We start from the raw sequence: 202,183 nt of genomic DNA, 5'->3' as shown, positions 1-202,183 counted from the left end.
AGTTATGAATTTGTTACTGAAATGACTTCAGGAATGTTATTCAAAGAAATTTTAAACAACATAAGAAGATTTTTAGATTTTAAGCAGAGCCTTCTATTACTTGAAAATGTTGCTTATGTAGGCTTCTACTACAGTTGTTGTCTGAAGCTTTCATCCTGAATATCATATTTGTCCAATTACATTTGGGGTTTAAACTAACGTAACATTTCAGAAGAAGAAGATCTTACCAGTCAAACATGGTAGTTGGTGGTAGTTTGGTTTTCTGCTTTGCTGTTTTAGAGCCTGGACAAATTACGGTAAATTATGGTTCCTTATCTCTAAAAGAAAATCCTGAAGAAAAATCTCCAGCCAGTATCTTAAATTGAAGTGCACTTAATAATGCAACAGAAAAATAATTAAATGAATGGCCTAGTCAAAGGTTTGATTTAGAAACTGTTGCATGACCATAAATATTTTGTTGATGGTAGAAAACTCTCCAGTGAATGAAAATGCTTCAGCAAAAAATAGCAAACTGTAATTAATCTGCAGTGATGCAAAAATGTATTGTCAGTTATTACAAATATGCGATAAAATCAGCAATAAAATTCTTATATACATAGTTAAAATACAGAACCAGTTTTTTTTAGTTACCATTTCTGTCATTGTTTATAAAAAGAACAAAATATATTTAGTCTTTGCCTGATATTACAATATTATTTGATGGTCTGAAATATTTAAGTGTAATAAAAAAGCTAAGGTCTTTTGTCACACTTGGAGGTGAATACTTTTTAGTGACACTCTAGATTAATTTAGATGGATCAGGGTGAAGGGACAAGGTTAAAATGAAACATTCAGGCTCAAGTATGTTCACACAGCCCCACAAATGTTTGGCTAAATGTCCCTAAACAAGTTCAAATTCTCTCAGATGAACTTTGTAAATCCACTATTGAGCTTCTGGCATAATTGTGACTGGATGTTTGACCACAGTTGTTAGCAGAGACAGCAGAACCCATTTAATTTGGTTGGTGTCCCGGCGCAGACCTGAAATCTGAGCATAGTTCACAAATTTTCAGCTTAGTTGAGCTTGTCGTTCAGAAATTGTGTTGTCACATTGCTTAATCCATTCTGGATTGTTTAGGCCACAAGGATTTTGAGGTTGCTATAATTTTTCTCTATTATTCCACCCAATTTGTGCAACAAATCAGTAAAACTAGGATCAAAACAACGCTGCAGTATAAGTGCCAAATACTGATATTTGAATTGAAAAATACAATTCAAGCTCATACTTTTTCTAATTGATAAACTTTTCTTTAAAAGAGATTTGGCTGATCTGTGCAGGCAGCTGCAAATGTTGGCCAAATCTAAAAGAGTAAATTATAAAGCAGAATTTCACACTTTCTCAGTTCAAACTTACTGAATCAGCTGATTTGAACTGAGTGAAAATCAACAGTTCAAATCAGTTGATTTTCACCTGGATGGTGAAACTGATTTTCCAGCTGCTATCAGTTCACGTTGCTCTTAAAACCTCAGAGGTTCCCAGGTTTTTCCAGCTTCCTTTCATCTAACAGAAACAGTTCAGGACTTCTTTGAGGCAAAGTGGTGACTCATCCAAATAACTTGTATTTATTTAAAGTGATGATCTTGGAATCTGTATTTGTTTATAAATGACTCCAAGAGACTTTTCCTGCTTGTGTAAATCTGAAGTTCTCTCTCCTGAATCCTTCTTGGCATTTGAGTTGGACTGTTCTGAATTTTGAAAATGTGTCAATCCGATAAATGTTGTCCAACAAATCTGTTTTTTAAATGCTAACATAGAAAAATTTAAAAGTAGAATCACATACGATCACTTAGGAGAACAGAGCAAAAACCTTTAGCAACACTGAATGTGGAATGTGTGTATAGAATAGAATATCTATAATCCCAAAGTGTGAAAATTCAAGTGTACCAGCAAAGTGATTTGCGCAAATGTAAAAATAGAAAATAAAAATAAGAGACTGCATGTTAGGGGCAAATTTAAAGCATAAAATACTGTGCAGATGTAAAAAATGACATACTAAGATTCAAAGAAATGTGCAACTAAGTAGGACAATTAAAAAGAATCAATCAAAAAGGACGTTGGTTCCTATATAATTTTGACTGTTGTGAATCTACAACACATTCAAAAATATGAATTCAAATTATGGTTTAAATAATGTACATTGTGATAATCATATGTAAACTTCTGAAAACAAATGTGATTCTGATTATATTTATAGCTCGGACTTATCCCCCGTTTGGACGACAAACTTTGCTCTTTGCAGAAGCCAAAAGGTCTTTAATACACATTGTGTGTTTGAATGTTTGTCAGTCAGGAAATTGGACAGGTTGAAGGTGAGGTCAGAGCCATTGTGTACGCATGTGTGTGTGCGCACATGTGTGTGTGTAAGTGTATAACCTGATCTGCCTCCACTTCCTATGATTAAAGGGTCGAACTTCTGATCTTAGTGTCAAGGCTTTGTTGCTTTACAGACAGATTTATTGTTGATTAAAAACAAATCCAGAGGTCAGAGGTGGAGGTGTACACCCAAAATTTTTCAGATTTATAGATGTAAAAGATTGAAGTAGGCTGATAAATGAAAACATAATCATCTTCTTTTTAAATAGAAGACAAACCACACCTTGTGTACAGTACATCCACAAAAAGAGAAAATCAATTTACCCCACATTTGAACCTCACTATGTTACAGAATATTACATGTTTCATCTCAGATATTTCTAGTTGTTTGTTGATCACCAAATCACAGATAGATTTCTTTTCGGGGCAAAACTTTTAAACTGCTCAAGTTTTTGAGTAAGTTAATCTTTCACACAAGACACCCAGTATGTCTTTTTTTATTGGAGCAGCAATGTGAAGATTACAAAGGAACAACGGTCTACAAAGTCACAGGATACGAGTAATGCACCCCAGAGTTGCTGTAAGCTGTAGCTCTTGCCTCCCATCGTGATCTCTTAAGTTTGCACAGACTTGCAGGCTTAAGCATCTCCCCTGGCAAACCAAATCCTCCCTCACATTGTTTGAACATTAGCATGGAGTCAGCCTTCCTCAGCTTTGGTTTTTATCCAAAGTAGCTGGAGCAGATGTGTTTGGACAGTCAGGAATTCTCTGAGGTCTTTGGTGAGCAGAGAACTTGCAGAAAGGAATCGCAAATGACGTCTTTGCGTCTGTGTGGATCACAGAGAAAGATACAAACTCGATAAGAGAAACGTCTCAAAGCTGTTGAGAGTACGGCGATGTACTCCCAACAGCGTCATAACTTTGTGATCTGAGAGCTGCATCAAAGAGTATGGGAGAAATGTGATTAATTTTAATATAAACAGAGAACAAAAAGCTACAGTAAGGTATAAAGAGAACAGGAGAAGGAGCAGGCAGGATCCAAGCAGAAGAAACACCAGTAATCTAAAAAAATAAAATAAAATTCAATGACATGGTGATCAGGGGACTCTATTCAGAGGAATACCGAATATTGTGAGAAAGGCTGGAGATCAGAAACTGAGGGAAAGAGACTAATAGACAGAATTGGAGAAGAAGGAAAATAAGGGCACAGACTGACCACCGATTTTCTGTCTTGGATTACCTCACCATAAACACAAAGCATAGAAATGAAAGCACCTTTTAATATCTACTCCAAAAATCTCAAAATTCATAAATACATACAGTGAACTACAAGTAAAACAAGCTGTCAATAAGTATTTAATATACCCAGAAATAATATTTAATATCAAAATGATGGACATTTCAATTCAGCAACACACGTGCTTTGTTTCATGTCTTGTCACATATAGACTGTTAATTCAGACTTGGACTCACTAACTCCAAAACCTTCCTCATGATTTTTGTCAGTAAGAGGAGGACTTGCTTGCTTTGAATAACTGCCTTCCTGTAAAATCCAAATATGCTTGATCTCAGCTGATGGCTGGCTATTCTCCTTCCGGTTGTTCTGGTAGACAGCAGAATTTATGGCCCCATTATTATGTCCTAAAGCAGCCAAGCAGCACTCTACTGCTTCCAGGTTTTTTTGTTGATATGATACAGCTTTTTAAAAACGCATTGTTAATGAAAGACATGATGATCTGCCTGTAAAAGTAAATCTGCTGGACTTCTCATTAGAACGCAGGCAACAATTCTGATTGCTTCACCAGATAGGACATGTTAAAGAAGTAAAAAACAAAACAAAAACAGAAAACTTAAGTGATGCAGCTTTAATGATTTAATTGAAATCCATTGTACAGATTCTAACTGCTTGAAGCTCTTTGAAAAAATAATAATTATAACATCACCGGTCGCAATAAACATTCCAACAAAAACGAATCTACTGTCTTTTAGAACAATTTCTATAACAGTCAGTGTTGTAGTTGCAGCAGCTGCTGCTGCTGCTACAACTAAATACAGCTATGCCTATTTATGCAGCCTGTAGAGGAGAACCACCTTCTGTGACTACAGGACTGAGAAGTGAAACTAAGCCAACATGCAACCACAGTAACAAGCGTCCATGGCAGCTACTTCAGCTGCACCTGCAAATATAAGTATCTTTCAAATCACTGCAGTGACTCAAAATGTCAAAAGTCTCCGGAAAAGCAATGCAGCCACTGTCAGCTCTTGACATGGGAAAAAAAGACGATGCACACACAGACTTGCTGCTGCATGGGATGTAGCAGCAGGAAACAGTTTAGCGCGGTCTCAGCGGCCCCAGTGTACGCCGTATGTACAGGATGTATCTCACAGAGAAAAGAACAAACAAACTGCACTAATACAACACTGCACCTTTTTTTTCAGCTGAACATGAATCTCTGGAGTAAACTTAATGCCTTTGGTGAAGACCTCAACTGTTCTGCTGTGTGTTGTGAAGACAGAGATTGCTTTTCTTTTTTATTCCAAATTAACAATCTGATTGCTACTAATAAAAGCAGGTTAAGCCACAACTGGAACAACGTCTTTATGACCAGGCATCACACATCTGCTTACATCTACCACTAAACATGGATTATCACAAGTGACAATGTAGTTTATTAAGGCTTTTGGTGATATGCTAGCACAAACAGGAACAGGAAATGAAATCATTCAAACTGTCACTCCCCAAAAAGTGTGCAAGGCACAGTTGTAACCCTATAAATACATGCACATGTACCGACACTGACGGGCCAGAAAAAGAAAGAATTAATCAAAGAAGCTCCTACGAAACTCATTGTAATTTTTATGAGCTTTTGGAGAGTTTCACAACTCAATGTGGGAGAATCTGTTGAAAGGACAATTAATCATGCACTTAAAACTGTCCTTTGAGGAAGAGTGGCTGAAAGAAAGCCATAAAAGCCCTTTTCAGTTTGTCACAACCCATATAGGCGACTTTAAAGTCAAGGTGATCTGACTGGAAGAGACCAAAATATTACTTTTAGAAAAAATAAGATAGACGTGAACCTTTTTTCAGTAGTTGCTTGTTTATTGAGTTATGTTTTTACTATGTAAAGCACTTTGATCTGCCTCGTTACTGAAATGTGATATACAGATAAAGTTGACTTGATTTAATAAATTCAGGGAATTTTTGGCAAAAATATAGAGGCTGCTAAAGACACGACACTAGAAAACAACCCTAAACATACAGGCAGAACAATAATGGAAAGGTTTTAGTTGTGTTTTACAATGGCTTAGTCAAAGTCCAGAAATAAAGGCAGTTGAAAATCTGCAGCAGGACTTGTATACCACACTTTTCAGATAATTATTCATATCATCTTATTAAGCACTAGCTTGAGTTGATAGCCTAAAATCCAAAAAAATCTTGTTTTTTGTGATAGAATAAAACATTGTTTTGCTAAGTTTAAGTGCATCGCGATCATTCAGTGGAGAGTTATGGGGTTAATTCAGCGGAACTTTATTGGCACAGGATACTTCCAGATTAGGTGTAGGTGCAGAGGGTGGAGTGAAGCATAAGGAGGGATAGAGGAAGGGAAAAGTCACAGACAGGAAGAGGCACTGAGAGGAATGTGTTGGTCAAGAGGATATAACTATACGTAATGACCCATTTATTTATTTATTTGTTCTCTTTTAAGAACATACTGTTGTGTGAACAAGACAAACACAACAATAGACACATAGCTTACTTGTGGTGGTACTAAATTCTTTGTGATACCATATGTGGTTTCCTCCAGAGGTGAGAAAAGGGGGAAGAAACCCTGCAGATAAAGTTTCTGAGGGCTTCTTAAGTGGTTGGCCGCAGCTTTGGTTTGCACCAACAGAGTGTTCACTGCCTCGCCCAGACAATGCAAAGTGCAGATCAGCTGGCAGAAAAAAAGATAACTGACCAAGACTCTAACAATGAACCTTTGACTTCAAATGGCCAAACATGTCACTGATTAGGTATTTTTGCTGCTTGGCAAATATGGCCAAAAAGACGTCATCAGGAGGAAAGAGCTGATTAAAGGACGGCGAAAGATAGAAAAATAAAAGGAGTCTGTGTGGAGCGCTTTCTGCAAAGCTTGAGTGCTTCCTGTCTCCCTTAAGCAGCTCAAAGCACAAAGCATGACTGCACTGTCAATACACAAATCATCTGACAGAAGCCTGGCCTTATCTAGACAACATGCGGCTTCTTTCCACCAACAAGCATCACTCCGTGCTTGTAAAATAAAACATATTTCAGTAAAAGCCACAAAACAGGGATTGGGTGTGTTAATGAGTGTGTGGATTGTGTTGGGTTGCTTCTTTGCAGCTCTACTGCTGGCATCCTGCTCTTATTTCACATCAATATCTCCACCCATGTGGTCTGTGTGGGTGGTTATTATTGAGGTTATGCTCATGATCAGACTGCCAGAACGCAATGTTCACAGAAGAGACAGTCAGATGGCTCAACCTGGTGATTTTGGCTAGTTTGTGTTTTGGCTTGTGGGTCGTGCTTCTGCTGAAGGTTCTCAGACTCTGTGTTTCACAACACTATAGAGCAATTATATTAGGGGATTTATCCAAAAAGATTATTAACTTTAGTGTCCAGCAAAATCAATTATACAACTAGAAGTTTTTCATATTTTGTGAAGATTTTAAGCATAAACGTCAATGTATTTTATTGCAGTGGATCAAAACAAAGTTCAGATGTGGGAGGAAAATATTTGTGGTTTCAAATGGAAGATCTTCCATATGTGGCAGACATATGTCCTTTAACCTGCAATAACAAATAAAATGTGGTGCAGCAAGTTACATTCAGAACAAATAAAATCCTCTGGTGATTAATTTGACCTCCAAATAAATACAAATGTCCAGAAAAGCTCTCATGGGTTTATTAAAACATATTAGAGAGAACAATATCCAGGCCATGATGCACACAAGACATTTCTAGAATAATTCTGTGCGAACCTCCAGGCAGAGTTAGAAAGGTTAGAAAGGTCAATTCATCATCCACAGATGAAAAGAGAACAGTACCAGTATCAATTGGACTGTTCACTTAATAATACTCTTAAAAAAGAGTATTATTCAGTGAGGAAACCAATGCTTACATTATTATTTTTTCATAATAAATGAAAAACAAATTGTGATATAATAAAAGTATAATATTACATAAAATAAATATTCATTGTTTTTGGGACATATTTTTTACTAGAAATTCCCTTTTTAAAGCCATTTACATTTTTTCTCCATAATCAGAAGTCTGTATCAACAAACTTCCTTGCTTCCTCTGGGATTTTGACAGAATCATCTTTTAACACTGTGTTTATGTTTCTGTCTTGTCTCCGTTCCTTCCAAACATTTCAGATGTGATTATGTTTTGCGCTCATTGTAGCCCACTTCAGGAAACAAATGTGTTCTTCTCTTACCATTTCTGAAAATCATTTTAGCAGTGGCTTTTTCATCATTGCCCTGTTGGAAGCATCAGTGGTGCCAAGGATTTAGTTTTTCTTAAGACTGCTTGATGTTTTTCCCATGGTTTCATTGTAACATTTGACCCAGGGATATGTGATGATACCTTAGGGAAGGCAATGCATGCAACCACCACTGTCATGCAATGAATGTGAGTATTCATGCCACTCAAGGCAGAAACTAAGACATTGCACAGTGCTGAAGTGATGGCTACCAATAAACAATCCCACAGCTCCATGACAGTCCATCCGCTCCTCGGTCAGAAGCGGAGCCAACCAAACAGTAGACAAGAACTTGGAGTACATATTCACAACAACTCATCAAATGGCTCATTTTAGGTGCAATTAAATAATGAAAGTACTTAGGCCTCTAATAAGCTGAGTTAGAAATTATACCTTGAGGTGTTTTGTACCATTAGGAAAACAAAGCACAAACAGCACTATGAGATCTACCTCCCAGTTAGCTGGAAGCACGCGAGTACATTGAAGGAGGTGGAATATTATGCTGGGAAGAAACAAGGCTAGGAATCATTTAAAGAGAAAGCTACCATGATCTAGTCCTGGATGGACTCATGGATGTGGCAACTATCCAAACAATCAAAGGTGTCTTGATTTAAGTGTCTGCAATGTATAATTTGCCCTTAAACTGACCGTCATGGATTCAAGGCAAGGTACACTTTCGGGATTTTCCCAGTACTTTTCATAGACAAATACTTGAGGCTAATTCAGAGTAACCAATCAACCCAATAGTCATGTTTTTGATAGGTGGGACTGTGGTTGCAGTTTGATGGTCAACTTATTTAAAAAAATAATGACATAAAGTAGGTGGAGGTGAAATTTTGACATTTCACTGCCTGTTTATGCCATGACTAAACTAACATGTTTGACAAGAAAAACAGCCTATCACATTCAAGCAACCTGTTTTTACTCAAGCTTGGAGCCAAATATCAGACTACAAAGCAATGTGAGTGAGCATGTTTTACTGAATGTTTAAAATCGCACAACATTCCAGCAGCCAAAGGCGGAGGTTTGTGGTTTTGCTTCACAGCTTCTACATGTGATCCAAAGATCTGGATCTGAAAAAAAGAAGTCGTCCTACATAATGAAAATTAAAGTATAGACTCCTAAAACCTTAAATGTACTGTCTGCAGCTGAGTTGTCAAGAGTACACCTCAGGCATGCCTTATACACTAAAAGCTGTTCCTTGTTGTCTGATAGGCTACTGTCCTGCTGTGATGTCATGAGTGCTTGCTTTAAATAAGGGCAACAGGCTCAGCTGCTTCAAAGTGTGGTTGAGGGCTGAAAAGACTGAGTACACCCATGAGTGAGAACAAAGAGGAAGGAGCAAGACAAAGTGCTTGTGTAACAGTTTCAATACCTTATCAAAAGGTGGAGCCTGACCTTCTGAGAAGCACGGTTCGAATATGTTGTGGATTTAAAAGAACTGCAAGAATGAAATTGTTGGACTGAAGAGAGCAAAGCCTGGAGGTAAGAAAACAGCACTGCAAGTCTGCTTTACATACATGAGCTCCATTCACTCTGTGTTCCCATGGGTGCATTTACATATAAATTAAAAAAACTGACATCTACTCTTATTGCTAATTAAATGTTTTAGAAAAATATTATTAAAACAGTTAATGCCATCTTGTTTGTCTTAAAGATTTGGCTTCAAATTAGAAATCAGAAATAAGATAATCCACTTTTTTCTGAAGGATTTTATCTTACATTAAGTAAACCATTCAGATTCTGTTTCTTATATTCTCAGTTGCCAGATGGAATAAAATAGTATAGCAGAACATAATTTTTTGAACCAGTCAAAATGATCAAACATGGTTTGTGTTATTTGGACAGTAAAATGTTTTCAGTCTTGTACTTAACAGTTTGTTCTGGTGACATGTTTATTCTACTGAGTACAGAAAAAGCTGGGGGTTTAGGCACTTATTAATGTTGTTTAAATGTGTGACTGAGTCTGTTTTTTGTATTTAGGGTTGTGGGTAATTCATCTGAGCTTTTGCTGAAATATTTTGATATTTACACATCAGACAATCATTTAGGGTTGATCAGGGGTGTCTTTTTAGTGATCTCTAGCATGGAGATGGTCAGAGTCTGTGTTGCAAGCTGTGCTTTTGCAGGTAATTGTCAAGAAAGTTATTGATCAGCTGCACAGGACAGCAAACAGTTCAAGAGTCATTAGTTTAAAGGGTAAAAGGGGGATCTGATAAACTATGGGCATAGCAGAAATTTATAAATCATCATAAAATGCTTGTAATATAATATATAAAATAATACCTGAAATAGTGAGCACCACATCATCATCTCTCATGGCCAGCCTCTCCTCTACCCATTCATTATGTCTGAATGAAGGTGAGCACAGGTAATGAAAGATTGATTTTTAAAATGAGTTTCCTGATGATCCATCATATTTCTGACATGTAATATGCACAAGGATGTGGACTTTTTCTTTCTAATGACAAATCTAAAAATCCAAAAGAAAGACTTACAATTCAGACTCAACAAAAAATCCTTTTGAGTCATGCTGACAGCATTGCTTACATAGGAGAGCAACTTCTCCGATTTTCATAAAACAACAAACCTGTCATGGTCTGCCTCGGCACTTTCAATGTGTCCTAAATATTCAGCGCCTTTTCTCGCTGGCATGCTGTGGAGCTGAGTAAACATATGCGAATCAATGCCGCTCCTTACAAATGCCATCAAATTGCTCTCCAAGTGTTTAGATTATGCTGGAATTAAGCCAGTTAACATTTTAAGCGGAAAATCCCATTAACCTAACAGCATTTACAGACATCCTATACATGTGAATATTAAATAAGCGATGCCACTCTAAAGGAATGCTTTTGATTATTTTAAACTGAGGATTTGTGAAGTTTTTATTTGTAAAATGTCCCTTACCTGCAGTAAAAAAAATTAAAAAAAATCACAGCTGTAGAGACCTAAGAGCCAGATGGCCACTTCATTTTAGTTGATTTGATTTAATTCATTAGTGTCTAAAGTCAGTCCTCAAGGGTTGGCATTCTGGATCCTTTAGTTCTCTCTGGATCAACACACCTGAATCAAATGATGGTTCATTAGCAGCCCTCTGCAGAAGTTTGACATACCAGGTAGTTGGACCATTTGAATCAGCTGTGTTGGAGCAGACACACATCTAAAAACAGCAAGACGCCTGACCTCGAGGAGCAGAGCTGGACACCCATGATCTATTTAAAACAACTAAAACTAAAAAAAACTAAACTCCATAGGATGCAGTTCTATGTTAATGTCTTTGGTCAGTTAACCCAAGTCAAGAACTGACAGTATTATATAATTTCACAGTCACAGTGTAATTCTGTAAAAATAAAAGTCTTTAATAATATTTAGATCGTGACATCAATTAGTTTACAGGATATGCGACTTATTCTGCTCTAATTCATAATCTTCCATACCTTAGTTGACAAAAAATTTAACCATTAAGGGCATGTTTTTTACTAAAAGTACTACAAGGTGTATTTCATATTGATCCTACGCGTACTGAGAGGCTGGTATTTCTTCTTGATAAAATCCAGATTCTATTTCAGCATGTCAGCTGACAAAATCTTCATTCACTTAATTTAAATACAGAATCTGTGCTGTTATTTCTGCTTTATATAACTCAATAGTGTTCAGTGAACAAAGCTTGAAGTCATTAAATTCATTAAGCCACAACTTCATTCCTCTGATTTTTTTTCTTTTGCTGCAAACTCTCACTCTGCCTGTTTTTGCTCATGTGCTGTAAATTGAGACATTAAGACCAGTTTAGATATCTATATTATAGCTTTAGGTCTAAAGAGAAAATGAGGGCACAGGCATAGATTTTCAGCAGCAGCTCAGCTCAAAGACAAACATAACACAAAGTCTCTAAGCAGGTAAGTTTAGTTTCACAAAATTAAGCTTGAGGATAAAAAAAATCTGCATAAAGAAGCTAGATGTTGTCCTAAGTTAACCAATTTATGCCTTTTGTTTACTTCCAGTTAGATCAGGGTGGAAAGAGCTACACTCATCATGTAATAAACAATATTGTTATGTTCAAAGTTCATTTTTGGAAGACATCACTGATACATGTGTTGTTTTCTCACAAGTAATGTTACTTGCATTACTGCCAAGTAATGTTGGCAGATCCTTAAGATCTTAATTTACTTGATCAACTGATTGTCTATTACCTCATTTCCAGACAACTGTTAACCTTTCACAGGGACACAGGGCAGTTCTTCCTCCAGGGCCGAAGTGAAGTCTACTTCGGGGTTAACTCCTTCATACGCCTTGAACATGAACCACACGGAAGTTAACTTTTAATAGCGCCAACTTACAGTTGAAAGTTTCACAGACATTTTTCCCTTAGCCACTGCTCCGGTCGTCGGCTACGCTCACCCCTCACACGTACCGTCTCTTCTTCGCTTCCCCAGCCTCCCGGTTCTTCTTGTTTTTAGCACGCAGCGCCCCCCTTCTGACCGGAGGACGGTTGCCACACATCTCGCTCACCTACACTCAACATACACACCACTTACTGAGCTATCATCACATACAGTGGAGGCACTTTCCGCAACACAACCATAAAATGCACAAAATTTTTTTAACAAAATCCAAAGGTTTAACATACTATTGTTTGAAACAATGCAGTACAAAACAGTAACTTTTAAGGTTCAACAGTGTCTTGAGAAAATTTAGCCCTTTAATTTCTGGTAATATAAATATCATGTGGATTTGAATGTTTTCCATTTGAGTAGTTTTAATTAGTTGGTTTGACTATTTGTTAGGTTTACTTTCCACAAAATCACGGTGATATGACATCTGTCTACTACAGTTTTGAAACAACCACTGAAAATAACTTTACAGAATTTTACTTGAAGCATTCAAACTCTCCTCATTAAGTTTACAGTTAGTATCATCTGAGAAGATAGATGTCTTTCCTATGAAGACCTCCATATCCTGAACCCGTGCTGACCTAACAGTGCTAACCATCCCCCTATGTTTGACATGGACGGTCAGAATAGCAAACAAGGAACAGCATGCATCTGCTGTCAATTAGGCCACCTCAGTAAAAGAGCTGTTCTGGCCAGCCAGTCAGCCCTGTGTAAATAAAAGTGCTTTGTTCATGCATTACATGTAATAAATAAATGCTTATGAAGTCAAAAGTTTATAGTCATGGCCTGATGCGATCACCTTGTTTTAATTCTCTTACATGTCTGCGTGCAGCAATAAGGGTTTTGTTTTATTACCATTTCTTTCAGCTCCTTGGTGTTGGTCGGTCTGTACCTTTGTTACATAATACGCATTTTACTTTAGCTGCAGGCTGTTGCAAGCCCAGCTTGTTCCCAGCTTCAATCCGTTTGCTTGTTGTATACGTAAGTGGACTGATTAGCACAGAGTGCAAAAGCAAAGTGTACAAAGTGTACACTCTGATCCTTGGAACATGTTCGGAAAAATGTTCTAGACTTCTGATGACATGATGGTTTGAACAGAGACATTTGTGTCTTCAATATCCTTTTCTGCATTTTGCACAGCTCTTTTTGACTTAACTTCAATATAGGCTGAGACAAAGTGAAGAACTGACAAGACATTATAGCAGTAACACATGCTGCCAGTGAATTAATATTATCTGACTGAGATAAAATGCAAAGAGATGCAAAAAGCTGAACTCATAATAACACCAAGGAACATTTGGCTTCCACTGTGAATGACCACATGAGAAGTTCATGAGACAGAGACAGGATCCAGAACATCAGTGAAAGGTTTGGTAAAAGCATTTACATTAAACACTATTTTAAATGTCACTGACCTTTTGCAAAGAAATAATTATCTTTATATAAGCAGATGGTGTAATTGTGCAAAAGTATGACACATTCATTTAAAGAGAGAGGTGAGCAGCAGTCTGATGGGGAGTTTTGCATTCAGACCAATCGTTAAAGGATGGCGCAGGGGGTTAGCACGCCCCACGTTTGGAGGCCTTAGTCCTCGACGCGGACGTCGCGGGTTCGACTCCCGGTCCCGACGACCTTTACCGCATGTCTTCCCCCCTCTCCTCACCCTCCTTCCTGTCTGCCTACTGTACAAAAAAATACGAGCCACTAGCGCCGCAAAAAGCTCTTCGGAGGAAAAAAAAAAAGAAAAAAGAAGACTCACTTCCTCATTTAACGCTGCATATCATTTCCTATATACTGACATTACTTCTGTAAATATGTCACTCCACTGCAAAGTGAAAACATTAGCAGGTTGATCCATCTTAAGAATTTGAGTCGTAAACTAGTATTGAAAAACATTTATTTGTCTGTCCCACATAGTGACAGAAATTCTTCTTTTAATCGAAAATTCAGAATTTATACAGATTAAAGTGATATATATTACCAATTTAGGAGCAACAATATGTTCAAAGTATAAATAATTACACAATAAATACAAAGACAAAAACAAATTGTTAGAGAAAATGAATCGTAAAGAAAACAACAATCCTTTAATGCATCTTAAAAAACCAAATCATTCTAATAGAGTATCCATTTTAGGTATAATTCAACTTCTAGTGCTTTATTTTTTAAAAGCACTATAAGGTTTTAAAAAAAAACCGTATTGTTTTTTAACCAATGAGTAGCGTAACCCAGAGAATGGTCCTGTTGGAACTCAGTACTTTCTAGACTTGATTCAAGGTTAGAGTTTATTATGGGAAGGTGCTAAAAATATTTTACTGGTTCCTATTTTAGCCACCTCCCAGTTTAAACTCTACTCCAGTTAGGCCTTTCCTTTTAAATTTTAGCACATACAACACATGTGAGTGGCATATCACCCATCTCGATCATCAGTGTTTACATTTAAATATATGAGTAAAATAACATAACCTCAGTGGTAATATTAATTTAACAAAATTAGAAGTTCAGCTGTTTATTTATTTTATTATTCCTTTATTTAATCAGGTAAACCCCGTTGAGATCTAGATCTCATTTTCAAGAGGGACCTGAAACAAACTTCACTCCCCGTCAGGGAATCGAACCCCGGTCTCCCGCGTGACAGACGGGGATACTCACCACTATACTAACGAGGAGAAAAGCATTTCTTGAGCAATTATGTCTCAAGATACAATGAAAAACATCTCTGCAAAAACAAAAAAGATGTATAATTAATCAATTGCGAGTTTAAAAGCAGACATATCAGCTGTTCCTCTGTGTGGGTGACACTCCTTCAGGGACATGTTACACAGGCTTTATGCATTAAAAATATATGGAATATTGCAAACTTCGTCTAACTCATAAGTAGTTTTTAGTCCAATTTAAGGTGCAGCTGTAGTGAAATAATCACAAATTATGTCTATAGAACTTCAGTCCTCAACTGAGATTACTTTCCTCTCCTTTGCTTTACAAGTTAGAGACATGGAAGTCTGGAAAATCATGTAAAGTTAATAACAGTCACACTTTTTCTCCAGGTTTATGAGGGATTTTAAAGGTTATTTTAAGTTCAAAAGTATCATCGCTTGGACAAAATCATTGATTATGGTTTTAAAATAATAAAAAACGTCATTGCAAAGGATCGTCTCACAATTAGTTCCTCTATAATCCGTTTCCGCTGCACATTTGCAAAAGGTTTGTAATGAATATAGTTTTAATCACATTCTGAAGTCTTCGTTGCTGTAAGTGGAGATGTGTGTCACTACATTACTGATGCTGAACCAGCAACACTGCTGTAACAGGAAGAAGCTGAGTTTGGAGACAATTGAATTTTGTTCTGGAGTTTAACCAGACCGAATAAAAAATGACATTTTAGCAATGAGACAGGAAGCTGAAATCCTGGTCTTAGCTCTTCTTCACTTGGATCTGCATCTGTTAAATAAAAGACTCTTTACAAATTCATCTTTTCACAAAGTTTGCAGAGAATTTAAATCAGTTATAGAGTGCAGCTGTTGTGAATGAATCAATGGTGAAAGTTTTTATTTAAAATTCACATGGAGACATTTTTCTTGTCTGCTACAGACTACATATTTGGCAACACAGATGAGAGGGAGTAAAGGTTCAGAGACAGTCAGATCAATAAGCTGCATTTTTACTTGTTTCATGTTTATCCTCACTTAACTTGAGCCTGTAAAAAACTGTATATGTTACATGTATGTTATTGAACCTTATCACATGCATCGTAAAAGATTTAACTTCCTCTTATGTTCTTGTTGCTTCTCAGATTGCTTAACCATTATCACCAACTATTTTTTATTGTTTGTCTTGACAGTAGATCATGGGAGGTGTGACTTTTGTGCCACCATCCACGAACCAGACACAACTCAGCAATATCACCAATTCACCACCAGAATATAATGATGTGGAACTTGTGCTGCTTGGTGTTGCCATGGCTATTCTTGTCCTAGCAATAGTTTTTGGTGAGTATAAAAAATGCCAGTCACAGTGTCTTGCAAACATTTTGTCTGTTACATTTTGCTTTACAAACACAAATCTCCTTGCGTTCCTTTGGATTTTATGTGATAAACCAACAGCAAAGAATTGGAAGCAGAGGAAAATAGAAGCAAATCTTGAGCAACTTTAAGTATAAATATTGTGGTGTGTATTTGTTTTCACTTACGCTGAGAGGTTAAACCACCAGTTGCTGCCAGTTTTGGGGATTATGTCTCCATTATCAAAAAATATCCTGACACTGGCATTTTTAATATTTGTCTTTGCTTAACCTCAGTCAGTGTGGATAGAGAGCATATGTGAACAAAAGATTTTCCAGTCTTGTCAAAGATTTTTGAATGGGTTTAGATTTGGGCTTTGACTAGGCCATTCTAACACTTCAGGAGACGTACATCTAAACCATTCTTTTACATCTCCAGCTGTCTGTTTAGGATAACTGTCCAGCTGTAAATTGAAAATCTGATTCCTAAAACATTTTTTTCTGTTTTATCCAGTGAACAGCATCATTCTTCATGATGCTGTTCACTGGTGTTTACAGTACAGATTACATTACACGCAGGTGGACTCTTTTTAATAATTAAATAACCTCAGAAAGTGACTGACTGCAGTTGATTTTATTTATGGGGCTGAAAATAAAGGCATGGTACACCATTCGGCGTTTTAGTTTTGAGAAAAGTTAAGAATCTTTGTCAATTTTCTTTCACTTTATACTCATGTACCAAGTCGTACTGTGTTCACATCCCAGTAAAATTAATTGTGGTTGCAGAGTGACAACATTTTTAAAAAATTCCAGTAGTGTGAATACTTTTGTAAGGAGCTGCACTTTCATTGGCTGGATTATTGGAGAATCAAACCTGATTGATTTTATGCTTTTAGTTCAATAGTCATTGTTTTCTGTGCAGGTAATGTGTTGGTGATTACAGCCATCCTGCGCTTCCAGAGGCTCCAAACTATCACCAACCTCTTCATTGCCTCACTGGCGGTTGCTGACCTCATCATGGGTGTGATTGTGGTCCCTTTTAGCTCCAGTAACATCCTGCTGAAAAGCTGGGTGTTCGGAAACTTCATGTGTGACTTCTGGACGGCAACTGATGTGTTGTGTGTGACAGCCAGCATAGAAACACTGTGTGTGATTTCTCTGGACCGCTACCTTGCTATTACAAGGCCTCTCCGCTATCCGACACTGCTCACTAGGTAAGACAGCTTTTAAACGATAAATATATGAATCATTTCAATTTTAAGAAGAAAACCGTGTTTAAAATTCCAGTCAGATAAATACTGCAAGTTGTTTTCAATCTATTGACAAAGTTTCTTGGGTGTGGCCAGAAGAGCAGGTTGGTGGAAAATGTTAACCTACAAACCCCTTAAGACCTGAAGCACATTTTGCAAATGTATGCAGTTGGCCTTAGCTAGCCATTCTCTAGCTAATAGGTTAAGCTCTGCCAAGGTAATTATTAACCCTTTTAACTCTGCGTCATTATGTACTTCCGCCAAAACGTGCAGTTCTTTAATGCTTCTGAAAGAACATGGGTTTGTTTTTCTTTCTTAATGTTAAGACATGTAAAAATCAACTAGTTGGTGTGTTGTTTAAAGTAAAACGGGAAACTGAACAGCTGGTTTACAATACCACCTGTTTACAAATGAATGCCATGTTTTACCAAGCATGCAAAAGCTATGAGCAAACTTGAGTTTTTGCTGTTTTGTAGATCACTTTAGTCGTTTAGAGGTCGATACTGGTTTAAAAATGAAAAGAATCTGGATTTGCAAAGTTCCAAAGGATTGAGATCACTGGACCTTTTCAGTTCTTGCTTTGGCAAAAGGCTTGTAGTATCTATTGCAAGCCAACTCTTTAGCTCAGACAGACTGAATGAGTTGAGCTTTGACTAAAAGTCAGGTTGAGTCAAGCCACTTTGAGTATGTACTTGTGGAAAATAGTTATTTATGCACCAGACAACACAGAGAAAATGCTAATCACTGCACTTCGTCTGGCAACGCAATTAAATAATTCAAACAATGAAAACTTTATGATGGAAAATTTCAGAGCTTTTGAAACAGTAATGTTTTATAACCTTGTTTTACATTGGTACCATCAACAGACCAATGCCCCCAACTTTACCCTATTTTGACATTTCAAACTGCAGATGCATATCTGAGAAACCCTAACACAAACTAATCTGGTTAGTCTCCAAGCAACTCGGGCTTCAAAGTGTTTTCATTCCAAGTCTCATAAAATGGCCTCTTTCAGAAAGGCCATTTAGGAAACCACTTGACAAAGTGGTTTCCTAAAAGGCAACATTTACAGGTAGATGTTTTGTTTCCTGATTTATAACAACAGTTACTGATCTGCGTGCTTTTATCATCTTTCCCATGTTTAAACTTTCTTGTCTGTTGATGCTTTCCAGGGCTCGGGCTTTCACTGTGGTGTTTGTGGTTTGGGCAGTGGCCTCGCTCATCTCCTTTCTGCCCATCTATCTCAAAGTCTGGGTGTCAGACAAAAAATCAGCTGTTGAATGCTTATACAGTGAGACCTGCTGTGAATTCAACACCAGCGCAACGTATGCAGTCTGTTCCTCAATTGTGTCTTTCTATCTGCCGCTGGTGGTGATGATTTTCCTTTACACCCGTGTATTCCAAGAGGCTCAGAAGCAGCTGGAAAAGATCCGAGGAAGGCAACGGCACTTCTACCACCTACATAAGTCTGCACTGTTGACTTATCCAGAAGACAGCCCTGCAATGAATAAACTCAGGACAGGAGCGGATGGAGAGGACAGACTGAACATGCAGCAAACTGAGGATACGGACAACAGGCAAGAGGAGAAGAGAGAAGAAAATGGAGTGAGGATAGAAAAAGAAGGCAGGCAATCTGCTGCAAAGCGTCTCAAGTTCTGTCTTAAAGAGCACAAGGCTGTGAAAACTCTGGGAATCATCATGGGAACTTTCACATTGTGTTGGCTACCATTTTTCATTGTCAATATCGTCGTAGCGTTTGTAGATCTCGATGACTATAAGGAACTATTTCGATTCCTTAACTGGCTAGGTTATTCCAACTCTGCCTTCAACCCCCTCATCTACTGCCGCAGTCCTGATTTCTGGCACGCCTTCCAGGAGATCCTTCATTTGAGGGGCAGAATCTTTGGATGGAAGGGGGCATGTGGATGGTGTAGTGAGAGACACAACTACCCCAATACTCCACAGAGGCAGAATGGGAACTCAGACTTGAGTCGTGTCAGGGGGCTGGACACTCAGGAAACATCAGTGTGGAAAGGAAGTGTGGAGAGCTCAATTCAAGACAGCTCTCTGACCCTGGCTCTACCAGCGTCATGCTCAGAGCAGGTTCTAGATGTAGCTCCCGGTTCCTCGACCAGTTGGGAGGAAAACAGCTCCCGCAGTAGGACTTGTAAGGAAAATGTTGCTTCTATTGCTTGACCAAAAACAATGACATTAGACCTTAAATTAAAGGGGTGGTATCATGTAAAATTAACGTTTTTGAGCTTTGCATAATATATTAACTTTATTCCCTTATCAAAAACATACATGTAGTGTTGCCTCAATTCTTTAAAGCATGTTTGAGAAATCTTTTAATCTCAAATGGCAACTGTTCAACTGTCCAAAACGCCTGGCTCCACCTTCGAGGACGCAGCTCCTTACAGTTTCCAAGCTTCTGCCTCACAGAGCATCCCTCTCATTAGGGTCTTCCCCCCTATTCAGCTCCTTCAGACTAGCCAGCACCAATTAGCAAACACCTGGTGGCCCTGTGCATCTGCTGAGCTTATTATACAAGCTACTTCTCAGTGCAATGCTGGTAGAAATGTTGCTAAAAGGCTAATGGAGGAGTACTGTTGTGATGACTTCCTGAAGGCAAAGTTTCAGAAAGAGGAGGAGTTTTTAAAGAGACAGAGACCCAATTACAAGGAGTTAAATCGGGAAATAAAATTTTCTCTAAATCCTATTTGATATGTAACAACTGAAGGTAACATAGTTGGTTGATTATAATATAAAATGGCACTATATGCCTGGAAAACACATAATACTGCCCCTTTAAAAATACATTTCTACATAGCATTATCTAATTTGTTTATCTTTGATGGACTGATTGAACTTTCTGGTGTATAACATGGCTGGATGAGATTATATTGTCTCAGTGTTCCTGTGGTTTTACTTGATATCCATGTTCTTCATCTCTATTGCAGTTTTTTTTATTGCATTCAATAGACTGAAATACAAAGATCAGTGATCTAAGATTAATTTAGCATTCATACATTCACCCAAACAAAAAATATGGAATATTTTCACAGATAAGATACAAAATTGTGGCATGCCATCAGTATCTCTGGATTCTTTTAAGGAGGTGACTGTGGGAACTAATTACCTATAACAAGGGAAAATATTAACATTGGAACATTTGATTCATATGAAACAGTCCATTTGATCCTAAGCCAATCTGAATGATGTCTTAAAGAAATCAATCTGTAAAGAAAAGCTAAAATAAATTAAGACTTAAAAACAAGGCTTGAGTTTACAAGATAATTTACATATAATAAACTAACATATAATATTATTAGAACTTCTATCATCCTTTGATGTAATGAATGGTACTCAGCTGGGTTTGCATCCAACTCTTTGGAGTACTTTGTGGGATATTAAAGATTTTATTCACAAGTGGAGTTAGTGGTTTATTCTATAATGTCTTACTGAAATCTTTACACCACTTGAAGATTTTCATAAATTGATCACTAAACAACACAACTTATTGTATAGATCAATACAAAGTAGGAAAAAAATACAGATTTTCTTTTTACAAATTTAAAAATGTGAAGTGTGGCATTGATCTGTTGTTGCCCAACCTTTATTCTGATACCCCTAAATAAAACGTATGTGTGGAGATAGGACACATCTAAAAGTTGCAGAAGGTCTTCAGGACTGGAGTTGAACTCCCTTGATCTAGAAGGTTTTTATGCAAATTTTATTTTTCAAAAATTTTGCATGCCTTTTGTTTCACCTTCATTTGTAGACAATGCATTTTATATATTGCTTTGTGTGGGTCTATTACATATAATTGCAGAAAAATGGTTGTAACGTGATCAAATATGAGAAACTTAAAGGGGTATTTGATAATTTTCCAAGGCACCTGGTGCACAAAGTAAAATATTTTACTAAGCAAGTTTTAAAAAAAGTATTGGAAGGTATTGGAAGTGGTACAGTTTTGAATCATTTATTTAGAAAATAGTAGATTGTATGTTGGAAAAATGGATCATTTGGTCAGTGAGATGAAAGACTGGTTTTCACCGGCAGCTACAAAGGTGTCTGTATTCCACAATAGCCTCTTCATATTTCTTCTATCTTAAAGCTTTACATGAATGTTGAAGGTACTGATATGTGCATATTGTTCAGTTGCAAAAAACAACAGATGATTTTATCACTGTTAACAATTGTAGGACAACATTAAAAAATGGCACATTTGGGTGATGTTGGACTTTATTTAGCTTAGCAATGTTATTGACTATGTACAGTTTTAAGAGCTATAGAGAAAGTACCTCATTACTTTAACAAGTGATTTCAGGTTACTTCATTCCAAGCTGTTTATTAAAAACTGTTAAAAACGTTCACTTTTTGAATGTTTTAAATGTGGCACTTGTTGCCAGTTCTTGCAGATTAAATTACACATATACAGTATATGGTAGTCTAAGAATGTGTTGAGCTATATATTATCTGTATATTCCATAGCAGACGTGAATGTTTAGATAGGTCAAGCAGCTTTTATTATTGGGACAGTAAAGATTCAAACTGTTAACCACCATGTTAACCACAATGTGTTAAGCTTACTGTGGTTGATTATAATCTCATTTATCATAATGATGCATCAGCAAATGTTTTGTTAAATGTCTGTATCTGCCTAAGACCTGGTTGCCCTGATCATACATTAAGAAAAGTTTACTTGTCTAGTGGAGTTGTTGCATCTTTGGGTAAAAGGCTGAAATGTTATCAGATTTGTTTTAACAGTTCTGAGTCATCGAAATATAATTTGCTGGTTGATTATAAAGGCATAAAAATAAACGTGGAAAACAAACTTGTTTAGGGTTTTAGCCTTTCCAGGTTAAGCAGCACAACTTAAAAATATACTGGAGTCAGATAATTTTTCTTAAATCTTTTTTACAAAAATAAACCTTCATCCATTTTAAGTTAGACTACGTGTCAAAGCTATGAATGTAAAAAATGAGTCTTATCTGTTACAGCTTTAATTCTTTTAAACTGCTCTGACTGCAGATATGGGCCAGCTGTTTTTTGAAGAGTGATTTATGAAGGCCAATAAAATTCTGCTTAACTTCAGTGGTAATGAACGGTGGCTAAAATAAATGGGCTTCTGCGTCTTATCATATAATTAAAAACTTTCAGAGTAAGAATTTGCTACTGCAACAACAGATGAATTAATTATAAAGCTTCTCACATGTCTTAACCTGTAGAGTCCCTTGTTTTCTATCTTTAAAAGTGACAAAGAGAAAGAGGTCTCAATGCTCCATCAGAGGAACAGGACTAATAGACAAAAATAACAGTTTATAGATTAATTATAAATACATATGTTTTTTAAAATAGCTTCTTTTACCCTGACTTCATAGCATTTGTTGTAGGTATCAATTAAGGATGTTCAGCTCCTTTATAAAAATTTAAAAGAACAAAGCAAAACTGTTGTTCCTTAATATAATTTTTTTTTGTCATTGAAAGAATGAGGCAAGATCATGCAACTGTTTCTCACTACTATTATATATAAATATATTCTTTAATATTTCACATCTATACAGTTATGACTATTAATGTGGAGGATGGAATATGGTTAGTGATTAACCTTCATCTCATAACATACTAGTTGTAGACCACAAAGAAGAAAAAAAAACAGATTTGCATTGCTACTAAGGTTTTTCCACATCCAGACAAAACGTCCAATAAGCAGAAAAACCCCTCAACTTTGGTCACTCTGAGGCAGAACGTCTTACTCGATGTAGGGGTGGATAAGATGAGGGGTTGTGGGAGCTCCACTTATAGCAAGATTATGAAGAACAGCTCCATTATTCTGAGTTCCTTCCTGATAAACCTCAGAAGCATTTACGGTGGGATAATAATTGTGTATGAGATAAACACCTGAGGCCCTTAACTTGTGACTATCAGATGGTTTCTTTTGCTTCCCTGAAATCATTTTCTACCATCAATATTCACTGGATCTATTTCTTTTCCTCTCAGAACAACACTGTGAAGCCATGCTTTCATTTTGATTTACCATCTTTAGCTCTTCGAACAATGCAACGTTTCAGACAGTGCAGAGATGATTATCGTTCTGTTGGGCCCACAGTTTAGATAAGGTTGTCTGTAACGCTCACTTTACAAACACAGTGCTTTGTTTACGCATTTTTAAATGGTTATTCAGAATAAAATGATCTGAGATGCTCAGTTGATGTGGAATGTAAAAACCTTGTTTTGTTGTACTTTTTGTATTGTGTAAGTATAAACATGTTGAGTGTTCTACATTTGAAAGACTTCCTGGTGTAAGGTAAATAGTTTTCATATTTAAACCAACTTGCAAATTATGTTGTCCAATGATTAAAAAAAGAAATTACAGCCAAAACATCCCTTTGCCTGTAAATATTAAGCACAAATGTTTGGACATCTGTGTTAAAGAGACTTTTCCTATGGTTGTTTATCTCTAGTCCTCATCTTACTAATTTATTCCTGGTATTCTTCAAAGACAAAAAAGAAACACTTTACAGATTTACTTTCTGAAAATGTCTAATCCTAGAGCGATTCATTTTTAATGTTGGATGCAAGGCCAAAAACTCAAAACATCAAAACAACTTTCAATTATGCTTGTGCTCTCAGTTTCAGAAGCTTTTTAGAGAAAAGCATTTTTGTTTTCTACCTCCTTAAGATCTAAATGAATGTCATCTCACTGCTGTAAATATTTATTCATAAGCTGTTGTATATGTTTGTAAGTAAAAGAACAAAGTTTGAAACTGTGTCATTTAAATATGTTCCTTTGCTTGTCCTCAGTTGGTGAGTGTGTGTTTATTTCTGCGAGTCAGTTTTGTGGTGCTGTGGGAGAAGGAGGGGAAGCAGAGCCAGTCAGATCCAGTTTTTTTCTTTTCTATTTTTTATCTCAGATACCCACTGCTTGATTTGTAAAATCAGAAAAGCAAAAGATTTGGGGAGTTTTTGTAAAGCACCTTACAGTTACAGCTGCTGCTGTTGTGTACAAGAGTCTCTAAGAGTCAGTTGGAGCTTTTATGTAGTAGGGTTGTATTAAAAAAGTTGTAGGAAGTTCAATATGTTCAATACATATGTGCTTGAAAGTTGTTTACTAGTCCAAGAATTCAACTATACTTCAAGAAACTCATAGCATGTACAAGAAAATAATTGTCATTTCGAGATTCTAACAACTATCACAAAAAACTACAACTAACAAGTAACAGCTAGTCAGAGAAGCTAACAGTCTTGGCTTTTCCAAGAGGGTTTCTGTAAGTGTCAGTAGGGCAAACTGAATATTTTTAAATGATCCTTTTTTCTTTTAAAGAAAACCTTTCCTGTGTCTGATTTCTATCTTGCAGTGCGTACTACTACAGTGCATTTTTTATATCTCAGAACTGGCACACAACAGCATAGTAAAAAAGATTTTAAAAGAACTTGGCAAACAGTCTAATACATTGTTGACCAAGAAGAGCAACAAAGATTTCACTGGTTCACCATTAAGGTATTCTAGAAATGTCCATAAAATGTCCTGAAATTAGGAAATGCGGGTCGTGTTTCAATGCCCCTTTAACCTTTTTAGCTAAGCTCCTGAGACAGAGCCTCTCTGTGCTCAGCGAGTGGCCACCGTTATTCAATAGGACTCGGCTTGCACGTTTTTCTCAGAGGATTCGTCATGCGTGTGTGTGAGTGTTTTGTGAGCCATGAGGAGGGTCAACAGGTGCAGGCACTCACAGCAGCTACAGTATCAGCTGCTTCAGAGGAAATACTATCAGATGTACTGCTGCAGTACACACAGAGGGAGTACACTTCAGCTGTAAGATGGACTTTGTTTGCTCGTTTTTTTCATACCAATACAGGTGCATTTTGTAGTTAACCTGCACCTTTTCATTGTGTGAACTGTATGCAAGGTTTACCTAAATGTACCTCTTAGGAAGTGATTATTTTTAAAGGAAAACATTGAAGATTATTAAAATGTCATGAGTCAACATAAAGATAAAACAGGATGTGTAATTCCTTTTCACTTAATAGGCAATCAAGTCAGTTTACTATTAGTAAAACATACTTTGATGCAGCATAAAAAATCCTTGATATCAAAATGCTATTGGAAATTTAGCAAGAAAAAAATAAGATCGACCACTGTAGCCACTCTGACCTCACTTGACTTCAGAATGGAACATGTGGGAAAATGATTTGTTTACTGTCAACTGCAAAGTCTTTCGGTTTCACACACTAAAAAATGTGTATTTGAAAGTAGTGTTTTATATAATACTGCAAGACTTGGGGTCATGTGACGTCCAGCTTTGCATATCTAGAGACTGAGGAGATAATCTCAACAGAGTATCTCAAATTTAAATTAAAATGTAAAGGAAACTGACAATGACCATCAATTTTAAAAATATGCTTTAATGTAAGTATTGCATTGTAGCCCCAACCCTATTTTTGTCTCTCTAAAGTCTTTTGCAGCCCTTTAATGTTTTTTTCTCCAGGATTAGCTTGTATTTATCTCTAGCTCCTGCAGACCTCCTATCATCTGGTTATTGTCCCTTTTCTTGATGAATAAGGACACTGCCACAATGTAAGGGTACTCAAAAGGGATTGAGTAAAAATGTATAACATGCTTTTCAAACTTTCAGTTTTGAAAATAATTGAAAAATATGTTTCATTTTCCTTGCACATTGCAGTAATACACTACTTTGTGTTTTTTTTTAAATCACATACAATCCCAACAACATACCTAAGTGTTTGTGGTTGTAGCTGTACACAATGTGAAAAAGGTCAAGCGTGGCTTCTTCTCGAGATAATTTTGTTTTATAAATCTGTTCAAAACCATTTCTCTGAACGTCTGATCTCGTGTGCATTGCTGCAAGTTATTGTGAGTGATGATTACAACAACTGAAGACAATTTGAAGTGAGCATGACTTGCATAACTTCCTTTTTTGACATGAGTTTATTTTCTTAGATCAACTTAGTTTGAAGCTTTAGATTGCAGCACACAACCTGAGCTTTTCCCTTCAGATAAACACTTACATTTACATTCTGTTTTTTTTTTATAACTGTTAAGGTCAACCTTGATATGTGTATTTGACTTATGCACCATTAAGTGCTGACAAATATGCACATTCAACCATGCATGCATGCTGTGTCATGTAGTACGTAGTGAACATACTTGCAACACATCAGCACAGGCCAGACATTCAGGATATGCAGATCATACGTTTCACAGATACACAATGTCCTGAGGGAGTGTGTGTTACAGAGAAAGACGGTTGTGCCAAGAGTATCTTATGATCGGACAGTTTATAGTTAGTGAGCCTGTGCTGCTGCCTGAGCTGTTGCCGTCCCAACATCACTTGCCAAAAAGGAAGAAACACTACAAGAGGTTTCAAATAGGCTGTGTGTGTACCAGTGTGCTCGTATCACAGATCTAAATACTTTGTGTTACCTTTTTCTTTTTTTAAAAAACAAAAAAGGCGTAAAGTTTTGCTTTGCTGCACATCCAATGGTGCAGCATAGCTTTGCAGCTGCGAAACCCTGCATGCTCTGTGTATCATTCTCCTCAAACGTCAACAGCCAGAACAGTATCTGCAGTTACAACATACATGTTGATTATTTTCAGTGGGTAGGTTTGCTTTGCACGTCGTAGTCACAACGTGCAGACAGAGACGTGCACTTAAGGCATTTAAAGATGGTGTTTCCAAAGTATTTCTCTACTCTTTAGAGACGTGCGGACCAGCTCACAGCCGTTTGTACAGATATAAGATTTGAAGCGATATGAGGGTCATTATAGACAAATATCTTCCCTAAGCAGTTAGAGGTGTTTGTGAACCACATGGACATGATAAAAAAAATCACTTTAGTTTAATTGCTTATGATAATAAACTAAACAGTGTTCCTAAATGTGGAATTTACCAGTCAAACAAGCAAAATTTGCTTTTCCATCAAATTACATGATAATAGGAAACTTTGTGACTTTTTTTCTATAATAATTCTGGAGCCTGCCATAAACTGTGTGGCATAAAACGTAGAAAATCTAATTCTAAAAAAAACATTGCTCTAATCTTTACACTGTAGTACCATGAGTGGATTTTCAGTATTGGAGATGGGCTTACGATGATGATATCAGAATTACACTATGATTACCAATTTGGGCCTTGATTGCAAAACATCTGAATCACTTTTCTGAAGTTGCTATTCAGGATTCTGGTACTTGTAAAAAAACAGATGCAGCTGATACAGAATCTGAATAATGTAGCAATAAAATTGTAAAAATCGCATTCAAAAAACAGACTACAGCATATGACTTTTGTTATTCAGAAATTAAGACTTTTTCTGTAAATATAATGTTCTATAATAAACAGTTCCAGGCAGAGGTTAACATCACTTTGTCATCAGCATAATTTTGGTCTTTTAATGATGCATTTGAATAGTTTTTTTCTTTTTACACAGTGTTATAAAACAAAAAAACAGATTTTTGAAAAATATAATTGGTTGGATGTGTTTGGATTCTTTGTGGATTTTCTCTAAGCACACAACTTCTAAATTATACACACAGGCTGATATTTGGCTCAATGTGTTGCAAAGAAATAAAATGCTTTTAGTTGTCAAGAGGTTTCTGCAATTCTGACTGAATGCTCTTCTTATCAGAAATTGTAGAGCTCATTTATTTTCCATTCCTTATCCAAAATGTGTAACTTATACTATCAAGTGTGGGGTTGGGGCATTTTTTCATTCCTTTACAATAAGTGAATGTTTTGTTTGGTTTCCTTCCTATTTTAGTTTGTCTAAATCTAAAACAATCTCCCCTGGGTCAAAATAGCCCAATCCTCGCCTTTTATGGATCACTGCCGTTGCAGGAAACACTTGAAAGGATGTTCTGAAATCACAACATCCCTAAAAATACCTATTAAAAAATTATTCATGCGAGAAAATATTAGATAATTCATAGAATAAATGTTTTTCTTTAATTTAAGAGCTGATTGTGGCAACACTGGGCACCCAATCCCACAACAAAATCCAAAAGTGTTTCTTGCACTTAAAATCTCAGTTCACAGCTAACTGATCTATTGCTTTTCCAGAGGGGATGATCACTGGGTGATCAAGACGGTAAGTTAGGAAACAGCCAAACAACAACAATATTGAATGTAACTTGAGAGGCACCTGCACTCTGCAGCTCCACGTCTCACACAAGCCAAGCTCGCATCAGCAGATAGCTTCAGACGAGGCTGTGAAGCATTACAGATGTCATATTCTGCAAAGTAAACAGCACACACAGCTCTTCAGGTCCCTAAAGCAGCTGCTTGGATCACAGCAAAACCCTAACCTCAAGCAATAAGCTAAGAGGAGCTGTTTAACTTGTGGATGACATCTGGGACCCTGATGGTATTCTTGGAGTTATGAGTCACGCAGCTGTCTGCCAAGGGTGTTCCTATATCATCTGTATAGATTTACATGCAAACTGAGGCTGGCAGGTGACTCGATATAACTCAGTGAGAAACATTTCAAGCAAGGTATTGAGAAATGTTTACGATAATACTGCCATGATGTGGTTTAATATACTTTTTATTTTTCCATTTTAGTATTATAAGAGACACAGTCTGAATGCATATGATCAGTTCATGTGAAAAAAGGATGATCTCCCCCTTCACCAGTCATGTGGCTGATGGCACCTTTTAAATTTCGTTGTTCTTGTGACAATGACAATAAAGATTTATCTATCTATCTATCTATCTATGTGGCACTCTGTTACCACCTGCAAAGTTTATGATGAAGGGACAATTGTCTCTTTGAAATTAAAGAGGTTCCAAATGAGGCTCCGACACAAGATGAGAAACGGCTGGTCCACCAGAAAGACAATATTTTCACAGTAGAAACAAAGATGAGAAAGAACTACACAGAGACTGATGTCAAATAGATCAATGAGCAATCAATTGGATGGCCTCCTCAGTATACAGTCCAGTTCTCCAGAGTCCTGCTAATCACCTGATTCATGTGTATTGAAGCAGAGACGGATGGAAAAGATGCCTGACACCGGCCCTCACTCCCTGGAGTTGAAGACCCCTGGACTAAGTTTATTACTGTATGACAGTATGTTACGCCCCCATGGTCTAGGGATTCAGGGGCGGTAACATAAAAACGTGTCCAGAGAAAAAGTGGAATGAAAAAATGATTTATTAGAAAAAGATGGTTTTCACAGAACCGAAACACAATACAACTTAACCCAATTAAACAAAAGTAAAGGACCAACAAATTCAGAAATCATTGAGTGCAAATTAAATAACAAGATGTTCAAACACATCTTGAACATTTTGTTCAAGATGTGTTTGAACATCTGATGTGTTTAGACATCAGTCTAAAGTAACTTAAAACAACCCAAAAGAAAGGACAAAAGGGAGCACCAAAACCTCCCAAACACAAGCCTCTTGCTTGTTTGAGATTTATCTAAAGCAGATTCAAATCAATTAGCAAAATAAGCAAGAACAAAATTGTTCAACCTGTCCAAAAACAGTTACCAAACACAGAAGGTGGGGGTCAGCGTTACACAACCTCTTCCTGCTAGCTGCCCCACTGGAGGAATGAATTCAGACATCTTTTATATGGTGTAGGTGGGTCTCATCAACGTCTGATTGGCCTTGCTGATCCAATGGGATAGCTGCTCTCCTGCAGCCTCTAGGCAGCCAATCAGAAAGGTGTACCCACACAGCTGATCCTGCATAACAGAAAAAAAACCAGGAGCCTGCACAGCCTCAAGGGGCCAGGGGCCTTAACACAGTATGACTGACAAATGTTCGTGATTTTCAACAATATAAATGAAGGCCTCTACTATAGATGTTATCTTTATGATCTATGTTAATGTAATAACAACAGACTGAAGTTCAATATAATTATGCATAAACACTCAAGCACTCAAATTTACCTGGGTTTAGAATATACAGGTAGTCAAATTTGTACTTTACAGAGCAAATGTTGCACTAAAGTAATGCTGTGACAAGATATATTCAAATAAAGAAGCAATGTTCACCATTTATGATCTTTTCTATTTCTAAAAAGCACTTTTAGCTCATCTTAGTAAGAACATCATATTATCCCACCGGTCACAATTGTGACCGATCATAAAACACTTTTTCATATATTTTTCCACAATTTTTACAATGATTTCACCTCTTTTAGTTCAAAGGGCTATCAATGACATCTGATTTTAATAATTTCATGACTGGGAAAAAATTGGGTTTAAATGGGTTAAGAATTGAAAAAAGCCAAACACATCATACTGGAACATTGGGGGCTGCCAACACTGCAGCATATGGTGTCACACCATCTGAAAGGCCTCCCTTGGCAACAGCCTTTATTTGTGCGTGTGTCTGCGCATGGATTTCCATATTCATCAGCCACTCTTTCCATGTGCGTATTGGTACCTGTTGACCAAAATTGCAGGTTTGTGTGTTTGCATGTCTGTGGTACAGTTCCAACAAAACGAAGGAGGCTAATTACTCCTGTTTGCATTGCTGATGGTCAGCATGACATTTGGCAAGCACTGATACACAATGTGTCATCCAGCTATTTCAAATGCAATGTTTATATTGCAAAAGCAAGCTAAAAGCTCCTCTAGACTCAAAAATAAGAGCAACTACATCATAAACAAAATCTATAACGCTTTGGCAATGAGGTGTGTCACTCAGAAATCACTTGACAAATCCAATCAGTGTGAAAATGGATCACTTTACATCAGGCCTGATTAGATCTAATCAGATTAGGATCAGATTATCACTCAGACACCTTCTTAGCCACACACACAGAGCAGCATGCTGACAAATAGAGAGAAAGATGGACATCTTCCCTAATTCATGCTGACTTTCTGAAGCTGCCTTTGCTCCTCTTGCTTCATTGTAAATGTCATTATCCAGTCTTGCCAGGATGCATTAAAGGACACCTCAATGGCAAAAACCTAATTTGACTCACTGCAAAGGGATAATCCAAACGGGACGTTAACTTTATGGTCACATTTCTCTGTTGCCTGGAGGCGGTCCAAAAGCAGCACACAGTGGTAAAACACATGAAGAGAACGCACATTATACAGAGGGTTGTGGCTTCAATGTGTTAAATCTATTGCTGACATTTCCGTGAAAGGATATTTTCAAACATTTTGCATAGAACCCATTTCATTGGTCTCCTGTCAAACAGGACATTGCTGGTTTATTTCATGATGTTGCTAAATGCCCTTTAAGCTCTGCCAAAGTCTTCTGGATTTTTCCACAGCCGAGCTGCATAACAGAGGAAAATAGAGCGCAATTTAGGAGGAACATTGTATGTACCTGGGGGGAAAACAGGGACACATATTAATGACATTTTATTCAAAAACACCATAATGTTTAACTGCTTTCTCGTGTTTCTTTAAATTTGTTATACTTTACTATTTAATTTCACTTAGAATAGGTGAGTAAAATCTTTAAAAGTCCACCACATATTACTAAAAATACAGTGGTATTTATTCAATTCTTTACAAAAATGTAAGTATTGCAAACGGTGTTTATTTAAATGGTTTGGGTAAATGAAGGTTTTGTTTTTTAAAACTATTCAGATATAAAGATTTTTACATCAACTCATTTGCAATAATGCCTTATAGATTTAGGCTTTTGTTGGTGCTTTTATTGACCATGTGCTGTATTTTTTTCAAAGAGGACAGATTAGAAACATACAACTATACATATAGACTCAAACATGTGCATACACCCAACTTATGTTCAGTCAAGTGTTCCTTATCATTCTCATAATGAATGGATGAATACCTCTCAGAATTAAATGAACGACACCGTTTCTTTCTATCTTTTTATAAGCTATATTTCAGTAAGATTGGTTTAAAACATTCTTTTTATATTTGAAAATATGCGTTGGGTTGCTTTATTCACTGGTATCTTATGAATCACCACAGATCACTGCAGAGAAAGTGACTGTGTGATTTATAAATATTTCATCCTGGAATAACTGAACACTACCAGACACAGGATAATCATACTGTTACAAGATTACATAAGTAGAGACGGATGCCTCCAGACGTGCGGTGCAAGTTTGATTGCTAGGATGCACAAGAGCAGGCAAGGCTAAAAGCTAAGGGTAAGAAGAAGAACTGCAATAGGTGAAAGAGAAAAAAACAGAAGAGTATCATGCTGACCTTGCTTTGTAATTAGAAAATATCCTGCAGCACTCACACCTCAGAACTCAAGCCAGAAACCAGTGGTGTCCTAGAAAATGTACAGTTCCCAATATGAAAGCACTGATTTTTGGTTAAAATTCTGTGCCAAAAAGCCCATGGTGTGACATTACAGCCAATAATAGGCTTAGGAATCAGAAAAGCAGATGCTATGAAATAAACAGTATAGTTATTTGCAATCACAAACAGAATAGTTTGAAGTATGCAAAAGGTGAGATGCAAAAATCTACAAATGAACTGTGACAAGAATAAAACAATTGTCCAGCAGTATTGCAAACTTAGTCCTGTTTTAAAGAAGTGGTTGAATAAATGTAGAATGATATTTCTAACTTAATATTAATCAAACACCAAAAATATATTTTTTGATATGGATATTTCTTAGACTTCAACCTGTTTAACAAAATTGGCACTACTGTATGAAATCATATTTTTGTCTCAAGCCCTCTGGTGGAGGACAAAAGTACTACATGTTTCATTAAAGTGGAAGATGTCTTCACCCACCCCGTCAGAAGCAGTTCTCATGTGCTTTTCTAACATGTTGAGAAGAAATAAAATTAAAAACAAATATATTCCTTACAATTTTTAATAATTTCATGAAGAAAATAACTTACATTTTAAATACTTTATATAAAACTTTGATGAAGGTGTCTCATTTGGTATATTTTATTTATATTTAATGGGGCAATCCCTTAGCTGTTTTTAGTGTTTTTTTGCAGACCCTGACAACATCCCAGGTCGGGTACTGATGACCTGTGCACATCAGCTCTCTGAGGCGGACATCTTCCAACACCTCAGTGCCACTGGCATCTGTCCCCACATGCTTAAAGATCACCACTATTGTCCCAGCCCACAAGCTCTCCACAATGACAGACAGGCATGACTACCAACCTATAGCTTTAACATCAGTAGGCAGGAAGTGCTTGAGAGCCTAATCAATGCCCACATCAAGGACTCCATCGATGTCACTGCGGATCCACATCAGTTCGCCTACAGGAAGAACTGTTCCATTGTTGATGCCATCTCATCGGTGTACCTGTAACTGGTGGTACTCCATGTGAGGCTGGAGTCCCAATACCTTCCGTCTGGTCAGGAAGGCCCACCAGCATCTCTACTTCCTCGGGAAGCTGCGGTGAGCTGGATTTGGGAGCTCAGTCCTAAGGAGCTTCTATCGCTGTGTGGTGGAGAGCATTCTCTAAACCTGCATCGCCATATGGCATACAGCTGCACTGCTACTGAATTGTAACAATTACAGAGCGTAGCCTGCAGAGAGTGGCCCTACAGTTCTCTGTGACTTCTCTCCACCATGGACATCACAATGCTCCACATCATAAAGGACAGCACCCATATTCCACACAATCTGTTCCAGCTCCTTCTCGAGAATCCAGAGCAAGACCACAGGGCTGAGAAACTCTTATTTGGAATAAGTTGGAATTTGATTTTAAATAACTTGTATGACTTCCATAACTCTTTGAGTTTCCATAGCAACAATAAAAACAGAGCTTACTTGTGACATCATCTTCCGGTGTTCTCATTGATAATAGTTCAAAGGGACTGTTTACGCAAGACAGAATTTTTTCTTAGTTTACTTCTCAACTTTGTTGAAGGTAGATTGCTTTCAGAGAGAGACGACTTGTCACAGTTTATATTTTCCAAATAATTGAAATTGAACATCCTGTCAACAAGGTTTGTGCCGATTGTTGTGCTGTTGGAACCCTACTTAGTAAGGCATTGTGAAAGTTATTTCACAGAAGGATTGGTGTCAAACCACTACTAGAAATTTCATAATGAAGACATCAGAAAATTGTGTTTTTGCCAGTGAAAACCTGGAAATGGAAACAAGATCTGAAGACAAGAAAATTACTTTTGAAACCACAAATACAGAAAATATGAGGACAGGTTTTGAAGAAATATTAGATGATTTGACTACCTCTTTTGCTGAAGTGGATTCAGTACAGGCAGAAATTTTTACTGGGAATGAAAATGACACTAAGGAAGAACAAATCAATCATGAAACCTATCAAGACTTTCTTCAAAATGTAATAATCCCAGAGGATGAGCTTAGTGCCTGTTTTGAAGATGAAATAGAAAATGGAACAGATTATTTCTACAGAGCAGAAGACAACACAAGCCAACCAAATCTTGATCCAACAATGTACTTTTGCAGGTTTTCAAACTCCTTCAATAACTGTTGGATGAATGCCACAATGCAGAGTATTCTTAACCTGAATATTTTCAGAAGGTTTGTGGCTCACTATCCTGAAGCAGTTTTTGGAGCTTTGTCAGGAACTCCGTTGTTTGCCAGCCTTTTCTGTACAGCTATGCAACATCCAGGAAAATATTTTTCTCCAGGAGAAATCTACAAAGTTCAGATGGAAATAAGTAAAAGCATAGAGTCAGTAGGTTTGGCACAAGAGGACGACCTAACAAACTTTTTGTCAGCTCTTTTAGACTGGTTTAACCCATTTGGAATGAACACAAGTTGCATGCTGTATACAGCTATCGCTTGTGAAAGATGTCAAGAGGCTTTACTTGACATCAGAGAACTTGGTCCCATCCTTTACCTCCCACCTCCACTACCTTACGACAGCATCACATCTCTCCTTAACCGCTGGGTTTCTGAGACCTATGCAGAATGTTGTGATGTCTGCTTCTCCAACTTAAAGAGAAAAGATATCCTCAATCACACTGATGTGATAGCCCTGCATCTGCCACGGTCATACAACCAGGTTGATTTGAAATATCCTGTGACTCCTAGTCTAACTATTGACATTCCTGTTAAAACTGGAACCCAGTTGTACCGTCTATCCTCGGTCATTTGCCGCCAAACCCTGAGTCCTCAGATGGACCACTTTTACACATATCTGATGTGTGGACAGCTGGTTTTTAAGGCTGAGGACGATCAGGTAACAATTTCAAATACAACCTCTGCAGCCGACATTTGCTATAACGGATTTATCTATGTCTATGAAAAGTACACAGAAGGACAGGACAATTTTAGTGTTGGGTTCAAAGTGACCATGGACCAGGGAATTTGCAACCCTGAAAGGCCAGTGACTACACCAATAATGGCAAAATCTAGGGCGAACTTAAAAGCTTCAAACAATTACAACTCTCAAATAGATGAAACTATGACAAAGAATGATATAAACACCTGTTTTGAAGTGGAAGAAACAAACATGGAAAGCACAGCAAATATGGGAAATGAGACATATTGCTGCACCCATGATGTTAGTGCTAAGGACAGAAGTACAATAGAGGATAAAACTGGCACTAGAGGCAACAAAAGCAATGTTGAGAAGACGGAGAAAGCGATGGAATTGATCCATTCTGAAGATACAACTCTGTTGGCCCACCCAGATCTTGTTCAGGAAGAAATGATCACAAATGACAAAACTAACACTCACGATGAAGAAATCAGTTGTGAAACTCATCTAGATTTTTCGCAAAATGTAATAATCACAGAGGATGAGCTTAGTGCCTGTTTTGAAGATGAAATAGAAAATGGAACAGATTATTTCTACAGAGCAGAAGACAACACAAGTCAACCAAATCTTGATCCAACAATGTACTTTTGCAGGTTTTCAAATTCCTTCAATAACTGTTGGATGAATGCCACAATGCAGAGCATTCTCAACCTAAGTATTGCCAGAAGGTTTGTGGCTCACTATCCTGAAGCAGTTTTTGGAGCTTTGTCAGGAACTCCATTGTTTGCCAGCCTTTTCTGTACAGCTATGTACCATCCAGGAAAATATTTTTCTCCAGGAGAAATCTACAAAGTTCAGATGGAAATAAGTAAAAGCATAGAGTCAGTAGGTTTGGCACAAGAGGACGACCTAACAAACTTTTTGTCAGCTCTTTTAGTCTGGCTTAATCCATGTGGCATGAACACAAGTTGCATGCTGTATACAGCTATCACTTGTGAAAGATGTCAAGAGGCTTTACTTGACATCAGAGAACTTGGTCCCATCCTTTACCTCCCACCTCCACTACCTTACGACAGCATCACATCTCTCCTTAACCGCTGGGTTTCTGAGACCTATGCAGAATGTTGTGATGTCTGCTTCTCCAACTTAAAGAGAAAAGATATCCTCAATCACACTGATGTGATAGCCCTGCATCTGCCACGGTCATACAACCAGGTTGATTTGAAATATCCTGTGACTCCTAGTCTAACTATTGACATTCCTGTTAAAACTGGAACCCAGTTGTACCGTCTATCCTCGGTCATTTGCCGCCAAACCCTGAGTCCTCAGATGGACCACTTTTACACATATCTGATGTGTGGACAGCTGATTTTTAAGGCTGAGGACGATCAGGTAACAATTTCAAATACAACCTCTGCAGCCGACATTTGCTATAACGGGTTTATCTACGTCTATGAGAAGTACACAGAAGGACAGGACAATTTTAGTGTTGGGTTCAAAGTGACCACTGACAATCATGAAGTATATCAAGACCCTCTTCAATATGTTATGATCACAGAGGATGAACTCAGCATCACATTTGAAAATGAAATACAAAATGGCTCTTATTATTTTCTCATAGCAGAAGACAACACAAGTCAAAGAAATTCTAATATTGATCCAACCATGTACATTTGCAAGTTTTCCAACTCCTTCAATAACAGTTGGATGAATGCCACGATGCAGAGTATTTTGAACCTTAGTGTTGCCAGACAGTCTGTGGCTAAGTGTCCCTCAAAGGTCTTTGGAGCTTTATCAGCAACCCCTATCTGTGCTAGCCTTCTCCTCACCGCCATGCACCATCCAGGAAAATATTTCCCCCCGGAAGAAATCTACCAAGTTCTGATGGAAATCAGTGAAAGCATGCCATTACTAGGCCTGACACAGCAAAACTATATAGCAACATTTTTGGGGGCTATTTTGCGCTGGTTAAACCCATGTGGCATTAATTCAGCTTGCATACTAAACACCATGATCACTTGTGAACGATGTAAGTTGGCTACACCGGTCTTGTCAGAGGTAGGTCCCATAGTTTACCTGTCAGATGCAAAACCAAATGAAACAACAGCTTCTCTTCTTCACCGTTTTGTTCTTAAAAACTGCTATGAGCACCAATGTAATATCTGCCTGTCCAACACTAAAAGAAACATCTTCCTTAGCGATACTGATGTGATAACTCTGCATCTGCAACGGCCCACCAATCAGGGAGGTTTCAGAATACCTGTGATTCCTAGTGCATGCATTGACATTTCATTACAAAATGGAGCTCAGTTGTTCAGTTTGTCCTCTGTCATTTGTCGTCAAACCCTGAACTCACAGACTGACCACTTTTACACATATCTGAAGTACAAACAACTGATCTTTAAGGCTGAAGATGACCAAGTAACAATCGCACACAAGGACAGTGCAGAAGACCTTTACCAAAATGGATTTATGTACATTTATGAGATAGTAAAATGAAACTGAGAAAAGACTTAGGAACCACGTCAAGTTAGGAAAAAATAAAAAATAAAAAAAACATAAGAAACTCACAAACAAGATAAAAAAACGATCCACCTACACCCAAAGAACAATGAATAAAAACATGTTTACAAAATTAATAGAAGTTTTATATAAAATAACAAAAACACCCAAAAAATAATAAGAAACTGATTTTCATAGTATAAAAGAAAATCTAGCAAAAAATGACATGAATGAACCAATTAATTAAGAATGACAATTTTTAATTGTCATTCTAATTAAAAAAATTTAAAAAATTAAAAAAATTAATCAATCTAATTAAAAAAATATTTACAGAAAATTATGTTGTTTTAATTTCAAAATTACTTTTTATTCTGAAATAATAATAATAATAATAAGCACTGCTCCTAAAAGACAAAAAAGAAAGAAAAAAAACAGAATACCAAAACTCCATTCCCCTTGCAAAGCGACACAGCTGCATCCTGTCTCCTGTCTGCATACGTGGGTTTTCTCCGGGTGCTCCGGCTTCCTCCCACAGTATGAAAACAAACTCTGTTAGATTAGTCAGGCACTTTAAATTACCCCTAAGAGTGAGTATGTGTAAGCTTTACTTTGTTTGAAGAATCTCTTAAAATAATGTAATTCTCAATAAAAAAAACATCTACAATGTATGCTGTGTCTTTACTTGAAACAAACTATGCTAAAAAAAACAAGAAAAAACAGAAAGTTGAAAAATGAGGACTAAATACTTTTACCACAAAATAGAACTTTATATGTTCTCTCCATCTATGCATGGATCCAAAAACATGACTGGCCGACTTATCTGTTCATGCTGTCACAAAGGCATGCATGCAGAGATGATGGTTGTGTCAGCACATATTGTTCAGAATATTATTCAAAAACTTAAATTGACAATGATATGCAAAAATATTATATTTATTTAGAACATGTGACCAGTTATGTCACATTATGAATTATATGCAATGCATCAGTTATGTATCTATTTAGGACAGGAAATAACCATGAAACTAACAAACAATTTTAATCTTGTTTGATATTATCAACATGTTTTTGTCCATATACTGAATATATATATATATATATATATATATATATATATATATATATATATATATACATATATATATGATTTATTATTAGATGCATTAACACGAACCAGTTGCATTAACAGTCAGATTTATGTTTTACGTTTAACATATGTTTTATATATATATATATATATATATATATATATATATATATATATATATATATACAGTACAGACCAAAAGTTTGGACACACTTTCTCATTGAATTCAATGAGAAGGTGTGTCCAAACGTTTGGTCTGAACTGAGTACAGACCAAATGTTTGGGCACACAGTTGTCAAACTTTTGGTCTGTACTGTATATAAATGAAGATAAAATAGATTTTCTCAGAGGATGAAGATGAAGCATGTTATCCATTTATCCAGAAGAAGATGCATTTTGTAAAGCTTCAGACTCATTGTTACTTTTGTTTTAAGCTTTGGATTTGCTTTTTTTCCCCCAAGTATATAAGTTAGAACAAAAATAACAAAAGTGAAAAATCTAATAATACAAAGTCAAATTATTCGATTTTTTCTGAACATTGCCACAAAAGGCAAAAAAGTATGAGGAACAATATCCATCCATCCATCCATCTTCTCCTGCTTATCCGGGGTCGGGTCACGGGGGTAGCATCTTCAGAAGTGAGGCCCAGACTTCCCTCTCCCCAGCCACTTCTTCTAGCTCCTCCGGGGGAATCCCGAGGCGTTCCCAGGCCAGCCGAGAGACATAGTCCCTCCAGCGTGCCCTGGGTCTTCCCCTGGGCCTCCTCCCGGTGGGACGTGCCCGGAACACCTCACCAGGGAGGCGTCCAGGAGGCATCCTGACCAGATGCCCGAGCCACCTCAACTGGCTCCTCTCGATGTGAAGGAGCAGCGGCTCTACTCTGAGTCCCTCCCGAATGACTGAGATTCTCACCCTATCTCTAAGGGAGAGCCCAGCCACCCTACGGAGAAAATCCATTTCGGCCGCTTGTATCTGCGATCTCGTTCTTTCGGTCATGACCCAAAGCTCATGACCATAGATGAGGGTGGGAACGTAGATCGACCGGTAAATTGAGAGCTTCGCTTTTTGGCTCAGCTCTCTCTTCACTACGACGGACCGATACAACGCCCGCTTGATGGCAGACGCTGTGCCAATCCGCCTGTCGATCTCCCGCTCCCTTCTTCCCCCATTCGTGAACAAGATCCCGAGATACTTGAACTCCTCCACTTGGGGCAGGACACCCCCCTGACCTGGAGAAGGCACTCTGCCCTTTTCCGGCTCAAGACCATGGCCTCGGATTTGGAGGCACTGATCCCCATCCCGGCCGCTTCACACTCGGCTGCGAACCGCTCCAGCGAGAGCTGCAGATCACGACCCGATGAAGCCAGAAGGACCACATCGTCTGCAAAAAGCAGAGATGAGATCCTAAGGCCACCAAATTGGATCCCCTCAACACCTTGGCTGCGCCTAGAAATTCTGTCCATGAAAGTGATGAACAGAATCTGTGACAAAGGGCAGCCCTGGCGGAGTCCAACTCTCACCGGAAACGAGCCTGACTTACTGCCGGCAATGCGGACCAGACTCTGACACCGGTCATACAGGGACTTGATATTGAGGAACAATATGCGAAAGTGAAATAACAAAAACACTCATATGGAAGCAGATGGGGCCTCCATGTGGATAGCAGCTGTGCTCAGCTTGAAAAAACATGAAAAGAATGTTTTTGTCTGATATATGTTTGACATGCCACTACTGTTTATTCTAATGTATTTTAATAATTGGTCATTTCTTCCTTTGATGTGTTTTAAAATCAATAACTAATTGGTTTTGTTTGTTCAATTTTATTTCCTGTCTATATTTCATCATTGTTTTAAACTTTGTCATTTCTCCTAACCACTGCACAAAATCCTTTTATGAAACCTGTAAAAATGGCAGAAGTAGGACCTTAAATCTAAGATCAAAGCTTAAATGTCACCTGGCTGTTGTGCTTGCATTGCTCCTCCACTCCCTCTGGGGAGTTGACCTTTGACACAGCTGTTCTTTCAACTAAATGACAACATATTCATGGTGACACTGCCTAATATACCAGTGTTTTGTCTTCACTGTGTGTGTCTCAGTTCAGGGTGGTACTGTGCCTCCACGAGATTTTATTAATGCTGAAAACAAAGTGCAGCTGATGGTGACATTTGTGTTTGTGTAGCGGAAGAATCATTTCACTAAATCAGTCCTTGTGATTTTCACTGCAAGTTGCAGAGAAATATAACACCTTTCCCAACATTATTTTGTCATAATGTCTTACTATTCTTTTTTATCAGAAATAATAGTTTATACAAATGCAGGATTTGTATTATTCAAGTTGGTAGCTGCACATTTTTGTTGGGTTTGAAAGCAATTTGATTTCTGTACAGGGGATTATTTTTTGGTCAGACCATGTTGATGTTAAACTTGCTTCACTGTGAACAATGAGGATGCTGCTTCAGTGGTTTAGTAAGTTTGTGCCATTTGAAACTTTTATTTATTGTATTCCAAGTTAGCAGTTCTATCAAGCGGTTAACCTCCTAAAATATGACACTGGCCTAAATGACTCACCAGATAAAGATGTTATGCAAAAATGTTTGTCCTGAAAACTGGTGATGAATAACTGTGAGGTTACACGTGCAGCTATGTAATGCAATGAATGCCATAGTTTATACAAAAAGGGATTCCACCTGTGTTTACAGAGCAAAGTGGGGCATGTGCAGTCTGGGATTGGATGAAGGAGCTGAGAACACAACCAACTAACAGACGCGTCTCTGTATAACTGAGCTCTAATATAACAAATCAAGTCCATGTTTGGGCTTTGACATGCAGAGACGACAAAAGAGAGAAAGGCAGGGTCTGGAACCATAAGATATATGAAGCCACCAGTACCGCAACAGTCAATGCCCAAAATTAGTAAGACGAGGTAAACTCATTCCTTTCGCAGCCTCCCTCCCTCCACAGTCCCCTGAGCCATAACCTTGGTACTTTAAGGTTTAATGGAGGCTGAGCAGAGAAATTAACACAACACCTCTTCAAATTGGATGCATGTTATCATTCCAGGAATGATAAACAGCATATGAAACTAACAAAACATATTTTATATTCCTACACATGCAAAAAGATCTGAGTTGCATCACCTGGTAACTTCCTGACTGTCTGGTTTAAGTGCTCATTAAATTTCCTGCATCTCTGCAACTGTTTTTCAGATGGACCAGAGTCAAGTGGTAAATTCAGTCAGGTAGGTTGATTTATAATACTTTGACAAGTATTCATAGTGTTTGGGATTTACACATTTTATGATACAGCCAAGCACATCTATATATTTTATTTGAATAATGTATATAATGAAATCATAGCTGTGCATTGTTATAAAAGAAAAAAAATACATAAACAGTACCAAAAGTTTGGACACACTTTCTCATTGAATCAATGAGAAAGTGTGTCCAAACTTTTGGTCTGTACTGTATATTTTTCTAAAATTTTGTGTGGCGTGCATTTGTATTCAGCTCTCTTTATCCCTTAATCTTCAGTATAAATGCAGGTGTTTCCTGAAAGCCTTTCAGGTTTATTAGTGAACATTGTTGTACAAATAAATGTACAAACTTAAGAAGACTAAGAAACACAGCAGTCAGGTCAAGGATACATTTGTGGAAACATTTAGAGAAAGGTCAGGTTTTCAAACAACAACCGAAGCTTAAACATTTTAAAGAGAACTGTTTGACCCGTTATCCAGGAACAGAAATAGTATTACACAACTGAAAATCTCCCAAAAATACAGTTGTTTATATCAACTAACAGACCAGACAAGGAAAGCATTTATTAGACAAGTAGCCAAGAGATCTATTGCTGCTTTCGAGGAGCTGCAGGAAAGAGAATCTGTTGACATAACAACCATTTATCAAACACTTCAGAAGTTAGCTCTTCATAGAGGTGACAAAAAGAAGCACATTCTTATAAGAAAGCCACAAGAAATCATGTTTGCAATTTGCCACAAGCCAAACATGGGACATCACTATGAATGCACCATCTGTAACACTGAGTTCCTTTAAATCTAGACCAGTTAAAGTTGCTTTTGAACCATAATAAGTGAAACATTGCACTCATCAAAATGTAATTTTTGTTTCTTTTTTTCAAAATTGTTGTCTGTATGGTGTATTTTAGGACTTTGTACTTTTGTGTTTTTTATAATGTGAAGCACTTTGAATTGCCTTGTTGCTGAAATGTGCTATACAAATAAACTTGATTAATTGAAAGGTACATTTAGCGCTGCAAAGGAATGATTTAGGTCAAAGCTGTGTGTTAGAAAGTTCAGGTCAGTCAAAGTTCAAACCTAAATACAATTGAGTGTTTGCGAAAATACTTTTCTTCCTTTTCAAATGTTATTTGTAAAAAATAATTAAATCTAAAATAAATAAATTAAAATAAATTAAATATACTTTCAATTCCCAACTATTCTCTATGTTGTGTTGGTGTATCACATTTAATTCCAGATAAGTAGAAAAAAATTAAGGAGCATGAAAACTTCAGTAAGAAAGTATACAAGGAAAATTTTAAAAAATCTTCTAGAAAAGGTTAAATGGTTCTGATACTGTAAATTGTTGCAGCACATTTAGTCACCTCCTGTCATCCATTGACTTTCGGCCAAAAATTGGTCCAGTCCTTTTATTCTCAGCACTATCTCGAGCATCTTCAACCACATGCCACTTTTATCCCAAGGGGCCAGATTGACCTGAATCTCGTCGTGGCTGGGCTGTTTATCATCTCCCCTCTCCCACTTTCCATTTAGATTTCAAATCCTCATCCTTTTCATCTCAGTCTCCTTTCTGTGCATTGCTCTATTTGAAATGTGTGGCGCTGGTGAAATGGTTGAGGACTGCAGCTGGTTAAGACTAGGTGTGAAATTGTAAATCAATGAAAGTACAATCAACTGTGTGGCCGTGTGTTGATTTAAAAAGTTCAAACGAACCCCGTTTCTATGCAGCCCTTCTGAGGCTGGGGAGTAAAAGCTGGGAACACTCGGAAGATAACAATAAATCAATGGGGCCACAGACAGGCCCGTCTTCAGCACAGATGGGGCAGTGAACATCATTAAACGCTTTGACAATTGGAACCTCAGAGACAGATAATAGAGCAGATGCAAGTCTGCAGACTTCAGACCGCTGCATGGCAGTTGAGAATCAATCAATCAGTCAGGGGCAATCCTATTAACCTCAATATCTGCTGCTCTACAAGAGACAGGCAGAAAGAGGAAGAAAGAGAATGTAAAAAGTTATTAACAAGAAAAGGTTGAAAGAGCATTTCACAATTTTGCTCAATAATGCAAAAAACAACTTTAGCTCTTTTATGAAGAAAGAGGAACTCAAAAAATGTACAAGTGGCAGCAGACTAGTCTGCTTGCATAAAATTACAGTTTCTGCAGTTGGAACAGCCATTGTGGTTATTTGCAATGTTCTGCTTTTAACCAGTATGCTTCACGTGATAAAAGTCCCATCCATTACACAACAGTGCTACATGCACTGTTAGGAAATGGACAGGAATGGATGTTTCCTGTCAATGGAAAATATCAGTCAGATTAACTATGTTTCATGTGTTATACATTACTCCAATTTAAGAAGATTTAGGGATTCTGATGGATTTAATAAAGCTTAAAAACATGAGTTTTCTAAGCTGTTTCATACATAAACACACATGTAAATACAATATCATGGAAAGAGGGCTCAGGTGTCTTTTTCAATCTCGCCAGCACCATCTACTGACTGAGCAATGAACAAGCAGGGAAAGAGCAAACAAGAAAACAAGAACAGGCAGACTAGACTCTAATGAATCACACTGTCTGAAGCTTGAACTCAATAATAATAAAAGTTTGTTTGATTTAAACACCACAATACCTGCTATTTATCTAAAATCACTGTGGAGCTTGAGTGTTATCTGTGTAGCTGTTGGCATTTGACATCAGAATATGTCATTGGCATTTGACATATTCTGATGTCATGATATCTACAATACCAATCCATGCATGATCCAAATTATATACACACCCTCTAATGTATACCTACATTCCTACAAAGATGCTGTTGAATGTCCTTCGGAAAGCTGCAAGAGAAGCAGCAAGCTTTTTGCATAATCCTAACTATAATGTTGACCATTCCAGTATCCAGTCATGTAGTTTATTGCAATTGCTGATTTTCTACCACAGTTTGTTAAGCCAAGTTCACAAATGTTTAAAATGGTTGGGGTTCAGGGTCATTTCAAAAAGCTTAATGCTAGCCGACTTTATTGGTTCCAAAGCAGGCTTTATTTCAGACCATTGACTTGTTAGAACACCAAGACGTAACCACATTTTAACTGTCTGACCCAAGTGTCTTCTCAAATGAATATAAACTGGTTAGGGACAACCAAGGAACCACCAAGACATCAAAATGAACTAACAGGGTACAAATGAAGCCTCGATCATATTCCAAAATTGAAACCTTCGAGCTTGACTAAAATTTGCAGCCACTTCATATCAATAATCCATAATGTCCTACGCAGAAACAATTTGTAGTGACAAAAATATATTTGGAGTCAAGGAGAGGCTGTGCCAACTGTCAATCAATATACTGTATGTCTGTCTATTAGATAAAGTCACAAGAGGTCAATGTGGTTCTCACTCATCACATTTTCCATGCTTTTGATGTAAACACTAATAACATAATAGTAATATTTCACCTACATTATCAGGGTCTTAAATCTTTTAAGATTTAAGACAATTTAAGACAAACCGCTCATAGTTTAATATCTAAACAGTGACACAACTACTCATTTGAAACTTTCAGCTGATTCTTCAGGATTTGTTTTAAAAGGAAGTGGACGCTGAACCACTCAGTTTCTGACAAGCTACACTTCTTCTCAAAAAATAACATTGTAAAATTATTCTGTACAGGAGAGAATCAGTCTGTGCAAAAAAACAGGAATCTTTTATGCTAAAAGCAGTACAAAAGATCCAGTTAAATCTGCTGCTCTGACCTTGATAAAAGACTAAGGCATGAGCTCACATGGCGTCACTGACAACATGCAATTCTCTTTTGGGGGTTCTAAGAAAGCTCTGGCCTGCACAAACATCTTTCTTCAGTTCCCAGTAATGGGAAATAATTGTAATTCCAGACAGCATTGTTGTAAAATTACCCTTCCTATCCTGTTGCTATTCTGTGTGTGTGTGTGGGGTGGGGGTTAGTGTGTAGCTTAACAACTGTGTGCCTCCTAGTATATGTGTGTGTCTGTCCTGGCGTGTCAAATTACTTCCAAGTCACTTTAAGACTGTCCTAAAGATAGTCCCCAGAGAGGAGTTTGTTCATCTGGTGTGAAGAGAAGAGAGTTGTTTAACTACGAGGACTGAATTAATTTTTGAAATATACGCAACAAAAAAGAAGTAAAGATTTTTAATGCTGCAGCATAAGATGCTCACAACATGACAAACAAAATAAAATGTAAAGGTGAATGAATATAAGGAGAGGAGCCTTCAATAAATTTCAAAATTAAGCATTTTGGCTGGCATACAAAACATGGGGGAACATGATGGTTAGGGCTACACAACATATTACATATTTATTGTCATCGCAAAATCATTATGTATAAAATTAATTTTGCAAAGAACTGTCTAGAGTGCAGGAGTTGCTTGTGTTGATCTGTAAATTTAAACTTTTGCCTTCTGGGAGACAATTTGCAGTTTTTTGTTGTAGAATGAGCAGGTACAAGAACTCCTTTGTGCCATACTCCATCAAATTGAACACATTATTGCAAATCACAAACTAGTTTTCTTTTTAAATTATTGTATTGACTGTTTATGATGTTGTTTGATATGTGAAGTTATCATGAGATGCTTATTGTAAACCAAATTTCCATTTTTATGGACGATGAAGTTTTTACCATATATTATCTTGCCACCATATTTGAAGGACAATAAACTTGCATTTTACATGCTAATGTAATGTTTTGCCAGCAACAGATGCTGACACCAGGCACAAATGACATTGTTTAAAATGCTAACGGTCACAAAGTGTGTGAAACACAGACGATAAAAAGGATAAAGAAGAAAATTTCGGACATATCGTACCAGATATTGTTTCTATATTAACCAATATTCTAATCATTACAACATTTTCTAATATTTTGCAGCCCTAATAATGATTACAGTGTAACCCAAAACATACAGCACAAACTTCAATAAAATCTTTTTGATCAAAGCAAATTTAAGTTAGGATGGCTCAAAGTCCAGAAATAAATCCAAATGAGAAACTATGGCAGACTGGAAACTGGAGTTTACAGGCACAGTGCATCAAGTCTGACTGAACTTAAGCTATTTCCCAAAGAAAACGGGCAGAAAATTATCTAGAAGTGCAAACTGGTCAGGACAAATACTAAGACCTAGCCAGTGTTTATATGTTGGACCCATATGAGTAGGAAATGGGCTGCATGTTACATGGTGGTGCTGTATTAATTGCATTGAACAATAATGTCTTCCTAAACCAAAATAAAACCAAATTTATTTGAGACACAATAATATACATATTTTTATAGACCAAAAAAAGGTCCAATCAAGGACCAGGTTTGCAAATTAGCATGTGGCCATAACACATACATACAAACAACAATTATTTTGTTGTTTACTGTGCTATCCTTCATAAAGTAAACTTGAATTGAATTTAATCAGATTGATGCAGAAAAACTTTGGGTAAAAAAGAGGGACCTAAATGAGGCCTACATGTGTTGTGCAATTTTAAAAGATTTTCTCCATGTCTTGTTTTACTTCCACTTAACAAATATGCGCAAATTTGTGTTAAGCACATGAAATCCCGTTAAAATGCATTGAAGTGGAGCCAAAGCAGTGTAAAAAACAAAACCCACAGCAATTCTTTCACATTTAATTAGAGTAAACACATATGAATGGTGGAAACTCAACTAATATCTTCCTATCCCAAATTTAACCAAATTTATTTGAGATGCAAAACCAGAATTAACTTTACCGACCAAAATAGTGTTTGATCTTTGCGAAGTAAAATCCAACAATCACCACAGAGACCCAGAAAGAAGCAGAGCCAGTCCCATTTGTTAATGTGAAACTGAGCCACTGCAGTATAACAGCAGGAGGGCTCCCTTGACATTCAAAAACACAAGGTTAAGTATTTTGGCATGCCCTCATCAGGACAGCAAACAGCTTCTCACAAAACATGACAGCAGATGTGTCAAAATGGATTATCTTCACCATCACCAGAGCAAACACTTGGTGCCCTAAAGAAGACCGCATATATTTTTTCTCTTATAGTGCACTTCTCCTTTGTTGAGTCTCCTCCTGCTTCTCTTTATTTTTTCCTCCTTCATTCCTCTCTCAGTCACCTTGTAACCATGTGAACCCTCTTTTCTTTACTTCTGGGATGAAGCACAAGAGGAGGACTGCGCAGTTGCTGAGAAATAGAAAGAGGGAAGAAGGGAAGGGAGGACAGAATAGGAGACAGTGAAGGAAGAGAAGACAGGAAGGGGGGAAGCTTAGAAAACAGCAAAGAGAGAGAGACTGAGAGGAGGGGGGTTGGTGGATGTAGCTCTAGCTGTGGGCCGGGGGGTGAGCTACCTAACCCGGGCTGCTCCGCCGAAACATCCATGGGTGGCTGTGTCGGGAGCCACCACGACTCTTCGGGCAGCTTAAACGAGAACTCGGACGGCACTGGAGGTAACTTAGCGGGCTCTTACAGTTTAGTAAGCGGAAGGTTTGGCTGTTTGATGGGCTTCCCCCTGCAGGCTTTCTGCATGCTGTCCTGGCTGGAGGTCTCCTTTCCTGCCATTATAATATCCGGAGCCAGACCGGAGCCTCAGACGGGCTCGGTGTCTCCGTCCACGCAGCGGGATAGAAACCGAGGAGCAGGCGCTGTGCCAGCTTCGTTACTCTGCAAACTAAACCCTGTTCAGTATCCTGCGATGTCTCCCTTTGTTCTTTGCTGTTGACTGAGCTAGCCGGCTAAAACGGAGCTAGTTAGCTTGCTAGCTGCTGTATGTACAACAAATATGGGTCACAGTCATCGGGGGCATGCAGAGAAGCTCTGAAGTGATTCAGAGTGATTTAAATTGGGCACCAACTCAAGCTCCCATTAGCTACATTTAGGGCTTTTTTTTAAAGTGGAAATGAATAATGATTTGAACTTTAAAGTAAAGAGAATGAAGGAGGTGTCCACAACGTATTGCAACAGTTTACTAGTAAAGAGAGGGTTTTTTTTAGCACCATACACATCTGTTGTAGTGGTGCAATAAACAGTTTTCCTTACACAGTGATGAATAAGTAGTCACTAAAGCATGACTGAAACTGACTTCAGGTTGTAGGTTCATGTAATAAAGAGTTCAGTGAAGCTGTGGGAAGTTTGTGGGATAGTTTCCTGGTTTGCTCTATCAGAGGAGGGGATCCACAGCCAGCCTTTGAGTTATTTTAATTACAGACTGGGACACCGATCTGGGAAAAGAGGGGGAGGAGGCTGAGCACGTAGAGATGCAAAGATAAAGCTTGATTTCCTGTATGTCTTCCTCTTTGCTTCTGCATCTCTATTAACAGCTGAATGCGACACGTTCAACTTCTGCTTTGTCAGTACTTGACACCTTCAGAACTGGTGGCATATAGCATGTATGTCATGAGCTGTGAAAGCTTATTCACACCCTTCCACTGCTTATTTTGTGAAGTTACAAAGATAAACTTCATTGCATTTTGAGAGTATATGTGACAGACGAACACAAAGTTTTTTTGCAACCTCCAGCTCCATCCATCTTCCCATTTTCCTCTCCTGCAGAGAAGCATCTTCACAGCATAATGCAGCCAACACCATGTTTCATAGTGAGGACAGTGGGTTGTGTTAAAGTTGTGTTTCTTTGGTATTTATGAGACTGTTTCTATTATTTTCCATTCACTCCACTAATTTGTTTTGGTCTGTCACATAAAACTCCAATAAAATACATCCAGGTTTTTGGTTGTGTGACAAAAGGTGTACAAATGCCATTGCAGGACTGAACAATTTTGTTCTAAGCAAATCAGACATCTTTGTCGTTTTTTTTTACAAAGCTAGTGAAATCTAAATTTTACAAATACTGACTCTAAATGATTTACAGTCAGTTACTGAAAAACAACCAAGTCAAATAGGATTTGAAGATACATTTCTGAGATACAGTCAGAAAATTGAACTAGAAAGTGGGCTAATACTAAAGCTCTGATTGTGTTTTGCTTCAAATCCAAAAATGCCTTCCCAAAACTCTATGAAGCTCCCTTGTTTAATTATAGTTGATAGCTAATTGTGCCGTTCCTGATGCTGTGTTACTCTAAAAATAAAACCATGGTGCATATTTGAGGACGTTGTCTAATGGTTTTTCCCATTAGAGCTACTCTAAACCATTTTAAAAAGTGGTGTATGACATTAGAACAACAAAAAGTTAAATAATGTAAACTATTGCAGTTGTGTTCTTGTTTGTGATTAAGAGTGAATAGTTGTATTCACTCTTAATATTAATATTTCCATCACCCTGATGACATTACAAGCCTCATTGAAAACACTGGAGGTCCAATTGACCAAATATATTATTATTTCCTATCGAAGCTTGAAATGCATGGAAAACAAAATATTTTACTTTGCTGAATATTGTAGCAAAGCAGTGCGACTCTCATATTGCAGAAACTGATACAGCACTGATGAATGGTATTCTATATATTGTGCAGCTCTGTGCTGAACTAAATTAAATCTTGACATGATCTATCATATCAGTTTTGGTGTATAGCAAAAAAAAAAACATTTGAAATTATAGAATGCAGTTCACTCAATATTCATATGTAAGTCCCCTTTGGTAGCTCGTACTGCCATTTCATACATAGACGTTTCCATTTTGTAAAATAAACCAGAAGACTCAAACTCCACTCCTTTATTTTCAGTGTCCTGCAACTTTTAGATGTGTCTCTGTTTCAACTCAACTGGATCAAATAATGAGGCCATTAGCAGGACACTGTGTAGCATGACTGCATGCTGAGGAAGTAATTGAGACATTTGATTCAGGTGTGTTGGACCAGAACACACTAGGATGTTGCAAGAAACCAACCTTTAAGGACTGGAGATTGAGCCAGTAGTCAATTCCATATCCATGTACTTAAAACAGGGTTTGTACATTTATTGTCTTTGTAAGTATGATATGATTAGTGCAAATTGTCCAAACAGTTAGGCACGGTTGATTGCTGGTCATTTTACTGTTTAATATTTTTGCAGTTTTGGACGTTTCATACCAACAGATTTGTTTCAGACCAAATCTGATGGTATCAGATTTAGTCTGATGGTTTTTGTTTGATTAGGTCATATTTCATAATCGTTAACATCCCCAGTTGGTATCAGAACCAAATTGAATGGATATAGAGTGTAATATCAACATTTCACATAAGAATATACTATTAAATTAAAGTATACACGACTGTTGATTATTTTATGTCAGTTTATCTCCGAAATATATTCAAAAATATACAATATATTCTGAAAATACTTACCTGAAATAAAAGAAAAAAACTTACAACGCCAGGGTTTCAGTGGGCACAAAGTGATAATGTGTAGAACTGAACTGGTTACACACATCTGATAAAGGTGTCAATTGACTCAAAGGCAACATGTTGTTCTGTTTTGGTTCATGAACTGAAAGTGAGCCACCAAATGAAATTCTTCTTTGGGCTCTGTCGGGTAGAAGTAAGTCCTAGAATTATTTAACTTCATCAAAGTAACTCAAACATCTGCATAAAGAATATTTTGTAATTATCCATCTGCTTTCCTTTCTAAAAACATATTAACAGTTCTACTGAGAAACTAATTTATGCTTTTCTGATTGTGGATCATAATGAAGTAGTTTTGTGGATGATATATGTAAGTAAAATTTTTAATTCTGCATAACCTTTAGTAGCTGAACTTAAAGGGTCAGGCAGTTTGAGGCCTTGTTTACTATAAGCAGTCTGAAGTTGAACGTGTTATTTGATCAGAGTACATGTGTACCAGCAGTGGGTGGAACTCTACACCTTGATCCTCTTCTCTTTTCTGTTGTGTACTTGGATACACACACACACAAACACTGTCCTGTACCTGTGTCGTGTTTGGTGGTGATCCAGATGGTGTTATTCATCAGCCATTCTGCTGCAGATGGACCTCTGTTTGCTGCAATTATCCTAACATTTTAACTGGGTTTGGAACGTATCGTTCTTAGCTTTAGCTCAGTTTATTCTGGCTGCATGCTCCACATCACTAATGGTGTATAACTTGTTAATTCAGTCTGCAACGCTCAGCTGAGTACCAGAGCAAAAGAGAAAAGTGATTCGTTATTTTCTAGTGCCGTAATAAAAATATATCCGTTTTTTTTCTCTCTTTTAAATGTTTCAACTCATCAAACCATTTTTAATATCAGACAAGAGAACCTGAGTAAATGCAAAATTAAGTTTTAAAATGAATATTATAATTATTACAATGACGGGTGAAACTTGTACAGACCAATTTATGAAAAGATAATTACTTTCTTTTCGAATCACTTGAAAAGAACTTGACAAAAAAAAAAAAAGCAGAGCAGATTGGAGACAAAGTCATTGATTTCCGGAAAAGATGACAAAACCATTTCTAAGGCTTAACGACAGACCCATTACAGACAATTAGTGAGACCTTCCCAGAAACAACTATCCCACAAAAAATACTTTTATCAGTTTCCAAACGCATCTGCAGCAGTGCAGCACTAATGGCCTTCCGTTTGGTCTGTCTTGCTGCAAAAAAATGGATCTGTTAGGGTGTTGCAAAGCTAAAACTACCAAGAAAAGAAAAAGCAGTCAAGGTCCGTCTCACATTTGCCAAAAAAATCTTTATGATTCCTAAGCCTTTAGAGTGATGAGACACAAGGTGAATTTTGTGAAAATGCATCTTGTTCTGGCATAAAACTATCAAAGCTTTTCAGAAAAAAGAATGCTACTCTGTATGGAAGGAATATAACCTCAGGAAGACAAATCCACCTCTGAAAGGCTCAAAATAATTAAACAAGGGTTTTATAGAAGGGTTGGGCATTTATTGTATTATCATTTATTGTGATCAACGTTTTGTCAAAATTTAGATTTATTGTTGTCACAATAAATTTCAATTAATGATGTTTAAAATCCCCCAAGATCCATTTGTATAATTGCGATTGATAATTTTACAAATGTCTCCACTTTCTTTTTCATTGAGAGCATCAATAAATATAAATAAATTTGAAAAAATGATTAAATGCAGTTACTGTGATATAAAATACTACTGTATGTGACTGGAAGCTTATTACACACTTTTTTAAGAGCAGTATTTGTGACCATTCAGTCACCTAAAGTTACCTAAAAGAAGTAATAAATAGTTATTGTCACTTTTATTGTTATCACTACAGTACTGTAAAATGATGTTACAAAACTTTAAGTCCATATCACCCACCCCTATTTTAGAGTGGCCTGTGACAATATCTTAAACAGGCAATTCATGCTTGAAATCCATCCATTATGACTGAATTATAATAATTCTGCAAATAAGAGAGGACCATGTTCCTCCATAGAGACACGAACGACTCATTGACTGTTATTTTGAACAATTGATGGCAGTTGTTGCCCCAAAAAGTGGCACAACTAGTTAACGGTTGTAGGGGTCAGTTACTCATTCACTTCAGGCCAGGCTGGTGAGGATTGAATCTTTATTTCCAAAACTAAAAACTGCCGTTTTTATTTACTCAGGTTATTTTTGTTTGATATTAAAATTTGTTTCATGCAAATGTCTGACAAAGAAAAGAAAAACAGAAGAAATCTGTAAGAAACAAATAGCTTTTCCCAGCATTGTATGTGCAACCCCCTTTTTATTGATTTTTAAGATCTTTGCATTCCATTTGTTCTCATTTTTGCTTTTAGTTATTTCTCTTTTCTTGATAATTTCCTTAAACATCTTTTTCTTATATCGCTTGCTTTCCATCAGTCCCATGTTACTCTGTCTCTTAGTCATATCTGTCTTTTCCTTTTGGTTCCTCTCCTTCTCCTACCTTCTGTCCGTCTGGTTTTCTGATCTCGCTTCCTGTCTAATCCCTCTCTCGTTTCCTTGCCTTCAGTGGCTCTAGGCCGTAACCAGCCCCTGAAGAGAGAGCGACCTAAATGGAAAAGTGACTACCCGATGACAGAGGGCCAGCTGCGGAGCAAAAGAGATGAGTTCTGGGATACGGCGCCAGCATTCGAGGGCCGGAAGGAGATCTGGGATGCGCTGCGAGCTGCGGCCAGTGCCTTTGAGAGTAATGACCACCTACTGGCTCAGGCCATCCTTGACGGGGCCAGCATCACACTGCCACACGGTAAAACACTTTCTGCATGCTAAAATATCATGACCACACAGTTTTTAGGAAAGATAATTGACATCCTAAAAAAGGATAACTTTAACTAGGAGGCTGTATGCAAACATGGACATCTGTTATTGCTGGAAAGTTGAGTGAAAGGAAAAAGTGGTAGAAAAAGCAGTAGGAATAACTACAACCTTAAAGGGAAGGTTGTAGCTGCTGTCATGGCAGCATTAGTTAGGCCTCCTTTAGCAATAATTACTACTTTAATTATTGTCACATGCTGTACAAAGCATGAAAATATGTTACAGTAGGCTAACATTTCTGCATTGAAAATCATTTTTTTAGTCTTATGTACCGTAATACCCTAACTTTCTGTGCAGCAGAATTTTGGGTTTTTATCACCTGTGAGCAATAAAATTCAAAATTAAATGAATTAAACGCTTATAAATATTTAATCTGTTAACATGAATTTCTCATTTTCAATTTATTTACTGTTATAACTTTTCAGTGATATTCTATCGATCAAATCTTAGTCTGACATAGTAACTACATTTCAACATTAAGGTGGTTTTGTAAACTTTGACAGGAATTTCTTCAACCAGACAACAGCAGTCACCCCTGGGTTATGCTGCAACCATAAATAGGTTGTGTGTCAAAACAGAGAACCTACGTAAGCAGTACAGCTTCCAAAGGAAGTGTGTTTTAGTTTCAGGTTTCATCTGATGAAGTACAACAAACAGGAAGTCGCCATGTATTGTTGGTTAATTTCTGCTTTGGTGAGCTGCTTTTGCACAGCTCTTTTTGCATCATTATGACTTATTGTTTTTTTGTTTGTTCGTTTTTTAACAGGGTAGTTATAGACATGTAAATTATTCAGTACTTTAAATGAGTTTAAATCTTCCAAATGAACCTTAGGGAACACATTTTCAGAGCTGTTTGGAGAGAGTGTGTGCAACAGAGTGAATCAATAAATAAGAAATGAAAATAGTTGTTTTTAGCCTCATCTAAATGGAACTAAATTTAGGAAAATGGGTTTATATTAAAAAGGCCATAATCGTCAGCTGCTATAGGATAGAATAGAAGTAGTTTATTCATCCCAGCAGGGAAATTACTTCGCAGTTACAGCATAGAGACAAGACACAATAACAACTACCACTGAGTAGTAGTTGTAGATAAAATAAAAAATAAAATATAAAATGCTATAAATTGTAAAAATATACAATGCTGTTAATATAAAAAGCAACTTAAGAGCAGTCCTTGCAAAGATTTAAAAAAAATGCAGATATGTATATGTAAATATATGTACAGCAAGTGTGCCACAGTGCAGTTGTGCAAAATTGGACTGATTAGTGCAGAACAGTGATTTAGCTTTTATTGTACAGTGAGATGGCATGTGGCAGGAAGGATTTCCTGTATCTGTCCCTACGACAGCGGACCTGGAGCAGTCTATGTGAGAAGGTGCTCCGCTGTCTGTCCACTATGTGGTGGAGAGGGTGCTGTTTATTGTCCATAATAGACAGAACCTTCTTCAGTGTCCTCCTCTCCACCACTGTCAATATACATTCTTATTTGACATGAAAACTGTGACAAAACATTTTTTTGTTGTTGTTAAAGCATATTAACATCCTGTTATTTTCTGTGTAGAGCCCGCAATGGGGCTCTTTTCTTGTTAGATTTATAACTGTCATATACTTTAATGTTTGCACTGTAAAATCCTGTGTTAATTTTAGTACAGGAACTTGTAGTTCTTTTCCCCACAGATGGTAATTATACCATCTGTTTCTGGAAGATTTGTATAGGAACCCAGGAAAACCTTAGCAAATACATAATGCAGGTCTCCATAAACTGAAAAAAATTTGTTTGATATATTCAATTGGAATGAGACGCACTAAATAGAGTGGGAAATTCCACATAGCGGAGTGGAATTCAGTTTAATTACTAACCAATTCCCAACTAAGGGCTATATGACAAAGTGGGGGTAATATATTAACTTTGCTTCTGGTAACAAGGTGCAATTCAGTTTAGTTTATTGCAGTTTAATTAAATTTTATTCTAATTCAATTCTAAAGCTCAGTGTTGACTCTATATTACAAAAAAAATCTTGAATTAGTTTCAAGTTCTATTCTTCCTTTAGATTGGTGAAAATAGCTCATCATATACAAGATGAGCTGGCTAGGAATCTCTGCTGTGTGGAAGAAAACCTAGTTAATGGCATCAACATTTAGGTATACATATATAGAGAGTGAGGGGATTAAAGGCAGCAGAGTGGAAAGGTGCCGCGTTCATATTGAACATCCTTAAGCAGTCTAATATTATCGCAGCAGAGCTACAATAATTGCTAAAGGTCACCTTAGGCAGTCATAACCATAAGCTTTTTAACCATTTCTACTCTAAATTAGACGGTTTTGCTAAAGGCAATGAAGTTATTAAACGTGCATGCTCAATTTCATTCATTATATGCAATAATAATAATTTAGACAGTTTGGCCCGTTCTTCTTTGCAGTTCTTCTCCAGCTTCATCTGGTTGGATGGGATTCGTTTGTGCAGATATTTTGAGATCTCTACAGACGTTTCCAATCTGATTCAAGTCTGGATTCTAGCTAGGCCACTCCAGAACCTTCACAGAGTGGTTCTGAAGCCACTCCTTTCAGATCTTGGCCATGTGCTTTTTGGGTCATGGTCCTGCTGAAAAATTCAGCAAAGAATCACCATAGTATTACCCTGCCACCAATATGCTTCATGGATAGCATTGGCCTGATGATGTTTTCTCCAAACATGACGCCTGGAATCTTTTTTCTCATCATTTCTACCTGCTGTACTTGGGGGGACAAGCTAACTGCTATACAACAGCGCTAGCCAGGAAGTGCAATCTCAAAAGATAAAAGCATAAAACTCAAAACATATTCATATTTGCTCTAATAAAAACACTTATATAGCCCTTTTGGTCCAAGGTGCCGTTCAGTTTGTGTAAGTCACCGATCTTGGATCCAGCAGACCATCACGCTTCCGCCGTTATGTTTGATACACTGAAGAAGGCCAGGTAGAAGTTTCACTTCAATTTTCAGTTTTTATACCTAAGTATTTCAACTTCCGCCTGGAAATTTATCAAATCCCTAACAATGAATTTGGCTCTGGTTTAACTCTTTGTGTGTGCGTCACTCCCCATTAATCCTTATGCATATCATCTAATGAGTCATGTTTCCTCAGCTGAGGATAGAAATGTTTTTTTTCTTTCCTTGGTAAGATCCTGTTTCTATTGTGGGCATCGAAAGTTGTAATGTTTTCCATGGTATCCTGTACTGGGTTTCACACATCTTATTTCATTGTAACTAACTGTGAAGGTGTCTGACTGAGAGAGAGAGATAAACTTTGTGCCAGAAACCAAACAAATTCTTATATTCATACATCAGTACTTCTGTCATAACATTATTGGTTTGGTTGAAGTTTGGGTAACTAAATGAGTGGAGTTGCTTTTTTACATTTTGTCCTCATTAGCTTCCCAGAAAGCAATACACTGCCTGACATATGAAACGCCTTCGCCTGAATGGAATAAGACTTTATATTAGATAGGTGTAATGTTTTTTTGTTGTTTGTTTTTTTGTAAATGCAGTGCTTTCTTACTCTGTTCCTCTTGGTAGTTTGGGAGGCCAGATCAGATCCTGCTGGGCTGCAGCTGTGAATTCCCCACAGTTGACATCACTGTTTCACTCAATCCAAGTACCACGCAAATCAGGAAACACTTCTGTCTTTACAAGCTCTTCACCCTTTTTGTTGTTGCATTTAACTAGAAGTCATAGGAGATGACTGAAAACAGAACTGTGTAATTTCTTTTTCAATGCTATTTTTAGCCTTTTTTCGCACCAAATAAATCAGGATTTGGTTCTGACCTTGCTTAACTAGATATTTTCAGTCTTTTTTTTAAATGTGCTCCTCTGCAAGAAGGAAAAGAGATATTGATCTGAAACCACTTTTCTTTAATTGCAATAACAAAATAATTAAAAAGAAATGTAAAACATTTACACAACAGCATAGCTTTTTATTTCAGTGCTAATGAAATAAAAATTATAGGCGCTTGAGTATCCGCCTATAATACTCAACCATTAAATGTGTGAAATGAATAGGAGCTGTTATAAAAACATTCTCAAATGCATTCTCTTTTCTATAATTACAGTTCCTTCTTTTGCCTAAACTTGTTACTGCCTACAGTACAATGATGTGGGATGGCATAAATATGACTTTTTCAAAAATAAGGACGGTGTGAAGCTTTTATTTTAAGCAATCTACTTGTGCAGTACAATTGCATGTAAAGGTATTCCTGTTTTTTTATTTGTGTATTTAGATTTTACATGACAGGCCAACACGGGTAAATGATGTGACTTTTTAAAGTTCTTATTCAGCTCATTGAGATTGGATGAATAGCTCAAACAAATATCAATATGATATACTCTGTATTGGATCCACCACGTGTCTGCTGGCAAACTGGATGTTTTTGCAACTTCTTTTCAACATTTGCTTCCTTTTGGCCACATTTCCCTAGAGGCAGTGTATGGAGTGTAGGCTGCACTTTCCCACCTGATCTTTGAGCCTTTGTAGCTCCCCCAGAGTTTCCAACCATTAACGCTATCAATATAATGCTTCACTTTTTAATTCCTTGTTGGAGCAAGTATGCAGTGAGTAATGGTTACCAGTTTTCGGACGTTCCTCTAACATGCCCACTACATTTTATGTTGTGCAAGCTAAACAATCCTCTTTCATGTTTAGCACGCATTACTGTTGGTTCCTTTACTGCTTCTCTGATTCATTCTCAACTTGCCCAGTCTGCCGTTTTGTTTGGTCCAGATTTTTTTCTCAGGGCACAAGTGGATTCCAAATAGATTCCATACCATCTACATCCATCCATCCATCCATTCATCCATCCATCCATCCATCCATCCATTTTCAAACACCTTTATCCCTGGTGGGGCCGGGAGGGGTGCTGGTGCCTATCTCCAGGGAACGTTTCGGGGGAGAGGCGGGGTTACCATCTACATTATTTTGTTCAAAAATAAAAAAATATTTGTTAGTTTTTTTCCCCTTATACTTTCCAATTATTTCCTACTTTGTTTTGGTCTAGCACAAAAAAATTCCAATAAAGTACATCAAAACATAGACGTTTGTGGTCTCCACAAAATGTAGAAAAGTTAAACTGGTGTGAATCCTTTTGCAAGATGCCCAGGGTTGTTGCAAACAGTTATTTTATTAATCAAGTAATCTATTGATTATTCTGATGATTAATTGAGTAATTGAATAAAAAATATGACTAAATAAAATTTTCTTAAATACTGCCATAACAGCAGTATTAGTATCGGATGTCAACTTAGACCCAAGTGTTCATATTTGTGCATCCCTACAATTACTTTTCTGTAGTTTAGAAAATGTACCTGTAGCTCACTCTTCAAGTTAACCAGGCCAAAAGTCATACAAAGACCTCAATTTATATTCAGTTTAATAATAAAGCAGCAGGCTCACAAAGACACTTCTAAGAAAATGTCTATATTCCAATTTTAGTGTATGTAGCCATCTTAATAATAATAATAATACATTTTATTTGAAAGGCGCCTTTCTGGCACTCAAGGACACCGTACAGAGAACGAAAAATAGCAAAAAACAATAAAATATAGCAATTAAAAATAGGTAGAATAAATACACAATACAATACACAATCTTCAGTAAATTTAATAGATAAACTCTAACTTTGCACATCCACTCATAGTTTTTGTGTCCATGTTAACGACAGAATTTGACTCCTTCGTCACACACGGAAACATATCTGCCAGGTATATACACACGGGGTGCTCTGCCACCCATTTTTTGTTACCTGGATGGTGGTAAATGTATTTTCTGTTTCGTCTGTAAAGCTACGCTAAGCATCAGCTAAAGCAGCCTCGTGTGTTTTATCTATATGTGCATGAGTCTCCGCTCCACCTGTATGCATACACCTTCGGCGCACTTCGCCGCCATTCTCTCTGAACCAGCCACGACGCAGCATCTCCGGGTGGAGAAAGACTGTCCTATTCCAGGCATCGCGCCAGTTATTTCAAGAATGTTTATTGGTCCCCTGAAGAACGATAAAAAGCCGGACATTTTCATCTGTCAATGAAATCCCCCCGGATTCCCTTACTGAACTTGAACATTATGCTGTTAACCTTCAACATTTGTCAACAACTTGTAGGCGGAAGTGAAAGTGTTGCGCAACACAAATAATCACCCGGCAGAAACATGGTGTGCTTGATAGTAAAAGATAATTTAACAAAGCTTCAAGGCAGATAATTTGCCTCTAGGAATTTTGGTTATCGAGGTACTCAAATCATTCGAGGAATTGTTACAACCCTGAAGATGCCGTAAGAAAGTCCAAGTTTTTATATCAAATATCACTCGTGCTGAAAAATAATCCACAGAATACCTTCTTTTGATGCTGACTGAGTGGTATCCGGGGTTCACTCAAGTTTATTTTTCTTTTCTTACATCTTAATCTGCTTTTGATTTGTAGTCCAACTTACTTCCCCAGCCACTGGATGCGTTTCCAGTCTTTTCACAAAAAATGATGTTGGTAAAAAGTAGCAGATGTTGCACTGAGCAACACAGACAGCAGGCTGTATGCTTTCACAAATGATGCACAGTTTCTGTCTGTTAGGTGTTTGTCATCCAGTTTCTACCAAAAACTGGATGACAGAAGTCTTCAGTCTGGCACACTGGTTTCAACCAGCCCTTATTAGGACAATTTTGCATACAAAGACTTCATAATTCATTTTATTTGTTGTTGGATATTTAAAATGTCTTCCAAATTAAATATTTTTTAAAATTTAAAGTGTATTGTTAGTTGAGAATGTGTTCTTGCATTATTATGCCATTCCCATTATATTAATTGAAAATGGTCTCAAAACAGCATTATGGCTTACCACAATAATTTCTGGGACAATTGTTTGTCCAAAAAATGTGCTTCTGTGACAAACCTAGCTATGTGTACTTACTTGGATAACTAAGTGCACATGACTTTCAGAATGCCATGTTAAGTGCAGTTGGGAATTGTAAGGAATTTCTTAGAAATTATTCATAAATGTCACTTTTGTTCTTAACAGAGGAAGTAATATTTATCTAGTCAAGCAAAGTGACTCATCATATATTGAAACAGTTTTAGTACAAATCTGTGTGTGATACAGCCTGGCATTTATTCCCATTGTGGTTAGTACCACATGAAATTTCTGCTTTTTTTGTTGACACCGCAGTCACAGTACCAAATGAGTCGATCTGGGTCAACACGATGACATCAATACGCTGCTAAACACTTAGTGGTGAGAGAGAACCATCACCTGTGGGCATGACCAGAGAACCGGAGCATTTCCATGTTTTATCAACTCTCCAAATGGTTACTTCTTTATTTTTTGTTTATTTTGGCAAGTCACTTTGAGTGAACATGTCTTCTTGAACAATGTAATCAAATAAACAAACACTGATTGAGGGAAGTTATGCTTCTGTGTCACTGCACCTTCATGCACGCCACAATGGTAAACATCTGATGCTGCGCAGGTTGAAAGGGTTCTGTCTGCAGTGGAAAATAACACAGTGTAGCGCCGTGCCAAGTAAAACCTTACTATGCAATGGAAACATGTTGTGTGCCTGAGGATTATTTAGCTTTATGAGCTAAAAAGATTTCAACTGCTTCTGTGCAGAAAGAATAGAGTGACATTTGCCTACAGTGTTTTCCAGGTCTGGTTAGTATGGAGAAAATGAATTATGGAGAGCATGTGTTTCCAAAATGTTTTCTATGTAACATTTCCAGAAGGATAAAACTCTGATTACGGGTGGAGACAGTGTTTTCAACTAAACCGTCTCCAGCTCTATTTTGATGCTATTGCTGTCTCACCACCAATTTACTGCTGGGGAAAAAAATGCTTTTATCAGGGTCTGATGGCGGGTTTATAATGAGTGCAATGCTTAAAGCTGTTGTGGATCTCCGGAGGACTGGAGGAGGTTCCTGCGGCCTTCTCCACCAGGGGGCGTTCAGGAACTTCATGGTGGGCGTGGTCGGCGGATCCTGCCGGCACACCTGCTGCCACTTACCTTGTTGGGAGGAGTATTTCAGGAGGACATCGTCAACACTCTTGTGCCAGAGTGTTAGCTCGTAAATGGTTTTCGTTGCCGCGGAGCTGCCGGCATCCTGTCCGTCTGGATTCCCTGTGGCCGGAGGAATCATCGAGACCACACAACCTGATCCTCCTTGTTTCCCGAAGAGCCTGTCTCACCTGTCCGCCCTCCAACGCCGCCGTCGCCCGTCCTCTCTGCTCCAACCCCTGATCCACCGTGCTGCCTATCCCTCTCAGCTCCGCTTTATCCACCAGCAAGTAAGGCCTCGAACCGCTGAACTTCCGTTTCCCTCCCGGCATTCTGTTCTCACTTCTGTGCTCCTCTTCAGGAAGACCATTGGTCCGGTTCCGCCCTCCCGAGTGTCCCATCCTGGATGTCTTTCACATTTTACACCGTGTTTATAATAAACCACTGATCTTACCTTGGTCTCTCTAGTGTGTTCTGCGCATGTGGGTTAATCAAGTAAACCAAAACATGACAAAAGCTCCAGAGTTGCCCCAATAAAAGGTCAAATAAAAGCACCTTCAACCTTTAGTAAAATGTTGAAGCTCTATGTTTAGGTGACCCTGCAATCTTTTAGCTTTTAGTGTTTTGCAGGTTCCTTGTCCATCTTTCCATCTACTCCAATTAGGTTCACTATTCCCACTGAAGAACACCATCCCCACAGAATGATGCTACCTCTACCATTCGGTGCATTGGGGTTGGTGTGTTCACGGCGTTGTTTTTTTTATGTCACACATATTGTTGCATTTTTGCCAAATGTTTTCATTTTTTATTCTCATTTAACCAGAAAACCTTCTGTCACATGTTTACTGTGTCTGCTACATGGTTTGTGACAAACTACAAGCAGGACTTCTTCCATAAAGACCAGACGTGGGGAAAGTCTCAGCTTCTTCTCCTCTTTGTTCTTTCTCAATTTCAACTTTTTGATGGTTTGTTTTAATTCTGTTTATGAAAAATAAAATACCTGAAAAAAAATATTGTTACCAAGGCATGAATGTAACTTCAGTAATTTGTTAGAATATTTTAGCAGCAGCAGGAAGGATCAAATTAAATAGGTTATCTTTCTTGTTTTAAGTGTTTGTGTAAATTCATAGTTTCAATGTCTAAACTTTTAGTGGATGATAAAATCATTAGCAAAATCGATGTTGCCATTGGATACTTGAATGAAGCTTAATCTCTGTCAGAATATCTGCTGGAAATCTTTTCATAAACTGTTGTGCAAAAGATGGGTGCAGATTTTGTGTCGCAGTTTGGAAATTTTGAATCCAGAAACGTCCTCAAATAATCCAAGTGTGTTAACGGTGCTGAATTACAGCGCTGATGTTAATAGCAGTCAGTTTCCCGGTGCGTTCTGGTTACAGATGAGCTCCGGTTGTTGGCCACATCACCACTCAGTCAAACACTTTTTCTGCCCCTCACTCCTACGCTGAGCTGGTCAAACATTTCCCTGGTCCTGGTCTTACTCTGCGCCTCCTCTCTGACTGCATCTGCACAACCGAGAGCAGAGTCCTGTGGTCTTCCCTGCTCGGTTTCAGTTACCACAGAACTCACCTTCTTTCTCGTTGAACTTTCTAAGTCATAAAACATGAGTTGTGGAGTGACCTTTTCGAAACGTAGTTCATGAAAGGTGGGCTTCTTGCAATTCAGGGGATTTTTTTTATTTCACAAATTAATATCTAATATAAGAAAGTCATTCTAATCTTTTCAAATCTTCTTGGAAAATTAGACAAGAAGGATGTGATTGTTTGGAAGTGATATTTCACTCTATTAACTTGAAATGTGAAACGGAAGAAAAAGACTGTGGTCAGTACCAAAATACAATGAATGTGTTACGTCAGTGTATTGTGTAGTTGAACCCAACTGCCTGAAATCCCCCGGAGGATCGCTGGGGGTCTCCCATTTGAATAATGGGGCCTCCACACTTTTATATCTTATTTTCCCTGGTGACTTAATACTTGACACACAGCACATCCAACACATGACCATTTCCTGCTCTCACTTTCTGCTCTTTCCTTTCAGTCTTGGTTTTCTATTGAGCTTGACTTTCATTTCCCCATTTTATTGTACAACAATGGGAATTGTGCATTTTGTTAAATAGAAAAGTTATTGAAATATGTTACTTTTTGTTTTTGCCATAATGAAAGTATTTGAAAGTATACCAACAAAATAAATGTGGCAAAATGTAGTTAATTACAATATTATTATTCCATCAAAACAACCACACCTGTTATTTCAAAAATCAAATAATCGTAAAACTTAAGAGGCCAACCCATTCAGTTTAACAGCTTCGGACTGGAAGCTCCCCATTTATATTTACCCATGGATGATAAAAAATTTCGTCATACAGTTAATGTTTGTATTGTTGTTGTGATGCGAGTTACTGTAAGTTGTGATGAGGACTTATCACTTTCAGGACACATAACACTTGGATGTGGTTATAAAAATGGTAAATTATTACCTCAGAAGGTATTAATATCCTGTAAACTATTTATTGTTGAAAGTGTATAAATAGTTGGGAAAGGTGCGATAGAAGTAGCACTGCAGAAACACATAAGTTTTCCAAGTAATTTTGGTTTAGTTTCTAAAGCAAATATCTTGGCACACTTTAAATATGACAAAAGTAAGTTTTCAGCAGGATATAGATGCTTATTTTATGTAAATAATTCCTTAATATTAATGAAAAAGTACTTATTCCATTGGCAGTTTATTTCACTTTTAGCATTTCCCATGTTATGAGTTAATTTATCTGCCAGTGAAATAAGTACTTTTTCATAAATATTAAGGAATCATTTACATAAAACAAGCCTCTATTAACATAAAAGTTACTTTTATGTTAGTTTTATCTTATTTCAAGTGTGCTAAGAAACTAGACCAAAATTACAGGTAGGTTTTTGTGTTTTTGCAGTATGATGTTTGTGCAAAGATGGCAAATTGGGGGAAAAAAACCCAAACCTGGATATAAAGTTTTGCTTTTCTTGTTTTTGCTCCAGGCGCTCTGACCGAATGTTACGATGAGCTGGGAAATCGTTACCAGCTGCCGGTGTACTGCCTCTCTCCTCCTATCAACATGATCGAAGAGCGCTCCGACGAGCCTGACGGGTCGGATCCGGACTCCCTGACGGCAGACCCGTCCACGGGCAGCGCCAGCGACCCCATCCCGGGGGGCGAGTGCCAGCTCCGGCTGCGGCTCTCCACGGGCCACGATCTGCGGCTGGCGGTCCGCTCCACAGACACTGTGGGCATGATGAAGCGGCGCTTGCAGAATCAGGAGGGCGTGCCTGCCGCCACGCAGCGCTGGTTTTTCTCAGGGCGGCCGCTGACAGACAGGCTGCGCTTGGACCAACTCAACATTTCCAGGGACTACGTAGTTCAGGTGATCCTAAGCCAGCGGCCTCCACCGGAGCCTGTAACACCACCCGGACACACAGCAGAGGCCTCTGGACCCGTAGCAGTGGAAGGTGTGTCTGCTCTGCCTCAAGAGCCAACGCCGGTGGAGAACTAATTGAAGCCAGGCCCTGCTAGTATAAACCAATGAGGACGACAACAGACACAGCCGATTTAAAGGCGATTCTTCTCGTCTTCTGTGCTCTTCGGCTGTTTTCGCTGAGAAGGGCTACGTTAAGGCGGACGAGCATAAAGACATTGGAGGAGAAAAAACTCCTTATTTTGGTTTTACATGTTGAAATTTTGACCTTTTTTGAAGTCTTTTTAACTGTTCCTATGGAAACCAAACTATGAAAAGAGATGGTTAAAGGGTTTGCTTAGCAGCTGAGAGGTCTGAAGGTCTATGTCCAAGTTCTGCTCAAGGGTCGTCAAAATAAACTCCTGTTTTTCAGGCTACAGTATTAAAACCTTTTTCCAAACTTATCTCCAGTTCAGATAGCTAAGATAAAACGAGACAATTCAACAATCAAAAGTTTTTAAAGCATTTTAGCAAATAATGGGGATTACATCAAATGTCAGTCAGGGTAAATGAGACGACTAACAACTGTGGCAAAAGTTTAGAATTGTACGTTTGCTCAGAGATTTCGTCTTTTTATATTGTGAAGAGCTAGCAGTCCGAATTTATGGCTGCGGCTGCTGCTGGACTCCATACTTCATTCATTCACTGAACAATCAAATAAATCATTTAGGAAACCGTAAGTTGTTTCAGCTTTGGCTGTATGTGTGTATGTACTGTATGTGTGTGTAAGATGGCTTACACGTCCAGGCCCCAAACCATACTCATTATTAGGGAAAAGATGGATTTCAGAAACACAGTTGCATATTTTGAATAAAAATAGAATCTTTTTAATAAATTTTTGTCCAGTGTTTATATTTTTTTGTTTTTCACTAACTTCTTATGTTTTATGCAAGTTGTGATGCTGTAAATCTAAATTAGACAGTTTGGATTAGGGAGAAATGATCTACATAGCACATAAATTAGAATATAAAGAACAGACCTGATGTAATGCCAGATTGGTGTGATGCCAAACTATGAGGCTTTATTTATTTCAGCTTATTTTCTAAATGTAATGTAGAAAATAAATTACATTCATTTTACTTTCCTTGCAAAGGGAGGTTTTTGTCAAGTTGGGTGAAGTTACAATAAGTGACAAATACTAGTCAACACTGGCCCAAAATCTTTAGGTATCTCCTTGAAAGCTGAATTATAATACGTGTAAAATTTGTCAGAAATTCAAGGATGAATCTAAATCAACAAAAAATGACTTCATGAGCAAAAAAATAAACCCGTTTTAGCCCAGATAGTAGTATCTGGGCTAAAGCAGGTAGTAAATGTATTGTACCTCATACAAGTTTCTTCCAAGAGTTGTTCCATATGGTAATAATTGTGGGCAGGAGATATTTGCTGCAGTGGTCAGTATTACAGCGGTTCTGAAGAAACCTCTGACTGACTCTGCTGTTGTCTAACAGTTTAATGAAGAGGAAGCTCAGGCTTGTCTGTAATGTTCCAAAGAAGAACTATCCTTTATCATTTTGTTCATCTTTTTAAAGTCACTGGTTATGATTCTGCCACCATAATAAATAATTAAATTTTATTTCAGGGGATTTCCTCAGTCTGACCTACAGAGAACTTCTGACCTCCAATTTGGTATCTACTGTATTAAGCAATAGTAAATAAAATGTTATTTTCTCCTTATTTTCCCAATTTTTTAAATTTTAGTTTCAATATTTTACATTTACTTACTTTTTCCAGTGAGAACATAAATATATTCATTCTAAAAACTCATTGGTCCAGAGATGTTATAGAGGAAGATATGTACAGTTCTACTTACACATAAACATCCACTTATTGTTGACATTATCAAAATAGATTTGGACTTTTGATAAATTGTTTGAGCTCATCATGATACCACCAACAACATGCTTGACAGTTGTTAAAATATTTGACTTGAAAGCCTCATAACACCTTGTATAAACACACTTCTTGCAGATTTTCGCCAAAGAGCTCAATTTTGGCTTTGTCTTGAGATTTTCTTTGTTCATTTGGAGCAGACCGATGTTGAGCTTGAAGGCGTCGATGTAGCTGGGGTTATTTTTAGTCATCAACCTCTCAGCTCATGTTGAGAGTGAACTTGCTTTGCTGTGGACAATAACTGGTGTTATTGAGGTGACAGGTTGGGTCAGATGTTTACAATTTGGGCAAATTTTGGTGTTCCAACAGAACTGACTTCCCCAACAAATATCAATAGTGTTTGGATAGATAAAGCTGGTCAACATTAAGCTGCTGCCATTACTCTAACCTTTTGCATATTTGTAGACTCCATCAATTTTGACATACATAGAGGTCAAATATTCATCCAGATTTCACAAAAAGCATTTGGCAGATATTAAAACAATAAAGTTAATATTATTGAGATAGTATGTTATGGCTGCATACTAAGGATTACACTCTGTCTGGGTTAGAGGCAGATGATGGCAGAAAATAATGAATGCAGCGTTCAAACTCGTTCAGCTAAAAATTGGAAGCAGAATTGAGACCTATTCTGGAGGGAGTACGAAACAAAAGGCACAAGTTTGCTTTGGGGACAGATTTGCTTTTATCCACAAAGAGAAAGGATATCTCTTCCTTCAGCAGAGGGAATATTTCAAAGTTGCTCTTATATTTGAAACTGCACTAATGAGTCAAAGGGGAAAGGTTTTGGCAATTCTTTTCAGAAGGATAAATTAAGAGAAAGTGAGAGTTAGAAATGATATAGTTAGAAACCACTTTCCTACTACTACAGTCATCTGTCACCTTTTTGTTCAGAGGCTGATGAGATTTAAAAGAAACTTCTGCAGCTAAGTCAAAGGTTTATTTATAAGAAGTGGTCTCATTACAGAAACTCACTAAATGTTAGGGGTCATATTGCAGGATGAACAGCGATGAAGAAACGGCCCTTTTCATGCATTATTATAAACTTGTTCTTTACATTCATCAATTCTTCTTTCCAAATCAAATCCACGGGTTTCTTCTTGTGATTTTTCCAGCTAAAATGAAATTTTGGAGCATTGTTTTCTTCCAAAGAAGTGTTAGTTGTGTTTCAGTGTTATCAATTAAACAGTTGCATGTCTCCAGTTCCCTTTCCACATGGTTTGTCATTTGGCGCACTCACTTCCCCTTGATGTGGTCAGTGTGGCTGCTCAATAATCAGACATGCAGTTTTTATGTGGAACATGAACAGGTCTTTTGTTGTAAAAGATGTGACGTCTTCCGCATCACGGTGACTTAACTGAGCTCTCAACTGACACCAATCACATGTCAAATGTCAAAAGTGAAACATTTGCTACTGATTAACAAAACACAAACAAACAAACATTTGGATTTGCTTTGTGATCCGACTGAGTGAAGGACCCATAATCTGCAAACAAACACACGCACACACCCCTGCACGCACGCTGAGGGGGGGGGTTTTAGCCTGCTGCATAAATACTCCGGGACTCCTGAGTCTGTTTAGACAGACAAGACAGCCTTTCTCTGATCTGCTTTCAAGTTCAGCATTTTTGGATCGAGCAACAGAATCAAGGTAAACTATATTCATTATATATTTATTTTAATTTTCTCTGTTATTTGAATGTATAGCAAAATGTTGAATTTATTCAAAAATCAGTTGAAGGAACAAAGGCTTGCTTAAATTTTAGCCTAAATTATTCTTCACATAAAAAGTACTTAATATGTATTGGTTATTCAATATTTTCCTCAATATTCTCATTTTCAATATTTGTAAATACTCTAATGCTGGGATATTTAAACCCACTGCTCCTCAGTCTGAAATCATTTGTAAATACATTCTATTTGTAGCTCCTAAACTATAAAATATTGCTGACCTGGTTTAATAACCTCACATACCTCAAAACAGCTATTCATGTTTTTAATGTTTTCTCATCTCTTACAGATGCAGTTGTTGCTCCTGTTGGTTCTAAGTGCCAGCCTTTGCTTTGCCAACTCCAATATCCACCAGCCTATCATCCAGACTCTAATGGACAATGGTTTTTATCTCTTTTCTTTTTTGCTTTTCTCTTTTTAGCCACCCTCATGTTAAATATTAACTAATCTCTTATTTCTTTTTATGATTTCCCCAGCTGTGGTGGTAAAAGTGCCACATGCTCATGGCAGCATAGTGGAAGTTCCCCTGACCTGCGGAGACTCTTATCAGGACAATGAAGTGTTTTGGAAGAAAAATGGTAAAAATAAAATTTGTTTGATATTCGTTGCAGCTCATATCATATTTGTAGAACACCTTCACTGAGGGCTGATTCAGAGCGTAATCTTATAAAAGACATCTGACATCTTGCTATTGTAGCAAAAGCTAAAGACATGGGAACTTTACAAGCCTGAGAGGAACATAACTGATACTATAACGTCTGGATTTCTCAGGGGAGGAAATGACACCAGCTCTGCAGGGAAACCAGATCACCGTTTTGGTGAAAGAGATGAAAGCAGGAAACTACTCCTGTCACCTCAGCTCTAGTGGAGAATACCTGAACCACACGCTGATCCTGGTCCAGCTGGATCCAGACAACCGGACTGTCATCCTGGAGGAGAAATCCCCCGGACAAGGTGAGAGGAGAAAGGTGAAGGGATGACTGAGAGGGAATCACAGGTTATGGGATCCAAGAAAGATGAAAAAAATAGAATAGATGTTGCTGTTCTGTTAAAATGGAGAGAAAGGGGTCACTCGACAGGAAGAACTGAAATAACATTATTTGATAAAGTATTAGCTAATTTAGAGATTCGCTTAAAACGGCTTAGTTCATCACAGGGTTTTATTATTGGACTATAACTTCATTAAAAAAAATCAGTTTTCAAATAATGATTTCATATACTACTAAGAAAAAAAGCCATCCAGACCAATCTCATCCTAAATAAAAAATCTCCTAACATAGAAACTTGGTGTGCCACCTTTAGCAGAAACAACAGATAATCTGTGATGAGATCAATCTCCACCTCCTTCATGAGAAAAGGGAAAGAAGGAAAGAAAAGGGAGAAAAAATAATGTTTAATTTTGGTGCTGATGTTAGGTAGCAATGATCAATTAAAGAATACACATTTATTTTAAATATAGCATATAGGAACACTTAAAGCTAAACATTAGACTGGTTAAGCTGTTATGCATGATGTTGTTCTTAACACTGTTGCAAAAAGAGAGTCTTGAGTTTAAACCTGGGCCTTTTCTGTGTTGTTCTCATCCATTTGTGGCTTCTTGCTTAGAAAAGCAGTAGTTAAGTCCATTATTTTTTTATTCTTATTTCCTGCAGGTCACATCCATTGCTCAGCACAGAATTACAAAGGCTCTTTCCACTGCACCTGGAAGAAAACGCATCACAGATCCCACGCTGCTGTGCTCCTGGTTAAGGCACACCGGTAAGGACAGAAGTCTCTCTTCATTAGTCTCCCACTAATTTAAATAAAAAGCCGGAGTATCACTTTAAATAAACTTGTTGCAATACTTTCATAAAGGGGTTATTACCTATTACCTGTTTTAGATCATAATTTATCTATTTGTCTTGAATCCAGTAACACGGATGAGATTTCCTGTGTGCTGGATGCTGATGGATCAGGGGTTCAGTGCCAGGATGTCGACTGCCCTTACAAAGAGGAAACACACCCCATCCAGTTCACCATTTACATGCACAGCTACTCTCGTCTGGAGGCCTACACAATGTCATTCTACCTGAGAGAGATTGGTAGGTCCTTTTACAGAAATATCAGGGTTTGATGTTATGTTTTTTGGATTTAATGATTACATTTGTGATCATGTTTTTCTGACTTTTCATTCTGAGATTTACTTACTTTTCTTGACTTCATCTCTTCATATTGTATCCAGTAAGGCCAGAAAACCTCCCCAACCTGCACATAAGTTGTGGTCAGGTGTTCAGCTGGGACTACCCGGACACCTGGGAAAAGCCCCGCACCTACTTCAGCCTCCACTTCCAGGTCAAGGTCGTCCAGAACGGACAATCCTGCCACACTGAAAAGATCCTACTGGTAAGTGAAATTCAAATGCCAATTTAAGATTCTAGTTTGGCCAAATCACTTTATGTTTAAAATTTTGTGTCAATTATTTAAGGAGCCTAAAATCACTGAAGAAACCAAGTTTGAAGTCAATATCAAATCCAAGAAGTATGTTTTCTGTGTGAGAGCTCAGGACAAATTTACCCAGGGACAATGGAGCCGCTGGACTGAGTACCCGTGAGTGCTTCAGTCTACCTTCTTAAAATATAAAAAAAAAATTATTTAAACTATTTTTAGTCCTAAAATAAATGTTCTTTTCTCCCACTTGTTTTAATCATAATTATTATTTCTTTTTCTCCAGAGTGAACAAAAACATCATGAACTGCCAATCCTAAAATGAAGCAAGTTGGGCAAATGTGACAACTACTTTAAAACCAGATTTTCAGTTTTTTAAGCCTTGCTAAAAGTGAATGTATACATGTACAGTATTTATTCCTTTTTATTTAAGTTAGTTTTATAAGTTTACAGTGGATGAAAACCTTTGTGAATTACTAAATTGAACATTGTTTCTTTTTTTAAACCAATTTTCCAAAAATGTCTTTCTTTTATATTTCATAATAAAATCCAGCATCTCTATTTCTTGTGTGTATCTTAAAAATACTTCCTTCACTGCACAGAAAATAATCTACAAATGGAAAACATTCAAAGCAACAACAGCCAACATGTGCATAGCTGTCAGAGCAAGTTCACTCAAACTTGTACAGATAATATGTAAGTCCAACCAGAAAGGCACTGCACAAATTTAACTTAAATGGGAGGTGTGCAAGAAATTAACTCTTTAATGAAAACATGAAGACCAGATTAATATTTGCAAAGTGAACAAAGTCAAAGACCAGAACTTCTTTAAAAACGTTCATTAAACAAATAAGACCAAGGCTGAATTATTTGGACACCAGAACAGGTTTGCAAATGCAAACGTTGCAGCATAAAAAAAAAACCAACTCATTTTAAAGAGTTAGAGGAGCAATAAACAGCAGAGACAATTTTGGTACAAAAAGATTTTATGGTTAAATTTACAGGAAGTTCATAAGAAAACAAAAAGTCAGACAATGACATCATCTCATTAAATAATAAACTACACCTTTGTCTATAACTTAAAAGGACTTTTGGTAACAACTGAAATAGTCTAAATTAGACTTACACTGTTTGGTAAAAACTTTCGATACCAGAAAAAAACTCAAGCAACTGATCCTTTCTTGAACTAGTGTTTTAAAGTGTGCACGTACAAATTACACACAAAAAAAAAGACACCCAAAACAAAAACAGAACAAACACATTTTTGGGCAAATCCACGTCCGCACCCATCCAGCCTTGACCAGCGCTGCACACTTAACTCATGAATATATTATAGCAAAACATGCATTGAAGTCCATTGTAATAGTCAGTGATGTAACCAGTGTCAAAATTTTATGAATATTATTTTTTATCTCACAGTAGTTTTAATGGTTATTGCATATTGTTGTATAGCAGTGATCAAATCTGCTTTTGGTTTGGACCACTGCTCTAAAAAAAAAAAAAAAAAGAAACAGGTACAAATCAAGGTTTTTCATTACAACCAAGAGATTTTCTAGATATGCAATGTACACTGATAGCCGCTAAACCAAATGACTCCCTGCACGCTGAAAACACTTTAATACCTGTTATGAAATGTGATATTTGAGCTTTCTGGACCAGAATGCGTTCAGAGGTGGGATGGACACACAGGAACATGACCCTTATTTTCCTCCAACATTGATGTGACAAAACAGATGTAAACAATTGTAGAAATCTGTAGGCCACTGTGGACTTGACTGAGTGTTATAGCCGTCCATCATTAGCTGGTAGTCACTCTGGAGTTTGTCATGGCAATGAATGTAAAAAAAATATTCAGACCAAGAAGACCATGCAAATATATAAAGGAGGAAGGAAGCTACTTCTGGGAGTGACAGTGTTGGCGTCTGCAACATTACGGGTTAATTGGTGGTCTAAGTCCAACAAGGTTGTTTGGAGAGACGGTGTTGGGTAGAACTAAAGGATGGAGATGTTGTGTCTAGCCCAATTGTTTGCAGATAGTTGACTCTTTCCTCAGTGCTGCTGCCTCTTGGATAAGTACCTACAAAAACACACAAATAAGATTACTTTCACTTCACAACCAATAAGTGTGAGGAATATACAGTATCTTAAAAAAAATATCCAGGCTATAAACCTTCAAATTTTGTCACAGTACAGCTATACATCTTAATTTGCTGGAAATTAATGTAATAGAGATGCACAACATATTGGCACTAACATTGGTATCAGTCGATCGTTTAAACAATCGATATTAATGTTCATATTCTTGCTATTTTTTATAGGAGGGGAGGTTGGTCATGTGGTATTTGTTTGGTCACATGACATTAACTGCAATTTCAGTGCAAACAGAATCATGAAGACCAAGGAACACATAATCTGTGGACATCTGTTCAAAGCAGAGCAGATGTCCGGTTTATAAACTCCTTAGACTTGACCTCTATGGAAGAGCTGATAGAAAAAAGTAGGTTTTGAAAGAAAGCTGAAATACGCACAGTTTCACCAAATATGCAGAAGATGCTGCTTTCGTTATTATCATCAAAGTTCAATATCTACTTATTCTTTTGCAAGATACCATACTGTTCATGGCTTACAGATGTTGTGTTTGTGATTAAAAGAATAATGTTCATTGCCTTGTCAACACATTTTATGCTCCGTCAGCCTACCTTTCCCAATGTTTATGATTAAGTCCACTGAAGTCTTCAAGCTTGGCGATTTCTTTCAGGTACTGAGCCAGTTTAGAGAGCTCTCTGTCCTTCTCCCTGTTGAGATGGGCCTTCATGAAGGGTCGGATCTAACAAACAGCAGCACAAAGTAAGGTGCAAGTCATGACAGCTTATGTGGATCACAGTGTCTATGCAGAAGAGTAAAAAGCACAGCCGACCTTTAGTCCATTCTGTGGATTCATGAGGAAATTCCGTCCGATGTCATCAAACATGATGGTGTTCTTTCTGTTGTAAAACTCTCCATACTTTCCCCAGATCACACCTAAAGGCTTCACCTGGAGATGCACATGTCATGGAAAACAGAAAGTCAGAGCAGTTATTATGGCAATCACCCTAAACACTGTTTTTTTGTTTGTTTGTCTTTTACAGTGCATCTAAATTAAATGAACTAACCCGAGTGAAGATAGGAATGAAACAAGAAACGTTTCAGGTGTACGAACCTCCACCACCCCTCTCTTCGGGGTGTGTACTGTGATCATGGCTCCGCTGTCCAACATGAATGTGATCTTGTAACTTGGGTTATCCGTCACTCCCAACTCCTGCACGTATGGAGACACACAGCTACAGTATGTACAGCCTAAACTCACTGTGTAAGATTATTCAACACCGCCACCTTCTGGCAAGATTATGGTACTGCGAAATTAGAAAATTTTGGGTTGCATTAGATCTACTCAATGTGATGAGAAGGGGGAGTACATTGGATTCGTTTTGATGAGACAATGTTTATGTATGTAAAACAATTATTTTGTAATGTCTTTACTAATTATTTTGTACAATTTATTGGTTGGAGTAAAATCCCAACCAATAAACAAATCCCTTTTATCCAGGCATAGCAGAATGTTTAGGAAAAACTGGCTTAGGCAAAATTACACACTTTGAAAAAGAAACAAGGGGAATACTTGCTTTCATCTTGGCCTCTATCCACTTCATACTTGTAGCAGCTAAAGAGAGAAAGCACGAGTATACATCGTTAAACCCAGGAATCTTGAAAGATGGAGATAAACACACAGATTTTTCTACATTTGAGAAATATTCCCCAACTTTTCAATTCATTAGAATGCTACACAAAAACAAATTCAAATAAAAATTTAAAAGATAATTTTTTTTATCAAATCAATTTCTAAATTTCAAACCAAACAGATGCAGAACAGATTTATGTTAATTATAATAATCACAGCTTAATACTAATGAAAACTATATTTATGTTTTCAGCAGAGCCCAAGGCTGATAACCTTCATGTCACGCAGCATGGATGCAAAATTTATGCAAAAGTAGCCTTGATCAAGTATCGAGTATACTGTACAGCATATGGAGATACTGCTTAGTAGGACAGGATATATTTAAAGACTATTTTTCTTGATCAGGTGTAAAGTTCAAGTTTTCAAATAAACTGTATTTGTGCTTGTGGGTTTTATTAGCTGTGAGACATATGCCTCAATTTACTCAAAATAAACCCTAACTATATCACTCTGTGTACAATGATGCACCAGAAGTGGCTAAATTAGGAAGATTTGCCAAACAAAACTTTGACTTTTATGTTCTCACATACTTTTCAGTTCATCAGGTACACAAAAACAACTAATATTTGGCCTACTTTCTAGAGCAGTTGATCACTGTATTAACACAAGTAGCTATACTACATCATTATACAGTCATATTAGGGTTACCTTTTGACATTTAAATAAGTATTGAAAAAAAGGTTTTATTAAGCCCATATTTATACAGCAATTCTTTACTGGTCTGATGTAATGTTCTAATTTTATCTACCATATTTTCATTAGATGTCAGTTTTTGTAAGCTACCGGAAGTGTTTCATGAAATTAATTTTTCAGTAATATTCTAATTCATAAAATAGGCCTGTAGCTGATGAAAACCTATTTTATTTTGGTTCATTTTCAAAGTTAGCCAAGAAGGAAGTTTTCCTTAGTCATATTTATCAAAAAACTGTTCACGGGCATCTAAGGAATGCTAAAACCATTGCTCCAATCAATATAACTAAACCATAGAGATGGTACTTACACCAGATGACAATGTCGTAGTTCTCATAGGCAGATGTGAGAAACTCATGAAGGAATGGTCTCATCAGCTCCTGACCCGTTTCGGCACAAGACTTGTGATCTAAACACACATAACAACAATTCCCAGGTTCAAATGATGAGGTGATGTGTTGCCAAGGATTTCTGTTTTGCGATGAAACCAAAACTTTGAGGAAAATTGGATTATATATTAGTCAGGTTCTGATATCTTGTCTTTAACTCACCAAACAGAGTGTAGTCCACATCCAACACCAGGAGCCTCTTGCCTTCTCTGGGAGGATTCAGTTCCTCGACTTTATAGTCTTTGACTCTGCGAGCTATTTTAGCAAGATTCTCCTCTCTGAAGATCCGAGAAATAAAAAGTGATAAATAAATATCTTCTTTCAACATGTTCTCTTATTTTATTAACCATCTGCACTCAGGCTGTTAAGTTTCTTACCTGTTCTCTACCTCTATGACTTCCTCCTCAATGTCAAAATCATTTACAACATCGTCATTGTCTGGGGGAGGAGCTAAAACATCTTCCTTTAAAATTAACAAATATACATGTGCAACATTCACCATTCAGGTATATAAACAGAAAAATCTTAAATATATCCAGTCATAAATTTACATACACTCATCATGGTAAAAAGCTGTCAACAATTTTGCACATTTAATCATCTATTAAAATAAATAAATTCATTCTTACAGCTAAAAAATTTCATTTTCTCAGTGGTATGATTATACAACAAATAACTTCTAAGAAACTTTAGCTATTTTTAAAAAAGAAAAATTGAGTTGAGAGTAGATTTCCTCTACTCTAAACATACATATACTATATCTAAAATATAAACATACACATGTAATATTATCTAGATAAATGTCCACACACATTTTGTAACATTCGCAATATGGCTGAAGTGGAGGTAGTTAAAGAAAGGTTTTTACAATCAGTTTTATCCAGAATTTGTGTGTGCTTGGGATTATTGTCCTCTCAGGGTATCAACTGTCTAGCTGTTGATTTAAGGTAAAGTTGAGGAAATTAAAGATTTTCTTCCTTCTTCATTATTCAAACAGGTTGTGCAAACCACCAGATTAATTGGCAGCAACACCATTAGGTTCCGATCATGCTTCACAGTTGATACAGAATTCATTGGCATAAAAGTCTTTCCCTGAAAACCCTTAAACTATTCCAAATAAATGAAGCTATAGGTAAATTAATACATGTAAATATCCATCCATCCATCCATCCATTTTCTGTACACCATCCATCCATCCATTTTCTGTACACCCTTGTCCCTTAAAGGGGTCAGGAGGGGTGCTGGTGCTTATCTCCATCTAATGTTCTGGGTGAAAGGCGGTGTACACCCTGGACAGGTCGCCAGTCTGTCGCAGGGCAACACAGAGGCAGACAGGATACACAACCATGCACACACACACTCACACCTAGGGAGAATTTAGAGGGACCAATTGACCTAACTGTCATGTTTTTGAACTGTGGGAGGAAGCCAGAGTACCCAGAAAGAACCCATGCATGCACAGGGAGAACATTCAAACTCCATGCAGAAAGACCCCGGGCGCCGGGAGTCAAACCCAGGACCTTCTTGCTGCACTTAAGGGCTGCACAGTGGCGCAGTTGGTAGACTGCGCCACTGTGCAGCCCTTAAGTGTAAATATTGCCCTCTCAATTTGATTTTATTAAACAAGTGGCATATGACTGCTGTTTTATCCATAAAAAAATTACAATCTTGTTTGTAGTTTCTGAAAAGCTTTACCAGTACATCAAATGCCCTCCTAAAACATTCTTCTCCCGAATTAGCAAATGTCATTGAATATGTTACTAGAATGGAAATCTCGTAGCAGTAATTGTGCATACAATAATATTGTAATATTAAAATTTGTGTTATGTTGTGCATTATCATTCCACTCTGAAAAAAAAATGCTTCAAATGAATCCATAAGGGCCAAAAACGAATGACATTTCTGTCCATGATGAGTGCAATCTGTATATCATAGTAAATTTCATAAAACATCTTATGAAGCTGTTGTAGTTCGACAGAGTCGTTACTATGAACTGCCATTGTAGCACCTTTGCTCTCACCCTTCCACTTACCAGGCTTTCTTCTCGGGTACCCATCATCATAATTTTGGTATTAGGCTTTAGTTTCAAGGAGCCCAGCTTAACCTCATCCTCTGCAGGTTTACCTGGAAACAGGAATAAAAAGAAACAGAGTAAGAACTAGAAGTCATATTATTAATGGCTCTAAGGGATTTATCTGTGCCCTCTCACCTTTAATCTTTAGTCCCAGTAGTTTCTGTCTCTCTGGTAACACCCCAGTCAGACTCTTGATAGACTGTTTCAGGTCCATCACAGTGTCCTCCTCAGAAAGAGAACTGATGGAGTACTCCTGTCCTCCCCACTTTATGATCACTGACACAGACATGGCTTACACGGGCTCTTCACGAACATGCACGACGCTGGAGCACACGCACAGACCTTTGTGCACACACCTGCTGCTGTTTCTACCAGGACTAACAAACATCCACACCTTGAAAACAGAGAGGCAAAGGCAAAGTAACAGGAGAGGTGTTCAGTGACCAGCAACAGCTCGAAACAAAACACGCAAATCAGCGAAACAGCAAGAGAAACACAGAGTAACTCTTTAATTTATTTGGGTATTTAAGACAAACAGCCGAATTCCTTCCGATGAGAGAGGACACTTTGATTATTTTTAGCATGCGGTGGCTAATAGTGACTAGCAGCAATGTAAACACGCAGGGCATTAGAACATGTTAGCATTAAATAATAAAAAGAGCCTGGTAGCTCTTACAGTTCAGAGCAAGCTAACCTGGAATACTTGACTGTGACTCCAGGGATTTGACAGAAACGTAAATGAATGATGTTCTTGGTTCCGCTTCATTCATCGATAGATAAATACCGTGCTCTTCCTGGCGTCCCCCTGCCTTTCCGGTAGTGACGTAGGAAAAAGACTGTTCCCATAGTGACCCCTTGTCAACAGATTAACACCGATTTGAAACAGGTTTTAAACAAATAATATCCTTTTAACACTATGTTTCTGTTTCTGTCTCTGTTCCTTCCAAACCTTTCAGATGTGATTACGATTTGAACTCATTGTAGCCCACATTGTCATTGTCTTTTCTCACAATTTCTGTGAAAATTATTTTAGCAATATCTTTTTTTTTTTTGGAGCAATGCCTTTTTTTAACCATTTAAGTCTGGTGTATAGTTATCACAGAATTACTGAAGGAATAGGTTCATTACACCAGCAGTCAAAAATGTGGTAATTTGATGGCTTACTGGTGGAGCCAAGGATTCTACTTTCTAGCTCAAAATCATGAACAAGAATGTTCATCAGTCAGTTAATTAAAACCAAGCACACATGAGTTATGCAGTGGGACAAGCAAGTCCACCTACGATAAAGACACAAAACAAAAAATCTGAAAAGTTTGTATAGATAGTATTTTCCTTTATAGTATTTTTCCTCATGTTATCTTTGATTGTCAGAAACATTTAAGTGTGACAAACAACTGAGTGGAAGCAATTAAATAAGATCATCAAAGGTCCTGGGCTTATCCATCGACTAAGGTAGAGTGGGAGACTGAAGAGCTTTAGCTATATCACTGTTGGACATTGTTTCCCACCCCATCCATTACAGAACTGGAGAGCCATTTCAGTGACAGACTGCTGCATCTTATGTGCACAAAGGAGCTTTAGTGTTGGTCCTTCCTCACTGCACCTATTGAACTTTAGAAACATAAAACTGCTCCCAATAAACTTAAACTAAGTATTGTGCAGTTTTTCACATTTCAGATAACATTCCTGTTGTTGGTTGCATAGTTTTCTTTCACTTGTAAATAATCTGTTGTTGTTTATGCACAAAAAACACATCTCAGTTGCGTATTTCTGTCAGTGAGTGTCTTATTTTTAATAACTGAACATTTTCTTTTGCTGTAAATTTGTCCTTACTACACAGCATGTTATTCTTACTTCTGTTAATATTTTTTGTGTGTAAATTGGTGCTTTAACTTGTTTGTCACTTTGCTGCTGGTACACTTGAATGTCCCCATTGAGGGACAATATGTTATTTCTATTCCATTCCATCCTGAAAAAGCAAACCGGAATAAATCTGAAAAAAAGCTGATATAGCATCCTGAAAATAAATATGTATAAATAAATAACATTTCTAACTTTTTTTTGGATGAAATTAACCAACAAAAAAAACAACTAAAATATTAATTTTAATTCACATTGCACGTTTAAAACGGTTCAGTTAATCCCATTTTTATTTTAATCACAGAATCAATAGCTTTGTTGAGAGAAATGAAGTGCAAAAAACATCTTCTTGTAAGTAAACTAATTCAACTTTTTGTAATACAAATATGATACTAAGAGATTTAATGGGACAGGCTATGCTGCGCATGCTCAGTGCATCCCCCCGTACTGTGGTAAATGGCTGCCAGGAAAGATGAACGGATGGGCCGCGTCTTCTCGCTGTGAAGCACACCCATCTGGAGGACCGTTATCTCGGGTGGTGCCGAGTTAAAATGGTCGATACACGACCAACCAGCCACCCAGAATCAGTTTTTCATACTTGTGAACATCGACCTTGAAGCGTAAGTTGTATTTTTCCCCCCTGTTAAATGTTGGCTTAACGCTGTAGCTACGCGCACAGTGTTTCTGCCATTCTGCTGCTTGTTAACTGCGCTTCAGTTGGACTATCTGACGAGCACTTCCGCTATTTACCAAACGCTTCATTGTGTGGGCTTTCACTGGTGTATTTTGTGAAAAATAATGGCGTGTGGGGCGTCATTAGCTGCGGCTTTGTGGACGAATTGGTTGTTGGTCCGGCTAGCTACAGCAACACTAGCTGACAACGTCGGCTTTAATTGTTGGCACTGCGCCGCTTTCTGTTCGGTGCTGCTCATCACCTCCACAACGCATGTATACTGTCAGTGCTTGTTGATTTCCCGTTTATACTGTAAATCTGTGGTTTCTTGGTCTACCAAATAGCTTATATTTGCTTTGTATTTTCCATGTAGCAATGCCCCGTAAGGACTGATCTAGTAGCAAAGTGTTGCATTCTTTCTTTTGCAGCTTAAGGGGGTTTGTTTCCGTCGAGACGGAGGGGTTACTAGAGTTCATGGCACGTACAGCAGTCAATGCAGCACTCAGTCATCCATAAGATTTTAACTTAAGATAGAAAATCATCTCTGAACTCGTCAATGTTTTTTCTTTAGCATAGTAGGATTGGATTTTGCTGCTTTTTGCATCTTATATTTCTTTATTTTCATATGTGTTACTAAACACTGTGATTCCTGGATGACAATATGTCAACGTTGGGTCATAAAAAAGAGGAACATTACATGTTGGAGATGTGTTTAGATTTCTGGTTTAAAGGGTTTGTTCTTTTTTGTATAAAAAACAGTGACTTGGTGTGTAGTAACTAGGGCCTGCAATAAGCAATAGATCAATTAATTGCATGATTAAAGTAAAACAAGCTCAATAATTTCCATTTGCATAATTTATTGTTTTTATTTTACGTTCTCCCTCTTTTTACCAAAAACTGGAGGACAAAAAACTTCATTCTGGTGCTTTGGCCTCTACTTGCCCCTTTTTTTTAAAAAAAAAAAGAACTTTTTTTGTTCTTTTTGTTTTTTTTACAGAGACTTCATATTTTGTTGTATTTGTTGTTTTGTTTATTTCTTTTGGAAACATTTAATTGTCTTCTACTTCCAGTGTTAAATGTTCATTAGAACTTAAACTTTATTGATATTTGAGAATGTTTTGTAGCATTAATAAGCCATCATCAGTATAATACCTGAAAATGGTCTCAAAGCAAAAATATTATTGTTTATCGCAGTAACTTCTGGGACAATTTATTTGCAAAATTTGTCATTGTGACAGGCCTAGTTGTAACTTTTTTTTTTCTTCAAAGGTCTTTGGCAAGTTGCTTAAACATATTATCTTACACTCAATGTTCAACTAAAAAGTATTTATGCATCCATATGTTTATTTATTTTGAACATTTTAAAATGACGTAAAAAAAATGGTCACTACTTCTTATTGAGAGTCACAGTTATAGTTATTCTTTATTTCCTATTCCAAAAACCAAAAGTGTATCTAATATGCCACATATACAGGTTTCATCTAAAGGTGTAAAAATTATATTTATACAATCAGAAAACATGCAGCTGGTGTGGGCATACATGTTATTGGCATGCATAATCTGAATCGATATTGCAAGCATTGATATTGTAATGATGATTGCAGAACAATATATTGTGCAGCTCTAATTTTACTATTAAAATAGTTTTTAATTTTAGTCTGAGTAAAAACATACCCAAAGTATGTAATATTTAGCTACATTTAATTACACATTTAGTTATTTTAACTTGCAAACAAATACATTGGGTAATTATGTTTTTAATGTCATTAAAATGTTTAAATAGTTGAAACTGGGTTTAATATTTTTCAGGCGTGAATGTATTGGGGCAGATAAATTGTTACAGTCACTGTGGTGTTGTTATGTAAGGTAGGATTCTGAAAAACAGTCTCTGTCCAGTGAATTCAGTTACATAAGTTCTTAGCATCCTGTCCCAGTGCTGCAGGGGTATTAACCAATGGAGACTCTCACAAATGTGAACAACACCAGAAAAGTCTTGCAGCTTTGCATCAATAATTGAGAACACAAGTATATTTAGGTGTCGCATTATGTTTTGCTAAATGCATAAATCTGATGCATATGATTTCTACTGAGCATTAATTGATATAAATGTAGATGTAGAAAATGGCATCTTAAATGAAATGTTTTTACGAGTAGGGTTCAAACAGAAGTCATATGATGTTGCAGTCAGCAGGTTTGAGGAACTGTCTGTTTGCTTTTAGCATGGGAACATGTTCCACATTAACTTTGCTGCTCTGTATAGAAATACAGCAAAAAAAAGTAAACTGTAAACATGCATGAAAAATATTGTGGAAAAATTTCAATATTTTTTGTCGATTGTGTCAAAAACACTCAATTCATTTTACATAGACATATTTTGAAGATTAAGGTAATAAAAACCCAAAATTCAGTATCCCAAAACATTAAAATATTGTGAAAATGTTATGGCATATTTATAGAAAGTTGAGTGGAAGGAAGAAGTGCAGTATGTAAACTTGCAGCATGAATGCCTGCAGTCTTGAGATGATTTTATAGCTAAATCTATTCAAGAATTTAAGGGAAATTCAGAAGGAGTAAACTGAGCCTGATCGCATCAAGAACCACTTCACACAGATGAACCCAACACCAGAGGTTACAAACGCTGTATTTCTTGCGTCATTTCTAAATCAGAGACTACGTCAGAAGCGTTTTACCTGGGCTAAGGAGAAAAGGGACTGAAGTGTCACTCAGTGGTCCAAAATCCTCATTAAGTCTTCATTTGATTTGGAAGTCGATTTTCCAGAGTGTGGAAGAAGAATGAAGATGCACAAAATCTGTGTCAGTTTCTGCAGTTAGTGATAATTTTGAATGCTATGTGATCTGTTGATTCTAGTCCACTGAGTTTTCTAGAGTCCAGAGGCAACGCAGCCGTCTACCAGGAAATTCTAGAGCACTTCATGCTTCATTCTGCTGACATGCCGTGTGGAGATGCTGATTTAATTTTCCAGCAGGACTTGGCACCTGTCCACACTGCCAAAGGTACCAAAAGCTTGTTCAGTAACCATGGTGCTACTGTTCTTGATGGACAAGCAACTGGGCTTGACCTGAACCCCATAGAAAATCTATGTAGTATTGTCCAGAGGATGAGGAGAGACTCCAGAAGGTCGTTCTCCTCAATGCCACGCTGCAGTGATGTAATAATTTATGCAAAAGGAGTTCTAACCATTTATTGAGTTCATATTAATGAACATAATTTTCGGAGGCATAAAATTTCTGGTTAAAATATCCTTTCTTTTTGTTTATTTATCTTAACTAGGTTTCTAAGACATCAAATTTTGGGTTTTTTATCATTGGTGTTCAAAAAAGTACTAGAAAAAAAGGCTTGAAATAGTTTTGTAATGAATCTTCATAATAATAAGTTACACTTTCTGAAATGAGTGACAAAAAAGCAGAACTTTTTACTGAATTTCTCATACAGTGTATATTTAATGGACAACTGTGACATGAAAGCAGACATAGTCAAATTGCTTAATCAACCAAATTCATTCTAATCACACATTGAGCAACACACATGGAAAAGCTTTTAATCAATTCTGAGCAGATTAAACAGATTATCGGTGATTGCATCACATGTTGATAAGATAAAAAAATGGAAGGGAAAACTAATTTTTCACTCATTCAATTGAATATACCCTGCAATATATATTTGTGCAAATAGTCTGGATACATCTGAAATGTGGATGTTCTTACTGAATGAAAAACAGCCACAGGAAGCTGGTTTTATATTTGGAACATGTTTTAAAATAAATCCAGATCAGCCTCAAAAGATGGAAGGCATTAAGGAAAATGAAACAATTTTCTCCTAAGGTGTGTCTTCTCCATGTGTGGACTGCCACGTTTACCGGTAACATGAGTCCGACTTGCTCAGACAGAGAGCAAATGGCAAACAAAAGCCTAAATGCACAGCAGAAATATTGTTCCATTATTTGTTTTGGAATTTCAATCTTTGTTATAAAATGTCCCAGATTTGAAAATGTTAGCTTTATGTTGGAAACCTTCCATGCTATATATTTACAATCCAAAAACAACAACACTGACTATCTCTATTTTTTTTAAATCAAAAGACTGAACAAAAGTGTTTCATTGTCATTTCAGTTAATTTTTTTTCTGAGAACTGATCAGTTGCCTTTAAAATTCTGGCAGCAGCCTCCACTCGTCTGTGCTTGTTTTATTTAGCTGTCTGTTTGTGATGTGCTTTTAAATTGCTGTTATGATTTAACACTGCAAACTAACTCTTGTTCTGTTGCAGGGAGTCCAATCGTGAACAGAATTTTAAGATTGTTTTATGATGAGGAAAAGTTCAAAAGTAGAGATAAGTTCAGGTTAAGGCTGACACAGAAAACAGAGGGTTACGGCTCTATGGTAAAATGAAAGTAGTATTGATGCATAAGAAGAGGCCTCCCACACACCTGAGTACCCTATAAAATGAGTGAGCAAGCTGTTAAAACCTAAAGAAGGAACAAAACAAACTTATCTTCTGTTGACATCAACCAGGCATAGCGGAGGAGACGGAAACAGTCTACAGTAAATTTGAATTATGGAAAGCCAGAGTGGTTTATGGAAATTACAAATCTTTTGCATACTGTTTACAAACTGTTTTGATGTCTACTCATGCTTTGTTTATATTGTATTGTTTGCTCCGTATTTTTCATTTGCCAGTTTATTGCAGTCCTTTCTGAAATTGATTGTTTAGGTCTGCAAAGTCCCACAAGCAAATGCTGCCCTAATAAAATCAACCAAAAGCAACACACCTGTTATTATATAGGCTATTTCGGACTCTGCTAATATTATGTTTTTTAAAATAATTAAGTAGTCTTGTAATGAATCCATTTAATTAATATTGATATTTTTTTAGAAAACAAATGATTACATGTTAAAAATATTCCTCTGTCATTTTTATTGTGGCAGGCATAGTTCTTCATAAAGCAGGGCTTTTTTTCCAGCCTCTTTGCAGCAGAGTCGAGTGTCTTTTATTTCTTTCTCCTCATTCATTCTGCACTTCCCCCATGGCTCTCCGGATCCCTGTGACCTTGATTAATCCTGCTCTTTTGTTGCTCTGTGCCTTTCATCTTTCTTTTTTTTTTTGCCATTTCTTCTTGTCTAACTGCACCATATTGAATTTCTATTCTCCTCTTGCATTATTTCTTTTTCGTTGCAGAGCACCCACTATCAACTTCTCACCTTAGAGGTCAGTTCTGCCTGCCGATCAGCATTTCACCTGAGGCCATGGCAGTGAAGGACCGAGTAGAAGCAGTTCTCAACGTGGGTCTGCGTGTCCCTAGCATCATGCTGCTTGACGTCCTGTACCGCTGGGACGTCAGCTCCTTCTTCCAGAAGATCCAGCGCTCCAGCCTTTCCAACAACCCTCTGTTTCAGTACAAATATCTGGCACTCTACCTGCACTACGTAGGTTAGTATTGCAGCACACACATGTGCACATAAAATGTAAATGTATACAGATATTTTTTTCACATAATGGCCACATAAACATAAAATAGTTTATTTGGAATTTTTTTGTGATTGGCAACTCGAAAGGTCTCACAAATTTTAACCTTCTACTGTTCCTGACTGATCTCTGATGTTCTCTAACAAACCTCTGAAGCCTTCACCAAACATCTCTATTTACGCTGAGATTAATTTAAGCACAGATGGACTATATTGGTTGGACTGGGTTTTATTTAAGGGTAAAACAATAAAAGGGTGACTCCCTATGCATGCATCCCTTTTAAACTTTTTTTTCTTTTAAACTATTCTTCCTTCTACTTAAAATACCACCAAAATACATTATAGCAATTACTAAAGCTCCAATCGTTTAGGGCTGGAGAGAGGGGTTTTTAACAGTCCAAACGGGTGTGATTCTCTCTGTTCTGGCTTTAAACCAACAGTAAATGGAAAGTCTTATTCTCAGTTGGTGTCACTGGTAAAGCCTTTTCTCAGTTCTACTTGTGGTTCCACCTCTGAGTTAGACAAAGGTACTTGAATCCCAAATTTCTAAATTGCTGGAGTTGCAGTGCTGGTATTGGATCTCTGCTATTTTCCATTTTCATTTCCTTCTGTAAATATTTATAAAGGACAAACAGAAATTCAAACTGCCAGTAAAACACTTTGAGCAGCAAAGGGTGGGACAATTTCTCTTCCTTTTTAATGAGATTAAATGTTGCTGAGTAGAAGTCAGTTTTAGGTTTAAAAGTGAACTCAAAAGAGTATTTTGAAGACAAAAAAATAATCAGAGCAGACCAAGCTTTGTGTTACAGTAAAGAGCTGTTTGCACGGCTAAGAGGGAACCAATAGGCAAAGTATAAACTTTTCTTTCCTTGTTTCTTTTCATGGCTGCATTTTTTTCTCAAGCTTGGCTGCAGTTTATTGATGAGCCAATAGGCTGGGTATGTGCTGATGACCACTATGGCTGGACCGGCCGAATACAGAGGGAGCAAGGCAGTGAAAGCAAATGATCTGCATGGAAGAGCTTCTGGACATGTTTTAGGTTGTAGACTGGAGTATAATAAAGTTGTTTATTGCAGAGATGCTCAAAGTTTCCATGCAGTTACATAAAATGTCACAAGCGTAATTTGTTGATTTCTATGACTCAAAACAAGGCTATTATTACGAAATGCTGGAAGTGCTTTAAAATGTGTTTTCCGTGATGCTTTTGTTGCAGGTTACATCCTGAGCCTGGTGCTTCTGACTCTGCCTCGCCAGCATCTGGTTAAGCTCTACTTGTATGTTCTGACGGCCCTGCTGCTTTTTGCTGGTCACCAAGTTTCCAGGTATAAACGCTCACAAACCATTGTGTTCTCTCAACATGATGAGAGAACATCAAATTAGTAGTGATGTATTTCTCTTTAAGAATCACTTATATACCCAAGTCAAACATCATTCTTGACAGAAAGAGGTTTAAAGCCTAAAATAACAAAAGGAGAAACTTTGTTGTCCTCCATTAAGCCTTCCTGTGATCTGTTGAAAGTCTTGCTTTCTCACTCTCTTGTAGCATAAATTAACTACTAATATGTTTCCAATTAGACACCTAATACGGAAAGTACATACCTTTGAGTTTTTCTCTTTTTTGATCCAGCACCAGTATCAGTCTAAGGAGATTCTATGTTTTCTGTACTGGTTGTCCCAAACGTTGAGGCCAGGAACCCACTTTAATTTTATACAATCACTTATAGTTTTGTATACTCAACTGATAGTTGGGTCCAAAAATGGTTGCAGTGTTAATTTAATCTTGACATGAAAAGTGTGGGAACCATTGATCTGTACAGTGAGGTGCAGAAAGCAAAGCAGACCTGCAACCCACTCTGCACATAAGAGCTGCTGCTTCTTCCACAACACTTCTAGGAGAGAGATTCTATGCTCTACCTTTTTGTTTTTCCATCCATCTATCCATTTTCTGTACACCCTTGTCCCTTAGAGGGGTCGGGAGGGGTGCTGGTGCCTATCTCCAGCTAACGTTCCGGGCGAGAGGCGGGGTACACCCTGGACAGGTCCCTTTTTGTTTATTGCAGCAGGAAAAGGTTTGTCAAGAAGTTTTTTGCATCTTGCTGCTGTTTTGCACTCACTTATGCTTCAGCAAGCAGCTCAATCGCAGACACTGAGGAACTAGTATGAAATTCAGCGCTTTAAGAAAACAAACTTGACTGGAACTGATTAATGTTTTTGTGATTGAAGCAAGACATTTCAAAGAGGCTTTAAATTTGTAAGAAGATGAAGATGTTTAACAAAAGTCGTTGTTTTAATTGTTGAAGTCTGTGACATCAGCTTTATGTTGCCATTGCAGATATGAACAACACAGTTTCTTCTGGGTGTGTCGCTTCTGGGTCAAATGCAACAAGTTTATAATGATGGGAGTTGAAATAAAAACATAAAAAACCAATGTCTTAACTTGGACTGAAGCTACTGCTGTTGCCAGTGCTCATCCGTTTAATATAAAAAGAGAAAAATTGATCTCGGGTATAAAAAAAACACAGAGCCCAAAGACACTTACCAAATTACAGTATCTACCTTATGTATGTTAAATATATGCACTTGACATAAAAAAGTCCATCTCAGTCAATCTCAAAACATATTGATGACAAATGTTGGTTTCCTGTTCTTGTTTGTGAAAAGATTATTTGAGGTGGTACTACACTGTAAATTGGTGTTACATAACAGCTCTGTGCTCATCTTTTGCCCTCTTTTGTCAGAGATTATGTTCGCAGTGAACTGGATTCAGGCTATGAAGGACCCGTCTACCTGGAACCGCTTTCTATGAATAGATTCACCACTGCACTCATAGGTATAATATAACACACACTCGGTATATGTCAAGTGCGCACACCCCTGTGCAAATACCAGTTTGTTGGTTTGTCAGAATTAAGACTGAAAAATTATTTCAAACCTTTTTTTTTGCATCTCTTAATATTTTCCTGCAAAAATCATATTGTCCATAAGACACAATATCTACTCTACAATGTCATTACTGTCTTTAACTTGTTTTTGTCATGTAAATAAAATAAAATGCCATTCCAATTTGACTAAAAGCCTTCAGGCTTCTGCTGAAAGCAGAAGCGAAAGAGGGATTAAATTCTTCCATATCACATTGAGTCGACACATGCACCCAAATGAACTAAAAAATGAGACATTTGAGGTTTTTGAGCTACTTAGTCTCAGTCCTGAAAGACAGACAGATCAGACAGAAAACAGGAGTCACCGGATGATGATGGTGGAAAACAGATGTACTCAAATAGCTTATGTGGAAAACCTTTGGCAAGCAGAGTGGGAGAACATTTCAGTTTCAAGATGTTGGATGCTCCTGGTCTGTTACCACAGGAGACTAAATGCTAAAATTCAGCAAAAAGCTACTTCAGCATATTCATTAAGGGTTGTATATTCTTTATGCAACTACAGTATTGCAGTTTTATAATAACATTTTTGAACCTAACCAATTTGTTGTTTTTGATTGGAATTTGTAGGATATATGTCACAATAAAGAGAAAAGTTTTCAAATAATCTATTACGATTTTTTTCCTTTCTTTTTATTTTTGCATAACAGAAATCTGGCATTTTTACAAGGGTGTGTATTCTTGTTTTAGATCCATTGTAGACAGAAAAGCTGTAGTAAGAGTAGTTATACTGTTAATTTAATTTCATCTCTGTGAATTAATTATTTACTCCTACAAAATATTGATATGTACAGTTTGGTGTTTAATTTGCTATTTTATAACTCTTCTTTTGAAATGTAATGCTGTGTTAAAAACATCTATCTTTACTGAATTGTTGTTAAAGCTCTGTACTGTAAACTATACATTTAATCTGGTCTCTGGAAAAATTATGCTAGCTACCACATCTAACATGTTTCATGTAAATTTGTTAAAGTGCAAAATGTTGCAGTATTTCTGCCTTGTAATTTCTTGGTTCATCTTGCAAGTGAAAAGAAATGGGGTCTCCTTGGTTATAAATAGACCTCATGAAGTGCTGTTCTCACAGAAAATGCCTGAGAAGGCAAAAATAACTGCTATAAAAGACAAAATGTCCGAGAGGGGAAATAAATGTATTTTTCTCTACTTACAACTTTTGTTTTATTAATGACTTATTCTTACTGATCTGGGACTGATAAATGTTCTAAAGAATAACTGGTTAATTCTCAAAAACACAAAATGTTTTGTGTTTTTTTGTATAGTTATGTCCATGTTTTACATTTCAGTCCATTTGTCTTTCAGGTCAGCTTGTGGTGTGCACTCTGTGTTCCTGTGTGATGCAGACCAAGAGGATCTGGCTTTTCTCTGCACACCTCCTCCCACTGGTGGCAAGACTTTGTCTGGTTCCTCTGGAGACCATCGTCTTCATCAATAGATTTTCAATGATCTTCACAGGCCTGGAGGTCATTTACTTCCTAGCTTCTAATTTACTGGTACCATATAACTTGGCCAAGACTGCCTACAGGGAACTCGCTCAGGTAATAAATTACTAATGTGGCCTTATGTTGGAAGATTCCCATGTTTTCCCCATGAAGCTTTAGTTCTGGATTGTGTCTTCTTTCCCAAGATGAATAATACTCCTAATTACCGTCTTCTCTCCTCCTGGTTTTCTGTTCTTGTGTCCCAGGTGGTGGAGGTGTACGGGTTGCTAGCTTTAGGGATGTCCCTGTGGAACCAGCTGGTTCTTCCAGTTCTCTTTATGTGTTTCTGGCTCGTGCTGTTCGCTCTTCAGATCTACACCTACTTCAGCACCAGAGACCAGCCTACCTCGAGGGAGAGGCTTCTCTTTCTCTTTCTTACAAGGTAAGAACACAGTACCTTTAGTCAAAATTTGAAGGCCTTCTGGGCTTGTGTGTAACTCATTTAAACTCTGTTTGCTCCTTTGTATAAGGAATGATCAAATTGTAATTTGGTACCTATGAGGTGTTGGATCAGTAATATTCGTGTGGGTTCGTCCGAAGCTTGTTGGTCATAGAAGTGAGTGATATGGACTTAAAGTTTTGTCATGATATTTTGTGGTCAATCAATCAAGTTTTTTTGTGTAGCACATTTCAGCAGCAAGTCAGTTCAAAGTGCTTTACATCATAAAAACATAAAAATGCTACTATTGTGATAACTATTAGGGACAATAAAAACTATTTATTACTTTTTTTTTAGATACGGTAATTACATGGCTGTGACTGCATAGCACAGCAATTACAAACCCCACAAGCACAATTGCAGCTCTTGATATATATACCTTTTTGTGATGAATTTATATGATTAAAGCATGCATAGTAACTGCATTTAATCATATTTCAAATTTATTGATATTCATTGTTGCTCTCATAGAGCAAACAGTGGAGAAAATACTAAAATACAAATTCCAACATTATGGACAATAATGTTAATGTTTTATAAACATTATTAATTGGGATTTATTGTGAAAAGAATAAATCAAAATTCTTAAGAAATTTATCATGATATATGATAAAAATTGGGTAAATGCCTACTCTTAGTTGGTCATACTTCTTTTATATGGCTGTATATCTTTGCCTCATCTAGTCACTTGAACTGAAAATGGATAACTTCAGTCAGTTACTATTTCCACACTAAAAGGTGTTGTCAGAGTGACCTGGCTGTGCCCAGTATGGTACATTTGCTGCTTTTAAACAATATATTTAATTTTTTATTCATTCAAATTTACTTAGTCATTCGCAGCATTGTCTTTATTGCAAAATAACTGTTCTAGCACAGGAAAATGATAGAAAAAAGTATACAACGCAAACATTAATGCTCAAGCTGAAAATGATCCAAATCCAGTTATCAGCCATTTTCCTGTTGCATCTCTATTTCCTAAACATTATGTAACATAAATATTGTTTATAGACACCATGTGATTTACTGCTACATCATTTACAGTTTCTCTAAACTCTCCCCTTTTGTCCTTTCCTCTTCTCCATCCACGTGTTTGCAGTATTGCAGAATGTTGTAGTACGCCATACTCTCTGCTGGGTCTGGTTTTCACCGTCTCATTCATCGCGCTGGGAGTTCTCACGCTCTGCAAGTTCTACTTACAGGGCTACAGAGCCTTCGTCAATGACAATGCCATGCACAGGTGAGTGTGTTTGCTTGTTTATTTGAGGCTGTATATCGAAATAGTTCTCAAATTTCAATTTTATCTGTCTCCCACATGTGCAGAGGAATGACTGAAGGCATAACGCTGCTTATCCTGGCTGTGCAAACCGGCTTGATAGAGCTGCAGGTCATCCACCGAGCCTTCCTCCTCTCCATCATCCTCTTCATTGTTGTTGCTTCCATTCTGCAGTCCATGCTGGAGATCGCTGACCCCATCGTTTTGGCTCTGGGAGCCTCCAGAGACAAGTAGGTCAAACTCCTAATGCACTTTTTTATTTATTTATTTTTTTTAGAAATTTAGAAGCCATTCAGTTGTATTCCATTTATGAGTTCTAATTGTGCTTTTTCTGTTATGTAGGAGTTTGTGGAAACACTTCCGCGCAGTATCTCTTTGCCTCTTCCTGCTCATCTTTCCAGCTTACATGTCGTATATGATCTGTCAGTTCTTCCACATGGATTTCTGGCTCCTCATCATCATCTCCTCATCAATCCTTACCTCACTTCAGGTACATCATAAGCACACTGATATTAAAAAGACTTCTTTTATGAAACCAATAAGTTCTCATAGCTTCATTTAGAAAATCATATTCTAATATTACCCTATGTCCAAACATGGAAGGTCAAAAACTACATTTTCAACTGTTTATCATGTTTACATGTCTTTGGAATGGAGATTTTATTCTTTTTTTGTAGTTCTTAAATGTAAGTAAATAGTAATGTTTAAAAAGTCCTATATTTACTTCAGGAAACTTTAAAAACCTTGTTCTGATCCTTTGTTGGTTGATTTACTCTAAAACAGTTCTTCTTTCTCCACCAGGTTCTCGGTACGCTGCTGATCTACGTTCTCTTCATGGTGGAGGAGTTTCGTAAAGCTCCAGTGGAAAACATGGATGAGGTCATTTACTGTGTCAATGGGACCTATAGATTGCTGGAGTTTCTGGTAAATGTTTCCTCAAAACTTAGCAATTATGACATTTTTACTAAGCAAACATCACACAATGTTGGAGAAATTGTGTGGAATGAGTTCAGATCAGACAATTTTCTCTTGATTGGCTCTGATCAGTTATGAGATGTATTTTGGTGCATAATGGTGAATAATGTTATTATCTTTATTTTCTGTTTGATTAATAACTATTAGTGAACATGAATTACATTTTTCAATTTTAATCCTTAGTAGAAAAAGATAAATACTCAAAATCAGTGGAGTTTTTCTCTTACTCATTAACTTCTTTGTCGCCAGGTCGCAGTGTGTGTGGTGTGCTATGGCATATCAGAGACTGTATTTGGCGAGTGGAGTGTGATGGGCAGCACCATTATTCTGGTCCACTCCTACTATAATGTTTGGCTCCGAGCCCAGCTGGGCTGGCAGAGCTTCCTGCTCAGGAGAGACGCTGTAAACAAGATCAAAAGCCTCCCAACTGCAACCGACGCGCAGCTGGAGCAGTACAACGACATCTGTGCTATCTGCTTCCAGGTAGGCGGAGGCTTTAGTGTGTATAAAGAGTTTTTTTGTTTTTATCCTTTGTATGATTAAACTCATCACTCATTGATTTGATTTATTTAGTAAGATATTTAGAGCCTGACCTGCCAGTTCTGATTTTGGCCAATATCGATTGCTTTTTCTCTTTTTTTTGTTCTCTTTTTTTATGTCTGAAATGAGAAAAAGAGGACAGTGGTCAATTTCTAGACCTTTGCTGAGGTAGATAAGATCTGTGGATAAAATTGGCTTCATATGTGGGTATCGGCCAATCAACAATCTCTCAAAATTAAGAAAATCAGGACTGATTTATCAGCTGTACGGCCCTACTTCTAACCTAGAAAATTACTGTTATTACATTTGGAAGCTATGTCGTTGTTTTTTTTGTCATAGTTCACGCGTTTAAAAAAATCTAACATGTTTTTGCTGATATTACATTAAGCTGATTGACAAGAAGTTACTTTTGTTGGGTCCATTTGGTACCACACTTAAATCCTTTTTCTTCTTTCATCATATTTTTTCCAAGATATACTTTATTTCTAGTAAAGATTTTTAGGTTTTTGCTTGATATTGAGTTGTCTTTATGTCCTATTCTTATCCAATAAAAGCCTACATGAGCAAGAGCGAATGTAAATCTAAATTCTTTTCTCCTTCCAGGACATGAGCAGTGCTGTCATCACTCCATGCAGCCATTTCTTCCACGCTGGCTGTCTGAAGAAGTGGCTGTACGTCCAGGAGACTTGTCCTCTTTGTCACTCTCAGCTTAAGAGCCAATCAGCTGCCAGCGGAGTTCCCAACCAAGATGCCGCCGCAGCCGATCTGATCCCTGCTGGACAGGATGAAGTCGCTGCTGGCAACGAGGAGAAGGAGGATTCTCCTTCTGATGATGTGAAAGATTAGAGAGGTGATGGGACCTCCTGTCCCTCCTGCATGCACTCTGCTCCTCTGCACCTTGCCAGTCCATCCTCTTCCTCACCTCTGACTGATTCCGTGGAGAACCAGTTGCAAACAGATCATCCATCTACATCCTCCTGCTCTACCTCTGACACGCCTGACAGACCTGCTAACCTTCGATTTCGCTCCCACGCGGTTTCCCCCTCCATCCGACACTCCTCCTCCTCACAGATACTGACCCCTGTTGACCTCCACGAGATCCACTGATTCGACATGGCCGCCCTTCACAGCCCAGCTGCCATTCTGAGGAAGTTCCTTCTCCTTCATGCTCATCCAGAACTCCATCGCTGCACACATGCAAAATACACGCATGCACTTAGCAACAGCATCCCCACTCTCCGCTCCCTTTATTGTCCCCTGAAATCCAACTTCCTCGTATCCAGGGTTCCTACAGTTTGAATGAATAAGATTTGAGTTTACAATTTTTCACTTTACAGTAGTATCTAATTAAAAATGACAAAAAAGGTTTTGGAAAATGTTATTTCCAGGCTTTGATCCTAACTAACAAAGCTGGCCCAAACAGATTCTTAGTTTACTTCACCTTTGACAATATTTTACACTTCAGCTATTTCTTCATCTACCACAAGTTGGAAATGTAAATATCTTGGCGATATGGGCATGTATGCAAATATAATTTAAATGTTACGGAGATAATGGGGTAGATACAGGGAGTTTATGGACCATACGTTGATTAAGAAAACACCAGAAAAAATGTTCACTACTATTCTATTTAATTCCTAACTTCCATTATTTGGGTTGCAGTTTATTTAAAGCCGTTCCACTGTAAAAACATTTGATGTAACCTTAGATTGAAGTAGTTTACTAGTACCATGAATGGGTGACACTGACTTAAATGAAAATGTTATTTTGATATTTAGGGGTATTTTTCTCACAGCACTCTTAAAACTGATGGTAAAAGAAAGTATTTAAAGTTGTTTTGGTAAAAATGTTGTTAATGCATACAGCCAGGAACCCAAAAACAAAAACGCTCCTGTAGATTTGCCTATAATCAAATGCGTTACTATAGAACAGTATTTTGTTTAAGTTGTGCTTTTGTACTGCTACACATTACACAATATTTTCAGTCAAATATATTTTTTAAATATGTATATATATATATATTGATGTCCCTCATTAATTTATACTTTAAAAATAGGACAAAGATCAAATGTAAAAACGAATGAACTTCTGAACTAAAAACTGCCTAGGAACCCTGCATATCTGATTCTGAGAGGAAGATGAACTCAGTTTGTAAGCCTGTATTGATTATTCAGATCTTAAAATATAAATGACTGGTTAGAGATATTTTGACACTTTATCTTTAAACTGTTACCTTAATCTCTCCCCCTTAACTCATGCTGGGAATATTTTTTTTTTACTTCATTTTTTTCAAGAGTGTTGCAGTGATCCATCTCAGAAACAGTTTCAGCTTCTACATCCTGTTTACAAAATGTGAAATCCATTAGTATAATAAGTTTTCTGTATTTAATTTCTTCATCAGCAAAATCGTACTGTTGGACTTTCTCACAGTAGTCATATTTACTGCTTTCGTCCTCCCTGCCTTCTTGCGTGCAGCCTTCCTCTCATCGCTGTACATGTTAGGTTTATCTAATGTCCTTTACGTGCCATGACATGTAGAAGTGATCAGAGGCCGAGACAGCTACGAATGACAATGGGTAACTTATGGTTGCATTTTAAACTGTGACAGTCTTAACATTTCATAAACAAGTTTGTTTTTTTTCTTTCTGAGACTTTTTTTAACGTTTGGGAGACAGTGGTTGTGAGTATTGGTAAAAACAAAGAATTAACAGATACTGAATGTCGTTTCTTGTGGCCGTCACATGACCTGAAGCCTGGTGCTAAGCGGAGGACTTGTGATGTGGTCTAGCCGTTTGCTTCCATGTGAACTAATCAGTGGTTTCACATGGGATGTCGAATTAATTTTGTATGTCAAAGCTTTTGCTATAACACCTCTTCAATATTTGAATCAAATTTGCATGGCTGGTCCCAGCAAAAAGCATCTCTGTTCCTCTTCGCCAAAGTTTTGCATCGCTGATAGTATTATTATTATTAAGGTTAATTTTACATCATATTATTGGACAGGGCAATGCACCGTGGAGATGGAGAAAAGTAGGAAGTTAATATTTTTGACATTTCTGGGTAATTACAGTACCTTGCAAAAGTGTTCATACTCTGATATTTTTCCCCCCACATTCTGTCATCTTCCAACCACTTTGATGTATTTCATTGGGATTTTATGCAAAAGATCATCTAGTACACTTCAGAAGTATATCTAAATCTTGCATCTATTCAGTGCCATCTGAGTTGGTACTACGTTGCTCCACCTTCAGCTGCAGTTACAGTTGCAGGTCTTTCTGGGTAATGTCTCCAGCAGCTCTGCTCATCTACAGACTGACATTTCTGCCCCACTCTTGTTTGCAACAGCGATTTTCAGCTCTTTCCATAGAATACCAATTGGATTCAGCTCTGGCTGAATGTTTAGGATCATTGTTATGCTGGAAGGTGAACCTTTTGCTCCAGACTTGTGCAGCAGTTACCAGGTTTTACTTCTGGGTTATATTGTGTTTGCCTCCATCCATCATTTAATTCATTCTTACCATCTTTCCTGTTTCTGCTAATGAAATGTATCCTTTTGGCTGCAAACACAGTGTGTTGCCATGGGGATGAGTTGCTTTGGGTGATATGTAGTTTCCACCTTATGTTGCATTTTGCACCCAGGCCAAAAAGTTAAATTTTGTTCTAATCTGACTGGAGCTCCTCTTTCATTTCTTGTTAGTCTCATATGTAAAAGGAATTGTTTGGGGCAACAGAGTAAAGGGGTTGCATACAACTGCACACTTTCATTTGTAAAACATGGAAAAATTGATTTAGGATTTTTCTCCCATTTCGCAGCTTTCTGTTGGTTTGTTGCGCAAAATCCCAATAAAATCCCTTTACGTTTCTGGTTGCAATGTGAACGGGACAAATTAGCAAATGTTTTTGGGGTGTGAATACTTAAACTGCAAGGCAGTGGGTCCACTTAGCTGACATGGGCTTCCTACTTTTATTCACTTTAAAGCTCAGCTGATAAAGCATGCTTTACCTGACAGGCTAATGAGAACTGAAACCTATTCCTAGCAGGAACCAATCACTTCGCTCCATCAGGGCGATCAGTATCCCTGCAGCTCAGTCACTCCATGAGAGGTTACTACCAGCAAACTAAGCCATTTTAGTTTTTTATTTTGTCCACCACCCCTTATTTGTGCTCAAAAAAACACTCTAGTTGGCTCTGGGGCTTAGAAAATAAATGTGTAATGAAGGGTGTTTGACTAAAATAATAAAAGTTTAGGGATTCTGATGCACGCTTATATGTAGAGCTTGCCCGCTGCCACAGAACTTGTTTTCGTCTTCAGTGTTTCTAACCTTATTTTCAATCTTTTTCTTTTCTTTTTCTCCTCTTTTATGTTTTTGGTTGTATTTGCACTAATCTCATTTTTACTAGCAATGCTCTAAAGCTGTCCTGTTGCTGTCAGCTACCAAAAGCCCTCTGTCGTTTGTGTACGAGGAAAAAGCCCAATCTGTGTGTGTAATGTATAGAAATGTTGTTCTGTTTGACGGTATCCGTATTGTTTATATGACCAGTGCTCGGTTTCCTCCTGGCTTCCTTGTTGCTTTGCCCAGAAGCTGTCAAGAAGGCAAACTTTTCTGGTGTGAGAAACCAGTCAGTGTCACTGCATCACCTGTGTGCATGACGCGTCCTCAGGCTGAAGTGATCGCTCCAGTGTCCTCTACTGGTAAGGAGTGGGATCAGCATGACGCTGACAAACAGGAGATCTGGTACTTAACCTTTGACAGTATTGCTTATTACCACAATTTCATAAGGTCTTGTTACTCTGACTTTATTTTTTGACTGTACGAAGCATTGCTTACATGGCTGAAAATGAATACATGATAATTGTAGGATCAGACCTTTGCAATGCTGCATCTTTTTGTTTTGTTTTTTAAGGGATAAGATGTTGACTCTGATGTATTGTGTGCATCTTTCTCTGAAAGGTGAACTTATGGACTGTCTTTGTTTCTTTACTTCTAAGCCCCTTCAATGGCTACACAGATTAGTTATGCATTACAAGGTTTTGGAGACTGTATCATGCAGAAGAATCACCTGCATGATACAATGTTTGAAGGTGAAAATTGTCATTGGCAGCTGTATTTGAATCTGCATTGCAGTATTAAATGCTAACTAGCACGAACATTTGTCAGCTTTTGGTTCAGTGTATATTTGCACAATTCTTCCTTGTACACCAAACAGTGCTAAAAGTAGCAGTTTGTTGGTTGAAAATCAAATGAAAAATATTCTAAAATGAATATTTAGCTCCAGTTTTTGTCTAAATTCTTCCTTCAGTGACTGTTAACAGTGTGGTCATTAAAATTCATATTCTCTTAAAGGCCAGTATTACAGTGCATTATTTGCAGCTCTGTTTCAGCTGCAGGATTAACTTCAGATTAAATGTGCCAACATTTCAACTTCAGCAGCTTTAGTTTGTGTTGGTGTAAAAAGAACAAATTTCTAAAAGTGGACCTTTCTGGCATTTTTGATTTCTTTTACACTATTTTAAGAGCATGTACCTGAAACACGATTCAAAGATTTTCCCTCATGTTGTGCCTGAATATCTTTAAGATTTTCAGAGTATCATTAATCAGAGGAACAATAGTGTTGCCTTCTAAAAGCCAAGTTTCTCAAAGCCCAGATTGTGTTTGAAATGGAAATAAAAGAAGCATATGCAAATATGGAAATTGGATCTATAACTGAAACAAGCATGCTGTTAAATTTAGTGAATGCATTTTTAACACAGCTGCTCAATGCTAATACCTCAAAGTGCAGAATGGTGTTTTCTTGCTCTAACTGAGCCTTCCTTTACATTTTTTATTTTTATTTTGTCTGGTTAGTTTCAAAACCTACAGAGATAGGACCTGCTCTGTAAAACCTGGCTCTTGTGTTGAATTAAAAATGTCTCACAGCTGGTTTTCAGACTGGCCTGGTGTTGCCTTGGTTATTTTACAGAAACTGAATGTCAAATAAAATAAACGATTCTCTGCAAAACATTCTGCTCTTTACTGCATTGATTTACTGTATTAAATAGTTTGCTTGAATTTGAATATGTCTTTACTTTGACAATACTAAATCAAATTACCTTCTGAGCATGCAATCATGTTCCCCAGAGTTACCTATGTATTTGATTCAGGTGCGCTTAAGCAGAGACTGGAAGGTGCCTTAAATTCTCAGGCCAAGAAAAAAAGAAGAGCAATACTCAGAAGCAGTCGAGGTGCAACTCTGAGGCAGCTGGAGAGATCTACAGCTCAGGTGGGAAAACCTGTCGACAGAAGCTTTGCAACATCCTAAGCAGATAGTCAGAACAATGTGGTTTTGATCAAGGTATATTTATGTATTTATGTATGTCTTGAATCCAGTTGAGGAGAGAAAATTTTAAACATGCTCAGATGCTCTCAATTCAGGCTGACTGAACTTGTTTTGTTTTGTGGGTGAAAATGCCTGTATTTTTCACTCATTCTCAGTGCATCTGAACACATTGGAAACTTCTGATTAATATCTGTAAAAGAAAAGTCTAGGTACTAGTCCTTTCACTACACAATTATGCACTTGTTTGTCTTGGGCTATCAAACAATATGACTAAATACATAAAATAAACTGACAAAAAATTTGGTACAGTTCAAAGAATGGTAAGAAATTTTGCAAGGCATTGGCATTTAACATTTACAATTTTATTGCAACTTGGTCAACAATCGGTGATTTAAAGCAAAACGGTCCCATTTGTACAGTTTGATCATCAAAATTAAAAGTCGTCACCTACTGGATCTAGAAAACGCCGTTTTCTTTGAACAATTACATACTGGACTTGCTGTTGCACTAACCAGGCACGCGGTGGCGCTGTTGCGCCACATTTATGCTGACGGAGCACAAACTCGTGGGACAAGCTATGCTGAAGCGACGCAAACACGTGCCAAAGACCAGCTCAGTCAAAGCACTCAGTGAGAATCAGTGATTTCTGATTTTCCTATGCATATTTCTGCAGCATTTCTTTATATTTGTGAATAACAGAGATGTATACTTGTGGTTATAATTAGTAATCATTTGATTGACCATGTTTTGATTTTTAATTTCAAGATTTCTCTCAAAATACCTTGGAAGGTCTTCAAACACATTTTGTAAGCAATATATCATTACATATCGCCTAATAATATTAAATATTTAAATGCAATGTTTTTCAAGTTTGGGTAAGGAATGTGTTATTTATGTGCAAAATTTACAGAGTAATTCATGCCGTTTATTTATGATCAAATTGATCTGCAATTGATTTGAGAGTCAGAAAAAATATTTTTCTCTTTTAGGAATTTATGTCAAAGCCTTAATTATGCACCACATATTTTATCTCCCTGAAATTGTATGACTCTATGGATTTCTGTGTGCCACTAGCCCACTACCCTCTCTGTGTCACTTCATAAGCAGAACCAGAGCATAAAAGACTTCTTCTCCTCCTTAATCAAGGTCAAGAGCATTTTCCAGCAGCCTTTTGAGAATAAGAGCTGGAAGAGTGCCAGTTCTCTCTCTGCCAATCATTCTCACATATAGATAAATAGCAGGATTTTTTGACCTCCTGACCTTTAGCAGATCAATAAACTATTGGTTTTTAACACACTTCACTGCATTATCTATTAATATTTGTATTTTGTTTTGACCCCCCACCCCTCCACCTCCTCCTAGCGGGGTGATAAATAGTTTCAAATAACAGATGGTGCCGGAGGGAGAGACAAAGCGGGGAAATCTGGTTGCAATTATCCTCAATTACGCTCATTGTTATTTTGAGCTAATTATTGTTATTGTCACTTTTGTTTGTGTGTCTTGCGGCGCTGGGCTGCAAAAAGGCAAGGCCTAAGACAATAGGGAGCAGGAATATGATGCCATGACAAAAAATGCCTTTTTATAATGGAGCCTGTAACCGACTGATGTAAATAAAAGTCAGAACCGATTTAACAAACGTTTGCACTCACTGATGTTCTAATGAAAGCAATTTAGATTGAAATTAGTACATTTTTTTACTTTATTTTGTAATATGTTAGATAATTGATTATTTTTTATGCAAAAATGTGATAATAATGAACAACATCATGTGAAGCAATGTGGAAAAATTGGAAAAAGATTATCTGCTGCATATACTGCAAATACTGTGCGAAAGTTTTGAGTCGTTCTATATTTTTCTTTTTTTTATTTGCAAGAAGGCAGATTTCTCTCCCACGCCTACTGAAGCTCTACTAAGAAGAAATACTGATATAAGTAAGTTTATGACCAAATAACTAAACAGTGACAATCTTGATCAAATTCTAAGATTTTTCAGGGATTTATTGATCTCTCGGAAGTCTAATAGAACCGACTTTGCAGATTTAATTTGAGCTATGCTAAACTAACGCTAGTCTGTGAGGGAATGGAAAAAGAAAGGGATGAATTCAAAGTCTGAGAACCAACTATTGCTACATTACTGTTTACCACCAGAAGCTTTAAGGACTTAACTGGAAGTCCTAGTTCACATACTTCAGGCTGTTTATTCTCAGGAACCAACTTGTGGTTTTCATCAAATATTTCCACCAAATAAAGGGATAGTTGATGGTCATGGAACCATGTGACACGCTAAAAGAGAGTTAAACAAGTATGACGTAACAAAAGGTGCTAGTTGAAAGAGTACTGCCTCCTGACGAGACGTCAAGAGGCCCGAGGAACCAATCAGAGGCAGACGTGGTGTAACGTGAGTGACATAAATATAGGCAGCTTTTTAGTTATTATTTCAGAAAGTCAGCTACATAGACAAAGAGGTAATTTTGGTCAGATCTAAATGTCTAAGTGACTTGAAGAAAAAAACTTACTAGGTGACAGGTAAAATCTGTTGGACCTCAGAAAATGTAAAGAGCAAAGATACACCATGATAGTCATTTAAAAACAGTCCTACTGCACCTTGACTTTTTCATTTATTTTCTCTGGTAAAGTTAGACGTTTGTCATCAACCGTTACCTCAATAACAACATGTGGCAAAAGCTGTGGTCACCAATTATTTACTTACAATTTATTAACGCTTTGGCTTGCATTTTATCAGGTCTGACAACACACTGCAGTGTTTCAGTGCATGAAATGTTAAGAGAGAAAACATTGTTTATCGCTCGTTATCCTGCTAAGTAGCCATAACAACTGCCAATTCCCATGAGTTTCCAACTTGCAGCTGGAATATTGTTAAATTAGGTGTGATGTCATTTCCAGATCCACGTTTCAACCTTAGAGGTTGACACATTATGAGCAGTCAGTAAGGATCATCTTTGTGGCTGTGAGTGCTTACTAACTCTAAGAGTTCAGATATATCAGTTAATTTGCTTCATATTTACGTTGCAAATGCTCAATGCTAAAAAAAAAAAATATTCACCGATAAAGACATGAGAGCATAAGGATAATGCATCTCTCAGGTCCTGTGTAAGGTTTTTGATAGATTTTCTTTCTTAATTAAAGACTTTCAGATATTGTCAAGTTGTAATAACAACTGAGAAAAGTTTGAAGAACTTCTCATTTTGTTAAGGTCGTTGCTTGCATTCGGTTGCTTATACTTTATTGTAAGATTCAGTATTTATTAATGCAACGATTCCAGGGGAATTGATATTTAATATCTGAATGGGAGATGCCCCCTCCTGAAGAGTCGCTGAGGTCTTTGCTTTGCTCCAGCAGACACAGCTCCCTTATGATGAAAAAATATTGTTGTGCGGGCAGTTTTGGAGATTGTGGTGCGGGCATGGGTTTCACTTCATAACCACTTTTTTTTTTTTTATCAGATTAAAGACCGAGTTTCTGGCCATTAGAGGAGGACAGGGGAGCTTCGTGTGGCTGCATGATGCAGACTTGACTCCACTCTCGTCTTTGTTTGGGGGCGTCTCCTCTCCTCCTGTTCCCCTCCTCTGGTATTCCCTTCCCTTTCTATTCCACTCCCACCTCTCTCTCTCTCTCTCTCTCTCTCTCCTGGGGCGGTAGAAGCGCCCCCCTTGTTTGGTTCTCAGAGAGAGGGGTCCTTTGGGAAGAGTCACAGAGCGATTTCCTCAGAGCTAGTGAGGAGTTGCGAGAGCGCAGGAGTAAGCCCTGATCCGGACATCACCCACGCCACGGCACGTCCCGCGGACCGCAGAGCTGCAGGCAGATAGGAAAGAAGAGACTGAAAGATGAAGAAAGAAGTGTCAGACAATGATGACATCTGATCTCCTTTTCTTCCTCCCTGACAGCTCTAACTGTGGATCTCTGCGAGCCTGGATTGACTTCTTTCGGGTCAATCCGGTCCCCGTCATTCTTTGAAGCGATTTAATACCTCTTTATAAATGTTGGGACAAGTTGGATCTCAGTATTCTTGTAAGATTTGCGCTCAGCTTTAGTTTCCAAATCCCTGCTCAGAACAGGAGGCAAAGGGAATAAAGAGCAGCCGGGAGCGCACCCACGTTGTCCGAGTGACGGATCCACTGCAGAACAAGTGCGCAGCTGTGGTGGATAAGCACCGGGCTTTCGGAGGTTTTGTTCATGTTCGGGATCCAGGAGAGCATCCAGAGAAGCGGCAGCGGTCTGAAGGAAGAGCCGCTGGGAGGCATGAACGTCCGGAGCTGGATGCAGGGAGGCGGCGTGCTGGACGCCAACACGGCCGCTCAAAGGTGAGCTCTGCCCCGCTGAAGGAGGGCGCTTCCACGCCTCGGTCCGAGGACAGGCTCCGGAGAGATGGAAACCACGCGTGCTTTCTCCGTGACGATAGTCTCCGAAGAGAGGCTGCTGGATTTATAGACAGCGGAGAGACTTTTGGGGATGAAGACACTTATCCAGCTTGACGTTAGGCTACAGCACAGGCTCACTTTTCTAAACCCTCAGCGGCAACACGTGCTAATGTTGATTTTTACGCACTTCTAGTTCATGTCCAGTGAGCGTAAAAGCCTCATGGAACCAGGATACATATACAACATAATCATAAATATTATAAAGGTTGAGAAATGACAAGACTGCTCTTTTAAGTCAGTCTAATGACCACATTATATATATATATATATATATATATATATATATATATATATATATATATATATATATATATATATATATATATATAATTTTTATTTACTTATTTATTTATTATAATACCCATACTCCTATGAGACCAGTCTTTATGTCTCATATTGCCTATTGTGAGTAATTAGGCAATATTTTTTTTTTTAAAACGCACAACAGCTGCTTTGGAGCATTTTTCGGTGTTTCTTATTTATTACTATTATTTTTGTCTTCTTTTTTTCTTTTGCATTTATTCTTTTCTTTTGCACAGTAATCTTTTTAGCCATTAAAAAGGAAAACAACCAAACGAAACAAAACGCCCGCCTCTGTCTTGCCTGTGTGTCCGCAGTGGAGTGGGTCTGGCCCGGGCTCACTTTGAGAAGCAGCCGCCCTCCAACCTGCGGAAGTCCAACTTCTTCCACTTCGTCCTGGCTCTGTACGACCGACAGGGCCAGCCGGTGGAGATCGAGAGGACCAACTTCGTAGACTTCATCGAGAAAGAGAAGGTGAGTGGCAGCACTCGTGGAAATCTGTCGCATCAAATGAAACATGATTTAATTTACCATAGGCCTGATTTATTTCAGTTTAAGAATTTAAGGATTATTATTATTATTATTGTTATTATAATTATTATTGTTATTATTATTATTATTATTATTATTAACAACGATAATAATCTGAATTTGATTTTGAAAAAGGCCGAAATAAACGTTGTAAAAAACAACAACAACAAAAATATTCTTGCATGTTTCCATTAAATTTCCAACTCAGTGTTCGTTTTAAATTATTTTTAATTTATGGTTCTGTTGAACATAACCACTTGTTTTATATAAACAAGAGCGCAGCGAGCACCTCATCAATTATGCCATCGCAATGCAGCGGGCGAACCAAGTGTCGGATTTATTGCCCCCCCTCCAAACAGAACCGGTAATTACAGAGGAATTAAAAATCCACAATAACACTGTGAGCCAAATTACAAGGCTGCGCTCCTTTAATACATCAACAGTGAACATAATTCACTCTGTTATTTAATATATATGGCTGAACTCCCTCAGTCTGGTCTTTCCTACGTGCGCAAAGCTTTCCTTTTTTAAAAATAAATCTCAGTAACCACTTGGAGTTTGTTGTGTGTGTGTTTAAGGAGTCGAGCGGGGAGAAGACCAATAACGGGATTCATTACCGACTTCAGCTTCTCTACAGTAACGGTGAGTGGTCGCATTATTTTCGATCAGTTAGAGCAGATCAGCATCATAGCCTGCCGTTATCAAATGTGCACACAGGCGTCGTTTTAAACTGTTTCCACATTCCGGGAGGAAACGTTGCAGAGGAGCATCAGGCGGCCACAGCTTGTTTCTGTCACACAGACTCAGGAGAGTTTCAGGAGTTTCATGAGACCTATTAGTCAAATTTCAGTGCAGCTGTTGCGAGCGATTTGGAGCAGCTTTGTGGCTTTATCACTGTCACTGTCCCTAAATTAGGCTTTCCAGTTTGGAGTCGTGTTTGAGTTCCAGTAGGACTATTTTACACTGTAAAAAAAAAAAAAGCACGGCTACAATGTGAGGCCTGCACTTGTTGACAGCTTGGGATCAGATGTTAAGAAGTAGTTGTCTGCTAATTTACTCTCTCCGTCGTTCATTGTTTTATATTTTTTTATGCATTTACGGCAGATTGATGTGAAGATTTATGGGCCAAAATGTTGGAAGTTGAGAGCTGAACCAAACTAGTCTGACTGAGTCTCCGTTTAGCTGGAATCCTTTTGAAAGGACCTCAAAAACATTTACTGCTAATTTTATTAACTGATCTGATATTCTCACACATATAACAAGATAAAGTAAAAATAATAATCCAAACCATAATTTGAGTACATCCTTTCAAGGGGGAAAATAATGTTGTGTTGAGAAGAAATTGTTTTTACTAAATGCACCAGTGGCACAATTAATGGTAACTTGCATAATAAAATATATACAACAGAAGCACTGGAAGATTTGTAAAAAGAATGAATTTTATTTTAATAAATTGTATTTTAATAGTGACGATACAGTTTAAAGTGTAGTTTAATGACATAGAAAGCAACTGATGTGCTGTACAAAGAGCTTTTAAATATTGCTTTGTCTGTTTACTTTATCTTATTTTTTAATCTATCAAACTACTAATCGGTGATTCATAAGTTGCTTACCTGGAGCAGATATGACCTGACAGAGGTCCATCATAATATTACCACCATGTAGTTTCACAAGGAGGATAGAAAAAAAATCTCCAAAGCTCTCTGTTAGAGATTTGCAGCAAAAAGTGGCGTCTTGGGGCCAATGAGTCTCCATAGCAACCATTAGCTGCTGGTTAGATGCCAACAGATGGTTTTGGAGGCATGCTGTCCTACCATCACAAATGTAGAGTTTGCTAAAGGAACTTTAAAGTGAGCTGACTGATTATTAGATGGGAATAAGACTGAGCTTTTCAGCAACACACAAACATTCCAAGTTTGTGTGACTTGAAAAAAAAGGATAAACAGTTAAACAGCATCTGATATCCATTATTAGATATGATGGAGGATTTGTGATGCTGTGAGCCCCTTTTTTCAAAAACCCTGGGAATCCTGTTAGAGTACACAAAATCTTTGAAATACCAGAACATTTTCAAAAAAAAAGAGGAATGGGACATCTTCTGGTTTTGCAGCAGGATAATGATCTAAAATGCATATGCTAATCAGAACAGAAATGATTCACTAATAACCAAGAGCATGTTCTGGCTTGGCTCAAACCTAAATCTAATCAAAAATATCATGACTGACCTGAGAGCACATCCATGACTTTGGATGATCTAGACTTTATCCAAATGTGAATAGTCAAAGTCTCCCTCTTTAAATGCTCTGACCATGTGGAACTAAGAGCTGTTCGACTGGGAAGATCGGTCTTTAGAAACTAATGAAACACACCGGTAACTACTGAATTTTTTTTTTTAAGTTCTAAATAGGACTTTTTTCTCCTCTGAATTTTTTTTTCCTCAAAAAAAAAAACCCCAAACTTTTAATTTTTCTAAAATTTTAGTTTCAGTAAATGTTTGGTTAAATTTTAAGGTGCCATAACATCTATATGTTTTAATGGAGACAGATGTTTTGTAATGAAACAAGGTTATTCGTAGTTCATTGTTGCAGCTTAGTTCCTTTTGAGGGAGAAAATACATAATAATTTACACACTGTGTTACAACTACTTGTAGATGAAACAAAATGTTGCAGAAAAAACATTTCTGTTGCTATTTATTTGATTTTAATATTTATCTAATGGACATGCTTTTATTTAAAATCGCTGTAAACTTTCTGATCTATGTTCTCTCTCTTCCTCTGCTTCCTGGCAGGCATCAGAACAGAGCAGGACTTCTACGTCCGACTTATAGACTCCATGACTAAACAGGTAAACACCCTCGCACTCCCAGCAGTCTGTCACCTCTCCTGTTACTTCGCTGACATTAAGCCGCTCCACAGATCCTCCGCCCTCATGCATTGTAGCTGCACACACAGAACGATGAGCGTTTGTGTGTGCGAGATTCAACGGGTGGGTGTTTCCACAGTGTGAATGTGGGAGATGGTGGCACACACACACGCACACACACGCTGCATGGCTCCAGGCATTTTTTTCTTTGTCTGTGCTTCTCTCGCTGTGATTAGAGCAAAGAGGCAGCGAGCGGGTGTTGAGGAACAGGAGCGGGAGTCTGCTGCTCACAGTGGGAAGTGGGAAGATGTAACGGCACCTCTGGGATTTGGTCTACCTGGTGGCAAGCATCGTCTGATCGGATTCAATTTGTGCTTAATGTTTTTGTTTATGTGTACATTAATGAGTTAGAAAAGACATTTTGCAGATAAAGTTCAAAATGTCTCAAATTACTTAAATTATATTATTTAAATAGTTCAACTCACGCATTGTTTTTGGTGAAGCTGAAAGTGAGAGTTTTCCGTTAGTTGTGTGGGGAGCCAAGAGCCAATGCCATGCACTGAATACTCGTTAATGTGGCTCCAGGCTCTGACAGAGTCTCACATTACTGCTGCCACATTGCACTGCGTACTGTGTGTGTGTATGTATGTGTGTGAGACTGGAAGGCCTGCAGGACCACACGGCTTCAACAATAACACGCTTTACCTCAACCTCAATCTCTGTGGGGTGATCACCAGTTACACACAGTGGGACCCTCCTCCCACACAAACACATGGTCAGCAACGTGTAAACATGTAAGAACAATGGATATCAGTGCTTCGAATTAGAGAGAAAGAAATAGTTTTCAACTAATTCAACATTGCAATACATCATAGAGTACCGTGCTGCTTAAAAGTCTTGTCTACATTTTTAAAAAAATATTTTGCTTCTAAGGAGTTAGATTTTGGGACTACATGTTGGAACTGCTAGTAGCAATTTTGCCTTGCAGCAAGCAAGTCCTGGGTTTGAATCCCTGCCTGGGGTCTTCTCTTCTCTCTGGATTTATACCGCACTCCCTATACAAGACAGTACTTTTTATTGTATTTGTTAAAATTGTGCTTCAGTGCCACCTATAGTGATTTGCTAAAAACTATTAATAAATACAAAGAATGTGCAGGTTTCATAAAAAGTACCACCTCAAGAAATGTTATATAATGTAGGTGTGCCTAGAAAACTGAGGCCCTGAGGAGTCATCGAGATTAGATTATCTCAATTATCTCCACCTTTGTAGAATTATCACTGCCTTCATGTGGTGAAGGTGTTGCTGATGTTTTTGGTCCTTGGTAGCGTCTCCTGTGGCTAATTGGTGTTAGTGGAGGGGGAAGATTAAGCAGGATGAAGGAAGCACATTTCTTAGACTTGCCTGCCCGTACCATGGAGGAACCCCCTTCTGAAGGGTGACCCAGCAGTTTGAACCACTTTAAGAGCTCACACAAAACTATTTCTATGAAAGTGGAAGAGAAAAATTAGGGTTTTTTAAAAGCATATTACAAATCCTCCATCAGAACGGAACAGTGGTTTTGAGGTGCTTATCCACATATCCATCCCACATGTAGTGATGCCTATCAATCTTAAACATTTTTGACAATCTTAAAAAAAAACATTTAAGATTGGTAAAATCCAGATAAAATCCCAGTAGAGTTTTGATAAACATCACATATTTTTCATTTGTGATGGTAGGACACAAATGGCTTTTTACTGGGATGGTTCCCAAAACAGCCAGTTTGGACATTAATTATGCTTATTGAGACTTGGTGTAAAGAGACCACTTGTTGCTGCAATTTAATGGAACTGTAAGTTTTTAAAGTTTTTTTTAACCTCGTTTAACCTCTCACTGTGTATAAAGAAAATGGAGTGTCTGACTGAGTTCACATTGCGGCCTTAAGTGACCCAAATGATTATTTTTTCCTTTTTTGCCTTAATGCGATCTGTGTCTGAGTTTTTCACAACAGTCTGAACAACACAGATCGAATTTCTTCGACCCAGGATACTTACATATGTGGTTCAAAATCTGATACGTATCTGATCTTTTCAAATGTGCCCTGAGTCTTAATGGCCAGGTTGCATTTATTCCATTCGTCCCTGAACGTCACTGATCCTTGACAAGCGTCACTATTCTGCGTCCTAATGCGCGCAAGCGGGAAGAAAAACAACAACCATGGCGGACTGTAATGAGGATTAAGTTGTTAATGTGCTGGCTCGGGTCGGACATCAACTTCAAAACCGTAAGATACGCTCCACTATTAGCATCTACGTTTACTTCCGCAAACACTGAGCATTTCTTCTTCGTTTTATGACAAAACATTGAGCACGCTCTCTCGGTGTGTGACGCTATTGCGCCCTCTACTTCGCATGCGGGACACTTTTAGCTTGTTTGCGTTTCACATACAAGTCGCATATATTTGGGAGGATGAACGACCGTGCCAAAAAAAACAAAAAAATCGGGATTCAGCATTAAGGCCTGCAGTGTGGACGTAGCCAAAATGTAATGGCTATATCGCTACGTTAAGTCTAAGTAGCCATTGCATTAAGTAAGCAAGAAAATGTTACTTACTTTGAGTGAAGTTCCTAGAAACTCTGGTAAGCTTGAAATTTAAATATAAATTAAATAATGTTTAAATTTATTTCAAAGCAGCCAGTTAGTTTTTAAAACCAATTGTTTTGTTATGTCGGATTTAGTTTTCTCACTGAATGAATGTTCTGAAACAAATGTGTGATTATGCAACAAAGTATATGGAAGAGCACCTTCTGTCCACTTTCAAGTAAGATTTAGGATGTGTCATGCTGTGGGCCTGAGAAACTTGTTAAAGGAAGTTATTCTTTTTAATGGGTGAGCTGTGGATTTATTTGAAGTAAGTTTTGGCTGTTCACAGTGAACAGGAGTCAGTGTATTGTTTCAGTCGTTCGTGTGCGTCTCTCTGTTTGGGTTCGTTAAATTCCCAGCATTAGATGAATAGGACGATAACAGGTGGTGGAACCAAAACAGCCGTGTGGTTGGCTTAGTTGCTTAGTGATGTCATGGCTGCTGTCTTTCTAGCCACACACACAGTTGTTCCTCAGCACTGTTGTCCTGCCAAGCAGAGAAAAATGAAGCCAACAGTGGTACTGATGTGTGTTGATCTTCTCACTGAGGTAACATTAAAGGCAAAACGTCGCCTCGCTTGTCACAATTGTGTACAGATTCTTTTTTCACACTTTTTATCTGGATTTTCACAATGCAAGAGGAAACAAGTGAAATTTGATTGTTTTAAACTTTTGAAGCAGAAAAGTCAGTTCAGTTTGGATTTGATTTGGACACTTCTGCTTAAATCTCCTGGATTACTTATCATTTCAATTAGCATTAACAAAATTAATTTACTGAACTAAACTAAAGTTAAAACCCCAAGAATAAAAATTTCCAATACCAGTCAGTTTAGACAACAGTGACCTAAAATAATTTTACAGTCTGCATTCATATGGATCCTTTTAACTGTACTAAATTCATATACCACTTTATTTTTCACTTTCTATGCTGTATAGCAGCATGAAAGTGGAAAATAAAGTGTTACACAGAAATTTAGATATTAGAGACAATGCAGACACTAATAATTGTAATGAGAAAGGAAAGCAAAGTCCAGCCTCATTTCTGAGATAAGCATCACAGGTCCAACGCCTCCATCCCACTGTCTGTTGTGATAGCTTTTCAGAGAGGACCTGTTAATCTCTGTGGTCTAGACATGGCTACAGTAGTAGCATACCTCTTGCATATTTTAAACAGCATTAAAGTCTAGAAATAGCCAGAGATGAGCAAGGATAAGAGGGAAACAGTTGCAACGAGGCATAATAGGCTCCCTGCAGCGCTGAATGAACGGCATAGATCAGTAGGGATTTAAATGCTGAGGGCAAGTGCTGGAAATATTACTTACTTTGAATTGGAGAGTGAACCTTTGGGACGTCGTTTCAGATGGCGTAAAAGAGGAGAGCCTGAGTGAAAGATGACACTTAATCATAGAAAGAGGCTGCTATGCATCGAGATGCTACTATGGTAAAAGCTTACAGAGACTTGCAAAAAGTATTCATACCCCCTGAACTGTTCAACTTTTTACAGAGAAAGTAACAGATAGTTGTGAAATGAAAGAAAACTAATAACCAATTTTCACAAATTTTTGTAAATAAAAATCTGAAAGGTGTGGTGTGCATTTGTATTCAGCCACTTTTACTCTGATACTCCCGAGATCAACCAGTGCAACTAAACAACGTTAAAAGTATCTCAGTATATATGTCCAGCTTTTATGTAAAATGAAGAACCTCTTGACACGATGATGATTATGTGTTCAATCTCCAAACCTGGTTGAGAGAGAGAGTCAGAAAGAAGATAATGTTCAAAGAAAGTCAAAAGAAGTTTTATTACCTGGTCAGATCACACAAAACTTGCAAAACACAAAATTTAGATAAAAATTCTTGTGTTAAAATAATCAGAGTCCAAGAGATGAATATTTATATTTACAGACATTCGCCATCCGACCTGAATGAGCTTGATTTGATTTGCACAACGCTCAGTGAGATGGTTGAAGCTTGAAATGATCTCTTGTTACCTAACCCTGTTTGAAACTTCTGGAAGCTTTACCCGGGACTTGTCTGCTGTGTTTCCTGGTCTCCATGAAGCTTTTTGTTCACTTATGTTCTCTAACAAACCTTCGGAGCAGCTGTATTTATACTGTGATTAAATTACACCCAGGAGGAATCTGTTTACAACAAATGTCTTGATTTCGACAGGCAGTTGGTTGTATTAGATTTTGTTCAGGGATAAATCCGTGTATAACAGACTGAAAAAAGATTTAACGTTCAAAACAGTTTTTCCTTTTCTTTCTTTTACCAGTTATGCACAGGTTTGTGTTCTGTACATTATAAAATTCCAAGAAAACTTGTTGAGGTTTGTGGTTTAATTTGAGATTTTTGCTTTCAGATGTTACTTGGCGCTGTTGTTCATTAAAATACTTGTGAGTCACTTTGAGTTTTTCAGTCCTGACATACCAAAAGAGTAAAGCCAACTCTAATGCTTGGCACTTAAATTAAACTATTTTTTCTGGATGCCTACCTGCTATGTGTATTAGTGCTGACATTGAGAACAGATTGCTGTAAATTGATGACAGGCAGGCCTCTTCATGTTTAAAAGCGTCATATGGTGCTCGTTGATTACCGCCTTGTCCCCCAGAATACAGCGTCTGTCACTGCAGGCCCTGCTGGATCGCTGACTTATGGATCATGCTGACAATAACACAGGAAGAAGTGTGTTTCCCTGCCTAATGGATCCCTGTTTAAAAACCACATATGCAGAACTACTTCTGACGAGCAGCTGAAATGCAGTGAAAAAGTCCTGGTGAAGTAGAGAGAAAGAGAAGAAGGAAAAACCCAATGAATCGGAGGGGAAGAGCAGTGGGAGCGAGAGGTGACAAAGTCTTGACCAGAAGTAAATCTGTTAAGGAGATTCAGAAAGAAATGACAAGTAAAATATTTTAATGTGGTTGTTTTTTTGTGTGAAGAAAGACTTAGTGGAAAATTTAGACCTTGGTTTTGTACAATTTGCCCTTTAGTTTCCCCAGGATAATAAGGGAAATTGTTCCTCTCCATGAACACACATTTGAGCCTCACATATTTAAACCGGATTCCTATTTCAAACGTAATGTCTTAAAAAGTTTGGGGTTACACAGTGTCACATCAAAGCCAGCTATGGAAGTAATGTAGTGCCTTGAAAATGTATTTATACCTTTTAAATCCTGTTACAATTTAAAACAGTCAATCACAATCAATATAAAGAGACTGAATTGACCATATTTAGTAAAAAGCCTACTCAAGTATTGAATAACTGATCATAGCATTTGATTTACTATTTAAAAATGATATAATCAGACAAACAGCATAAAATTTACAAAACTAGTATGTACAGTAAGTAGTGTATATATGTCAGAACAGGATAAAGTATTTCTAGTAACATTACATCCTATTTATTCTATCTTGTTAAATGAGAAGTCTGACTTTAGATGTGTTTTTCTGTCTAGTTCACTTTTGGTTAAAACATGTTTTTATAATGATTATAAAATTCCACTAAAAGTAAAAAGTACAATATAATAAAACTATTTCTAGATGTACTTTTTTGCTTTTTCAAAAAGTAAATATAACTGAGCAAATGCAATGTGTTACTTGTGACCCCTGGTTTTTAACCATATAAAGTTTTACCTGTAGTTTAATGTTTATATGTTTGCTGTGTCTTCTACATTGCAAATTACAAATGAAACCTCCTTTGCCAATTTTCCATGAAGGCTAGTTTGACGAAGAGCAGATTCTGTCAGCAGATTCTCTTGCCTAAGCTTTGGATCTCTGCAGCTCCTGCTGCCACCATTAATTGTTGTTCATGAAATGTTTTGTTTTGGATCTAGGTCAGAACATTTTATTTTGGTCTCATCTGACTAGAGCACCTTCTTTCGAAAGTTTGCCATCTTCCCTACATGACTTGTGCATCTATGCCAAATGCTAGATTTTGGAGCTCATGACTAATAGCAGAAATTTTCTATTATGTGTCTGTCACATTAAATTACAATACAATACACTGAAATTGTAACATGACCAAATGTGTTATAAAACAGTTCAACAGGCATGAATACTTTTTCAAGGCAGTGTACTTTGCACTTAGAGTGTAGATTGACATGATGTACTCCAACGTCTTGGTTGCTGGATCAGCCTCAGCAATGTGTCAACGGGAACTTTCAGCTTGGCCTCAGGTCATTTCAAATATTTTTTGAAGGTATTTTTTTATTTTGTGTTCTAGTGAGACTCGCTGTGGAAACGTCAGCATCGGCTGAGTCTGCATGTTGTGCTTCAGGCTCATATTATTTTTGTTTCATGTTACACATCATGCTTGAATGGCCTGGGTGTGCACATCCCCTGAGCCTTGGACCACCAAGTCCTGCTCAGGCTCTGGGTTTGTGTGTCAATACATTTTCATCACGGTGTGCATGCATGGAAAATCATAACTGAGAAAGACTCTGGGTCCTGAAGCATATGGGGTCTCCAGTTCCAGAAAATACAAATGGTCCCAGAGACAGCCAGCTATTAGTATGACGTGCTTTAGGCTAAAGTGAGTTGGTTCCTAAACCGTTCGGCTGCTCTGCATTAATGCTGCAGCCATCCAAGCTAGCTTCTGGGGGCTTTAAGGGACTAGTTTCTACAAATGAGGGGCTCTGTCTGCAGTCTGCACGCAGGCTGGGCCCCCGCTACAAACACACAGGCCTGACGGCTCCTGGAGGACATTCTGGGGTAAAACAACACAGACCCTTTTAAACATTCTTGGAAAAAGCTCTACCTAAATTATTATCAATTACTCCAAAGGACTCAGTTTTATGGAAATGATTAGAAAAGACAACAGATCAAAATTAAGCTGCTGGTTAGATAAAGTATTGTTTTTGAATAGACGTCCCTAAAGCAGAACTAAAGAACAGCAACTTTTGACTTTGACTTTATTAAATATAAAGAAAAAGTTAAAAATTTTGAAAAGGCTGACATGGCTTACATGCTTTCTTTTTTAGTAATATGATGGTGAGAGATGAGAGGATGAGTGTTAGTGAGTTGTAACCTTTATTGAGTTAATTATTGTCATAAATTTGTTTATTTATTTTAGGATACATTTGTGTATCTAATTTACTTCAACAGGTAAAATAATATTTTATTCATTTATGAGGTTTCTTGTTTATTAAATAAGTAGCTTTTTTGTATGTATTTATCTTTAACTTTAGAACATTATTTGTTTTAAAATACATTATGTATGTACTTAATGTTCTAATATTTTGTGTAGTTTTTTGTCTGTTTATTAAATAGGTAAATGATTCATTTATTTTTTTTTTACTTTTAAATACATGAATTTATGCATGTAAATAATCATTTCAATGATTGCTTGATCGATTGATTTACTTATTACATATCATCTTTAACCCACCATTTGATATGTCATGTTTGACATGTTTTCGAGCGTAGCCTCATGCAGAGTTGTGTTGTTTGGAACAAGTGAGTTTTCGCCACAGGTACTTAATTTACTAACGACTGCTTGATGCCAGCAACTAGTCTGCACCAGAGTTGAAGATTATTGCAGAGGACGGAGAAAGTTCCCTTCTACTTCCTGAGAAAAGTGAGCTTGTCACTCGGTGAGATTTGCTGCAGTTCAGAATGACAGATCAAACGGACTGGAATAGACCAAAGATAGACAGGGCGTACCTCCTGATTGATGGATAGCTTAGTGGTGTACGACTTTATTCTGAGCTTCCTTACACAAGCTGGAAGACTGCATAATGAAAGCAGTTGACGCCTCAGCTGGAACTTATTTTCAGAAGCAGAAAGTGTGGGCATCATGAAAAAATACAACTTAATTTTAGGTAAAAACTCACCTGCACCGCATGTCAGCTGAGATAATGTGATTGTTTTCGTGCAGATACTCTGAAACAAACCAAGTGTGTGTGTGTGTGTGTGTTGTGGGGGGAGTAACAGACGGCCCGTGTCGACACAGAGAGTGTGAGGGTGCAAAGGCGTGACTGATCAACAGTGCGCTCCTCATGTGAGGTGGGAACTTTACCTGCTAACCCAACAACGCGTTCCCACAGGTTTATCGTGATGTGATGGTGTGTGAGTGTATTCCTGCATTGGAGGTAATTCAATTGTCTCAGTTTGACATTCAGTTCTCACACAAAATGTTGTCATCACTTTCCTGCAGTTTGTTAGAGTGCAGTGTGGAAGAAAAAATGCAAATACATCTTTATGCATCCATACAGTGGTACAGACAGTGACTGACATCTCTCAGCAAGTCTGAGTGACAGTGGAGCTTCACTGCCTGGATGATTATGTGGCATTTTATAGATTTTGTCAAGGAATTTTCTCACAGTTTTTCTGACTAAATATATGCTGCTTTTAGCCAAAACACTTAACATGATGTTAAGTGCATTGCAAAAAATATTCATACCCCAGAACTACTTACTATATGTTATAGGCTAAAACCACACATTGTGATCCATTTTAAAGGGATTTCAAACAATAGTATATAATTGTGAAGTGGGAGGAAAATGATACATGATTTTATTGTTTTCCACAAAGCTGAGTGTTGTAATCATTTGTATTTAGGCACATGACACATTTCAGATTTCTATGAGTAAAAAATGTTGAAAACCATGTAACATTCTTCTTTTGTGTCAAAATTATGCACTAATTTGTGGTGGTCTACCACATAATCTGCTTGTAAAAGAATAAAAGTTGCTGTGAGGCAGCAAAATGTGAAAAAGCTTAAGCTGTGTGAACACTGTTTAAAGGTGTTAGACAAAATATAACATTTCTCTATGTCTTTTATCTCTCTTTATAGCCGATTGTTTATGAAGGCCAAGACAAGAACCCGGAGATGTGCAGAGTGCTGCTGACACATGAGATCATGTGCAGGTGAGACACCTGTCCTTACTTCTCTTCAGCATTTCACAGTTTGTTTCCTCTGCTCCCCATGCTCCTCATTACTTCACTTTGTAAATCTGAGGAAATTCTCACCACTCATATTTTGTACCTGTATTTTTCTGTGGCCCTCATTACATCCCTGACTCCACCCCCTCTACACACACACACACACACACACACACACACACACACACACACACCCACACACACACACACACACACGCACCCCCCCCCCTTCCCCCGCACACTCCCCCTCCCCCCAAACACACGCCCTCTCTCCAAGATGCATAAAGATTTATGTTAAAGAACAAGAGTTTGGGCTTGCATGGTCGTTGCTTTAATTATAGTTTAAGATAAATTTCTGCAGAAGTAGGTTGAGAGGAAAGAGGTCTATTTATAGAGGCATTTTACCATCCTATACTATACAAAAAGAAGTGTGTGTGTGGAAACGCAAGTGTTTTGTTGGTGTGTATGTGCCTTTATGATGCCTGGTTAATTAGGACACAGAGAAACTCATTAGTCAATCTGAACCCTTCTGTTGCTACATGGCTAACAAATGGGTCTCCTTCCACAACTTGACTATAAAATATAAGCAGGGACTCTCTCTCACTCTCTCTCTTTCTCTCTTGCTCACAAACACACACACATAAAGACACAAAGGAAGCATGCATATGCACGCACAGGCCTGCACACCGCAGTTATAAAAATTCTAATTTAGCCCATGAATTAAGTTGTTCCTGTTCCCTGACCTTGTCACTGAGCAATTTTTAACTATAACAATATAAATTGGGGTTCATCTATATGCGCAAGCAGGGACTTTAGCAGTGAAATCAGGCACACTAATATTTTATTCTATAGATCGCTGAATATTTGTTGACCTGCTAAGCTGCAAAGCCTAATTAAAGACACCCATTGAAATTCAAAAGTTATTCCCAAACATTAAAAAACAATAGATTTGTCAATGTGTTATTTTTGTTAAGCATGTCTGGAATAAATTGTGGACCTGAATTTATAGTGTGTAAAATACTACTCTACCATGCCCTATTATAGTTCTTTAATATTCTAAAAGATTCTTTTTTCATTAAAAAATACAATGATGATAAAAACACAGCAGGATAGTAAAATATAAATTACTTCTTGGATTATATTAAATCCAAAGATTTTAAAAAGTGTTCTGAATAAACATAATTCAGCTTTTTGTGTATTTGGGTTGATGACATGATAAGAGGGTCAAGAACTGAGCTGGCACTGGTAAATATTATGCAAATTAGATAACTTTGACAGATTTCAACGTATATTCTCAGGTATTTAAATTGCATTTGAGTAACATACTTGGGTTAGAATTTATTCTGATGACCAGCATGGATACTGGCGTACTGAATCAAACTGTGATGATGAACATGTTTTTCAGAACTGAAACTGGTCCAAATCTGTTCATACTCCTGTCTGTCTAATTGGTTTCTGCTCATATTTGCCACATCAGTAAATGTGTTTGGAGTCCTTGTTTTAGTTTTGCCAAATCTTCCTAAAATCCATGCAGTGCTCTTAATCCAGCTCAAATATTTTACTGTAACCATACAAAATATGGGCCTACACCATTAAAAAGATACTTAATGTAAAATAAAATGTGAATAAAGAAAAGCAAAACAAATATTACAGTTGTATATACTCAAAATAAGTCAACTCGGTTGGTCTACTCCTTTTGTGATGTCACCAGATGCATTTGTGCATGCAGGCTAGCAGGTGTAACTCTTTTCTCTGAAGGAGCAACAGTCCAGAAACAAAAACATTTATTCACTGTACATTCACTCCCATCTTCAGTAACAACTGAGGTCAAAGTTATGGTTGTTGTCTCAACTTCTCTTGTGCTGAATCTGCAGCAGGAGCTCCACACAACGCTGAATGTGCGCTCAGACAAAGAGCCTGGGGCGACCATTAATCAGTGTGGCTTTTTATCACGGGGCAGCTATTAGCCACATGCTCTCAGCCCAACCTGCCACATCACAAAGTACCACATCACTGCTTTAAGATTTGGCACAGAACTTGGAATCTTAAAAATATTTTTAATTAAAACTTAATGCTAAAAATCAAGAAAAACATGCGTCCTTGCTGCTACATAACTAATGAATCAGTAAGTTGGATGCTTGTGGCAAAAGGGCCTTAAAGAAAATGGGATAACACTGGCAAAAGGCTTTAAAGACCAGGTATAAGTTGCTATGAGATTCTTACAGTGAAAAAACATTGTTTAAAAATAACACAGTAATTTAATATTTACACAAGTATTAAAGAAAATGTATCATATGATCCAACTACTTTTGTTTAGAACAGAAAAAACAACAATTATTACTGCTGTTGAAATGAATCATTATGATTATTGCAGAAAATATAATGTTATCTCTAACACATTTGCATTGATTTTCACTTTGACTTTAATTAGAAATAGGCAATGATTATTCGTTAATAATCTTAGCTTGCCAGCTGTAGTTTTAAAACAGAATGACTTTAGTAAGTGTGATTAGTGGTGCTGTTTAGGTTTCCACACCATCATGGTTTGTGTTTCTTGTGAAAAAAATATTTTTAAAACAAAAAAGTTTGTATTTATGAGTGAAAAGTGGAGCAACCTGCTGCTAAGTCGGCTGGTTACCCCAACTCTTTCTCTAGCATTTTTTAAGAGAGATTTCAGACTTTAGGAATGGCATAATGTACATTTTTTGCGTTTTTCAATCTGTAAATGTTTAAAACTTTATTGTACCTTAATTGACAAGAAGACAATGTCTTTTTTTAGGCTTGGCTTAATGAAAATATAGTTTTTTTCCCCCTCTAGTTATTTCTTATTCTGGTCTTTTCTACTCAGCAGAACTTGGAGTTAGGTATTAAAAATATATCCATATTACATCCAAATAGAAATAAAATTAATTCAATAGAAATGCATACAAGAGGGTAGAAAATGATTCTATCCCTTAATCTTCATCACTTCATCCACCTTCACCAGTTCACTCCTATGCTTCCTTCCTCCTTCCCTCTTTGGTCTCTTCATCTCCCCCGTTTTCTCACTTCCTTATCTCTCTGCTTTCCTTCATCTCCAACCTTTCACCGACGAGACGCCATTCCCCAAAAGTTTCCGTGCAGTGACCCAGTTCATGGCACGGCGGAAAGTGAATGGCGGGGGAGAGCTGAAAGAGCGGCAGAGCAGTAGATAGTGGAGACAATAAGGAAGGTGTAACATGTCAGTCCCTTTTTACCCCACCTCTGCCATCTGTGACAGTGGGAAACCTGAGACATCTCCCCTTCCTCTTCTTCCCACCCAAAGCCCTCGTCTCCCCTCCTCTTTTATGCCTCCCACGCCTACTCTTTCACTCTTTATTGCCGATTCCCCCATGGCTTTATTCTCCTCCCTCTGACTTCCACCTTTATTCATAATTAATACAGGCAAAGAAAACCGCTTTGACACTCTTGTAGTACACATGTGTGACTTTTTGTGAGCTTGCCAGGTTTTTTCTTTTTTTTTGCTTATGTTTCTCTCCTACACCTTATATGAGCTTCTGTATCTTCCACCTCACCTGGTCATCATGTTCTGCTGATTAACAAAACACTATCTTCTTTGTTACTGTGCTTTTTAGAAACACTTTATTTTGTGAAGTTTTGTTTCAAAAATGCACACTTTATTAACTAGTTGTGTTTTTACAGCCAGAGTTAATTGGTTAGTATTAGAAACACATAATGTTGAACAGTTTCTCTTTTCAGGCTCTCTTAGCAGGAGGAGCAAAACCTCTTTTTATATTACAAACAAGTATATCTACAGTATCTTCAACAAGTACTGTAGATACCTTGGGATATTTTATGACTTTATATCCCTTTTCTTATGCCTCTAAAAACACCTCTGTAGACTTTATACGACCTCTGAAGATGACCTGAGCCATCAGGCAGCCAGGCATGAGGAGTATTTCCTTTACATCCTACAAGCTGTCACAGGGATCAAGAGATCTAAGCTTCTCTTCCTTTACATCCCATAAATGCTGTAAGGGATTGATCTGGAGACTTTAAAGGCCAAGTCAGCACCCTGAAACTTCTTTAAGTTCCACCAGCCATGTATTTTGCAGTTTGCAGGGAGCATTGTTTTTCAGATGTCATTCTTCTCAGGTATCACAGAGGCTGCAGTGCAGAGCTTGTAACAGCTGCATTTATTTACAAATGACAAGTGGTTGATTGAAAGTCACAGATTAAGCGATTCTGAATGTGTTTTGCCTAAAAGATGCTGGAATACTCAAATTAAACCCAAAACGTCTCCAGCTTAGGATGGATATTCTAATTTATGATGCATTGCAAAAGTATTCAGACTCCTTGAACTTTTGCACATTTTGCCATGACACAACACAGTCGCTGTCCTGCTGTAACCGGAACCTCTGCCCCAGTCTTTTGTAATCTCTAACTGGTTTCTTCTGGTATTCTCTTGTGTTCAGCTCCATTCATTTTCACATCCACTCTGACCAGCTTCCCTGAAGAAAAGCATCCCACGTCATGATTCTGTAACTGCCATGTTTACTCAATTTTAGTGGGATAAATGTTTTATGCAACTATTATTATACTTTCTCCTCTACAAGTCCATTGTTAAATTACAAATTAATTTATGTATCAGTCTTTCATTTATACCTTGTGATTATAAACTGACTAGATCCTCTGAAATCTGGTGTAATTCTTTGAGATGAAACCATGCGTGCTCTTTCTGTGTCATAGAAGCCTATTTTTAAATTGAGCTCCCAGCAATGATCTCCCTGACAGACTTTCGGTAAAACTTCTGTTGGCCTGTTTTCGGCTGACTTGATCAAATGTGAATTTGGTAATAACCTCTCTATTGCTGCTGTCAGAGTGCATTATGTGTAGGAACTCTCCAATTTAAACTTCTAATAGGAAACTTTCATATAATGTAGCGAATGTTCTGTGCGTCAAGCTCACTTTGCCCCGTGTCTTCTTCTTTAACTCTTGTCTCTTTTCTCAGTCGGTGCTGTGACAAGAAGAGCTGCGGAAATCGTAATGAGACGCCCTCAGACCCTGTTATCATCGACAGGTACTGACTTTCTCTTTGCCCCATTGTTCTCAGCCTGTGTCTATTTCTCTCTCTCTACCTCTGCCACCTACACACACACCCACACACACACACACACACACATACACACACACGCCGTCCAGACACCTACTGGCACACTGCTCTGACCTGTTTGAATGGCAGCGTGGGACAGGATGTTTGTGTTTTTTAGACGATCTGCTGTCGCTACTGAAATAGATGCTCCTCAGACTGAATCAGTGCCTTCTGATGTGAAGCGGGGTGAAACATTTGAGACACAAGCTTTGCATTTAACAGCAGGAATGATGAGCACTGGTGTTAGCAGCAACCCATAAAAAAGAACCTTAGATACACACACACTTTTTTTTTAACTGTGCGAGTGTGATTCAGGAAAGATGTGGATCTGCTCAGCAAGGACGTAAATGCACAACAGCCAACATGTTGCTGCCTAATATCTGGAACTAAAGGGCACCTTTAAATATAAGCAGGTGCTTTTTTGGTTATCTGATGCAAAAATATACAACTTTCTGTCAGAGAGGAGGAATGAAGTTATCTATCACTCACCACCCGCCCACATTTCTTCCAATCACTCCTGCAGGAGCACAAAAAATGGGTCACAAACAAAGAAAAAAGTGACTGAGAAAAACTGAAATGAGATCCAACATTATTTTAATCAGATTTTTTTTTTTTTGTCTTGGTTGTTGTTTTAACCCTGCATGAGCATTTACACACACACAGAGAGGAAGAGGACTGACATTTTTTCCTCAGTGTCACTTTTCTGTGTGTGATTAGGCATAAATGTGCAGCATTTTTACTTCCTGTATGTTTGTGTGGAAAATGAGTGCATAATTTTTTTGGCAGTGTGACCAAATTTGGGGAAAATACTTGCCATTCTTTCAGTGTAGAGCATATACAAGTGACACCACTGACTGGATGTTATTGTATCCAAAGTTGATTCTTCAGCACTTCTTGAGTGCTTCAACTTATACCTGTCAGTCAAGCTGGTAAGTTGAGATTCAGGGAATATAAAGTCTCCATCACTTCTACCTTTTTCAGTTTTTCACAGCTTTATTTCTACTGCAACTTCATATTTAGATGATCCCCATGTGTCCTTTAAAAGGCTGTTTAATTTTAAATTCAGTGAAATCAATGTAAATTCAACCAATTGCAGGCCCACAGCAAGAAAATTGTGAATCATTATTAAGATTAAAAAATAAATATATATTTCATGCTAATTTTGTTCTGAACTTTCAATGCTTTATAAAGTCTACAAGTTCCCCCAAGTTATCAAATTAATATTTGTTATACTAATCAAGCGTTCAGCAATCAGAGGTGAGTGGATCTTCCACAGTGCAGACAGAGCATCCGCATGGTGTGTTGTATCATATAAGATTGGGTAACTTTATTGTCAGGTTATTGCTATGGGGTTTTCATAGCAATAACCTCATTTTACTAAAAATGCCTAGCAGAGAGTCTGACAATGTACATTTTTCCTGTAGCAGGAGTCAATTGTGTAAAAAAGTTGTTTAGTTCCCATGTATTTTGAGAGTATATGTGACTTTAAGTACAAAACATTCAAAGACTGATTTTCTTGACGCCCTGATAATTCAGTATATATCTGCTACGTAATTTTACATGTTGGTAAAATTAAAAGACTACTGTAAATCTGTATTTGGCAGGGGGAAGAAAGATGTAGGACTTAACTGCATCATAATTCATAAAGTTACACTCAAAGTAAATTTGACTTCATGGAGATTTAAAGAATACAAATGTGTGTATTGCCTTTGTTTGCATGTTTGTGCAGGATATTGTCCTAACTGTAAACCGCAGCCCTGATTTTGTTTTGTTTCTGTCGGCTCTCTCAGACTTCTCATCTTACCTCCCATTATACATTTGCCTGGAAGGTGTGGAAGTTAATGTCTAGATCTGTGTGTGACTGTGTGTGTGCTGGTTGTGAAAGAATAGCTGATACATTAGACACAACTTGACAAAATAATGGATACATAACCCATTATGTGTGAGGAACTGGACCGTGCAGCTGTGTTTGTGGGACTGCTGGTGTGTGGTTGTGCGTCATTTGACATGGCTGAAACAGAGAAGCAGTAAAGTGAATTCTAAGAGATGTCAGGGAACTTGGTCAGGAAGGAATGTCAAGGTTACTGTGGATACCGTGGGATACTTCCTGTCAGCCCCTCTCCCCCTCACAGCATCTTGTTGCAACATCTGGAACTACGCTGTCTGACAAAAACACGAGGAAAGAAGGACAGAATAAAATCTTTAAGCGAGTCACCGATTGCAAACTTGCACCTGATTAGAATTTTACTTTTTCAAGCTTGAATAGACCAATGAATATTTTCCTTTTGTCTTATAGAAATTAGACAGTAGTAATGAAGTTTTTTCCCCTAAAAACTAAATAGAAATATACAAAAGTTACAGTAACCAGTAAACGTGTTACCACCAGGTATATGTTGTGCAGTTTAAGGGAATAAAAAACAGCTATGTTAGAATAATAAGACTGCACAAACCCCACAGGTTAACTAAACGTCCCCTGAATCACTGAAAATTTCAAACAAATAAGCAACAAAATATCATTTTCACTTTCACACTCACCAGTTTCTGAATTTGATTGACAGCAGCTAGATCCTGCGCCCAGATATGTGAAGGAGAAATAAAGTAAACAAACTTGACATGTGTTAAGGCCGCATGGTAAACAGTGGCTCGTTAGCGGTGGGAAGGAACATAAAACATAAACCGAGCCGTTGAGAGAAAGTGCCCATGCTTGTAAATGAGATCAGAAGAATTAGGAAAAAAAGTTCTGAGAAGATTTTTCACTGATGCTTTTATCTGTCTAAATCTCAACAACATGACCACTTATGTACAAACAGACCATTTCAAACCAAATCCATTCACTTTATTCAATTCTTTAAACCACATAAGCATTTTTTTTATTCAAATGCCTTAGCCATAATCATACATTTATGCACATCAAATGTAAAATTATTTTTTCATGCTTTGAATCTGTACCAGAACAATGGCAGCTAACATTAGCTTGTGTCTGATTGTGTTGACAGTTTACCACTTTTTATCTGAACTTGGTAAAAAAATACTTGTATGCTAAACCAAGAGTTGGGGTCATGATCCTCTTATATTTTTATTTTGTTGATGAGAAACTAGAAAGTTTGGGAAACACTGCCATTAAGTGAAAAACCCTGATTAAAAGTTTAAACAAACATTTAAACAAGGTTTGATTTTTCTAAAATGCACAGAGGGCGAGAGTATGGGAAGTAAAATGTCTCCAAAGCTGTTAGAAAAGATCGATATGGAGAAGCGTTTTGAGGTCAGCAGGTCATCACAACAACATTTTACATATTTACTAAGAGTATTATTTAAATCTTTAGTAGAAGTGTCAGTAATTGGGGGGATGATGTATCCCTATGCATTGAGTTCATGTAAACCCAGTGAGAAGCAAATAAAATGCTTTCGGTTTATTTTTAAGTGGAACTGATGCATTTTAAATCAGCAATACTTAACAGGAAATACATGTAATTAAAGCAAAGAAATGATGAACAGATTGTTTGACATTTAACAAAAAAGTGCTGCATTTGCTCATCATGCTTCTGCTTTTAACATTGGGGATGAAGAGGTAGCAAACTGGGAAGACTGGCAACTCATTGCTTGGTGCCAGTGAGCATGTCTGAGTGACAAGTAGCCCATCACTCCATGCATAGGTGTGTGTGTGTGTGAAAGAGTGTGTATGGCCCTGTAAATCCCTGTTGTGGGACAGCGAGTGTCTCGCTGTGTCTCAGGGTTAATACAGGGTTAACGACATGCAACGATATCCTATCATACGCCTGCTTGACTCCTAAAGAGCCACATTCACTCTGAGCTCCTCTCCGGGTGTGTGTGTGTGGCTTCCTTTCAGCTGGTTTCTTGCGTCTTTTACTGTCTCCTCCGACAGCATCCTCATCAGCTCTCGCTCCTTTCTTCTCCAACACGTCTGTTTCTCTCTGCTGCATGTGTCATTTTCCCCTCCTCACTCCTGGCCTTCCTCCAACTCATTCACAGCATTCTTCGTCTTCACTCCCTCCTTATTCTCCCTCTCTGACTGTTTTGGTCTCTCCGTGGCCCTCGGGGGTTACCTACCTCACTGCTCAGCTTGCTGCATGTTTAGACACCCACAATTGGCTTAATAAGCCCAGGCTGTGTGTGTCAGAGAGAGTGTGTGTGTAGTCTGGGTTATAGTCTCAGGCAGTGTGTTCAGGGCTTAGATCAGTGTCAGGACTTAAGGAAGGCAGTTTGTGGGTGTCTGTTTTGTGAGCCAGAGTGTGTTGTCTCGGGTTGTAAAGGGGCCCACATAAGCCTGAGGGTTTAAGGGGGTTCCCCATGTGTCGGCGTGTGTGTGTGTGTGCAATCTGCAGGGTTAAGAGGGGTCACAGCTTGAGGTGGAGATGATGGGAAAGAGGAAAGGATGGAGGAACGGTAGAACGAGGAGGTGATGGTGATGAGGCAGCATTTACAGGGGAAAGAGGAGGAGGAGGGGGAGGCTCATAGAAGCAGACACAGGAGAGAAGAAGAGGAGGAGGAGGAGCAGATCAAGATTTGTTTCAGGGGATAAGAGCCTCCGTCTGGGGAGCCCTGTCAATCAAAGAGCAGGGGGTAGGGGAGGTGGGGGTGCTGTCAATCAACTGGAGGAGGAGGGTGAGAGGTAGGGTAAGCGGGGGAGGAGGGGAGGTGAGAAGACAGAGGGAGCGAATGGGATCTTCTAAACGATCTCTTCATCTTTTCTTCCTTTGTCTTCCTCACTACCTCTTTTCTGGCTTGTCCCAGTTACTAAAATATCTCTGCCAGCCTGGTACGTCACTGTTACTGTTCGCTCTACTGTCACTGTCTGACACACACACACCCACGCACACACACATGCACGCCCCCACATCTAAAATAGAATGTGAGATAATTTTCCTCCTTTCTTGACCTGTTCTCATTGCTCCTTTACTGTGTTGCCCTCTTTTCTATCACACCTTCCACCCTCCTAAATATAGATTTGCGTTGCTTCACTTTATATGACCGCAGTTCTTTGATTTTATGTGTTATATTGTATGAAACATAACAAATAATTTGCCATTTAACATGCCTACTTGCTAAAACATGTCAAATAAAACTGATTCCCTAAGAAATTGATTTGCACATTTTTAAATCAAGCCAGTGAGCAGGAAAAGGCTCAAACTTTGTTACCCCTAAAGACAGCAAAATTGATACAGAAGTCACCTCATGAATAAGTAGATATGTATAATGTAATCTCAGCTATAAAGCTTCAGGTACTTTTCAAGAGCCTTGGTGACTATATAAAGACGAGAACCCAGGAAACTGATCAGAAATAATGTTGAGGAGAAGTTTGTGTCCTTTGAAAGCTTTGAACGTTGAATCAATTATTTTTCTATTTTACTTGTGAAAAAATGTAACAAATATATCACTTTCTAGGCAACATTAAAGTTGCTGGTTCGAACTTCCATCTTCTTCTTTCCATAGTGATGGAAAGAAGAAGATGGATGATTTCTGGGAAAGAACGCTGGGAAAACCCCATAATAAAAAAACCATCAACATTGCTGGTCTCTGTAAAATGCCCTTATAGATATAATTGTTGTTGTTGAGTTTGGTGTGCATTTTCTGTCAAAAGTGATTTTTTTTTCTTTTGCCTAAATTGTCTTTTGGCGAAACATGACTTAGGCCATTATTAGGAACGTCTCCTTAGAAAGGAGACGTTTTGAAAATGGTTGTATGTATTTATCATGCTCCTTCCCACATCCCAATAGTGTAGCTCCATTACATAAAACACATTGATTTTTTTGTTCATAGTTTGTTACTTTGCAAAATTAAGTACACTGTTCTAGAAATTAGAATTTAGCTTTATATCCTTTAAGTACTAGAAATGATCAACATTAACCTATTTCAATTATGGGACCTTTTCTCTTCCAACATTTTAAAAACTTTGGATTTGAGTTATTTCCAGTGAATTATACCCGTACTTCCTTTCTCACTTGCTTTCTAATGTTTCAGGACCACTTCCTGTGTTGAAGGTCAGTGTTTGCTTAAAGATGAGGCCCGCTGGGAATTATTCATACCAGGGCTATAATGGCAGCGTTCATCTTGGTCACAGTTTTTGTGTGTTGGTGTGTGTGACTGTGTGGCAATGTGAGATGGAGAAGAGAAAGAAAGGGATGTTTTATTCATTTCTCTCATTTAGCTTCTTCATACGCACCTGTCCCAGCAGTTAATGGCTCAACATTCAGTTCACTAGCTGATTTAGTCTAACTGCCTGTTTTAATGAACACACACACTTTTACAGAGCTGCAAAATGTCTTTCTGTTTTTCCTTCTCTGGGTGTGTGTGGTTTTGCTTTTTATATAAATGTGTTGCCTTTGTTTCTTTTTAAGGTATAAGATGTGCATTTCATTTTTTCATATTTTTATTCTCACAGCAAATATGTAGTAGCCAGGGTTGTAATCTGATAATAGTCTATGATAAAAAATGTTTACTATTAGCAGTTATTGATAGAAAAGGTCACTGAGCTGAAAATAGCAAGTCTTTATATATTACATATGTCTTTGTACAATGAGACAGGAAATCTGTTAAAAAACACCCACAGGGGTTGAATGAAGAGGGTCCAAACAGATGTATAATGTTGGCCCTGCTGCCGCCTCTCCCACACAAACACAGACATAGCCTTTTCCTTTTTCTGTTCTCCTTGTTTCCCCCTCTTTCACCCCTCTCATCCTCTCCTTCCTCTGTTTCCTCCTCCTGTGTGCTATGACACACACCCCAAAACACACGCACACACCCCCCCATGCACACACACATCCTTTGGCCGGAATCGTGTTACCCTAATAGCTACAAAACACTAACTGACAGCCTCACATTTTCCCATATGTCTGCTGAATCTGTAGCAATACCACCGTTATTTTAGAGCATTGCATGTTGTTAAAAGCTGCAGTTGGACATGAGATATGATGCACATTTAACCATTTAACTGTTCACAGTTGAAGGTTTCTTCATGTTCATGCAGGACATACCATCCCGCATCAGAACGTGAAAAGATAACAGCCTCTAGCGATAGTGGGGAGTCCACCCACTTTGTTTTGGTATCTTTTATTTAAAGTTGCACAATGGAATGAGCTCTGTGCATCTAGCTCTGTACATAAACATTCTGCTTGTGTCCACCTATAAAGCAAAATTGTATTTGTGTGGTATGCTGCTGAACTGAATGTTTTGCCTCAACATGAAAAGATGTGAAAAGCTCAGAGCATAAATTTTTGTTGCATCAATATCTAGTGACTGTCGAGTTTTTTTTTTTATATCTGCTTGTGCAAAAATAACTCCTTTCAGCCAGTAATTCATTTCTGCAGCTTCATTTAAATAAAGAATTTACATTGCTTTATTTATGCATTTTTAGCTACAATATAATTTGTTATATTTGAAAGTGACATGTCAAAATAACAAGAATGTATATGAATACAATCACAATGTTTTTGTGTTTCCTGGGGATTTTATATGATAAACCAACACAAAGTTATGTATAATTGTGTGTAGAAGGAAAATTACATGACTATTATGATACATCTAAATAAAACCAACCACTTGTCGCCAGAAGTCACCAAATCAATAAACTTGGTTCACTGGTTCATTAATGAGAGAAGCTGCCAAGTGATTAATTGTAATTCAGAAGGAGTTATAAAAATTCACCACTCAGCTGGGAGACAAACTCTAAGCAGCACCTCAGGAAACTCGTAGCTGTAATTTAAGTAAAAATAACACAAAAGATTCACTGAGGAGCCAGATACCAATGCATGCTACACTCCTGCTTTAAAATATTACACAACCTTGTGTTAATATTTTATGTAAAATCTAAATAAAATTGCATTTTCTGATTGTAAAGTAAATAAAGTCGAAAAGGTTCATGAGTACCTTTTGTACACTATGAAAGACAAAAAGACTAAGATTTTTTTATGTTGTGAGCTAAGCTATTTAGTTGTTAGCTAAGCTACTTAGTGAGTGATTTCAGTGATTAATCAACACAACTGCAGACAAACTAGGTCATAGAGTGAATATGTAATCAGTTGTTAAACTTACCTCAATAAATAGTGAAAAAAGTATTTGGCACATGCATGTGTTCATTAATTTGATGGATAGTTAACCTCCTGGTGTGGATTAGAGCTGCAGTCAGTCCTGGAGCCAGTACAGCTATCCGTCCTACAATACTCTCTTTACTCGACAGCCATTACACCCTCATGCTTAAACACACTTACATACACTACAGTAGCACAGTGGCTCATTCATGATAGGTGGTTGCCGATGGTGTGTGTGAATATCTTAAGCGCTGTCATTAAAAGGCAAACAGATTTGGTCTACCTGGAAAAACTTCGCACACACACACATGCACCTCGACAGACACGCCAACGAGAGCGTGAGAGGGAATTTTTCCCCATACCGCAAAGTGAGCTGGTGGTTGAGGAGGCCGAGCGAGAGTGTGTTTACTTACTGTGCGAAAGTTTGTGCAACTGTAAAGAGGAATTTGTTGCGGAGTGGAGAGGAGAGCGGTGGAGCGGAGAGGGAAGGGGAGCAGAGTAAAAATGTGCCAGCCATGCATCATTTCATTATTAATAGCCATGTCGGAATAAAAATGCTAACCTTGTCTGTTCCAACGGACTGAGTCTGCAACTGCTATGCTCTGTGTATAGGGGTGTGTGTGTGTGTGTTAGTGGTGGTGGGGGGCATTAGTCCGCAGCAGGGTCTCATTTCCCTTTGTTAGAGCTGGTAGGGTGAGCTGGTGAAGTCATTGCAACCTACACAGGTAAAAATATCTGTGTGTGTGTGTATATGTGTAGTGGCAGTGTTTCCTCTGTGGAGCGCACCAGGAAGAAAGCACCAGCGTCCTACAGAGAGGGGCATTGTTATGGACCTCCGAACACACACAACTGCATCACCCCTCCCAGAACGAGCAGCCTGATCTGCACACTGTCTGTGTTGCCACAGTAACATGTAGCACACGCCCAAACAACAACAAACAATTTGGGGAAGAAAAAAGAGAAAAGAAATCAAAAGCTCTCACTGCTCACTTATGTGGTGCTTTGAAAGAGTATTTTTGGATGGATTTTTTTTGTCACATTTAAATATTTCAGATCATCGTATAAACTAAAATACTAGAAATAGGTAAACGGAACAAACATAAAATTGTTTTGAGATGATTTCATTTGTGAAAATAAATTCCACTCTTTGTTTACTAGTGAACTAATTGGGAATAACCATATTTTTTGGGAGTCTGAATTCAATTTTACCTACATTGATTGTTTTCAGACTTGTGGAATCAAGAATTTGCTTAACAATAGAATCTGTCTAACAACATATAGGCTAAAAAAGTATAAAAGTAGGAAAGTCATTGAGATCTATTTATCTGGAAGTAGAAAAATCATTTTGAGGTGTTCGGGACGTCAGTGAATCACACTGAGAACCAAAATCTCCAAGCCCAAAAACAGGGGAGAACCTTCACAGAAAAGGCCTGGAGACAAACATTATTCCAAAAGCACCACAGCAATTCAACCAGGAAGTCAGAAAAGAATCTAAAATCACATTTAGAGCATTGCAGGAGTTCCTGGTTTAAAAATTAGAAAAAGAAGAAATGGGGAAGTTGCAAGGCTGAAACCACTGCAGACTAAAAAAACACAAAGGACCATTTCACTTTTACCTAAACACATCTTAAGATTAACAAGAAAATATACTGTGGAACTCTTTGTTTACATTCACAAGCATAAAACTATCACAGCATTTAAAATAAAACCTGTCATGCTAACAGGGCTGCTATAAGAACTGGACAACTTCATGAATTCTTCTCTCTAAAGGAAAATCCTCTCTGTTCATCAGTTTGTGACCCTAGGCTCAAGCACGCTACTGTTCTGCAGGATGTCAATAATCCAAGCGCAACAGGAAGTACATCTCCGAATGGTTGAAAAGCCAATTGAAATGCTCTGTCATGGCTTTAAAAAGCCAATCCATGCTTGAAAACCCTTCAACATGGCTGAATTAAAACAATTTGGCAAAGAAGAACAGCGATTTAACAGACTCATTGGCAGTTATTTAAAACACTATATTTTGCCACAAAGGGTGGTACAACCATTAAATTGGATTAAGAGCCCAATTAGTTTTTGTCCATCGGGCCAGATTGGATTGAATAGCTTTATCACTTTAAGAAATTATCATTTGAAAACTGCCTTATGTTTTTACACAGCTTATTCTTGTCTAATATTACATTTTTTTGATAATTTGAAACCTTTAAGTGTGACAAAGAAGCAAAAATAGAAGAAATCCATAAGGGGGCACATTTTCACATCACTGTGTAACATGACATGCATTATGTACCCATGGATATGGTGTTTTGAATAAAAAATAATGGCTATTTGTGTGTATTTTTGTGATGTTGAACTATGCAACACCCCAAGAGTTAGAGGCAGTAGAACGCAGTATGGTGGAACTGCGGAGGTGTAATCTGTCAGACAGGAAGCCAGCAGGGTCAGAGGTCACCAAGCACTAATCGATTAGCCGTCAGTTAGTGCGGCACCCGAGAGGAGAGCGCAGCTGTGGCCAGCTTTCTTACAACATGTATGTGTGTGTTTTAAGCTTAAGTGTTTATGGTTTTAAGCTCGTGTGTGTGCGTGTGTATGTGTGTGTGTGACTCTGCTCATGTAACTCTGTGTGGGTGCATGTGTGTTTTCTCTGACGAAGGGTTCCTGTTGAATTTTTTTTTCTATTTTTTGTTTTTGGTCTGACCCTTTGAGGTTAAATGCCTCTCTCCCCCTCTTCCTCTCATTCTCCATCTCTTCTTGTATCTTTCTCCGAGCTGAGAAAGCAAGCTAGAAACACTTGAACTTGGGTCACACTGTGTAGGTGTTAGCCAGCTCAAGTGTCAGACTTGCAGCAATCATCTGGGTGTCTGTTTAAAATAAAAGACAGTTTCAGAAAATCTGCATTTCTTCTCTTTGTGCCCTGTGTCTTTAGAATAAACACATTTGATCTTCTGTGGTTATTTATACACTTGCTTTTAGAAGAATCTGCCCAGAAAGCCATATGGTGACAGCAACATCATCCAATTTCTTCTTGTGTCTTGAGAGAAAGATTTTCAGATAAGAAAGAAAAATATGTTTTTTGCCCTTATTGATTCTATTGTGCACATCCAGTAGTTTTAATGCTCTAATCTGCCTTTTATACGGGGCAGAACCTTGGAAATACCAAGGGTAAGGCATTTGAGACTTAAGGACTATGTTTTAGTTCTTCAGTCTTAACTTCATTGGTAATAACATTAATGGAATATACAATTAAAATGCATTTTAATGGATGATTAGAATACAATTTTCTATTCAATTAATGTTCAAAAATCTGTTACTACGGACATTTAATCAATCTATCAGCCAATTAAACATTTGTTACAATACCTTAAAAAGAGTAAAGCTGCAGCCAAGTATGACTTAAGTTTCCTCTCAAGTTTCTTCATTTGAAACTTAGATGAACATAAAAGAGACAGAATGAGTGATTATTATAATTACTGATCTTTTTATTGGTTGTAAACACCTCTTCAGGAATTTGTCATACTAGCTTTTAAATCACAGCTGTATCCACACACATTTCTTACTCTTTTCAAATATTTATTTTTAGACTAGAGGTGCACCAATAAAAACCTTTGGCACAGATTTTTTTTTTTTCCTGCACTGATTCTATAATATAAGACACAAGACAATTATTGACTAAATTTCTTTTCTAACCTTACTGATGTAAGGAGTCTGCAATTTCTTTTATATCATAAGACAAAGAACCCTGACACTATGAGAGAGCGGTTGCTGTAAAAATTGCTGCCTGTTATTTGAATATAAACAGAATTATTACAGAACTGGTATTTTAAACTGTCATTAGCATTTTATGTCAGAGGTTAGCAGGGTTAGGATGGACAAAACATCAGCTTCCATGTGTATTTTCTTGAAGTCATAAACTCCTACCTTAAATCTAATATTTCTAAAAGAGTGTATAATGTAAAAAATTTTACATGTTTCATAGCAACTTTGCTGTAATTCCCTTCAGCCTTGATGTCGTCTGCTGAAAGTTTTGCTCTTTTGCAATATAAACTGCAAACATATCTTAACATGCCACGGAAAATTTAGTTTTCTTTTAAAATTAGGTTTAATTTAAACCCTTCATTGATAATGAAAATAGACAGGTTTGAGTCTTCTTTACTCAGTAACAGATTACACACTGAAGAGGGGTTTTTTTTCAGAAAAAGATCAGAGCTTTGCAAATCTAACCGGATGATATCTGGTTCGGGAAGATTAAGTTGAAAATGATCCGATTATGGTTGATAGACTCTTTTAGCGCAATTGATTTTAACCAGATTGTTTTTCTTTTGCAATATTGAAAAATTAATTACAAAGAATGTCAAACATTTAAATGTTTAATTTACTGAACAAACCCAACCAGAAGCATATTATCGATATGAGCATATTGCAGAAACATTGTTTTTGTACTGTAAAAAGCAAACAGCTAGACAGTGCTGCTGTCTTTCTGCAATCTGTTTGAACCTTAATGAGATTTGTAGAACTAGAAATTTAAACTATATTAATCTGAGTTGCGTTCTGCATCCAGATTGATAGATGAGTATCCATGTGTGGTATTTGTGTCTAATTATGAGACCCCCACAGTCAGCTTGTCTAGTGGGAGGCTGGTAGGTGAGACTGGGAGACATGAGAGGATTGGTGTTGGAAGGTGACCACCTCATTATCAGACTCCATGTTATAATGATTTGTGGTTTATTGAGTCTGTTCATCTGGGTGTGTGCGCGCGCGTGCGTGTGTGTTTTAGCATTTTGTATGTGTCTCTCCCTGTAGGCACAGCAGTTTTTGTTGTCTCCCTCCGGGGATTGCAGCTTATGACCTTTCACCTTCCTAACTACACCCAAATCCAAGTGCTTGAAATTCTTCAGACTGGAGACACATCTCACCTTCCCCCCACATCGAAGCAGACTGATTTTCCTTCATGACTTGTGAGCGATTTTGGAGAAATTGCAGGTAGTAACTGCAGCTGAAAGTCAGATTTATGCCCATCTCTGACAATATGCTCATTTTCTGTGTGTGCGGAGCGGCTGTTAAGTGGTAACAGATAGCCTGAGCGTGCTGCGTGGTGATGCTGTCATTACCGTTGTGCTTCTCCGCTGATGTGCTGCGGCTGATGTCACACGCTCAATTGGCCCCGCAGACAGCCGCCATCACTCAGGCTGTTTACTACACTTTTACTACAGTTATCACTCACTTGTTTGTCGCTGCCGACACTGGAACCACGCGCTGAGATAACACACATGCACTCACAGACAAACACACACATGGACACAGCGGTGGCTGTCTGGGTGCTTTGTTTCGCCCATCAACACACGGAAACACTCATTTAGGCAGGAGTGTGTGTTTTGAGGAGTTAGAGGAAGAGACGGGGGGGGTGAAGGAGGTGGCAAAACTAAACAACTGTGGCATTGTTTTTAGATTTGGGTTTACTTTATCACGTGTCGTTTTAGATCATGGGTGGCATTTGGAACTGTCTGGATAGTTTTGTGCATTTTGTTAACAAACATTCAGTTTAGATGCATGAACTGTTGAAAATAAAAAAAGTGTTACACTAAGTAAAGGTTTCTTCTGTTTCTGTTTTTGTGGTTGCAACTTTAATGCTTCAGCTCATCTAGCAATCATCTAGCTCATCTTCTTTTTTTTTAGTCAGAAAAAGAAAACCAGGGTAAAAACAAAATCAACTTTTAACTGATTATTTAATCTATTAAGGTAATAAAGTTGCCCAAATCGACATTCTCCACCGTCTGGAGGAGTTTCAAGCATAAACATCCTGTTTAGGGTCTGACTGAGGGAGTCCCATATCCCGAGAAATGGCTCAATAACGCTTTCCAGGCAGGTTGATGCCAGTGGTTTTGTTTCTCCTTTGTTGTTCAATTTCTTGATGTTACTATTTGAGATTTTTAGCCAACTTCATGTTATTAGACAGGATCTTTTTAAGGGATTTCTTCACTATGCAGGTGTGGCAGACCAAAGTGCAGCTACTGAAATTGAAGTTAAGTCACTGGAGTATGTTTTCCTTAATAAATAAGATTTTTGACCAATTTTAAGACTGTATCTTGTTTTCACTCAGCTGCTGTTAAACTAGTTCTCAATCTGAAACTTTTAACTGTGACCAAAAGAAAAAATAAATTTGTAAAGAGCAAATAGTTTTCCTTTTTACAGCAGTGCATAAAGTGTGTATTTGAACACACGTTTGCTCTACCGGTGTGTGAGTGTCCATGTGAATGTGGGTAATGTGTCTTATTTTCAGATGATTAACTAACTCTCCTCCTCAGACTGTTCCTTCCAGCCCGGCCCGTGCCTGCCCATAAGGCTGGGTGTCAGCTGGGAACGCTTGATTTATGCTGCCTGAATATGTAACGAGAAGTTGTAAATTTGCCTATCCGGGGCTACATGCGCCGCCATTCTGTACCGTCATAATTTAGGCACCACCTTCCTGTCTGAGATGCTAATTGGTTAAATTACCGGGTTAGTTCTGGAGATTTATGACTGACTAATGAGAAGAGTGCAGGAGGAAGAGCATTAGGGAAGGAATAACAGCGAGGGAAAGGTGAAGGATACCTGCAGAAAAGAGTTGACAAAGATGATCTGAGCAGGAGGAGAGGAGGAGTTAGATGGTACAGAGGTGGAAGTGGCAGTTTGAATAAGGGCTTTGAATAGCAGGCGAGTTCCTGAGCTTCAGATGGAGAATTTGTAATAACAGAGGCACAATGTAGATATGCAGCTTTCTTTGCAATAATTCAAGTCAAATGTCCATGTAAAGTGGTGTCTGTGCTAATCAGAGATGATTTGTAAGCCCAAAGTTTCGTCATCATGGCTTCAACTATGAACTTTTGTAACTTTGTGTTTGTGGTGGATGCATCATAGTGCTAGTTCCAAAAATCATTTAAAGTGTCTCTGCATTTAATTTGGGAAGGGGCACGGCGCCATTTTTCACCTCCCATCGCCCTGCTCCTCTAGGCCCGTTTCTCTCCCAGGGCTTTATATAACTCTGCTCTGACTTTTTCTGTTTGCTTTGCTATTTCAAGTGCAGTTCTACCCTGCAATACGGTGTATTTTAAGACAAATCATGTAAAAATATATAGCCTTAAGGAGGAAACCTTTGTTTCACAAAGCAATTTTAAGTTCAGTCTTAGTGCCAATGTGGAGCTAAACATCAAAAAGTATAATTTTTACACCAAAGAAGAACTTATGAGGACATCAACTTTTTTCACACAATTTAATGTATGCAGGCTGTGTCAGGTACTCATGAGTAACAGTGTAGTGGTCGTGGTAAACACAGGTTTTCTTTTTTCTTTAAAAAGTTGAGCAAAAATATTAAATCCCTCTTACAAAAGGGGGAAAGCTAACGCTAGTCAGTTCTCTACCTCTGATTTGCCAATGCCGATTGCTAAGTCACTGATTCTGAACGGTTTAGTGGTTCTGAACTTGAAAATGAAGAACTGGAGAACCGTCTCCCTCTGGTCAGACATGAATAAGGTCTGGCAACAGCTAATCTGAAGGAGCAGCAGCTAATCTGCAGGTTGGAACGTTTCAACGGTGACAGGATTAAGATACATCAATTCTAAAGTTTTATCACAACATCGAAGCTCTATGGATGTATAATGCCATCCATAGAGCTCAAGGCTAGTTTTAATAGCAGTTGCAATGAACTTTTTGTTCCATTTTTGTTCTAATTTTATCTTTTTTATTAGTTCAGTTGTGTTATAGGTATACGAGAGCAACAGTTTCAAACTAATTCGGAGTTATGGGTTGGCTGAAGTCTGCTAAAAACTGACTTGTACAGGGACTTTTGCAAGTCATATTAGCTTGCACTGATCTTAATTGTTATAATTGAGTAATGTGAGAGTGAATTGATTTCTGCACTGGTTGTGTGATGATGGTTTTTCTTTTCTGCTATTATATCATGATCCTAATGAATTTATAGTTTCCATTCATTTATTGTAGTTATTTTTCTTTTTCTTTTACAAATTGTTTTCATTTTAAAAATTACTTAATATTTAAAGAATAACTTTTTGAAATCCTCATACTTGGCCTCTAGCTTTGTATTTACAGTCTATTTTACAACAATGTTTGTGGTCTAAGGAAGTTTTTTTAAAGCTGGTTTGGTATTTTGATCCTTTACATTGTTCTAGTAAATACATTGGATGCAATTATAGCCTCGTCACATCTATGAAGTCAAAATTATTTTAAGAAAAGGTCACACTGAAAGAATCTGATACACACCAAGTTTAACTGAAGATTTGACCATTTAAAAAGATAAGTACAAATTGAGTTATGCTTGATTATCTGAACAAGAATACCATCTGTTATATGATTTATCAGTTATTTATGAAAAGAAAGAAAACTTCCCTGAAGATAAAAAGTTTGAGGTTCTGCAGAGGTGACAATAATGGACACACTGAAATAGATTGGGTAGTGGTCTTTGCTGTGTGTGTTTGTTCTTCCATATATTTGGGATCCTGTTTGTGTGCGTTTGCATGTGGTAACACCCTGGGCAGCTCATGAAACAGATGAGATTTCCATCCGAACAGGAAGTGGATCATTGCCACTTCCTGTTCAAAAACATTCAGCCCATGAATACTTTTTCATCTGACACAAACACCCAGTCACACACAGCTGCTGCAGTGCCTAAAAACCTGACAATAAGTGCTGATTTATAACACTCACAGCTTTTATGTCTGTGTATGTGTAAATGCAGCGCAACATTTCCTATTTCCAGAAACTCAGACAATAGGAGGTGAGTTCATACTGGTGTGTAGCTGTTCACTGTCTGGCCTTTTCCCACTCCATCCTCTCCGTTTTTTGTCTTTCTGATCTCTACTCCTTCCTTCTTGATTTGAAGGAAATTTTATTACTTTGTTGTCTCTAAGTAAGTATGTATTTCTGCAATATGAATTCTTATTCATTTAATGCAAAATGTCACTTTGGAGAATATAAATGCAAAGTAAAATATGAATCAGCATCTTAGAGATTTTTTTTAGGTTTACTTTACAGACAACTGCAGAGCCGACAGAGAGACGGACTCACACACAGGCGGGCAGACAGGGTGTGTGAGATATTGTTGTTGCTTTTTATAATTAGTTCGGGAAGCTTCGACAATCGTCTGTCAGTAAAAAGAGGCGGTATCAATCTCCGTCTGACAATAGCAGGAAAGACAAACACACACACTTCATTCCTCTCTTGTGTATGTGTGTGTGAATGTGTTGTACAAGAACACCATAAAAAGTGCTGCATACTTGGGAGACGCTAATGTGTACCTACATTTAAAGAAACTCATTGTCCCAAGAATGCAGTTGTTAGATTTATTTATTTTTACACTCTGTCTTCAGCGTAACAGACAACTCTGAAATGTGTCTGCGATTGAATAAACATTTTAATATGCTCACAGGGAAGTCATGCTGTACTTATGCAAACAGGGATTAAAAAACAGTGTAACAAAATCAACTTCGATGCAGCCTAAGTTAATTTGAATAATTCATGATACTCTGGAAGTAAACAAAAATCTTTTTTAGACATTTTCATTCTGAACTTAATTAGAGAATCACAAAAAGCATGATTGTCTACTATAGTCCTTCACTCACTTCTATGGGGCCCAGTGTTGTTTCTCAAAATACAAAAATCCATCTGTCAGTCCATGCCTTTTTAAACGAAGACCTAGTAAACAACATCCAGCATATGACTAGTTATGGCCCTGATACTAAGATATACCAAGATTTTAAATACCGTAATTTCCAGACTTTACTTTGCTACATTTTTTACACGTTTTTAATGCTGTGATGCGGGTTTCAAAAGACTGGACTGCTGCCTGGTGAAGAGGAAAGCAGAAGCACAACGGTGAATTTGTCTCAAGACGAGACTGACATAGAGAACGACAACAAAAGAGAGACAGAGGAAGTGTGTTTGACGCTGTTAAATTAAATTTTGACTCTTAAGACGACTTTTGTAGTTTTAATGTCCAGGGGAAAGATGAAGAGAGCAACCACTTACTTTTTTGCCAATACAGGATACGATAATACTGTTCCACAGGCGCTGTTCGGAAACAGCATTTATGCCACACGTTTGTGTTATAGGTGCTTATTTCGTTAAAAGTTAAACAAATATTTCTGTGTCTAAAGTTAGTGGTTGCATCTTATTTTCAGGTGCTCTCAATAATCAGAAAATTACGGTAGTTTACTTGAGCGGCATTGTCCTTCGCTTGCTTGTTGCTCAACCTCACTTCCAAGAAAGACAAACTGTTTGACATCATAAACATGGTCACTCATTTTGTAGAAACTATTTTGATGCCATCACTCCGTTTTAGGAGTTTGCAAGCGACACCAAGCGTGTCTGCTAAGCAGCCAACTGGAGGTTCGACTGGAGCAGAGAACCTGTCTGATTATTAACCTGATATGAGCTGATATGCTTATGTCACACTATGAAGAGCAGAACAGCAAAAATATTGCTGAACAAAAGACTCTTGTGAAGCGTTTGATTTAAATGGTTTATGTTACTAATTTTGCCCAAGTAAAGTTTTGGTATCCATCCATACCAATGTCAAAATCAATACATAAATGTTATAGATTACAGTTGTATGCTTTTAATAATCAATATGTTATTTTAGCTGCAGCAGGACCAACTGATGCATTTCTGTTTCAAATGACAATAATTTTATACATTTATAAAATAACAAAATCTTTACACAATGAAACTGTTATTTCAACTCACAGGTATCACATATTAAATTATAAAGCTTTTAAACAAATCATACCGCAACATTATAGTGCTGCAAAGATGATTCATACATTTTCCTTAACATCAGTTTTCTTGCTATTCACACATAAGATGTACACTGTTAGGCATCTAAATTATTAAACATTTCCACCTTTGTTGTACTATTTTGCATTAATTATATCAATTAGGTGTTCTCTACTTATTTCTGCTCCATTATGTAATATAACTGAAGGGCACAGGAATAAATTCTAGGATACTTTAGATTAATAAATCCTAAATGCTCTCCAGTTATTTAACCGTTAACAGGGAGCAAAAGTGCCTGTTAAAGGAAGACAGGGATAAAATAAAGGCTGTTCCAATCACAATTTGATTCCTAAAAAAAAGTGGATCTATAGTTGATTATTTAAATTATTTAACCATCAATTGGTCAACAATGAAAGACATTACAAAGTTATGCTTTCTCTATGATGATTTAGGATCATGATCTGGCTGGATATTGAATGCATTTTCAGAATATACTTTTTGAACAAAGCCTGAACATAATCTTTTATTGCAGGAGCATAATTCAGTAATTCCAGAATTTCTGATTTTCTGGGATCAGAAAATCAGTTCTGTTATTCTTCAAAATGATGAAGAGAAGAAAACATGCAATTCAAGAAAGGTAGATTTGAGTTATTCTTCAAAAGCCAGGAAAAGGTTACAAAAATAGCTACACCTAAACTTGATGATATCTACAGTTTATAACTGGATCTGTGACAAAGAAGGCTATAATTTCTGCAAGGCTCACTGACAGAAAACTGCTGATAGATGTCTTCTTAACAACAGTTTTAAGGAAGGCACTGAATATGACATGAAAATTCACCTTTTAATGTGCTTGATGCAAAAAAATGTCCGGTATCTTCTTTGCATTTATGTCAGCAATAGAAGTGAACACACACAGAAAAAGGCCTATCTCCTTAAAGAACAAATTACTAACTCTGCTGTACTAAACTACCGATACTTTATGGGGGTTTTTTGCTCACTGCTGTGTGTGTGTTGCTTATCCTATATCTTGATTTATGTTCATAGAAAAGCAAAGAGAGTCTTTGGTTATTCATAAAGTGCTTTGTGTTTTCATTATTGAAACCAGACGGACACATTAGTCAGAGATGAAAAATGTGAAAACCATTTAACCTCAACAATGCTGTTTATTCATTCAACTAAAGGTGATAATAGATGCATTGAATCTGTTGCTTGGTACTCTTCATCGAGTCCAATTTTCTGTCTCCCACCAGAGCAGTGCTCCAGTATTTAGTCAATAAAACTGAGTGTATTTTTTAAGAAGTGCTTGACAGAAATCCCACGCTGTGTTTACGACTGCTCTTGCCTAGGAGGAGAAAATCAGAGCCAGCCCAGAGAGAAACCTGTGAACTGATCCAAGAAGCAGCAAAACTCACACGAAAACGTACGGAAGTGAAGACACTTTCATCTTCCTCATTTCTAGAACATACATTCAACTTGCTCCATCAAATATCATTCGTCTTCCTCTTTTTCGCAACCTGAGTCATCTTTTCACTGTTGATGTTTCTTCCCACCTGGAGAAGAAAGTCTCTCCTCCTTTTTTGCCTCCTTTTCCCTTTTGTGACGTTGCAACAATCAAAATAGATCAGCGTCTTTTGTTGTGATTTCATGTGACAGTTGCAACATGTAGTTCTGGAACTTGACTTTTTTGGCCCTTCAGAGTTACTATTTACAACTTTGGCCTAAAATGATACGTCGTTTACCATGTTTTTAAATGTAAAGATTATTTAAAGGGGGTATTTTTGCAAAACATTTCCACAACACATGGTACAAAGATTTTTGGCTGTTGCTGTTTAAGTTCCTGTTAGGCATCATTCTCTTATTGTAATGCTTTCATGTTTTTCTTTGTTCTAAAATCTAATTTTGAAACAGTGGAACAATTGTAGTTAATTTAATCATAAAACATTTTTTATAGTAGTTATTTATAGTTCTGTTTAAGGGGTCACACAGGGTTTTCTGCTCTAAAAACAATCTTATTTAGTAGATTGGGTAAAAATGGGCCTTTATATTGTAAAGAACGCTGACCCTGTGAAAGACCAACACAAAGAATTGTATAATTGTGAAAAATGGTAGGAAATAAAATAAAGGATTTGCCAATTAAAACGTGAAAAGAGTGTCAAACATTTTAACTCAGCCTCTTGAGTTAAGACTTTGTTAACCATTTTTTACTGCAGTTACAATTGCAGCATGGCTCAACCAGCTTTCCACATCTAGGGACTGATGTTTTATATACAGCTGTGTTCTTTAGTCTTCATGATGCTGTTTGTTCACTAATGTTCTCTAACAACCTTATGAGGTCTTCAAAGAACAGCTGGATTTATACTGAGGTTAAATTGCACACAGGGGGGATTCAATTTTAAAACCATTTATCTTTTTCTTTCCACTTCATAATCAAGGACTACTTTGTGTTGTTCCATCACATAAAATCCCAATAAAACTCTTTGAAGTTTTCTGTTGTAATGTGACAAAAGTGGTTCCTTGCACGGCGTTGTATGTGGAGGGATTCGGCATACGCAGCCTCTCCTCCACAGAGGGGGAAGGAGGAAAGAAAATGCTGCATGTTCCTTTTTTGTAGGACAGCTCTGAACCCTCCTCATCTTCCTCTTAACATCTTTCTCCTCTTATCCACCACCTTCTGCTCCTTCACAAGATGTACTAAATATTTCTGTTAGTTGAGAAAGTATCTCCTCTCCACAACTCACTGAGGCTGGCGTTGCACCCTCTTCCCAGCACTTCACCCTCTTGCACAGCATGGGAAGTGTTTTTTTATGGACTAGGCCGAATTATGAATGTTCAGCTGTGTTTATGGCTTATTAGGCATTTAGAGAAAGGAGGGGAGCATGTGTTTTATTAGCTTAATTGGGAAGGAACAGCTTCCTTGCTGCATTAGCACTATTTTCCTCTCATCAACTGCTTTTTTGGTGAGATAGCACTCTGAGCTGTAAAAGGTGGTGTTTCCATGCCGTTTCTTCCTCTGAGGATGAGGAAAAGGCTTCTGTGCGATTAAGTAGGATGTTAACATGTAGGAAAGGTGGGGTTTGTCAGTGAAATGCTCAAAAGCTGCACAAAATCCTCTGTCATGTGAAGTGAGCTGAATTTGTTTGTGAGTGTGTGCATGTGCGTTTCCAGGCCGCCTCTTGGTGCTTGACTGCTCCTTTCATTAGTCAAGAGGAGAGCAGATACTGGCTATTCCTTTGAGTCTGACAACACACAGTGATCCTTTAATGTGTTTTTATCCCCTTTTCTATCCTCCCTCTCTTCATCCACCACTCCATCCCTCCCAAATCCTTTTAATTCTGCCCGTACACACCTCCCTCCTTCCGTTGTCCCGCATGTTTCTACTCCTTCTCCCCCCCTTCGGTGTCTGAGGTGGAGACTAAACAGCCGAGTTATTTATTGTGATGTTTTCGTGGCCGCCTGGTTTAAATAATAGTTTGGTCTCTCTGCAATCTTCCCTCTCATCTCTCTGCCTTTATTCTTTCCTTCTTGCCGCTTGCCGTCGCTCTTTTTCTCGCTCCATGTTTCTTGGTGCTCACCCCTCCTCCCATCATGCTCCAGATAATGGTACATTGTTAACGGGCTGTCTATTGTTTGTGTTGTTTTCTTGGCTAAGTGGAGGGTGAATAGTTTTTAGATGACAAACATGTAAGCTCGCTGCCAGCCATTCTGATCCACCGGGCTGGGCCTAGTTATACACAGAACCATCTGAAGCTCACTTACCCTCAATAAGTGGAGATTTATGGCGCAGCGCTGTGTCAGAGAGCGTGGTGTGTGTGCACATGTGTATTGGGGAGATGAGTCTTTGCGTGGTTTTGTGTTTTTTGTGACACCATTGTGGTTATGAGTATGAAATATAGACTTGGCCTCAGTGCAATGCCATTCAGAAATGATAATGATGGTTAGAGTCTTTACAAGGGGGGAGAGCTCATCACTCACGTCTGCAGAAACAAAGAGCAGTTTGCTTCAGTTTTCATGACACTTAAAGAAGATGATGCAAATCCATGATGTTTTTCAATGCCAGCAAGTTATGAACTGCTTTATCCACCAGGCTTTCAGGAGTCAGCTGTAGCTCTGACGACTCAAAGACAAGAAAATAATAGAAAAAATATGAAACATAAGTGTTTCATACACTGTTTTCTTGTTTTAAATACATCGAAACTTATCGATGTATTTAAAACATCGATAAGTTTTAAATACATACTTCTACTGTATTTTGTATTTGCTAGCAGCTGGTGGTTGCTAATTTATAAATTGTGTTATTTGACTTATGTAACTATGCCATTGTGTTTCTTATTAACAGAAATACTATAGCCTATGTGGTTAACAGTAAATTGAGTTTGAAACCCAGATGTTTTGACTTTTGTGAATGTATAATCCACTCGTTTCGTCATTTATTGACGAAATGATTCTCGATACTGAGTTCTCAAAACGAGGCAAGAAGGAATCATGTTTCATTGTTTTCACAAAGAGTAATAGTTTTAAAAAAATCACATTCTACTTGAAGGAATCTATAACAGGCATACAATATTGTAGTCCAGATTCTGTGCTTGTAAAATGCGAGATGCCTGTTTGACTCCATGTTTCTCATTGTTGGATCTTCTCTACCTCCCTGACTCTCCAAATCCCACAACCCGAGAAACTTTTTGACAACAAATAGCTTTTGCAGACTGACTCTTCTCCAAGAATCCCCTAATTGATTGAGCTCTATGGATGAGTCTTCCTAGCTTTATGGTGGGAGTTCATTTCAGCATTCAAACATTCAGATATGATTTGTAGCACATGACCACCAACAACTGTAGCAGTGCCTGCATTTCAGCAGGCGAGGCCTCAGTCAGTCTGTCCATCTTTCACTACTTCCTAAGTTGTTTTGAACCAGACACCAAAATGTTTGATATCCTTTACTTGAACCATGTTTCAGAGTTGAAGTGGCTGAGATATCAGTAGCAATAGACAATGGAAAATAATGAACCGAACTGAACAGTGAAAAAATATTCCGATTTAGCCTTGTGGATTCAGGCAAATTTTTGTTTTGTTGTTGCAGATTGTCAAGTTTTTTTGAAAATTAGACTGAAGTTAAATCCACTTCATGTAATTTCATTAGATCTTTCTTATTATTTATCTATTTTTGCTGCTTTATACAACAAGAAAAGTTAAATTCTCGTGACAGGAACCATCTATAAAACTTAACTGAACCAAATTTAAGCTGCATCCATTCTCCTTGGTCATATTTGTGTAATTAAATATAGGAGTATAAATACAAATGAAATAAAGTTGAATAATTCAAATATGGGTGTAAATAGTGACGATAAAAGTTAAGAATATAATTAATCATCATTCATCTTAATCAGTTTGTTTAGGTAGTTTTCAATTATTTCTGATGTTTCATATTCACTGTTTAATCGTGTAAAGTAAATATGTATCATTCATGCTGCGTTTAATTTAATCAAAAAATAGAAATTTGTTGAGAAAAATTACAATCTGAGCAATCTGAAGCCCTCTTAATCCACGCTTGTTGCCAGAACTCACAAATCCTTGTAGAAATAAAGAGACCTGCCACAAACCCCACAGAAGCCTCTCCTTCCTCCTCTCTCTTCTGGCTTTTTAAAGCTGGATTTATCATAGTTGTGTAGCACACATGTGAATGTGTGCTCACAGTCACACGGCGTTTATAGCGGCAGCCCCATCGTGGACGTGATGGAGGGTGTGAAGCTGCATTTTAATGGATGATTATGTTTTATGTTTTCTCTACAATGACCTGCACTGGCAGAGCAATATTGTCCCCCTCCCGTCCCACCGCTCACTAACACTCTTACACACACATACGTGGATTGCCCCTTCTATGACTGCCTCCTCTGTGTAATATCCGTCCAATATATACACCCCTCAACCGGACGACTAGCCTTTCTTTCACCTCCGCCACCTTCCCAATCTCACCCTGAGTCTGGCTGACATCAGTGGTGACATCAGGTGCTCCCCTTTCTGCTCGGAGCGTGACTTAACATCCAGCCTTTATAGTAAAGGACGTTCTCCTCTCGATTACCTGCTGATGGAGGGGTCAACCAGCATGAATAGAAAGGTTGGAACCACTCATAATGTAAAATGCGTGCCCTTCTCTTCTCCTTCTCCTCCTCCTCCCTTTCTCTTTCTCCTCCACTTTCCTCTTCTTTCTACATGCCCTGTCAGCACTCTGAACTGCTTTCCTCCTTTCATCTGACACCCAGAATGAGTGTGATAGAAAGACACACTGAGAGACTGACAGGACTCTGTCAGAATCATATTCTGTCGGTATGAAGGGAAAGAAGGGGGGAAAGAGAGATACCACTCCTCTATCAGCGCTTAGCGGCCGAGCAACACAAAGGAGAAATTATTTTGAATTCAAGGGACCATTAGCATGACTATAGATGCATTAAAATGCTAGATAGTTGGGGGTTTAGGAGCCAGGGGAAGTGGAGGGAGGAGCCTGATGTGTGAGTGACTGTATCATCATCACTATTCCTGGGTGGAGCTGCAGTCTATTCCACATGTTTGATTTAGAGCTTATGAAGTGGAAATCTCATTTTAACACTATTTAACTTTCTTTTTGTGTCAATATGCACCTCACTTCTAACCCCTCAGATCAATGAAATCCAAAATAAAATATATTTCAGACATTTTAATTCAAAATGCAATAATCTGGCTAAAGATCAGAGCCAGGCAGTGTTTTCTTGATCTGCTCTGATCAAATACCACAAAAGTCAGGTTTTCTTCCACCTTTGTTGTTAATTGCATCAAAATTAAACACATAAACTAAAAAAAAATTTTCATAAATCAGACAAAGGTTGAGGTGTAATACAGCTTCATTCAGTTGTAGCTTGTTATTCATAAAGGGAATTTATAAATCAGGATAATCTTGTAACTTCCTTTATTTTCTGTTGGGTTCAGCACCAATACATCTATAAAATCAGCTCATTTTTTTCTCTTTATGTGTGTTTAATCTTTCAGAAACAAAGAAAAAAATTAACCAGCAGGTAAGACCTCAGAGAAAATGGAAACGGTATTGGACTTGGTCTTAAACTGAGTCAGAATGCAGCCATTCACTACGTACAGCACAATACCATGACACATTACGTCAGCGCTTCTGTTTTAAAATCTTGACAATCAATATGACATTATGTCAAACTCTACCCAAGATTTGTGAATATTTAAAACCCACAGATAAGTTGCAGAAAGTGAATATAATATACTTCATACTTAGTACACTTAAAAAACATTCACCACGCCAAGACCCAGCATCAATGTTTTGACTGATCTTTTTTTAAATTTTATTTTAGAGAGGTGTGTTTTCACAGGGTAACCCCTCCAGGCATAATAACAAGCAACACAATACACTGACTGGAAAGTTTCTAAAACAATTTGTGGATGCTAACTGTTTCCCAGCCTGAAATATAACAGTCAGATCTGCTCTTGAAATCACTCTTAGCAAACAGTCTCTATGTGTTGACAGAGTCTAGCCGCATTAATGAGTTACTGTGTATGTATTTAGGGAAAACACAATGTTTATTTATTTCTTGTGTAAATTACATTCACAACAAGTAGAATTTGCATTTTCATGGTGCAGAGCTTTTTGTGTTGAACAAATTGCAAAGAAGAAAAAGACAAACTGCTGTGGAGGAGATGGTGATCAGCGTAGAATGACTGTAGTGTATTGATAACCAGCAAGCCACAATAGAAAACAATGATTGGTGTATATTCCAGGATCCAATTAATTTTTTCCTTTTTTATCTCAACTATACATTTTGTACATTTTTAACCTCAGTGGCTTTCATCTCCATGTGAGTCCTTGGATTTATACACAGTTTTTTTTAAAAACACGGGTCATTCGGGCAGAAATATATCCACAGCTAATAGACATTTTATTTGAGATTTTCTGCTGGAATACTGACTCACATTTAAAGCTGCAGATATTGAGAAAACTGAAATAAGATGCTGCAAAATATTGAAAACGTAAAGAAATTGTCATGTTTTCATCCTTATATTACAAACTTTTCACAAATATTCTTAAATACTGTTTCCTCTGTCAGTTGAAGGGTCACACTGACCTCGTCAGACTTCTGAAGATGCTAAAATCTCCTTCTTGAAGTCATTTGTTGGTATTTGTGTAAGAAAATTTGAACTATTGGTGAAAAGTAGCTCTACCTTGATGTCTGTACTTTAAGCACACAGTCTTTCCTTTAGAGACTGTTATTTGTTTCTTGGGTTTGAGCTCTAATCTTATAAAGCATATGTGTGTGTGGGGGTGTGCTTGTAAAGACGGGTGTGCGTGTAGGGGTGGGGTGTGTGTGTGTGTGTGCAAATCAATAGTGATATATAATTCACTGCCTCCCAGCCCCTCCACTCTTTATACTCACACATTCTGACTATTTAAAATTGCATGAGAACACACACACAGAGTTGGGGGTAGAGGGAAGGAATATGTGTGATGTGTGTGCGTGTGTGTGCGCGCCCCTTAGGATCGTAAAAGAGGGTCGTTTACACCCCTCTAACCTCCTTACCCTACGTGATCTGAGTGCAGTTTTTTCCCCTTTAAAGTTCCTTTCCTTTCCCTTCCTCTAACTCGTCCTTATTTCTTCGTATTCCCTTTTCTCTGTTTTTCCACTTTCTCTTGTGTATCTGTATTCATCTGTTTCTTTTTCTTTCTCTCCCAGTATTGTTTTGAACCTTACCCTTGGGGTCCTCACATTCAGTCTTTTTCTGTGTGAATAAATAAGAATTCATCTCCACATTTAAATAGCTTCAGGCTTTGTGGGACCCGCATTCGCACATAAACGCACACACTTCCCGGTGCTGTTTATAAATCATTAGAGTCTGGGGGTCACCACGGGTCGCGTCTCGATCTCTGGCCACCGTGCTCCATCCTGATTGGTTGTTGACACTGCGGCCCGCTCGGCATGCCTGTTAGCTTTGCTTTGCTTCCACCCTCACCTTGCCTCCAGTGTGTGTTTGTGTATGCTGAATTATTTAACAGTTACCGCCTCTGTGTATGTATTTCCATATGTGAATCGGGGTGTACAGGCGTGTGTGTGAGTGTGCAGAAAGGGCTCAAAGACTCAAAATCCCCTCCCCTGTCCTCCTCATCAGTTTTTTTTATGTTAGAGTTTCATCAGGTTAAAACTGTAAAGCACACAGAGAAACATACATTTTATCCTGATCTTTAGGGCTTCTAGATTCATATTTCCCCACCATATGAGTTGTTTCAGTGTGTTTCATTGCAACATGAAAGAGCTGCTCCATAAACAAGTTAATGGCTTTGATCACATAATGAGTTGAACAAATAGGAAACAACAGGGAGATTAAACAGAGAGGAAGAGAAGAAAGTGTATGCACGCTGCCTGTACTGTCTTGGTTTGTCTGAGTGGAAGCTAATTAGAGGTTTACGCTGTGCCGTTCTTAAAATTGAAAGACTTGGCACAACAGGAAGTTGTACTGGCACAAGTTAGACTCAGACATACAGCAGAACAGAAACCTCATACATCAACTGTATGGCTTTACAGTACGTGACACTGTAACAACATACATCAGTGTAAGAGAAGAAAAAAATCTCCCTGATTTTAAATTATTTACTCTTTCAGCTAATAGATAGGACACTTTGTAAACTTTTGCTATTATTGCAAAAAGTGTATTCAAACAGGTTAGTATATTTTAAGTGCTTTTTATTTATTCCTCCAGCTTTCATTTTTTTGTATCAAAATGTTTGATCAAGCCTTATTGTTTTTATTATTATTTTTTTTTTCAGTTTTATTAAAAGAAGCAGAAATCTGATAGAGCAGAGTTTTACAGCCCATCAGACGGATCATTATGGCCACTGACAGCAGGTTAATGGGAGGGACGCATTAACCAGAAACTGAGCATTCTGTCCTAAAAATGTATCTTGAAAAATTGGGAAAACTTATGGATTTCAGCAAGTTAGCGAGGGTCAAATTGTCCATCTGTGTTATGTCCTGGGTTGTTTTGAATTGTTTTTGAGGTTTGATTATTCTGTGTTTTTTAGTGTCTTTCTTTGATTGGATCAGTCTTTTCTGTTACGTTAGTTCAGTCCTTCTGGGTGTTTCTAATTACTTTTATTTCTTGTCTCTAGTTATTCCTTATTTCCCTGATTTAATCATGTTTCTTAGCTCTTGTTATTCTTTTGTGTTAGACTCATTTCCTAGTCTCTTGTGCACTCTCCCTCGCCCCGGTGCCATTTTCTCTCATTTTTTCTCAGTCTGTCTTCTGCTCTCCCTGCACACCTGTAGCCAGTTTTGCTCCATTTCTTCCTTGTGTTCCCTGCTTGCGTTTTCATTGGTTTATGTTTTTTGTTCTGCTCTGGTTCCCTGTGCTCCCTGTGATTTTTGTACGTTTGTCCATCATTTTTCCATTAAACATTTTTCAGTATGACCCGTCCATAGACTCACATTTCATAACAAACTGTAGTTCTTGTGCGACATCCCCTTCCTGTAGTGTCAAAAGAGGTCCAAAGAAGAAACCGATGGCTGGATCATGACTCACTGCTCCAAATGGGGACAAAATCTGATTCATGTAGTTCAGTCCAATAGATTAGCAGAATAGCTTCTGCTGCTCAGAATGAAGAAATTCAAGCTAATTTAGAAAGAAAGGAACCCAAATTCACAATCTATGAAAGTTTGCTTAATAGGGGGCTGCATACTTGCCATAATGTTATATACAATCAATGTATACCTAATTTATCAATATTTTTAAAAATCTAGTAAAACTTACTGAACTTGCAAGTGCAATTTTTCTACAACAGTAAAATGCAGGTATAAGTTTGCCACATAGAGTTTTGAGGTTTCCTTTGTTATTAGCCCTAATTACTGTATATCTCTTTAGACGCAGTTCACTTCGTCTTCGTCACTAGAGTCACAGCTGTTTGGGAGCAACAGCTGTGACACTTCAAAACATATCTGTTATATCTGAAGAGAGTTAATCGAGTGCCTAATTACAAAGAAAACCTCAAGACTTTATTACAGATAGACAAAATGAATGTTATTGGAACAAATTATCACAAGTAGGTTTTATAACTACGCCTCAAATAAAGGGTAAAACGGTAAAAATGTCGTTTGAAAGAGGATGAAGTGGAGAAAATGCAGTTGAAAAGAAGTCAGTTGGAGTAAGAAAGGATGTTAGGGTTTGAATTCAGTCCTGATTTCTGTCCTAATGGAACTTAAATCTATCTGTGATTGTGCACAAATTGCCACTACGAGCAAAGCTGAGGCCAACTTGTTCGGCACAGTCAGTGTAAGATTCAATTAAGCATGCTTAGTGTACAAATCATTTGTAGACATTTTATAAAACATCTTGTCTCCTAGTGCCAACATGAGGATAATATAAAAAACAGGAGGCTTGCTTCTATTTTCATCATTATTCAGCCCTTTTTACTCCTCCTGACTGAAGCTCCTCGTTTAGGAGCACAAGCTTGTTTTCTTGTCAGAGTCTCGTTTTTCTTCTCGTCTCTTTTTTTGTGTTTGTCGTGTGTGTCTTCCTTGTATTCCTTCTTCTGTGTTCTTGATCCTTGAGGTGTTGCGAGTTGTTTTGTCTGGTTAATTACCTGCACAGGAGTCGGGAGGTGAGAGTTTGACAGTTGTCAGCGCTGTGTGTGGAAGTGTGTGTGGATGTTGGTGGGAAGAGAAGAAGGAAGCATGAGGAGAGGAGGAGTAAGTAAGTCTGACTGTACTGCAAGCCCTCGCTTATGTGACAGCATGTAGACACGATGGCTTTGCTGTTGTTCAGGCATTAGGCGATGTTGCTGTCGCTGCTGTACACACACACACACATTAACACAGTGAGGAGTCTCCCGTTTTACACCATCTCTTGCTGTCTCTTCAGTGGAGGTGGTATTTCTTTGATCACAGCAGAGACGCTGATTAAAAGGAATGATGCTTGTCGTGAAGGCAGCTGTATTTATAAGACTAAAGGAGGACAAGGATGTATCTTTCTCTCTTATTGCTCTTGCATTTTATCCCCACCTCTTTTTCTTCTGTCTTATTGTCTTCCTTTGGCATTTTCTACTTTAAAGCAACTCTAAAGCTGAATTTTCTGTAAAATCAATCTAACTCACTCAAGATATATATTACCACCTATAAAACCTACCATGGTAATTGTTTTCTGTTTGTTTATTATTCACTATATTCTATATTTTTTATTTAATCAAGATAAAAAATGTCTCTCAAAACCAAGAATGCTTTTTATGTGTATACCTTTGTATTTTATTTTGTTTGCATATTTATTTGCCTAATTTTTGCACACAGGCAAAGTTTAATCGCATACACAACTAAAAATCTCTCAAGCCTTTCCACTTTCTTTCTTTGATCACACTGGTGCACAAAACAATTCCAAAAACATTTTCTCTCCCTCTTTTCATATCTGTGTTGTTGGTTTTAGTCAAAGTCATGGAGTAGGATTCATTTTGGAGCCAATTCAAAGGCAGAGAACAGAGTTTGTTTAAATCTGTTTGGCTTTTTACAACAGTTGTCCAGTTTTATGTTCTCTATTCTGATTTGCTTCCAGGTGTTATGTCTTTATTTATAAGTTAACAGAAAATTTGATATGTCCCTTTCCTGAGAAAGGAAATATAATTTAATATCACATTAAAACTTCCTCGTTACCTTGTTTTATTCAAATCTCAACTATCATTTTGGATTTAATTTATTGTGTTCCACTGAATTAAAGAGTAGAATTAGACAGACGGAGAAAAGGATAAAATTATCATCGTAATATCATATTTAATGGATCACATTAAGGGCAAATAGCACATGTTTTTGTTTGTTTTTGTACCATTGAGGAAAAAGCTGCTGCATCCTTAAAAAAATAAAAATAAATTAAAAAAGTTATGTGTGTGGTTTATTGATAATCGTGTAGTAATGAAAATGTCCAAACAAAAATGTTTTGAATTTAAAGTAGAAATATACAGTATATATGTATCATATGTTTATATATTTATTTTTGTGGCCCAAGTTCAACTTGACTGTTTTGGTCCACATGCTTCAGTATCTATCAAAAATCAGTCATTTATTTCCCAAGCGTTTACTAACACCAGCTGATCAGAGATGTCATCAAACCGATTAAATTACACTTTCCCTTTGTACTCTTTTTATAAACTATGTGTGTACTTTAATCCTGGAGTTGGTTGTTTTATTTTAGAATACATTAGTTAGCAAAGAAAAAAACAACAGCAGTGAATAATATCTTTAAATACTCACATTCCTGTGTGTTTTACCTCGATGCAGCTGACTGAATCAGGGGCTTGTGTTGACATGCGTGTTCCTGCATGCTAAGCATTGTGCCTGATAAGGCAGTTTTGAGCAGGACAGCAGAACCTGTCTACTTCTTCCCCTTTATCTCTTTTAACAAGTTCATTTATTCATGAACGTGATATAAACACGCTCACACACTGGCACACACCTTGGTTTGGTGGCAGATGAAAGAAAGAGTTCCTGAGCTGTTGTTAAAAAAGTCTTTCAGCACGTGTGACACACACAAAGCACCCTGAAAGTGAAAAAGAGACGCTTTGTTTTCAGATTTATAGGTTTTAATTATTAAAAATGTATAAGGGAGGAAAATAATAGGCATTAATTATTCATATGCGGCATGTTAATTGGTCCTTGAATATTCAAAACAAAACAGTTGTATGAATATTCAAATGTCTAAAGAGAGGATTAGATAGTCCAAATGAGGAAAAAGAGCCCATGCTCTTCTAATGAAAGGGAAAATGTAAGAGGAAGAACTGAAGGGAAGATTGGGGGAGGAAAAGGAAGGAAAGTGATAATGAATGAGGAGAGGAGGAGAGAAAATGAGCTGAGGAAAACGCGTTGGTGTTGGAGAGAAAAGCCAAAGAGAGAAACATCAGAGAGTCAGAGGGGTCTTTTGTGTTCCCACAATGATGGATGACAGTGTTGACTAAACGAGCTAAATTAGAAGCTTTTTTCTCCTGCAACTCTGTTGAAATATTATTAACACGCAGCAACTTTAGTGAAACATATGATTCAGCTGCACATAATGACCTTGGCTATTGATTTGGGAATTGAGGGAGCAGCGGCGTTTTTCATACCGTTTGCAGGGTGGTGGGGGTTTGTTGCAATGCAGTTAAATTCTGTTGTTAAAACATTCATGCCCCTTAATATAGATCCTCCCTTACTTTCACTCCCCCCACGCACACATCCCCACACACACATACACGCACATACAAACCTAATAGCCTTAATTAGCCGGGCATGTGTCCAGTCTTGTAATTAGCTAATAACAGCAACATGGATGTGGTTAATTAGTGGTAGGAGGTGCCTGTGAATTAGAAAGCCAACAACGCAATTACTGTGCTGACAAAACAACCGGCTAAAAGCATTTTAAAACTAAGAAGAATGAGGATGATTCAATGTACAAAGCCCTGCAAAACTTACACATTTTGTCTCATTGTAACCACATACTGCACATATAATTTCCAGAAAGAAATCAAGTGTGGTGTGCAGTTGCACAGACTTCTCTGATCTCCCTAAGTAAAACCTGTTCAACCAATTAACTCAAGAGGTCACCTAATTCTTAAATATATTCCTTAACCTTAATCCATCATGTGAAAATTGAGATTATGGCACCAACACATGGCTGTCTGTTGGTTAGAAAACAGCATTTATTAGTGAAGAAGAGAAGAGGCTCATGGTAACTGTGGGTGAGCTGAAGTGATCCCAGAGCTCCGGTTTGCAAATAGTCATGCACTTAACGAGCTATTTTGGAAGAATGCTAAGAAGAAGATTATTATTTTCAGAAAGTACGAAGTTCCATTTGCAGTTAAGCCACGAAGGAAATTAAGCAAACATGAGAAAAAAGGTAATCTAGTCAGATGAGATCAAAGTTCAACTGTTTTGACTTACATGCAAACTGGTATTTGTGTTGAAAAACTTCACCAGAGTGGGAAAATGACTGCAGCCAAATGAAGGGTAATCCTGAAAGAAAATCTGTTAAAAAATCTTGAGACTGGGATGAAGGTTCAAGCAAGTCAAGCATCTGAGGCAGCAATAGAGAGGTTTAGAAAGCAACCAGTGAAACCTAAAATCTATTGAGAATCTACAGGAATCCTTGAAAAGTGATGTTCTCTAAAGCTCACCATCCAATCAGACTGAGTTTGAAAAAGAGGCAAAAACTGTCCCTCTCTAGATGTTTATACCTGGGAGAAAAATACATGGAATGATTTGCAGTTCTAACTGCTGCAAAAGGTTGCTCCGCACAATATTGAGTGGATGGAGCTCTTTTCACACAGTGTATTTTTTCATCCATTTTCTAACATCCTTGTCCCTAATGGGGTGAGGAGGTGCTGGTGTCTACCTCCAGCTAACGTTTCGGGCGAGAGGCGGGGTCACCCCGGACAGGTCGCCAGTCTGTCGCAGGGAGTTTATGTTTTATTTCTATATATAAAAGACTATTACCATAATTTCCCTTCTACACTAAAGGTCATGGTTGTTACTTGACGAAATAAGAAAGTTTCGAATGCAGGATCTTGTTGCTTTAGGTTTGTCGAGACTGCTTTCTAATTATTATTTTTTCTCTCTCTTTATGTTTCTGCCACCATGATGCTTCATTCAAGGTAAGAGAAATTTGTTTTCATTATCACACTTTTTTAAAGGAGCATTACATCATTTCTGACTTAATCTCCCATTACACTTGAAAAAAGAGCTGATTATGTGAAGAGCTTGTCATCTTTCTTCTCCTCCTCCTTCTCTCCGCCCCTCCTCATCGTCTGCTTAATTGGTGGCCCATCAACCCGTTAATCAAATTACTTCTGAACCAAAATTGACAGTTTTCATTAATTATAAAGGATTATTCTAATTGCAATTCAAATTTATTCATTCACAACAGACGGCGCTCAGTAATATTTCAGTGAATTAGCATATTAAATGGAGTGCTTCTCGCATTAGCTATGGTAATGTATTCGTCTTTCCTTATTTGGGCTGCGTGAGCCATATGTGCACCACACGGGCAGTTTATATGTGTGTTGCACATGCAGGTGAGGAACCTTGACAGCGTTTAATTTGTTTGACAAACGTTGCAGGAGTTAAATGCTCTAACCTGCCTCGAACTTCTCCCTCACCTCCGTTTATCTTCTTTCTGGCTCACTCCTTTCTTCCTCATCTGTTCACATTCAGACCACAAATTAACCTTAAAGATTGCATCCTCCTTCAGTAAAAGCACAGATTTTCCATCAGCTGCTCTCAGTACTGAGCTAAAGAGAATACTTGCAGAAGATGTTGCTGTCTTTAATTGGGTCTGCTTTCACTTTTTTGATCCATAAGATTGAAAATGTTCCTGCTTGAACCTTTGATTAAAATTAAAAAACAATTGTGAAGGTTAGAACACTCACATAAGGAAGAGAACTGAACTTTTACACTTACTGCTGGATAGTGGCTGTAAATATTTTATGCCACCAAGATGTAGTGACTGAATAAAATGTCATCACTTTAAATGGCCCTGATGTCTAAATGAACGGCAATAATGTGTTGCACCTGCATAGAAATTTACCCAGTAGTGGTAATCAATTGGATGCTTTTATAGCATCTTCATTTCGCCTTTTCTTATTATTTCTTACAACATCAGAACATTATAACTTACTTTATCATAACTGTACAAAAAGAAGTTCAATAAGTATATATAAATCCACCCGTTAATTAACAAGAATCAAGTATAGCTATTTTCAGGCTACATTTTGCACTATAATATGCATTACACTGTATATTTGGCAACATTTCAATCGTGTTCAACCCTCCGTCAAACAGCTGTTGTGCCTGGACTATCTAAGCTGCAGCTTTCAGTTTCACAAAACAAAAAAAAAGCAGAAAACTTATATTTCTTCTTCTCTTAAAATATCTCTAGTAATTATCATGGTTTAGAACCTACTCTGTGCATCCAGTGACAGTGAGTTTATGCTACAGGCTTCACCCATGCTCTTGCCAACTGCTTTTGCTGTCCTAAAAGCAAAAGCCGTTCCTAAAGAATGTCTTCACCTCGTGTGCATATTGCCCGTCAGGATGCTATGAGGAAGCCAGAATAATGTAGTGTAGAAAAAAATACCGCAATTTTTTTGTGTCTTGTATTGTCACACATCCAGCCTTTCTCATTTAACTGCACTTCAAGCTAAACTTATAGACATAGGTTGCCTATAAAGGTGTAAGCCTATAGACTTACAACTTTATAGTTGTAAGTTATAAATTACTTTATCATAACTGTACACCATAACACACAGTTATGGTGTACTGAGTTTAACATTTGTCTTTTGTTTATCATATTAATTTTCAGTAGGTATTTAAGAATGTCTTTTCAAAACAGATTGTTTCAGATTTTCAACTACAACTGATAAAATGCTGGGAAATCTTGTGCTGCATTGGAAGTTGTAAGACAAACTTCAGTGTATTTGGCCAGCTGTGTTGTGGATCAATATACTCTTACTCTGTGTATGGTGCACAAACACACGGGAATCCCAATCCCATTGACTGGATATGCAAACAAGCAATAGAAAACTTGTTTGGCAACTGGCAGATGACTTTCCTGACCGCTTGCAGGGCCCCCACGGCCGTGCCGCCCTGGGCAGTAAGCAATATGGCCCCACAGTGTGCCTGATCAGAATAAGCACAAAATAACCTGAGCAAGAATGTTTTTTACATGGAGGAGACCCAGTTGAAATAGAAAAGAGCAAGATGAAAGAGTTTCAAGAAAAGTCAATGCATGCCCATCTCTCAGTGGGGAAGAGCTTTAAAAACGGTTTTCTCAATCAGCTTCACTTTAACTGAGAAATTCTCCCAGACTGTCAGTGTTTATGTGCGTGTACGTCTGTGTGGTTGAGTGAAAATGCCATCTTACAGGCAGCGTGCTTAAGTGTGTGTTTGGGTGAATGAGTGATGGAGAGAGGATGAGACAGGAGGGGAAAAGAGGAAGAGGGTTCCTGTCAATATCACTTCCTTCATCCCTGTCCTCCTTACTTCTGTTCCTTTACTTACCCTCTCACTCCATGAATTATTTCTATGACCGATGACAAAGGAACACACACACACACACACACACAGACACACACGTTTAACAGACAGCTCAGCGAGTCGTGTTTGTCCTGTAAGACTCGGCTGCTGATGCTGCTTCTGTCTTGTAAGTTCACGAGTGTACAGGTATTTTGGAATGGTGCTTCTTTTGGGGTTTGGTTGTTTGTTTGATGTTGCTCAAATTTGTGCAGAGAAACCAAGTAAAAAGAAAGAAAAAGGAGCAAGAGCCAATGCTTCATATCGATCGGAAGCACGCTGTGTGTGTGTGTGTGTGTGTGTGTGTGTCAGTGTAAGTACATAGATGCTGTTCATGTTTGGCCAGGAGTAAGCGATGCTCCCTCTATCCTTCCTCCTCTGTCCTTCCTTCTACCTTTCCTCTCTTTTTTTTCTGCTGCTCTCCCCAAATCAATCTCACTCATCTATAATTCAACAGTTTGCCTTCAGCCCTTAAAATATACACCACAGTGACCTCCTCCTTCTGTCTATCCAGCACCTCTTCTCTGCCTCCCCCTTTCTCTCCTGCCCCTTCCTCATTCTGCTGATCCTCTGGTCAGTTAGATCATTTTTGAAGATCAGTTTATTGCAAAGCATCTTCACAGACAGAGTGTTTGTTAATTTATAACCAAGGGTCACTGAATTAGTTGGCATTGTTGTTCAACTCTCTTGTTGAGACGATTTTAATAAAGAGCAGTGATTCCCTAAGAATCATGCAAGAAACTCTGATAATGACTTCAGAAAGTGATGTTCTCATGAAAAAACTATATTCACTGTCTGGCCACTTTCTTAGGTACTTTGCCAGTAGCTGGTTGGAGCTTCTTTTGCCTCAAGAATTCCCTTCATTCTTTGTGTTTTTAGTGAGGTATCTGAAACATTCCTCAGATTTTGATCCATTTCACTTGAGCTGCAAAATATATTGATTTGCAGTCATTGCAATGTCAAAGTCATTGTACAAAATCACTATGTGGTTGCAGTATTTGGCCATTTTTTACTTGAGCCTCCCTTTCAAGTGTACATTCATGCTCTGTAATCCAGTAATATATCTGAACAGTCTGATGGACAGTCGCTGTTGTTGATTACTATTAATTGTTATATTGCTTTTTATAAAATATCTTTGAACATCCTACTTGCTGGTTTTTAAGCTGTCTGAAAATTCATGTTTTTCTTCAATGTCAATAAAAATCAGACCAAAATTGTAAAACGTCAAACTTAGCTGCACACAGACTTACTTAACTAAATGTTTGCACATTAACACAGGTTTTATCTCTATTAAAAGTTGCTTCTAGCCCAGCCCTTCTGTTTACGTTTTGAGTCCTTCTTGGAGGGATTCATTGACTGAGCCAATGCTTCTAATACCTTCATGTTTACTCTATAAATGACAAAGCAACTGAAGAGCTACTGCTTCGACTACTGATATGAACTTGATTTTTCTTGGCATGGATTTTGCTACTGGCTCAAAGCTTATTTGTTTAGCTGTGTTTCGTTTCTAGATGGATCCATTAAAAAGTTACTGCTGCCATTAACTCTTGACTTTTTCTTGAACATAGTCAGTACTTCTCAACCAGTGCTTTTGAGTTTTTCTCTCTGCTCTGTCTTCTCAAGGCCTCAGCAGATGATGCTACAAAGACATTAGCTTGAAGCAATCAACTATGCATTATCACATGTTTGTTCAGGAGGAGGCAATTGTATTTTGTATTGTACATTACAAGCTAGACTTCATTGTCTTACATTTGAATGGACTATATATTATTGTAAATAAACAGGATTTGTAAACTACCTTGAGACAATGTTTGTTGGGAAAAGTGCTGTAGAAATACATGAATTGAACTGAATTACTCAGTGAAATAGTTGCTGCATGTGATCCCTTGTCAAACAACTGCTATCACAGACACCATTACTTGTAACAATGATGCAATGAGACGACACTTGTGCGGGTCTGGTGCAGAGCTGAACATCTTAACCAGCTCAAGATGTTTTCCCTGAATGTCTCCCAGCCTGGGCGCAAGGAGTGGGACTGCTCACTGATATCACACACTCAGGCTAACACTTCTCTGCCCTGTGATGTCATTTAAATATGCAGAGCTGACAACAATGACAGCATTAATAGTAATGATGGCAATATGAAGCTAAGCCCTCATCATCATCATCATCACCATTAGCATATCTCTGGAGAGATGAGCTGTGATTGACAGCTAAGCTGGGTGCTTTTTGGGACTGCAGCTCAGCTATCAATTACCTCTGTGCATATCAACCATCATTATGTAAAATAACTTTGCTTCACTTGACTCCTCCGTTCTCTTAAGTCTTGTTCCTTCACATAACTCACCCAGCCCCCACTCTTCCTCCGCTGCCTTTTTTCATCCTCTCTCCATTCGAGTCTCGGCCACTCTTTCCTCCACCTCCTATTTTTTGCCTTATTCTTTTGGCTCATCCAAATATAAGTTAATGCATTTTCTGCAGAGTTTATTTTCACATTTTAAAGACGTTTATATGGACTTTTTTTATAACATTAAAGATACAATATGTCGTTTTCATGTGAAGGGCCAATAAAGTGTTTGCCCTCTGAAAGAGAGGGAGGAAGAGAAGAACGTTTTTTGGGGGGGGGTTTATGATTCAGATATCAAAAAATTTTCACAAAGTAAAGAGAAATTGTACTTTTTAAAGTGCTACACCCATGCAAGAGTATTGCCAGACTTGCAGAATCAAGAAAAAATAAAACTTTGTCACCCAATCTAATGAAATTGTCGAATTGATGAGAAACAAAGTCATTGACATTTATCAATTAATCCTTTGGAAAGGTTCATAAAGCCTTTCATAAGGTTTTTTGACTCCAGTGAACCTCAGTGCGATCCATTGTCCATAAATGAAAAAAACACGGAGTGGTGTCAAAACTTCCCAGGATTGACTCATATATAAGTGGTAACATCATACAATTTTAAAAAATGTTAATAATGACATTTGATCACATTTAATTTAGTTTAATATTCAACAAACTAAAAGGATAATCCACACGATGTCATCATCAAGCTGAATAAATTGTCTCTGTAGTGATGTTTTGAAATTACATAACATTTCACTAGTTGAAGTGATTAGAGGCTGCAAAACTCTCAACCTTATCTGATCCCATAATAATCCTGCAGCAGTAGTAAGACTGCACACTCTCAAGCAAGGCAATGACATCTTTGCCGGCAACAAAATGCCTTATACATTCTCATCACTCAAACTTTAGTTACTCAATATTTGGAAGCACACGCTGTGTTCACTTAATCTGCTGCCATTGCTGAAATACATCCATAGGCAGACTCCAGTTCTAAAACAACGCAGAAAATTAATGTCAACTCCTTCTGTTAGCTGATTGGTCAGGTTGAAATTCAACCAGAAAAATATATATTAAGTAAGTACCTTTTACCCTAATTAGGCAAAATCAGAGCTTTGCATTTGAGGAGGATATGTTTATCTGAAAATGATGGTCTGAAATTTTAAAGTGTGACAAAAGGCAAAAACAAAGCAAATCTGAAAGAGGGAATTACTTTTTCATGACACCATCTAAAATTGCATGTTGAGCTTAGTCAGCAGAGTTGGAATCCAAGTGAAAGCACGCCTTAGTGCTCTCTTGCTCAAGTTTTTGAGGTTACTGATGCATAAATTTAATTGGAAAATGGAGTTGTAATTGCCTCACACTGTGAAAGAGTTTTTATTTTAAGCGGTTGTCAAATCCTTTTTGATATATATACATTTGTATTTTGTCTTACACTGTTAATTTTCTGTGACTTTTTGTTACTAAATCATTATACTCTGGAAATATTGGGTTTTACGTAACTGAACAAAAAATTGTAAAATTTATCAGATATATTAATTAAAGATTAAAAGTTCATTTTAAGATCTCTGCACATGAAAATCAATAAAAGATCAAAAGGAAATACTTGGACAACAACAGACATTAGGTAATTATAAAAGTGGTCTGCATAAGCCACTAATATATTTAATGAGGTTTTTGTCAGAAAAGCAGAAAAGGTTTTAGAAGGCGGAAGTAATGCTAAAGCTCAAATTTTCATTGAAGCGAGGCATCAGACTGTGCAAAGGTGGCCCTTATTTGGCATTTCTGTCACAGGAATGAATATTTACTCAGTCATCACAAGTCAGATCGTCATCGCGGCATTTAGGTTGTAGGATGGATCACCTTTGTTACCACAGTTTGTGTGAAGTATCAAAAACAGAAGTGCAATTAATTCATCTTCAGTCTCTCCAAGTTTTTCTGGTTTGTTTTAAATTCTAAAATGTTTTTCTTGTTTATGGTCAAAAAGGGAGCAAATATTTATTTATTTAGTTTTTTGTTTTAAATATCCAAAATAACAAAAACTAAAAATCACCAGTGAAGAGGAAAGAAAATTGTCTTGAGTTTTAGTCTTTATTTAGTTTTTATTTATATCATGCTATTATTCATTACTGCTAGTATTTTAATAAATATATGTATCAATATTATAATCTTTTTCATGTTAATGATACTATCATATTTTTAAAGTAAGCATAATATATGTTTGATATGATACTTATTTTTATTATTTCATTTACTTGTTCTCTATAAATTTACATAATTTTTGGAAAATTAGGCGGTCATGAAATGTTAAAAAAACAGACCAGTTTTTTTCTTTAATTATTTCAAGCATGAAAAGAAAATCAAACGTAGTTTCCAACCCAAATTCAACAAAAATTAATTGTTTAGTTTCAAGAGCATCTTATTTCCAAACGTGTCTGAACCAACCTCTTTCTCTGAATTAGTGTTACTTTTCTCTTCTATCTGCAGTTGTCATCTTTATTCTTAAATCATGGCTGGAGCATCTAAAACAACAACAATAACATATTAATATATGTAACTGGCAAAAACAATTCTTTTAAACAACACCGTTAAAGAGCAAAGAAAAAGTACCTCTCCCACAGGAAGCAATACGTTATTACAGTCCTATTGTAAACACAAGTCATTATGGCATTTTATAACTCTGTTTTTCTTTTAGCATAGGAGACACAAGGCTTATCTAATGTCATCACATTATACAACAACAAACTTTCAGTGTAAACAGGAAACAGGAAGTTAATCTCCGATGGATCAACAAACGGAGAGGAAAATGCGGACTACACACTTTAGATGAATTTGCTATATGAGATGACAAATGAGAAGAAGTATGTAATATCACAATAATATGCATTCAGTGGGATTGTTTCAACTTTGTTTTAAATGGTTTAATCAGCTTTTAATCCTGGCAATGGCAGCTACTACAGACACAGAGAATCTAGGAGGTTATATCACACAAACACCTCGTGGAAGACAAAATCATCATTCTGTCTGAAAGATTTGCCAAGAAACTTGGCAGGTAGGTGAAAAAAGACATTTTAAAAAAAAACAGGGAGACAGCAGAGAGACAGAGGAGGCAGGAACAGCTAAAGCACTGATCTGTTGTTCAGTTTGTCTGCACAAACTGACTCTCTGCAATTTCTCCACCTGTCAGCAGCACCTCACCAGAATGACGCCTCTGTGTGTGTGTGTGTGTGTGTGTGTGTGTGTGTGTGTGTGTGTGTGTGCGTGCGTGTGTGTGTGTGTGTGTGTGTGTGTGTGTGTGTGTGTGTGTCGGTTTTCGAGAGATTTTTCTCTTCCAAAGCAGGATTGTTATTCCTGGCTCAGTAAAGTAGCAGGTCTTTAGGGAATTAAGCGGACATACACATCCAGTCTTAGACACTCACACCTTTTTTTCTTTTTTTTAAGTAACTGAGCTGGAATTCCCCCTGCATTTCGCCACTGCCTTCTTGGTATTGTAACTGCTTAAAAGACAGCAACATGGTCAAAACAAACTTCCATAATCCTTGTTTCTCCTTCACACACTCCATATATTCTTACACTTCCTCCTTACTGTGTATCCCTCGCTCTGTCTCTTTCTCTCTCTCAGGTCTGTGTTAGTCCTACATATTAAATATTAATGTCAGTTGTGCTCTGAGCCATAATTGCCATCTCAGCCTCTGAATAATGGATGTTTCTGTGCTGTGCACCGATACACCAAGGCTAACAGGATGAGAAAACAGCATCCAGTTGTTGTTTGCTACATTTCTACAGCTAACGGACTCTATAACAGCAGCACAGGTGATTTTATTATCAGGACAAAATGGATACAGCCGACAAAGCAGTGGTTACCAGACCTCAAAAGTAACCTGCAATTTGTGAAAGGATCACACTAATATAACAAGCAGTTGATTCCTTAGATATCTTAGACATGCATATGTTCTACAATAAATCTGAACATGATGCTTTTAGTTTCTAAAAATTTATTTTATTGTGAAGGCAACTGTTGTTGTTTCTCTATTTGAGTGGAAATATTAGAGACTATTGATCAAGTGCTTAAAGAATCCCATAATCAACACTGTCTGTCAGTTCGAGACAATGAAGACTTTGGCAAAGTTTGCATTACTAAATCTACTCCTCAGTGAGCAGATGAGTTTTACACACAGACTTCTGTGGTGTACAGGCTTTGTATTAAAAACTTCACAAAACTGAAATCTCTTCTAAAATATTCCTTATTTGCCAAAAGGTACAATTTAAATAATGTTGATGGTCTGACAACCTGGGATGTCCAGAAACTGTTAAATCAGGATTGAAAACATAACTGTACACTGCGGTGTTTTATTTTTAAATATCTCCCATGTTTTTATGCTGTTATGCAAAGTTTGTTCATGTATTGAACGTATTTGGTATTTTTTCCTTCTTTTTTCCCTTCTTTCTTTATACAATTAAACAATTGTTTAACTTACAATCACAACATCCATGAGAGCCAAATAATTATTTTTCTTGAATCATAGATGCCTGCGCTTCACTCGGTTCTGAGCAGATGGGCTGTGTGTGTTTTTGTCCAGTTATACTGGTCCTGGGTCAGCTCTCAGAGTGTGGTACTCACAATATACCAAAGGTCAACAGCGCTGTTATCACTTGAACATGATGGGGCGGCGGGGTGGAGGAGTGAGCCACAAGATAAATGGGGACTGAACTCTCCTCCCCCTTCATCAGCCAGACTCTCATAATTGCCTCTTTTAATTGGGAGCCTCTTAACGACGAGGGACTGGACCAGCTAATCAATTCACACAAAGTGTCTGTGTGTGTCTGAATGGTTGTCACTGTATGGCCTTTTTATAGCACAGTTGATTGGGCCATCTGGGGTCAAGTGGATAAGGAAAAGGGATACCCTTACAATGCATTAAGATCTAAAGGACATAGCCCAATATCAATGAGCGAAAAAACTCACGGGCGAGTTGAGTTGCCCATGAGTTGAGTTGAGTAGATTGGTAACCAATGATAAATAATTTGGTTTATGAATTTGTTTTGTAATAGAAATTTCACCAGATTTTTGAATTATTTCAGCAATATTTTAATTGAAGCCTATCTCTACCATTCTGCAAAAATCATTTACCTTTTGATGCACAAACGGTAAATATACCAGTAAGGAAAAGAGTTGAAAGACATTGAAACCTTACAACATAACCATACTGTGTAGTTATGTTGGCATATGGTATATCAACATAACAACACCATTATGGCTCCTGCAGATTGAATGTAAGGCTTAAGTTCTATGGAAACCTCAAAGTTTGTTTCTGGCAGCAATAAGCTCCTAAAACCAACATGCCAATAAAATAATCAAGATTTTGATCAGAGACACGACAGATAATCACAATATTAAGGTATCATTCTCACACTTCTGTAAATCCTCATGTAGGCTTGAACTAACACTGGAATTTACTTTTTTTGTGTTGCCCCATGTTAATGACTCAAGTAGATGTTTTGTAGTGCATGTTAAAAGCCTGCCAGGCTATGCATTGTTCTTGCACTTGTTGTAGTAAAGCAAGGTTCATTAGAGAACATTAGTAAACAAACCGCATCATGAGGTCAAAAAACACAGTAGACTAGTCAGGGATAACGTTGGGAAGGAGAATAATACATGGCTAGGTTGTAAAATAATATCTCGAGCTTGAAACGTCTCATAAAGCACATTGCAATCCATTGTCTTATCATAGAAAGAAACAAATCAAGACATGGCCATCCACCGAAACTGAGACAAGCGGATTGTTATTTAGAGAAGTAGCCAAGAGGCCAGCGTTATTTCTGTAGTAGCTGAAGATTTTCACAGCTCAGGTGGAATGCTATGTCAACAGGGAAATTATTGGTCTCAGTTCACATATCTGGCCTTTATGGAAAAGTGAAAACAATGACTTTCTCATTCAAAAGAAAGACATGTGAAGTCCTGTGCAAAAGTTGACATATTTGAAAGAAGGTGCTCTGGTTTTTGGCAAATTAAAGGCTGCATGAAGAACATTTTGCTGTAAACAGTCATCAAACTGTTTGGCTTTTTGGGGTTTTCATACATCCTGTTACTGTCAGCTGTAGGTAAGTTTTCACCAGTTATTTAAAAACCAAAGTAGTACCAAAACCAGTGCTAAAATTGGTATTATAGATAAATATGGAAAATTCCAAATGTAGTCGTTTTTGTTTTTGTAGATCCTAGGACATGATGATCATGTCAAGAGAAAATGTATTAGTGTTTTTTTTTTATTATGTTATCAAGTATTTTTTTACTACTATGTTCGACATTTAGTTCATATTTACCGTAACTACCTCAAGCAGAAGACTTTCTCCTAGAGCTGAACTTTTCCTACTGCTCCTATTCTAGCGTGTATTAGAAACATGAGCTAGTGAGTGTGCAAGCGTCCCAGTCGCCTTCTTTTACACACAGATCTACAATAGAAGGGTCAGCCGAGGTGACCATGTTAACGCCATGCTAGTGTTGTGAGGAGGACTAGACAGTGAGAGGTCAGCTGGGGTCATCGTGGCTGTCCTCCGCTGTGATAGGCTGTCACCCAGGGGTGAGGGGTCAGTATAATTAGGCATTCAGGATCCCAGTGCTGCTGTTCTAACGAAGCCTGAGCTCGTTAATGCAGAGTTTTACACCCGGACCTGCCACTGAGCTTCGCTGCACCGTCACACACATACAAGCTGAGTGCATGTTTGCACATGCACATGATCGCACACCTCTGCTTTATCCTGTCGGTCCAACACAAAGGCTGTCATATTTATAACGTTAAAGCACTGGGCTCGGTCACGAGGGAATGGAGATGTTACAGAAATATTAAAATCTTAAAAGTTGAAAAAAATTTTATGGAACCCCAAATAATAGAGTAAAAGTGCAATCCTAGTTGCAGTGAAGCCTAACATATTAATTTATTGTTTCGTCAGTCATATTCACTTTTTGCTTGATATCTTCTTATGCTTTTGTTGTGGGTCATTATTTAATATCCTCCATAGATGTTAGAAAATACCTAATTGTGATGCATGGTAAAGACTGACTATACACTCAAAATGTGTTTGAATTCAGTGTAAATATTTCTGTGATTATTGTTGCTTGAACATGGAGATGTGTGTATTGATGCTTCTGCCAAGGTGGCCAGCTGGTTCACATTGTCCACCACCATCTGTGAGTTTGATTTACTCTGTAAAACAGATTCATGAACATGTGGTTCTGTTTTAAATGGCCAAAGTTACCCAAGTGTACATGTTTCATGTCTGTAGAGCAGAGTTAATATGTGGGGATCACCTTCAGAGTAAAAACTTTGAGATATGTCATGAGATCTTTGTCTGTTCTGATGTAATAGTGAATTAAAAAATCCATCAAAACAAACAGCGAAACAAAAGAGAGGTTTGTAGCGTAAGTTACTGTACATCTTTAACAGCCTATATGCACAACACACTTTTTGGATGTATATTTGTGAGAAAATAAAAACTGGGAAAAGCAATTATTCATTTGCTTTTCACAAAAAATCTCAAATCTGTCTCTCATCTAAAAATCCAAATAAAATAATGATGGAAGTGATTAACAAAATGTTAGAGAGTTTAGCTGGTTTTTATAGTTTTGCAGGAAACTGTGGTTATACTCAGAATTATTCAGCAACTATAGGCTTATACTGTATATATATAAATGTAATAAAAAGTAAGGAGAGCAGGAAGCTTATTTTTAGTGAAACAAGCCTTTTCACAGATTTTGTGCTTTTACACTCATAAAACTTTAATGTAAAATGTTCTCAAACTTGAACTTTCTCATGTATTTTTTCTAGGTTTTCCTCAGATTTGCTCCTTTTCATTTTCTTTTAAGCCATCAACCAATGTCTTTATTTGCCATTTCAAAGTAGTTCCTGTAGATATAAGAACTAAAACAAAGTAAATTTCACAAGGAGATTCATTCTCAGTTCCAGGAACTAAAAAAAAATATATTTCATTCTCTCTCTTTTTCCTTCTTTGCATATGTTTGAGATTGTGATCCTTAAGTGAAAAATAACTTTGTTTTTCTTCACTGTTAAGCAAATTTTGCGCTTTTACCTTTTTTGTCTCAACAGATTTTTCCTTAAATTTTTCCTCAAGTGCAACCAGAACTGTTTAAAGAACGCTGGGAACCCAAGAGACATGAGAAGGTTCCAGGTACAAGCCTTCTTTGTCTTTGTCTGGCTTTTTTTGCCCTCCCTGCCTTGTTTACAATGGACATAACACATACTAATATACATAAATTTATGGCTGTCACAACACATAAGCGCAGGAATGTGTGTAAGCAAATAAGCTATCAGTGCCTTTACAGGAAGCTTGAGTTCCTGACCCCTGACTAGTCATAACATAAATATACCCACAAATCAGGGAGACAGAAGGGAGGGGGTGGGGAGTAGGATAAAGAAATGAGGTGAGGGGTTGTGGGTAAGATTTAAGACAGTGCAGTCATTATTATTTCCTTATCTTCATGGCTGCAACACAATCAGGAAGACACCACTTGGGGTTGAGTGGATATATGCGATGCCCAGAAGATACTGATAGATTTATTACCATGTACATTTGTGTGTGTGAGAGGGAGGTTTTATGTGTGTGTGTGTGTGTGTGTGTGTGTGTGTGTGTGTGTGTGCGTGTGTGTGTGTGTGTGTGTGTGTGTGTGTGTGTGTGTGTGTGTAGGGGAGTGAGACAGACCAGGCAGAGTCAAACAGTAGCAAGTGTGTGACTGTATCTGCACCTCTAATTGTGCAGCTCTATTGTAGTGGAACTAGAAAAAGACAGTTCTGTTTCCCTGGGAGATAATTAAAGGCTGGACCCATCATGAACACACATACACAAACCTGCAGCCACAGTGACTTAGTGTGTACTGAGAGTGATGGTAATAGCAGTGATAACTGGTTACATTTAAGGAGCTTTTCACAGCTTAATGCTTTAAACTCTTCTTTGCGACAATCTGTTGACTTTCAATGTTCTCTTTTTTTTTCCTCTCCTCACTTCTCACCTCTTTCCTCTCTCCTATATATTTTTTCCTTGCTCCCTTTATGTTCCCCTGCTCTTTTATCTCCTCATCCCACCCCCTGCTTTTCCTTAGGTGGTTGTGTCAACTACGGTGAGCGTGGAGGGACATGTCCTGGCAGTTTCTGACAATATGTTTGTCCACAACAACTCAAAACACGGTCGGCGGGCCCGCAGACTCGACCCCGTGGAGGGAACCCCATCTTACCTAGAACACGGTAACACCAGCCTGTGTGTGTGTTTGCGGGGGTGCACGAGTGTGTGTGTGAGCAGCATGGCCGCCAGATGGTTGATGGTTTAATCCTATCAGGTGATTCCTGCCCCTCCATCTGGCTAATCCAACTTACAGCACACACAGTGCATGGTGTGCTGCTGTGCATGTGTGTGTTTCTAGTCTAATATCATTATACACTTTTTCTCATGAACAAACCCAGACTCAGAGCTGTTGTAATTCTGCTGAATGCTGTTAATCGCACACTTACATTAGTGAGAGCTGGTTTTTGACAGACAGGCAGACTTTTGCTGTTATCCTTTGGGATTAGATCAAATATGCTTGAATTAACAATAGTCAGAAATAAAGCTACATCAAGCTGACTGTATCTGTTCTGGTTGAAGTAATATGATGCACGTTGAACCATCTGTGAGCGTTTTTATATCAGCTAAAATCTCACGTCAGTCAAACCTTTGGATAAACAAGGACTCTAGGTCTTGTTCACACCGCCTTGGACATTTATAAACTGTTTACGTTTTATCCAAATGAATCCACATGATTGATGACAAAACAGATAATTAAAGAATAATTTAATTAAACATTCTGGTTGAGCAGATTTTTCAACACACGGACTTGTATTTAGAGCAACTTCTTATAATATAGTTCTTAAAGTGAATTCGGAACTGGCTTAAATCTGTATTGGTTGATGAAAACATTAAAAACCACCATTGCTTGCTGTGTTAAAATTAAAGGCTGTTCAAAAGGTTTCTATCTCTTATTTTTTATGCATTATGCTCTGTAAGGAGGAGTAAAATGTTTTTCATGAAAGTGAAACAATTTTACAACTATTTATTTTCAGAAGCTTGTTAGATCAAATGATGTTTCATTGTTTGAAATGTTTCCCTCCAGGAGCAGCTCCCTGCATTAAGGCCATCAGTCCCAGCGAGGGGTGGACTACAGGGGGCGCTACAGTCATCATTATAGGAGACAACTTCTTTGACGGCCTCCAAGTTATCTTTGGTACCATGCTGGTTTGGAGTGAGGTCAGTTCATCATTCTGTCTGCGTTGTTTCAGCCTTTTAGCTGTGAGTTCCAGTCATTGCTCTGTTGGAAGTAATTTAATGTGAATGCATGCTTTTCTCCATCGTCTGGCTCTTAATTGTGTGTGATCGAGAGAGAAAGAGAGAGAGAGAGTGTGTGTGTGTTAATGTTTCTCTAAATGATGTTTACCTCTCTAATGAGTCCCTACCAACCAGAGACCACCGCCCCTCTCTACCTTCCTCACCCGTGCTCCGTCTCCCTCTTTATTTCAGAGCACTGATCAAATCAGTACATGTTGATAGCCATCGGCTGAATACTCACACACACACACACACACACACACGCACATAGAGCTCACTATCACAGTTTTCCCCACTCCTCTACAAAATGTTTATTTGTCTTCTGACTCCACTCACGGTGTGCGCCGAGTGACCGTGGCTGCCGTCCAACAACAACAGTGTCTCTGTACAGTTGTGTGTGTGTACATACAGGAATGTGTGTGTGGGGGGGTGCATATGTGTGTGTCTATTAAGGGCTAAGGGGTTTGTTTACAGTGTTGAGAGCTGCACTTGCGCACACTAACATGTGTACAGAGTCTCAGTTCAAACTGACTCAGCTCTCTGAGCGTTCCTCAGGCGGTATTCAAAGGGATTTTTGGCAGACGAATGTTTCATTTGCACTCAACCTGGTTATTGATTCCGAGGCAGGAAAACATAGTTGGGCTGCATCAGTGTGTGGGATATTATTGCACATTTGCCAGTTTTTATTCATCTGTTTCCTACCTGTAGATTTCTCACTGAGTTTGTGACTGCACTCGACTTTTCTATTCCCTTTCGAATATTTTAGCTTTTGTCACATGAGCAAAAATCTTCAAGCTGGAAGTTCTACTGGGCCACAAAAGTTGAAAATACTTTTACATTAAATCTGTATGTCTTTATGCCCTTTTTGTCTTTTTCACCTGTATTGATTAAAACTAAAATAGTAAAAAAGGAAACAATTGTCAACCACATTTGCATCATTCTTCTGCATTAGGGCTGAAACTGTTGGGTGTTCAATTTGAAGTGCCTCAAAGGTTAATGCACCTGCCAATCTATAGTTAAATCAAAATGAATGCAAAAAACATGGTCATTAAAAAATAAATACCTTATTTTGTGCCAAACACTTTCTATTTTAAGAAGTTTTAATTTTTGTCAGTGACTTCTTGACCTAAAATAATAATAATCACTTTAAAAACCTGTCCAAATTTCTACCATTATTACATTAATTAACACTTGATGCTCAGGAAAACTATTCCATAAATGGCCCACCAGCCACACTTTCTTGCCTACTTTTTTAAGTTAGTTTTTAGGATGCAACAAAATCATTAGTTTAGTGGAAACCTGGTTGCCAGCAGGCATTTTGGTGGTGCAATTGCAACACAACTACTAAAATATATACAGTACATCAAGTATCACACAAGCACAGAACCCCTTATACAAGAATGGTTTTCCCTTCCACGATGACGTGCAGAAGCTGTTCAGGTCATTTTTTTATTTAATCAAGATCATTTTTGTACAGTTTATGTTTTATTTGCATTGCATACACATGGGCCTCTTTCTAAAAACAAAATAAGCCAGAGCAACAATGGTTTCAGTAGGGGCTTGAAGAGATCTTTTGAGGCAAACCAAGAAATTAATCCTCTTGATTTGAATATGAAAGTTTAAGACTAATTTGATCTCAAAACCTTCAGGGTGATATTGTAGAGATTCAATATTGAGGTAGCAGAATATCAGGGTCCTGGCACCTGCCTGCTTATAAATGAATTGTAAATTGTAAACGATGTGTGGCTCATGCATTTGGTGTCATCTGAGACTTTACAACAGGGCTGCCCACATAACGATGTTCTCACGCTTAGACCAGGCTTGCAGTGCCCCCAACAAATGATTGTAACGCTGTTGGAAGCAAAGCAGCTGGACATCCGGTGCTGCTCATGTTCTGGCTACAACTGAAAGAATTTCACAAAGCCACTCAAAAGATCCAACATCTCTACATCAGTGAAACAAAGCCACACTCATTCCCATTACAAAGAGAACAGTATGAACTGGGACCCTCGTAAACAAAGCTCCCACATCAGTAGAAACGTTTACACCTCCAAATTGCACATATAGGGTGGTTGCTTACAGACTGAGGGAAGTTAAGTTATCCACATTGCTGATTAAATGCTAGATGTAGTTTTTACTCTACCAAAAAGAAAACTAATGCATCATATTTGACAAAGATGGGAAAAGATTTTGGATTCCCAAAAGATTCCCCCCTAAGATGCTCATCAAAATCTGTGCACAGAGACTTGTTTCATACAATATTTCCTGTGCAAGATGGCAGACTCAGCAGTGTTCATACCTGCATCCTCTAATGCCACCGATAAGCCCATGAAAACACAGATGGTGTTTTCTTCGTTTAGGCGAGGCTGAAGCTGATGGTTCAGAAACCTCCAGTATAAATAGGGTTATTCTGTTAATTGGAAACATCCTAGTGAAGCTTTGATAACCGTAGTGGTAACATTGCAAAGGACGCATTTAAACAAATTTGTCTTTGTCAGTTTCAGTCATCCATGACTCAAACACTTAAAACTCGAGATTTGAAATGTTGATGTTCAGATTTGGTCTTTGTTCACTGACTCTTTTTTTCCTTGTCCTGCAGCTGATTACGCCACATGCCATTCGGGTGCAGACACCTCCCAGACACATCCCTGGGGTCGTAGAGGTCACTCTATCTTACAAGTCCAAACAGTTCTGCAAAGGCACACCAGGAAGGTTCATATACACCGGTAAGTCCAAAGAAGACAGTACAAGCACTTTTGCAAAGGCTGCTGACCGAATGACGTTTAGCTTCTAGGAAAAGAGTTGCTTTTTGGAAATGCGAGCTTGCGTTTGTATTTGAGAAAATGCCTTCGTGTGTGTGTGTGTGTGTGTGTGTGTGTGAATGCCATCTCTGAGCTGCAGTTCACTCTCAGGCCAGACAGTGTTGAACTAATGACTGCAGATTAGTCAACATTAACGACCCACACTCGTTAGAATGTTGCCATAATCAGAGGCTCGTTAAAAACCAGCTACAATTAAACAGTCTGCTCTTTATATGCCTGCATGCTGAAACTATTAGTGAAATCATCCAGAACACCCAGTTTACTAACACACACATCCCCACACACCAACACACACATGCAGCATCCACAAACTGCATACAATGTTGAAAAGGAGTGTGTGATTTCTGAGTGGATTGTTCACTGTGAATGAGTGTTTTCCTGCTGAACTGATTGAAGACGGGGAAGGGGAGGAAGAAAGCATGTGTGTGTTGGTCTTTTTTAAACGTATACCTGGAAATGAATGGAGGTGATGTTATGTCTGGTATTGATCCGCTGCTCAACATGGCTCCAACACACTATAATGATGACGTCAACAAGGGGGAGAAAGGAAGTATTTGCTGCTGTATAAACACTTTGAGGCAGTGGAAATTTAATGACTCCATCTATTAGCTGAAGATAAGGATTTAAACCTGATCAATAAGGATGACGTGTTAAGTAGTAATGGCATTAGTTCCACAATAAATAGTCTGCTTTCTTGCGTAAAATTTGGAAGAAATAATATTTCTTTTCAAACTATATTCCAGACATTCTCGTTTTCATTGTTTATTTTTTCTGTTGATTATAAAGATCAACTGAGCTCAACATTGTGGCTGATTTTTGATCTTTTGTTTTTGTAAAGTTTTGTCCTGCCAATCCACATTTTGTCCTGTTCTGTTCTTAGTTTAAGAACTATATTATAAGAAATTATCAGAACAGCACTGAGTAAGTAATATTTATTAGCCTTCCTGCTGTGAGCGGCCATTCCAGTCTGAGGCCAATTTCTCAGTGTATTTTAAATTGATTGTCTTGGTTTGGTTTAGCTATAATAACCAGTGATCATAATATAGATAATATACATTCTGAAAACACATAGCAAGTAATTCATATGGCAAAGGTAGAAAAACTGAAATGTGTATCAAATACAGTATTAATGTATTGATGACACATTAATATTCTTTTTGTTTCTAGGGTTGTTTCTAGACTAACCCCATCTCATGAGTTAGGGTTTGTCTAATGTTGTGCACAAAGTATGACAAAAAAAACAAATCATGAGAGACCTGTTAAACTTTCAGTAATACAGAGATTCTTTTAGAAAACCAAGCCACATGTCAGACCTAAGTCACAAATTCAGTGGTTTTAAACTTTATAACTTTAAACAAATCAAATTAACAATGAGACTATAGGGATATGCAATATTTGGAAAACATTCAGATGGAATTTTCTTGTTTAATGTTGCAAAGACAATGTGATTTGTGATTGGCCCAGATTTGTTGTCAAACTTCCAGTTCTTTTTTGACATTTCAGTAAAACTTATACTGGATTTTGGCACTGGGGGAAGTGAAATTCCATTTAACGGGCTAAATATATTACCTGCACACAGAATATTAATGCATGGTATGTAATATATTATAGACAGCCAAATATTGAATGTAGGCAGTCTTATGGGATTGCTGTATTGCATACAGTGATTCTGCAATGACAGTTTGATACATTGTCCCTCTTAAAAACTGTGTGAACTTGAACCGTTGTGGTTCTAAAATATTTTTTATACCAAGCTAAGGTTTTAAAGCTCAGTCCCACAAATGCCGTTGCCATTTCATTTCCTGCAATATAAATCTCCTGCAGTTCTTGTCCATGCTAACATCCAGTTGAGTTTCTGGAAACATGTTGAAGGTTTGTTTACAATTTACCCCAAGACTTGATTGGGAAAGCTTTACATACTGAAACAATTGTGCTTATGATGAGGCCAAATACTTGTGATAAAACTTGTTTAAATACAAATGTGTATAAATAACACATTTAAAGCAAGAAGGTTCTGTGGCTTTGTATTGGAAAAAATGCAAAATGTTGTTCAGAACTTTATTAGGTCTGACTAATGTTATGCTGAGAAAGATGTATCCATTATTTATTAACAATGGTATAAATAATTTCTGTATTTATTTATGTATAAATAACAGTTGATCCTAAATTTGCTTTATTATAACTGAGTCATTTCATATCTTTTGTTTCTTGGAGGTATAACTATGAGACATACAATAGAGGCTAATTTATCTTAGCTGCTCTACAAAAAGGGAAAGACAAGACATTGTACCCTTCAGGAATAGAGGTTGTTTCTCGTTCTTCATAAGTCAGGATCTTACCACAAAGAAGTGAGGAGAATAATAAGAAAAGTAGGAATCACTGAGTAGCATAAAGAGCCATTTATTTCCATGTTTTTGTATATATTTGTATGTATTGTCTTCACTAAGGGTTGTGTTTTTGTAGAGGGTTCTGTAGATCCACCACTTGTCGATACTAAATACCAGCAGTGATTCCAGAGATGGAGCAGAACTGAAACAATGTTTCAGTTGGATGATGCTGTAATTTTTGTTTTGCTGGCAGTGTGAAATGGTTTTAAACGGTGCTTTCTCAAAACTTGCATGTGTGCCTGCTTTAGTGTTATTCTTCTAAAACATTTTTAGACCAACCCTGGGGCTAACCAGCAGGTAATTGGTCCGTCTGGCATCCAACTCCTTTTCCTATTGGACGGGGGTGACCCCTGGTGACCTGGCGATTGGCTGATCGGTTCAACATGCGACCCAGGAAACACGATCCGTTACTACGGTTGCATGACCCCGCCTCAAGGTTGACTTGTCTCAGGAAGGCCCTGGCAGTGAAAGCTGATTGGCTACTTGTGGTTTTTCAGTACTCTTGCTGTGGTTGCCTGTGGGTGTGAGGGCTGCGCGATTTAACATGCTCACGGTCACACACACATGTGAAAAGCAACCCTGATCGCCATACTAGCAGGGTCATGTCTTACACAACTTACCACACACACTTTCAAACAGGGGCAGGAGTTGAAAGTAATTGTAAATCAGACTGATACGAGAGAAAGATGGTGAGTAGTCTGGTTAACAGATGGTCTACCACATCGAAACAGTCCACACACACACACACACACGTAAATATGGTGCCGTATGGCTGCTTCATCCGCCTGATGGGAAAAATTAACATTCTCCACATCACACACTGCTGTAAACACACTCAACGGTGCAAAGTGACAATCAATAAATGCTTACACTTGCCAACATTAACACAGATAAAGGAAACAGAGCCGCGATAGGAAATCTAAAGCTGGGTCGTGGACAGGAAACTTTGAGCAAAGCATATCAAACTTTGGGAAAAAATTGACTTTCTTTCTCTTTTTCAAACATTTGAGTCTCACTTTTGCTGTCTCAAAGGGAGACAATAAGAAGCTGAAGTGTAGTAAAAGAGATGCAGCGCCAGAAAGACATATGGACTTTTAAAACCAGATTGTAAAGTATTGATCCCCTCATAAGTAGATCACACATACAGTACAGTGGTACACGCATGCAGATACACACATGTACAACTGCGTAGAGACGGTGAGCTCAGGAGAAAGAGATCTCATCTCATAAGGGGAAGAATGAAGCAATAATTCAGTGGTATTGAACTGCTGGCTGGCCAGAGAATCAATATCACCACACCTCCTCTTCGTTTCCTCCTCCTCCTCCTTCTGCTCTTTTTACATCAGTCCTCTTTGTCCTTTCACCCACCCAGTTTTAGCCTTTGCCTTTTCCCTCCCTTTTTCCCCCATCTGTGGATTCCTTTGTTTCAGTACTCCCAAAAGATGATGAGAAAAACACAATTGTATTGAAGCTGATCACAAAATATTTCAGATTTCACCTTTCTTTGCTATTATTCCCCTCTTTATTTTCTCTCTCTCCTCCATTCACATTTCATGGTGGAGCAACACTGGATGGTCTGTCCTCATGAAACTTCTATGAGTATTGATCTGATGGCGGCTCTGGACTCTGAGGGAAAGAACAAGGCTGAAGGAGGAGGAGGTGGAGGAGTGATGGCTGAGCGGATGGATGGGTGAAAGTGGCAGAAGGTGTAGTTAGTGAGGAGGAGGGAGGAGATGAAGCAGAAGACAGGGATGATGGGGGAGGTAAAGCAGAGCTGGAGGGATTCGTGCTGAGAAGGTTTCAGGGGAGCAGCAGGGAGGCAGAATTAGTGAGATGAGACAGGTTCAGGTTTCAGTGTCATTCGCTCTGATGAAGTGTTTATGTTGTGTTTTTGTGAACAATGTGCCACGACAACATAGTTATGACTGATTTTATGTGTTCTGCTGGAGCAGTTCTTGCTAAACAAAACAATAAATTTTACTCTGAAAAACATCTGCTTTTCGTTTGTCCAAATCTGGAAAGTAAGCACTGCTCATTAAAACTTGGGGGGAGTACAATAAGTGTTTAGGGTACATGGGTTAGGATTTTAATGGACAGAATGCCTTTGGTGGCTTTACTTGCACTTTTTAAAACTGATACTTCATGAACTCGACAACTTCTGCTGATCTGATACTGATTCTGTTTTTGTACAAATCCTTGGGTGGAATATGACCCTAAGTCTGCAGTCAGTGCTTTGCATGAGCATTCATACATTGATCATGATCTATGTCATAGACAAATAAGGCATTTCCTCAAAGATAAATATCTGAAACGTATGGGGTGCATGTGTAGCCAGCCCTCATGAGTTAATATTTTGCAGAACCATCTTTAACTACAGTTACAGCTTTATGTGGTTTTGGCATTTGTTTTGTTTTGTTTTTTTTAACCATGGGCCTCTTGGCTGCTGATTATTGTTCTTATTGTGTAATCAAATTAGTTGGATTGCCACGTCTTGGTTTGTTCAATATGTTATAAATATTGTTTTATAAACTAACCGTGATTAAAACTTTCTCCCCAAATTTCTCCTTGACCTGTCCTCAGTGTCTCTTGGTCTTCATGATGCTGTTTGCTCCTGAATATTCTCCAGCAAACTGAATTGAACTGAACTGAGATTAAATACCACACAGGTGGAGTCTGCTTTGTAATTAAGAAGACTGAGGGATTTTATTTTGGGGTATCAAAATAAAGAGGGTTAAATATAAAGGCATAGCACATGTGTCTTTTCCCTCGACTTCACAATTCTTGGCCACTTTGTGTTGCTCTACCGCATAAAATCCTCATCAAAAACATTAAAGTTTGTGGGAAAAGTTATGAATTAATTTTAAATCCACGCAGGCAAACATTCGCACATCATTTTGTTCTTAAAGAAACATTGTTCCATTATTAATGAGACAGTCTGAGATGCTTAAATCATCACAACTAATCTGAGCTGTGCTGTGATGTGATGTGATGTATGCGCTTATCTCTATGTCTGTGTGTTTGTGTGTGCCATATTAGTGCTGGCATCGGTTAAACGTCTCCAGAGATGCTCAGAGAGAGGATCTGACACTGGCGGTTGGTTCTGACAGTTGATATCCCGCCGACTGTTAGGCAGCTGTTTTTCTAATTTTTGTTTTCCCTCAACCATGACTGCATGCTCTTTTTCTATCTTGTTTTTGTCTTTCTACCAAAGTTCTTCCTCTTTACTGCTTTCCACACCTTCTTCTCTAACTTGCATCACTCTCTCCTGGTCTGTTTCTGTCAGAAACACTGCTCTCTTTAATTAAAACAAAACAATCTGGATGATTATGTTTAAAACAATCAACATTCAGTACAATAAAACAAAGTTTTTGCAGGGTTTGACGTATCTAAATAAGTCAGAGTGTTCACATGTCATGCAGTTCATTAAAACCAAGAGAACAACAAAATTCAAGAAAATACAATAATGTATTTTAGGACGCAACATGTCAGAAAACAACATGGTGAACTAAAACAAGAAGACAAAAAGCAGGGAAAAGGTGAAGACAGTTTCAGCATTTTATTGATTGTTGAAATGTCTCTGACAACCTAAGGTTTTTTGGGTTCAACAAATTAGTGTTTGTGGATCACTAATTTGACATGAAAGGGACAAGACAGACATCAAACCCAGAACGACTATAGTATAGTCTCCTCGTTAGTATAGTGGTGAGTATCCCCGCCTGTCACGCGGGAGACCGGGGTTCGATTCCCCGACGGGGAGTGAAGTTTGTTTCAGGTCCCTCTTGAAAATGAGATCTAGATCTCAACGGGGTTTACCTGATTAAATAAAGAATTAAAAAAAATAAATAATATGCACACTGTGCACCTGCTCTACCAAGCAAGCTACCCAGTGGTCCATTCAGAACCTAGTTCAACAGAGTAATATACTTGATTCTGGCTCCTCATTCTGAAAGAATGCTTTCAAATTAAGTGACAACTTCATACCAAGATTACATTATCTTAAGGTTTCTATATTAAGATTAAATTAGAAGGTTGTTCCTCTTGGTTAAATCTGCATTTTCTGTTCTTCTTTTCCCTCATGTTAGTCTTTTTTCTTCCTACGCAGACCCACCCTTTTCTACCTCTAATTCATGTCCACATAATTACCATCAATAAATCACAAAATCCTAATGTGCCCAAAGGGCTTCCTTTAAGCACATAGAAATGCTGTCCACAACAGCTTAACATCTGGACCAAAGCTCATGATTTATAAAGTAATGTTGCGAACAAATTAGGTGGTTGAGAACGTAACAGAAACCAGAGACTTGGGTGTGATGTGTGAATAACACAGACATATCTAAAACACACATGCTAAAAGAAGTTGCACAACAAGCAAAGGACATTCATCTGCAAGTAATTTATCAGTGCTTGCTGTGGAAAGTACCAAACATCACCGCCGCAGCTGCACTCTTGGACTTCATGTACGCAAACACACCCCTTTGGTTCCCACAAGTCCATGTTAATCCAGCATAACTTCCTACCTACACCTCGCCTATTGCTGAACTTTCAGGGTTCAACAATGTGGTGATGACATAAGCTCAGCATTTGTCAATAACTGAAAAAGTACAGAAATTCTGCTCAAACCTTTACATTTTGATGCTATCCTGACGGACAGCGCTTTCAGAGCTCTCCTTGATTGACAAATTGATTGGATAAAGACTTTGGATGAGAATAATTGGAGCATTAAAGGGGCCCTAAGTATTCTTTAAAACCTTTTTTGATTGTATCTGTACTGAAATTATCATACAGATGTTTTTGACACTACCAGTTTGAAGCTTTTTAGTATACCTACGTATATCTATAAGTATATATAAAATCTATTTAGTTGCTTGCACTTAATCCCAGCTGATTCTGACGTCATCTAATAAGATTTTTTTTTAAATTGGAAGCTTTGCTCTGTTCATTTATTTATGTAACAAAACCTCTGTAGTGTGATTTAGGTGGAAAATACCTGGATTCTTGGTGTAGCATTAAGGAAAAGTAGTCCTAAAGCTGGTTGTTTGAGAGTTTGATGGAGAAGTGGCTTCACCCCGACTCAACCACTTGAAGTTACCACATGTATTGTATTTTTGATTCAATGCGATAAAAAATATCTCATCATTCAGCACAACAAACATTCAGGAGGATGGAGTGAGGTTCCTGCACTCAATTTAGGAGTCACAGTTCTTGGGAGAGCAAGAGGAGGTGTGAAGGAGAATCCAGGTATTATTGAAAAACAAAAGCAGGCAAAGCATGATTTACATGACAAAACGTCCAGCTTTGCATCCTTGAAAAAAATCACCTTAGAGTATTAGTTAAAAGCAAAGAAATTTTGGATTTCTTAACTTTTACTTTGTCCAGTGACACTCAAAAGGTCCTGAAAATCCTGCAGACCAAAGATCGATCGTAATCAGATGAGAAGGGGGTTTCTTGATTTTTGTTGGAGTATTAATTTTTCTTGCTTGTTCTTGTGAGCAGTATAGTTTTTTTTTCTGGTTGGATGTTTCTTCTTTGTGTTTTATCTGAGGCTTGGATTAAAAAATAAGCGTAACGCTGTTATATTAAGAATAGCATTGGGTAAACACTAAAATTATTCCCATTTATTTTTTACTTTTATATTTTAAAGAAACATTTATTAATGAAAATTAATTAGTTTGTCAGTGAGTTGTACATTTCTTAATTTCTTGCAAGCTTGCAAGTGTAACATTGTTGTTTGACAAGCCAGAAAGGGTCTCACTATAACAATTTAGATGATTCGAAGGCGTCTTTCGGTTTTTTCACTTGTTGTGTGGCGCACACTGACGTTTCACAACAGAATAAAGACTCTTATTGTGAAGGGCAAGAGTTGGAGATGGTGAGTAGTTAAAAGAGAAAACTGGACTTTATTGTTGAGCCATTTTGTTTTGATGTTGTTGGAAGTATATTTGATCAAAACGAGACTCCAAATACCTTGCACCTTTTTTGGGGCTGACTTCCATAAATGACGTTTATGTCCAGTTTATTTCTATGCCTTAATGCTCAGCTTGAGAAAAACAGGAAATTGTTTCATCCAAAATAAAGAACCTGCCTCAACCTGCTTTAACATGATTAATCATTTTTAGATGTCTTTTCTTCAGCAAATGACTCACAGATTTAAATATAAAAACACATGCCCACTTCTCTAACCCACTTCTTCTATAAGTTAGAAGAAATACATAAATACATTAGCAAGGTTCACCATTTTTCAGTTCAGCCCAGAAATACAAACACCTTCCGGTGTCAGTGGGGTATTTTGAAACAAAAAGAGAAGTGATTGTTTTTCCTCACTAGTCTGATTCCCCCCTGCTGACTCCTGCAGATGTTTGGATTGTGTGTGTTAATTAGCACAGCTGGGCTAAACACCAGCAAGAGCAGCGTTAAAAGTGCGACATGTAACATTTTGAAACTGGGATCAGAAAGCTTTATAATCACACTGATGACTGATGTTTAACCAGCTAAACTTAATTTCCATATTTAACCGTGTGTAATACACAAAGGCTGTTTGTGAAATACTGCATTGTGAAATTTTTAGCCTCTGAAAATTGGTGCAAAGTTTTTCAACACAACAAGGACCAATGGTGGACAGCTAATGGAAATTATTTTTATTCTGACAAGCAGCGAGAATGAAGAGCTTTTAATGAACCACTTGAAAGCTATCGTATTTTTGGAAAAAGTCTTTGATCCATGTAAAAAGGTTTACTTGATGGGATCACATTGTTACATGTCCTCTGCTTTCCTCTCTGGGTATATACATTTCACAGTCAGCGCTATTATTTACAGTTGCATCAGGAAGCTATATTTGGAAAGCAAAAATCTATATATGCAATATATGTGTTCCCTAACAGGTGGTTGTTTTGAATGCTGTCCAAATCCAATCTTTAATACATGTGGAAACGTGAAGCTTTAAAATGGCCTCCAGTGACTTTTTGTATTTGTATTGCTCTTTGGGTTCATTGTGTCAGCTTTTGAATACATCGCTCTCTAATCACTGTTGGGCAGATGATATGCAGCTCTACACCTCTCTTTGAGCTAGTGATATTTCTAAACTCAACACTTTGGCAAAGAGTTTAGACACAGTTAAACATTGGATGGGAGACAGTTTTTTTGTATTAAATGAAGAACAAACTGAAATACTTAACATTGCACTGGAACGATGACAAATGAGCATCTTGTACCTCTGTGTACTTTGGCAAACTCTTGTTAGGAATCTTGGCTCAACTTTTAACTCAAGTTTCACTTTGGATGCAAATGTCAAATTCCTGTTTTTCTCATTTAACAAATATTGCCAAACTGAGATCCTTTGTCTCACATCCTGAACTGTAAATAATTATTCATACTTTTCTTTCATCACGTTCAGATTATTTTACACATTTCTTGGCAAAATGTGCCTAGAATGGTTGGTATCAAGTTGTATACAACTTTATAAAGCCCTCTTTCTTTTATCTTTTTATTTTTGTTTTATATTCATTTTATTGTCTCTGTCTTGCATTTTATTTTGTATTTTAAGTAATATCATTGCTTTTCTTGTCTATTTCAAGCAATTTTCCAGGTATTTTATTTCCCAGATTCTGGTTTATTGCTTTAGAAGTTATTTTATTATTGTTTCTTGTATTTAATCTTTGTTGTGCTGCACTTGCAACACTTTAAGTTTTTTAAAGTGTTGCACTTTAAGTCCACATGTGTTGCAAAAATAATTTGACACTGAAACTGGCAAATTGACAGTACTGATTTGAGTGACTTTTATTCTGCAGAGATCTTTACTTTCTTCTACAGCTGAACGTGATAAGTCTGCTTGTTATTATGAAGTATTAAATATAATTTGAGTCAAACCTGCTGTGAAGTAAAAGTAGTCTTACTGGAAATCCTATGGATATATAAAGAGCAATTGTTTGTTGTCAAGTTTGCACTATGGACTTAATAAAACCATTACTTCAGTTTTTCTGTTCAGAAGAAAACATAAATGTTTTGGGGGTTTGCGCAGTTATAACGAGGAAACGCAAAAAAAATGCTTTTAATTTTCAAACTGCTGGAGTCATCATGGAAAATCCTACATATCTGCCCTTACATGAAATATAATATCAGAGAAAAACATGGACTATTAATGTCATCTCCGTTAAGTTTATTTTACTCATCCTCTTTCTATTCCTCTCTTTTCTGCAGCACTGAATGAACCAACCATTGACTATGGTTTTCAGAGACTTCAGAAGGTTATCCCTCGGCACCCTGGGGACCCTGAAAGGCTTCCAAAGGTAGCAAAAGTTTTTAGCTTGATCTTTCTCCAAAGTTAAGATAAAAAAGAAAACTTATTAAGAAAAGTATGACTCTACAAAAGGAAATATTTGAGTTATAAAGCTTTGCATTCAAAGAAAAACCTGCTGAGATTAACATATAGGGCAGAATACTTCCAAAGATATTTTTGTGTCTCTTTTTATTTTGCTAAGCAAAATATGTGTTTTCAAATCTCAAGTGGGTTTTACGTTTACCTCTAGATGAACTCTCAGTTAGGGTATGGATAGGAATAGGGATAGGGTTAGAGCTTCATAAAAACAGAGCGATTGATTCTTTTCCAGATTTGTTCGTTGGCTGAAATTCAAACAAAGTGTTGAGAAGATCAGCAGATATAAATAATTAACAACAAATGATGAGCTGTGCTTTGATACCAGACTCTGCCATCGTGATCTGTACATGCAGGAGGACTCTCCTCGTGGTGCGGCTGTTTTCATGTGAGGGCTCGGGAACCTGATTGAAATTTGAATTTTTGGGAGAGGTAGAGGGGCGACGTGGCGGTCTCCTGAAACAGCCGCTGCTGAATGACTCCTTTTTGTTTTGGAGTTGGACCAAGAAAGGCTGTCTTTTCTGTGACATCATGAAATAATGGGCGCTGGTCATGATGTGATGATGTGTTGATGCTCTGATGTCAACACAGTCGTGCCAACACCCTGCATCCGTCCACATGTGTTATCAATTGCACACAGCGTACATTATGATTGTGGGAATGTGTGCAGCACAGAACACACCAAAACGGTCTGTAAAAACAATACTGTAAATGTTTCTGCATCTGCAGAAATGTAAACCCTATGTTCTTACTGATTTTTTATTTATATATACGTGGCCAGGGTTTGTTTTTCTCGCTGATGGGGCTCTCTTTTCCTTCAGGGTATGAAATTAAAACTCAAGGTCAGAAAAAGTAAAACATCTCTATCAGTTCTGCCAATTTTTCTTGCGTTTAAATGTTTATATATTAGTAGTTAGAGAGAAGAAGCAACCCTATTGTTGTGCACAGAGTAAGCACTCTTAGAAAACATGATCATACTTTCCAGTCAAGTTATCAAACTGGCCCCTTACTGAGAAATAAACATAATCCAAAACAACATATTCCAGTTTAAGAAAGTAATTACCCCCATGAAACTTTATGACTGTTTGTTTCAGCAGCAGCAACAAGGCAAATAAATAAATGTGTATATTGTTTAGATTCACCCACAATGCATTTTGTTCTTACATTTGTGAAATATCCTTCTGGTTCATGATTTTTTTCCTCCCATGGTGAATTTTATTTTGAGCAACATGATGTCACCCAAGATATTTCCAGGCAAAGCCACAATGAGAATAGTTATGCTGCTGTAAATACAAAAATCGATCAGGGATCAGGTTTTCCCCGTGTTTGAATGATGACTATAACTGGACCCAGTTATACCAGTTATGCTTTTAGATGTTTTTTTCCTCCTGATAGATTTTGTTCCAAGTTCTGTGAAGGTATTAGAAAGGAGAACTGTAACTGTTATAGCAGTATTGCAATAGTATTTTGATTCTCGTTCTTTTTCTGGTTTTGTTTAATGTGAATAAGTTGGAATACGCGATTCTGTTCTCTGGCATCAAATGCAGTTTTGGCTGCTTGTCGAGTGTCAAACAGTCAATGTATAATTTCTAAGAGTGTGTTGGCAGCACCACACAGACGACAGACAGACGGAGCAGTGGAGTGTGAGAAAGGATTACCAGTGAACAGCCGATTCTATAATTGTTCAATGAACATTCAGGGGATTTTACTGGCAACACACACAGGCAGGCACTAGTTCAGCTGCTGGTTTGTGTCACTGTGATCTCCTCAGCATCCATATGTGACACATACAGTTTGCACCTTACCCTGTGCTGCTCTGTTTTTATACTGGGACACAGTGACGTTTTGAAGAACTACTCATCTGACCCTCTGGTTCGAGACTTGGTTCATGTTAAAATATTTGACAGTGAAGTGGGAAGCTGCTTTAAGAAGCAGATACATCGTCAGGTGTCATCAAATATTTTTACCATATATAGTTTCAATGTTAATGTGCTCATATACAGATGAAACCAGATGTTTACATGTTACACATAAGTGTTTCTTTCTCTTGCGGTATAAATCAGACAAAATGTTTCCTCTCGTAGGGCTGCAGGGATTTTATTTCTGTCAGCTAAATACCAGAGCAATAAAAGTGAGAATTTTTTAAGCTTATTTCAAATTTAGGAAGACACAGATTTTTGTAGAATTTGGTAGATTTCTGTTCAATCTCTGCAGCACACACAGTTACCAACAGTAAAATAAACTCACAAATAAAATAGCTATTAAAAAAGAACCCAAAAGCAAAACAAGTTAAAAAGAAAATGTACCTGGTATCCAAAAGCTCCAAATCTGCAGTGATAAACAAGATTTGAACTCAAATCAGGATTTTACACAAAGTTTATGCAAAGAACTCATCAAGGGCGGGGAAATCCTCCTGGAATAGGATTTCTCCTTTCAGGAGCAATTAACATTAATTTCAACCAACTGTAAGGTTTTCTTTGAGAACTTGGAAACATTGAAATAATACATCACAACAAAAGTAACATACTCTGTCCTGATGTGGAAGAACACTGTGAGCTGTCACTGAACATACAGAGTCAAAACTGGGGCTAAAGTCTAGAATATAAAGAGACTGGAGACAAAACCAATAAACTCACTATAGGTAGATCACTGATGAGCGATGTTTCAACAAAGTAGCATCAGCAGAAAGAAATTATCTGGTTAGAAATGGGTGGTTTCTTTATGTGACTCACGCAGCTGACATCGCTGTGCACCTCATTTTACTGATGTCATACCTTCACCAGGTCACATCATTGGCAGCACCAAGATGAGTAATCCTGGATGAGTGTGAGTAATGCAGGTGATGCGTGAAGATATACTGAACATGAAACTTTCCAACATACATGCAGTGCTGAGATGTATGAGTGTGTGACTCTCATGCACTTAAATCGACTTCACCACCAGGGAGAGGCAATGAAATCTGAAACCACCATCTAACAACACAGAGATGATGTCCAAAGAAAATTTGTGGACACATGTCGATACCGCTTCCTATGTGTGCAATTGTGTCCCACGTGAAAAGCATGACATCATATCTATGGGAAGGGTGACCCTCCATGTACGGCATCCCTAATGGCCCATTAGATGCGGATCAAGCTGCTAATGTACCAGCATTAGGGAGAAATAAGTCACATATGTGTCATGTATGTGCTTGTTAGGCACATGCACGTTACACACACGTGACCCCAACAGATACTCAGCCCAACGTTTCCTAGTCATAATGCATACAGCATGTGTGTGTGGATATTGTATGGTTATCATTTTAGCACAGCTCATAAATCAGACATTAAAAGCACCTTGACAATTCCTGAGTCTTTTCCCTCTTCCAATAAAATGTCTTTTCTGTCTGACTCAGTTTTCTCCATATTTTCCTGAGACATATTTTCCTGTATAACGTCAAAGGTGATATAGTTAGGTAAATTAGCACATTGAGATAAAAGTTGTGAAAGACGGGTAAACATCCGCTAAATTAAAAACATAAATAAATAAAAAGCAGAGATTAAAGCTATAGAATAATTGTTTCATTTGTTTTTTTTAAGTAAATGTTTGGAATAATATCTGAACGATGCTACATTGACATGTTTGACATGCATTTTTGTGGTAAAATGTTTCTAATTCAAATGGAAAAAGCTTGTCTGAATCACAAATTTTCTTAACATTTGTTCAGTTTTGGTTTCTTGTTTGCTGCAGATATTTTTTAATTTAATCAGCTCTAAAACATAAGTTACAGGCCAGAATCTAATCTTTTTTCCATTCAAAGTTGCATAAACACAATGCAGCTGGGAGCAACTTCATCTGCATTATGGAGGGATTATAAATTAGATACAACAATATTCTAAATGTGGAGCTAAAACTAGACAATTCCTTATAAACATTGCTTCTTATTTACAAATACTCATGTAAGAGATTAATTAGCTGATGGATTTTCTCTTTAAATAAAAGATAAAAATGAAAAAAGTCAAAGTGCAATGCATTAGGCAGTAAAAAGATTTGAATGATGCAGCTCCACAAAACTGCAGACCTGATGATGATGATGATGTTACCAGAGGATCATCTTTCCTTCCCGTTTATCAGTGACTGGCTTTACCGGAACCACTTCAACGCCCAGGATCGGGTTTCTGTGTGTGTGTATACGTAGGGGTGTGTGTGTGGGTGTGGGTGTGTGTGTGTGTTTGTGAGTGGTTCAGCTCGCCAGCCCTAATAATGAGAGGTTAACAGAGAGGCAGCAAGAATATAATAATCTGTAAAAGATTGAATTTAGCTCAGTTGACAGGCACATAAGATCTGCTGACTGGCTGTTCGACCTTTCATATCCTCATACACACACACACACACACACACGCCTGCATACACTGATGGAAAGGCAATATGTTCCACCGCCACAAACTCACAGGAGAGCACGCATGCGGCGAAGCATGTGTGAGAGTGTCACACAGTGCAGGTTAACTCTGCGAAGTACAGAGTAATTTTCTCTCTGTCACCTCATGCTGTGAAAACGACAACACATTAACTGTTAAACAAGACACCTTAGACCTCGGGGCGGGCCGTCAGAGGTGAGGAGAGGAGAGAAATAATAAAGGTAACAACCACAGAGGACGAGAACAGCAGAACTTGAACTTTGTGGAGAGGATAGAGAAGGCAGGAGGGGACAAAGAAAGGGATGGAGGAAAAGGTGACAGGAATCACAAAAGCATATTTAAAAAACTGTGGAGATTACAAGGCTGGCACAAACAATTTAACATATTTGTATATTTGATTGGTTTAGGGTTCTCTTATTTTTTACTAAATAAGTAAAAAAAGAGAAAAGAGGTTAAAGAGAAAAGAGAATAAAAAATGATACCAAGGACTCGCAACCTGCTTTTGAAGAGATGAGTAAAAAAGACAGAGCATTTTATGATCAAATGGCCTTTTATGGGATCTCTAAGGGCTTATTTGAATTTGCAGATGAGCTTCCAAGAAACTTTTTGCAGACTAGAATGACTTTAGATTTCATTTTAAATACCTGTCACTTTAAGATGTTATTAAGCTGCATAAAAGCACTCAAGTTGACAGGCGATCATCTACATTTTAAAAGGAGTGAAGTGCAATTTGTTTATCATGAAGAGATGGTTTAAGACAGAAAGGGATGAAAAAAGCAAATGGCACTCGACATTTTAAATAAGATTGAGCTTTAAACAAATAATTGTAATTCAGATATATTATCATTTTCTTTCTATTTTTCACAGGAGGTTATTCTGAAAAGAGCAGCGGATCTGGTGGAAGCCCTCTACGGTTTGCCTCATAACAACCAGGTACAACCCCAAACACCTACAGCTGTCCGCTTGGAAACAGGAAGAAATCTAAAACTGGTGCCATGGTTGCATTTTTCCCAGGAGATCATCCTGAAACGAGCAGCAGACATCGCAGAAGCTCTCTACAGCGTTCCACGAACACACACCCAGCTCTCCGGCTCGACGCACACAGGCATGATGGGAGTGAACTCCTTCACTGGACAGCTGTCCGTCAACGTCTCAGAACCGTCACAAGCCAATCAGGGTACACGTTTACACTTTTCACATGGCACAATTCAAAGCATGTAGACATAAATGTAATTAATTTTTATACTGGCTTTTCACCAATTCATAATTTGCTCAATCATACTTGATTACAGATTATGCAGGTGGAAATTAGCAGAGATACAATGCTCCTCCTTTTGAAAAGTTAATGAAATTATCTACATTGACTCTGTGTGAAGAAACAGTAAACATAGAAATAATTATAATCAATATATCAGTATGTATATAGATACTATGAAGACGGGATTTCTGCAAAGTTAATCCCCTCATACTGTCAGCCAGTCTTTCTTAGATAGACAACTTTTTACTAATTAGGAGTAAATAATTGATTGATTTAATTAGGATCGAATTGGAATAAATCTAATTCTGGTTGTTTAATCTGCTTTTCCAATATTAATCTGTGGAAGCAGGAAACTACACCAAGCAATAAGCTTTACCTCATCAACAACACCTTTTTTACTGTCCTCCAATGTTCCATTATATTGGTATTTATTGCAGGGTTTGTGCGCAGCAGCAGTAGCGTGTCGCCTCATGGTTATGTGCCCAGCTCTACACCTCAGCAGACCAGCTACACCTCAGTCAGCAGCACCATGAACGGCTACGCTAACAACGGTGGCATGACCAACCTCGGAGGCTCGCCCACTTTCCTCAACGGCTCCGCCGCCAACTCGCCTTATGCTAGTTAGTGCACACATGCATTGTCCACTCAACACATTATAATAAAAAGACAAACTGCTATGGATACACACGTCCCAACACAAGTAAAATATATAGATTCCCGATGGGGTTTATAATGCTGCACAGTATTCAATCAAGCATCAACTCATTGCTCTGTTATCTAAAAGTCAAGCATTCTCTCTTTTTGTTGTTTCATTTCACCATATTCCTGTTTAATAGACTGGAAGAACAAGGAGAGAATGGTTTGATAAAGAAGAGTAATGCAAAAAGTACAATAGGAAGGAGTGTCTCAAAGAAATGTGCCTTTAAAGGTTTAACTGGTATAAAAATAGATGATTGTGATGAGAAGAGGCTGAACTAACAGGTTTATTTATGTGAGATCTTTATGTTTGTTCAACTTACAGATGATGATAACTTGAAAATGTTGTAAATATTTCATTATGAAGCTGTAATTGGATACATCTGTAGAGATACATGTAAAAAACAAAAACTCAGACAGAAGATTAAGCTCAAGTGTTGTGATGAAACATGTTGTTTCTAAATAACAAAAATTGACAAGCTGTTCAGAGGCCTCTAATGAGGCTCATGGGAGGACGCTTAACAAATTATAAACTGTCAGAGAAAAAACTCACAGCAATACATTTTTTATCTCGTAAGTCATGTGTAATCTTTTTATTTTAACCACAAAATATGTTGCAGTTTAGATTTATAAAGCATTCAGAATCTATCTCCATTTCTCATTGGTTCTTCTCCTTTTTTGCCTTTTTTTCCTCCACCAGTCGTTCCATCCAGTCCCACTATGGCCTCATCCACATCTCTTCCCTCCAACTGTTCTTCTTCTTCTGGGGTTTTTTCCTTCTCCCCGGCCAACATGGTGTCAGCGGCCGTTAAACAGAAGTCCGCCTTTGCACCTGTGGTGAGGCCATCGTCCTCTCCTCCACCTTCCTGCACTAGTGCCAATGGCAACGGACTTCAAGGTAACTGACCACGCTGGTCCGATACGAGGTGGAGGCATATGTGAAAATGTTTTGCACATAATATGTTTGTGTGTTATTGCTTTTCCTTCTAAAATAAATTATTCCTAAAGGTTTAGATGAAAGATTCCTTTAAAACAACTCTCAGTTCTCATGTCTTGATAAATTAGAATATCATCAAAATTAAATATTTCAGTAATTCAGTTCAAAAACGTGGTTCTGTTGGTTCCATCCAGACTAGTTGTCTTTGTGGCCAAATAACTTTGGCCACAAAGTAAAATAATGAAGTAGTATATTAAAATGTAAAGTTAATAAAAGTTTTTTCTGCTAAAGCACGGTGTAAGGAATGTCCTTTTTTATAAAGGATTTTTAGTCTTTTAATTAAAAACTACTTGTTATTTTTCACTTTTTTCATTTTCTAGAATAATTGAACCTGAAGAAAATTTATTTATTCCTTAAAGGTTGGATGGTTTCCTTTATTTTAAAAACAACAATAAGAATGTTATTTAATTTAAACATAAAAAAAAATCTAAAGTAGATATAAAAATGTTACTAATTTTGTTTAGCTTAATCAAAGGCAAAGAAAATGTACCACAGTGGTTCTGATTGTGGTAAGGTTTGCTGACTGGTAGTTTGATATTTTAATGAAAAAATACTATAAAATAAAGTCAGGTTTTTTTAATATTCCCTCTGGTTCTAGAGTGACTTCACACACCCAACTGGGATAAAGACGTGAACCACTCAAAAGTGCAAATTAGAAAATATAATCTGATTTATTGTCTTCTGTCATCCACATACTTTCTACCATTTTTTACTACAAATCCTCCTTCCAATAAATTTTCAGACATCTCAGAATCAACAAGGAAGTTTAATTTTTTTGAATGAAACACTGAAAAATATATTTTTTTCAAAGATATTCTGACAGGTTGAGCATGGATCTGCATTACAGGTCAGCTAATCACAAGGCAGGGATTATTTAGCTTAAGTACAATATCTAAAAGCTGCTGGCATGGATAAAAGTTAGGTATGCCCATCTCTCCGTATTGTGTTACATTTTCCTGTTAGCTCTCCAGTTTTATCTTTGGAGAATTGAGGCTGCATGATTTATGCGTCCTTATCCATCTTTTGCAGTAGGACTGTCCTGATCAAGACGTTGTTGTCCCTGTTACCATTTGGAGGCGTTTGCTGAGCCACTACTAATGGCTCAGTAGTAGCCATTAGTATTTTTTATTAGTAAAATTACTAATAAAATGTATTTTTGACTTGAACACTGGATTTAATGGGTTAGCAAGTTGATGATACTACATTTATTTGAATAATCCGTGTTTGTAGTGCTTACCAGAAAATAACTTTTCATACTTTTTAAGCATGGAAAATATGATTAATCGGAGTGTTTTTAGCATTCTGTGATTGTTCTTGTTAAAATATGAATTCTTTGGACTTTCCCACAGAGCACATAGTACATGTGCTTCGAAAGTCCAATAAATCACCCCCCACCTTCGTCATGGGATTTATCTGACAATAATATTAAAGCATCATCTGGCATCCATATTTGTTTCCCAGGCTGTTTTTTTCAGACTGTCAGCTGAGAATCATTTTTGACATGTACAGTTTGTATCCAGATTATTTAAAGCAAGTCTGAACAGCAGTGGGTCTTCTTTGTATTGCTCGTAATGCACGAACATTAGACAACATTCAAATCAGATGGACAGAGACGTTTAGTAGAGTCAGTGCGGCCGCGATCACATGACCCTGAGCAACAGAGAGAAAACTCTGCTGACAGATGTTGAGATGATGTTCTGTACTCTTAATGGTTATTTAAAAAGACTTTTCTTTGAGGTAATTTGTTACTCTTTTTGTGATTAACAACTGGATTACAGTGTTTGATACTATCGAACTTTTCATCTTGTTATTTCTTATTTCTTGTTTATCCTTTCTCACCATCCCTTTCTTCCCATTCTTCCATCTCCGCCTTTTTCTACCAGATCAAACATTTGTGGACTCTAGCAAGTACTCATCAGCCGGCTCTCTACAAGGCCTGGCCTTCACCTGAAGTATGTTCCTCAGCCTTTCTGTCCCCTCTGTTGACTTAATGCATCTGCAACTTCTGACTAACTCACTGAGTTATCACTCTTGTTTCTTGCTTCTTAGCTTCAAATATTTCAACAAGTTGCCAATGCACTTTGTTTGGATTTTATGCAACACAAAGTAACACATAAGTTCCAAGTGGAAAGGGAAGTATGCACATTGTTCAATTTTATTTAAAAAAGTTAAAAATCCAAGAAGTTAGAACTGCATTTGTATTCAAAATTTGTTTGTTGGATAAAATTTTTGAACAGTCAGCATCAAAAGATAGGTCTGAGATACATTTGTGATGAAGCTAGGTTATACTACAATATTCCAAACATTGTAGAAATTATAGACCACTATTCAATTCACCATCCAGAAATAGATTATTGCATAACTGCAACAACTGACCAAGACATGACTATTCCCCTAAGTTGACAAATCAGGCAAATATAAATCAGCCAAGAGGCTCATTGGAGACGAGCATCAGAGATTCAGAGCTCAGTTACAAAAGCTACTCTTCATGCACTCCACTAATCAGACTTTTCTAAAACAATAGAAAAAGGCATTGATATAACTAAGCCAGAAATCCTGTTTGTAGTTTCCTTTCATGTAGGGGATTCAGTCAAGATTTGACAGACAGACCATATTCTGGTCAGATGAGACCAAATTTGAATCATTTGGCCTCCTTCTGCAAGATATTGTTTTAGGGGGCTGAATACAAATGCACAACAAAATTCTTTGTTTGTAAAAAATATTGACAGCCCAGTATACTTTTCCTTCTACTTTATAGTTCCTGCACTATTGTTTATGTGTTCAATTAGGGATGCACAGATATTAAAATTTGGAATGATATGGAGATGCGATGTGACACCTTGTTAAAATATATAATCTTATATCTTGCATCCCTACATAAAATCTTATTAAAATGCAATGTAAGATGTGGGGTTTGAACACTTTTGCATGACGCTGCACTCATGCTGTGTACATAATAATTTCCTCCATCCTTGTTCTCTCTCAGTATCCCCTCCTCTTTACTCCTCAGCTCATATTACACATCTAACCATCTGTCTCATAACTCCTTCCTCTCCTCTCACTGGGAAGAGAGGCAGGAAGTTGGTTATTTACAAAGACAGAAACAGACATTTGGCACAGGGAATTTATTTCTCAACATCGCTGACTTTGTTTAGCTGTGCGTGTGTAGCGAGCATGTGTGGGGGTGTGGGAACTCAAAGCGAAGCCTCAAAGCACATCTGAAAAAAAAAAAGAAAAAAGAAATACACCCCACTTACTGCAACACACACACTCACACAGTTCTTTCTCTGTCACACTCTGGGTGATCTCACACGTTCAGCTCACAGGGAAGTGATCAGCAATGACAGATGTTCGACAGTCTCCACAGTTTGTGTTGTCAGTGTACCTGCCTCGCTCAATGACTGCAACAGTAACTCGACACTTAGTCAAGACATTGAGATGAGTTTTGCCCTGCTGGTGTTGGAGTTGCTTTCATGAGGCCTTTTTATTTTAACAAGAATAACTTAGGGGGGTAAATTTTATTACATAAGGTTGTGCGTTGTGCAAATCTTGACATCTGACACCAACTGCATCAAATACAAACTGCAACTAAAATGTGAAGTTGCTCCTTATTTATGACACCTGTGAGGTGATTCTAGAAGAAATAACAGATCAGCAATATTTTTGTTTCCATCATCTTAGGAAAGCATACTTGCAGAGTAGATGATAGGCTTGATTTTGGTTTGTGAAGTTGGAAATTTGTAGAAGATTTCACCTCTAGAACTGCTAACATCTAAACGATCTTCACTGCATTGCCTGATTTTAGTCCTTCAAGGAGCAGAAGTTAGGCATGTTTTTAATTAGATTGTTGAATTCAAGCTAATCCAATAAATATCAGATTCAAAAATATTTATCGTGACTAGATGTTAGAATCATTTCACAATTAGTGTTTTGCTTACTTCAGTTTCCTCCTTTAATTCTACTTCTGTAGGGATGGTAGAAACACCATTGTTACCACAAACATGTGCAGTCAATTTACTAAACTATTTCAAAGGGAAAAGTCAACTTCTGTGTCACTGTGAAGTTCATTCATCAGCAGTTTCTGTCTTGAATAAAAGCACACCAATGTTTTGATTGTTTTCTGCTTGGCCTGTCCTGAACTCAACTCCTGTGGTTTTTATTTGTGTTTTTCTTCTTGCTTCACCTAAAATGTATAACTCTGGACAGCTAAAGTTTGTTTTCGAACAGTCAGTTTATGTGTTCCCAACTTTTTAAAGCTGCAGTATAATTTTATTTAAAAATTCTGGGGGTCTTGGGGTGGTTTTTTTACATATCTGTTAAAACTGTCACCATGGTGTGACAGTACTTTATGACATAGATAATCTTTGAAAAGATGGATTTCCTCCACACCCTCCCTGAGCTACTATTGCCGTCTGAAGAAATGCACCAATCAGAGCCAGGAGGCATGTCTTAGCGCTGTAAATCAACCTCCTGTACTCGCAGCTCAATGTGCTAATGGCGGTGAAACAACTTACCATTACAGAAAAAACGTTTATCCGCCATCATCAGTGGCTAGGCTAACTAGCCTGAGCATTCACAACAAGCTACAGCACAGCAGAGAACAAGGAGGGAGAGGCGGAATGAGCAGCACCACACAGAGGGTGATTGACAGCACCAAAAAACATCTCCTGGCTCCTGCTTTCTACTTAGAGGAGCTTGATTTTTTCCCCCCACAGATTATCTGCCTCATCTCATACTGTGGTAACAAAGTGACAGCTTCAACTAATATGAAAAAACATTTTTATATATATAAAAGTGACATATCCAGAGCTCTTAATGAACTTTTAAAGGTAGCAACTTAATTTACAAGTGAAAATAAGATGTCCACACTTCAATCATTTTTGACAGCTGAATATGTAACGCACCACAGAAATCATCTCCTCCCCACCGCAACTCATGCCCATAGATGCTGTTAGCATATCCAACCACATTTCACCAAGTCTCCCACTTCCTGCAAGTTGCATTTGGTGTCAGTGTGAAAAATAATTTTGAAACAATTGTTTGTTTTTTTCTTCAAACTTGTCATGGTGGTTCCCAGCCATGATCCCCATTCCTGGTTCTCAGCATATTGTGCCTTAAAGCTTCTGCAGAGCTGATGATAATCTTTCGGCAAATGTTTTTTGTTTGTTTTTTTTATTTTAGAGATGCACCTAAAACATGCAGGCAGTGGATGCTCATCAATAGAAAACACCTGGCTACAGAGTAGAGAAACCCATAGTGCAAATAGATATAGTGATTTCCAAAAACAAGCGTTTCGTTGCATTATAATCACAAATTTAAATAGATTTTATTCAGATTTAATGTGCTAAAACAACACAAAGTAATGCATAATGGTACAGCACAAATGTTTTGTTATTTTAAAAGGCCTGAAAAGTCTGGCATCCATTTGTTTTCACCTTCACAGAACAGCTGGAATTGTACTTAATTTAAATTACACACATGTTGACTCTATTTGCAAAATTAGAGTCTTAACTTCTGAAGGTTACACTAATTTTTTATCTATTGACCTCAAAGTAAAATAAGCTGAAAATAAATTCATGCAGTTCTCTTCAGTGTGTAATTATCTAAAATAATTTTAGATATTACACACGTTTTCAGATTTTAACACACTGTACTTTTAAGACAATATATGATATTTAGTTATTTATTTTTTCAGTCTCATAAAGTGTAATGAATGTTAAAGCAAACACGACAGTATGTCATTTTGGGCAGGGCTCTGTTCTCGCACATCAACATCTGTCCGCTAGCTTTTAGGACAACACATGCAATGATGCAATATGTCAGGCAGACATCCAAGCATGCAGTTAAATAAGGGCAACTGCACATAATTAAATGTGTGTGTGGGCGTGTGTGTGTGTGTGTGTGTGTGACAAACAGCGCTCATTGTATGTGATGCTCTCATAGTTGATTTTGCTGATTTATTTTTCCATTGATGTTGTTAAAATGTCACTTCAGTCACACAGCTGCACAGATGGTTAAACATATTGATGCAAATGTAGAAATGGAAACTTTTTTCTATGCTGAAGAAAATTAAAAAGAAAAATCTGTTTTTTTCCCCTTCCCTACCCACCCCTCCATCCCTCTCTCTCTCTCTCTCTTTCTCTCCACTTTACTCTCCACCCTGCAGCAATCCCAGGAATGATCGTCCCACCCATGTAAAGGCGTGAGCGCGTGACTCTGTGTGTGTGTGTTTGTTGGTATAAGATGAGTCAAGCACACTCTCGCTGATCCCGCTGGAGGATTTGCTCCGAGACGGACTCCGGTTGGGGATGGAAGTGTCCATCCAGATCTGAAGGAACAAAACCAACTCAGGCCCTTTCTAACACAAAAATACAAGGAAAAAAGCAAAACTGTTTGTAGAAATCTTTGTACAATGTAATGCTTTTATAGGAGAACTGCCACATCCAAGATTATGACTCTCCATGGTCACAAAAAATGTATTTTGGACAGAATCCACTTCCTCTCTTCAGAGATTGATTTTCTTTTTCTTTTTTGTGCTACATGTGTTGACCTTCTTTTCAATGTAACCTACAGGAGCGATTTTCTATTTATGGAGTTTTGTCTTCAATGAAGGAGTATAATGTGAAGAGGACCTGATGGTGATGAGGATGCTTTCATACAGGCCTGATGCAGCCAACACAGACAAGCCAAACCTTCACAGACATACCTTCTCTTCTGTTTTTTGCCAAAACTACCCATTCATCACTCTCCCCACTATATTGTTTTAGTTGAAGGACTATGATTGTTCTGCTGATGTATAAGCCATTCAGAAAAATTCAAACGTTTACTTTTAGCTTTTGTCTCATGCATCTTCTCTGTGGTTCTCATGTGATACATTTTCTTAAAAAAAAAGGTTAAGGAGAAAAGACTTCAAATAAATGTAGCTCCTCTCCATCAGGTGTGATCACGATTTGTCAACATCAGCTCTAATTGATCTAACCCAATTCAGTTTTAAATTCATTTTTTAAGAGGGAAAACATGTCTTAAAGGACTGCTGCCATTATCAAGTGTTTTGTGTGAATTAGATTCTTTTTTTATGTCGTTTTGTTTTGCTGTGTTGTTTTTACGCAGGATGAACCGGCCAATTTTGCTGTCTTTGGTGCTTGCCGTCTGACCAGGTTTAATTGGCAAAAGGAGAACATTAAGCCAATGGTCTGACTTACTATACACGCTGCACTGCAAAAAATGCCTTTCAGATTTAAAAAGCCTGTTAAACACCCACCACTGAAGTGAAAACATAAGACAAATCTTCCATTCCTCAAAACTGCATGTGTGATTTTAACAAGTTGTGTACCATGGTAACATTTCTATTTTAAGATGTTTATATGATATGTTGGATCATTTTTAATTAATCTCACTATTATGGTGCCATAAATTTAGTGAATAAAGTTAAGGTATAAGTGCTCATGTTCAGAGACAAAAGACCTGAGTTAATGATTACTGTTCCACATGTTGGTATAGCTGTCTTTACTACGGTGGCCGACAGGTGCAAATGCGCAGCAAAAGAGAAAACATGCAAACAAAAAAAAAACACGCGCACAAATTAAATGCGGCAAGCAAAAAGCGAACAAAATGCAGCAAACAAAAAAGAAAACACCCCCGAATGAAATGCAGCAAACAAAAAGAGAGACGCAAACAAAAAAAGAAGACACCCCCGAATGAAATGCAGCAAACAAAAAAGAAAACACCCCCGAATGAAATGCAGCAAACAAAAAGTGTTGAAAACGGAAGTGCTCCAGACCACTAGGGGGAGTCAAA

At 37.7% G+C, this 202,183-nt stretch overlaps 6 protein-coding genes, 1 long non-coding RNA gene and 1 other non-coding gene across 11 annotated transcripts; 7 read left to right on the top strand and 1 right to left on the bottom strand.

The window, feature by feature from the left end:
- The first annotated feature begins 9,152 nt into the window (after positions 1-9,152).
- adrb2b (adrenoceptor beta 2, surface b) lies at positions 9,153-24,300 on the top strand. Of its 2 annotated transcripts, none has more exons than XM_028032263.1 (4): positions 9,153-9,342; positions 16,093-16,237; positions 17,171-17,462; positions 18,671-24,300. In XM_028032263.1, the coding sequence occupies exons 2-4, from the start codon at positions 16,096-16,098 to the stop codon at positions 19,692-19,694; spliced, it is 1,458 nt and encodes a 485-aa protein (XP_027888064.1). In that variant the 5' UTR covers positions 9,153-9,342; positions 16,093-16,095; the 3' UTR covers positions 19,695-24,300. The 2 variants fall into 2 exon arrangements, with proteins under 2 accessions (XP_027888064.1, XP_027888063.1); XM_028032262.1 differs by having other exon boundaries at positions 16,090-16,237.
- A 24,246-nt stretch (positions 24,301-48,546) lies between these two features.
- ubtd2 (ubiquitin domain containing 2) lies at positions 48,547-66,989 on the top strand. The gene is made up of 3 exons (XM_028031766.1): positions 48,547-48,922; positions 54,343-54,579; positions 65,682-66,989. Exons 1-3 carry the CDS (start codon positions 48,853-48,855, stop codon positions 66,191-66,193), a joined length of 819 nt encoding a protein of 272 aa, XP_027887567.1. The 5' UTR covers positions 48,547-48,852; the 3' UTR covers positions 66,194-66,989.
- Positions 61,494-63,107, top strand: LOC114153316 (uncharacterized). Its single transcript, XR_003597305.1, has 2 exons — positions 61,494-62,945; positions 63,017-63,107. It is a non-coding gene; the product is annotated as an uncharacterized LOC114153316 (long non-coding RNA).
- A 2,563-nt stretch (positions 66,990-69,552) lies between the features above and the next one.
- il12bb (interleukin 12B, b) lies at positions 69,553-72,688 on the top strand. The gene is made up of 9 exons (XM_028031762.1): positions 69,553-69,698; positions 70,068-70,161; positions 70,255-70,356; positions 70,550-70,732; positions 71,431-71,536; positions 71,690-71,859; positions 72,000-72,160; positions 72,243-72,364; positions 72,489-72,688. Exons 2-9 carry the CDS (start codon positions 70,068-70,070, stop codon positions 72,520-72,522), a joined length of 972 nt encoding a protein of 323 aa, XP_027887563.1. The 5' UTR covers positions 69,553-69,698; the 3' UTR covers positions 72,523-72,688.
- A 482-nt stretch (positions 72,689-73,170) lies between these two features.
- On the bottom strand, positions 73,171-79,944 carry ublcp1 (ubiquitin-like domain containing CTD phosphatase 1). 2 transcript variants are annotated; one of them, XM_028031765.1, is made up of 11 exons: positions 79,837-79,944; positions 79,269-79,527; positions 79,092-79,183; positions 77,437-77,522; positions 77,222-77,337; positions 76,981-77,079; positions 75,865-75,902; positions 75,402-75,500; positions 75,120-75,236; positions 74,902-75,029; positions 73,171-74,279 (listed from the first exon to the last, which is right to left on the bottom strand). In XM_028031765.1, the coding sequence occupies exons 2-11, from the start codon at positions 79,420-79,422 to the stop codon at positions 74,252-74,254; spliced, it is 957 nt and encodes a 318-aa protein (XP_027887566.1). In that variant the 5' UTR covers positions 79,423-79,527; positions 79,837-79,944; the 3' UTR covers positions 73,171-74,251. The 2 variants fall into 2 exon arrangements, with proteins under 2 accessions (XP_027887566.1, XP_027887565.1); XM_028031764.1 differs by having other exon boundaries at positions 79,828-79,937.
- Positions 79,945-81,440: 1,496 nt separating this feature from the next.
- LOC114153794 (RING finger protein 145) lies at positions 81,441-100,809 on the top strand. Its single transcript, XM_028032561.1, has 12 exons — positions 81,441-81,613; positions 86,861-87,112; positions 88,361-88,469; positions 89,886-89,977; positions 91,401-91,636; positions 91,786-91,961; positions 93,115-93,255; positions 93,339-93,521; positions 93,634-93,781; positions 94,093-94,215; positions 94,516-94,749; positions 95,410-100,809. The coding sequence occupies exons 2-12, from the start codon at positions 86,929-86,931 to the stop codon at positions 95,650-95,652; spliced, it is 1,869 nt and encodes a 622-aa protein (XP_027888362.1). The 5' UTR covers positions 81,441-81,613; positions 86,861-86,928; the 3' UTR covers positions 95,653-100,809.
- Positions 100,810-105,319: 4,510 nt separating this feature from the next.
- Positions 105,320-201,296, top strand: LOC114153795 (transcription factor COE1-like). Of its 2 annotated transcripts, XM_028032562.1 has the most exons (17): positions 105,320-105,447; positions 106,182-106,338; positions 106,974-107,037; positions 109,185-109,240; positions 118,674-118,747; positions 123,753-123,821; positions 171,196-171,277; positions 172,206-172,347; positions 173,250-173,383; positions 176,061-176,187; positions 186,864-186,952; positions 192,303-192,368; positions 192,450-192,612; positions 193,131-193,313; positions 194,090-194,287; positions 196,270-196,338; positions 200,553-201,296. In XM_028032562.1, exons 1-16 carry the CDS (start codon positions 105,320-105,322, stop codon positions 196,335-196,337), a joined length of 1,800 nt encoding a protein of 599 aa, XP_027888363.1. In that variant the 3' UTR covers position 196,338; positions 200,553-201,296. The 2 variants fall into 2 exon arrangements, with proteins under 2 accessions (XP_027888363.1, XP_027888364.1); XM_028032563.1 differs by lacking the exon at positions 196,270-196,338.
- Positions 182,356-182,427, top strand: trnad-guc (transfer RNA aspartic acid (anticodon GUC)). The gene has a single exon. It is a non-coding gene; the product is annotated as a tRNA-Asp (tRNA).
- Positions 201,297-202,183: the final 887 nt, after the last annotated feature.

Source organism: Xiphophorus couchianus, chromosome 11 (assembly GCF_001444195.1).
Source record: "Xiphophorus couchianus chromosome 11, X_couchianus-1.0, whole genome shotgun sequence".
Taxonomy (NCBI): domain Eukaryota; kingdom Metazoa; phylum Chordata; class Actinopteri; order Cyprinodontiformes; family Poeciliidae; genus Xiphophorus; species Xiphophorus couchianus.
The sequence above is the reverse complement of the archived record's forward strand: the minus strand, read 5'-3'. Positions and strand labels throughout refer to the sequence as shown.

Excerpts from the sequence above, each read along its gene's own strand:
- adrb2b (XM_028032263.1), top strand. The coding sequence starts at position 16,096 with ATGGGAGGTGTGACTTTTGTGCCACCATCCACGAACCAGACACAACTC. Across the intron at positions 16,238-17,170 it reads TGTCCTAGCAATAGTTTTTG|GTAATGTGTTGGTGATTACA; the intron begins GTGAGTATAAAA and ends TTTTCTGTGCAG. Across the intron at positions 17,463-18,670 it reads TATCCGACACTGCTCACTAG|GGCTCGGGCTTTCACTGTGG; the intron begins GTAAGACAGCTT and ends GATGCTTTCCAG.
- ubtd2 (XM_028031766.1), top strand. The coding sequence starts at position 48,853 with ATGGGTGGCTGTGTCGGGAGCCACCACGACTCTTCGGGCAGCTTAAAC. Across the intron at positions 48,923-54,342 it reads GAACTCGGACGGCACTGGAG|TGGCTCTAGGCCGTAACCAG; the intron begins GTAACTTAGCGG and ends CCTTGCCTTCAG. Across the intron at positions 54,580-65,681 it reads CAGCATCACACTGCCACACG|GCGCTCTGACCGAATGTTAC; the intron begins GTAAAACACTTT and ends TTTTTGCTCCAG.
- il12bb (XM_028031762.1), top strand. The coding sequence starts at position 70,068 with ATGCAGTTGTTGCTCCTGTTGGTTCTAAGTGCCAGCCTTTGCTTTGCC. Across the intron at positions 72,161-72,242 it reads ACACTGAAAAGATCCTACTG|GAGCCTAAAATCACTGAAGA; the intron begins GTAAGTGAAATT and ends CAATTATTTAAG. Across the intron at positions 72,365-72,488 it reads AGCCGCTGGACTGAGTACCC|AGTGAACAAAAACATCATGA; the intron begins GTGAGTGCTTCA and ends CTTTTTCTCCAG.
- ublcp1 (XM_028031765.1), bottom strand. The coding sequence starts at position 79,422 with ATGTCTGTGTCAGTGATCATAAAGTGGGGAGGACAGGAGTACTCCATC. Across the intron at positions 77,080-77,221 it reads TGTGGACTACACTCTGTTTG|ATCACAAGTCTTGTGCCGAA; the intron begins GTGAGTTAAAGA and ends ATGTGTGTTTAG. Across the intron at positions 75,030-75,119 it reads ATCCACAGAATGGACTAAAG|ATCCGACCCTTCATGAAGGC; the intron begins GTCGGCTGTGCT and ends GCTGTTTGTTAG.
- LOC114153794 (XM_028032561.1), top strand. The coding sequence starts at position 86,929 with ATGGCAGTGAAGGACCGAGTAGAAGCAGTTCTCAACGTGGGTCTGCGT. Across the intron at positions 91,637-91,785 it reads CCTACAGGGAACTCGCTCAG|GTGGTGGAGGTGTACGGGTT; the intron begins GTAATAAATTAC and ends CTTGTGTCCCAG. Across the intron at positions 93,522-93,633 it reads CTGGGAGCCTCCAGAGACAA|GAGTTTGTGGAAACACTTCC; the intron begins GTAGGTCAAACT and ends TCTGTTATGTAG.
- LOC114153795 (XM_028032562.1), top strand. The coding sequence starts at position 105,320 with ATGTTCGGGATCCAGGAGAGCATCCAGAGAAGCGGCAGCGGTCTGAAG. Across the intron at positions 192,613-193,130 it reads ACCGTCACAAGCCAATCAGG|GGTTTGTGCGCAGCAGCAGT; the intron begins GTACACGTTTAC and ends TATTTATTGCAG. Across the intron at positions 193,314-194,089 it reads CGCCAACTCGCCTTATGCTA|TCGTTCCATCCAGTCCCACT; the intron begins GTTAGTGCACAC and ends TTCCTCCACCAG.